This window comes from Pogona vitticeps, chromosome 7 (assembly GCF_051106095.1).
Source record: "Pogona vitticeps strain Pit_001003342236 chromosome 7, PviZW2.1, whole genome shotgun sequence".
NCBI classification, from domain to species: Eukaryota; Metazoa; Chordata; class Lepidosauria; order Squamata; family Agamidae; genus Pogona; species Pogona vitticeps.
Window position 1 is genome coordinate 21,544,143 of NC_135789.1, and position 214,999 is coordinate 21,759,141.

The window sequence follows — 214,999 nt, forward strand, 5'->3', positions numbered from 1 at the left end:
TATGAGCGGGAGGACCAGAGGCTGGCGTGGCCGGAGGCAGTCCTGCAGGTGGGGCCAGCAGACCATTGGGGGTGGTGAGGGCTCATCGGTGGCTGAGGCCACCACCGAGAGGACCACACCGCACGGCCCCAGCCCTGCCACCAAGGCCAAGAGTAGGAGTGTCCCAGCCAAGCTCCTCCTCAGCTGCTCACCTGTGTTTGGTTCTTGAAGGAGGGATCCGCTTTGGGAAGGAGTGTCACCTCTCTTCTTCCTGGGTGGGAAAAGAGGCCAATGGCTGAGGCATCCTCATCCCCAGAGGAAGGGAGCCCTTCCGGGCAGCTACTGCTGCTTCCACCTGTTGGTGAAGGAGGCAGCGGTCCTCCAATCCGGTTTCCGCATGGGCAGCAGCTGGCCTGTCCTCAATCCCATTCCCTTCTGGTCTGGTCTTGGGGGAGCTCCTTCTCTGCTCTGCCTCTGGAGGGATGGCACTCCGGAGAGGCAGCCCAGAGCCTGGGGAGAAGGTGGCTGGCCATAGGGTGTCCAGGTCTGGCCCACCAGAAACCCACCCCTTGCAGCCTCAATCCCCACACAAATTGCAGGGGACACCCAGGGAGCCTCCCCTTCTCAGCCATCCACCTGCGTTTGGCTTTCCCAGCCCTTACAAAATTGGGGTTCCGATCCTGCAAAGGTTTGGGCTGGCTGAGGTGCTCTCTCCTCCAGCAGGAGGCCGGGTGTGTGTGGAAAGGGCCTCTGCCCCCCCCAACCGGGGTTGAGCGCTCCGACCCCCTCTCCTTCCTCACCTGATTTACGAGGGGCTCCAATTCATGGGCTCCTCCTCATCATAGATGGAAGGAGCCCAATCCATAGCCTCCTCGTCGTTGGTGGATGGGCTCCACTCCATTTCTTCAGCTGTCAGAGAAAGAAGAGTCCACGTTCTACCAGCGGAAACTGACTGGATAACTGACCACCCTATGGCGATCGTTTGGGTCCAAGGGATCCTTCTAACACCCCCCTTCCAGGCTCCCAGGATTCAGACCGTGGATCATGAGGGGGCATGATGAGTGTGGGGTCTGCCAGCCTAGGGTGGGCCCCCCCCACTTGGCCCATTCCTACACAGGCACCGACAAATATGTGTGCCCCCTCCACCCTCGCCCATGGCACGGCCAAAGGCAGGGAAGGTCCCTGACCAAGCCTCTAGGGCGCCCCACAGCCCTCCCCTCTGGAACGACAGGGCCGGGAGCCCAGAGCCTTACAGGGCACCCATCCCGATTGGGCAGGGAACCCACCGAGGCAGGGCCCGAGGATGCACCCACCGGGAGACCCACTGCCTCCACCTGCCCCACGGCCCAGGCGGAGGGAGACCACCCCTGCCCAAGGCCGTACCTGGAGGAGCCAATGGAGCCTGGTTGGAGACGCTGAAAGAGGCCGGTGCCACCGGGCGCCCACTGGCCTTTCTCTTGCATGGTGCCGCTTTCTCCCTGCAGAAATGGGGAGAAATGGGGTGGGGGAGAGATATCCCTGAGTCGATTCCTTCAGGACCTCCTCCGCTTGGCCAAGGGAGTTCTCGGGGGTCCCCCACAGAAATTCTACCCTGCAGGGGCACTGGCAGCTAGACTACGAGGCCCATCGTCCTCCGCCACTGACTGCCTGGCCACCAGGGGCCAACATTGGCATGACACGGCCGCCCTCTTCCTTCCCGGAGAGCTCCTAGGGGGCATCCCCCCACCCCCGCGCTGCCCCTCCACCCCGGCTGCTGGCCTCCAAGGCGACCCACCGGCTGCCCTTACCTGACCTGGCTGTGGAGGAGGGGCACGGAGGCAGGGGCAGGAGGGATCGGGGCCTGAGAGACGGGGGCAGGAGGGATTGGGGCAAAAAAGGCTGGGGCAGGAGGGATCAGGGCCTGAAGGGCACGGGGAGAACAGACCGGGCCGGAGGGGCAGGAGGAGGAAAGAGAGGGGCAGGAGGGATCAGGGCAGGGGACCCAAGGGAATGAAGAGACTCCTCCAGGCGATGCTGCAACCTGTGGGAGAAAACAAGACCCTCAGTGAGCCAGAGGGCAAATAAAGCCGGAGGGTCCCATCGTCCCCCCCCAGAGCCCCCTGTTCCCACCCACCCCTCATCCCTGATGCTTCCAGCCCAGGAAGCCTTGGAAAAGGAATGAACCCCCAAAGTAGCGCCCCTTGGGTGGGGGGGCTTCTTCTCCCCTTCAAAGCCCCACCACCACTTAAGGCTGCAGAAGAAGGATGGGCTGCCCCAGGGGAGGAGAGGAAGGTGGGGGGGGTCCCCTGAACGTCCTGGAAAAGGCGCTCGGCTCCCGTCCAGAGCCTCCGCCCGGCCTCCCCAGCACCACTAGGGCCCTGGAGAGCCGAGCGGGTGCATGGGGTCAGAGGAATTGGTGCCCCCCCAGCCTCCTACTCTGACTCTTTGGCCAGCCCTGTGTGAGCCTCCCTCCTTCTGTGGATTTGGACCTCTTGCCTCCCTAAGGGGGCCCTTGGGTGAGCAGAAAGGTTGGGGGGGTCAAAGCCCAGAGAGAGTCTGGGAGGGGGGCACCCATGGCCAGAGGACTGCCCCCCCAAGCCAGCACCCTCCACCCACCCCCTTGGGGAGGTTTCCACTTGGGAAAGAGGGAAGGGAAGAGGCGGGGGATCCAGGCTGGATATGCTTCCTGAAAGGAGGGGGCCCTCGGGCAAGAGGGGCACTGTGTGGGGGGCAGGCTTTAGAGCAGCAGGCGGTGGGACTGAGTGCCTGCCGTCCCCTCCTCCTCTTCTGAGCATGTGCAGAGCGCCCTTACTTACCAGATAAGAAGGTGGTGGCAGAAGGGCTCCCGGTGCCCACAGATGGGGTAGATGGTGGACCTGTGGCTGGCATTACAGAAGTTGGTTCCACAGGTGGGGCCAGAGGCCCAATGGGCGTGGCGAGGGTTCACTGGGCTCGAGGGCCGCACCAATCGCCACCCTGGCACCAGCAGCCACGGCCACCGATAGGGCCACGCTCCATGGCCCCAGCCCGGCCACCATGGCAGAGAGCAGGAGTGACCCAGCCAAGGCAAGGGACATTCCCACTGGGACCAGGATCCGCCGTGCCAGGAGCCTGTGGCCCCTGCAGTGCAGTCCTGCCACTGAGTAAAGCAGTTTTGTTGTGGGTGCGCCGCCACCTGCCAGCCTGGCATTGTGGTGAAGGGCTGTCCCCAAGTCGCCACCCAAAAGAGGAGGAGGAGGAACAGGAGGCAAGAGAGGGCCAGGAACAGGGAGAGGAGATGGAAGAGGAGCAGGAGCATGGGCAGGAGCAGGACGCACATGCTCCTCCTCTCCTGAGCATGTGCAGAGCGCCCTTACTTACCAGAGATGGAGATGTTGGAAAAAGGGCCCCCGGTGCCCACAAATCGGGCAGGTCCTCATCGGCAGGAGGACCGGAGGCTGGCTTTCCAGGAGGCCGTTCCTCTGGTGGAGCCTGTGGACCAATGGGCACGGCGGTGGCTCATCGTGACCGAGGGTGGGACCGATGCTCACCCAGGCACCAGCAGCCACGGCCACCGATCGGGCCACACTCCATGGCCCCAGCCCGGCCACCGTGGCAGAGAGCAGGAGTGACCCAGCCAAGGCAAGGGACGCTCCCACCGGGACCAGGATCTGCCGCGCCAGGAGCCGGTGGCCCCTGCAGATCGGTCCTGCCACTGAGTAAGGCAGTGGTGTGGGGGGCGCCACCACCTGCCAGCCTGGCATGGTGGTGAAGGGCTGTCCTCAAGTCGCCACCCGAAAGAGGAGGAGGAGGAACAGGAGGCAAGAGAGGGCCAGGAGCAGGGAGAGGAGATGGAAGAGGAGCAGGAGCATGGGCAGGAGCAGGACGCACATGCTCCTCCTCTCCTGAGCATGTGCAGAGTGCCCTTACTTACCAGAGATGGAGATGTTGGAAAAAGGGCCCCCGGTGCCCACAAATCGGGCAGGTCCTCATCGGCAGGAGGACCGGAGGCTGGCTTTCCAGGAGGCCGTTCCTCTGGTGGAGCCTGTGGACCAATGGGCGTGGCAATGGCTCATCAGGTCCGAGGGTGGCACCAATGGTCACCCAGGCGCCAGTTACCATGGTCGCCGAAAGGGCCACGGCACACGGCCCCAGCCCAGCCATGGCGGCGAACAGTAGGAGTGTCCTGGCCAAGGCAAGGGACACTTCCAGTGAGCGTAGGATCCGCCGGTGGTCCCTGCGGGGTCCTGCCGGCAGCAAACAGGGCAGTGGTGTGAGGGGCAGCACCACCTCCCAGGCTGAGATGGGCAGTCCCCAGGTCGCCATTAGGAAAGGTTAGGGGGACCAAAAGCAGGACCAGGAGCGGGATGAGGAGAAGGACAAGGGGAAGGAACAGGAAAAGGGTCAGGATCAAGGCAAGGATGATCAGGAAGAGGATAAAGAGCAGGAGAAACGAGAAAAAGCAACCAGGAGTGAATTGGGGTGGGTGACCAAGAGAGGCAGGTGAAACATATAAGGAAATTCATGGATATTCTTGAAGTATTTATTCATTGAACATGCTCTGGATTCACTTTAATCACAGTGTTACACATTCAGATTGTTTAATTCTTTTGACTTTCACTTCTTTCAGTTCTCTCGTATATTAAATTTCCAAGTGTTCTCTTTTAAGTCCTGTCTTCCCTGTCTACCTATCCTTCTATATATCTCTGTTCTTCTTCTCTTTAACTCTTCCCCTGTCCTAACTTTTCCTAACTGTCCACCCTAACTCATTCTGACCTTACGTGGCCTGGGCCTGGAGGAGGGTCACGGGGGTGTGTGTGTGCTCCAGGCACTCAAGGGCTCTGCCCAGGTCGGCATCAGTAGGAGAAGGAGGAGGCAAAAGTGGTACCAGGAGCAGGGAGAGGAGGATCAGGGGCAGGAAGAGGATCAGGGACAAGAACAGAAAGAGGAGGAAGGGAAAGCACAGGAAAACAAACCAAAAGCAGGAGAGCAGAGAGAAAAAGCAGCCAGGAGCTAAGGGGGGTGGGTGAAAATTTCGTGGAATTTTGTGACTGATTGGTTTGAAACCTTTAAACATGCCGTGGACATTTTACTGAAAAGGGAGGAAAACTGCTTGTGTTTTGTCCCATCCTTAAAAGTTCCCATGGGGGGGGGGAAAGAGCTGGGAACCCATCCCTCTGGAGGGCTGCTGCTCCCACCACCACCTCTTGTACCCCCAACTCTCTCCTCGCTTTAGAAACAGTCCCCAGAAGAAGCTGTGGCCGCAGCCAGGCTGAGCACACCCCCCCGTGGCCAAGGGGGGGCTTGGGGGTGTCTTTTGGTACTCCTCCCCTGGCAAGACAGAGGGGTCGGGCAGCTGGGGACAGGCTTGTTCTGGTGGCTTCAGGCGGGAGGGGGGCTGGAAAGAGAAACTGCGGGGGGGGGGCAGGCCAGCCAAGGTGCCTCATCCAGGCTGGTGCTGGAGAGAAGGCTCTGTGGTTCCTGGCCTGCCAGCCAGGGCCAGGAAAGGCCAGAGCACCAGCCAGAGACCCCCCCTTTTTTTACAGGGGAGAACCTGCTAGGAACAGCCCTGAAGGAGGAGAGCCAGGGACCCAGGACGCACCCCCCTTGCTACCCCAGATCCCCCTGGAGCCAAACCGGATGTGTGTGTGGGACCCTCGGAGGGAGACGGTCCCCATCCGGCCGCGAAGGAGCGCCTCCCCCACTCTGGCTGGAGGGGAGCATCTGTGACCCCCCCGAGGAACCCCGAGGAGTGGGGCTCTTTCCCTCCAGGGCCCCGCCTGGGGCTGAGCGCCCTCCGTCCCCCTGGAGAGCCTCCTCCTCCCTCGGCTGGATCCTTCCCCTGCCTTTTGGGCGTCTCCTCTCCTGGAGAGGTCCCGATCCTGAGGTCTCCTATGGAAGGCGCTCCTTCGCCCAAAAGTGAAAGCACCTCCCGGGAGGGTCCTTGCCTCAGGCAGTGACCTCCCTCTCCAGCCCTGAAGGTCGGGGTGGTGGTGGTGGAGAGAGAGTGGGGGGTAGCCCGGGGGGGGGGAAGCCTGGAAAGCTCCTGGCCTCCACCTGGCCCCTGCCTTTTGGGCATCTCCTCTTCTGGATTTCCCCAGGGGAGTGGGCCCAGGGGAAGGCCTGCCCCATAGCCAAAGGCAGTGGCCTCGGACCCTCTCCACCTGACACACACACCCCCAATGTCTTCCTGCTCTGGGATCCTCTGTGCTCTTTCTCTCTCTTGCTGGCTGAAGGCCCAGGAGCGGGGGGGGGGAGGCATGAGGAAGAGGGGGCCGAGAAGCTGGGCAGCCCTTGAGGCCGGATCCTGACCCTCTAGCTTGTAGGTGGAAGGACCTGGAGCCAAGCTGCTGACGACTGGGCTCCCCATAACAACCTTGGCCTTGGGCGGCCGCCTCCCTCTCCAGGGAGTGGAGGGTGGGTGGGGAGCCTGGAAATCTCCTGGCCTCCGCCTGGCCCCCTTGCTCCAGGGATCCATGGGGTTTCTGTCGTCCCCTTCTCCTCTTGTCTTCACACTTTCCCAACATCAGGGTCTTTTCCAGGGAGTCTTCTCTTCTCATGAGATGGCCAAAGTCTTGGAGCCTCAGCTTCAGGATCTGTCCTTCCAGTGAGCACTCAGGGTGGATTTCCTTCCTTGTTCTAACTAGACAGAAACAACTGAAGGAAGCAAACCTTTTGGCAACCCCTTGTTATAATGATTTTCAGTCCTCCTCTCACCTGCTTAACTCCATTCCACCAACACATACTAGCCCTTTCCAGGAAATTAACATAACCAAGAATGTTAAGCTGGAGATGTTTCCTTATCCAAACCTCTCCTGGAATTTGGGCCTTCAAAGGATCTGGCTGGGCCTCTGAAGAAGCACTTATTAGAGTGAGGACATTTATTTTGCAACCGAGAAATGCAAAACTCTATCCCAAGAATGCCTGCCTGATGCAACAGTGCGGGGACATCACGTCTCATCTTGATCAGCTGGCCAAGAGCGCTGGGGACAAGGGAGCAGTGGTCGTGCATGTCGGCACCCACGGCGTGGAGAAATGTCGCCGCAAGGTCCTGGAGGCCAGATTTTTTTTCCGGGTGGTGAAAACCAAAAAGGATCGTGAAGAGCTCCAGGAGCATCTCACCAAGCTGGGAGAATAGACGGCCAAATGGCAAATGCATCAACATTCAAACTATCTTTTGCTATGTAAAATTTGGCATCCTTTTCCCTGCTGGCAAGACAGGTACGATATTGTGCAGCAATCTCGGGCCATTTCCTAGCATTTTGAATTGTGACTAGTAAAGCCCAAGAATATCCACCCTTTATAAACCAAAAGGCTTTTGAAAGATCCAGACCATTAAGTCTGCGGGAGGCTCTGTGAGGAGATCTCTTTGTTCACCGTGTAACTGGCACCGGTGTTCCTCTGAGGTTTTAAAGTTACCCGATGGTTCAATTTCCAGGAGCATGTGTGAATCTGGCCCCGTTTGGCCCTTCTGCCGGCTGATCTTATGGGATCACCCCTGTGTGAGCCTCCCTCTGCCTGTGGGTTTGAACTGCTTGTATCCCTATGGGGGCCCCTCATTTTCATGATGTATTTACCAGAACTAGCCACCAGAGGGAGACGGAGACCATGCAATGTACAGTGGTGTCCCGCATAGCGACAATAATCCATTCCGGATAAATCGTTGCTATCCGGAAACGTTGCTATCTGGGGCAAAAAACCCCATAGGAATGCATTAAACCCTGTGGGGGGAAAACTCACTGCTAAGTGGAAATCCTCAATCCGGCTGCCATTTTCGCCGCCTCGGTAAGTGAGGAATCGGTGCGAAAACGCTGCAGGCGGCCATTTTCTTTACCCCGCGGCCATTTTGGAACCACCAATCAGCTGTTGGGGAAACATCGCAATGCGAAGATTGGTAAGCGAAATGCTTACCGATCATCGCAATGCAATTTCCCCCCATTCAAAACATTACAATGCAATCGCAAAAGCGATTGCAAAATCCGCATCGCTATGCGGATTCGTCGTTAAACGGGGCGCTCGTTATGCGAGGCACCACTGTATTCTTGTTGGAATACACAGCATGGTCTCTGGTTCCCTCTAATGGCCAGTTCTGGTAATACATCTAAAATACTTTTTTCTGGATTTTTTTCTTTTCTTTTACTATGCTATGTATACTGTTCGTTATTATCCATGGTTCACAGGATCCGTGGAGGGACTTGGAACCAATTACCTGCTGATACAGCAACTGTACTCTCATTTTTAGAGTCTTGGTCTTTGTAGATAAAGCTTAAATCAGTCTCCTCTCTGAAATACACTATGTTACAAGGCAAATATTGTTTGGGCTGAAGGGGGGGATAGGCAAACCTCAAGAAGAGCTGGAATAATAAATCTATCCCCCAAGGAACTGAAATAATTCAATTTTTATAAACTTTACATTGTCCAATCACCACTCTGAGAGTCCCCAGATGACAAAGCTAATTTCTTTATATAAAACTGTACAAACAACTTTATTTTCCCTGAAACAATATACTGTAAACGGGGAATGTGGCAACTCTGAAGGGGGCCATATTTACAGTGCAGTTGAAAACCTACATCTGGATTCACAAGACTGAAAAAGCCTCTGTCCAAATCAAATACAGGAAAAAAAAACCACACTGAACAAGATTTTTATAAAGTCACACCCTGTGGAAACTCATTGGAGAACAATGAGCACCTCCCATCCCTCGGGCACTGTGCTCGGGTCGTTGTAAGGCAAAAACTTGTGGAGGGCAGAGAACCACCACCTGCAGGATAGCTCCATCCAGTTAAAAGAGCCACCAGGAAGCTTGTGAACGCCATGACATTGCTCAAAGAGGAGAAAGGAGTTCTGGAAAACGTCACCCAGGAGGAAGGAAGAAATCAAGAGTCCCACAAGATCCCAAGTGGGAAGTTCAAGTCCATCATCCACCCACAGTCATCCGGCTCAAGGCTCAGAGAGCAGTGAAGAAGGTGGCCCAGATAAGGGGGCCGTACACGTGGTCCTCTCCGTGGCCCCAATCCCTGGGACAGGAGGGGCTGGCTGGGGACAGGAGGAAGGGATCCACATGGACATAGCGAGCGTTGGAGGCGATGTTCGCTCCCAGAGGTAGTCGTTGCCCCATCACAAGGCCTTCTCCCACTGTTCTGGATGGTTCCTTCATGGGCTACGAGGCCAATGTTCCCCATGCTCCTCCATCAACTGACCTGCACCTGGGCTTCACCCATGGTCTGTCGCCATTTTCCCTCTGTGCTCAGCTCTTCTTATTCCACGACAAAGCTGGCTCCATGGGACCCCCCCCCCAACGGGCCTCCAAAAAATCACTGACTTCACCTCTGAGCCAACATTTTGGATTATTTACTTTTTTCCATTACCCTCCCCTCACAATTTCATACTGCCGCTTCCAGAGGAAAAGTCTGCTAGAATTCAACAACCTGGCTTTGTCGCTGACTTTCAAGCAGTCTGACTCGAACCCAGAACTCAAACGAGAGCAGACACCAGACTTCCGGGAAGAGGGTGTTGGCAATGAAAAGCTCTCACGTAAAACAGGTCTTTCGGAGGAAGGTCAGACCACGGCTTGATTCAGGGCCGCATCCTGACAACCGAGCCACTGTAACTGTGGGGCCCATTTCCCAGTTTCGATCACCCTCAGCTTCTCTGAATCGAATTTCCAGAAGCGGTCGTCGCGGAAGAAGTACACAGAGCCATCCCTACGGGTGAGAGCACCGTTCGCCATGGCTGGGACCCCTCCCCAGTCTCTCAGGCTTCTGGGGTAGTACGGCTCCACCCTCAGGGCTTCCTCATTGACCACGTAGTATTTGGGGCCTTTGAAAAGAACCAAGCGGTGGAGCGGCTGGAAATACAAGGCGGTGTCTGGATGGCGTGGGAGATCCCCCCTGTTGCTGCACTTCTGGGGAAAACCCATTTCTAGGGAGGAGCCCTTGTAGCACCAGCATCGGCCGCCTGCAGGGGGAGACAGAGAGTCATATTGTACTGTAGGACCCCCTTATCCGCAGGATCAGTATCTACTGATTTGCTTATCCATGGTCTGAAAATATATTAAATATTAAAAGGAAACGCCTAGAAATACATACAGTAGGACCCCCCCATCAGCGGGATCAGTATCCGCTGATTTCCTTATCCAGTCTGAAAATATTAAAAATATTTAAAAACCTAGAAATATATATTTATAAAGATGAAGTTACCAAAATTGGCCACGAGAGAGAGCCAGAGACCACACTATGTATAGCGTTTGCTGGAGAAATAGATTTCCACAATGTCATTACTAGAATTGTCCACTAGAGGGAGCAGAGCAGAGATCATGCTACCGTATTTTTCCATGTAGAACACTGGTTCTTAACCTTGGGTTACTCAGGAGTTTTGGACTGCAACTCCCAGAAACCTTCACCACCAACTGTGCTGGCTGGGGTTTCTGGGAGTTGCAGTTCAAAAACATCCGAGTAACATAGGTTAAGAACCACTGATGTAGAATACTATACTTTTATCTAAAATCTTTAGACTAAAAATTGAGGGTTGTCTTATACACGGAAGTAAGCTGAGGAGAGAACAAAAACAAGTGGAGGGCAAAGCAGGGATCAAAGCGATCCTGCAGTGCTTTGATCCCTTTCCCCCTACACTTGCTAAGCCCCACTTAGATTTCTTAATTTTGGGTTAGAAAAGTGTGGAGTGTCTTATACATGGGGGTGTCTTATACATGGAAAAATACGGTATGTATAGCATTTGCTATTAAAATGTTTATTATAATCTGTGTTTTTCAGCATTCGTGGGGGTGGGGGGTTGGAGCTGATCCCCCATGGAGGTGGGGGCTCTACTGTATGAGGTTTCTGGGTTAAGGACACCCACTGGAGATTTCTGGGAAATGCACGACCAAAAAGTTCAAAGAAGTGACAACATGTTTTTTTCATTCTGATCCAGCAGGTGGCAGCAGGAGTTACTGCATGAATCCCATGAATTTCAAAAGGATTGTGTGTTTTTGTGCAAGCAAACCTAAGAACTCAAAGGAAGGGCCACAGCAACAACCATCAGGCTTCTGGGTTAAACTCATGTCCCATAATGGCTGAAATTCTCTAATGTAAATGATACCTAGGGAAGGGTGATGAATGATGTTACTGGCAGGGGAGATTTTCAATAAATAAAGACTTCCTTCTTCCTTCCCAAGTCTTCTCTGGCTCACAAGCAATCCACATCATTGCATGGAAGCCGTGGGAGCCACAGGAAAGAAGGAAGAAGTCTTTAATCGAACAAGAATTGCCTCTGTCTAGAAAGGCAGGGCAATAATGGCGTAGTAACAAATTCAGAAGGGCAGGGTCTTTTTCGTGATTCTCTATATCCAGCTCCCATCCCTGGATAAAGACAGTCCAACATTACAGTTTCCTGGATCAGCTCATTTCAACAAATGAGGAGCAGGCCTTTGGTAAGGTCAATGGCTCTCGATTGCCCATTCAAAGCCAACCCAGTCTCAAATACTTTGAATTCAGAACAGGGATTGTTTGCAACTGTGTGTTCTGGGAAAATCCAGTTCTCTCTTAGCTACTGAGAAGAGTGGAATCAAAGGGGAGAGAGAAGCCTGGAGTGATATTGTCACAGTCCCCATTACTCAGAAAGTCCTGTTGGACAGGATATGTCCCAATTACAGATGAGAAAGTGGAGGCTGAGACAAAATAGGTTCCCTTTATGGTGGTTTACTGAATTCAGAGCTCGTTCAGGATTCGCATGGGGGACTCCTGGACAATTATAAGCAAGCATCCTCACCTCTGAAGAAATAAAATTTTCCGTCTTCCTCTGAAAAGGCTGCAGCATCAATGGTGGATGGTAACCCTGGCCACGTGGCCCGAAGTGGGTGTGGCCCATTGTTTTTAACTCCTTTGGATATTATCCAATAATAGTCACCTTTGAAGATATAAAGGTTGTCTGCAAGATCTGTCCAAAATAAAATGAAGCACAGAATGTCATTTGTTGGAGCCAAAATTTGGAAAAAAAATGATTTTAAAAAGAATTTGTACAGTTCCTTGTTACCGTTTTTCAAAAGTAATTAGTAACTAGTTATTTGTCATTTTGAAAAGGAACTTAAGGGATGTTTCTGAGGCAGCTTTGAATTAGAATGTCAGCCTATGACTCGACAAGAGCTGGGTTCAAATCCCTGGTCTACTGAGAAATTCACTGGGTGGTCTTTGGCCACTCACCATCCTTCTCAGCCTGAACTACCTTGTCAGGCTGTTGTGAGACAAAAGAAAGGAAAAGCAGAACCAGGTGTGCCACCTTGCGCTTGCTGGACAAAAAGTGAGCTATCAATGTGACAAATGAAACGAAACGAAACTACTGCTGTTGCTGTTTGCTCGTTACTTTCTAGTTCCGTGTGTGTGTGTGTGTGTGTGTGTGTGTGTGTGTGTGTGTGTGTGTGTGTGTGTGTGTGTGTGTGTGTGTGTGTGTGTGTGTGTGTGTGTGTGTGTGTGTGTGTGTGTGTGTGTGTGTGTGTGTGTAAATTATCCATCTAAAAACAAGAGGACCCTTCTATCTTCAGGATCAAAAACACAGAAATACGCCCAGAGAGTGCTATGCACCATGGGGTGGTATACATGGATGGATGGATGGATGGATGGATGGATGGATATGAATGGATGGATGGATTTGAATGGATGGATGGATAGATGAATCAATGAATGGATAGATGAATCAATGAATGGACGGATGGATGGACGGATGGACAGACGAACGAACGAATGATTATAATATTATTATTATTATTTATTTTATTTATATCCCGCCTATCTAGTCAACTCAGGACTATTCTAGGCAGCTAATAATTATGTGTTGTCAAGTCAGTTCTGACTTACGGCAACTCCAGGTACAAAATATTCAGAAGTATATTCAGAACAAATGTTCAAAATATTCAATTCCCTTCTTGGGATTGTGCGCTAGGATTGCGTCGCTTGCCCAAAGCTACCCAGGCTGGTTCTTTTCCACAGTGAGGAATCAAGCTCCCAACCTCTGGCTCCACAGCCAGTTATCTACACCACTGAGTTCTCCAGCCAGCTTATTCATCAATTCGTGCTGACTTTTACCTGTGGTTATGGCGTCAAAAAATGACCAGCAATAATGAGAGCTGAAGTTACTCTCCCGATGGGGCCCGGCTCCTTCCAGAGGGTGGCTCAGATCCTGGAAATGACTGAATAATTTCCCTGGAAGCTGGACCACAGAGCCCCGAGCAGGTTTCCCTGTCACAAAAAAATACAAATTAAAAATTAAAAAAGAAAGAATAAAATGGATAAACCCAGCAAAAGAGAAACAGGGTCGGTATGTCTTTTCTCACAGAGGAGAGTTCTAGGAGAAATGATCACCTAAGATCCAAGATCCAGTTTCATCCTTCTGACAACCAAAGCAAGTAGAATGGGCACATACCAGAGCTGTCCACAAGAGGGAGCCAGAAACCGTGCCAAGTAGAGTGTTCACTATTAAAACAGTGTTCACTATAATCCACATTTTCAACATCCACGGTGCTGCCCCCCCGCGGATACTTTAAAATGCACCGAATCAAACAGATGGAGACCCATTTATCTTTTTCTGACTTAACCCCCATTGAGAGATGCATCCAGGACAAGCCCATCACCTCTGATGGCCAAGGATGATAAAAGCAGTGTCATCCAGACATCTGGGTGGGCACTGAAACATCTGGAAAAGGAAGGTTTCTGGAAACTGGCTTTAGAAAGCATGAGGTCCTGAAAACCTACCGTATAGGTTCTGGATCGCGAGAATGTCATCCCAGTTCAGGATGAAGTCCTTGCCGAGCTTCTTGTAATAGGGGGACATGAGCGCGTTGCGGACGGGGGAATGCTCCAGGCCTAAGGTGTGCCCAATCTCGTGGGCCACCACCACAAAGAGGTTGTGGCCCTTCCCGCCGCCCAGCGACCACCGCTCGTCATCGTCGAAGTGCGCCTCTCCCCGGCGCGGGAAGAACGCATGAGCCAGAGCGCCACCTGCGGGGAAAAAGCCGCCGTGGTTGGCACCCAGCCAGGAGAGCTGCGTCCCCACGGCTGGTTTGGACATGAAAAGACGTCGGCCACGTTGGACCAAGGTTCAAATTCACCGCGTCTCTTTGCTCCCTGGGTGATCCTCAAACCCTTTGACACCAATCACATCCAGGTACAGTGGTGCCTCGCTTAATGAGCACACCGTTTAACGACGAATCTACATAGCAACGCGTTTTTTGCAATCGCTAATGCAATCGCATTGCGATGTTTTAGGTGGCAAAACATTGCATTGCAATGATCGGTAAGTGTTTCGCTTACCGATCTTTGCATTGCGATGTTTAGAAAACAGCTGATTGGCGGTTCCAAAATAGCCACCGGGTGCAGAAAATGGGGAATCTTCGCTTACCGGTGAGTTTCCCCCCACAGGAACGCATTAAATGGAGTTTAATGCGTTCCTATGGGGTTTTACGTTCCGTATAGTGATGTTTCTGGATAGCAACGTTAATCCTGGAACAGATTAATGTCGCTATGTGGGGCACCACTGTACTTGAACAGATTATCCTCCCCCTAGCTTTCTCGTTGACCAGGCACCCCCACGGCCAAACAGCCCCAAAGCCATTGATTTCAAGGGTTTTATGGTGCTAATCAATGGATTAAATCTGCATTAATTTAGACAGAAACCTTTCCCAGCCCAACACAATTATGGTATAGTTGGACACACACCCCATACCTGCGTGATGAGGATCTGTTGCTTCACTTATCCACAGTTGGAAAATATTAAAAACAATAAAAGAAAAAAAAAACGCAGTTCATATTTCCATGATGTAATTACCATGATGTACATACCACGCTATGTACAGGGTTTGCTATAGAAATACAGTGGTGCCTCGCATAGTGACGATAATCTGTGCAGCAAAAATCGCTACAAAGCGATTTCGTCGCTATGCGATATTAAAAAGCCCATAGGAATGCATTTAAACCCCTTCAGTGCGTTCCTATGGGCTTAAAACTCACCTTAAAGCAAAGATCCTCCATACAGCGGCCATTTTCGCTGCCTGGTAAGCAAGGAATCCATCCCAGAAAACAGTGGGCGGCCATTTTTTTACTCGGCAGCCATTTTGGAACCGCCGATCAGCTGTTAAAAAATCATTGCTGTGCGATGATCAGTAAGCGAAACAGGGTACCGATCATTGCAAAGTGTTTTTTCCCTATTTAAAACATCTTCGTTGCTATGTGATTTTGTCGTTAAACGGGGTGCCCGTTAAGCGAGGCACCACTGTATGTATTTCCATGATGCAGTTATCAGAGCTAGCCACTAGAGGAAGTCATAGACCATGCTATATATGTAGGGTTCGCTATTCTGTGCATTTGGCATCCATAGGGGGATTGAAACCAATCTATCACAGATAAGGGGTTCCTATTCTACTCAACTAGCACTTTTCTCCTAAACATAAAGATTCCAAATGTCAAGATCCTTGGTAAACAGCTCATTTAAATCTCAACTATCAAATCTGGGCTACCGATCCATCAAAAGCTCAAGAAACTCTTATGCTGCTAGGAGTGGAGGCTGCTGACTCTGCTTTTCAGGGAGGGTGGTGGTCAATCCGCTCCGGGTTTCAGCCCAAACTACTGTACATGAGTTACCCAAGTTGGTCCACACTGAACCCAGAAGAGGTCCATCAGCGTGGGTGGCTCCTTTAAAGTTCGCACCAGAGCCTGGAGCAGAGGCACCATCGCTGGGGGAAAAATATCAAGCCACCAGCTACACGCCGATCACAAGTCCACCGTTCTCTGGGCAGAAAATAATTCCTAGGATTCTGGCTGAATATTGTCGAAACAGACCAGCAAAGGAATTCTAGACACAGGTCAGGAATCTCCATCTGTCTGTCCTGTTCCTCCTGGTTTATGAACCAAGGAAGGGGAAGATTGGCACCTGGTCCATCAAAGGCGTTATCCACTCCATCGTTGTGGTCGCCGTGGAAGAAGGTCAGCCGGATGTCTGAGAGTTCCCCCACGGCCTCCCAGAAAACCAAGGAGGAGACGTTGCTCCAGAGCTCAAAGGCGGCTTTCACGGCTTGACGGACCTGGTGCTCAGGTAAGTACCGGGGCCAGTTCACGAGCCGGTATGTCAGGTGCCGCTTGAACCATTTGCTGCCTGGAAAAAAAGGAAGAAGATGGACATTCTGCGGATGAAGCATTTGAGACTTCAGGCCACCCAACACAGCACAGAAGTCAAGCATAAAATCTAAGTCATGAGGCCGAAGGGCCACCAAATTCAGTACTACCATCGAAACATAAAATCGAAGATTCGGACCCAAGGGCCACCCAGAGGTATTTGTGAAACATATATTCGAACAAGGGATGAGGAGAACTCTGGACTCTTCTGACATCTAGGGTTACAACTCCACTGATACCGACAAGGTAGGGCGTTGAAGTCCAAAACTACGAAGTTCTTCCCCCCCCCCCCAATATTCCCTCCATGGACCCTGCATTTTCAGGTAGACTGCCCTTTGACCTGGAAGCTCCATTATCACCATCATGATTCACAGACCTGCCGGCAGGCCCGATTATCCAATTGACCCTTTCCTCTGATGAGAAGGAGAACGAGAGAAAACAAGAGCAAACCACCAGGACAGCGTTCACTCCTCCTTTGGGGCAGCCCCTTCAACAGTTGACATGGGTCTACCGATTCTCACCACTGCTGGATAGCTTGATGGTTTAGGTCTCTGGCTACAGAGCCAGAGGTTGGCTGTTCAATTCCCCCGCTCGGCCTCTTTGAAAAGGGGATGGACTCAATGATCCAGAGGGTCCGTTCAAGTTCTGAAGTTCAAAGATGATGATGATTAAGATTATCTTTTGCAATCGCCTTTACCAGAAACAGAGTGATATTTCTCAATGGGGACCTCGTGCTGGTTGGATGAGCTTGAGAGCTCCAATTAAAAAAGATGTACAGTAAGGCCTCCTATAGCCATGGGATCAGTATCCACAGATTCACACCCAGGTTCTGAAAATATTAAAAATACAGTGGTGCCCTGCATAGTGACGGTAATCCGTTCCAGATTAATCGTCGCTATCTGGAAACATCGCTAAACGGAACTAAAAACCCCATAGGAACGCATTAAACTTTGTTTAATTTGTTCCTATGGGGCCAAAAATCACCGTTCAGCGAAGATCCTCCATAGTGCCGCCATTTTTGCCGCCTCGGTAAGTGAGGAAACTGCGTGAAAATGCTTGCGCCGGCCATTTTGGGCACCCGGCAGCCATTTTGGAACCGCCGATCAGCTGGTCTAAAAACATCGCAATGCGAAGATCGGTAAGCGAAACGCTTACCAATCATCGCAATGCGATGTTTTCCCATTCAAAACATCGCAATGCGATTGCATTAGCGATCGCAAAAAATAGATCGCTATGCGGATTCGTCGTTAAACAGTGCGCTCGTTATGCGAGGCACCACTGTATTGAAAGAAAAATTCCAGGATATATATATCTAAGTTACCAGAACTGGCCAGTAGAGGGAGGCAGAGACCATGCTACGTATAGCATTTACAATAATGCATGTTTTTCAGCACCTTGGAACTAATCTGCGGATATGGAGGTCCCACTGGAATTTTCCCATGATCTCATGACCCCTGGAGAAACTCCTCTGATGCCAGCTTGGCTTTCTTTCTTTCGCCAACTTATGACTCCTGGGACCTTCCCCGTTTCCACCCTCATTACATGTTGAGGATTTAATTCCGCTTGTACCTCTTGATTGGTTTGTGCTTTTCATTTTCAACCCTATTTTATTGGGCGTTGTGCCAGAGTCTTAGAAGTCTTGTGGGCTTTTGCTATTCACATCTGATCCTTTTCTTAAAGCAGGCTGGCTTTGATTTTCCCTGTTTTAAGATCAGTTTTATGCAGTTGCTATTTGATTTTAAAACAATGTTTTGACCCACATGGAACCTGTTTTTTGGGCATCTTATAGAGAGAAATATAAATAAACACACACAAGCCTCAAAGACCACAGCTGAGCTTTCCGCCTCAGTCCTGATTGGATTTGTGCCTCAAACAAGCTTTCCCTTTTCAAAATATTTCTTTGGGGACTGGGGGCCCACCCACTCCCAGCTCAATTCCAAAATAAACCATGAACTCACCAGAAATTATCAAGGGGAATATCAAGGCGTCTTGGAATATGATGTAGCTGAGCCCAGAATTTCAACTTTCAACTTCATTCAGAAAAGCAAAACAAGATCAACTTTTGCCTTTAAATTACTCCCTGGTGCATCCACCATGCTGACCTCAGTCAAACACACAGGGCCCCAGAGAGCAGCTTGACAGACAGTGGAAGATCTAAGGTTATATTTCATCTTGGGGGCAGGGGGAGAAGCTCACTGTTAAAAAAAATCCTCCTAAAAGACAGAGCAGTACTGTACGTCTTATAATTTCACCGTCTATTATGAGATTTTTTTTCTTGACTACAAATACAGCGGAACCCCTGTATCCACAGGGTATTGGTTCCAAGCCCCCCTCATGAGGAAAACAGTGGATAATAGTGAATGTTACAAATAACATGATAAAAGGAAAAACAGTAAAGAAATACCGACTTTCATTACCAAAACTGGCCACTAGTGGGAGGCAGAGCTCATGCTATGCACCTTTGTTGTTGAAGAATACATAGCATGGTCTCTTGCTCTCCCTAGTGGCCAGTGCTGGTAAATACATCATAAAATATGTACTGTATTTCTGGTGTTTTTTCTTTTAATAATTTTAATTTCTTCATACCGTGGATAAGTGAAACCATGATACTGATACCATGGATACCGGGGTCCTACTGTACCACAATTCACCATTTGGGGAGTTTTACCTTGAGTTCAGTTTCTCAGCTTCAGCAAGTATTTTCAAAGTCCTCCCCTTTGGTTCCAGAATCTCCAGGAATGCCCAAATCTATTATACAGACCTACTTCCTTCCAAGATGGATCAAATACAGCCAATAGTAGCCCAGATGCTTCTCTGTTTGATTCCGTAAATCCCCAGAATATTTCAACTTCTCAATTTTCAACAGCTTCTCATGTTTCCGTGAGAGTCTTCCTTGCTGGGCCTCCTTCCTCATTTCCTTTCTTCTCCCTCCAGAGATACCTGTGGCAGTCCCAGGAAAAAAACAAAACACCTAATCTCAGGTGTGGCGCAAAACTGGTTGAAATCCCCCAGAGCGACAGCTGGAAAATGACAACAGCTGAAGATCTCGCTCTTAAAACATGACTCAGAATGCCCAGGGGAACTTTTGGAACAGATGCAAAACATCCGCCTGTTCCCAGAGGAAAGGCCGAAACTGCGAAAAGAAACCACAATGGTCCCCATCTGGGTGTCTTGGCAGGAGGAGTGACGTAGTCAAGATACTGATGAAGGAGTTCAGGGGGGAAATGGTGTTTCTCAACATAGTCACACTTAAACGCACCCCAGTCTGCTGAGGAACCAGGAACCAGCTTTGCTTTCCAAGCCAGCAGGCGAGGAAAAGCACAAAACATTCTCAGTTATAAATCTTCCTCCTCATAACTACGCCCAGAGCGAACACAGTCAGAGGTTGGGCGTTCACCTCCTCTGGATCGCTTTTTTTAAAAAAAGACAAACAAGATGAGCTTTTAAGGTCTCCAGGAGTGTTCCTCAAGTGAAGATGGTAGAAAGCTTCAGGTGAAAGCCAACCAGTCAAAGATTGACCCAGAAGTCAAAGAATCCTGGAATCGGAAGGGACCTCAAAGGCCATCGGGTCCAACCTCCTGATCAAGGCAGGAATCCCAATCCAAGCAGATCGGATGGAGGGTTGACTAATCTTCTCTTGAAGGCCTCCATCGTTGGAGTGCTCACCCCTTCCCGAGGTCATGGGTTCCGTTGTCGTACTGCTCAAACAGTTAAGAAGCTTTTCCTGATATTGAACGGATATCTGGCTTCCTGTGGCTTGTGCCCATGATGACGTGTCCTGCACTCTGGGATGATCAAGAACAGATCCTGCCCTTCCTCTGTAGGACTCCCTTTCAAGTCTTTGAAAAGGGCTCTCCTCTCTCCCCTTCGTCTTCTATCCTCTAGGATAAACCTGCCCAGTTCTTTCCAGTCTTTCCTCGCAGGGTTTGGTTTCCAGTCACCCGATCATCCTTCTTGCCCTCTTCTGAAGTTCCTCCAGCTTGTTGGCATCCTTTAAAAAATGTGGTTATGCCATTGATTCAAAAAGAGCACCAGAAAAGAAAAGAAAAGCTTAGATCCACATCAGAAAATGTGAGAAAGGTATTATTTTCCAACCTTTACCCATCTGCCCGGCATCCGTTTATTCGTTTTAGCTTTTCATGAGAGCGCAGGCTTGATTTGATCTACCACCCATTTTGACAGTCCATAGTATCTGTTAATCTCTCCTTCAACACTAATATTTTGAATCAATCAGTTTTTTTTCCTGTCCACGTTTTTCACCATCCAGTTTTGACATCTACACATAGCAATACCGTGGTATGGATTACTATGACCTTGGTTTCCTTACGTCTCATGCTATTGAGTTCCTTCTGTGTCTCTTTTTGATTTCTTGCTTGCAATCTCCAAAATATAGAAAATCCTTAGCCCTTTTAATTTCTTCACTGTCGCTCTTAAAGTTCTGTCATTCTGCAGTTACGGTTTCTCTTCCTCTGAATATTCAACTATAATCCTGCTTTCATTCTTTCTTCTTTAATCGTCATCAACAACCATTTCAGATTCCTGCTATTTTCGGCCATTAACGTCACCATCCTGCTGGCTGTGTGATTCCAGGGTCTGTAATCTGAAAAAAAAACCCCAGACATTTCCCATCTGTGTACTAATTACAAACAGGCCTTGGAATGAGGATGTTGTGCCAAAAGAGAAGGCCTGGTTCATGTCAGAAAAGATGAATGTGTGAAATCAATGTGTGTGTGGGGGGGGGGGGGGGACAAAGCCACAGCATCTCTGGTTTCTCCCTTGGGTCATTCCTCAGCCTTTAAGAACAGATGGTGCCTTTTCAGATTACAGTTTGAGGACTCCTGAAATAATCACCTAATCACCTCATAAAATATTTCCTTGATTCCCTGAAGATCAGTTGCCATCGTTCCCTGCCTGCTCTGTAGAAAAGCGATTAACCCAACAGCCCCTTGTAAACAGAAGAAGGGAGTTGGTTGCAAGATCTGAAACTTCTCCAATGTGGATATTTTAGTCCAATCTTATTCAGCCGACGCTAAAAGATCGTCTCTTCTCTAGGTACAGAAGGTACGGAATGTGTTTAAAGTATGAACAGAGGAGTGAAGCCAAGAGGTGTTTCAGCTGAACTTGAACCACTTGTAACCCTCTGAATGTTGTTAATCTCCTGCTTTGTTGTTTTTAAAAAATTAAAACCTAATTTAAAAAAAAGAAGTAAAAAGGGAGGGGGAAAGAATTTATTATTATTATGGTCGCTGTGGCAAGGTTGAGATTTGCAAAGAAGAGGAAGAATAATGATCAGCATCATACTGAGGAACGGCATAAAGAAATGTGGAATGCGGCTCTCAAGGATAAACTAAGCTGTGAAGCCAAGATTGGAAAAGCAATAGTGAATACAAACGATTTGAAAGAAAGATAAAACTTATTTCTGATGCACGGGCTCAAAAAAAAGGAAAAGGGGATACAGAAAGAGCCCCTTATCCGCAGGACCAGTATCTCTTGAATCACTTATCCCAGGTCTGTAAATATTAAAAATATTAAAAGAAAAAAACCAGAAATGCATATCCATGATGTAGGTACCACAACTGGCCACTAGAGGAAACCAGAGATCATGCTATCTATAGGGTTCACGATTATGCACGATTATGATTATTCAGCATCCGTGGGGGGCTTGGAACCGATCCCCTGTGGATACAGGGGTCCTGCTGTAAGTACATATAAAGTGTCCTGTTTGAGATTAGCCTCTGAGCAGAGTTCAAACTGAAAAAGCTGCTGCAGCAGCAATCTGACAAGGTGATGGCTGCTCGCCTGACCAGGCGTGCCATCGGCAGTTCATGATATTGTGGCGGCAGCAGCCAGAGTTCGAATTCCGCAAGCACCCATGGGCCACAAGGTCAAAGTGCAACCGCAAAACACAGCTACGAGGTTTTGAGCCGCCCAGGGCTGATTCCTTGCCGTGAATTTCCTTTTAAATGGACAACAAGGTTTAGAAAACAAAGGCCGACGTTCTGAGAGCCTTTTAAGTTCCCCCCCCCCATGGGGTTTTATCTAAGAGCAGAAACCAGCTCTGGACACCAGCCGAGGAGGACTTACTCTGGTGCAGGTACCGCCGCTTGCGTCTTCTCCGGGCTGTCTCTCCTGCAAACGGGGCACCCGTACGGGCCTTCCAGGCAGTGTGGCCCTCGGTGTCGCGCACGCCACATCGGGGGAGGCGCATGCGGTGCAGGGTGGAGGCGTCGAGGGCGCCACTGACGGGCAAGTGGGAGAGCCACTGGAATTCCCTGAAGGGAGAAAAAAAGAGAGAGGTGGTCCAGACAGCTGGAGGGAGGTATCCTGACCTAGGGATATATCCTGGCTAGGATCTCCAGGCGCCGATTGAGAAGCATTATTTAGACACAAAAAAGGTCAAATCCTGAACCAGTCCGTGCATTTGGGGAACGGAGGCTGTCCCTCTGTGCATAGCATCTCACAGCTAAGAGGGTTTTGAGAAGCCCCGTAGTGGGGGAAATACCTTCCCCCCTCCCCAGCAGCTGCCCCAGAAAGCAAAACCAGACTTTAAGATATGATTATACTACCAGCCCTGTTGGGCCACCAGATTTTTAAAAGGGACCCCCTGTTTCGTCATGGCCACTTTCCCGTTCCAGTGGGCCAGCTGGAGTTCTGGGTGGCCCCGAATTGGAAAAGTTCCTTTCTTAGATTACAATCCCCCACCCATCCCCTGCCAGTAGCCATGTTGGCTGGCTGGCTAGCTGGCTGGCGGATTCTGTTATTATCCCCCTCTCAAAATATATATACATATATATAATTATTATCCCCTGTATGTACTGCAGCAGCCCTGGGAGATCAAGAGGAAATTTCGAAAGAGGAGGCAGACAGAGAGGGAGCATTTGAAGATGGCTTCGTTCCAGAAGGCAGCGATGGCATTTGTGGAATCTTCTCGCTGGCCCCGAACCGTCACCCGGGTGCGGATTTCGTCCTGCGAAGGAGACCCATCCCATACAAGGGAAAGAACCGAGGGAATCCAGAGGCGGCCGACAGCCTCCGCCCTGGGGATGCTCAGCGTGCCAGGAAGTCTCAAGAGAAATGGGGGAGCTTTTAGGGTGGAACCCGACCATCCAGGGAAAACAAGGACTTGGGAAGCCCCGTTTCTAAAACACAGCAGTGGGGACATGATCCGGAGGGAGATGCTGTGAGGCGCTGCTGCTTCTCCTCCTTCCTGGATGGTTTTCTCCTCCTTTTCAAAAGGCTGAGTTGACCGCAGAAAAGATAAAGGAGGCACCTTTTCCTTGAGTAAACCAGCCTTCGAGAACCTGATATTTGGTGACAGGTTGACTACGGGAGTCGTAGTTCCGGAAGATTATGTGAAAGTTATATTTTAGGGTTTATCAGCATGGCTCTTGGGGCGGCGGTCTAGAAAGGAAGGTGAGGTTTCCAAATTCTGAGTGAAAAAGATCAGAAGGAGCAAAGGCAGATTATAAAGCAGGCCTTTTTGGCCGACGAGCCCGCGGGGGACCCACCATGTTTGGTTATTTATTTATTTAAAATATTTCCACCCTGCCTTCGTCCTTAAAATGGACCCAACAGGGTGTGCCTCGTGAAAAGACACTCTTTGAAGCTAAAAAAGAGTAGACAAATACCAAAAAGGATCGCACAGAGACCGCATTAAGCCATGGTAAATGAAAGCAATACCAAAAAACACATTTGAACCGGGAAGAAGACACGGCCATCCATTTCAAAAGCCTCACTCAGGCGGCCAGTCTTTAAGGGAAAGGCTGCCTGAAGAGAGAGGTCTCTGCCCGCTTGCGGAAGGAGAGCCAAGGCGGGGCCAGCCTGGCCTCCAGTGGGAGGGAGTTCCAAAGTCTAAAGGAGCAGCCACAAAGAAGGCCCTCTCCCGTGTCCCCACCAAGTGTGCCTGTGAAGATGATGGGACCAAGAGAAAGGCCTCTCCTGATGAGCTTCACACCCAAGCCCGCTCATAATGGGAGATGCAGTCTTTGAGATACAGTTCAGAAACGCCCTGGATTGTGGCCCACAGAGGCAACCCTGGGGGACTTTGCTCAAAATAAAGCAGACTCATTGGCTCGTCTATTGTGCTGAAGCCATTCTCCTCCTAGTCATCCGACGTTGTTCCATCGCTTCTTGATAAGGAAATGAAACCAGTGAATGGGAGGGTGGGGTGTCATCCTGCTGGATGGGGACCCGATCCAGCGATTTACAGTGAGCAGGAGCAGGAGTATTTAAAAACACAGCATTCCCCCTTTCTGGCTCAGAACAGGCTAAATACAAGGATCCCTGGGAGGACGTGAACTATTTTTGAAATCAAAAGAACAGAAAGGGGGAAAAGAAAGGATTCAGGTATCTTGTGAGAGCAAATATCCCCTAAAGACCAGTTGGGGGAAGAAGGCTAGATGAAAGAGGTGGTGGTGGTGATGGTGATGATGATGATGATGATGATGATGCTTCCCCAGGTATCACACTCACCGGATGGCTTCGGAGAATTCGGCGAGGTTGGATCCTTGATGCTGAGATTCAAAGTAACCATATTTCTCCAGGAACCTCTAAAATCAAAAGGAAAACAGCGATGAGGAGGAGGAAAAGACGACGACGACGATGATGATTTGGTGTCTGAGCAATTGCTTCGTTTCTGGATACAAGGGAGACATTTTCGTGGGCAGGAGGACTTGAAACTCACAGTGATGGGGACTGGATTCAAGAAACTCATCAAATTAGACTTAAATTGATGGGAATTCAACTTGTTTTTTTTTCCCCCCAATGCCTTGAACTCGGCTCCTGACTCAGAATCCACCCACCCCTTCCTCTCTTTCTGGGGGGTGAAAAAGCTCATTTTGAATAGGGCCTCAGAACTCAGGACTTGGGAGCGAGGACTGGAACTCGGGACTTGGTCCCAAAGACCAGCCAACCTGCCTGCATACGGGACCCTTTTAAACAGTTTTTGGGCCTCGCAAAGGGGAGACACAAAGCACCGGAAGGGATCAATAGTCTCCTCATGACGCGATCCAGAGGCACAGATCTTGAAGCATAGCTGCAGAATAAATGGGGTTTTACAATGGATTCAGCTGCAAGCCCAGCCTTTCTCCCCCACCCCCACCCCAGTGAACTTCCAGACCAGCTCTGTTCGCCCCATGCCGGCACTCCCATTTCCTCCCCTTATCAGCTCAGATTCCAGAAAGAGATCCAATCCAGACACAGCAAAACAGCCCAGAGAGAGAAAACCCCGCACATAAGATTTGCATTCCCCAGTTTGCCAGAGGCCAAGCCATCATCACGCAACCCGAGTGCAGAACAATGAGCGACACCTGGAATAACATCGTACGTCTTGGAAACCCAGGAAGGGGTTCCCACGACTCTGAACCAACTCCATGGCATGTTATCATACCATTAAAGTTCTGTAAACTGAGACTGGAAGGCTGCAGAAAAAGAGGAATCCTCCCAAAGGTGAAAAGGTCTAAAAAACGGCCTTCCCCTTGCAGCTCCTGATTTTTTTTATTTATTTAAAATATTTTTACCCTGCCTTTCTGCTTCAGGAGGGCCCAAGGCGGCTTACATCCTTGAAAGATCATATTTCAAGCTAACCACAATGCGTATACAAAGGCGGCTTTTTGCCGTATCAGGAGACAATATTTTAAGTTTAAAAACAGTAAGTACTGTACACGAAATATGGAAAACGGATCAAACGAATACCACACTGAGAGACGGTCAACAGAAGCAGTACCAAAAACACATTCAAAGCAACAAGGCACAACAATCTGTTCAAAAAAGAAAACCACAAAGCTTGCTTGAAGAGAAAGGTCTTTTTTAATGGCTTGCAGAAAGGCAGCCAAGATGGGGCCAGCCTGGCCTCCGGTGGCAGGGAGTTCCACAGTCTCTGGGAGCAGGAACTCTCTTAAAGAAGAATGTTGGTGCAGTGACTACCGGGGAAAATGTCCACGGTGTGGTGGTGGCCTCAGTCTTGAGCACCCCCTCGCACCTCAGTGGTCGGAGCATGTGTGTGTGTGTGTGTGTGTGTGTGTGTGTGTGTGTGTGTGTGTGTGTGTGTGTGTGTGAGAGAGAGAGAGAGAGAGAGAGAGAGAGAGAGAGAGAGAGAGATAGAAGAGCAGGTCCTGACTCCACCCCATGGTCACCCCGAAATCACACAAATATCCTGGATCTGGGTCCATTGCGAACAATATTATAAAGAAGGGGGACATCATGAAGAAGGGTGAAAGCAAGGAATACAACTGAACTATGAGAGGGGGAAATCAGCTTTGTTCCAGTCAATGACAGGATGTTTTTGCTACCATCGGTTCCTGCAAGAAACAATGACTTGGTGGATGCATCTCGACATAAAATGGCCATTTCCAACACAATGGTGTCACTCCTGCGCCAGAACACAGAAAGCCTCTTCTGTCCATTTACACGCACGTCTCCCATCACCGCTAGAGACGTGCCGATGCTCCGGAAACACCCAAGATCTCACTTATTTTGAACCACAGTTGTGTATGCCATTTTAATGGTTTGTCCCTCATCTTGGCCTTGAAGGCATTTCAGACCACAACTTAGAGGCAGTTTTCAGAGAGGGATCTGGGTGAGCCCACTCAACAAGAAACAACAACAGAAGGACGGAAATCTCACGGTGCTGTTGCGACGAGCGAATTTCGTTGGGTGCAAGCTTTTGCAGCTTCCAAGCAAGTTCAGAGATTCCCAGGGTCATGGGAGTTGGAAGGGGCCTTGAAGGGCATCGAGTCCAACCCCCCCCCCGCCTCAAGGCAGGGACCTACATTCAAAGAACATTTGCCATGGGCTGGCCAGCTTTCTCTTGAAGGCCTCCAAGTGTTGGAACGCTCACCATCTCTTGAGGTCACGGGTCCCATTGTCGTACTTCTCTAACAGTTGAGACATTTTTCCTGATATTCAGTCGAAATCTGGCTTCCTGTAGCTTGAGCCCATTGTTGCGTGTCCTGCACTCTGGGCTGATTGAGAACAGATCCTGCCCCCTCCTCTGTAGGATAATCCTTTAAGTACAGTGGTGCCTTGCTTTACAATTGCCCCGCATTATGACAAATTTGCTTAACGACGATCTTATTGCGATTGCAAAACAATGGTCTAAATGGGGGGATTTCACTTTACGATGATGGGTTCTCTGCTTCGGGAACCAATTCTTCGCAAAACAACGTTTTTAGAACAGCTGATTGGCTGTTTCAAAATGGCTGCTCAGTAATTAAAATGCTCCCCGCTGTGTTTAGGGATGGATTCCTCGCTATACAGGCAGCGCAAATGGCCGCCGTATGGAGGATCTTCGTTTTTACCCCATTGGAACGCATTGAATGGGTTTCAATGGGTTTTTTTTTCCGCTTTATGACGTTTTCGCTTAACGGCAATTTTCCTGGAATGGATTATCGTCATTAAGCGAGGCACCACTGTATTCAAAAAGCACTATCCTATCACCCCTCGGTTTTATTTTATCAATGCTAAACATGCCTAGTTCTTTCAGCCTTTCCTCCTAAGGAGGTCGCCCTCCTCTGAATTTGTTCAAATTTGTCAGCATCCTTCTTGAAGGGTGGTGTCCAGAACTGGACACAAGACTCAAGATGAGGCCTAACCAGTGCCGAAGAGAGGGGGACTAGCACCTTGTGGGATCCGACGACTGTACTTCTGTTAATGCAGGCTAAAATACCATTTGACTTTTTTGCAGTCACGAAATCCTGCTTTCTCATGATGTGAGCCTCCGTTCTACTATTTTCCCCCTCCAGAGAGAGTTCAGGCTCGATTTGCTCCAGGATCCACTTGTGCGTCTCTCTGGCCATCCAGAGGATCCTGGAAGCTCTCCTCCCGCACTGCATTTTGAACAAATCCTTTTTCTTTCCCGCCAGCTTCCTTAAACGCCCAGCTTTAAAAGAACTTACAAACCGGAACAAGGACAGCTAAGCAGCCACCACCACTGTGGGTCCTTTTAAGGAGAAAGGCAAGGTAAAAAATATTGTAAATAAATAAATAAATAAAATAAGAAGAATCCATGGCAGTTTTTTTTTTTAAAAAAAATGCAAGATCCTAGAAATAAATTCCTGACTCGCATACTCTTAAAAAAAAGGGGGGGGGTGTTTTCAAGCTCTTTCACAGAGTCTAATTAGCCTCAGTGCACCTAACAGTATGGTTTTCTACGCGGCACAAATGTGCCTCGGATTTTAGCCCAGCCAGCTCTGGAGAGGAAATCCAGCAGGAATCTTGAGTTTCTTTGTCTTGAGAGCCCGGCGCGCAACCCCCCCCCCGCCCTCTCCTTCGATTCATACCAGCCGGCGTGGGCAAGGAAACCCTGATGCTCACTGCAAGAAATTCTGATAGCATCAGCGGGTGCTGGAGGATGATCTCACAGGGCTGAAAAACAGCTTTGAAGGCTCTCTTCTCGACTGTGGAGCGGGTGGCTGTCGTTTTTTCTTTCCAAACCATGTTTTCCTCTGCCCTAGCAGCCGCCACGGACTGGTACAAAGCAACGTGCAACCCACCCTTCGCTCCACAGGCACACTGGCCAAGGCTCACACTCTGGCTTTACACTGGCGTAAAGGCGATCGCGTCCCCCACCGTGGGGAAAAGCCTCGTTCACTCAACGGTCGGTGCTTGCATGCTCAGCTGGGTGCTGGTCGTGCGACTGAGCAAGCAACTGGAGATGAGAACACCGGGCCATGAATGAGTGACGATTCAATGTCACAATTACACAGAAATCCACAACCTGATTCTGACCCCTATGAGCACCGAATTCTCCCAGAGCTCAAAAGGAACTAGTTACAGGCCACGCCGTGACCTGTAACTAGTTTTGTGGGGTTTTTTGGCACCCAGTAACCTACAAAGTTACTTCTAACCAGGAAATCGCCCGTGAATATCTTTAAATCCCTTGCAAGCATTTCCTATATGCTCATGTTGTTATAAATGTCCATGGCAGCCCACTCCCTTTAAAGCATAATACTGTACATGTTAATTTCCTCCCATTTTTACAGCTGCATTTCCCCCCCCCCGCCTTCTGACTGCATATTTGGTTACCAGATCTGCACTAAAAAATGGAACGAAACCATGCCTTGAAGCCCAGCTACCTCTTAAAAGTTAGAAAATGATTCTCCTTTCTCTTGTTAAGAAGCAGGAAGTAACCGTTTCCTATATAAAATTCCAAAACAGCAGGAAATAAACAGTGGAGCATTATGGAATGACGTGTGTGAAATGTACCCAAAGGTCTTTTCTGCTGGTTTTGTGTTTCAACAACAGCCCTTTGCTCAGTGTAACGGAAGGGGGTTGGACCTCTTTTCTGGACAGCCGATGTGGCGTGATGAGCCAAGACTCCGGAGACCTGGGTTCAAATCCTGGCTCAGAAGGCACACAACAGAACCACACCTTTTTTCGAAGAGGGCTAAACCTGGGCATCCACACCACTGGAGTCAGGTCTCCGAGGGGAGATGCCAAAATTGGGCAAACCAGTCCCAGCGTTAGGGATGGCTGGGTGAGGCGGTTGCTTCAGGCGGCTGACAATTGGGGGTGAGCAAATTTTGTGGACCCATTTGTTTACTACTCTGTCTCAGTTCACCTCCAATGATCTCCGGCTGATATACCGTAATATCCACGCTCCCCCCCCCCATTCTCCCAAACAGGTCTGCGAGGCAGGTCAAGTAGCCCCTGGACACTTAAGGAAGACTTGAACCCATGACTCAGTGGAAAATTGAGGCCACATTCAAACCCAGCTCTTCTCCTATAAGGTGGACTGGAAAGACAACGCAGTATATTCATTTATGTTTATTTATTGCTTCACCTTTCCACTGCTAGGCGGTGCTCAAGGCAGCTTACAATCCTCTTTTAAAAAAAAATAAGGAAATGAGGACACCACGTCGTTTTTAAGAATCGCTTACACAGGATCATGGAAATTGAACAAAACACAAGGCAACCGTCAAAATCCAGGTCCACCGACGACTATAATCACTGGACAGAAAGCAACACCACAAGCTGAGCTTAAACTATGTTTAAAGGCAGCCAAAGCAAAAACTTGTTACACCTTTCTAGAAAATTGACAAAGATAGGATGCTCCCGGGGCCAACCCCAGATATTCTGCTGCCTGAGGCAAAGATGCACACTCCATTCCAGATAAGGTTTGGAATATTTTAACATTAAATTTAAATTAAATTTAAAAAATTAAATTAAGATGCTTTGCTTACAATTCCCTTTTTCCCCAGGGGGTGCTCCGAGACCACAGGGCAGCTGGCCCAAGGCTACCCAGGCTGCCTTTCCTTCTGGGAGGCATGAGGGAGGGATTCGAACCCTCAACCTCTGACAGACGTCTAACTCAACGAGCGATCCCCGTCGGCTAATGCTGTAGTTATTTTCCCTACGAAAAGTTTCAAATGGAAAAATTAAAATAGATCACGTGGCATTATGGAATAGCACTCCTCTGGCATAAAGACTCCGGGATCGCTTTAGAGGTCATCTAGACCAACCCCGAGACCATGGAAATCCAGAATTAACAGCCTCTTGAACGGGGGAGTGTCTGTCCAGCCTATACTTAGAAGACCTTTGAGCAAACCGTTAAGTTCCTTTTGTGAAAAAAATACAATAAAATGATACTCTTCCCAAAATGCTCCAGCCAGCTTGTCCATGTCGAGGGGTGGGGTGGGGCTGGGGGATAATGGGAAGGGTAGTCCGGAAGAAGGAGCATCGCAAGAGGCAGGCTCTGGGAACGTAACCTCTGAGCATGGACCAAGCGCATCCCCCCCTCGCCTTACAACCTGGCCACCAGCCGGATTCAGTCCCTCCGGCTTAGTTAGCAAGGGGGCCCCGGGGGGGGGGGCAAAGCGGGTTTAACCCCTTCCTCGCCAGCCTGGCCGTTTCCTTCTCCTCCTCCCTGCTCTTCCTCCCCCGGCAGCCCGCCCCCCTAACCCCAACCCCAACCCCAGCCTCACCTCTGCCGCCGCCTTGCTCCAGCTGCCCGCGGCGGCGGCGGCGCAAACCTGGAGGACGAGGAGGCGAGGCGGGAGGAGCCAGAGGCCGGCCAGGATCGGGGCCATGGCGGGCCGATCTTAGCCCGGCGGACGGAGCCGGGGAAGCGGCGTCCTCCTCCTCCTCTTCCTCCCAGCCGGGCTGGGCTGGTGGTGAAAACCCGCCCAGGCTGGAGAAAAGGAGGGATTAAACACCCGAGAGCAAAGAAACACCCTCCTCTTTTTCCCCCTCCCCTCTGGATCTCCCAAGCCAGCCTCCTTTCTTACTCCACTTCCTCTAAAAAACAGGGACTACAAAGCCCACCATCCCCAGCCCACACCTGGCCACGCTGGATTCTGGGAGTTGGAGTGGGGGTGGAGTAAACTTGCCAAGCGTTCGTTCCCAAAGGAGTGGAGTGGGTTGGTTTTATGTCTGGGACAGCCTCCCCCTCCCTCCCGGAAACCTCCCTTAAGTCCTGGATTTCTGGGGAGGTCAAAACCCCAAGCCAGGAAGGGGAATCCGGATTGGGGGAACCCGTGTAAAGGCGGTTTGTAGAAGGGGACTGGGGCTGGAACGGCTGCAGGGAGGTTGTCCTGCGTTCGAGGTGGGAAAATGGGGGAAGGTGGTAGGAAAAGAGGAAGACTGGATGTGAGATGGATCCACTGGCTAAAGGAAGCCACGGCCTTACGTTGACAGGGGTGTTCAGAACAGGGACCCTTTGGCGGTCCCTCCTATGTGGGGTCGTCCCAAACCAGAAGCAATTGGACAGGCATCTGACAACAGCAGCCGGATGAGTCCCGTTTCCCCCAACCACACAAACACAACTCTTGTGGCCCATTTATTTTGGGGGAAGCATTCACGGACCACAAGCTGTGCCTGCGGCTGCAGCTCTTTGAGAATCTGACGAGCCTGAAGGACACCAGGGTGAAATCTTATGGAATCGGAGAAGACTTAATCCACACTTTTAAAGAAGACCCGGAATCTGCCGACGCGGGGTTCAAAGTAATCCATCTCCAGGCGTTCCATGGAAAGGGCAGCAAATCCCGACCGCTCCTGCGGAAATACATTTATTGGCCTGCAAGGTGCCGCGACAACTTCGGATTTCATTTTCGCTGCGCGCCCTTCCCCAAAGAGGAGTCAGGACGGAGTCCTATTCCACCGTTTCCAGCTGGAATATTTCGGCAACCCGGCCTGCCACGCTCGTTGCCGTTTTGCTTCCATTGTGTGGAGGAAACAGATCCACTTTTCAAGCGGTTCAACTTCTGGAGCTATTCATGGCCTTGCGGGGTCGAAGAGGTTAAAGTCTGCCGAAAAAGAATCAGAACCCCAGAGGAGGTGTGGCTGTGAATGTGTACAAGAAGTGGCACACTCTGTGATTCATCCCAGACATGGTGTGCCTCCAGAAGAAAGGGCCGGGTGCGAGGGAACGCCCCTGAAGCACTCCCTTTGAGGAGGGAGGCCAGCCTGCTGGAAATTACAGGTACGGCACGGCTGATCCCACGTCTAGACAAAGGATCTGTGTGCGGCTCCCTTCTCCTTCCACGCACACGGCGGGGAACGCCCGGGTGGTCAACCACTGGCCTGCAACACGGCCTTGGATAACAGAGATCAAGCCTCGTCTTGTCGGAGGACTAGTCACGTCGGTCATCTAGATGTTGGAGCTGTGACACCCAACAGCCTTAGACGCACTGGCCCCATGCTCTTGAATACAGTGGGTGCTCCGGTCGTGCATCCTCAGCCAGGAAGAGATGCTTGTTCTGGAAGCTCACTGGGGAAAAGATGGCCATTACAAGCACCGCCAGCAACCTGACGGGGTCTACGGCTCCTGAAGAGGGAGGTTTTGCTGGGCTCCTACCTATCAGTTGGGTTACCTGCCTTTTGGTGAAGCCATTCAGTTTACTATTCGCTGATAGGTCTCTCCCTCCACAGCCGATCCCCCTTAAAACCATCTAAGAGGCCAAATGAAGTAAATTCGGTGTATTAAGCACAAAATAAATAAATTCTGTGTATTAATTAGGCACTAAGATGTTCCGCGCTGACCAGTTGCCCGCGGCCCTAAGGATAAGCAACCCTTATATTGACCCTCCAAATATGTCCCTTCTTCAAACGTCCCCTGCTCAGGTCTTGCAAACGCAAGGCTGTGGTTTCATGGTGGGAGTTGATCCATCTCATATTTCGCCTTCCTCTTTTCATACTGGCGAAAAGACCTCACCCTGTATCTGCTAGCCGCCCTATTTTCTGAGTAAAGCTCAAGTTACTTCTGAGAGGAAACTTTGTTCATCTTGCCCCCCACCCCAACAAGTTCTATCAATTTCTTATGGGGTGGTCAGTTTCTGCATGGCTGGTGGCCATTTTTCCGGCCAAGGCCGAAGGTTTACGCAGCAAAAAAAGAGATCAATTCAGGATTTTTCCCCCTTTTGGTCACCGGCGGTCATTCGTTTATTTTCACAGTCCTGAAAATATTTTAAACATTTCCGCTGGAATCAAATCACAATTAAAATTTTTCCTCAAGCATACTGGATGAATTAATTGTAGAAGATGCCCATCGTTAAGAGATCAATCAGGGAAGGTTTTTAATTTTGGAAAAACAATTCCCTGTTTCGTGAAACTGTCCTGTAAAATACTGTTCATTGCCCAACAACCCGAATCATTCCAAATTCATCAAATACAATGATCCCCACATTTAGTTTTCAATATATATTAAATGTATAATTTAATGTATATTTTAGTACGCTGCCTCAAACCTGGTGAAAACATTATTGTAGAGAATTCAGCTGAACATCTATCATTTTTAGCTCAGGTCTGCCACCTACCGTTGTTCTTGATAAATGTCAAGCGATAAAGCTCTGCTAAATTCAGATTTCTGATCACCAGGTATTGGCTTGGCCAAATATGGCACGCTGACCCGATGACCCCATTTTGGCCGATCTGTGGATCTAGACCTGGCTCCAAACCGGATGGGCAGATTCACTTCTGTGGTGAAAAATGATTTGAAAGTCTTAAGGTGAACAGAATGTAGGCGATGAAGTTCGTGGATTAGTCTGTGTCAAGAAAAGCAGGTCTTTTGTAAAGCGAACGACTCTTAATTGCTCATCTGGACCAAACCACCTTCCAACCACCTGGGTCGCAAGAGGTTTTGCAATAACATCGTGCAGAAAATCCAGGTCTGTCCCAGCTCATGCGAGGGTCACCTCTAAATTAAGGGGAAGCGAAGGAGGAAAGGGCGGTAGATAATTTTGTTGTTCTGCTATGCAAGATGCAAGGGCCTCAACTCTGTGAACCCTGACTTTGCCATGTGACTGATTATGTGAACAAGCGACGGGAAAGGAAACAGGGGGGTCAGATTTTCCTTAGGGACCCTCTTCACGTGGACTCGGGAGGCCAAGATTTCAGTTCAATAACAGCACTTGTACGGGATAAATACAAAAGGCGCCCACAGTGTGCGGCTCCGTCTGAAACCTGTAGAGATGTTTTCAGATCTAGGGAACGCGTTGAACCAGGTGGGACGAAATCTCCAGTCCATCCCAAAGCACACACCGGTCTCTGGAAATCAGGAAACCCATTCAGAGGCCTACGACATATCCAATGAGGACTAGAAGCCTGTCAAAAAGGAAGTAACCGCTTCAACCAGGATGGACGCTTCTTGTCACAGCAATGCGAAGTTTCACTCTTCCAGCAGAGCAGGAAAAAAACAGCCCTATTTTCGTCAGCCCTGACGGCACCTTTTTAACGTGCAAACACACAAAACACCCCTCCTTGCGGGTTGCATTAACCTACACAAGCGTGTTTTGTGCAAAAATACCTAGGCCCCTCTCTCTCTCTCTCTCTAACACACACACACATGAACAAGTTTCCAAATTTTTATATTACTGTACTAGAAGTGTAGGGGTGACGGACAAAATGTCGTTCAATATAGGTCTCTCTATTCCTTTCCAAATGCATGACTGCCAACTTATAAAAATTAAAAACAGTAGGACCTCCTACTATATGCAGCCTCACTGCTGAATATTTATATATTTTAAAACAAGCCTGATTCTGAAGCTGCTTTAGCACTTTATTCCAAAGTCCTGTAGCAGAAGCAAAAATAAAATAATATAGGCACCTTGAACGCTAACAGATTTTGTGATGCCAAATCATGTGACATCAACCAGGAAAAACACAGGACGTTTCTCAAAGGGGGTGTGGGGGGAAAAAGAGAGAGAAGGTCACAAATAAACAATCAGCTTTTATTGTTTGTATTATAAAACAGGTCAGAGTTTTGGCAAATATTTTACATTTCCTTCCTTCCTTTAGAATTCAGACAGTGGAAAAGGGGGGGGGCATGATGGGAGGTGGGGGGAAATGAAATTTTGATGGACGTGCTAATTAGAAAAGAAAAGAAAAGGGGGAAAAACCACCCTGAAACCCGCCCTCTCCCCCTTCCCAAATTAAGAATCCAGTTTTACACTTAATTCCATTATCCAAAAGAGGCCATGGGGGTATAAAGCAGCAGGCGAAACTCAGCAAAGTTGGCTGGCCAAAGCCGTGAGGAAGAGGAAGGGGACATTCACAGCTGTTTTCAGTAGGGTCGGCTGCGTTGATCATTTCTAAAGTCGTTCCTGTAAGAGAGAGAGACGGCGGGGAAAAAACCCCATGCATTTATTAGATTTAGGTTCTCACGGAACAGTAACAGCCAGCAATACAGAGAAGACTGGGTGGAAAAGCATGGACAGAGGCCTCCCAGAGGTGGTGGCGGTGGGTGGTTGTGTCGGGAGAGCTTCCGTGTGCCTGCAGCCCCCCCCCAATGCCTGGAAAAATAACTGGTCAGAATCCTCCCTTGGAATTCTGGCCATCGTGGTGGGATGCAGGCCCCAAAGTCAGTTTGTCAAGATCTACCACCCAATATCTATCCTTTTTCCGAACTCACGATCCTTTCTCTGGCTTTACAGCTTCTTATAACGGAAGCCCCTCATGACGTGTCCTGCGCTCTGGGATGATGGAGGATAGATCCTGCCCCCTCCTCTGTAGGACAATCCTTTCAAGTCTTTGAGAAGGGCTCTCCTTTTCCCCCTTCAATCTTCTTTTCTCAAGACTTAAACATGCCCAGTTCTTTCCGTCTTTCCTCCCGGGGCTTCCTTTCTAGTCCCCTGATCGTCCCCGTTGTCCTCTTGTGAACTTAACCTCTCCAAACATCTGTTCAAGAAGAACACGTCCTAACACACCTGTCCTTCTTTCCTCAACACCGCAGCCGCTAAATCTGAGTGGTTCAAGTGACTCTTGGGCCTGAAAAGGGACCTGGACATCTCACTTGAATGCAATTCATACCACCTTTGGCTTAAAAATAAAATAAGATAAAAATCCTGGCCACAGTAGAGAAAGGTAGTTACTGATCTCCTTATTTCTGAACAAGCTCCTCTCCTTGGTTTCGGCCTCAGTCTCCGGGTGCCTCTTGAGTTGGTTAACCAGCCACTGAAGGCCAGGAGGTCACGCAGGGAAGCACAAGGCATCTTCTGCTGACCGTGGATTGTTGGCCACGCTCTTTCTGTTCCCGTGGCACAACTACCCCATCCTCTGAGAAGGGAAGGCTCTGATCTCATGGCAGCACACGCAAACCCCGGAGACCTGAAAATCCGGCACCCACCTTCCTCCCATTTTGCCACCAAAACCGCCGCCACCGCCTCGGCCACCACGGCCACGGAACCCCCGGTCGCCTCCAAAGCCTCCTCGGCCACGGAAGTCTGTGAAGGAGAAACACAAGATGATAAGCGGGAGGGCCTTTTTTCCTCCGGTTGGCCACCTTTCGCCGCCCGGCGAGTTCTTCCACCCACCTCCTCCTCCTCCTCCTCCTCCTCCTCCTGGCGGACGCCCATCTTCCGGCCGAGGTTCGTTACACTGATTGCAAGAATTCCGGCGGGCAAAATTCATGTTCCCACAGCTCCTGAAAACGAGCAAAAAGGGCTCTCTCAGTAAAGCACGCAGAGAGAGAGAGGGACGGATGACCCCAGATGGCAAGACGAGAGTAAAGCATAACGAAGACAGGTTTCTGGAGAGCCTGGCATTTCTTTACCCAGAGATTGACTTTGGCCCAATTCTGAGCTCCTCGCCTCCCAGGAAAGCAAGTGCAAGTGACAGAGGCGTGGAGGAGAACTGGGCATCCGATGGGGCCAAAGGTTCCTCACCTCTGGTCCAGATGCCCAGGCCTGAGGGAAGGAACTTGCGCCGAAGGAGGCAACTCAGGGGTCAAAAGGCCCACTTCCAGTTAAGAGGACCACTGGCACCAGTCCATTCCCGCAATGCCTATGGGGGTTCTTCCTACTCGGAGTAAACAGAACTAGGCTCAACAGACCCATGGCCCTGCTCCATGTAAAGCGGATTCATACCCTTTTCTGCCTGCCCCAAACTCAACCGTGTGTCCTGTGGCGCTTTAAAAGGTTTGCAGATTTTATCAGATTTTATAACAAAACTTCTCGTCTCCTTTCGGAGCCCGGCTCGCCCTCCTCGAAAGGATCCACCCCCAGAAGAGGCCTCAAAGAGAAAGACTTACGGGTTCGGGCAAACCCAGTCGCCGCTTTTCGGTTCGCTGCCTCGTCCCTGGAAGCCTCCGCCTCTTCCAAAGCCCCCTCCTCCTCGCGAACCTGTGTGGCAAACAAGGACAGAGTCAAAGAGGAGAACCTTGATAGCGATGGGGCATCATGAGGACTCGCGTCTTAAGGCACAGAACCACCAAGAAAACCCCGAAAAAGGGTCACCTTAAGTCAGAACAACGGGCTGGATAGCTCCGTGAGTGAGTGAGCAATCTGGCTAAGGAGCCCAAGGTGGGGAGTTCGAATCCCCACTGCGCCTCCTGGGAGACAAACCAACCTGGGTGGCCTTGGGCCAGCGGCCCAGTCCCAGGGCTACCCCCAGAAGAAGTGAAGGGGAGGCTGCTTCTGAGCCTCTTTTACCTAGAAAACCAGGAAAAGGGTCACCCTACGTCAGAATTGACTCCACACCACGTGATTATTATTATTATTATTCTCAGACAAACAGTGGGCACTGGTCTCAGAAAAGCCAGCGAAGCGGTGGAAGGACCTGGATTTGTTACTACCTCGGCGTCCACCGCCCCCGGCGCCGCCTCCTCGCATGAATTCTGGCCTTCGAGTTGCAAACGAAACCCGGATGACGTTGCCGTTAAATTCTTTTCCTGCAGAAGAAGGAGGAGAATCCTTTGGCTTCCCGCGCAGAACGGAAGAGACAAAAACACTTAAGAACAGAAACTGTGACGTGGTCGGATATGAGCGGAAAACGGTCAGCGTGCTGGGGCTGGGGAACCAGAGAGGAGGGCGTGTGACCCAGCCGGTACCGATCCAAGAAAGGAAGCGGCGCGCACAAGCTGGGGAAAGAGGGCCCCATCTTACCATCAAACCAGTCAATGGCCGCCTTGGCCGACGGGGGGTCATCGAAGGACACCGTCGCTTCGCCCTTCGGCTTGCCGGTGTCTTTGTCTGTGTAAAGGTTGATCATAAGTTTGCCTGTCTTTTTATTCGTCTGGGGAGAGACAGAAGAAAGGCCCGGTCGCATCATCCTCAAGCTACCCTAGTGACTCCGCAGCGCAGCAAGCGTGGAATCCCGCACAAGCAACACTATTCACCACGGTCTGAGGGTCTTCTGCTACCTTGGAAGACTCCGGCCATTCTCCTTTATTTATTTAAAGTATTTTTACCCTGCCTTTCTCCTTAAGAAAAGGAGGACGTAAGGCAGCTTACGTCACAGAAAGACAGCATTTAAAGTTGGAAACAATGAGTATACAACAGGCAGCTTACATCATTAAAAGACAGTATTAGCGCTAAAACAACAAGTATACAAATATTAAAAAGGAACAAGCAAGTACCGCTCTTGAGAGATGGTAAACAGAAGTCATATGAAAGACCCAGACAGAGCACCAAGGCGTAACTATCCATCTAAAAATCACACTCGTATAGCCCATCAGTCTTTTAACTGCTTGCGGAAGGGTAGCTAAGATGGGGCCAGCCTGGCCTCCCGTGGCAGGGAGTTCCAGAATCTCTGGGAGCAGCCGCGGAGAAGGCCCTGCCCTGCATCCCCACCAAAGGCAGCCAGGAAGGTGGCGGGACTTTTGCTCCTCTGCGCTTGCTTGGAATTGCCCGCCCCCAAAATGGCTTCTCAAAACTCACGTCTTCCCATCAAACCACTGGCCCGACTCTTCCATTCCCACGCCCTACTCAAACCCGTGGCTCCCCTCTCTTCTCGTGTCTTTGGGTCTGTCTCCTCCGTGGCTTCTCCCATGTCTGACTTTAGATCTGGAACCCTTTGGGAAGGAACCTGCCCTCTGGAGGCTCTGTGGGATGCCCTGCAGGCTGACGGCAGGGTCTAAATAAACCGCAAGCAAAAGAGGGCTCCTTGGATACAGGACATATTTTCTGTGACTGTGGAGAAATTCAATCCAGGCAGCACTGACGTGTATGCCATTTATGCCCCACCGCGTGGACAAAAGAAGATCTAGCAAATGGCTGAGAATGCTATTGAAGCAGCCTGCTTCCGGTCAAAAACAGTTGTAATTGTTTTTTTCATTTTACCAATATTTCATCAATGTCCATAACTTTAATTTTAAATTGTGCAATTCTCAGGTAGGTAGGCAGGCAGGCAGGCAGGAAAAAACCCATTTGGGCATTGCCTTAGTACTATTTCCAACTGATGAAGGGATTGGTGTGTTAGATGGAAAGAGTTAATTCTCCGTCACCGCACATCAGTGCCCCCAAATTAACAGGTTCTCCTTCACCCCATCTGCACTGGATACCCTTTTTTAAAAAAGAAAAGTGTTACCAAGACACACACCTTTATGACACCTATTTGCTTAAAGAAGTCAGCCACTTGATCCGGTGATACCTCTTCCCCGAGCCCTTGGACGAAGATGGTGTTGTTATCTGAGTTGTCAGACTCTGAATCTAGAGCAAAGAGAGACGCGAGTTATCTGTCAAACTCCAAATGCCACCCAGCGCCTTCGCTGAGCCTCGTGCAAAAGGGAAGAAGGCGGCCGTTTCTAAAGAGATCAGAACATTTGCTCTTCTCGGTGCTTTGGCAACCACCCTCTTCTACGTTCTGGGCAAACTCTGCTGAAAAGCGAGGATTGTGTCGGTAAGAACCTTAAAATCCTATCCAGGCTACAGCTCAGACAGGTTTTTGGGGAAAAAAAAAAAAAAAAAAGGTGATGGGGTTTCTCCTTTGGTGACAATGGGTTTGGCTTTGGTTGGTGTGAAAGTCATCGGGGTTGTACGTGTTCCTTGGTGTCTAAGTGGCGATCAACAGGCACACCGGAAGGGGAGGTGACTCTGCAGAGAAATGCACAGAACGCCATGCCTCTTTCTGCCTGTCAAAAATAAAAATGCACATGGGGAGGGAGCTGATGATGTCAGGAAAAGGGTGGCTTAAGAGGTGCACAGCTTGGATCACTGGGTTCACCTATGGGACCACATCTGTTCCTTGTCCATTTCAGATATAACTGGCAATACAGGAGATCAGTATCCGCTGATTCACTCATCCACTGGCTGAAAATGCAGGGGGGGAATACCCAGAAATACCTATTCATACATTTTTTCAAGGGTGTATTTATCACAACTGGCCACTAGAGAGTATCATTTGCTACTTCTATGTTTTTCAGTGTCTGCAGTGGGGTATGGGTGTGTGTGTTAGAAATGATCTCCTACCCATATGGTGATCCTACTGTACTCAATACGGTTAACACATCCATCCATCCATCCCACCACAGCCTTTCATTTAGTGCATGGCCCAATTTTACCAGTTTTGTTAAGTTCTGTTTCAGTTTTCAACTGTAAAAACTCCAATGAATGTGTGTTTCCCACCGAAGATCTTAGTGGTTATGTGCCATCAAGTTGCCAGCAATGGATGGGGACCCTCTGAGTGAGTAATCACTCCCATCCTCAACAGCCCCACTCAGCTCTTGCAAACCCACACCTGTGGCTTCCTTTAGGAAGCCAGGCTATCTCGTATTGGGGCTTCCTCTTTTCCTCCGGCCTTCCACTTTTCCCAGCATTATTGTCCTCCCCCCCAGATAATCCTGCCTTCTCTTGACGTGCCCACAGTCGGACAGCCACAGTTTCAACATTTCTACTGGCAGAGATAGTCGATTTGATCCAGGACCCACTTGTCTGTCTCTCTCTGGCAGTCCAGGGTATCTTCGAAGCTCTCCTCTGGCACCGCTTTTCAAACGAATCAATTTTTTTTTTTCTTCAGAAGGAAAGGGAGTTGCTGTTTGCACCTACTTGGTCTTTTTGCTTTTCTCAAGCAGATCTCAAGTGAAGGGTGCCCAACCCATGCCTTTTTCAGCGCTGCATTTTTCAAACAACACCACAGAGGGAAGAAGCAGACACTCCATAAATCGGGCAGGTACGGGAGCCAGGTGCTCACGTTACCTTTCCAGGCTAGAGGGCCCAGAATTTCACCGTTCATTTGGCCACTAGTGGGGCTCTTCCAGCTTGGGGGGGGTGTGTGGAGAAGAGCCTGGGAAACGAGTCTGGGAGATAAGAGCGAGGAAAAGGAAAAATGAAGTCCCATCCAGGACTCATCCCATTCAGCAACCCAGATAAGGGCTTCCAGAGGGATCTGAAGGCAACGGCTGCCTCCCCTTTAGTCCCCCCATGCATCTGAAACCCAGACACAGACGGACGCCCAAAGAAGGTTTCCTTGAGCAAAGATGGCCTTTGAGAAGCCTCTGTCCAAGGCCTCTGCCCAAGCAGTTACCTCTTCTCTCTGTGGCCACCGTGTCCCACTTTATTCATTTCTACGTCGTCTTTTTGCTGGCTGGTGGGGGAACCAAGGCATCCCGCAGAGGAGCTCAAACAAGTCAGGCTCAAAACACAACACATGGCAGGCTCACCAAACCATCAAAGGCATCGTCATACTTAAAATCCGAAACATTAAAGAGCTTGGCAAGGAACACGTGCCGGCATTCGGAAGGAGGCTCCATCTTTCCCCATCGGATTCTTAGGAGCCTGCCGAAAATGGCAGTCACAGAAAAGGGCCTCTGGCTCTTATCAATAACATGCCTGTGAGGGTGGCGTGAAGATCTGACCAAACCAGGAAGGCCCACGTGGGGACGAGGTGGTCTTTCTGATGGGGTGGACTCAAAACTGTGCACGGCTTTATCGGTTGTGATCTAACACTGAGAACTGGTGCCTAAAACTCTTCCCCGACTGACAGAGGCAGCAGTGGAAAAAGGGAAGCTGTCACTCTCCATCATCTGGAGAGTCACGTCCATCTGGAGGTTTCCCCGATCTTGTCTAGACCACGTCCAGTGAGACGGGACAACCGTTCGCCCTGGGATGAAAAAGCCACCCATTTGCTTCCTGCGTTCATGGACAAAAGAAACACTGCAGACAAAGGGAAGACTCTTTCCCTCCCCTCCGTTGTAAGCTTTGAAGGACCCTTGATGGAAGGGATGGGTATTGGACTCAAGAGCTTAACTCAAGTTGCCTTCTCACAAGTGGGAGCTTGGGAACCGCAGGCCAGCCTCGTCTCGGAAGGCCGTGCTTCCTCCCCTGCAGACGTGCGCTGCCTGACGGGAGGCTCCCCAAAATTTCAGGGAGGTCCACTGACTCCTTTGCACCCTGCTCGCAGGCAAAGGCATCTTGTCCATCACGAAGCAAGGCTCGGGTTCTACCGTCGACCAAACTCTCAAGACTCACTGTGACCATTCGGTCGCAAAAATTAAGAGCAAATGGCCGAAGAGAAGCTGGCTGGATCTGAGCGGGGTCTCCCTCTTTTCAAAGTCCAATGGTTTCAATGAAGAAAGCAAAAGCAGTGAAATTAAAACCCTAAAGGGACAGGTAAAGATTTCCCTTGGCAATGAAGCCCAGTCGTGTCCGACTCTAGGGGCCGGGACTCATCCCTGTTTGTAAGCCAAAGAGCCAGCATTTTGTCCATGGACAGTTTCAGTGGTCACGTGGCCAGCACGACTAAACACGGAACACCATTACCTTCCCACCGTGGTGGTCCCTATTTATCTGCTCGCATTTTTGCATGCTTTTGAACTGCTACGTGGGCAGGAGCTGGGACAAGCGATGGGAGCTCACCCCGTCATGCAAATTCGAACAGGTGACTTTTCAATCGACAGCCCAGTGTCTCAGCGGTTTAACCCACATTGCCACCCACGTCCCCACCAAAACCCTAACCGTGCATCCCAACTCTAACACCCTGTCATCCGTGGAAGGCGCAAACAGGTTGCGAAGCCACTAGGTTTTTCACACCTCCTGTCCTTACCTGTGTCTGGTTTCTGCCCGTAATCCCTCTGACCTGTGGGGTGGGGGTGAGAGAAAAGAAGAAAGGGTGGGTATTTTAGCCACGCTAGTACGGGCAAAGAACTGCCTAAACCTATTTCAATTAATTTTAAATAAAACAAAAAGGTGGCACAACACGGAGAACGGAGACCAAGATCTACATGATTCAGTAGGACAGGAGGGGGGGACATCCAGATCGAAATACTGGTCGTGGCTTATAAAACGGCAGGTTGTGGCCTTTGTCACACCGTCGAAGGCTGGCGGGTGCTGGCTGGCGGTGTGATCAACTTATCTGCCACCGTCATTTTGTGACTGGCAAGACCATGTTTAGGAGATGCTCTGTGGGCGCCAGAGAGAAAATTTGTTCATGCAACTTGACAAACAAACAAACAAACAAACAAAAAAGCAACTTTTAAAAAAGCAGAATACCCTTTTTCAGGTCATGACAAACGCTTTTTAAAAAAATTGTTGCTGCAGTTTTTTTTTTTAAAGTACACACCGACACCAGCCCCAGACCAAAGAGGAAAAAGAAAACACTATAAAATGTTTGCAAAAGAAGAATAAACATGGTGTTTGGTGGCTTTTAAAGATTGGATATTGGCTTTTTAAGATAAGATTTTCCATTGAAACGTTCTGGGGTTTGGTTTGGGGTCTTTTTTTTTTCCTTCCCCCGATGATCAGGACTTACCACCAAAATTTTTGAAGCCACCTCGGTCAGCACCGCTGCAGAGGAAAAATTGAAGAAATGATTTCTTCTTTAAGTCTCGACAGGCTGAGCCCAAAGGCTCAAAAAGCTGCACTTTTTTTAAAAAATGAAAATGACTGGGTAGAACCTGAGGATACACTCACTGCCCGGGACCAGCAACGCGTGACTCTCCTGCTCTATCTTTCTGAAATACTCGTATACGATTTCAGGAAAAGGTAGGTTGTGCAGGGTCCGCCCCACACCCTTCCTGGCATCCCACAGCCCACAAATGAAATACGGCTGCAAGTTAAATAAAGTGGATATCCGCAACTGAGACTAAAGCGAACGTTGCTGTTGTAGCCCAGGGACGGGCTCCGGCCCCATTTCGATTCAAGCCAAGCAGGTATCTTTACTAGCCAAGCACTTATCTTTACTATTTATTTATTTATTTATTTGATTTATACCCCGCCCATCTGGCCTAAAAGGCTACTCTATACTGTATTTGATTTATAACAGTTGAGAAGAGCATGCATGGCCTGACTCCAGAGAGGAAAACAAGTCTGAAGCACACCAGGTTGGATTTGATTTAAATCTAATTGATTTAAATGATTTATTTCATTTATTTATTATTAGATTTTTATCCTGCCCTTCTAGACAGCAGTCTACTCAGGGCGGCTCACAATATATTGTGCACAAAACGGATTTAAAAACAACAATTAAAACCTACAACAATAATATAATCAGGATGGGATGATAACAACAAAAAACCAAAACTGGAAATCAAGTAACAGATTTTGGAGGGGGAAAATGACTTAAATTTTAAAAATGATTCTTTGATTTAAATTGTGATTTAAATCAATTTGGTTTTTAAATAATCCGTGTTTTTTATCCACTCTGATCTACACTGAAATTATTGCCGTCGTCAGCTATATTCAACCTGCATTCTGCTCTGACGCACGAGGCAGCAAAGGGAAGGAGTAATGTGAGTGGCGAGAGAGCCTCGAATCATCATCCTCTCTCAGGCTAAGCGATTTTAGCGGACTGTTGTGAGGACACGGGGAAGACCATCTCGCTCCTTCAAGGAAGGATGAATTTTTTTAAAAAATGCTCATAAATAAATAAATTGGGAACAGAACGCTCAAGTTCTTAAAACCCCCCCCTCAAAACCCTTCCTGGTTTCTACGGATCAAGAAGAAATGAATGCAGAAGATTAGCAGGTGAATCACAGGAGCAAACAAAGGCATTGCATGATAATCATTTTACAAACAAAGGAAAGATTTTCAAACCGCTACGCTTCGCTTTTCTACGACGCTCCACGATGACCCTTATTTATTGATAAGCTCACCCAACGCTCAGAACCATCTACACGGGAGACCTCTTCCTGTTTGGGAAGATTACGGCTCAGTTTTGAAGTTCGGGAATGTCAAGACCAGGACGCAGCTTCCTGACTTCTACGAGAACCAGTAGGTGTGGATAGGAAGAATTCTAGTTACTGGAGGCAACCGTGTACAGTTATGTGTAAACGGCAGAGGAAAAGATTATCCCTGAAACAACAGGCCTGTCTGTTCAATCTGGAGAAAACGGGAAGCTAATCTACCTGGAAGCGGTAAAATGCCAAAGGCATCAGGGACCGCCTCGCCGCCTGACAGAACAGCAGCATTTCACCTTCTAATAAAACAGTCTCCACCAGGGCAACCCTGCATGTATGATAAGGAGGAGAATTCCCTTACTCTGAACTGGCTTAGCGTTCTCCCTCCCTTGTTCTTCCTCGTGTGTCATGTGTATTCAGTGGAAATCATCCTCCAGAGACCTATCTGACTAAACTTTGAACAGTTTGGGAGGGTTAACCTCTCTTACAAAAGACCCAGCCGCCCTGGCAACAACAAAACCCCTGATACGAGAGGTCACATGCACTCATTCAAACCAAGCACTGATTCGCGGGACCTGCTCTTAAAGAGAGGCACCCGTTCTTTACTATAGAAGCATTCACACTAAAAGTCCTGAACCAGAAAGGAATGTTGACCACATATGAAAATCTCTTAACTAAAGAGCAGAAGATAAAGGGCAAACAAGAGCTTGAAAAACTGGGTGTAGCTGTCGATTGGTGGTCAATGGTGAAATTAGAATCAAGATATAAAAAAGGTAGGACGGTGGGTTTCTTTGAGGGCAAAGTACAGGTGGATAGACTGTGGATATATACTGATGAAAGAATAATTTAAAAAATGTACGCATACTTATTAGAATATGATTTAGAGGATGAGAGGGTGAAAGAGACAATGGTAAAATGGGCAAAAAAATTGGATAGAACATAGGTCTTGATGATTGGACTAAGATGCGGAAAGAAAGCTATAAGATGATTAAAGCAGCAAATCTCAGAGAAAATATCCTCAAAATGTTTTACAGATGGCATTACACACCAAGACTAGCAAAAATGTCAAGAGGGTAACAGCAATATATGTTGGAAGTATAAAAAAATGCAGGAACTTATTATCATATGTGGTGGACATGTGAAAAAGTCAAAAATTATTGGACACAGGTGTGGTGCTTAGTAAAAGAAATTACCCAGCGGAAATTAGATATAAAACCTGAAATGACATTATTGAATGTCATACCAGGAATTAATGATTAAAAAATTGAAGCATTGTCTGATGTATATACTTACAGCAGCCAGACTACTCTGGGCCCAAAAATGGAAAACCGAAGAGGTTCCAACGATAGAAAAGCTATTAAAGAAGTTATGGGACATAGCAGAACTGGACACCCTATCAGAAGCACTACAGGAACAACCAAGAGACTATGTAAAACAAAGCTGGGAACTAATATACTCTTGGGCCCAGAGGAAGACAGGAGCTTAGGGCAAATTTTACCATACATGTACAGTGGTGCCCCGCATAGCGACGATAATCCGTTCCAAAAAAATCGTCGCTATACGGATTCGTCGCTATGCGGAACAAAAAAGCCCATAAGAACGCATTAAAACGTGTTTAATGCATTCCTATGGACTTAAAAACTCACCTTATGCGAAAATCCTCCATGGGGCGGCCATTTTCGGTGCCTCTAAAGCGACGCAACACAGCCTCCTCCTAAGCAACAACCAGCCGACACTGAAGAATGCTGTCTGGTGTTGCTTAGATCCCCACCCACCTGGGTCTGCCACAATCTAGAGGGACCGGCCTCATCTCTGGAGGGCCAGCTTGGAAGCAAAAAAAATGTCAAGGACATGGGATCTCTGCTTTTACCACAACGCGATGGTCTCATCTCCATTGAAAAGGAGAGCAACAAGGAGCAGCTTCAGCCAAGCAAGGTCAGGGCGGCAAAGAAATCATTTGGAGGAGGAGGTGTGAAAAAAAGACGGGGAGTTCCCGGGCCCGGACACGCGCCTGAATACTGCTTCTGAACACAAACTGCCTTCCTTTCTCCCCTGAACTGCTTTAAGTCAACAATTAAAATCAACAGATCCTTTCCCACGACATTCAAACAAAGCAGGTGCTGTGCACACTGATTTTTTTCATGAGAGAGTCGCCCCTTGCAGGGCGCACGGGACCACATCCCTGCCCGGTTCCTCTCAATGCTTTTTCAATCTCTTTGATGTGGCAGCTTGCCCGCCTTCCAAGAAGACGTTTCTTCGGGAACGCGAATGGACAAGAATGTGGGCCTGGCATGAGAGGAGGACGGGACAGGGACCCTCCAGGGCCGATGCCCCCATAAAGACTAAACAGACTTTTCTGGCTGCCTCTGGTAGAGCGGTCTGAGACGGCCGCCGGTCCTGGTCCAGTTCCTGTCGCCTTCTCTTTTCCTCCCTCCTGGAGTGTCGGACGGCACCTCAGCGACATTAACAGCCAACCTCCCTTGGCCAACGGGGAGGCGGTCTGGATCCCAAACTGAAACGCCAGCCTTCCCAAATCTGGCACGCCCCAAACAGATTGCGCGATCATTCCCACCATCCTCAGCCAGGCTGCCTGAGGGGTTCTGGGAGACTGCCGTCCAGCTCATCGAGCGGACAGCAAGATGGACGCAGCCCTCGCCTGTCCTCTCTGGGAGGGGACCAGCCATTGTGATGAAGCAAGGTGTTAAATTCAAGCAACCAATCAGCAAGGCTGCAAACATCCACGGATATCCCGCACGCAGAGCGACTCTCCTGCTCTGCCTCCATCCTGGCCACTCACTTCCTTCTTCTTATTTTATTTATATGTGTCATTTTAAGACACTGAAGAAGGCTCACATCGAAGAGCACAGTCAGTCTACCTGCTGGAAAGCTGCCTATTGAGCATATTTTAGGAAGAGGGGGAGAGCAAAGATACAGACATGCTGAGTTTCCTTTCAGTGCCGCTAACGATTCCCCGCTGCTAACAATACAGTAGGACTCCCATATCCACGGGATAAGTATCCAGTTTCGCTCACCCACGGTCCAAAATATTAAAAATATTAAAAGAAAAAAAAAACTAGAAATAAGCATTTTCACAATGAATTTACCAGAACTGACCACTAGAGAGAGCCAGAGACCACATTGTGCAGTCTTACTGTACTGGTCTCTGGCTCCCTCTAGTGGCCAGTTCTGGTAATACATGGTGAAAATACTTTTTTCTGGATTTTTTCTTTTACCACGTTCACTATTATCCGTGGTTTTCAGCATCCACAGGGGGGCTTGGAATTAATACCTCTAGAATAGGGGGCTCCTACTATACACTATTTTTCACAGCCCCCATGCCCCCAAGTTTATTTGCGCCTCTCCTCTCACCTTTTCAGGATATTAGACACGGCACACACCTCACAGAGCTTTCTCGGGCTGGAAAGCCACCATCCAGGTTAGGTTAGGACATTTTTTTAGTTATTCAGGCCCAGACACAGCTTACAAGCAACTACTTTTGCAAGAGAGAAAAATAAGCTGTGCAGCATCTGATACACGGGATGGCTCCAGGAGGCAGGGGCCATAATCCTGTTTCGAGACGTGCCTTCAAACTAAATGCTGCCTTTAATGAAAAGCCTATCTGAAATGGTTTGAAAGTTTTGTTTGCTCAACCCAAACATTTTTCTTAAAGCCGCCATCTGTCATTTGGCTTGCCGGGCAGAAACATGCAGCATAAAATGGTGTTAAAACGCCAGTAAGATTGGCTGAATACCGAAGCAGGGAATCTGGGAAACTAGGCCTCAAACTCCCACTCATCAGAAATAGTTTAGTGAGTACCTGTGGGTACATCCTGGTTTCTTGGCTGGGCAACTTCCTGTATTAACAATGTTGTACCTTCAATTTCCTGTACCCGTAACAGTGATTCCGTCCTCTGAAACCAGCAGATTTCTGTGACACAAAGCTGAGCAAAGGCCCCAGCTTCTACCAGGAGACCTTGTTAAAGGCACAGGGGATACAGAAGATATTGGCAACCTCACTTCTCCCATTACCCGGGCAGATTAACCACACTAGAGTGTCCCTGGTAAGAGCAAAGACATTACAGAGGCAGCCAAATCCCTTGGTGAAATAATAAGTCGAGGCTCCTCCCCCCCCCCCCCCCGGTTCCACTCCTTATTTCTTCTCGCAGAAAGAAGTTTGATTTTTGCTGTTACAGAATCTGGGCTTCTATTCTTGTAGATAACGAGAGGGAAAAGACGACAAAGGCTTAGACTGTTCGGAGTGCTGTACCATGCTCACTGAATTGCACCGAGATAACGACATGCCCAAATCCCTTGCTCGTTTTAGGAATGTTCTTTTCAGCCAGGGCGTCAGGTCCTCTATAACGGTCTGCCTCCATCCCAGTCACCACCTTCCCCCCTTTTTAAATGTTATGCACATACCCCACAGAGCTTGCTGAGAAGCCTCTCTAAGGAGGAAGGAGAGGGTCCTCTCCACGTAGAAAGTTGGGGCCAAAATATTTTAAATGAATAAATAATAAAAATAGGTGATGGTATAGCTCTGTGGTTGAGGGCTCTGGCTGTGGAGAAAGAGGTTGGGAGTTTGATTCCCCACCATCCCTCCTGGACAGGGGCTGGACTGGACCATCCATAAGATCCCTTCTAGTTCTGCAGTTTAAAGGTGATGATGATGATTTAAAGGGGGGGGGAGATGTAACCACTTTTGAATCTGACTTCCAAACTCAACCGTCTGAAAGAACATGCATCTATCTAAGCAGGCATAAAAGAAAGGCCGTTGAACTGTGAACGGTGTCGCTCCAAGGAGAGACTCTTACCTTAAGCCAGGCATTGGGCCCCGGTTGTCGGAATCGAACCTGCTTCCGCCTCCTCGCGGCCCACCGTAGCCTCGGGAATCTTCTCCATACCTACTCTTATCCCGGCGGTCGTCTGATGAAATATGAAGCAGTTACTCTGGAGTGACAGAAAGCCCACTGCGCAGCCCACCCACCCCCTTGGCGATATCTCATCTGGAATGATTAAGCTATGGGCTCCCCAGCTGAGCTCTCTCCGTCAGTCCACTATTCTGGAACTTTAGAAGACCTTCAAGCAATTCATGGTAGAAACCAATGCTTGTCCTTTCAGGACAAATAAGTCCCACTACAACAGGAAACACACACCCCCAGTATCTGATTCACTTATCTACAGTCTGAAAATATTAATAGAAAAACTTGAGAACATATATTTCTAATGATGTCATTACAACAACTGGACACTAGAAGGAGCCAGAGAAATGCTATGTACATCTAGGGTTCACTATGATCTGCGTTTTTTGGCCTCCAGGGGGGGCTTGAAATGAATCTCATGTTTACGGGGTGGGTCTTACTGTAAATCCAAACAGACCCAGGCAAGTGCATTCAACGGAGCCCTGTGCTGCATCCCTGCTCCCTCTTATTTTCCATCTCAATAGTCCTCCCGATGCCCACCTGGCATGTTGTGGCCGTAGCTGTCTTTCTGCTGTGACTGGTAAGAGGGCTGGCTCTGGCTGTAGGACCCGGGTTGCTGGCCGTAGCTGGACTTCTGGTTGTACGAGCCTTGCGCCTGCCCGTAGCCCTGGGACGGGGGAGGAGGCGGTGGCGGCTGCTGCTGGTCATAGGAGCCTCGGTTCTGGCTGTAGCCCGACGGCTGATCATAGGAGCCGTGCTGCTGTCCCTGTTGGCTGTAGCTGGACTGCTGGTCGAAAGGCCGTGGCTGCTGGCTGTAGCCCGAGGGTTGGTCGTAGGAACCGGGCGGCTGGCCGTAGCTGGGCTTCTGGTCATACGAGGACCTTAAACTGAAGGACAAAGGTAAACCGTGGGCATCCTAGTATGTTTTGTGAAAGCGTAGCCAGTGCGGCAAGGACCACTTCCTAGGCCCAAAACAATAGGACTCTCGTAACTGTGGGATTGGTATCTGAGGTTTCTTGGACACACGGTCTGAAAATATTAAAAGGGAAATCACGATAAAGTCATATGTTCATGATGTATTCACCAGGACTTGTCACTAGGGGGAGCCAGAGAGCATGTTATGTATTCTTGATGTTAAAGAGTAACAGCATGGGATCTGGCTCCCTCTAGTGGCCAGTTCTGGTAATACGTGAAAAAGTACTTTTTTCCAGATTTTGCTATTATCCTGTGTTCAACATCCACGGGGGATGGGTGGGTTTGGGACCAATCCCCCATGGATACAGGGGTCCTACTGTATAAATCAACAAATGTTAAGCCCACATAGCAGCTGTTGCACTAAGGCCTTCCAGATGTGCTACACTGGAATAGCCAGTTACATGGGGAGGGGGAGATGAGGCGAGGGAAGGCAGCCTTGACCTCTAAAACAATCTGCGAGAGGTGGTCGTGGTGGCGATTCGCCTGGCAAACTACAAAGCTGCCAAGGAGAGCTAAAGCCAGAGGTGGGGGTCAGAGCTGGGACAGGTGATGATATACAGTAGGAAACACCCCCCCCCCAATATCTGCAAGACTGGTATCTGCGGTTTCATTTCTCCATGGTCTGAATATATTTAAATATTAAAAGAAAAGCACAGAAATACATAATTCCGTCACGTAATTACGAGAACTGACCACTAGAGGAAGCCAGAGACCATGCTATGTATAGAGTTAAATATTATCCACAGTTTTTGGCATCCACGGGGGGATTGGAACCCATTCCCTCGAGATATTGGGGCCCTACTGGGAATATAGTGGACCCTCTACTTAAGGAATTAATCCGTATTGGAATGGTGGCTGCAAGTTGAAAAGTCTGTAAGTCGAATCTCCATTGACCTACAATGCACTGAAAACCGATTAATCCCATAACCAGTGGTTTTTATTCTATTTTTATTCCATTTTGGTTTTTTTCTGGTCTGTAAGTCGATTCTCTGGCTGCAAGTCGAATCTAAATTTTTCAGCCAGAGAAGTCTGTAACTCGAAAAGTCTGTAAGTCGAGCCGTCTGTAAGTCGAGGGTCCACTGTACATGACAAGAGTTCGGTTCCTATGCTTTCCCTAAGTTCCCTTCTCCTCAAACCCCCACTGGAGCAGACAAAGGCAAATCCATCCAGCCCCCCTCCTCAATTCCACAGGCTCCAGTTTGGACTGGCAGAAAAAGCAGGGAAAGCTGCAGCGACCTCAGGTCTCTCTCTGCCTTCCCTCTGCCACAATCCCAGCCCCTCCCCCCTTTCCCTTCCAATGCCTCACCGTTTTGAAAAGATTGCCCTTAAACACACAGGGATATCTACGCCTCCAGCTGGCCCCATTTCTGCTTACATGTGAAGTAAAGCCATTACCCTCCTGAGGAATCTTTCTGCTGCCCCTGGTTGCCGTAAGAGTCTTGGTTATAAGAGGTCTGATTCTGGCTTTCATATCCGCCGTATCCCGGTTGGCTGCCTTGGCCGTAACCTGAAGATCCAACAGTGAACGCTTTAGGGACACGGACGTCTCCGCGCGGCGCACATGTACAGAAATTTCAGCATGCTGAGCCAAACCTGTCTGAGACTGTCCGTAGCTTCCTTGATAGTTTCCATAGCTCTGCCCGTAAGAGGAGTTCTCTGCACTCGACTCGTAGCCAGGATAGCCCTGAAATGAACAGGAAAAGGGCAAAAAGGGGGGTCGGGCTGCATAAACCTGTTCGCTGACCTTTGAAACTGCACCGCTGGTAAAATCAACATACAAACGGTCAGGGCAAAAGAATCCAAATGAAAGCAACTACAGTGGTGCCTCGCACAATGAGCACCCCATAGAGCGATGAATTCGCTCTACGGGGACATTTTTTTGATCGCTAATGCGATCGCAGAGCAACGCCCCCAATGGGCGAAAATCGCAGCGCGAAGGTCGGTAAGCGGTTCGCTTACCGACCTTTGCTTTGTGACCCGCCGATCAGCTGTTCCGCGGCTTCAAAATGGCTGCCGGAAGCCCCAAAATGGCCGCATGCAGCGTTTTCGTTAAGCGAGGGGACGGCGCGAAAATGGCTGCCGGCCATAGAGGAACATCGCTGTACGGTGAGTAAATCAGCCGATTGGAACGCATTAAACAAAGTTTAATGCATTCCAATGGCTTTTTTCTATCCGTACAGTGATGTTTCACACAGCGAGGGTTAATCCGGAACGGATTAACCTCGCTGTGTGAGGCACCAAGGTAGTTTAGAACAGAGAAAGTTAAAATCCAAAAGTTTCAATCTACTGCCCCAAAGGTATACAGCAGGGGTGGTGGGCCCACCAGCTACAGGTGTTGGTGTACATAAAAGAGCATGGTGCGTGACAGGGGCAAATTTGTGACTGATGTTAGCTGATAGGGCCAGACAGGGAAAATACAGTCTGCCAGATAGGGATTAAGACACATTAAAAATGATAGCTGATAGGGTCTAATATATGATGGGGTTAAGATGAGAGATTTGTCAGAATGACTATGTCTGTCAAAATGTTTAAGAATGATATACAAACATAACTATGTCAAGTTCGAGTTTAGACAACCACTTTCAATATGTCTAAGCACTGTGAGTTTATCCTATTGTACGTGTATTTAATCAGTAAATGTTATTTAATGATTTCTAACAAAGACCAACTGATCGCCTCACTTACTATCAATTGTTGGTACAAACACTCAAGGGAAAATTACTGTGTTTTTTTAAAAATCACAATGCTTGAAACTGCTGTTTGCAAACACCCTCAGTGATGTTTCATATTATTTTAAAACCAGACCAAGACAAGGGTAGGGTAGCCCAGGTCAACAGATGAAGAAAAAAAATACTTATCTCATCTTACAGAAATCATACGTATGGCAAATCTGATGATCCTCCTGGGAGGTAGAGAACCTACGATGGCCCTTCACAGGATACCACCCCCATCGTCCCCCCCCGCAACCACAGGTCAGATTGGAAAAGGCAGATGGGAAACCAGTTTAACAACCTCTAGAGGACAAAGGGTCCCACGGCCCTATCTAGGGGCATGGATATGATGACAAGATGATAAGCGATGGGCTCGCTGAGACCAATCACCCACATCGGGAGAGGAGCTGAGAACTCTCACCTGCGGCGTCTGTCCATAGTTTTGGTTTCCCTGGTTGCTGTAACCCGCGTAGCTGCAAAAGCAGGACAGAAGGTGTTACGTTTAAGCGCTGCCTCCATTGAAGAAGAGCAAGAGAAACCTTAGGCCCTGATCCTAGCCTTCTGTGGCGTGTTAAAGATTAGGAACTGAACTGAACTGAATTGTTTCGATTGTCACTGTATTTCTGTACAATGAAATTAAATGCCATCTCCAGTACACAGAATAATAAAACACACAAGAACATAGCATCCATAAGATGAAAACACAGCACATTATACATGAAACACATCCCTCCCATTCACATCCACATCCTTCACATTCAATTTCCCATCGCACGACACATTAAGATTGCACTATACAGTGGTGCTTCGCATAGCGATCGCTCGAGAAAATTCGCTTTGCGGTGATCAGCTGTGCGAAAATAGGGGCTTTGGGATGATCGCTTCCCCTCGATCATCGCAAAGTGCCGCCGATCAGCTGTGCGAAAATGGGGGCTTTGGGATGATGGCTTCCCCACGATCATCGCAAAGCCCCGCCAATCAGCTGTGCGAAAATGGGGGCTTTGGGATGATCGCTTCCCCGCAATCATCGCAAAGCCCCCCTTTTCGGCCAGCTGATCGGTGGTTCCAAAATGGCCACCCGCTGTGTTGCCTCGCTTTAGAGGCACCGAAAATGGCCACCGCAATGGAGGATTTTCGCTTAAGGTTAGTTTTTGAGCCCATAGGAACACATTGAAGGGGTTTCAATGCATTTCTATGGACTTTTTAAAATCGCTTAGCAACGAAATCACTTAGCAGCGATTTTTGCTGCACGGATTAACGTCGCTAAGCGAGGCACCACTGTACAGGGGAATTCGATATAGCTGCAGTTCTGGGATAGAAACTGTTTTTCAACCTATTTGCCTATTTTAATGATCCTGTACTGCCTACCAGATGAAAGAGGGAATGGCCCGGGTGTGATGGATCTTTGAATATGTTGGGCTTTCTTAAGACAGTAGGAATTAGAGAGATCTTCCAAAGATCCTCTGGGCCACTGTCATAATCCTCTGGTGCGTTTTCCTATCTGCCATTGTACAGATGACAAACCATATACCAGAGCGATAAGTTAAATTACTCTATGATACAGCAGTTGAGCTAGAGAAAATGGGCGTTGGCTTCGGTTTAAACTGGAGACCGTTTCTCAGACACATTAGACGTTAATCCTTAACAGGCAGAACTGCATGCATCAATGTGCGCACACATTCACACACCTCTGCTGAGAGAGACAGAGAGAGAGAAGTGGCTCCAACAGGAAGCTGTGTGAGGGCAGAATGCTGTTAAATAGAAACAACAACCAAATTTTGTGCCACCTCGAGACACCAGCATGTTCTACATGGCACAAGACTTCACGGAATGGGAGCCTGCCATCGTCCGATGCATAACACCGGGGAGGGGGGACTGATAATTACGCCACACAAAACGTGTTAGTCTGAAAGGTATAAAAAAGATTCTTCCACGGTTTTGCTGCAAAGGACGCTCCTTCTGAATATTATTGCAAAGTGAGACCAGAATGCCTAAGCATGCCAGAGAAACACACTCCAGGGGAGACTGGATTAATTTTCTACCCAATTTGCACAGCTTCAGAGAGATACAGTAAAGCTAATTCTGTGTTCAGTCTTTTTGTTCTTGATGTTCTGATTTGTGCTGTATAGCAGAACCCCTATATCTGCAATTCAAAGCCCTCCATGGATGCTGAAAAACAAGGATGCTATTTTAACAGCATGGTCTCTGGTTCTCTCTCGTGGCCAGTTCTGGTAATGATATCATGGAAATACATGTTTCTGTTTTTTTCTCTCTCTTTTTTCTCTCTCTTTTAATCTGTTTTTTTTTCTCTCTCTTTTAATCTATTAAGAACACAGTTAAGTGAATCAGAGGAAACTGATCCTGGGGGGAAGGGGGGTCATTCTGTATATATATTTCACAATCAAGTAAAACCATGTAAAACACTTCCCATCATTTGCAACCGAATCCAAGCTGCCCCCACAGCAAGTAAGGGCTACCTGACGGTCTTATTAAAACAGCGAGACAGGAAGAGCGATTGAGTTTTACTGGTCAAGCCGCCCCCTTGTTTGAATCCACACTGAATGATGCCCGTTGTAGAAATATCTCCTCCTCTCCCTCTCTGGAGTGAGAGAAGTGTGGATACAGGAGACCATGCAGGGGTGCAGAAATGCTATTAAAAAGAGAAACAAGAAAAAATTTGGGAAACATAAATTTTCTCTTTGCTTTATGGGAAGGCAGCTCAAAAGAGACTAAACTGCAGGACGGCATGGTGTTTTCAAGCATACACAGGAAATCTGAAGCAAACATAATTTCAAGAGAGACAGACATCTCACCAGAATAAAAAGGAGGGCAGGCACTCTGAGAGACCTATGGAAACATACTGAACCATATGGATTATACCTGCCATAAGAAGCCCCATCTTATCCAAGTTCCATATAACAGTTACTCTTAAGCATACCTACCTCTGTGACTGATCTCCAGAATGGCTGAAACTTCCAGAATCTTGAAAACAAACAGATAAATGTCAATAAACTCCAACAAGAAGCACTCTAGAAAACCAAGTTTACATTCCCAGGTTATGAAACCGTGGATTGTCGGGGACGCCAATCTCAAGAATAATGCTGAGCCATTAAAGTCGGCTCAGTCTTTTAGGGCATGCGCTGTCCCACAGCCTTCTAGATTGTCTTTGGAGGAAAAACACAAGACATGTTTCCTTGCTTCTGTTATGCTTGGAGAAGCAAAATAATAATTATATAAATCAACATTCCACAGAGTTACAGTGAGAGAGTACAGGTCAGGAAAAGCTCCCTGAACGACACGCAACTGCATATGAACAGGGGCACTTAGGCTTGGAAAACAGACCGATACTTCTACAGTGGTACCTCGACTTACGAATTTAATCCGTGTTGGAACGGCGTTTGTACGTCAAAAAGTTCGTAAGTCAAGGCAAATTTTTCCATAGGAATGCATTGAGAACCATTTAATCCACTCAGGATGTTTTTCGTTCGTATGTCGAGGCGCTATTCATAAGTAGAGGCATTAGTTCTCATGGGAGCTAATGCAAAGCCAGTTAATCCACATCTACCACTAGGGGGCAAGTTTTTTATTTTTTCTTCTTTTGACCCAAGATGAACTTAGATCAAAAAAAGGGCAGGAAAGGTTTTTTCTTTTTTTCGTTCGTAAGTCAAGGCTCCATTCGCAAGTCGAAGCAACTTTTTGCGAACGGAGCCCTTCGTAACTTGAATCGTTCACAAGTGGAGATGTTCGTAAGTCGAGGTAACACTGTACATCAGATCAGGAATCCAATGGAAACAGAATGGACAAGGCAGTACTTCTACTGAAATGAAATTCGGGTCTGGTTCATGTTCGGCTGGCAGTGTTAGAATTTTTCATTTTAAAAAATCCTTTTTAAAAAATAAATAAATCGTGATTTCAGTCCGTTTAAGTCAAATCCACCCAGGGTTGAGGTAAAGGAACATTTTCCCTATCGCTGCGCTGCCAGGCTGAAACAGTTGAGCCTGTCGATTATGATGATAATCAATGCTAAAAATGCAAACCCAGTTCCATGGGCTGGTTCCAGAACGGGGAGGGAGTGGATGAGAAAGGCACAATGGATGCTCACTATTCTGGGATATGATCTGATGCGCAGAACCTAGGGCTGGGAACAGGAGAACCTGGTTTCAGATCAACATTGAATCGAACCCAAAAGGCAACCACTGTCAGTGGGTGGAGGAGATCTTACGATGCTCAGCGTGGCCCTGAACTGCCTTTAGGGCCTCGAAATTTTGCTTACTATTATTACTGTATTTTTCTGTGTATAAGACACCCCCATATATATGATGCCCTCCACTTTTCTAACCCAAAATTAAGAAATCTAAGTGGGGCTTAGCAAGTGGAGGGGAAAGCAGGGATCAAAGCCCTGCAGAATCACTTTGATCCCTGCTTTCCCCTCCACTTATTTTGGTTCTTTCCTCAGCTTACTTCCGTGTATAAGACGGCCCTCAATTTTTAGTCTAAAGATTTTAGACAAGAGTATGGTCTTATACACAGAAAAATATAGGGTGGTGGTTATTGTTATTGTTATTGTTATTGTTATTGTTATTATTATTATTATTATTATTATTATTATTATTATTATTATTATTATTATTATTATTATTTCTTCAACAAGGATGATAAACCAACATGGATCAGTTTTACAGAGGACCTGCAAAAGGAAGAGCCATTGCTCGCTACCTAAAGCATAGCGGGTGATCCAACAGGAATCCTTTTGATTTGGGAAAAAAGACTACACTGGAAACCAATGGCCAACGAATGGCGCTGGGGGGAGGGATTCCCAGGACAGACGGCAGGAGAGACTGGATGGGGGGGAAAGCAAAGAGGGAGGAAGGAAGCGTCAGGATCTTGAGCCAGGCAGCTCTTCTTCCTTGGCTTCCTCGCGCCCTAGCCATCATCTGGGAGGGAGGACTGGACACCCCTTTGCACAAGGGGTGGGGAGTTACCCTCCCAGAGGCTGCCAACTGAAAAAAAAAAAGGTAACTTTCCTTATCTCAGGGCAGAGGACCCGCCGTGTTTTCATACCGGAATGGCTACAACTGTGCCGCCCGAGTGTCCCAAACTATGTGTGGCTGCAAGTGGTTTTACAAGGAAGTCACACGAGAATGCCAGGACCTCCGCTTTTACCTGTGGAACAGAACATGCTGGGGGGGGGGCTGCTGGATGGGAAGGAGGCAGGCCAAGAAACAGGAACTTAAGAAGTAGGGCAAAAAGCTGGAGACACCAGGCAACCCCCCATTAAAGATATTTTTAGATTCTCTACCTCAGATGTTGACAACTCGAGATGATTAATTCAGTCCTCGTGTCAAATGCAAATTTAGACACTGTGACTCGGCAATCCTATCATCTGCCCCTATAATTAAAACCCCTCAGGGCTGTGCTTTGCTGTTTAATATTGCTGCTGATGCACCGACAGCCGGATGGAATCTCTCCCAAAAAACGGATGGACGTAGTGAAAAGGCCATGTGGGGTCTCCAGGAACTCTTCCCTTCATCAGCTCCCTTCCACCCTGAGAAACCGATTTTCCTCTCAAAACCTTGGGACAGATCGCTAAGTCCTGCATGAATGAGTGTCTTCTGACCAGAATCCTGCACGGTTCACATACAGCGGGCCCACCTTCGGGTCTCACCTTCAGTCGCTCTGCACTTCCTTTACACTTTAAAGTGTGCTGGGAATTCTGACACCGTACCCTAGAATGATGCACAGCTTTAGAAAACTAGCGAATATTGCTATCACTGGCAGAGGTTTGTAGGCCGAGGGATGGTGGCTTGCTTAAGCCCTAAGCAAGTTCATGAGAGAGGAAGATTCTAAACCCCAGAAGTTACCCCTCACAATGCTTGCAATCTGAAGAATCTACCTGGTGTTCTCAACTACAGTGGTGCCTCGCTTGACGATTACCTCATTAGACCAGGAAATCACTTGATGATGAAGTTTTTGCTATCGCTTTTGCAATTGCAAAACGATGTTTTAATAGGCACAAATCGCTTAATGACGATTAGTTCCCTGCTTCGGGAACTGATTTTTCGCTTAACGATGATCTTTACAGCTGATCGTCGGGTCTCCGAAATGGCCGCCTGCTGTTTAAAATGGCTCCCCGCTGTGTTTTAGGACAGATTCCTCGCTTTACAGGCACCGAAAATGGCCGCCCCATGGAGGATCTTTGCTGGACGCTGAGGTATTTCGCCCATTGGAATGCACTGAACCGGTTTTCAATGCATTTCAATGGGCTTTTTTGTTTCGCTTGACAAGGATTTTGCTTAACAGCGATTTGAACTGAATGAATTATCCTCGTTAAGCAAGGCACCACTGTACAACGGGAGAGAGCTTTTTTTCAGCTTTGAGCTCTCCAGATTTTTGGCCTGTTTCCATTGGGAAACTACAGGTGCTGATGGACGCTGTAGTCCAGGCGGAGCTAACCTATGGTTCCTCTAGATCTACAGTCCCCAACCGTGGGTCCCCAGATGTTCTAGCACTAAAACTCCCAGAAGCCTTCACCACGAGCTGTGCTGACCGGGATTTCTGGGAATGACAGTCCAAGGACAACTAGGTTCACCCAAGATTGGGAATGGCTGCTTTTGACAAAATGGGATTTGGGTGGGTGGGCCAGGAAAAAAAGGAAGAGGGTGGGATCGAAAGCTTACACAAGGACAGTGTCCCCTCTACCCTTCAGAATACAAAGAAGAAAACAGAAACGGTTCAAACACACACCTATGTACATTTATTTCCATTATGTCTTAGCTACCTTGGACTCTTTCTCTTCCTCCCTGTCATTCTATAGTCAATGTTTAAATCTCTGGGACACAGAGTGGTTTTGGGTCTTATATCTCTGTACAACTATGTGCTGGAACAGCATCATGGCTAATTCTGAAGGTGCTGGGAAGACGGGAAGAGGCTCCAAGTCCTCTTCGCATCTTCCAGAAAACGCACAGGACAGGGCCTGCCGGACGATCAAACAGCCCGCTGTTCCATGGGGTCAGCAGTGCGGACTGACACCGTTAAGTAATGAAAAAGTAGGAAGTGGGTTATGTATTCCCATTTATTTATAACATCCAACCCATATTTTGAACATCCTCCAAGACCGTGGTAACGAACCACATACTCCGACAGGTTCCACCAAACTCACAGGGCTATGACGGGGGTCCTTGTGACAGAGTGTGTGTGCTGGCCACCCCGGGGACAGGCCCGACTGTTTCAAGAGAGGCTCAAGCCCCAGAGAGGACAAACTGGCCTCAACCATTGTGAACACAACAACAGTGCCAGAGGGCAGCCACTGGCACTGGGAGAGGTACAACCTACATTGAGAAAATCACGCATCTCGAAAGACATTTAAGATGTATGCAGACGAGTGAACGTCATAAAACTTCTAAGCAGTTTAACATTACATTTAATAACATTTAAAAATGTTCTGGTTTCGTCAGCACTTAGGATCCCTTTCCAGTAGCTGGCACAGGACTAGTGCTTTTTTTAAATAAACAGAAAAACAGAAGCATCACTAACAATTTCTAAAATAAAGACTCAGGCTTAGCTTGACTATAAGCATCACTAACAAGGCCACCCTAGGGACATTTACACAGATAAGCACCACTTCACAGGGAATTTAGGGCATGCTACTACAAATAAGCATTTACTGTGAGTGCAGCCTACCGTCACCACCTCTACAGTCTCCTCTGCAAGCAGGTATAGTCCTGCCAGCATACAAAATTAAAAGTAGGTACAGTACTGCTGGCTTACAAAATTAAAGCAGAGATCACCAACCTAATGGATGAGAAATGTCTGGCACACTTAGGGGCTGCATTTTAAGATCTTTATTATGATCACTGTTGTTGTGGTCTTGTCCTGCCTCTTTCAAGACTGCTGCAAAGATCATGAAAACAAAGGCACCAAGCACTTTCAGTAAGAGGAAGTGTTAAATAAAATGCTGTTTGAAAACAGTGACATCTGAGGATCAGTTCGGCCAGGCCCGGGTCGCGTCAGAGGCCCACATAACCCATCGTTCTGTTTAGGGGTCAACCACCTGCCCCTTCTGAGAGACGACGACACCCTCTCTTTCGTGTTTCTCAGTCACTCATCAACAGCAACCTACTATCTCTGACACTGGAGGAAGAGTCTGCCTTCCTGATTTGCCATTTTTCATGGCCGGATCCCCTCATGCACAGACCCAGCCTCCTTTTATAGCTCACACACCTTGGCCGCTCTCAAAACATCAGCAAAGCTGACACCTTCACTAGGCACTGTATAAACTAAGAAGCAATCCCTTGGCTCTGTCCTTGATTTCTACCATGGTTGAACATCCATTTAGGACCCTGGGTTTTAGTTTTATGAGCAGGAGAAAAGCCACTGTATTTTACCCTATTTTCATTTTCTATTTATTTTGCTCCTGATGTATGGAAAGATGCCATAAAAGCGCAATAAGTGAATTTTACTTTGAGGGAGTGAGAGACAGCAATGCCTTCAGCTGCAACAGCTTTAAAGAGGAACAGAGATCATTTGTGGAGGAGGCCCGTACCGAATTACTGACGACAACAGCCAGAAGTTGCTTTCTGTATTCACCGTGCCAGATAATAGAGGGAAATAACTTAAGAGGGAGGATTCACTGCTGACTGTGAGGGCTAGGTTCGACCTGTGACCTTTAGGCATTTGGCTGTGGAGCCAGACGCTGGTGTGTGTGTGTGTCTGTCAGCATAGTTCAGTGGTTTAGGTCTCTAGCTGCAAAACCAGAGGTTGGGAGTTCGAGTCCTCACTGGGCCTCCTTGACAGGGGCTGGACTGGATGATCCAGAGGGTCCCCTTCCAGCTATGCAGTTCTAAGATCATTATTGAGCTGCTGGACTGCTCAGTGATTTGGGTGACCAGACAGGGCCAAACCGCTATTAGACATGATTGCTCAGTGGAACCTCCATGTGCAGAGGTAGTCTACCTCTGAGCCAGAGGTGCCAGTTTAAAAAAAGGGGGGACAGGCTTTGACCTTCATGGACAGTTTCTGAGTTTCTTAGAACCATCTACTTGGGGGGAAAAAACAAATACTACAAAGGGATGAAACTAAAATGCCCCCCAAAAAGTCACTGATGACCGGGATTCGTCTCTGCCCCTGCCTGACCTACCTCACAGGCCTGTTGTGAGCACAAAGTAAGGGGCAGGAGGGGCAAAATGCAAGTAGCATAGATTAATAAGCAAACTCTAAACCGGCCACGCCCACAATGGATTAGCTCCGCCCAACTGGTAGAGTCCCAGCCAAAGGTTGTAAAGGAGGAGGAACCAGCAACGGCGTGACTACGCAGGCGCAGATTAATCCAAGATGGCGGCCCCGCCTCCCAGGCAGGCCACGCCCCTTTCCTCAGCCCCAGGAGCCCCAGGCCGCGGGCCCGCCGGGCGAAGCGGGGGGCGCAAGGACTCCCACCTACCGGACGCCATCCCGGCCACCGACCCCGGCGGGCGCACCGGCGAGAGAAGCGGGCGGCGGTGGGGAAGCGAAGGGGCCCCCCGGGCGACCCGCTCCGTCGGCCGCCTTCCCCGGCTGGAGCAGCAACTGACGACGATGGCGGGGGCAACGACGTCACGCTGCCGCCGCTGCGACTGCGGGGAGGAGCAGCCAATGAGAGAGCGCGGCGCCTACCAAGTGAGGCGCAGCCACGGGGGTGGTGGTCGAGGGAAAGCGAAGGACGAGGAATAGACCAGCAAGTTCGGCAGCACGGGGGGGGGGATTTCGAAGAGAAGGAGGGGCAGCGTCGTTTGGCTGCCCAAAGCGGGCTGTTGTTGTTAAGTCGACTTAAGACAACAAGGTCTTATACGAGCTTCGTAGATAGCGGGGACATTCAATTGTTAAGTTAAACACCCCACTATCTATAAGTCCTTAACAACTAACTTAATACCCAGTGTCCCTGAAAACAAGCCCTATCCTGAAAACAAGCCCTAGTATGATTTTTCAGGATACTCACCGTATATAAGCCCTACCCCCCCAAAAATCAGCCCCAGTTCAGTGAAACCCCCACCTTCCACCCTTGTGCAGCAACCAGAAGAAGATGGCAGGACTGTATTTGAATAAACATAGAGTGTTGTAACTTTAAAAAAATATCCACTGAAAATGAGCCCTAATGCGTTTTTTGGAGCAAAAATTAATATAAGACCCTGTCTTATTTTCGGGGAAACACGGTAACTAACTACTCCATCTGAGAATGCCCACAGTATAAGAACCACTAACTTAATAACTAACTACTCTAACAAGGCCTCTGCTATCTATAAGTCCCTAACAAACTGAGTCAGTATATATAGGAATGCCCCTGCTGTCTGTAAGAACGACTAACAATAACTACTCTATCCAAGAATGCCTTCATCTACAGGAACTTAATAACTAGCTACTTTAAGAATGCCTCCACTATGTTTCTAACTAATTTAATAAGTAACCATCTATCTAGGGATGCTCCCCCTCCTGTTTAGAAACCTTGATAAATAACTCCAGAACTGAAATCCTAATAAAATGCCCTAGATTAGAAGATATGGTTCCCAACGGCCCACCCAGGCCTTCCAAAACAACCACCCTATATTGCCTCTTTGCTACCTCTTCCCCCTTGCTCCCCACATTTTTATATATTAAAAAAAAAACCACCCCAGATCTATACACACTATAGATCTGTAGGTTGGGACGGGGTGGGGTGGAGATGTCCTTTATGCTTGTTCTAATCCTGGAAAGCGGCCAGAGCCGTGGCAAGGCAGCCAGATGGTCCGGGAGAAAAATAACAAAATTAATATATTTATTTCTGCCCATTGGGACCCTCTTAGGCACCATCCAGGGTGTGTGTGGGGGGGAGAGAGAGAGAGAGAGAGAGAGAGAGAGAGAGAGAGATCTTGTGGGCGTGGCCAGGCGAACTCTGCTGCCATAGCAACAGCGCAGCGGCCGCCATCTTGTCCTTCGGGGGGGAGAGAGAGAAGGGAGGGGCGGGGCCTCCGCTACGTCCTCGCGGGCCGCTCCTGGACCGGAAGGAGAACCAGAGGACACCGGAAGCCCTGTTTTGGACCCGGAAGTGGCACGCAAAGGATGGAGCGGAGATTCCCGGCGGCGGCTGCCCTCACGGTGCTGCTGTCGCTGCTGGTCTCCGTCCCGAGGCTGCTCCGGTGGGGGGCGGAAGGCGGCCCGCTCGGAGACTCCCCCTCGGCTTTCTCGCTGCGGCCCGAAGCCGTAAGAGGGCTGGAGGGTGAGACCCCCAAGGCCTTTTTTCTCTCTTCCTCCCCTTGTGGGCTCTCCCTTCCAGAAAGAGGGAGGCATAGGACCCTTCGGCCTATTTGCTTCCTTTCTTCCTCTCTTTCTTAATGTCTTCTCTTCCTTATCCTCGCCGGGAACAGGCTCCTGGGTTAGCTTATTTATTGATCTCATATATACGGATTTATTTAGCTGATTTGGGAAGAGTGCATGAAAAAGGCTTCCGTCTAGGGCCCCCGTATCCGCGGGAGATCGAGTCCAAAGGCCCCCCACGCGAATGCCGCAAAAACGCGGGTTGTAGCGTTCGTTATGGTGTGCTGTGTGTAACCCACGTTTTCCAGCATCCGCGGGTGGGCTTGGGACTGATCCCCCCTGGATATGGGGATCCTACTGTAAAAGACACGCATACAGGTGCTCATCCGGTATAAATTCAAAGTGTATGGCAAAAATAAATTGTTGCCCCCACCCAGTGCTCAAAATCTGTGATATGTTTCTTCACGGATTGCTCTGACTTGTCTGAATAACGGTTCTCTTTCTTTGTCTTTGCTCAGCCTGTTACTCCTTCCAAGCACTGAAGCTCAGGGGCTGCCCTCTAGTCAGATATACAGAAATAAAATAGCAGTATGCTCTCCTAATCATCGTGTATTTATCTCACTGGTCTTGAGTAGCGGGTGACCGATTTGCCTCTACAGAACACCAGAGATCAGCACCTGAGTATTTTAGCGAAAAACCACCATACCTGCCTGGCTTACAGCACTGATCTTCCTGAAAGGGAAATAACCGCTGTGCCCCCCCCCCCCCAAAAAAAAAGTCTGTCATGGGCGAGCAAATCCAAAGGCTATCTCGATTAGCAGTAGCAAATGATGGCAGAGATATTGCAGCAAAAGAAAATAGGTCATGCACTGAGTCCACAGAAATTGCCTCCATCCTGCAAACCAGAGCTGATGCTTCAACCTGCTGAACAGAGTTCTGTGTTAAACACAGGGTAGCGCTTTAGCGCATTCGCAGTGGTCCTCTGTGTGAGACAGATTTGGCCAGATCGCGAGACCGGCATGGGAACCGGGCTCTGGAATCTTGCTTGAGGGTCAGTAGTTTCCTTCTTTGGTTGGAATCCCTTAAACTGGTGGTTTTCAACCAGAGTGCCATGCTTCTCTGAGATTTGGTAAACTGGGGAGAATTGGGGAAGCACTCCTTTGCAGGAAAAAAACAGTATATGTCTTCAGCATATTTTCTAGATTCACAAAGCTTTGCCTTATGTTCTGTCTCAATATTTTAAGTAAAAATACCAGGGAGGCATTTGGTGAGATATCTGAGTTTCTCAAAGACACAGGGAGGTGTGGATTAAGATTGAGAATCACCGCTGTAACACTGTCCCAGCAACAGGTCTGCCCTTTCCTTCTGTAGATTAATGCATCTGGTGTGTCTGGAATACTAATCTAACCTTTCCAATATAATGCAATATATAATGTTGTATAATATAGTTCTTCCCATATAATACAAGCATCTGGATTAGCTGCTCACTGAGTTCTTCCGTCAGCAGTTTTTTTTCTCCAAAATTGCTTTCTCCCACTTTTCCCCCTCCCAGTTTACAGGCTGGTCACCTACATCTTTGTTTACGAAGATGTCATATCCTTGGTTTGTGGCACCGTCCTCATTTGGTACTTCGCCAGCAGTTTTGAGAAGTCCGTGGGCACCGCGCGGCATTGCTGCCTCACCGTGTCCTTTGCCGTGGCCTCAGCTCTGCTCTACCTCCTCCTCTGGGGTCCCTTATCCGGGCATTTAGAAGTGGCTGCCCTGCAAGGATTCACCCCTCTGGCTTTGGCCATGCTGGCCGCCTCGGTCGCTCGCTCTCGGATGAGGAGGACGCTGCTCTTGGGGGTCAATGTGCGGATGGCGCTGGTGCCATGGCTGCTGCTTGGGTTCTCCTGGCTCATACCAAACTCTTCCTTTCTCGGGAACACCTGTGGCCTTGTGGTCGGGAATATTTGTATCCTTTTGACCAGACCTCCATGAACTCTGTTCAGATGATTAAAAACCACACTTCCCTTACGTGAGTCAATTTTACAATAAACTTTTAAGGCACACTGACTAAAGACACTTAAATTCTACTTTATGAAGTAGGGCAAAGTACTTCATATCCCTGGCATCCGAGGACTTAGTCCAGATGTTCTGTCTTTCTCTACAGGGGTGTGTATGGGGTAGGGTGTCAGGCCTGCTCTTATCAGTATTTGCACAGCGCTGAGCTCTGGTATGTAGTTTGGAAAACTGAAAACAGCATACCTTGAAAGATCAGTAGAAAAAAAGGGGGTGTGGAACCAGGACAGACCTGAAAGATCCACAAATGAATTGTTAGCCTGCTGCATTTCAGTTCTCTAAGTGACTCGAAGATTATAAAATAGGAAGTTGTTTTACTTCAGTGTTTGAGTGCCCAGGAAGAAGTGCCTCAATGAGAAACGCATGGTTCGGTCTGATCTTGGGGGTTTGTGGCATTTCTGTGAAGCATTTTTTAAAAAATTCTTGTACATGTTTCCCTGTGCCATATTCCGCACTAGCAGTTGGAACAGAGTTCAGAAATAAAACCAGTGATCCAGAAAAACAGTATAAAGTGACAGTTCTGTGGAAGCAGAAACTCTCAGAGCTTCTGTGTTGGATCACTTGAAATGGCTGAATGTTCTTTCAGAACATCTTTCTGCCTTCGGTACTGTATCTTCTTAAATGCCTCTGAGCATCTCTGATTTTGGAAGCTAAGTAGGGTCAGACCTGGTTTTTACTTAGAGACCTCCAGGAACTCTCAAGGACTTCTAGGAGGGGCTAGGAAAGAGTCCCGTCTAAAAGCGTGGGGAATTGTTTGAGGTGCTCAGTGTTGTTGCTACCAGGAGGTTACTCTGTGTGTGGTAGCTTCTGGGTTTCTGCCTTAACATTCGGTGAAATATCTTATCTTTCAACCACTCTTACGTTGATAGTTTTCCTTACCCTATGGCTAATCTCAGATGGTTACAGCTACCGCTTAGGCATGGATCTCCCTGAATCAACTGTCTCTCGCTTAGATCAAAAGCTCCCTTTCCGGCTGCTAAAGAGGATCCCAGGGCTGACGTTCATTCCGGGATCTCTAGCAGAAAGAAGGGCTTCCCAGAGCAGGAAGTAAGTAATGGAGAACCTGTAGCCTCCAAGATCTTGCTGGACTCCCATCAGCTCCAGCCTCAGCAAGGACCGGGTTCAAGGGTAATGGGGGACAGAGTTCTGCCGATCTGCTTTGATTAGGGTTCCTGCCTCGAGCAGGGAGTTGGACGTGGTGAACTTACAGGCCCTTTCCAACTCCATGATTTTACAATTTTATGATTATTTAATTTTAAATAGTATTTGGTAGGTAGGTAGGCGTATATCCCGCATGCAACTCAAGTCATTCGTTTCCTCTGTTCTTTCCAGGCTAAACCCAGTGCCAGGGTCTTACCCCACACAGAGCTATCACAGCCCTCCAACTCCTGCCGCCTTCACCCTCCCTGGGCAGCAAAGCAATCCGCAGATCCAGGCACCTGGGCCACCATACATGCCAGGTCTTGCGCCACAACCCACCGCCAGCGTTGCAGGAGGGACACCTGCCCCGAACCAGTTGCATCCTCCACCAGGATCCTTTCCCCCATCCCTGCATCTCACCGGGTCGAACTGGCAGGTCCCCAGGAAGACCGACAGCTCTGGTGTCCACCAAACTGCTGGGGTCCTGGCTGCAGGGGCTGCCCCAGAAGCCATGGGACTGTGCCGGGTTCACGTGGGCTGATCCCGGCGGGTGGTTCAAATCTCTGCCCTGCATTGAAGAAGGAGAGGTTCCTCTCAGATGGGGGGGAGTGGTCTACTCCAGGCAAGGGAAGAGATTAAGAGATCCTTACAAGCCAACATACCAAGGTCAGCCATCCCTGCCTGAAGGAGCAAAGATCCAGCGACCTTCTGGGCTGCTTCATCAATGCCTTTTTGGAGAACGTACACTGCCAACAGGGAACTCTACAGGGATCCGCCTCCTTCCCAAAGCCGTGTTCAAGAGATCTCACATCTCTTTGTCGGTCCCAACAGAGAGAGAGAGAGGATGGTTCCGTGTAATGTGTCCTGTGCCTTTTTTTATGCCTTCTGTGTGTCTTTACTGTGAAAAGGGCCCCCGGCCTTCCCTGTTTGGAATAAGGCCAGCATGCAAGGAGGCCAGGCAGGAGCTGATGGTTGGAGGCGTAGCCTCTGAATCACCCATCCATCAGCATATGCCATAGTGAGCAGGGATCTAAAGTTCCAATTCCGTTTCTGCAGGTGGATTCTTCAGCTTTCTGGGAGTTCCTGGCTGTGAAGGATCAATATCAATAACATGGTTGATCTCAGCAAAGCTGGGTGTAAGTAACATAAAGGACTGGAGCCTCTGGGATTAATTATGGCTGTGGGTGGAACCGTAGGTCTTAATTACAGCAACGTGCTTTGCATGTAGATGGTCCCTCCTGCCCTCACCTGTTAATATCTAGGTCAGGTGGCTGGGTGGGTGGATGATCTCTGAGTGAGATACAGAGAATGCTCAGAGGAGGTTTCCCACTGCTTCCTCCAAGTGGCGCTCCGGAACCATTCAGCCTGCCCAATGCCATACAAATGGCTGGGGGTGCTTCACTCAGGTCACTCCAGTGCCTCTGAAGGGAGACGGACAGGCCCCACCTTGAGATAGAGATTGGCTTTCATGAGTTCAAGGAATCCTTCAGGGACCCAGAAGGATAAAAGCCTGAATTAATGGATAAGGCATTTATAAAAAACACTCTGAATAGCTGAACCTGTAAGGTTTACGGCTTAATTAATTTCGGGGGGGGGGGTGAGGGGCTGGAGACAATCTAACACTTACCAAAGGCCTTAGTTGTTCCTTAAATTTTTTTTCCTAGAGCTCAAAAGAAAGGCATAGTCATATTGTAATAAAATTACATTTCCTCCCATTCAGGCCTGCCATGGCCTTGAAGTCTCTGGTGCTATATACTAAAAGGGTTGTTAGGCTGCCCCACCATCCACGTTATGCACATCATGGACCACAGATCTTGCATGAGGGGAGAGACGATGACTTTCCCTGGGGTGGATGTTTCTCAGCCTGGGTGGTGTTGCCGAAGTTTTGTGTCACGGGATGGAACATGTTGGGGAAATCTAGTCTTTGGATCAATGGGACCATTTAAGGTGGTCTTTAAGAAACATCAGCCTGGGTTCCTCTGGGGAACGCAGAACAAGCGGCGTATAAGTCTCTTTGCAGGCAAAGGATGAGCAAAGCCCCATTTTGAATGCTTTTATTTTACTGCAAAGAAGCTGAATAAAAATATTACAATTCTAACCACGTATCTACAAAGAAGGAGACCTTTCTTGGCTCATACTGGAATCATTTTGGCTTTGCTTCGATTTTGGCCTTTTTTGCCTCTCTCATCCCCTCTGAAGCCCAGGCTGCAGATTTTTCAAATATGCAGGAACTGAAATGAGCTGTTCAGCACAAAGCTGACAGAAACCAGGCAGTGCATTTAGCTGCTACACTAAAGGCAAGTAATTTCAAAATGTGTTAAACACACTGGGCAGGCCAGTGGATGCATTAAAAGCCAACATACTTATTCTGGAAATGGACTAGAATCCATTACATCCATATGTGAAGAGTTAATTTTAATTAATAGAGAGAATGAAGCAGCAGCTAATCACCAAAGACAGTGAAGATGACCTAGCATAAATGGGGAATAAACTTTAGAGGAGAGTCCCAACTCACAAGATGGTATGTAAATAGAATTTGTGTATTTTTTAAATGTGTGTATCTGCTGTAACTTCAAGATTGTTAAATGTCAACACTGAAGCGAGGAATTGACGACTAAGGGTTTCTGGAATGTACATCTATGGATTTTTTTAATGAATTAAAATAATGTTAATAAAGATTTGTCTGTAGCCTGCAGTACCATCTTCAGCCTTTAGGAGGCAGACTTCCCTTGAGCCTGTGAAACTTCAAAGCAGGCGTGGAAGACTCATTTCTATGTAGGACCTTCAGGCAGCCACTAGATGGCAAACCCTCCCACAATTTTAATGCCCGCAAGCCTGAGGTTTAAAGTGGAACCACTGGTTTCTTCACTGCGTTGGTGCCCTTGACACAATTAGTTGCTTCAAAGCCTCGTTTGTATCTCTTGGAAACTCTCTAACACAGTGACTAAGCTGGGGCAGTAACAAATTATCTCTACAATATTTGCATTAAGATCATATGATCCCTCCTAGTTTGCACTAAAGGACCTGTCAGAAGCTTTCAAGAAGCCTTATTAGGAAACATGTTATTACTACAGTTGCTTCCTGATATGGTTTTGCAACTGCCAGCCTTTAGAGGCTTTTCTCTTTCAACCTACACAGGTTAGATCCACACATTGCAACTAACCAGGGTTGATAAACCCATTCTCAGTGTCTCGTGCACAGTGCTCCTAGGGCCTAAAAGCACAGGAAAGACCACATCTAGATTGTGATTGTTCTACAAAAGCTTCTTTTGCTGGTCGCCTAGAGCTGGTTTTCACTCGCCAAAGGCGACTAAGCAAAAGAGAAGTCAGGAAATTAACATGCAGCTCAGTTACCAGCTATTCTAAGCATGTCTCTCCCCCCCCTCAGCCCTCCCTACATTTTGCAGCTCCACCTCCCCATTGACTTTGTCTCCCTTTCAAGGGAAAAGTTGAGACTTGATCCATGGAACCAAAGGTGCCATTTGAATGAAAGCGGTTGGCTGGTGCTCATTTTTCTTCTTCGGCTTGCTTTGGCTTGCCGCAGAGAGTGGAACGATTCCTTCTAGATAAATCTGCCCCTTCTCTCCCGAGCAAACAAAGGGCCCTCCGGCAGTCAACTACCGAAACAAAGAAAAAAGAAGTCATGGAAACAGAAATGCGTGTAATTTGAGTGGGGATCCTCTGATGGATCTGTTCATTACACACACGTTACATCTCTAGTCTGAGATCTCTTCCCCTTCATCATCACAACAGCCCCATGAGGTGGGCCAGGAAGAAAGAAAGAAAGGAGGATGGGGCCCCAGACCAGCCAGCAAAGTTTATGGTACGATGCTCCCTGTGTCCCTGGTCTCTGTTTCATTTGTCTGGCTCTAGTTAGTTCATGAACGACATTTACTATACAGTATACAGTGGTGCCTCGCATTACAGCGTTAATTCGTTCCAGTGAAATTGCTGTAGAACGAAAACGTAATGCGAAATTAAAAAGCCCATTAACCCAATTAATGCGTTCCTGTGGGCTTGAAGCTCACCGTCCAGCGAAGATCCTCCATAGCGCGGCCATTTTCGCTGCCTGTGCAGCAAGGAATCTGTTCCAGAAAACAGCGGGGAGCCATTTTATTTACCCGGCGGCTATTTTGAAACCGCTGATCAACTGGCCGAAAATCATCGTTTTGCGAGAATCGGTTCCCAAAGCAGGGAACTGATCATCGCAAAGCGAAATTCCCCCATTGAAACCATCGTAAAGTGATCGCTTTTGCGATTGCAAAAAGTTTGTCGTAATGCGGTTTCATCATTAAATGGGGTGCTCGTCTTGCGAGGCACCACTGTACATTATTTATTTAAAATATTTGTATGCTGCCTTTCTCTTAAAGGATCCAAGGCAGCTTATGGTATTAAAAGGGACAAAGTTAAAAGCCGAATCATAAACCATTACAATACTTAAAAAGCAATAAACAGGTATCATATTAAAACGCATAATAAGGACAATATTAAAAACAGAAGTAAAAGGCGGGGGGGAAATGCTCCCTTTAAAAATATCCGCTTCGTCAACCCAGTTCTTTAAAGAAAAGCCAGCCTGAAGAGAGGTCTTTTATCTGCTTGCAGGAGAGCCAAGATGGGGCCAGGCTGGCCTCCAGTGGCAGGGAGTTCCAGAGTCTCTGGGAAACAGCCACAGAGAAGGCCCTCTCCTGTGTCTCCACCAAGTGTGCCTGTGAAGATGAAGGGACCGAGAGAAAGGCCTCTCCTGAGAGTTTTAGCACCCGAGCAGGTTCATAAAGGGAGGGTGATGCCTTGCTAAAACTAAATTAAGCAAATTACCTCAAGGTTCTTTTTGTGATCAGACATCTTTGCACAGGTTAATGCCAAGGACGGCGTGAGGATGCAGTCCGTCAGGGAGCTGACTGTCCACTGAAGGACTTTGCTTGAATCTGTTGGAAAGAAACCCCACAGCACAAAGCTGTCATTTTGGCAACACGGTCTTGTTCGTAGAACCACAGAATCATGAAGCTGGAAGAGGGAATCGAAAGCCATCCAGTCCAGCCCTCTGCTTGAGGCAATGACCCACATCCAGGCAGATCTGCCAGGGGGTTGTTTAAGTTTCTCTCGAAGGCCTCCAGCATTGGAGCGCTCACTACAGTGGTGCCTCACTTAACGACGTTAATTCATTCCAGCGAAATCGCTGTAGAGTGAAAACGTCATAAAGCGAGATAAAAAAGCCCATTGAAATGCATTGAAAGCCATTCAGTGTGTTCCAATGGGCTGAAAACTCACCGTCCAGTGAAGATCCTCCATAGGGGCGGCCATTTTCGGGTGTCTGTAAAGCGAAAAATGGCTCCTAAACTCAGCGAGAAGCCATTTTGTACACCTGGCAGCCATTTTGAAACCCAACGATCAGCTGTTTTTGATCGTCGTAAAGCGAAAATCGGTTCCCGAAGCAGGGAACTGATCATCGCAAAGCGGAAAAAAGTCAATTCAAACCATCATTTTGCGATCGCAAAAACATCGTCATCAAGCGAATTCGTCGTTAAACAGGGTAATCATAAAGCGGAGCATGACTGTACTTCTCAAGGTCATGGGCTCTGTCGTCGTACTGCTCTAACTTAGGAACTTTTTCCTGATATCCAACGGAAATCTGGCTGCTTGTAACTTGAGCCCATCATGGCCTATCCTCCACCAGAATGTACAGTTTCCTTGAGAAACTGTACATTCTGATAAAGAGATCTAGTGTAGGGATATAAGTGAATAACTTTTTTCCTTTATATATATTGAATGTCTTCCCTCACTTACCCACCCAACATTTTTTGGAAACCAGTCATTCAAACCCAGATCCTATCTTGTTTACCCTCCTGTTTTGATGGCGCAATGGGAACAAATTCGCAATCAATGCCCCACGGGCAAAACAGGGAACAGAGGGTTGCTTTCAGCTTCCGATGCCGGAAACCAACTCACTCACGATGATTTCCCTTGGATCCGAGGGTCCAGCACTCAGTTCCTGGACGTGTAACCCGGGAAGGGTCAGGAAGGCAAACAGGGTGGGCCGAAGAAGTGATGGGGACAGATTTTGCCAACTGGATTAGCACAATATCAGAGGAGTGGGGGATGATCCTGGCAACGGTATACAGCTCATTCGGAGGAGTGTGCTTCTCAGACAAGCCAAGCTTTAGGGTATATAAAGAGAGGTTGCTGTAAGGGAAAAAAAGATAGACAGGAAGTTACAGATCTCTCTTAACTTTGTTTTCTCCCACCATCCATTTGTTGCAAGACTGAAACCAGTTTGAACAGCGACAAAGCATGAGAAAAGGCCTGCTTTTTCCTTGGCTTAAAAATAAAAATGAAGGAGATCGTTCATCTGTTTTAGTTTTGTTTCATTTCATACCAGGGATGGAGTTCATGAAGCTTCTTGCTTCCGAAGCATTCAGTTTAGCGCTATTTCACTATTAGACAAACGAACAAGAGGGGGAAGTGGCAAAAAAAAAAAAATCATTTAGGAGAGAGATGATCATTTTGGCAGGGACCTTGCAACTTTTATTTATTTATTTTTAAAGGAGCCCATTGTAAAAAGAGCCGATTTCCAAACCTGATAAGAGGTGTACGCCTACTTTGGTCGAAGCTATCCATTTAGCGCTATTCCACTGAAGGAAACCAACCAACCACCCGCTCCTAAAAAAAAAATCCAGCAGAGATTATTTCTGGGGTTTCCTCCAGATGTTTTCTGAGGTGGTTTAGGAAAAGATAATCACTGCCATCGGTAGCGTTCAAAGGAGTTGATTGCAAAGAACATAATCCTAACCAGCTAAACATTGTGAAAAAACCAGCAAAACAGGATATTCAAGGGACTCACTCAAGTGCCACACAGCTCTTGGCGCTGAGCACCCAGTTTGCTGCAATCAAGCAACCAGCGCAAATGGGGTGCCCGTCTTTCAGCACGGTGGTGACCCACGGCCATTCGTGGTGTTTCTGGATATTTTTGCCATGCCCAAGGCCAGGTGGATTTTTCTGATGTTTCTGGTCGTGGCTTACACCAGTAAGAATGGGCAGTGAGGACGCCGGTTTTATTAGACAGATTCCATTGTAATCTATGAAAGAAACAAAGTACAGTATTCAGTATTTACTTCTGAGTCACTGGTAAACGGGTATGGGTTATAATCCACAGTTGTACCAGAGCGTTGGGAAAAAATTATTATAAAAATCTTTGGGAGGAAAAATGAAACAATCAAAACCAGAGAAATTCATAAAAACATTGGCTGGTATTATATAACAGATACAAGTTTTAACCAAAATCCTAAGTATCAGTTAAATATCAGTCTAATATGTACCGTGTTCCTAACGCAGCAGGAGATCCATATCTGTGGGAACAATATCTGCATTTTTTACTTATCCGCAGTCTGAAAACCTTAAAAATATTAAAAGAAAAATCTCTGAAATACGTACTTCCATGCTGTAGTTACCAGAACTGGCCACTAAAGGGAGCCAGAGACCATGCTATGTATAGTGTTCAGTATTATCTGCGGTTTTCGGCATCCACAGGGCTTAGAACTGATCCCCTGTAGATACGGGGATCCTATGTAGTGGCAGTCCAGTGCTGTGATTTGTACAAGTGACACTTCAGTTAGCCTAAATCCTTAATAGGATACTGACTGTTTATGGGAACTACATCCTGCCTAGACCAGCTGGAGAATTCTGGACGTCGTCCTTCTATTGGGGAGATGGGAGAAGATTGAGAAAGAAAGTGTCAGTCAGTTCACCTTCCACGTGTATGCTGTCTTCTTCTATCAGGACGGCGTCTCGGACTTCATGGTAGCCACGTTTCATTTCTTGGGCCACTGTGCTGGGAGGAAGCTTGGGGGCTCGGGGGCTGTCGTGAAACCCCAGCAGGAATTTTGCCCTCATGGGTTCAGGCCTGGAAAGAAAGTGGAGCTAAGAAAGACCCACCTTTCGGAGATGTTCTCCTACCAAATCTTGGCCGAATCGGCCTCGGCAAAGTCACACTGCTTAGACGAATAAATAATCTTAGATCTGCGGAACTGGAAGGGACCGTATGGGGGTCATCTAGGAGGACGAACTCAGTGCTAAGAGATTAAATTCTAAAAGGGCAAGTTGGAATGATACAATCAAGGCCCAAATACAGGTTGTTTCCTACATTTATAATAATAAATAACCACATGCCATTTAGTCAAATCTGACTCAGAGTGATCCTTTTCACCGTTTCCCAGGTAGAGAATACTCAGAAGTGGTTGACTATTCCCTTCCTCTGGGGCTGTGCTGGGACTATTGTGCAGCTCGAACCCAAAGCCCACCCAGGCTGGATCTACTTTCAGGAGGCCCCGTGGGGGAATCAAACTCCCAACTTCTGGCTCCGAAGCCAGAGAAAAAAGCCACTCAGCTATCCAGCCAGCTTAGTTACTTTATAAACACTTGCTGTTTAGTCGTTAAGTCATGTCTGACTCTTTCGTGACCCCTTGGACCAGAGCACACCAGGCCCTCCTGTCTTCACTTTATAAACACCCTTTAAAACAAAAACGACAGTATCTATGAGGAGGGGCAACGACTTTACTGACAGTGACAGATTGAACTTTCTTGGGCTCCATGATCACTGCAGATGGTGACAGAAGCCACGAAATTAAAAGACGCCTGCTTCTTGGGAGGAAAGCGATGACAAACCTTGACAGCATCTTGAAAAGCAGAGACATCACCTTGCCAACAAAGGTCCGAATAGTCAAAGCTATGGTTTTTCCAGTAGCAATGTATGGAAGTGGGAGCTGGATCATAAAGGAGGCTGACCGCCGAAGAACGGGTGCTTTTGAACTGCGGTGCTGGAGGAGGCTCTTGAGAGTCCCCTGGACTGCAAGGAGAACAAACCTATCCATTTTGAAGGAAATCAACCCTGAATGCTCACTGGAAGGACAGATCCTGAAGCTGAGGCTCCAATACTTTGGCCATCTCATGAGAAGAGAAGACTCCCTGGAAAAGCCCCTGATGTTGGGAAAGAGTGAAGGCAAGAGGAGAAGGGGACCACAGAGGACGAGATGGTTGGGCAGGGTCACCGAAGCGGCCAACGTAAACTTGACCCAACTCCGGGAGTCTGTGGAAGACAGGAGGGCCTGGCGTGCTCTGGTCCGTGGGGTCACGAAGAGTCCCACATGACTTAACGACTAAACAGCAACAACTCCTTTATTAGCATGGGTTCTCTTTCTACTCTTGGGGTGCAAGTTTTTGAGTGTGACAGAGCTCTTCATCCTGTTCGGTGGCAAGAGGTGGAAGGAAGGAACCCGGAAGTCCCCTAAGGAGCTCCGCCTTTTGACTCCATCCCGAGGCGGAGGGGGCGAAGACTGCTGAGTCACTGGCACACCAAGTGATGGCTGCCAAAGTGGGAGAGACAACAGTGAGCAGTTGAACCCTGTAAACATAAGGCTGCTTGTAGTTCAGAAACCTGACCCTTTTGCCTTAGGCAAAACAGAAATATTTCGTAAGCAGCCTAGAGCAGAGAAAGAAAAACATTCTTTGGGTCCCCAGATGCGTTTGGAGTACAACATCCAGAAATCCTGGCTAGCACAGCTGGTGATGAAGGCTTCTGGGAGTTGTAGTCAAAGGTTGGAAACTATTGCTTTAAATTCAGCACCCCGTTCAGCTGCCCTGTTCTAGTTACACCTCTGGATTCCATCTAACAAAGCTAAAAATAGTTTTTTTTTCTTTCCACTTTCACCAATGTAACTAAACAGGTTGCATTTAATTGACTTTAAAGATATATCTGAACGCTGTAAACGGCTGGCCTCATTTCCGCTCCTGATAGCCTCAAAACTTGACACACAACATGAAGGTGTGATATTCCTTCTCTGCCACTGAGTGGCGCCACACCCTTGTAAGTGTAGAAGTAACTAAAACGAACCTGCTGGCCTCATTTCTGCTCCTGACAGCGCTTGGATTGGGTTTTTTTTTCCCAAAGGGACTTGTTGAGTCCATCATTACTTCTCAGCAGCCAGATCATCATTGGCCACAATCATTGCCCTTATAGCACCACTTTGTTCGTTGTTGTGCTGTTATTCCCAGTCAGCCAGAAATACAAGAAATACTCTGTGGTGCCTCCTTGTGGCCAGTGATGATACTGCACCTTCCAAAATACAAAAGGCACAGGATACTACTTCTCTGGCCATTTAGTTCATAACAAAATGGCACAAAGCCTGTCAAAACAAGTCGACCTTTGAAGCTAATTAGAATATTAACTCTTTATTCCTAAATGTACTTTTGTAACTACAGTACTGCTTACATTACCTTCACTGTAATTTTGACTGTCATTTTGTATCTCTACATTACATGACAGATCCAGATATAACTAGTTACAGGTAACCTGACTACTCGCATAAAGTCACTGACAAATCATGATTAAGTTCCACCTTGAATGAAAGAAGAAAAAAAGGATTACTTTGAAATACCTTGTTAACATCAAAGCACTAGAAATGGTTAGACTTACTCAAATGCCAGCACTGTTGATTCCCGATATTGCTTTTTTAATGCACTTTTGACAAACACATCATTGATCTGGAGGGAAAGAGGAGAAGAGAAATGGCAGTTTAGTAAAAGCTGCTTATTAGTGTGACAAACCCAGACCTACTGGGATATGTCACACAGTTACACTAAGCTGCCACCAACCATTCCCTTTAAGAAGTCACACAGACCAGGGATGGATTTTTAAACAATAAAGAGAATAAGGTTTATTTTAAATACAAACAGGGTAAATAAAACAATCAGGTGAATAAATAAAGTAACGTGGCTTAGTTTCACTCACACATACACACAGTTTGGTTCACACAGAACCTTTACTGGAAGCACAGACCCTGAACCTATCAGTTCTGGCTAACCAACAGACACCTGAACCTATCAGGTTGGTACTCTGACACACAGTAGTACCCTGTCTGACACACAGACTCCCACAACAGCTTCTTCTTCCCAGCTGCTGCTTCGTCACAACCCAGTGTCTCTCTGCATCTCTCTTAGTGTGTCCTCTCACCACACAGGCATCACATATATATACAGTACAGCCCCTCCTCCTGATGTCCCGCCTTCCACTCCCCATAGGATGGAACTTTCCCTCCAAACCCATGACAGACAGGTAACATCAGTGCTGTATGTAACAATTAGGTTTCAATACTTTCTGTATGTATTTGTCGGAGAGAACATCAAGATATGTACAGGATTGTACTGCTTTTATCCATCCATCCATGCTTTAAACAGCAACTAGATTTTGTGTGGAGATTTACCAAATAATTATAAATCAACAAAAAATTTATTGGAAAATGGCGCTCGGCACCACTGAGATCAACCCATTCATGATGTCAAACCTGGGTGAAAAACCTATGGCTCTCCAGGGGTTGGGGGGACTACAGATCCCATCATTCTCCAGCATTGGGTACCATGCAGGTTGTGTTGGAACAGCTCAGAGGCCACGCATTTCCTGCCTCACTCAATAGCACGGAGGGATGTCTCTAGGGCTGCAACCCAGCTAGTCTGTACCTGCACCAAAGGGGGTTGGTTTGGATGACCTCTGGGATCCCTTCAAACTCTACTACAGTAGGACCCTGTATCTGCGGGATCACTATCCGCTGATTCACTGGTCCACGGCCTGAAAATATTAAAAGAAGAATCCTAGAAAGAGAAGAGTCGGACACGACTAAACGACTAAACAACAACAATACAGTGGTGCCGCGCAAGATAATGATAATCCGTTCCACTGAAATCGCTGTTTAGTGAAATCATTGTCTAGCGAAAAGCATTTCACCATTGGAATGCATTGAAACCTGTTTAATGCGTTCCAATGGGGAAGAATCGTCATTGTCTAGCAAAGATCGGCCATAGGAAAGCCACTTTGTGAATCGCCGATCAGCTGTTTAAATAGCTGTCTTGCGAAGCTTAGATCCCAAAAACACCTGTTTTGCGAGCGCGGAGGGAGCTGTCAAAATCGTTGTCTAGAGAAAATCGGTTTGCGGAGCAGGGACCAAACATTGTCCAGCGAAATTCCCCCATAGGAATCACTGTTCTGCGAATCGCTATAGCGATCGCAAAAAGCCAATGTCTAGTGAAAAAACTGTCATGCGGGGTAACTGTCTAGTGAGGCACCACTGTAAATATTTATACTGTATCCAAAAATCAAGTTACCAGAACTGGCCACTAGAAGGCGTCAGAGACCATGCTGTGTGGAGCATTCGCTCTTAAAATACTATTTGCTATAATCCATGTTTTTTAACATCTGGGGGGGGGGGGGGCTTGGAGCCGATGCCCCACAGATTGAGGGGTCCTACTCAATTCTGTGATTCCAGCAGTGGCAGGAGGAGAGCAAGGCAAAAGGACCCAGAGTAGCCAGGGAAAGCTCGAGATGAGTCATCTCTTGGTTCATTTCAGTTCATCTTAGGTTGAGCAAACAAGACTCTGGATTTATCCAACAGAGGAAACCAGAGTCACACACTTGAGACCCTCAAAGAAACGGGGCAGAAGCTTCAGGATCGGCTCCCGTTTCCCCAAGGGTGTTCAAAGGCCAGCTGTGAGTTTTGAGTCGCCTTCTGGGAATTCTAAGGCCCACGATCAAGTTGTTCCAAGGTGGTGCTCTGAAATAGGACCAGGAGGTAGGAAATCCCAGTTTGAGTCCTCATGGATCTCTGTAACTCTCTGAGTGATCCAGGGCCTCTCTCTCTCTTTCTGTCCCCTGATCTACCTCACAGGGCTGTTGGGAGGATGAAAGGCAGAGGTCTCCTGCTTCGGCGTAAGGGACAAAAGTTTACAAATTGGTGGACCAACGAAAACGGGGTTCTGCCCTTTCTTTGGCTCAGCGCCAACTGCGGAAGCCGTGTTTTTTTTTTTTCTTTTTCCTGGAAAGCCGGGCTTTCGATCCGACGAACTCCGATGACCAGCTTGCCTTCGTTCATCCTTGTTCCATCCGAGGGACTTTGCACCCACCGCCAAGGCCGCCCTGATTTAGCTCCACAGATCAAACGAGTTGACTGCATAAGGAGAGAGGACATGTTGCAGGTCGAACCTTTGTCCCGGGGGGGGGGGGAGAGCAGGGAGACCGTAGTTGTTGGGACTACAGTTCCCAAAATCCCCCATTCGGGGGGACACAGGATGCTATCAATCTGGAAGAGTTAGGGCTATGAATCAGAAGGGTCTGATTCTCCTGGAGCGGCTTTCCATGCCATCTGTGGTTTGCGAACAAGCAGGTTTTATCGTGATTATTTATCGCAAGGGACGTGTGAGCTTTGTCGGCCAGTATTCAAAGGAATTCTTTAAGTGACAGAAACCGTCTGATTGTCCCGGCCGGAGTTTTCTGCACCTCCCGTAACCTTTGCTTTCTGTTGGTCTTTTCGGGTTCATTTCTTGGAGCTGGTCACTTTCCGCAGCTCCCCTCCAGGGTGGGCAAATCTCTGAGCCAGCCAAATGACCGAACGGCTCTTTGAAGACCGCCGTGCGTGAACTCCAGCCTGGCCGCACTCCCTGGCACGCTTCCCGGCGCTACCACCTGCCAAAGGAACGTGTGCAAGGCACACCCGCGGTTTCGCAACATGCCTCGGCAGGTCAGGGCAGTCTGTTTGGGCAGAAGAAAGCCAATGAAGGATGATTCAACGCAAGCTATTAGGGCGTGTGTGTGTGTGTGGGTGCCAGGAGGATGGCACCCCTTCTCACCTGTGGGCATTTTTAAGCTGCCACTGTCATGTTTCTGCGATGCGCCAGGCAACGTGTGGCCTGTCAGTGGCTACGGAGCGGGAAACAAGCGGTGTGGTCATCTTGAACCATGGGTGAGAAACATGCCTTTCTCTCCACATCCCTAAAAATGTCTGGACTTCCTTTTCTAAAAGCTTTACAGTTAAAAATAAATGAATGAATTAAAAGTTGGCCAAACGGTTTCTTTCTTTTCAACACAGACAAAAAAGAAAATCACTCCCAAGACGGAGCCAGGAATAAACCTTCTCCTGCAGCCAGGAAATCAGAAGGCAGCAGAGACTCGGAAGGGAAGCCATGGAGGGATCAGAAAAGATCTCCAAGTGTCAGGAGGTCTCTCTGGAGACCAAGAACCAAGATCATCCACCCTCTTGTCTTTCTGATTTCCAGGTGGAAAAGCTGGGCAGGAAAGCAAGCGGGTGGAGGGGTGGGAATGGATTTGTTTGAAAGGTGGTGCTGGAAGAGAGCTTTGTAGACCCCAAAGAACCAGTGGGTCCTAGATCAAATCAAGCCAGAACTCTCTTTGGGGGGTAGAAATGCTGACACAGAGGCTTTCTTGCTTTGAGCCCCTCATGAGAAGGCAGGATTCCCTGGAAAAGACCATAATGCTGGGAAAAGTCGAAGGCAGCAGGAAAAGAGGAAGGCCAAATACGAGGTGGACCGACTCCTTAAAGGAAGCCACAGGGCTTGAGTTTGCAACACCTGAGCAGGGCTGTGGAGGACAGGATCTTCTGGAGATGGTTCATTCATAGGGTCTCCAGAAGTCAGAAGTGACTTGACCACACATAACAGCAACAAATCTGGGGTGTCCCCTTTCCCATGAATTCTCATTAGGGAGCGCCAGCCTCTTTCTCAGCCTCGGTGTTCCCATCCACAATATGGGAATAAGAACATTGGTCTACCTGGTAGGTGCGTTGTACAAAAAGCAGAGAACGGAGGTGACGCTTTCCCCAGAACTTCTGACGTGACAGGGAGAGGCCAGTTTAAATTCCTGTTCGGACAGACCACTCACAGAGGATGGCCTGGGTCTGGTCATCAGCTCTTGTCCAAACCTATTTTAGAAGGGCTGTTATGATGACTGGGCCGGGGGGGGGAGCAGATTTCTCAGGGACAGGAATAGATTCATCCAATAGAATTAAAGTAACTAGTAATTTAATGTGTGGGAGTCGATGAGAAGAAGCAGTATGATAGAAACACTTGTAATTAGTCATTATTCAAAACCATGTTGATAAACTTTTGAACCTGGGCCAGGAATAATTAAATGATTCAAAAATACCTCTGGTTAATCAGTGTGGGATATCATGCTGCTGCATCCACGATTCAAAACACCAAGGGATTTATTTGTTTGTTTGTTTGTTTGTTTGTTTGTTTGTTTGTTTATTTATTTATTTATTTATTTTTATAAATATAAATAAAAATATAAATAAATGAATAACTTATATCCCACCCATCTAGTCAACCGACTTTTCTGGGCGGCGTACAACATATAAAATAAACAATTTAAAATATAACAATAATATAAGACATCATAATCAAACTGATTCAAGATGGAAAAGGTGCGCCATATCGTGCCCGCATAGCCAGCTTTACTGAGCAAAGAGCAGCCACCCGTGGCAGCCGTCAAGAGGGTCACTACAGGATGCCCCCTTCCACAAGCTCTCTCTCTCTCTCCTTATAAATGGACAGAAATATTCAGGGACACTAGTCCTCAGTGCTATAAGACAAGAGGTGGGCGAAAAATATTTAAAACAATCAAACAAGAAAGGCCATTTGGTATCTCTGTTGGCCATGGGCTGGTGGTGAACATATGGCTCTTAAACAGGAGTACTGTAAGACCCCTGTATCTCCAGGGGATTGGTTGCGGACCCCAGTGTGGATGCTGAAAAACACACAACAGAGCAAACACTCTACACAGCATAGTATCTGGCTCCCTTTAGTGGTCAGTTCTGATATCTTCATCATCATTTTTATTTTATTTTTTAGGATTTTTCTTTTAATATTTTCAGACCCTGGATAAGTGAATCCGTGGATACTGATCCTTCCGATAATAAAGGGGGGGTTTCCCTACTGTAATTACCCTCAAAGTTTGTTATTAGGTAAATATAGGAAATCTGTATTTATTTCTTCTGTGATAGTGCAGGGGGAATCATCTTAAGCCTAGTCACAGAAGCCCCTACATTTCTAAATTTCGGTTTACAAAGAAGGAAGGTAAGTCCGTCTCCCTCTAGCTAGGAGGAAGGAGGAGCCCTGGATGGATGGATGGACAGTCCGACACACGGACGGATGGACGAGTCTGCATGTAGATCTTAGCCAAGACAAGACCCTCAGGATATCTGTTTACCTTCCTCTAGCTCAGATCACTTGCTACTGGGCTGCTACTTTTCACCATCCATGCACGCTGAGTAACGACTTCAACACAGAGTGCCAGAGGAACAAACACCGGAAAATATGATACCGACTTAGTTTTCCTTATTCCTTTCTTTCGACAATCTCTCTCTCTCTCTCTTGTTCGCTCGCTCTAGGATAATGATGTTCCCAGCACCTGATTTAGAGATGGTTTTCCAGGCATATAGTATTTCACTGCCAGGAACAAAATAATCCAAATTAATTACAGGCCCGTCGCCATCCGAGAATGGCTGCATGCAAAGGCACCAACCCCCACAGAATGGATTTTTGCTGCCAAGATTAAGTGCTGGTTCTCCTTCCCATGTGGAATTATCCTTTACGGTGCTTGGTCCCCCCCCCCCCCCAGATTTGTGTGTTTTTTTTAAAAGGAAGCCGTGGTAAATTTCTGATCCTTACTCCTCCTGTTGGTAAGCTGTTGTGAATCAAAAAAAAAAAAAAAAAAAAAGAGGACTGGGTATTCTTATCATTTTGTCCTGCCACATTCTCCTTCCTGGGAAATCTTGTCCACGTTTCACGTTTTTCTTATGACCTCCTAACTACCTGGGCATGGAGGCAGAATGAATTACAGCAGAACCACCCTATCCGTGGGATTGGTACCCGCTGATTCATTTATCCGCTGCCAGAAAATGCTCAACAAAAAAACTCAGAAATACCTATTTGTGTGTATTTCCAGGGTGTGTTTAGCTAAAATGGCCACTAGAGGGAACCATAGACCATGAAATTTATAGTTTTCTATATACTTCTGTGTTTTTCAGCAGCCGTGGGAGGATTTATTGTGGTCCTACTATATTTCCCTAATTCAGATGGAAAAACTGAGGCAGAGGGAGACAGAGAGAGACTGAGAAGGGGAGGGTTCCAAAGGTCAGCTAGTCAATTCATAGCTGAGGTTCCCTGAATGTCCTTCCAGAGTCTTGACTCATCCCAGACCATACGGGAAGAAAATTAGGGGTAATTATACAGCTGTCAAGTAGCTGGTGGCTTGTTTTGGACAAGTGACTTCTCAAGAAAATTAATTTGGCTGCAACCCAACAGCCTTTTTAGGGCAGGGTTTTGCCCTTCCATTCCGACACCTTATTGCCCATGCATAACATCTGTCTAATTTCCTCCCAGCTTTCCACAATACACACACATATTTTTTTCAGCTCCCCAACTATGCTTTTCCCCCACAAGTGCACCATTTTTCCTCAGCTGGACCTTCCGTCCCCCATGTGGTGTCCGACCGCATGCTGAGCCCAAATCTGACGGTGCTTTCCACAATGATGAGGACTAGCCACATTCCAGAATCCAGACACACAGATATCTGCTTTGATCTCAGATCATGCAGTATTGGGGTCTAATGTGATCAGGTGGGATCGGGCTAAACAGGATCAATTAAGATCACATTAAGTGTGGCAGACCATTTAGTAGTATCCTCGTATCCAATGACAGAATAGGGTAGGAGGGGGGAGAAAACCACATCGCATCTCAAAGATCCTATTTACTCCTTTCTCCCTTTAAAGAAAAACAACCCCCATATTTCCCCTCCTTGTCTCCCCACCACCACAAAAGGAGTGGGAGGCGAGGAAGCTTTCAATTTAAAAAAAATCTTTTTCAAGTGACATAGCGCTGAACTGGACCGAACAACCAGTTCAAGCACTAGATTACAAGAGCTTTTTCTAAAAAGCTTTCACATCTTCTCCTGTAGCTTCCTCCTTCACGAGGAAGCTTCCAGTTTCCCAGTAGTCAGTTACATCATGAAACAGCTTCAGCAAACTCCTTTGGGTTAATCATGGTGATCGCACAGAAAAGAACCAAACTGAAACAGAATGATCCTACACACAGTAGCCCCTGACTGAGACCCAAAAAGGCGTGGGCAAGCAAAGATAAGAGACAGGCTGGTTCATAATTGACCGTACGTCGCGTGGTTGCCAGAAAGAGGAGCGAACCAACCCATTCCCAAGCTGGACCGAGTGAGTCTTGGCACAAAGCCCCATCCGATCACATCCTTAGTTGCCTTTCCTGATCTCTGTTACAAAAGGTCACTAATTGTTTAGCACAGTCTTCATTTCCTTGTGCATAATAACATTTTGCAGTTTTATTATGCATGTAACTATTTAATGAACCTTGATCACCTTTTTTTCTGATTCTGCGGAAATCCAATTACATTTTCATTGGAATGAATTCTCAGGATCCTATTGTGGCTTTCCAGCCAACGTGCAGGTATCACTGGGAGTAGGTGGGTTTATTTCTGCCAGTTTCCCAAGGTCTTCCAGCATGTTGCTAGGTAGCTTTAAATGTCTGTGGAGGGCAGATCTTTGCATTGAGATGAGCTGATGCAGAGACACCCTTGTGTGAATGAAATCTCTCTGTGCTTTCTTTGAAATCTACTAAGGTTCTACAAAGAGAACCAAAACATTTCTATTTTCAGAGTAAAAACAGGCAAGGTTTCTAGCAGATGTTTGCAGTAAATATTTTCTATGTGACTAGCTTTGGGACCCATGTTCTTCCACTATTTAACTTCTTTGACAGTGTTCGTTTGCTCTCCACCACCCGTTTGGGTGTTTTTTTTAAATTTACATATATATAAGAATCAATTTCTTCCTTGAAATAATGATACTAGCAAATCGGGGATCACATTGCCAATGAGAAACGTTGCAAAGCCAATTCAGAGTGAGGACAAAGTTTGTTGCATAATCAGTAAGAGAAATGACAAAGCCAATCCAGAATGAGGGCAGGGCTCCTCACATACCTAATTAGGAGCAAAACAAAGCCAATTCAGAGTGAGGGCAAGGCTATCTTTCTGCAGATAGATAGCCTCACCCTTTGGGGGGAGGGAATAAAAAATCCTAAAAAGGATGTTTGTTTCTGGTGGGAAAAATAATTGTAAAAAAAAATCATTCAGACTACAGTATTTCCATTAAAAATGTATAAAGAGAGTTTGTTCCTACTTGAGGTGAAGAAAGGATAATATTTATGCATATGGAAGAACGAGAATAATAGCTGCCTCAAATTTTAAAAGGACTGACTTGTAATTAGAAGTGATCATTGAATGAGAAAAGCACACAGATGTTTGGTGTTCTTGACAATTTTATGTTATAGGAGTGATGTCATCCATGCTCTAAAAACGCTGAAGGCCAGGGACATGGATAACTATCAAGAATTAGTGATCCTTCTTAAGACATAAGAGGAAATAATTTCAACATGGCTATTAGGGCCACATGATTACATTTAGTCATAAAAGCTCTTTGACCTCATTTTCTCATCACCGCACCAAAGGCTGTTGGTTGTGGTGATATTTGAGAGGCTACAAAAGTGAAAACTGGCATCTTTGTATGTTCCAGTGTTTCTCGGCTAAAAAACCAATGACCTACTCGGGGTCTTTCCTAGAATGGCTTGACTCAGAGGCCATCCTCGGGCTGAATTCTGAGGTGGTTTGTACCAATTACCAACTCCCTCAAAAGTCACAAGTCCTGCACTCCAGCAGCAAATCTATATACCCTAGGACTCCCTATCCGCGGGATCAGTATCCACTGATTCACTTATCCGCTGTCTGAAAATACCAAATAACCCCTCCACACCCACCCATCGAAATACCTATTTATATAGATTTCCAGGGTGTATTTATCAGAGCTGGCCACTACAGGGTGCCAGATACCATGCAGTGCATAGCACTCCCTACTTCCATGTTTTTCAACATCCACATGGGGGGGGAGGCTTGGAACCAATCCTTGCGGCTATTACAGTACTACTGTAACAGAGAAAAAAAAGGTTTCTGTCTACTAATCAGTCTGATTGTGAAGGTATTGTATAAAAACAGTTGGCTGAATTTCGCCCCAAACTCCAGTGGGCGGATTTGGGATGGTCTGAACCAGGTCATGTGACACAGCCAGAAATCTCTTTAGGAACCCATGTTTCATGCAAAAGTGTTGACTGATTTTCACCAGATCTAGAGGGCTCTTTTTTTTAAGACTTGAAAACCAGGTTATGTGGCATACATATTTGGGGGGGGGGGCTCAGAGCTGCCTTGATTATTTTCTCTCCTCTACACAGCATCCAACATTCCAACTTGGTTGGAAGACTTTTAAAGAGCAGATTTCAGAATTGTCCATGCTTTTACTAATGCCCTCGTTTTCTGGACTGGTCAGGCTCTAAATATAAACTGGGGCCTTCTGGGAAAGATATTCTTCAAACCAGTCTGCCACTCAGAATTTGTCCTAGCAAATTAGAGAACACATAGCCAATAGGAATCCTTGCAAAGCCGATTCGGAGTGAGGGCAAGGCTGGAAAATGCTTGAACGAATACCAATATAAAAATGAGTGATAAAGAAAGAGAGACCAGCGTGTAAAAAATAAAAAGGAGGTGCCCAGAGAAGAGAGAGGGCATTTGGGTGAGGTTGGGATTCATTTTAATTGGGGCAAAGCCATCGGCTAGTCAATTATACAAGGATGACTAAATGTTTACTTCCTTAACCTAGTTGGTTCATACTTATTTATAGGAGCATTGGGGGAAGGGTTGACTTGAGTATTGATTATATGCAATGCCCTCATCAAAGGATGTTTTTCTGTTTAGCCAGTCACCAACTTCCATTTACAAGGCCTTAATTGGTACATGTGCTTCATCAGAAGTGCATGTACCAAACAGGAAGACAGAGGACGATGGGAGATCAGATTCTTAGATGATCCCGGCTGTTAATGAGCAAGAGTCACGGACAACCTCGGTGAGCCCTTCGGATACCCAGAACGGTACCTGGCAAAGGAGAAAAGCAAAATCTGATTGAGCGAAACACAGACTTAGTCGATGGAGTCACTCCCTTGATCCATCACAATCGTGTGTAGTCGACAAAGATGGTCCCCTTCTCCTGAAGAACAGAGGCAGGAATCTTTCTTAGCTGGAGAACTAACTTGTCGCGGCTCCTATTCTCACGTTCCAAGCCGGTTCTTCTCTGTTTGCTGTGTTTTTGTGCCTGCCCACACTTCGGTTTTCAAACAGAAAGGCCGTGAGAGACTTTTGAGGAAAAATTGTGGACAACCGGGAAGGATGAAGGAAAGCGCCTTGAGCGCGAGAGAAGGCCTCTCACAGGGCTTTCTCGCTCAGATGTCATGTGGAAACTGTCTAAACTGAAATGAACAAGGGAGGTAGAAAAATCCTGTTTCCATCCATATTCCTAGCGCACCCCTGCACAGTTCTGTTTGTAACTTTTTCCTGCAGATGTTGGCTTCCATTCCCTGAGGAAACCTCCCACCCAACCTGAGGCATTCTGGGAGTTGTAGTCATTTCCCCCAATCTTCTCAGACTGTTCACCCTCCGGATATCTGCCTGCTTCTGGACAGGCTGCCATTTTATGAGGGCCTTCTTAAAAGGGCATTTCACCGTGTGCTGCCGGGCTGTTTCTGACGTATAGGTGACCCTAATTGGGTTTTCCAATTAGATGTTCAAGGAGGGGCTTCTCATTGGCCTTTCCCACTGAGTTCCTATGGCCAAGGGAGGATTTGAACCCAGTTCTCCTGAGTCCAGAAGCTGATCCTTCTCGGTTGTGGCACCAGTCATTTGCAACCAGCTCCCAGTTAGTGGAACTCTGCCTGCCCGCTTTGAGAAGGTTTCTCAAGATCATGTTTTCACCACAGAGGCCTTTAATGGCAACCGGCCACGAACCTGCCGTTGGCCCTTGTCCGACCAGTTATGGGTTGATGTTCTCAGCTCGTCTGCCTCATAAGGCTTGAGTTGATTTGTTTTATTCTTGCCTTTTTCTTATCATTGTTATTGTCTGATTTACTGTTACAGTTTGCCTGACGTTATTGATGGTTAACTGCCCAGAATAGTGCTTTGCTCTAATTGGGCAGTATAAAAAATAAAATAAAATAAATAATAGTGACCCTAAAGGGACTTTCAAGGTAAGTGAGATATTTAAGGAGATATTTAATCAACACTCAAACTCTACCCAGCCACAAGAACCAGGGATCATTGCACAAAAGGCACCAGCTAAAGACACCCATTAACCACAGTGACAGATAATCTCTCCTCCCCCCTTATCACAACAAAAACATGCTGATCATCCTATCTCTTGAAAAGGACAAAAGCTGTTCCCACAGCTATAAATACTCAACTATCCAACAAACAGCAACAGAGCATGAACAGAGTTCCTACTCCAGTCCTCTGAAGATGCCGGCCACAGAGACTGGTGAAACGTCAGGAAGAACAACCTTCAGAACACGGCCAAAGAGCCCAGAAAACCCACAACCACCATTAACCCTCAGTGAGTTTCCAGGCCAGAGTGGTGATTCGATCCCAGATCTCCGGAGTGCTAGTCCTTCAAGCACTGCACCACACTGAGCATTCTAGACATAAGCAAGAGGGTTGACACATTTGCTACCTTTAAGAGTTCTTACAGGCAGAATCCCATTAGGAAATGAGAAGCATAAACTCTCAAAGGTGTAGCGCTCTGTGTGAGCTTGAGGTTGCTGTTGCAGGAAGCAGAAAGGGCATCTCCATGCACAAGATGGAAGGAAACACCCCTCTATAAACATGCAAGGCCAAAAACAACAACAGTGTGGGCTATGGACTTTTGCGCATCTGGCGAAAAACAGAGAAGATTCTTACTGTTACGACCTCCGTCTTATACCTTGATTGAACCGTCGGAATTTACACTCACCACCTTTTCCAGCTTCGAGGCCAGTCTCCTGAAGCCATCTGACGTTGGGTCGCTGTAGCTCGAACTGTAAGCTTCGCTCAGCAGGCGGAACGAACCCTGGAAATATTGACGGGTGTCATTTCCACCGGTTGGATCAGCCACCTCAAGAGTTGAAAATGGACGTTGAGAAGAGATAAAACCGAGAGATGAAGTTGGCGTCCATGAAGTGGAACGAGCGAGGGCCTCTGGGAGGCTTGGCCTCCCCATTGGGAGACGGGTGTGTGGACTCAGCTGAGCTGGGGGACTCAACGACATAGCTGAAGCTGCATGACTGAGAGGTGACCGATTTATGGCTACCGTCGACAACGGAGGAGTTGCCAAGATAGTGCCTTGCACCGTGTCTTGTAGGGAAGATGGTGCTGCTGAGGAGAACAGAGAAGGCTTCAGTTTTGCAGATGTGGCAGACTGCTGTGGAGAAGTTAGCTTTCCTCTTGTGGTTGGATGCTGAGGCAATGTTTGAGTCGTGTGATAAAGTGAAGACCTCCATTTTGTAGCTAAACTTCCCATTGAGGAGAATTGAGAAAATTTTAGTTTTGTGGAAGACCGCCATCTTGTAGCTAAGCTACCTGCTGGGGAGAACGGAAAAGATTTTAGTTTTGCAGATGTGGCAGACCACTGTGGAGAAGTTAGCTTTGCGCTCATGGTTGGGTGCTGAGGCAATGGCTCTGTTGTGTCATAAAGTGAAGACCTCCATCCTGTAGCTAAAGTTCTCTGAGAAGAAGACCCTCCCGTGGCTGAGGTTTGGTTTCGTGAAGAGGTCAAAACTGTTGTATTTTGTTGAGGAAATGTTGGTCTTTCAGTGGAGGTGAGGTGTTGAGGGGATACCGCCTTCGTCGCTGTGGCGAGCTGATGCAAGGGAGTCTTTTCTGGGGCCAAGGTTAGCTGGTGTGGAAACCCCCAACTCAAGGATGATGTTGGTGGCCGCCGTGAAGACCCCGGTGTCATGGCTGAAGTGGGCCTTGTGGCAACCATGATTTGTGTCCATGGACTGGACTTCTCCATGGGGAGTTGAGGAGGATCTTGTATCTTCCAAGCTGAAGTGAGAGGGGATGTGGGCTTTACGGGGTCCATATTGGGCAAAGAAACCATCTCATTTGTGAGTGGGGATTGAGAAAGATGTCCAAGAAGTCTTCCAGGAGGAACTGGAGTGGTGGTCTCGTTGTTCGAGAGTTCAGGTTTATTCTCAGCATATTTGACTGGAAGATCGGCGAATTCTGTAGCACGATGAGAAAAAAAAAATCACTATTAGCTCTTTAAGTTTAAACTTTCCTCAGCCCTCATATTTATGTCCGAACGATTCATAGGTACAAGTGAGATGTCAAAAAATAAGGTACAGACTGTGTAAGGGAAGAGCCAGAGACAAGATGACCTTGGACAGCAGCAAACATCGCCATCTTCATTCACAGGGGAAAATTGCAGATGGAATTGATTTGTTTGAAATATGGTGCTGGAGGAGAACTTTGGGGACACACTGGGACCACCAGAAAGGCAAACAAGTGGGTCCGAGATCACATCAATCTTGAACTATCTCTGAAGACAAAAATGTTGAAACCGAGCCTGCCTTGCTTTGGACACATCCTGAGAAGGCAGGATTATCTGGGAAAGACTGTAATGCTGGCAAAAGCTGAAGGCAGCAGGAAGAGAGGAAGACCAAAATATGAGATGGGCTAACTCCCTAAAGGAAGCCCTAAGGCTTGAGTTTGTAGGAGCTGAGCAGGGCTGCTAAGGACGAGACATTTTGGAGGCCACTTGTTCATAGGGTCACCCTAAGCTAGATGTGACTTGACATCTAACTTAGGTAGCCACAACCATCTTGCCTGCCACTGAAGTTTTCAAACTCAGCCACCTGTCAGAATTAACAGGTGAAAGCCTGCAGCTGAATACAATGAGTGCAATCCACATTTTGAAGAGTTCAGAACTCGGAGCTGTACGGTTCTGTCCGTTTTGGATGCTCCGACATTTGTTTTTCAAAAAAAAAAAATTCACCTCCTTCCCATCTCAAATGTAAAGGAGTTTGCCCGTTTCACTGCTGTTTGGTCAAAAAAGGTATTGACCCCAGTTCCTTCCCTTGTCTCTCCTTATCTACTGTGCTGACAAGATTGTGGCGAGTTTCTTACCTAGAAAATATCGCAGGAGAGTGATGACGCTGGCCACCAGCATCAGAAGCAGGAATCCACTGAGGACTTCAATGCAACAGTAGCAGCAACGCAGGAACCTCCGTCTGGGCTGCAGGAGGACCAACCAGAACCAATCAAAGAAATAAACTAAAGTCATTTCATTGTAACCCCAAACCTATCTTACACTGAATCAAGCCAAGTGCCTGTCTGTTCCAGCAGTCTGTCCATATCTCAGAATCACCATATTTTTCTGTGTATAAGACGCCCCCCACTTTTCTGACCCAAAATTAAGAAATCTAAGTGGGGCTTAGCAAGTGGAGGGGAAAGCAGCAATCAAAGCCCTGCAGGATCACTTTGATTCCTGCTTTCCCCTCCACTTGTTTTTGTTCTCTCCTCATCTTACTTCCATGTATAAGACGACCCTCAATTTTTTGTCTAAAGATTTTAGACAAAAGTATACATGGAAAAATACGGTAGGTCATGGAAAATCAGTTAATTCGCCCAATCTGTTATATTTTTCAGCAAGAGGTTAAACATTTAGAAATGTTGGTTTCTAATTTTCCAAAAGATGCCATTTCAATCTTACTTGTGACACTGATTCAAGTGGAAGGATTCGATAGTTTGACAAACCATACATCAACACACGACTCTGGGGTTTAAGTATCTGGCTGTGGATACTTAAACAAGGCTGGGAATTCAAATTCCCACCGACGGAGCTGGATTGGATGATCTAGGGTCCCTTCCGGCCCTGCAGCTCTGAGATTATTTAAGAGATATATCCAGACATGAATCAGGGAGGTGTGGAATTAAGATTTCATGACATTCAACGAACAAGGCTCCCCATACCTTTTAAAACTAACGCTGTTGCGCTATTGCTTAACATTTCCGATGTTTCGCACCATGCTCAGCCAGGCATTCAGGGAGAGCCCCATGCAGAGGTGAAAAGAAAGGGGTACGTTCTGTGGTTTGTTCCCAGAAATATGTATTCTGTTTTAGCGGACAGGTGACGATCACACTTCTGCATCTCTCATCGCTGAGAACTGCCTAATCCCACCCAACGGGAGCCTCATGGTGCAGTCGAACCTCTCCTCAATCGCAAGGAGCAGGCTCGAGATTCACTCAGCCTTCCTCCCATCTTTCTGAGGTTGGTAAATTGAGTACCCAGCTCGCTGGGGTGGCAATGTGTAGCCCACAGAGAGCTTTAAGCACTTGTGTGTGCGTGCGTGCGCGCGCGCACACACACACACAGATGTAAACTACACTATGCTCCATCATAGTTGAAATACCAGTCTGTCATGTGAGCCCAATGTCCGTAACTTAGAGATTCAGGGACACCTGCTTTCCGCAGGTGCTGTCTGCGCTGGAAGCAAAACAAATCCTCAGAAATGGATCCTTGCCGTTCTGCTGGGGGCAGAAAGTGGGATTTCCCAGGAGGAAATGTTCCCCCTTCGCTTTCAATCCTGCCCTCTCAGGTAACAGCAGACAAGCCTGGGCTAGCTTGGGGGCAATATCCTTCGGATGGCTTTCAAAACAAGAGCATTGTGTCATACACCACGAGGAGGAAATAACTCCCAAATCTGCAAGAGGCCAATTCCTTTTTAAAGACCCGTTTACCTGCATCGAAGCCCAGTGGTTTAGGTCTTTGGCTGCAGAGCCAGAGGTTGGGAGTTCGAATCCACCCATGGGGCCTCCTGGCAGAAGAGCCAGCCTGGGTGGCCTTGGGCCAGCTGCACCGTCCCAGGGACCCGCCCTCCCAGAAGAAGGGAATCGAACACCAGTTCTGTATCCTTTCTACTTAGAAAACCTTCAGAAGGGTTGCCCTAAGTCAGAATTGACTCAACCGCATGCAATGATTATATTATTCCCTGCCTTGAGCAGGGGGTTGGACTGGATGTCCTTACAGGCCCCTTTTGACTCCATGATTCTATGAAGCTACCATGCTACTGCAGTGGGTGGGTTATTGAGCTTTTCTGAAATCTTCATGAAATTGCATGGAAAAAGGTCACTGCCCTTGGTGCCATAGGCAGTGGAGAGAAGAACGTGACCCCCCCCCCCCCCGAATTTAGCTAGATGCTTTCAGCCGTGGAAGCTGTGACCAAAATCAGCCCCGAGATGGACAGTGCAAGCTTGGTGCATTACAGCAGGTCATCCATATCCGCAAGCCCTTCACCGCGGATACTAGAAAAAGCAGATTACAGCAAACATAGTGTGGTCTCCGGCTCCTGCTGGTGGCCGGTTCTGGTAACTACTAGTCTTTAGAAATATGTATTTCTATGATTTTCATTTTTAATATTTTCAGACTGTGGATAAATGAATCAGTGGATATTTATCCCACAGATCAGGGGGTCCTGCTGTACTGGCTAGATATGAAGGCAGCTCATTATCTCTAGTAATGCCTGATGAAAAGAAGACTATTATATTTCCATTAAAACATAAGGCAAGTGAAATCATGATTTCCCCTTAATCTTTTCTCCTTTGGACTGAACGTACTGCTTCCTTTTAAACCAGCAATGTACAGATTTCTGTATTTATTTAAACTACGACTCCCAGAATTCCCCTGGCGCCACGGCTTCCCATGGCATCCTGGGAGCTAAAGTCCGACGAACACAAACCTGCACAGCTCTGTTGTTCACCTTACCTTGCAGATTTTGGTTTCCCCTTCCGTAGGTGAGCAAACTACAGCTCCCACGCTGCCCCGTGGCATTCTGGAAGTTGTAGTAACTTCCCTCCCATCACGGTACCTGTCCACCTCTGGACTGCCTGCCATGCTCCATCATCACCCTTCTGAAAAGCAGACCGTCTCCAACCACATCTGATGGGACCATACCTTTTGATAATGGACCTGCATCATCCTGCTGTCGTGCTGAGCCATTGAGGGGTTGACAGAGGCCCCTCTGTTGGGAAGACCTTGGCAGAAGCTGTTGGAAACTTTGAGAGAGAGAGAGAGAGAGAGGCAACAATATTAGCATTATACGACTGCTTCCATTCAGTATTTGTGGACTGCCTTGTAGAGAAAATACAATTCTGATATTTGTATTTATTTACTAGCCTAGCTTTTGTGCACTAAGGCTCCAGAGCATCAAGGCAGGGTGACTGAGGTTTTGACCCTGGGTGTCAAAATTCAGAGGGTTGAAAAACTACCCATTTTCAGAATGAATACTACTAGGGATATGTCGTTCAGATTTTTTTTTGAACCCTCTCCAAAAATTCCATTTGCAGAATCCTAGGACTTCCAGCTCAGAGACCCACACCTCTAGGCCCCTACGTTTTTGCTCACCTGGACTAGGGCCTACCTCTGAGGCTGCATGGCTGTTTCAAGTCTTGCCACCGTGCTTTCCGGGAGTCATAGACTTGCTACCCTTTAGACTCTTGCCTCCCAAAGAACTACAAGTCCCAGGAACTACTACTGCGGCAGCTTCTTCTTCTTCTTGTGTACATGACGAACAGGAAGCAAAGCCAGCGCTAGGCCCTGCAGCCTTAGAGGCAGGCCCTGGCCCAGGCCAGCGGTGATTGAAACTTAATTACTTGGATAGCAACAAAATCAGTAGCTATGGCTGTATTGGACATGATCCTCTCCCTGTTTATACAGTACTCTCAAAACAATCTTGTGATGTAGGGAAGGCCAAAAATGAGTGTACTGGCCAAGGCCATTTGAGGTTTATTGACTGTGTGGAGATTAAAATTCCCAGGTCCTGATCTGTTGGAAGTTTTGCACATGCGGTCTTAATATTTTTGGTTGAGAGGGACCTTTCTGAGTTGGAGCAACTGTCAATCTATCCAGCACGAACCAATCATTCCTTCCCTGCCTCTGATTTAAAAGAAAGCCCCGCCTCTCTGCTCGGTGTCTCTTTCTGTTGTCGAAAGCAGTCATATTTGTCAGTTGGCTATTTGATTTGTTCAATCGTAAGTAATGAAACTATTTTTTCTCATACTGTTGTCCGAGAGTGAGTTACAGTATTAAGATTGTAAGTGTCAGTTAATCATAAAAGGGGTGGACTGCTGCGGGGAGCTTGAAGCTGCTTAAGGAATTCCTGCAATTCTGCTGTGCTGCTAAAGAAATGTAACCAAAAATTCAAAACCGCAACACGATCCAAGGCTATAACCCTTACGCCAATCAACCTTGCTTCCTTTGGCAAGTAACTCATTCCAAAAAACTAGTTACCTTCTATTAATTACTTTTTACAGGAACTAAGTCAGCATGAAGCTCTGGGCATCCCATGCTCTTGCAGCAACAAAGACAGGCAGTATATAAAACACAGCCCCAGAGACTGAGTTTCTGGAGACCCACTAGCCATGTGGCCTCTGGGGAGACATCATCATCATCATCCAGCATACATACTGTGCCGATATTTAACAGATGTACAGTACTTTGGGTTTTTTTGGTTGAAATTTGTATCTGTTATATAATGAGTCAATATTTTTATAATTTTGATTGACATGGTGCCTGGTGTTTATGAATAACGAGGATGAGGATGATGTGCAGTCAAGCCAACTTTGATTTACGGGTGACCCTTTCCAGGGTTTCCCAGGTAGATAAAAGGTTTGCCATTCCCTTCTTCTGGGGGCGGCAGGGAGGGGCTCCGGGGAAGGATCACTGCGCAGTTCGCCTGAGGACACCCAAGGCTGGCCCTGCAGGAATCAAACTTCCAACCTCTGGCTCGGCAGCCAGAGACCAACCCCCCCCCCCCCCGAGCTATCCGGTCGGCTATGGGGAGAATCAGGGTCTGGCAATCTCCACCTAGGGAAGTCAACATAGAAGCTGAACTCCCATGGACAGAGGCAAATAAACCAATCATCCCTTTAACTACCCCGAGAATGTGAGCACAGAGGTCTTACTTTCTAGAGGGTACGAAAGCCAGAAGATCCACCAAGAAAGTTGGCTTCTCTATGCCGCCTTCTCCTCCTCGCTCTGGATAGCTGGTAGAGAAAACTGCCCGCTTGGCTGGGTGAGCTCCCCCAGTTATTCTGGCTCATCTCTTTCAGCGAAGCCCTACCCATCCGCTCAAGCCACGTCCTTTGGGCTCCTCATTATTGCACAGACGGCCTTTGTGGCTCCATTCTTTGCTCGGGAGCAGGTGCAGGCTAGGCAGGAGTCAACAACGCACACCTGCGGGTGCAGCTAAGGCACGGGATGCGCCCCCCTCTCAAGGCGCCCCCCTCTGACCCAGCAGAAGCAGCTCATCCGTCATGCCAGCTCTTCTGCAGAGGGACCTCGGCAAAGATGGAAAAGCCAGCCGAAGAGTCGTGTGCTACCTAGAAGTCTAACATACTTTACCTGGCACAAACATGGGTGGAGTCAGTCGCTTTTAACTCAGATGCAAAAAGGGCTCCTTATCTTACATGTGACTTTGGTTTTATTTCTCGGACGGCCAGAATCCTGTCGGTGTTCAGGTAAAGCTGGTGGTAACTTCCAGCGGCTCATGGTTGAGAGTCTGGGGCAACATCTTAGATCCACTATCGGTCACATAGACAGGCATGGGACCAAGATGCTCCTTGCTAATTAGCCACAATTAGCTGTGGCAAGTGGATATAAACCTTTGGTGAACACCAATACGATTTGGGCTGATGTGGCAGTTCCTATGCGAAAGTAAGACACAATTAGAGCAGGCCTATTTGATTCAGTGGAGCTGGCTCACCAAATCCCCATCAGTGCAGTGGGCCTACTCTAGGGCAATTTGCTACCCTAAGCAATCTGTGTCGGGCCACTGAATCAGTGGCTGAACAGTGAAATCAATATTTACCTAAATTCCATTGAGTCAATGGATCTATACTATTCCTTTATGTGCCATCAAGTTGCCCTTGACTCACGGGGACCCCACTGAATGAGCCGTCTCTAAAATGCCCTGTCCTCCACAGCCCCCCTTTCCCCCCAGTAACATGAGATTGAAAAGCAGCCATTGGACAGCAGAAAAACTTATGATGCGCAGGGGCCTCTTGGCTAGCGTCCATGACCTCAGTCAGTAGCTTCCCTTCGACTCTGGAAGAGTTTTGCCGAGAGAATACTTGTTGGATTTGCTTGTGGGTTTCTCCTCCAGTGTGCAAGTAGTAGGATGGCCATGCTAACCCACATATGTAATTTGGGGGTATCAGTGGGATAGCCCCAAAGATTCAGGAGTGGCTGCTGAGCCAGTGTTTGATTGGACAGGACATATATTTGTAGTGCACGCATCAAACCCGGGTTCTTGCTGTGGGCGACTCCTTTTGATTCGTTTGCTGGGGGAGCAGGTAACAAAGATGTATGAGATGAGAGATGTCTCGGTGTTTCTGGGAATCCCTTCCTTCTCCCACCGTCTTCGTCTCTTCACCAACGTGAAGTGGGGCCAGATCTAAGCGAAGGAGGATCCCACTTCCAGAAACGAATTGCACGCCACCTCACTCGAGGACCGGAGTCTGCTGTTCAGACACCACTCACCTCGCACACCTCTGAATTGAATGACAAACCCACCTCCACACCCCCCACGGGGATCTACTGTAATACCAAAAGCAGTCCGAGATGATTTGAGAGGTCCACCTGGACATCTTGTTTGAGAAGCCTACCAGGAGCCTGGCAGAATTTATGGCCCGGCTCTCTCGCTTGACTGCGCTCCCAGAAATGCTTTCACCTTTCCTCTACTCGTCTCTTGCGCCCAGGTTGGCTTCATTTTTTTTTAAACACGAGACAGGATTGTGTAATTGTGCAACTTTTGGATTGCTCCAGGAGAAAACCTCGGATCGAACTCCTTATCCTCCTGATTGCTTTTTTTTAAAAAAACATCTTGGGAGGGCAACGATCCAAGTCAAGGATTCTGCTCCAGGTACAGAGGACGAAGGAGCACATGGCATCTTGCCAATCCTTCTGAGGAACCCTTTGATGCCCGTCCACCTTTCACACACACACACACCCAGCGACCACACCCTGGCACCTCTTCACCCATGCACACACCTGTCCAGCCATGCCTCTGATCTCTCCACCTTCTTGGCTCTGCGGAGACAAGAGGCCAGTGATGGTCTGGGGTTGGCGAAGCAGGAGATCATCGGCTCAAGGGCAGAGAGGCGGTGCAGAGCCCAGGCGCTCCGCCATCCCCGGTTTGCTGGCTGGCAGGAAGAGAAGAGGACAAGGGTTTCGAAAGGCAAAGTTCATCCGGTGTCAGGGTGGACTTTTAACAGCCGACGTCAGCCCGTCAGCCCGGTTGTGCAAAACAGCAAGAGCAGTTGCTGAGAACGACCACAAAAACCTCTAGATTACCACCTCTCCATAGCTCAGTGGCATGTTTTGCTTTTTTTTTCTTTCTCTTTTCTTCTTGTTACGTGCCATCAGGTCCAACTTAGGGTGACCCCCCCAGGAATGATCACTCTCCAAAAGCTCCTGTCCTCCAGAAACTCAACCTCTTGCAAATCCAACCCGGTGGCTTCCGGTAGGGAGCCCATCCCTCTCATATTGGGTCTTCCTCTTTCCCTACTGCCTTCCCGCTTTCCCAGAATGATGGTCTTGCCTTCTCAGGATGGGCCCAAAGTACAACAGCCTCAGCGTCAACATTTTTGCCTCCGAAGAAAGTTCAGGCTTGATTTGCTCCAGGACCCGCTTCTTCCTCTTTCTGGCAGTCCGGCGCATCTGCAAGGCTCTCCTCCAGCACCACATTTCAAACAAGTCCGTTTCCCTCCTGTCAGCTTTCTTCACTGTCTAGCGTTCACATCCCTACCCAGGGATCTGAAATTCAAGAGCGTGGAGGGTCATGGTCTCCTGTGAGAGAGCCTTGCCCTTTCTTGAAATAGAGCTTAATGACATTTTGTTCCTGTAATTTTTTTTCTCTGTGGGATGTCAGCACTGCTGAAGATTAGAGGAGTTTTTTGGACCTCAAAGAGTTTTGTGTTTCTGGCAGCCCCATCCTTGGTCCTTCATTGTCCCTGGAAGCAAACTTCCCCCCCCCCAAAACTTAGAGGGGAGAAAAGCTTTTCCCCAATTCTCAAAACCCAGGTCTAGTCAACCTGGCCAGAGGACGCCAGAGGTAGTGGCGTTTTTAATTCTCTTTAAAAACCCACATCCTTTCCCAATTTCTGGGCCAACCACACACTTTTCAACCTTTAATTACACATTTAAATGAGATCTTTAATGCTGTCTTCAACATTGAAAGCAGAATGTGACTTGTCATGCCCCTGTGTACATTGGCGTGCAGGCAAGGAATGTTTTCTGTCATGTTAACATCTCTGCACCTTGTCAAGGAAGTAATCAATGATTGCAGCACTTAAGTATACACAGAAGTATATCAGTTTACATATAAGGGGCAAGAGATTGCATTATATATGCTCTCCTGGTTAAATACTGATATCCAGGATATAAAATATATGCCTCTACAAACTAGCCAGGAAGCAGCCTCTGCTGAGCGTTTTTTGGCATTACATTATTCCAGATTTTCTAGTGTTGTATGCTCTTTTTTTGAAAAAAAATGATTTTAGAGACTGTAGTGGATCTGATTTTTAAAAGGATATGTGACATGTTTTTTTAAAAGTGTGATAAATCTGCTTTTAAACTCCATTGATTGCGTCCGTTGAGAACATCCGAGGACACCTGCATAGCCTCGTACGCCGCCAAGCTCGTTGCCAGCCCTTCTGCGCAGGCGCGGGTCATTTAAGGGGAACACCCTCCCACCGCCTAGGAGCCGGACTGGAATGTACCATTATGTGCCCGGCGGGGGGGGGGAACGATTGCCGAGGGGAAGCCGTGCCTGTCCCTTCCTCGCGTCCAACGAGGGGCAAAGGGGGAAAAAAGGGCGAGGCGTTGCCGTGGAGAGACTGAGGAGGAAAGAGGCGGGGCAAGGGGAGGAGTTCGACCGGCTCGGCCCCTCCTCCTCGCGCTCCTCCCCCCCAGCGCAGTGGTAGGCCCCGCCCCGCCTGGCCCCGCCCCCTCGCTCGGTCTCTCGAGGCGTCCGGAGGCCCCGCTTCGTTCTGCCGCCGCCACCGCCGCCGGTGTTTTCGCCTGCCCGGTGAGTGGGGGGGGGGGGCGGGGAGGGGCTCGGACGCCTGGGTTCCTGGGAGGCAGGAGGGCGGGCGGGGGGGGGGGAGGGGAAGGAGCAAGTCTGGACACCTGGGTCCCCGGGGGGGGGGCGTCGAGGCCGGACGCCTGGGTTCCTCTCCCTTTAAAAATGGGGGGGGGGGTTAGGAAGGTGAAGAGCCGGACGCCTGGGTTCCTCTCTCTTGAAGGGGTGTGTTGTGTGTGTGGTTTTTTTTGGGGGGGGGGTCTTAAGAGGCCGGACGCCTGGGTTCCTTTGGCTTCCAGAAAAGAGGTGGTGGGAACCTGGGCAGCCTCGGACGCCTGGGTTCCTCTCGCTTTAAAAATGGGGGGTGGGGGGGTTAGGAAGGTGAAGAGCCGGACGCCTGGGTTCCTCCTGGCCTAGGAAGTAGAGGAAAGTTCAGATTGCGTTGGAGGAAGAAGACCTTGGGTGCTTGGCTTTCTAGAGGAAGGGAGGAGGAAGCTGGAGGAGCTTTTGTGTGTGTGTGTCTTTTTTGGAATGGGGGGGGGATTGAGGATGAAGGCTTAGCCTGTAAAAAGGCTTAGCCCTGGTGGATGCTTCGCCTAAGAAGGTTAAGGGGCAATTATTATTCCATTTTAATTTAGATCATAGAGGAAAGGGGATTTGGTTTGCTGAGTTTTGAACTAATGCCTTGTTATGTTTTTTTTTCAAGTGTTGGGGGAGGAGCAGCACCAGTGGGGAGGCTGGGCTGGATCGATCTCAGACCCTTTAAAAAAAAAAACACCCAATATTTCATTTCATACGAAGGAGTCTTTTTCCTGTCACAGGAAGGTCTGCAGCAACAGCTGAAGAGTCTTGTTGCATCCCGAAGGATCACCTGGTTTTTATTGTGTGCCACCAAATACAGAGAAGAGCCCCAGTAAAGTGTGTGTGTGTAAAATAAAAAGAAATTAAAATCTTGATTTTGGAAGTGTTGAGGGTTACAAATATCTCCTGGCAGAAAAGCCCGGCTGTGGTGCATCGTCCGATTTCCCTGAATCGTGGGAGGACGAGCGGCTCTTTCTGGGTCTTTGGACGAGATGCGGGAGGTTATCTCTCCAGGGAGAGATCCTGCCCTTGGAAAAAGGGGTGGAGACGCCTGACGTGGGTTGTGTGGAGCAGGGTGCATTGTGTAACCTGGGTGTTGCTGGAGAGGCGGGCTGTGTGTGAATTGAGATTAGCTAAATATTTGGATAAGGCACTGGGTCATAGGCTTTAGAGTCCTTTGGGGTATTCCAGGTGACCAAATGAGTATGATGGACTAGGATTTGGGAGACTTGGGTTTGAATCCTTGCTTGGCCGTGTAAACCCACCTAGGGTGGGTGACTTAAAAAAACAACACCTCCTTGAATATCTGACTTACCTTGAAAACCAAGGTAACTTGAGGTTAACAGGGACCACAGGAAGCTTTTAACTAAAGGATCCCAGGCTCCTTTGGCAGTAAACGGGGTAAGGATTACTGGGATATCATATGCCACCCATTTTCTGTTGCGTTTTCTGGAGCAGGTGCATCGGTTGGTGTGGGAGCAATGCGGTGCAGTGGTGAAGTGTGTTGGATTGGGACCGGTGAAGTCCTGAGTTCGAGTCCCAGGCTGAGCCACGAAACTCGCTGGGGGATATGCATTCAAACCTACTGTTTTCAGGGTGGCCTACCTCTCAGGCTTCTTGTGAAGACAGGGTGAGAGGGAGCCAGCTATTTTGTCTGGAGCTCAGTGAAGGGTAAATATAACTAATAAGAAAATGAAAATAAAATATCCAGCTTGTATTTTCAGTGCAGACAACCCCAAAATCTATAAGGGTGATTTTTCTCCATGCTCTGCTTTCAAACCATATTCATGAATGAATGGAGGACTGTTGTCAGATCCAAAGCGGACAGAAGCTGGAAATAATTCAGCCTTTGATAAAGTGATCCCCAGAGGGGGACAGGAGCTGTCAGACTACAACTTCCACCATCCCCAGCCATGGTGACCATTGCCAGTTAGGCACTCTGAGATGGGAAATGTAGTCTACCACGCCTTGAAGGGACCTTAATTTTGGAAAGCTAATCTAATGCATTTTATAATGAAATACCAGAAAAATCCTGTCATACCTTTATGTCTGGTGGGTTTATTAGAGTCTGAGTGAATCATAGTATTGAAATAAGGTACGTGTACCTAGATGAAATGCACACAGGCCATGTTACCTGTCCCCGGACCCCCAATTTTAGTGGTTGTGTGACCTTCTGTAACCCACTGCCTTAAACAGCAGCTGGAGAATGGGGGCCCTAAAAAAGGAAATTTAGTTTGTCCTTAGTTGGTCCTGAGTCAGTTGGAAAGGCAAGCTTTTTTTCTGTGATGTTTGGCTGTTCTTTTTCCTCGTTGTATAATACACTTGACAAGGGAGTGTCGTTTACAAATGCTGGAGAGGTTGAATTTCAGAGACAAGCTCAAGAGTTTTCTTAAAGACTGGCACCTTGCCGTAGCATCAGCTTCAGAGAGATTTCACTTTCTTTGAGTTGTCTCTGTGTTATTGCTTGTGAGCCAAGTATGATGTTCCTGGACCTTGCACTTAAAAAAAAACCCACAAAAACCCTATGTATCACTCAGTATTTCCATGCTGGCAGGTTAAAGGCCACAATTCTAATAAATCAACACACATTGCTTTTCATGGTCCAGATGTTACCAGCCAGAAGGAAAGATGCAAAAATCTGGCCTCTAGTTCCCTCTAGTGGCTCATTTTGATATTGCATCTTTCAAATATTTGCATTAAGTTGCTTCTGAGTCAGGGTGAACCAAACAGGCTTTCTGAGGTGTGTGAAATATTCAAGCATCACTTTATCATCCTACCCCCTGCCACATGTATTTCTGCACCCAGCTGGAGATTTGGACAGAAGTATCCTAGTCACACTCTTTTCCTTTCCCCACCCGGGCTCTGATTTGTGAACATGCCAACATTCAAAAATAAAGAGGGCAGCTAAGAAAGTGGCACACGACCTGAAAAGTTCATGTCATCATTTGTTTATTTAAAAAGCAGCTGTGGCCACCGACCTGAAAGTGGTGCGTGTTATATTTAACTTTGTTAGGGTACTTGTTGTGTTGTTTTTTTGTGTGTGTACACACTGTGCCTAACTCAGTCTTCAAAGCTGCAGCCTTGAATTGGCAAGAGCTGAGCAGGGCTGTTTTGGAGGTCATTCATTCATAGGGTCACCCTAGGTCAGAGGCCCCTTGACGGCACTTCACAACCGCAGGGGATAGAACCCAAAAAGTAACTTGTTGCAGGTAACTATGTTTCATTGTATGGGTATACTGTGTATATACTTACAATGACAATAAATTGTTATTATTATTCTTTTCAAGGACAGGCTGTTCCTTGCTGGGAGGTGTGGGGTGGACCCTTAAGCTGGGCCACGGAATATTTTAATTTCTCCTCTGCTCCTCCATGAATTTGCAAGATCTGCTTTCTCTCGAGCTGACCCCGTTGGGCTTATGCCCCGGAAGGCACTGAACCCACCCCAGAAAGGGGGAAACGTGGCTGGCTTGGCGTGGAAAAAAAGTTCAGCCACAAAAACGGTGAGGTTTGTCTCTTGCAAAGGGAGCCCCCCCCCCCCCCCAACACAAGAGATCTGGCCAAGGCCACATCCTTAGTGAGGCTGGGCTCAAAGGAATATGGGATTCATGTCAAGGCAAGGAGTGGGTTGGGGAACAAAAAAAATCTCTCTTGGTAGATTTCGCCCCATCAGTCTACTGAAAACAGACAAGTTCAAAAGCAAATTGCCTCTTGCTTGGCGATGGGTGAAGATGGGGAGGGACCTGCCGGATGGGTCCCGAGGGATAAGCAACCCATTGCTCCCCTGGGGTTTAAGACCTCTGCTGATAATTATCCCTGCCTTGCAGCCCCGAGCGTTGCGCATGATGGGTGTCGGAGTGCGCCCCACCCCAATGCAACAGAGTTGCTGTCGCGCGGTGCTCAAAGCAGGAATGGAAGTCTGTGTGATTTTGATCTGGGCCGGGCCTCTTGAAATGAAAACAGACAAGGTTGCATAACGGTTTGCTGGCGTCCTCGTAATTCTCGGGTGCTTTGGGCTCAGCTGATGCGCAGGCTTTTTTTTGGGGGGGGGAAGTGTCCTTGTCGTAAGTTTGGTGCTTTGTAAGTAGCTAGAGAGTAGGAAAGGGGTGCCCAGTCTCCGGCCATCCCAGGCAGAAGTAGGAAAGACACCACCCCTATCCAAGACACACCCCCCCCGGGATTCGGAACAGGCAACAGGGAATTTGAAGGCACAGGTTCGTGCGGGATCTTGCGAAAGGCTCCACATTTTGGAGAGGGTTACGCTCCCTCCCTCCACAGCAACGGTGTTCCCGATACCTCCCTTTCCGAGTAATCAAAGTTCTCTTGTCCTTTCTCTGCTTGTTTTTTTTTTCTTTTTGGCACTAATTGTAATTGCTAACAGATATTGTAAAAAAAAAAACAAACCTCAGTGGCCCCCTCGGTGTTGTGGAGCAGCCAAATTTCTTACAGCGGTGTGTGTTGTGCAATGGTTTCAAAGAGCTTTGGGTGCGGAGTGCGCTTAACTCCTCCTTCCCTTGGTGCGGGTGCCCGGATCGACCACGGGGGTGAAGGAATGCAGACGGTTGGCACCCTGTTGACCTTACAGCCGGGCATGCCTGCTGTGCCCGCTTGGAGCATCTCTCCCGGCGGTCTCGTGTTCCTCCTCTCTGAACCCTTGGAAACTCAGGAGTGAAAAACAGCTGGGAAAATTAGAGATTTCCCATTTTGTTGCTTTGAAGTTAGATAGGTAAGGTGGCAAGAGACTTTTGTGGCTTCACGGAGAACAGAGCCTGGATGTCGCAGCTCCCAACCTAGCATTCTGACTTCCTATTCCACTCTTGCAGTGACATCTTGTTGCTTCCCCCACCCCCACCTTCCATGACCCCGTAAAGTAGTTTTGGCCATGAGATGATGGGTCACCTGCGGTTACAGGGCTGAGTTTCTTAGCTAGAGTTTAAACCCGTTCTCCAGGATTATAATCCTTACGCCTTGAGCAGCCTTGCCCTAACTGTAAGCCTTTGGGTTCTCTTGGCCTCCGACTCCCATCATCCCCGTCCAGCGTGGCCAGAATAGCGGGGAACAATGGGGGTTATCATTTGGAAGGCGGTTGGGAAAAGCAGCCTGCTATGGTCTCCCCCCCTCCCCATTTGATTGGAGAGAGCGAGAGAGAAAGTCACTTGTCCGGTCATTTCGAAAGGCAGGCGTTTTCATAAGTATGTGAGTCTTTGGAAGAAAGCAACGCCTTTCCACATATCTGATGCCAGGAGTTCAACCCTTCCCGAGCTGCTGCTTTGTCCTGGGGCCACGAAATGCTTGATAAGACAAAGACTTCAAACAAGGAACCCGGCAATCAAGCCGTATACAGGGTGAACACCCTTGTCTGTTCCAGAAAGAGATTTCTGAAATCTTCAGCCCTGTTTCAAAGCCGCCGGCCTCCGCGTTCTCTCCGCCTGCCCTGTTGCCAGAAGACGGGGGAAAGCAGGTCGAAACCTTGGCCCGCCTTACAGGGGAGAACGCCAGGTCCTTGTGTTTCTTCTCTCCAGCTGTGTTCCCGGAACATCCCCGGGATGTCCTTCCTCAGGGGGAAACCCAGCCACGCACATTGCTGGAGGTTGTTCGGGTGAAGCGCACAAATGTACTCATGCCTCTTACACTTCGTTTTTAATTTCTTCTGCTTCTCTTATACCCATACTTCCAAGGGCAGAGGCGTTGGTGAGCAGTCAGTTTGTCCCCACGAATGCGACCTTTGCCGTCTCTTCTCTAGCAGCCTTGGGTGAACTTTTGTTCTATTTTTCTGTTCTCCCCCCCCCCCTTTACCCCTTGCAAGAGGTGGAGAAAGTCCAGGTTTAATGGGGTTTATGTAAGAGGTTTGGCAGGTGTATTAGGTAACGCAACCTGAAACCTGTGGTCAAACTCTGAACAAAAGCGTAAAAAGGGGGTTGGATTTCTTGCGGGCCAGATTGAAAGAAAGGTCCTTCCCAAAAGCTCCATGGTGAGGATTTGGGCTTCTAGAATGCCAAACCCTGCAACCTGAGAGCCGTAGGGTGTTGTGATTGCCGGCGACCTGGTTATTCAGGTTTCGGATGGGTGGCTTTCTTCTCTTCGGGTTCAGCCCGATGGTTTTCTTCCTGTGGGTGCGGAGAGAATGCCAGCCATTGTTCTGAAGTTTGAGAAAGCGCAGGAAAAAAACCCCCCACAGCAGATAGAAAGAACCTCCATATCCAGAGAGAGGCTACCTGGGAATCCCAGGCATTTGGGGAACAGCAGGAAGGGGCGGTGTTGCTGCCTTATGGGCTTATGAGTGGAAAGTTTGCTGCTCTAGCAGCCAAGAAGCAGGACCTTCTGATCTTGACTGCACTTGGAACCACTAAGAAAGTGAGGTTTTCAAGTCAAAAACAGCCAGAGGGCCATGTTTTCCCGACTGTCGGCTTATCACTCCCTTTAGATCAGACTCTGATTTTTTAAAAACACAGACCTTATCTGGTCATTATCGCCTGTTTGTGAATTTATGGATAGCAGTGGTTTAGGCATCTGGGTGCGGAGCCACTGATTAAGATCCTGGCGCTTGTATTCCTTGCCACACACCAGTTGTGTGACTTGACACATGACCAGAAGTAGGAGCTTTGACTGATTACTTCTTGGCACTTTGCTGCGATAATTCCCCTGCTTGGTATATGTGGTAGGATCTTGGCCGGTCTTCCCTCATTTAAAAAAAAAATATTACAGCTCATCTATTTCTTTAGCTGCCTTTGTTTTATAAGGCACCTTATGTCCTGCCCGGAGGAGGCAGTCATTAAATAAATAGTTTAATGATATTGTTTTTGTCCTGCCTTGGTTAATAGCAGCAGTGTGATGCTTTACGCTGACTCTCCCTGGATGAGTACCTTCAAGGTAAATAGAGTTATAACTTCTCTATCATTATTATTGATATTTTCACGATGCACGTGGTAGGAAAAGCATTTCTGATGAAATGGATTCGGGGGACCACATTGCCTTTTCTATGATTGCCCTCAGCAAGCGAGGCTGGTTGTGTTAGTCTCCGGGAAGGGCAGGGGAAAATCCCTAAGGAGTCCAGTGGTGTCTTAAAAACCTTCTGGGGTTTTCTTGAGCCCTCGCTTTGCTGGGCCGTGGTGGCCGATGGATGCTGGTCCCTGGTTAAAAGTCCTCCGGGGTTTGAATAGGACACTGCCAGAAAGCACCGAACTTACAAAATAATGGCCGTGTGGCAACAGGGGTGACGTTGTTGGTTGTCATAGTGTGTGTGTGTGTGGGGGGGATTCCACGTGGTTTTCTTTCCAAGGCAAAGCCTTGTCTTATTGTCAAGATTACACGCACGCCGAGCTTGGTGACTCCCTCTCTTTTTCCCCCCTTTGGAAGGGGGCTCCGGCTTTTTGAACAAAGTGCTCCCCATTGCAACGGGTCTCAACCAGTGAAGCCAGTGGATATTGGCACTGGGATAGGCCAAAATCAGATGAGACAATCTGTGTGTTTTTTGTGTTGTTGTTTTTTTGTAGAGCTTGCACGGACCCTTGCTTCCCTCCCTCTGCTTTTTTCTTTTTGGCATCTAGCAAGATCAAGCGTTCTGCGCCGCTTGAAAGGTGACATGTTTTGTGCATTTCCAGTTGATCCTAATAAAGATATTGCCCACCCGCAGTCTTGAGATTTTATTTGTCTTTTGAAGTACAGTAATGAGTTCCAGGGCTGTTAGCTGAATTACTATTATAATTGCACCGATAGTTTATTACTATCATAGTTGCAATATTTAAAAAACAAACAAACACATAGTAGCAATTCTGTTGCAACTCTTACGATGTAGCTACCGTATTTATTTCCTTCTTTATCAAAACATTTGAAATTGTTGTTCTTTAATTACTTCAAGCTGCCTCTGAATGTTACGTGTTATGGATTGGGGGCGGGAAGCAAACTTGCTAATTGATTTAATTTAGGATTTAATTGTTTAAATTGGCTTTTTAAAAATTGAATCAGTTCAACTGTTTAAAAATGCGTTGATTTTTATCCACTCTGTGAACGAGCGATCACCAAAACATCCTGTCTTCAACAGCCCTGCTTAGTTCTTGCAAGCCCAACCTTGTGCTAATGATCACTTATAAAGCCCTAAACGGTTTGGGACCTCAATATTTGGCAGACCGTCTTCTCCCACCCAGATCTACCCGAATCACCCGACATAGCCAGCAGGGGCGGCTGAGGGGTCTGACGCCGAGAGAGGCCCGGAAGGAAAAAACAAGAAACCGGGCCTTCTCGGCGGTGGCTCCTCGGCTGTGGAACGCCCTTCCAACAGAAATTCGGCTGGCACCCTCGCTGGGTGTTTTTAAAAGCCAGTTAAAAACTTGGTTATTCAAGCAGGCCTTCCCTCCAGTCAATTAAGTCTTTCTCTTTTTCTTTTTCTTTGCTATTCCATCTTGGTAATCCTCTCTTTAAATTAATTGTTTTAAATTGAAACTGTAGTTGTAATTTTTATGATTTTATATATTTTTATACTGTTTTGTTTTATTTTGTAAGCCGCCCCGAGTAGACATGGTCTAGAGGGGCGGGGTAAAAATCAAATAAATAAATAAATAAATAAATTGTGGCTTCCTTAGGAAATCAGTCCATCTTGTATTAGACCTTTCCTCTTTTCCTCCAGCCTTCCACCTCTCCCAGCAAGATTTTCCAGGGAATTCGGCCTTCTCGTGATGTGCCCAAAGCAGGACAGCCTCACTTTCACCATTTTTTGCTTTTAGGGAGAGTTCAGGCTTGATTTGATTCAGGACCCACTTGTTTCCCTTTCTGGCCGTCGAGAGCTTCTGCAAAACTCTCCTTGAGCAATGCATTTCAAGCAAATCAGTTTCATTTCCTGGAAGCTTTCTTCACTCTCCACCTTTCTCAACCATGCACGGTGCTCAGAAATGCTTAGTACAGAGCCGCTTCTAAACGGGGGAACCATCCATTTCCCCTGGGCTGCGCTGCGCTACACACTCTCTCTGATTTCAGTGGGTGTGCTGTCCAGAGATGATGATGAGGAGCAATCACGAGGAGTTCACCAGGGTTGATACATTTCGCAATCATTTTGGTGGTATTTGCCAAAGGGAACATTTTGTCTGTACTCATTTCCCTTCCTCGCCGTTGTATTTCCTCTGAAGTCTGCGGATCTGCTCCGTCTCCCTTCCATAGAACTCACAGCAAGATTCGGTGAAGGCAAACCAAGCATTCTTGGGTTGGTAAATTGAAATGTCCATGAAACATTGGGGGAAAAATATAAATGGGTGAAGTCAAACATTCTAACTTCTGGACTCTCTTTTCAGGATGTCTTTGTGGGGTTAGGATGTGTGTCTTTGCTTCTTGTGAAGACACATCCTTGTGTGTGTTTGCATGTTCGGGTTTGCGCCTCTTTCTTCTGTGGACTTAATGCTGGCCGGCGCCCACATGTCAGTTTGTTGATTCCCCCTTGAACGTTACATCTTCGGTGCAAGAGAACAAGGCGTCATAGTCTTGGGCTTTGTTTTGTTCGGGGTTTTGATCCGAACTTTCAGCTGCTAGTTTAGAGTATTTTACGTTACCGCTTCACGGTGGGATGCCTTCCTGTCAAGTTGGGTTGGATGAAACCTACCAACCTAGGGGTGTTGTAGGTAAACAGCAGCCTTTCGAGTCCCTGCCTGACATGGTTTGGAGCCTGTAAGCCATGTGCATCTTTCCTACCCCTTTGGATGACCTGTTTATTCCTTGAGGGTCTTTCGCTCGTCCCCTGTCCTTCCTCACTGATGCTGTGATTCGCCTCAACAAAGCTGTGCAAAAGGCAGAAGATTGTATGAACTCCAAGGCATTCTGTTTCTGTTTTCTCTTTGAGTGAAAACGAGGAAATTTGGTTAAGGAAAGCCACCGTTTTCACCAAATCTCCCCACCGTCCCCCCTGAGTAGAGAGATCAGCATCCTTTGTGTCAATAGAGGTGGTTTGCTAACTCCAATCTAACCCAGAGGGAATGATCTATGCCATGCTGTCTCCACCTCCTGGTTTCCTCCCCTCTGTGCATGCTCAGAGAGATCTGTTTTTGAAACCGTGTCACTCGCTTCTCCCACTCCCTAGTGTTTCAACTCCAGCCGTTCTCCGTTGACTGAGCCTACTGACTATCATCCTTCCCTGTTCTCTCTCTCCCCAGTCTCTCCATCGCCATGGGGTCCGCCTCGTCCAAGGATGACACCCCCTCCCCCCAAACCCCGGAGGCTTCAGCCACCTTCAGCCTGACCGACATCTTCCTTTTTTCCATCATCATCGGCCTCCTGACGTATTGGTTTTTCTTCCGCAAGAAGAAAGAGGAGGTCCCGGAGTTTGCCAAAATCCAGACACCAACAACGTAAGTGGCAGAGAAGCATGGTGGAGGAGCGGTGGTTGTGGTTGTGGTTGTGGTTGTGGTTGTTGTTGTTGTTGTTGTTGTTGTTACTACTACTACTACTACTACTACTACTGCTACTACTACTACTACTACTACTACTATTATTATTATTATTATTATTATTATTATTATTATTATTATTATTATTATTATTATTATTATTATTATTATTATTATTATTATTATTGGAGACAGTAACTCCTAGGCTGTTCAGGGGATTCTGGGTGTTGTGGTCCTTTGGGGGGGAAAAAGAACTCTCCCGACCTTCGAGTTGGCTTTACCCCTGCTGTTATGGGGCTTGTTTGTTCAGCATCTGCTGGCTTTGGAGAAACAAATGCCTGGAAGTGAAGCTGCAGATATCTCAAGAATTGTAATAACGGAGGGTTCCCTCAAGGATATCTAGACCAACCCCTGCCAACTCAGGAAATACACAGCAGTGGGCTTGCTTATTAAAGCGCACGGTACAGATTTTCCCTGTTCTTTGTGTCTCTGGAAGAACTTGCTTTTTCTCTGAGAATATCATTTTTATTGATACTTGGTCCCCTTTTTAATTTCTGCGCCCTGACACATGGAGTCCTGAGGTAGGACTCCATGCTTTTCCTGGTGTTTTGGTCCTGCCTCTCCCATCAGCCCTACCTGACCAGGTGAAGCCTTATGGGAGTTGTAGTTCTAAACATCTGGAGGGACAAGCACTTTCTCCAGCAATTGAACTGACCCCGGGGGGGGGGGGCAGGGACCTGCAATGTCCTTCTCTAGGTGTTTTAAAATTTTGTTCTGTTGCTTTATATAGGAGGACCCCTGTATCCATGGGGTCAGTATCCACTGATTCACTTATCTGAACAATATTTTAAAAAATCCTAGAAATAATATATTTCTAAAGGTGAAATTACTGCAACTGACCACTAGAGGGAGGCAGAGACTATGCTTTGTACAGTATGATGGCATTCTTTATTGCAATAGTGTTTGCTATAATATGCGTATTTCAGTATCCGCGGGAGGCTTGGAACCGATTGCCCACAGGTACAGGGCCCTGCTGCACTATTTTATTTCTTTATTAGTTTTCGACTTCTCTCACTCTTCTTCAGTTTGTTCATAATTTTAAAATTATAGTGAGATTTATAGGTAGCTGGCTTTGAAAAACGTGGTGCACATCAGAGCCATGTTTTAAAGAGATCTTCTTCCTGCTCTTTTCTCTCTCCTGGACGCCCGTGTCAAGAAAGAAAGTGGAAAATATCAGACGGTAGGGGTAAACAGATGTTCTTAACATGGTTGCCCCCCTCTTGCCAGCTGTTTTTCCCTGCCAGTCTTCCCGGTCTGAACAGATCATCTCCATCCTTTTTGGGACCCAAAGGTGGGGTGCAGACCGTCTGAGATTCAGTCCAGGCTCCGGCTCCCATCTGACTTGAGCAAGATCTCTTTTGCAGAGTTGCAGAATCGGATCTTGGATCTTGCAAAATGTCCAGGCTCTGAGTTGGGTTTGGGACCCCCAAACAGAAACCGGGTGTGCCCTGGAGGGTGCGTTGGCTTTTTAAAAAGCACTTGCATTAAAAAAGGGAGGGAGTGTTCTTTGCTTTAAAATTATATAGGGAGTTATTCTTTCCTTTAGGGCTCCCAACCTTTTTTGAGCCGTGACCCTCTTTTATAATAGCCAAGTAACCTATGGACTCTCTCCCCCCCCCCCCCCGGGCACATTTGTATTAAAAGGGATTTTCAATGGGGTACAAATCATCTCAGAAAGTAGAGGCTTCTTTTTCCCCCGGAGAGCTTGTTTCTTACACATAATTTACACACTAACTTTAATATCCCACTCTGAAAGGTCAAGAAAGAAATTATTAAACAAGGGATCCGACACCGATAAGGTGACTTGTGACACACACACACACACACACACACACCCTGAAAATATTTTACAGTCCCCTTGGGCGTCAGAACCCCCAGGTTGGGAAAGATTGCTTTAGAGGATAATGACATTATCAAAACTTTTGTCAATTGAAACATACTTGTTTTTTGCCTGTAAAAGGGTGTGTGTGGGGATGTGTCTGAAGGATGCAGAATTGCTGCTCTGTAATTTAGTCCGAACTTTCTCCCTTGCCTTGCTCACTTCAGGACTAACCGTCCCTGAAGTTCTGCTCAAATACCTCTAATAAAAGTGTGCCTGCTCCTTCCAGTGGCGGTCAGTTCCACAGGCAAACAGTTTCAGCCATTAGCCGCATTTTCCATCGGTTCTCTCTCTGCCGAGGTTTGGTGTCTTTCTCCAGCTTTTGCCCCCAAGGGAGTGGACGTTTCCGAGGCTTGGGGCCAGAGAGTTAACGCTGAAAATGGTCTGTATGGAATTGGTTGTTGATGGGGTTGTTTTTCCCTTGTAGGAAGGTAATTTCAAGCTTTCGACAGGAAAAACTGGCTTCTGCAATCACAGGCAAATAAAGGCAACTTGGCTGCCCCTGCTTTGCATAACTGCAGTAATTAGGCTTTATGCAATCCTGTATGGAGATTGTTTTTTTAATGATAACAAGAGGAGAGATAAAGAGCAAGGGGAGGGATTCAAACCAAGCTCCACCCCGGCTGGGATGGGAAAGGAGCTCCCTTGCAAATAGCAGAGCCCTCCCCCCCCCAAAAAAATCTCTCAATTGTGGTCAGGGAGTCCTTTTTCTAAAAGAGGCCCTGGGAGACTTTTTAAAGCAGGGTGGGGTGTAAAGAACATTTTGCAGTCTCCTGCAACTCACTCCCATTTTGGAAAAAAAAAAACATCTTGTCAGTGATCGTGAGTTAGCCTAGTCGAGCAGGTCAGAAATGGGGCTTCAGATCCGAATCACAGAGTCAAATAACTGAGTCAGAAGGGGCCCTCGAAGGCCATCCAGCCCAACCTCCTGCTCAAGGCAGGAATCCAGATCCGAGCGGATCGGACGGAGGGTGGTCCCGTTTTCCCTTAAAGGCCTCCAGGGTTGAAGCACTCACCTCCTCCTGAGGTCATGGATTCCATTGTCATACTACTCTAACAGTTAGGAAGTTTTTCTTTTTTTTTTCTCCCCCTGATATTCAGGCAAAATCTGGCTTCCTGTCACTTGAGCCCATTTTGACGTCTCTTGCACTCTGGGAGGATGGAGAACGGATCCTGCCCCTCCTCTGCAGGACAGCCTTTCAAGTCTTTGAAAAGGGCTGTCCAATCCCCCCCTTCAGTCTCCATTCACCGGCTGGGCTGGGCGAAAGTTTCAGCAGGCCCAGCCGGGTGGCCGTCGGACAGCTAATGAAAAGCAGAAAAGTTGTTGTTCTGCCAAAGCGTGTAGAGCAGAATGTGACAAAATTCAAGAACTGGGCCGAGCGAACACGGCGGAGACCGCTTGAAACCGCTTTCCCTCCCTGTGAGATCACAGTTGCTATTTCACTTCTTACTCCAGTAGGAATGGGGGAACCCATGGCATTCCCCACAGTATAGGACTACAAGTCCCATCAGCCTTCACCATGGGCTGGGCGGGTGGGGGTTTCAGCCCTGCAGCCCTGGGCTCTGCGTGTAAGTCTGAGAACTTGTTTTCCACCCTTGTGGTTTATCACGATTCGTCGTCATGGCAGAACAGGCAAAAATCTGGCTTCACTGATGTGGTTCATCTTTATTTATTTAATGTATTTTTTTACCCCGCCTTCTCCTTAAAAGAGGAGCCAAGGCAGCTGACATCCTTCAAAGACAACAATAAAAGTTTGAAAACAGCCAGTAGGCAAGGGTCAAACAAATGCTGCTCTGAAAACGGAAAACAAAAGCAACAGCAGGAACTCATTCAAAGCACTAAGATGCAAGAATCCATTAAAAAAAAACCCTATGTAGGAAGCCAACCATTAAGGGGAAGGCTTGCTTGAAAAAGAAAGGTCTTTGCCTGCTAGTGGAAGGACAGGCAAGAGGGGGGCCAGCTTGGCCTCTAGTGGCAGGGAGTTCCAAAGTCTGGGAGCAGCCACTGAGAAGGTCCTGTCCCGTGTCAGTACCAAATACACCTGTGAAGGTGGTGGGACCCTCTCACCACCCTCCTCTCCATTTGAAAGTCTTTCTGGGAACTTCCAACCCAACCATAATTCGTATTATTGACACCAGGCTCGGAAAGGTTACACCGGGGGGGGGGGTCACCGATCCCAGACCACTTCCTAGCCAGCATGATTGCTGGAGTTTGGGAACTGCCGTCAGAAATTGTAATTTTCCCGGTTCTCTTCCCCTCTGTTGTTCATACTATTTGTGGGGGTTTTTTTTTGGGGGGGGGGAAGCTGAGAAAACATGTTTCATGGTCCTGTTTTCCCCCAAATATTTGAAACTCACCGATGTCCGAGAGTGGATCTCTAAGTCGCAATCTCTCCGGAGTTCTGGGGGTACCATTTTTGAGTCCATTGGATGGTGAGGAGTGGTTGCTGCAGAAAATGTTTTTGGACCTCCCCGTAGCCATTTTAGGGGCAAAGTACCACAGATGTGGTGGAAGTGCTCAGAAATAGAGAGTTTTGGGGGCGGGGGAAAAGGTTTATTTTGGGTTTTGGTTTTTTTTGGTGGAAGAGTGAAGGGGCTTGCCAAAACACTGTGCCAGTTGTGTGTGAAAAGACAGCAAGAAAGTTTTTCTCCGTTAAACGAGCAGTTTGTGGTGTCCGAAATCCTGGAAGAAATATAGGAAGTTGCCAGTAAGGCGTAACTTGGAATTAATGCCTTTCCCTGATAATGATGGTGTAATTACCATGCCAAGAGTTGATTTCATCACTTTCCTGGCATAATGATAAGGTTCGGTTCACTTTTGCCTTTACTGGGGTGTGGCACCACTAAATAGTGGAGGAGGAGGATCACATGGATTCTGCGCCGGCTCATGTTCGGTTGTGGGCGTTGGAGCCAGATGGTAGGAGAGTGTACTGAGTGCTGACAGCTACTGACCGGAAAATGTTTTATTGCTCTTAAGGAAATAAAAAGCAGCTGTTTTACTTTGAAGCCGCTAGTTTGCAGATGGGAAAATAGGGCTCTCCAGATGTTGGCAGGCGACCGCTGGTCACCTCCCTCACCCTTGGCCAGGCTGGTTGGGTGGGATAAGAACTCACGTCCAGCAACACCTGGATGAACACAGCCCAAAACTGGTTATGGATTTCTTTTTTAAAATTGCATCTTTTTCACTGTTCAATGGCAACAGGAGGCCTTCCTGATTTTTAGAATAGTTGCTGGGCCAGGGCGTGGACTCACCTCACTCTATTACCATCTCCACGCAAGAATTGGAGGTTGTCCATGCATTTTTCTACCTTGGCTCAACAATCTCTGGCACTCTCTCCCTAGATGCCGAGCTGGATAAACACAATGGCAAAGCAGCTACCATGTTCTCTAGACTCACAAAGAGAGTATGGCTCAATAAGAAGCTGACGGCATAGACCAAGATCCAGGTCTATAGAGCCTGTGTCCTGAGCACACTCCTGTCCTGCAGCGAGTCCTGGACCCTTTGTGCACAGCAGGAGAGGAAGCTGAACACCTTCCATATGCGTTGCCTCTGACGGATTTTTGGCATCACCTGGCAGGACAAAGTTCCAAACAGAGTAGTCCTAGACCGAGCTGGAATATCCAGCATGTATACATTACAGTGGGGTCTTGACTTAAGAACGGCTTGAGTTAAGAACATTTTGACTTAAGAACCGCTCTCATAGGAAAATATTGATGACTTAAGTACTTAGATTTGAGTTAAGAACTGAAAAAAAACCACGTGGGAGGCAGGGAAAGTGCAAAATGTGAACTTTCAGTTAACTGTTGGCCAGTGAAAAGGGTGCCTGTCTGCTTCCTCACTCCTCCCAGCGTTTAGAGAGTGGATTGGGAGACAGTCTTCGGACTGCCTGGTACTGAACTGCCTGGACTGTATTTTCCCTGCCTTCCCTGAACCTTTCTTGACCTAAGAAAAAAAGAAACAAAATATCCCCCTCCAGTGGTCGAAGGCAGAATAGCAGCTTCCCATTAGTTTCTATGGACGGAAAAGAGCAGATACGGATCAAATGGTTTTCAGTGCATTCCTATGGGAAATGCAGATTTGACCTGAGAACTTTTTGACTTGAGAACCGCCTTCCAATACGGATTAAGTTCTCAAGTCAAGACCCCACTGTACTGAAACAGCGACGTCTACGTTGGCTTGGGCACATCGTGAGAATGGCTGATGGTCGGATTCCAAAGGATCTCCTGTATGGAGAATTAGTGCAGGGAAAGCGCCCCAAAGGGAGACCACAGCTGCGATACAAGGAGATCTGCAAGCGGGATTTGAAGGCCTTGGAAATGGATCTCAACAGATGGGAAACCCTGACATCTGAGCGTTCAGCCTGGAGGCAGGCGGTGCATCATGGCCTCTCCCATTTTGAAGAGACCCTTGTCCAGCAGGCCGAGGCAAAGAGACAGTCACGAAAGCAGCAAAATCAGGGAGCTAGACGGGGTACAGATTGTATTTGTCCTCAGTGTGGAAGGGATGGTCACTCTCGAATTGGCCTCCTCAGCGACACTAGATGCTATTCCAAGTCCTCCATGCAGAGCACGATATACCATAGTCTCTCTCGAGACTGAAGGATGCCTATTCTATGCTTGACTGAAGGTTTTATGAGAGTTGTCTGTTTTTATATGTTTATTATCTTAATTTACGTTGTATATTTATGTTATTGTCTTGGAAGCTGCTCAGCATTGTGGCTTGTCTACGAGATAGGCAGGATATAAGAATAAATAAATATGTATATATGTACATCCATCCATGCACAAGAGGAGATGGACGGATGGACAGATGGATGGATGGACAGGAAGAAAGATGGATGGACGGACGGACGGATGTTTCCCCGAAAATAAAACAGGGTCTTATATTAATTTTTGTTCCAAAAAAAGCATTAGGGCTTATTTTCAGGGGATGTTTTATTTTACAGTCCTGTCATCTTTTTCTGGTTGCTACACAAGGTTGGAGGGCGGGGTTTCACTCAACTGGGGCCTTATTTCTGGGTTAGGGCTTCTATGACGAGTATCCTAAAAAATCATACTATGGCTTATTTTCAGGTTAGGTCTTATTTTCGGGGAAACAGGGTAGATGGGTAAGGAAGGAAGGTAGACAGACAGATACATACATACACAAATAAATACTTACCTACATACCTACCTTTTCATTACAGAATTGCATTGTTTAATATGGGAGAGTTTTTATTATCAGCCCAGGCTCTGGATTCTAATTACGGAAAGAGTCTCACCAATCGTATTTCTTCCGTGGGTGGGGCCAAGGACAGAGTAGGCGTGGCCAAAGTGAAGTGAGTGGGCCTGGGTGGGGTGGGGGGGGGTCATACTGACTGATTCGGACATGTTTCCTCTTAGCCTGTGAAGCACGGTTCAGTTCTCTGCGTGTCTCTTCGGAAGCGAGCTGCAGATCCGTCTCTTTTTTGTTTTAGCTTTCCGAAGCACAACGAGGTAGACTGCTATTGGACAGGAGGGCACTTGAATTACAGAGCCAAGATTTGGATTCCCGCTGTCTCCCGGGACAGGGGCCAGCTAAGGTTGGCCATCCGCGTGTGGGGCTTACGGGCTGGATCGGGGTCCCAGAGCCCCACCACCAGAACGGATGAGCTTGGAAACCCGGGCAGTTGCCGGAAAGTTCATGACCTACCTCACGGGGTCGTTAAGACGATAAAGTGATTTCGAGAGCTGTGAAGAGGCTGCCTGGATGTGGGAAGAAAGGCGTAATGACTGTAATGAGTCGGAGTGGGGTTCGGTTGAAACCTCTCCAATCAGAGATAACAAGTGATGTGACATCTCCGTTAACTATTTTATAAATTAACCTTTTAATGTAAATGTTTCTGCCTAATCCAGCCTTTTCCAACCACATTCCCATCCAGATGTGCTGGACTGCAACATTTCGGCTCTAGTTTAACACGTGTGTGAGTGTGTGTGTATGTGTGTGTGAGAGAGAGAGTTTTACGATGGTGGGTCAGATAGGGTGAAATCCAAATCTTTTTATTTTCCAGAAAAACGACGTATTTAGCGGATATGCCTTCCATCCACTCTGTTCCTCCTCTGTTTCCTCTCTTTTCTCCTTGTTTCCCCCTCCCCAAAAAGTTAATCCAACTTTGCTGCACCCCCGTCTCAATTTTGCTTGAAAGATGGAGCTGCTTTCCTTTATTCTTATTTCTCCCCCCATTTCAAAAGCCTCTGATGCAAGCCAGTTGCCCTGGCAACCGGACTCTTGTGCGGTGATGCTCTCACCCCCCCCCAATGAAAAAAATTCCAGCCACCGACCCCTCCTTGAATGGCAGAAGTGGGAAAGAAGGGGGGGGGCTGGCCCTGCCGTGCAAAGGAGCTTGGGGTTTTTTGTTTGGTGTTTTTTTTCCCCTCATTCTTGAGAGTTTCTCTCTCTGGTTTCTCCTTTCTTTCCACCCGGCCAGATGTTGCCGTCGTCGGGTCCCTCCCAGGCTCTCTGGGTTTCTTGGAAAGCTCGTCCAGCTTGCATCCCGGCGGCTCGACTCCCCACCGTTGGGTGTCTCCCGGGGAGCGTTTCTTTGAGCGAAAATAGGCTTCGGGACCCGAGAGGGTTGGGATAGCGAACCCCCACCGGTGCCTCGCTGGGGGGGAATGAGGGCTGAGCCCTGGCGAGGGCGTGGGCGGATTCTGTCTGCCGTTCCCAGTCCGTCATGGGTTGCATGCCTTCCTCGCCCGAAGACCATGTTTTTCCCAGGAGGTAAGTCGCTCCGTTCCTTTCGAAACCTCCCTTCCTCGCCGCTTCAGTCCGACAGTTTTGGATGGGGGAGAAGAACATCTGCTCGGGGAAAATCCGTTCCAAATGATTCACGGATGCTGATGCTGCCGTTTCTTGGGATGTTGCCGAAACGTTTCATGATATGTTCCTTTTTCCCAGCCTCTCCTCGCTCCGGAGCGTCTCCGAGCAGGACCCCGGCTGCCAAAAAAAGTAGGATGTGAGTTAGAGGAGAAATTTAAGTTTATAGAGGGGGGCCCAGGACATGTTTCTAAACTTCTCCGGGCTGGCAAGGCTGGTTCAAAGGATCCCTTTGGGGCAAGATTGGAGGTCAGAGTAAATTAGGAAGGCCGTAAGTCAAGGAAGGTGGAGCACTTTTACTGCCGGTGGGATTGGTCCCTCCTGGCTGGACTACCGCAGTGTGTTTCATATGGAGCTGCCTCTGGAGACATGGAACAACCTTCAGCTGGCACAGAATAAATCTTCCCAGGAGCCAGGAAGTTGGGAAATGAGGTCCGATTTTTCTGCCAAGTGTACTGCCTGCCAGGAAGCCTCGGGTCCCGGTTTCGCATCCTGGTTTTAACCATTGAAAGCCCAAAAAATGGTTGGGAACTAGAGTGTGTGAAGGTTATAACTCTAAACACAGGGTGAACAATTTTGCCGTTCCCTGTGTTTTTGAACTGCAGCATCATTTCTCGCTGTTGGCTAGAGCTAATGGGATTTGTAGTCCAGATGCATCAGGCCAGAACCTTCCTCTAAACACTATAGTTAAATGGCTGAGTAGCGAGCGCTGGAAAAGACAACAATACTGGAAAAAGCAATACATCCACCCAGAAAGGGGGGGGGGCAGTTGGAGTTTAAAAAAAACCTAAATAACATCACATAAACATCGTTTTGCATGGAGAGCTTTCCACCCTCAGCACCTCTCCAGCTTCCTGTTGTAAGAGATTTGTGGGCTGGGAAAGACTTTAGAGATTTCCTGCTGATGAGCAGAGACCGTTCCGAGGGAGGTGAACCATTGCTCTGAAGTGGCTTCATGAAGTCTCTTTTTGAACCTAGCAACTGCATTTCTATCCTGTTAATTAACCTCCACTTTTTAAGAGTGGAGAGTAAAGGAAGACAGCCTAGAACTCTCCGAGTATTCCGGATGAAAACTGTCATCTCTGACTGCGCGGATCTGGCGCTGAAGACTGGGGTTTTGCTCATATTTAATGCTTTCTTTCCTACTGTATTTATATATATTGAATCTAGAAAATGGCATCTGTGCCCCTTTCTTCCTGCTGTGTGGGTGGTTGCACTGGGCTCCAACCCAATCATTCCTTAATTTATAAGATTCTACCCTGGCTCTGTCCTTCTTCCTTACAGAGTCTGACCAGTCTAGGCTCTTGTTTCTTCCCCCCCCCCCAGCAGAAAATCAGTATATCCTCTGCTGATATCCCCTTTGCTTTCTGGATAGCGCTGATTTCCACAAGTCTTGGGGTAGGAAACTGTTCTTATGGGGCGGCGGCAGTAATGATGGCATTGCTTTAAAATGTCTGTGTCCAAAGTTAGTGTTGTGTTGTGGCTGTTTTGTTTCCCCATGAGAGAAGCTTGCATTTTTTTCTTCCATGGAGGAAAAACAAAACAGAACCGACAGTATGTTTGGGCTGTGAGCCACCCCAGTCTCCCTCTCTCCCCAAACCCATCATCATCCCTCCCCCCATCACAGCTGCCCCCCAGCCCACCCGGCTGTTCAGCTTCTTCCTTTTGGCCGAAGATGATTCAGCAGAGAGATTGGAACAATCTGGCTGAGTTGTGCCAGAAGCAGCCTTGAGGATGATGTTTTCAAAGTTGGCCATCATCCGTTGGGAAGGGAAGGTCTAAGGCTCGTGGTGGCCAACATTCCTTGTGAGCCCTGATGTCGGAGGTTGCTGTGGGATGGCTTCGGACCAGCCAGCATCCCAGCGAGCTTCTGCTCTTTGATACCATGGATCCCAACCTTCCGTCCCCAGAGGTTCTTGGGCTACATCTCCCAGAAATCTTGGCAAGCACATCTGCTGGTGAGGGCTTTTGGGAGTTGCAGCTCAAGATCTTCAGGGTTCTCCAAGTTTAGGAACCACTGCTTTAGACGAATTATCCTTCGCTTCCCAAAGACCTGTTCCTTCTTTGCTGATGCAGACCAGTAACATCCTTGCAATTTGAAACTGGGTAGGCCTGATGATGAGGTCCCATCACAACTCACACAAAAGGGCCATGTTTCCAGCTACATTGAGCTACAAATCTCACCGTCCGTTAGTCAGCAAAGGGCTTTATGGCTCCCGGCATCCCCATTCAACCATCCCGGAGCCGACCCTACTGGGCACGGGCTGTCTCCAGTCTCCAAGCCAACACTGAGAGCGTCCAGAAGGTTCTTGGTGACGAGAGACAATATGGTGGTCAACCATCTGGTAACATCCTGTTAACTCAGTGGTTCTCATTTGGTGCTGAGGCAACAGAGTTGTCTAGGAGGAGCACAAGGTTTTTCACAACTCCAGAAGTTGGTGTGTCCTGCCCGGACTTCTCATGGATCGTGCGTCTGTGAAACATTTGGTCAGAACTAGTAGCAAATTTTTCCAGTCATGATGTACGGAAGTGAGAGCTGGACCATAAAGAAAGCTGACCGCCAAAGAATTGATGCTTTTGAATTGTGGTGCTGGAGGAGGCTCTTGAGAGTCCCCTGGACGGCAAGGAGAACAAACCTATCCGTTCTGAAGGAAATCAACCCTGAGTGCTCACTGGAAGGACAGATCCTGAAGCGGAGGCTCCAATCCTTTGGCCATCTCATGAGAAGAGAAGACTCCCTGGAAAAGCCCCTGATGTTAGGAAAGTATGAAGGCAAGAGGAGAAGGGGACGACAGAGGACGAGATGGCTGGACAGGGTCATCGAAGTGACAAAAAATGAATTTGACCCAGCTCCGGGAGGCCGTGGAAGACGGGAGGGCCTGGCATGCTCTGGTCCATGGGGTCACAAAGAATCGGACATGACTAAATGACTAACCAACAACAAGAAGTAGTAATTTTGGAAATCTGATATTTCTTCTAAGACCCAATTCATTCCTTCCATCCTCTTTGCGTTTATACCTAAAAGGGTGGTAGAACTTGTGTGCTAGAATTCCCGCTCTGTGATTTCCCACTATTTGAAAGAATTATTCTCCTTGTTTGTTGTGTGGGTTTACTCCAAGGAATAAAGGCACAGTGTTTAACGTCCCAAAAACGGGTCGTAAAAGATAAATCTAGTAACAAGATGGTCTATAAACGTGGAAATGTTCCTTTTGGAGGAAAAGCTGGCGTTTTGTTTCTCTTGGGGTTCAGCTCAGGTTCTTTGGCAGAGGGGTGGATGAAGCGTCAAATATAAAAGGGTAAAAGATGCCGATGGGGATGATGGAGTCAATGACTTTTCTGTTGCTGCCGGAGGTTCGGATAGAGGTCAGTCGGTTTAAATGACAAGGAAACAGCAGTGAGTTTCCTGTTTCGACGGGTTGGGCTAGCTGATCTTTTGCGAACCCCTCCCAGTGATCATCTCTTTTTAAAGGAAGACATGAAGTCAGTTGTCATCTTTTGAGTTGGTCCTCTTTTTTCAGTAGAGTGTTGCAACGGTAGACTGCTCTTGCACATTTGGGTTCCACTTAGCCGCAACAAGCCCCGCTAAGAGGCGGATTCTCACTCTCACTGGACTGACAAATTAAACGGGCGGGGGACCCCTGGCCCGTTGCACCTTTTTGGGGCCGTGTTGCTCTCAAGACAAAAGTTGATGGCTTGGGAGAGCCATGCCTTGAAGCTCACTGTGAAAGAAGGCTTGTAAACAAGAAAGAAAGAAATAGTATTGTTTTCTGCAGCATGCAAGAAGCAGGCAGTGCAGGCTGAACTTTTCTGGAGGCTTGCAGTCCTAATAGGATGACTTCGAAACAAGGCTAGGAAGCAGGAGAAGCCCCCATTCTCTCTCTCTCTCTCTCTCTCTAGCAGTGGTTCCCAACCATGGGCCTCCAGATGTTCCTGGACTACACCTTCCAGAAGATTTCCCCATCACCTCTGCTGGCCAGGATTTCTGGGAGTTGAAGTCCAAGAACATCTGGAGGCCCAAGATTAAGAACCCTTACTCTATAGGGTGCAAAGAGGCTTTTTCTATTTTTGTTTTTAACAACTCTTTAAAAAATTTAAACCATTTTCCAGTTAACAAAAACCCCCAGGTTTGCAACCTTTACATGGTTTATATATTGCATTTTTAAATTTTTTTTATTTAATGAAAAGGTAAAGGCAAATGAAGAAAATAAAACATCTAACAAATATTTAAACTGCTAATAAGAAAGAAAACAGTAAATAAATCAACATACTTAGTGCTCTCCACCACCGAAAGGGATCCTTTGGGGAATAAATGTCTATACTCCTTACTCTTGTGTCGCTCTGTTTATTTTCCAGAATTGTACGGACTCTTGCCGTGGGCTTTGTTCCTTCCTGTTTATTAATCCATTCCCCACTTCATTTTCTTTTCTTTTATGAAAAATAAATGTCCAGATTTATTTTTAGTGTGTCCCTTGCCGTTGCTGAGTTCTCGGGTTGTTGGGTGGGTTAATGCTTTGACACATATTTCTTTTTGAGACCTGATCTGGTGGGCTGGAGGAAATATTGCCAAGGCTGAATTTTAGAATGTAATCTTTTCTCTTTCTCTCTTCTTCTCTCTTCCAGAGGGGTGTCGACAAGCGAAGGCAGCTTCATTGAAAAAATGAAGAAGACGGTAAGTTGGCCTCCTTTCTTTTCACCGTCTTGCGTGGTAGACGTTGCAACAGGTTCAGTTTGGGTTCGAGGGTTCGCGCTGATCGGTCTGCAACGGGGGGGGGGTGTGACAGCGAAGCAGCTGGCAGAGATGTGGATTCTCTGATTTTGCCTCTTGAAGCAGCCCTTTCCAGGTGGTGGATCCCCCGAGGGTGTAATACAAACCCCATCGTCCCTGGCAGCTGAGGACGATGGGAGGGCTATGAGCTGTTGCCCTTGATGAGGATAGATGTGGTAAAAGTCAGTAACAAGTTGCAAACATATATTGATTGCTGTAGCAAAATCAAGGAGGAAGCTTAGGACAGTGGTTTCCCAACCAGGGTGGGTAAAAAATTGTTTTTTAAAAAAACCTCAAATTTATTTAAATCACAATTTAAAGAAAACAAATTAATTTGAATTGTCCAAACTATCCCGTTTTTAAATTTTTAAATCATCAAAATATCCAATTTTTAAAATAGAGATCTTGATTTAAATCAATTTGATTTAAATTAAACCCACCCTGTTCCCAACCTTGGGCCATTGAGGTGTTCTTGGACTGCAACTCCCAGAAACCCTGGCCAGCCGAGCTAGTGGTGAAGGCTTCTGGGAATTGCAGTCTTAAAAAAAACAGGGTTAAGAGTTGATAAAAATCAATGAGTGTTTAAAATCAGATTGATTCGAAACATGATTTAAATCACAGTTGATTTTTTTTAAATGAATGTGTTTATGTAAATCATGAAAAGAATCTGATTTTTAAATCAGGATTTAAATCAGTTTTGATTTTTTTTAAAAAAAACAATAATTTCATCCACCCTGAACCCATGTGTGTTCTTGGACTGCATTTCCCAGAAGCCCTCACCACTAGCTGTGCTGGCCAAGGTTTCTGGGAGTCGCAGTCTAAGAACTTCTGGAGTTATCCAAGGATGAGAACCCCAGATCTTAGGGACATGTAAAAGACTAGTAAGTTTTTCTTGGCATAAGCATTTGTGAAGAGCAGCTAGTAAATCATAATACGGTAATATGTAGACGCCAGTTGGTTTCAAGCTTCTAGCCCTTGGGGAGTTTTGGAATGACTGCTGAATAAACCCTCTTACTCCCTGAAATCTCCACTTTTATCTTCTTCCTAGGGAAGAAATATTGTCGTGTTCTACGGATCTCAGACTGGGACCGCTGAAGAGTTCGCCAACCGTCTTGCCAAGGACGCCCACCGTTATGGGATGCGGGGTATGTCAGCTGACCCCGAAGAGTATGATCTGGTGAGTTCTTGAAACATCCACCCTCTGTATCCTTCAGCACCCATGAATGAAGAAGGGCAGACCCGTTGCCTTGAAATAGATGCCTTTTTTTTTTTGATGGACTGAGGAGACCTGGGTTCGAATCTCTGCTTGGCCACAGAAGCTTAGCGAGGCGGATGCAGTGCTGGTTAAAACCTCCCCATCAATGCCTCCCTTGCCTCGAAAGCCATATCAGGGTGACGCTGAGTCAGGTGCGCCTTGACAGGACATAACACGCTGGCTGTTGAGATCCCAGCTACATCAGAACATGGGTCTGACTAGTTTTTTATTTATTTTTATTTACCATATTTTTCTATGTATAAGACGCCCCCATGTATAAGACGCCCCTCACTTTTCTAACCCAAAATTAAGAAATCTAACTGCGGCTTAGAGCCTCGTGGCACAGTGGTTAAACTGCTGTACTGCAGCCAAAACTGTGCTCACGACCTGGGGTTCAAATCCCAGGTAGTCGGCTCAAGGTTGACTCAGCCTTCTATCCTTCTGAGGTCGGTAAAATGAGTACCGAGCTTGCTGGGGGGGGGCAATGTGTAGCCTGCTTAATTAACTTGTAAACCGCCCAGAGAGTGCTTGAAGCACTATGGGGCGGTATATAAGCAGCACGTTTTGCCTTTTTTGCTTTTAGCAAGTGGAGGGGAAAGCAGCGATCAAAGCCCTGCGGGATCACTTTGATCCCTGCTTTCCCCTCCACTGGTTTTTGTTCTCTCCTCATGATGGAAACTTACTTCTGTGTATAAGATGACCCTTAATTTTTAGATTTTAGACGAAAGTATAGTCTTATACATGGAAAAATACGATATTTGTTAGATGTATATCCCGCCCAACTAGAACGTGTCTACTCTGGACGGTTTACACATAACATAAAAATAAACTAAGGTAAAATCCAGGCTAATCGCAGAGTCCAAGATGGGGAAAGGAAGAGAAGGGGAAAAAAGAAAGAAAGAGATAAAAAAAGAAAAAGGGAGATAGGCTTAGCTTCCTGCTTCTGGGGGGTCACCCGCCAGGGCTGACCTGAGAAATTTTGCTGCCTGAGGCTGAATGCCATACTTAACCCCCACTTTACGCCATAAAGCCAGGTCCTTTTGGTTCAGAAAGCAGACAATCCCATACATGCTTTTCTCCCTCTTTGGCTGTAAAAATACAGCGACGGCTGATGAAATAATGAAAAAGTTTGATTCTGGTTCCTTTGTTTTGCTTCTTTCCTCCTCTCCCCCCCCCCGGCAGTCTCCCCAGGGGCTTTTCTGGCATAGAAAATTAGATCCATCAAAATGATACCCCTGGCTCTCCAATAGGCAGCTAAAGTCTTAAGCTAAAGACATCTCCTGATCTCACTGTTTCTTGCTTGTTTTGAAAAAAAAAATTCATACTGAAGTTCATTGGAGCTGATTTCTTCTATGAATTTGAATTTAAATGCGAGAGCCCAGTTCCTGTTGATTTCCTTAGCCACCTCCTGGGCCAAATCTCAGTTGCCTTTGCCCAGAGGATAAACTGGGCCCCCGAACCCCATGGTGAAACCAAAATCCGGAAGAGTTTGGCTAAAAATGCGGTCTGCCAAGTGAGTAATCCTTCTGGTGCTGCCCTCTTCTCGCTTCCAGTCTGACCTGAGTCGCCTTTCGGAGATCGACAAGTCCCTGGCGGTGTTTTGCATGGCCACATATGGAGAAGGGGACCCCACGGACAATGCTCAGGATTTCTACGACTGGCTGCAGGAAACCGATGCTGACCTCTCTGGCATTAAATTCGCAGTGAGTTTCTTTCTTTCTTTCTTTCTTTCTTTCTTTCTTTCTTTCTTTCTTTCTTTCTTTCTTTCTTTCTTTCTTTCTTTCTTTCTTTCTTTCTTTCTTTCTTTCTTTCTTTCTTTCTTTCTTTCTTTCTTTCTTTTCTTTTCTTTTCTTTTCTTTTCTTTTCTTTTCTTTTCTTTTCTTTTCTTTTCTTTTCTTTTCTTTTCTTTTCTTTTCTTTTCTTTTCCATCTGCTCTTTGGCTGTGCTCATAGCGGGGATGTGGGGTGTTGGTGGGGCGAACTTGTGAGATGCTTGGTCAAAGCTGGGGTGTGGAAGGGCGTGATGGAAAAGGTTTTTTTTGGGGGCGCCTTCCAGTTGCTACCCCATTCTGAGTGGCAAAGAGGAGGAACTCAATAATGGTCCTTTGCTGGTCATCTGTATCCCTGATGCACTACATATATGACCACAAAATAGATAGAATGGTAGTCTGATATACAACCATAGCTTAGGAAGAGTTACTTTAAATGATAGAGCCAGCCATGTCTTGAAGGGCTAACCAGTCTTCAGTCTCAAGGAGGCCTCTTTGAGGGGCTCCGCTTGTGGAGTGTCTAAATCAACCCATCCTTCCTCCCTGCCCCCACCCCCTTCCAGGTCTTTGGCCTCGGGAACAAAACTTACGAGCACTTCAACGCGATGGGGAAGTACGTAGACAAGCGGCTGGAGGAGCTGGGCGCCCAGCGGATCTTCGAACTTGGCCTTGGGGATGACGACGGGAAGTACGTGTCCAGGCGGCTCATTCCGTGGGATGTGGGGTGGACCGGGGCAAGGCCACGGATCTGTATGCTTCCAGATGTTGTTGAGCTGTGACTCCAGTGAGAATGTCTAGTGGCTGGGGAGAATGGGTGTTTTAGTCCGACTTTCGGGTGGCTCCTGCCTTCCAGAGTTTATCTGCTTTGGAGAGAGAGACAAACCTTTTATTATGATCTACGGATCCCTTGATGCTTTGCTCGCTGGGAGACCTTAGGGCAGTGGAGGCAAACCTTTTTTGGCTCGAGTGCCCAAATTGAGGGGGTGGGAAAGAAACCAGTGGCTGCCGTGCCGCCCGGAAGACCAGAACCAGAACAGGAAGTGGGAGTTTCAGGGGAATCAAGGGGACGGACAGGAAGTTAAAGGGGGAATCATGGGGACGGACAGGAACTTAAAGGACCCAGAACAGGAAGAGAAAGGGGGAATCCCAGTTGCAGCTACTTCAAAAGGTTTGTCGGCGTGCCAGAAGAAATGGCTTTGTGTGCCAGCTGTGGCACGCATGCCATAGGTTCGCCATCACTGCCTTAGGGCCTCTTCTGCACACGGATGGTCTGCCCACAAGTGAGAACTTGGATTTTCCATAGTTTGTGGCTCTCTCAGAGAGAGCGAGAGAGAGAGAAATCCTCTGTGTGTGGAGGCTCTCTTTCAAAAGTGTGGAGGCTCTCTTCCACACGAGCCAAAGGGCCAGCCCTTGTCCTGGATCACCCATGGATTTCACTCCTGGTCCCACGCTGAAGAGGGGTGAGACAGGGTGAAGAAAAGGGACCGAGGCCACCATCTTGAAAATAAAATAAAGACAAAAATCTGTGCGACATTTTCAGAAAAAGATGCCACTCATTTATTGAAGGATAGAAGCCCTGGCAGAGGACGGCTGTCAGGGTGTCGTCTAGATCAGAGGTCCCCAACCTTGAGCCTCCAGAGGTTCTTAGATAATGTTGAGCAGGAATGTGCCATTCAGAGAGTTTGGGCTCCAGCCTCGTGTCCTGCAGGAAAAAGGAAGCCACCCTGGTGCTAGCTGGGAAACTTCTAAGGCCTAGCTCAGGTCATGAAGCCTTTTTGGCTAGGCCTTTCTCCAGGTGAGTGATAATGAGGTGTGTCTAAGTGTGAATCTGTCACTCCCAAAATGGACAATCTTGGGAACTGGGGATCCAAAAACTTTGAATGGCGCACCCCTGAGAGTCATAGTAATTGGTGAGTTGTTACCCTGTGGATTGGGCAGCATATAAAACCAGAAAGGAGTTTTGTGGGTGGGTAGATCCTGTCATGTCCTCGAGACATTGGATCATAATGGCATTCTTCTTTTCTACTACTGTTCTTTCCTTCTCTCTCTCTCTCTCTCTCTCTCTTTCAACTCTCTTTGCTTCCAACAGCCTGGAAGAAGACTTCATCACATGGCGTGAGCAGTTCTGGCCGGCGGTGTGCGAACACTTCGGAGTGGAAGCCACAGGGGACGAATCAAGGTTAGAACAGGGGGTCACAGGTTGGGATGTGGGGCTGGGATGCTCTGCCTTCCCGAAAGAGAGAGAGAGAGAGATGGTTTGGATTGGCCACATGCGTCCCGCAGAAAAGACCTACACGGCCCTCTGCTTGACTTTCAAGTCCTTTGCAAGCGATCCACTCAAACGACAAGACAGGAGGATGCAGAGCTTGGACAAGGCGTGGACTACAGCTCCCAGAAGCCTCCAGCCAGGAGTGGCTGTGGTGGCTGGGGGATTGTGGCACCCACAAAATTCTGGCTGTCTCCACTTTGGAACTTGAAATACTTGAACTTGAAGGTTTGCCTGCAGGCAAAAATTTGGTGGTCCAGTAAAGGCATAGCCCACCTCTGCTTTGGGTTGGATTGTCTTAGGTCCAAAAAGTAACTTTTTCCAAGGTCTGGAAAAGAGCTTTGCTGCCCTGTCTTAGCAGATGTGGACATGTTTTATGGCCATGGGTGAGCCTCTTCCCCAATGGCGAAACACTAGCCCAAGGAGGCTGCCTCTTCGTTGGCCTCTCTACCTTTCCCTGCACCCAGCAAGACTCTTGGGTGGGTAGCATGTGGATTGACAGAGTCCAGAACCCTGTCTTAACCCCTAAGTCCATACTGGCTGTTCCCACTCGTTAGAGTCGAAAGCCAATTTTGTCGCCCTCACTCTGAACTTTCTTTCTCCTCCCCTTCCGCAGCATACGCCAGTACGAGCTGGTTGTCCACACGGACCTCAATGCAAACAAGGTCTACACGGGAGAAATGGGCCGGCTCAAGAGCTACGAGAATCAGAAACCGTAAGTTTGGAGGGGGAAAGGGCTGTCATGTGTTTCCCAAACCTGGACCTCTGAGTGCTCTTGGACTGCAACTCCCAGAATCCCTGACCCCCAGGCTTGGCTGTTTGGGAATCCTGGGGGTTGTAGTTACAAGGACATCTAAGGACCCAAGAACTGTTGGCAGGGAGGAAGACTCAGCTCCCTTGGGTTGCGTAGGCGAAGGTGGAGGTGGCTCCATCCGAGCTACAAACAGCAGCCTTCGGCTGAACAGTTTCAAATTCTACATTTCTCTTACGAACTCAGTTAAATTCCCAAGGCAATCCTAGATGAGAACTTGGCTGCCTCTGGTCTGAATTTCCCCACTACAGACCATGCCCGAGTATCTGTGGATGCGGGGCTTCTCACGAGGTGGGCAGCTTTACAAGCTTCTTGCCGTCCCACCCCTTAATGAGTGCCCTGCCAGTTTTGTTGCCTATAAAGCAGGGCAGAAATCATGGGAACGACGCGGTTCCTCGGAGCCCAGCTGGCAATGCAAGGGACGGTTCTGGCTCCCTCGGGCGATAACCCATGTGATTCTTGCTGGTTCCTTCCAGACCGTTTGATGCCAAGAACCCCTTCTTGGCCCAAGTTACCAAGAACCGGAAGCTCAACCAGGGTGGAGAGCGGCACCTGATGCACCTTGAACTGGACATCGCCAGCTCCAAAATCAGGTATGTCCCGGCACCGCCAGTACGGTCCATTTTGACTTCAGCTTCTTGCAGGCTTCTGTCCTTTGAATGCAGAAAACAAACTCTTCCCACCTGGTGCTTCTGGCTGTGGAGGTGGTGCCCACTCATCCGTAGAGCAGCAGGTAGTGCAAGGCTCATAAAACCAAAGTATGGGTCCACTCCAGTCGAGTCCGGCCCCGGTATTCACCAAGGATTGGTTCCAAGTCCCCGTGGATGCCGAAACCTGTTGATAATAGCAAACACTATACATGATCTATGCCTCTCTCTCGTTGCCGTTTCTGGTAACAGCCTCATGGAAATACATATTTCTAGGATTTTTCTTTTAATATTTTAAATATTTTCAGACCACAGATAAGTGAAACATGAATACCGATCCTGTGGATACAGGGGTCATGCTGTATTTTGGATCGGAATGAGCTATTTTGAATGCCAGGTATTTGCTGTGTCGTAACCTTAATGATGTCAGTTTCAGAGCAGGGCGATCTGGCCTCTGGTCTGTGGTAGAATATACCAGATGGGCGGGGTATATCAAATAAACAAACAAACAAACTGGGGCATAGTGGAGGCTTGTCAGTAAATCTTTGCTTATTTCATTCTTAAAGGTGAGAATGGAAAATACCAACTGCCTTTCTCTCCATTGGAAGAGACTTTCTGCACGTCTATTACTGTTTTAATTTCATCTCCTTTTTCCCACATATTCTAATTTCATTTATTCATTCATTCATTCATTTTGGCAAAAAAAAAAAGGGAAACATGATTTTTTTTTACTCAAGCAACCCTTGAGTATTCTGTAAAAATCCCCCCAAAAGCATTGTGTTTTGTGCAAAATACAGTCTTCTTGGTCCAAAATGCAAGGTTTTAGCACAAAAAAAAAAACAAACCACAGGGGCTGAAATCCTCTTTCCGGGTTTCACTGGCCTAACATATGTGGTGCAGTTTTCAGAGGCGACTTGTCCCAAGTTAGGAAATTTGGGTAGAGATGACCAGTTTGCACGCTGAGTTGCATGGCATTATCATGTCTACGGCAATTTCTTAACTTGGGATAATTTACTGCCGGAATTTACTCCCTTTATGTAACAATGGAGAAGATTTTGGCCCGGGTGTTTTTGGGAATGCTGTTACTGATGAATGCTGATCTTTTTGCTGCTGTTTAGAAATAGAAAATTGGGCAGTGGTTGTTGGTTTTTCACCAGGGGAAGGAGGAGAGGGGGGCGTTCCCCTTTCCTTGAGAAGGAGAAAATGAGGGGTCTTTCAGACCCCCGTTTCTTGCAAATGAAATACCTCACCTGCGTTTAAGAGGCTTGCATTAAGTTTTCAATGGCATATGGGGGATGGCTGGGGTAAGACTCCTAGGCATGTAGTGTCAGGGCAGAGATTGGAGAGGCATTACAGGTGGATCCTGGGACTCGTAGTCCGGAAAAAGACACTCCTGTCATCTCCAGGGCCACGGCCTGGTGAAAGCTTGGCCGTCAGAGGTGAGAGATGGTTCTCTCTTGGTTTCTTTCCAGGTACGAATCAGGAGACCACGTGGCCGTCTACCCAGCCAACGACACTTCTCTGGTCAACCAGCTGGGTGAAATCCTGGGCGCTGATCTGGATACGATCTTCTCCTTGAACAATCTGGATGGTGAGCCAGTTGCCGTCCTTAAAAACTGCCAAGTGACTCTGGGCTCCTGTCCGCTTTGAAATGTGCGGCTTTTCTTATGGCAAAGACTGGCTTCTTTACACCTGGGCTAAAACCCTCACTCCAGTGGCTTCTCCTCTGTGCACCCGCTTTTCAATTTTGCACCTCTTTTTTTTTCCTCTCCTCCCTCCCCATCTCGAGATTCTCACTCAGCTTATTCAAAGAGACCAATGTTCAGGGTGGCTTCTCGGAAGCGCCGCCGTCCGTGAAAGGATGCAAACGGGGGGCCCCTCAAAGCGATCTTCACAGGTGCCCCCTCCCCTGCATTTGAGTTCACTGCAAAAATAAGGTGTCCTTCCCCCCCCCCCCCGGCCGCCACCATGCATTAGAAAAAAAAAACATACACCTTTCTGGGGTTTGGTCCACCCCATCCCAAATCCTCCCTGCATCCGAATCTGGTCCCCGTTCCGCGTGATGTGAGGTGGAAAGCCAGGAAGGGAGAGGTGAAGCTTGGCTCCAACCCTGTCCTGTTGGCCGGCCCCATTCCCACCACCAGCCTAACTGGTGTGCTTTGCGGTTGTGACTGATGGGTTGCGTCTTGGTCTGTTTCCTGGCCTCAGCCCCCCCCCACCCCCCCCCTGACTTGCCTCCTCCTCCTGGGAAATTTGTGGCACCTCTGTGCAGTTCAGGGTGGCTCAGCCATCACTTCGCAGCCCCACCAGGACCGGCGCTGCTCCTCCTCGATCCTCGGGTGATGGGATTTGGGGTGGGAGTTCCTCGGGACCATTCCTCCCAGCCCTTGAAGGCTCCAGCAGCTGCTTCTAGCCCCCTTCCAAGAGGAAGCAGAAATGTCAATGTCCAATGGGAACAAAAAACCCCAAAGGGTTTTGCTTTGATTTTTTGCTATAACACAAGGAAGGGAGGCGCTTGGTTTTGAGAACTGTAATTCTCTGTTTTCTGGGAGTAGGTAGGTAGGTAGGTAGGTAGGTAGGTAGGTAGGTAGGTAGGTAGGTAGGTAGGTAGGTAGGTAGGTAGGTAGGTAGGTAGGTAGGTAGGTAGGTAGGTAGGTAGGTAGGTAGGTAGGTAGGTAGGTAGGTAGGTAGGTAGGTAGGTAGGTAGGTAGGTAGGTAGGTAGGTAGGTAGGTAGGAAGGAAGGAAGGAAGGAAGGAAGGAAGGAAGGAAGGAAGGAAGGAAGGAAGGAAGGAAGGAAGGAAGGAAGGAAGGAAGGAAGGAACATGGATTAGATAGATAGATGATAGATATTTAGATAGATATTTAGATAGATAGATATGGATCTGCTTTTACACACACACACACACACACACAGAGAGAGAGAGAGAGAGAGAGAGAGAGAGAGAGATCATATTCAAATGTGGAAGCTGTAGAACAGGCTCGGTCCCTGCAGATCCAGTCTGGGGGGGCGTGGCATGGCGTGGCTTTGTGATGGCCCCCTCTATGCTCAAATGACCTTCTGCTCCTGCTGGTCCTTTCTGAAAGTCAGAACCAGGTTGCTGCCCTCCCCCCCAGCCAGGCAGGACGTGCCCTACGCCCTCCCAGGGGTCAGTCCTCATCCCCTCTCTTCCGATTTCGGCCCTTTCCCCAAAATGGCACCTTAGTGAGAGATGAAGACGCTCGATCTTGCAACAAGACTTTCGCAAGCCGCATCGTCTCTCCTTGCCAGTTCCCAGGGCAAAGAGTCGACGCAACCTTTCCGGCAGAACCGGTTTCCCTTCCCATGCCCTTTGCACACGCACAGCTCACCAGCCCCGTGATCTGTGCATTCTGGAACCTTCTTTGACCCACTCCATGAACCCGAGAGGTTACAGGGCAGGGAGAGGGAGAGGCTCGCTTGGCATTTGCAGGAGGCTCCGGTGGCTTTGCCAGGATGCCAAGCACGCCCCTTTGGTCGGTGAGGTTTGGAAAAGCAGCACGGTGGAGTGGTTACAGAGCTTGTCTGGGGTTTTGGCTGTTGCGGTTCAGATCTGCCTTGAGCCACCAGGTGAGCATGGCATTTAAAAAATATAAATAAATGCCTTGCATCCAAACTCTGGCTACACACAGTGCCCTCGGATGAAAGTGAGATCATGCATTTAGTAATGCAGGGTGGGCAGAATCCAGCTCCACAGGGTGCCTGGGGCAGCCCCATTCCATTCTTATCCAGCATAAAGACTTCCCATTGCAACTCCAAAATCCACTTAGGGGACCGAGGTGGCTGACCGTTTAAATCCCACTTTAGGTCCAAATATATATATATATTTGAAATAAGCAAAGCTGTGAGTGGCTTCGTAGTTGCTTCTGGGGCTGAAAAGGAGAGAGTTTAGCCTGCCAAGGAAATGGTTTGTAGGTCCAGAACAACAGCTCTACCCCCCCCAAAAAAAAACATGCTGCACAACATGGTAAGAAACCCCACTGTTTCTGGACACGCTAAAAGGCCGGTGTGAGATAGAGGTTCAGAGCGTCCCCACGGAGCCCCGAAACACGCTCGATTGGGCTCAACGCCCGAGCCTACCTTGCAGGGATGGTGGGAGGCTCCTGCAGAGAGAGGAGCCACCCTTGAAAATTTGGGAGGCGAGACGGGACCAAAAATAGGCAGTCAGTCACTAGGGAGCAGCTGGGTTTAACAGCTGTGACTTGAGCAGACTTTAAGAGCCCTGAGCGTTCAGTCGGGCCGGTGTGGTTTCTTTGGTGTTTTTTCTCTTTCTGTCGTCACAGCAACCTCAAGCAGTCCACAAATTGCGGCTGATCCACAGTGGTGAAGGGCTGCTTTCTCTTCCTGTTTTAGCCACTTCAACTCCAAGGACATCTTCTTCTTATCTTTCTCCTTTCTTCTTGTGGGCCACTTGAGCTCTTGTGTGTTGAATCAAGGAAACAGACCGGGGTGGGGGGGGCGCTTCTTTCCCTTCATGGCGTAAGCATCCGTTTGGAGCATCTGTAGCCTGGAGAAAGCCCTGAAGGTTTTGATCCATGCATGGGGTCCTCTCGAGCATGGACTACTGTAATGCTCTTTAGGTGGGGCTTCCCTTGAAGATGGTGCAGGAGCTTCAGGAGGTCCGAGGGGTGGAAGCCAGATTCATGTCCATGACCAGGAAATTTGATCATATTTATTTCTCTGATTCTGGCTCATTTTGTTCTGGCTCCCTCTCAGCTTCCATGCCTGATTCAAGGTGTTAGTTATGGCATACAAAGCCCTCACTGCTTGTTGGAGCAACTCTTGCCGAGAATATCGTACCTGGTCAACCTGATTGTCCTTCCTATCTGTAAAATAAAATAAAATAAAAATAAAATGGAGGGGGGGAGAAGACTGCATTTGTCTCAGGAAACCAAGCAAAAGGATGGGGGAAATAACCCAGCGGTGCAAACTGTAGCCAGACTATATGGTGGGATTTCAGAATTGAGAAGCTGGGTGTGGGGGAAGTCACAGAAATGCAGGCAACTGGATCACGTACCGCGTCTTATGGTGCGAAAAATACGGTATTTTGTACAGTTAATGGCTCTGAATTGCCTTTTTGCCTCGTGGCGCAGTGGTTGTACTGCAGCCAAAACTGTGCTCATGACCTGGGCTTCAATCCCAGGTAGCCGGCTCAAGGTTGACTCAGCCTTCTATCCTTCTGAGGTCGGTAAAATGAGTACCCAGCTTGCTTGGGGGGGGGGAGGCAATGTGTAGCCTGATTAATTAACTTGTAAACCGCCCAGAGAGTGCTTGAAGCACTATGGGGCAGTATATAAGCAGCACGCTTTGCTTTGCTTTGCCCTCTGCACAGGAAGAAATGCTAGGAAAGACCAGCAAGGAGTTAATGCAGAATAGGAATTCCTGTGATTTCGGATCACCAATGGGAGATAGTAGCAGTCTAGCCACTTCAGAGTGGATAGAGCTCGACCACCCATGTTTGTGTGCTGGGTGAGGACGCTGTGTGTCCAAGGACAGGTGGCACCTCTGATGGTTAGTGGCACAGCAGGATATATTGGCTGGAGCTGGCATACAAGACTTTTGTCAGAAGCCCTTCCACCAGGCTCCTCTGTTCTCTCTAAATTGATCTACTGTCCTTATAGCTGCTGGAAGAGAAATGGATTCTCCCCCCCCCCCCAAGAGAAAAATGCACTGTTGCAGGCTGCTCCTGTTGTAGTGCTGGGTGCTTGGGCAGGTAATTCAGAGCCGTTGCCTGTACAGAAGACCTGCTCCTCCTGCATTGATTCTGGACCAATCTAGCTGCCTGCATTTCTGGACTCTCCTTAGATATTGGCCAGTGGCGCCAGAGGCAGAAAGGGGGGACATTTAGGAGGATGGGGAGGATTCAATTGGGGCACCCCCCCCCTGGAAAGGAGGCAGGCAGAGCCGCTTGGCGGCGGCTGGTGGGGGTGTGCTCTGAGGCACTGAGAGAGCAACCCATCGGCCTTAATGGGCCAGCTCACAACCGGCCGTGGGATCAGATCTGGCGTAGAGTTCTGACCGGGCCATGGGAGGTTCTTGCTTGAGCATTTGGAGAGTAGCCACCAAAGTGGCCATAAGAGTATCATAACTGGAAGGGCTGGGGCCAAGAAGATTCTGGGACTGGTCCAGGTGCACTGGGGGGGGGAGATGGAGCTGGGCCTCAATCTGAAAGGCCACGGCTGGGACCCCTTGTGAGCAAAGCTTCTCACCTCTTCCTTTTTCCGTGCTTTCTGCAGAGGAATCCAACAAGAAGCACCCTTTCCCGTGCCCCACTTCGTACCGTGTGGCCCTGACCTATTATTTGGACATCACGAACCCGCCACGCACCAACGTACTCTATGAACTGGCTCAGTACGCCACAGACGCCAACGAGCAGGAGCACCTCCGCAAGATGGCCTCTTCCTCGGCTGAAGGGAAGGTGGGAACCAGCCTCCCCCCCGGCCCCTCTAGATGGGGTGGGACATGGTGGCAGCGGTGGGATTACAGGGTCAGAGTGAGACCAGGAAGGGGGGCGGCAGTTGGGAGCTCCCTATCTTTCGGACTACAAGTCCCATGCTACCAGATTTCCTATTTCTGTACCCCTCACCCCTGCTGACTGGAGTTTTGAGGGGTGGCTTACAAAATGGAGATTTAAAACCATAAAATATAAAAACAGGTTATTTATTTCATTTCAAATATCTTCCCCCCTTTGCCTTTTTCCTTAAGAAGGACCCAAGGCAGCTTATGTCATTAAAAGACAATATTAAAGTTAAAATACTAAAAAGAATCAAACGAATACCACGCTGAAGACCTAAGCAATACCAAAAACACATTCAAAGCAGTAAAGTACAACAAATGATTTAAAAACTCAACTCAGGCAGCCAGTCCCTAAGAGAAAGCTTGCCTGAAGAGAAGGGTCTTTGCCTGATTGCAAAAGGACAGCAAAGATGGGGTCAGCTTGGCCTCCAGTGGGAGGGAGTTCCAAAGTCCAGGAGCTGTGACTGAGAAGGCTCTCAAGTCCCTGCTAAGTGTTCCTGTGAAGGTGGAGGGACCGAGAGAAAAAGCCGCTCCTGGTGATCTTAACACCCGAGGAGGTTCATAAAGGGAACCTTGAAATTAGAAGATAGTAATCAGGTTAGAAAAACAGCCCCCAAATAGAACCAACACCCGAGAACCAGGATAGACCAGAAAGCATTCACACTGTTTGTAAACCAAGATGTATAAACCCAGGGAGGATAAAGAGGTACTTTTTCACCGGGTGCAGAAAAGACCGGGCAAGGGGGGGCTAAGAAACCACTCACTGGGAGATTTTTTTCCCCCTCGCTCTGTGCAGGCTCTGTACCTGAGCTGGGTTGTGGAGGCCCGAAGGAACATCCTCGCCATCCTCCAGGATACGCCCTCCCTGCGGCCTCCGATCGACCACCTCTGTGAGCTCCTCCCTCGCCTCCAGGCGCGCTACTACTCCATCGCTTCATCGTCTAAGGTGAGGGCTGGCGACGGGCAAGGCTCTCCCCTTCGGCCCAGTCGGCTCAATTCTGTGTACCCGTGTTGTGCGTTTATGTGGCATATGGCGTCGGGTTCTTTGCCTCCTCAGCCGGTCCATGTGAGAGTTACGGAAGGAGATTGTTTCCAAGCTCCCCTGTGGATGCCGGAAAACGTAGATACAGTGGTGTCCCGCTTGATGATTACCCCGCTCCACGACGAATCCGCTTTACGATGAGGTTTTTCCGATCGCTATTGCGATTGCAAAACGATGTTTAAATGGGGAAAATTCACTTTACAACGATTGGTTCCCTGCTTCTGGAACCGATTCTTCGCTAAACGATTATTTTAAAACAGCTGATAGGCGGGTCTCAAAATGGCCGCAAGCTGTGCAAAATGGCTCTCCGCTGTGTTTAGGACGGATTCCTCGCTTAACAGGCACCGGAAAATGGCCGCCCTATGGAGGATCTTTGCTGCACGGTGAGGTATTTCGCCCATTGGAATGCATTGAACCGGTTTTCAGTGCATTTCAATGGGTTTTTTACTTTCGCTTGACAACGATTTCGTTCTACAGCGATTTTGCTGGAACGGATTATCGTTGTCAAGCAAGGCACCACTGTAATAGCGAACACTCTACATAGCACAGTCTCTGGCTCACTCTAGTGGCCAGTTCTCGTAACTTTATCTTTAGAAATGATTTTTTTCTAGGATTTCCTTTCTAATATGTTTAATATTTTCAGACTGTGGATAAGTTAATCAGTGGATACGAATCCCATGTACTTGAAGGCAGCCCATTACCTCTAGTAATGCCTGATGGAATAAAGACAGTTGTGATATATTACTGATAACATGGAGAAAGGGGTCCTACTGCATTTGATCCAGTCTGGATTATTTAAAAGCCCCATTTTGTCTCATCAAATTAAACTTCCACTTCTCTTTTCACTAATTTCACTGACTGTATGTAGCCTTAAGCCCTTTTTGTTGACTGCTGCCTCATCTCTGCCAGCAAGAAGAAGAAAAGCAGCTAAAGGAAGAGTTGCTGGCTGGATAGCTCAGTGAGTTAGGTGTCTGGCTGAGGAGCAAAAGGGTTGGGAGTTCGAATCCCCTCTGTTCCTCTAGGGAAAAGAGCCAGCCTTTGTAGCCTTGGGCAGGCCGCACAGTCCCAAAGCAACCCGGAAGAAGAGGATGGGAAACCACTTCTGAGTAGTATCCACCTGAAAAGGATCTCCATAAATCAGAATGGACTTGACGGCAATAATTGTTATTATTATGTTAAGGGACATGTCATATCATGTTATATCTGGTATGGAGAAAGTTGAGATCAGTTTTCCTCTCTTACAATCCTCAAATCCCGTGGAGTCTTAACTGAGTGGTGAGCAACCCAGGGAAGAAAGATTTAAATGACTTCTTTGAACAGTGTGGAGTTAAACTGTGGAACTCCCTGCCACAAGATGGGACTGGTGAGGCTTTACAGGGGGAGTTGCTACTCTGATTTTGCACCTTCTTGCCATTCCCTTTTAAACAGATGTTAATTGCTACTTTGTAAATTCAGTAGTTTGTTTTGATATGGTAATATGATTCATTTCCTCTTCATTTTGTGATCGGCTGCCTCTCCCACCTGCTAAAACCTGCTGATGGCTTTCTCGCTCAACGCATGGACCCCCCCGTCTCTTTTTTTCCAGGTCCATCCCAACGCCGTCCACATCTGTGCCGTTGTGGTGGAGTACACAACCAAAACAGGCCGGGTCAACAAAGGGGTGGCCACCACCTGGCTGAAGAACAAGGAGCCCCACGAGAACGGCCACAAGTCCATGGTCCCCATGTACGTCCGGAAGTCTCAGTTCCGGCTGCCATTCAAATCCAGCACGCCCGTCCTCATGGTTGGGCCTGGCACGGGGATCGCGCCCTTCGTGGGCTTCATCCAGGAGCGGGGCTGGCTGAAGCAGCAGGGTGAGTGACCCCCACCCAGCCGAGCGGCATCCACTGCTAAATCCGACCGAGTCCCCGACACCCCCTTCGAAACACAACAAAATGTGAACAGACCCTTCGTTGCCGTTTTGGGAGTGCAAATCTGATCCTTCCCCCCCTCATCCTGCTTTTGGCTTTTTTTGGGGGGGGGAATCTTTTCCTCCCTTCCTTAAAACAGTTAAGTGAATCCACTTCCTTGTTTTAGTTTTAATAAAGAATGTCCGTGTCGCTTTGGATGGCTCCCGGGAAGTTCATACCAAAACTCAGAGCGGATTCACCCCACCCCTTTAAAATGAAGATTCTTTTTTTTTTAAACTTATATAGCACTACAAGCACTCTCTGGGCGGTTTACAATTTAATTATACAGGCTACACATTGCCCCCCCCCAGCAAGCTGGGTACTCATTTTACCGACCTCGGAAGGATGGAAGGCTGAGTCAACCTTGAGCCAGCTACCTGGGATTTGAACCCCAGGTCGTGAGCACAGTTTTAGCTTGCAGTACAGCGTTTTAACCACTGCGCCAGCCTCCCACAGTTTGGCCTGTTGGCTCTGATGCCACGCTTTCTATTCCTTCTCAACGTTAAGTGGCGGGCTGCTCCTTGCTCCCCTGCCATCTTTCATGGGAATTCCCCACGCGCTTGCTCGCCAAAAGAATTGTGTCTTTCTGGGCTCACGAGTTGACGGACGGGCTGTCCTTTCTTGTACCCCTCAAGGTCATTTAGTTTGACTCTGGACAAGAATAAGCGAAGCACCCCTCCCTCCGTGTCTCTGCTTGAGTTGGTGTTCAGAGCAGCCACTCAGAAAGAGCAGCGCTGGGGAGACTCCCCCCTTACTTAGGCAGGTTCCCCCGGGACTCACCCTTTTGCTGCCTTTTGCATTTCCAGGCAAGGAGGTGGGAGACACGGTGCTGTACTACGGTTGCCGGCACGCAAACGAGGACTACCTCTACAAGGACGAATTGGCGCAATTTCTCAAGGAAGGCGCCCTGACTCAGCTCAACGTGGCTTTCTCGAGGGACCAGCCGGAGAAGGTGAAGCAGCATTGGTGGGAGGCTGGGAAGGATTGATGCAGACCTGGGAGCAGTGGGGGTGGGCGGGTTGGGGATCACAGCGTAATAGGAGAGGAGCTAGCTTTGTGTATAGGTTGCCCCCCAAAAAGCCATTTTAGTTCAATACAGCTGAGGAATGGGGCTGGGGGCTACTCACTGTTCGATTCCTGCCTTTGACCCTCCTGGTGCCGTCTGCCAGAACCAGCTCATCAGTAAAGGAGTATGGCAGGTGTAATCGAAACATTGGGCAAGCCAGAAATAGGTACTTTTGAGTGGGGATAGTGAAAAAAATTTTGCCAAGGAAAAAGATAACAGTTTGGGAAATTCTTGTACTGTTGACCACAGTACAGTGGATGGTGTAGAAACAGCCTTTCCCATCATGAGGACTAGTGCATCTTCTCTCTGAACTTTTAAAGCAGTGGCAAGTCAGTGCTTCTGAGGGTAGGCAAAGACTTATCTTTAAGCAGCCCCAAAACCCTGCCTTAAAACCTTGCTTTTGGCCTCTCTAGATTTACGTCCAGCACCTGCTGAAGAAAAACAAGGCCAGCGTTTGGAAGCTGATCCATGAAGAAAACGGGCACATCTATGTCTGTGGGTGAGTCTCGGGGGTGGGGGCTGCCCAATCTCTTTTCCTCCCCCTGCCTCTTTGGCGTCCCTGTTGGCCGGCAGGGTTTAGCTCAGAACTGAGAACAAGAGAGAAGCAAGGACTCTTTACGGCGGGGGCCTTCTGACCCTGGAGATAAATCTCGCCCTCCTGGAGATCACCCCCCCGCCCCCAAATCTGGCCCTTTGAGGCTTCTAAACAGGCCTCAGCCCCCCTCCCCGTTCCCTAGGACACTCACACAGGGCACGTCCCCACCTTCTTAGATCTACCCGTCGGCTATCCTAAACGGATGAATTGCTTTCCTAAGGCTGGAGAGCTGCTGACAGAGGTTACTCCCTGAGGGACTCTGCCTTTTTTTTTTGGCCACTAAAGTGTGGCCCTCAGTGGTGGGTTGATTTTAGGAGTGAGTGTGCACATGGGAGGTTGCAAGAGGCCCCCCGGGTGGCCATAGGTGGCCCAAGGCGGGGTGGAAGCCTCACCTCTTGCTTATGGCTGTCACTAGACCTTTTGCTCGCCTGGAGGAGGGCCTCGCCCTCTGAGGTTTCTCGGCCTTCCTTTCATGCCACAGTGCTTCCGGGGTGTGTGTGTAGTTCTTAAGAGGGTGCCCTCAAGAGAGCCTAAAGGGCAATGAGACTCATGGCCGCCTCCTCACAGGAAGCCACCGGGGCAGGAAAAGAAGGCCAAGAAGGCAGCCTTGAAGGACTAGGCCTTTCTCCAGGCGAGCAAAACTTAGGCATTCGAAGGTGCGAGTCTGTGGACGTGGAGCTCTCTGGGTTCTGCCTACAGCACATCCCTCGTTGATCCCCGTTAGGAGTGTGTTATCAACCCCGGCCAGAGCTGAGCCCCAAAGCACCTCTGAAATAGGACGCATGGCCTTCCACAATTCCCACGTGGGCTCCACAGCCGTGGAAGGTTGCTCCCCACCTCCCGTCCTCTGCTTCCTCCAACCCAGCGATTTCGGGACACCGCCTGAATTTATTCTCTCTCTCTCTCCCCCCCCCCCGGTCTCCCTCCTTCCAGCGATGCACGCAACATGGCCCGGGATGTCCAGAACGCCTTCTATGAGATTGTGGCCGAGTTTGGGAACATGAGCCAGCCGCAGGCGGTGGAATATGTGAAGAAGCTGATGACCAAGGGCCGTTACTCCCTGGATGTCTGGAGTTAAGGGGTGGTGGTGGTGGAGGGAAGCTCGCTGAGGAGAAAGAGGAGGGTGCTTCTGAGGTGGCTGGGAGCAGGTTGGGGAGAGGACACCCCCCCCGGCTGTCCCTCTGCCTCCTACGCACTCCCTCTTAGACTGTGCCACATGGGCTTCGGTATTTCACAGAAAGGCTTGGCCAAGCCGAGACAGGCTCCTTTGGAGCACCAGGGAACACCATGATCTTTCTCAATTTTTTTTTTTTAATTTCCCCCTCTTTCTCGCTCTGCCAGGAATTGTGGTGGTGGAGGAAACTTCTGTTAAGTTGGGGGGTGAGGGTTACTTCCTCCCCCCTCCAATTCCATCTGTCAGGTTCTGGCTAGAAAAGTCAACGCCGTCCCTTCCCTGCCTGGCAAGAACATCTGCTCCCCTTGGACCGGCGCAAACGGGAGCCAGTGGGACCCCCTTCCTCCCAACTCCAAAAACCACAATCCCCTCACTTTCTATCCCCTTGACTTCTTCAAGAACGGTTTAAACCCCCTTTTTTGTTGAGGATGCTGCGATTCTGAACGGCCTGGCAGAGTGGCCTCGCATCTCTCTTAAAGCCCCAGGCGATGGGGGCCGCCTGGTTGAGGAAATGGGAGGGGATGGAAGGCTTTTGGGCAGAAAAAAAAATTTAGACTTGTTTCTCCCAGATGATGATGCAGATGGGTGGTTTCCGCTGGAGTTGAGGGCCTGGGAGGGTCGCAGAAGCTTTTTTTTCCCCACACGAAATGAAATTAAACCTTGGATCCTTCCGGTGCGGTGTGGCACCCAAAGGCAGCGGCGGTGGATTCGGTTGAGCGAGGGCCCTTGTTAGCTGGTGGCTCCTTTGCCCTTTCATTCCCGGGGTCTCCTCTAAGCCAGCTCCCACGCCACCCCATGACCTCCGATCCTACTGCTCCTTTGCGGGTGCGATGAGACGCAGGGCCTGCCCTGATGACATCCCGGTCCGAGAGGAAGCTAGGTGGTTTTCCGACCGCCACGCTTCCCCCTGTTCCACGGCCCGGCTGCCTCCCTTCCAGCTGTGCCGTGCCACGGTCCGAGCGGAAGCCACTGTCTGACACCCAACCGTGTCCGCCTGTCCCTCCGTCTACCAACCTGGTCGTGCAGAATTGGCCACGGAGTGTATGTACTCCTAAGGAGGATTGGCTTTTCGAATAAAACTACCCAATTCTTTCGCTCCGTCTCCTTCCTAGCTCTGTGTGTGTCTGAGTCACTGAACGGGGATCTCGGGTGAGGCTGTGGAGAGCTCAGCTGGAATCTTGCTGGCTTGTGTCCAAAGTCTATCTGGCGCAGCATTTGGTGTTTTCGGGATGTCTACAATTAAGACTGTGGGGTTTGGGGGGGGCGGTCTGTGTCATAAAACGTCCACTGGAACATCAACTAAAACCACTCCCAGCTACTTGAATGTAGCAACAGCAGGAGTTGAAGTCAGTTTCAAATCAGGGCTCATATTAAATTCATTCGGTTCCATTCCGTTGATATTTCTCTATACAGTAGGACTCCAATATCCACGGGTTTCACTTATCCACTGCCTGACAATATTAAATAAATGTATTCATAGAGATTTCCATGATGTAGTTATCAGAACTGGGCAGTAGAGGGAGCCAGAGACCATGCTATGTATAAGGTTCACTATAATCTGTGGTTTTCGGCGCCTTTGAGGGGCTTGGAACGGATCCCGTATGCATTTACTGTATATTATATGCTTCTGTTATGCGTTCTTTGAATGTAGCCACTTTCCAGGTTCCTAGCCCTACAAATAATCTCTCGTGCTGGGGGGAATTGCTAATACTTTGGAAGATTAGACTCAACATTCAGAGGGATCTAGACAGACTTGAACCTTGGGCCCTATCCGAGAAGATGCAGTTCAGTGGTGGGGAAAGGACGGTCCTGCACTTAGGCAGGAGAAACCGGAGGCACAGGTACAGGATAGGGGGTACCTGGCTCGACAGGAGAACCTGTGGGAGGAATTTTGGGGGTCCTGCTGGACCTCCGCTTAAGGCGGAGTCAGCCGTGTGCGGCAGCTGCCAAGAAAGCCCACACCGCCCTAGGCTGCATCAACAGGGGGGTCGCATCAAGATCATAGAAAGTGCGAGGACCCCTTGAGACCACACAGGTGAGGCCGCACCCGGAGAGCTGTGTCCAGTTTTGGTCTCCAGAATACAAGAAAAGACATCAAGGCCCTGGAAGGGGTTGCAGAGAAGAGCCACAAAGATGATAAGGGGACTGGAGGATAAATCCTACGAGGAACGACTCACAGAACTAGATATGTTGAGCTTAGCGAAGGGAAGACTGAGGGGAGACGTGATGGCAGTCTACCAATATCTGAAGGGTTGCTGCAGGGAAGAGGGCATCGATTGAGTCTCATGGCGCCCGAGGGTAGAACGAACGGGTGGAAACTCATCAGAGGGACATCAAACTTGGAACTAAGGAATTTCCTGACGGTAGGCCAGATAGGCGGGGTATAAATTAAATAAATAAATAAATAAAGCAGTGGAACGGCTTGCCTCCTGACATGGTGGGTGCCCCATGGCTGGAGGTGTTCAAGAAAAGTTTGGGCAGCCATCTGTCCGGGATGGGACGAGGTCTCCTGCCTTGGGCCCCAGAGGGTTGGACTAGATGACCCCCAAGGTCCCTTCCACCCTAAGACAATTCTATGATATAATGGAGTGTGACGTGCCTTTTCCTCTGTTCTACAGGGCTTGTGTGTGGATTTTTTTTTGAGTTTTTTTTTCTTCTTTTAATTAGCAGACTGCACCACCGATAAGGAAAAGCGTGGGCTCTCTACCACCTCATGGTGTTCTGGCTTGAGAAGGGACAGTATTTCCTGAATGTATTAAATTGTGAATCCCATGAATTTCTCACCCACCTCTGTAGTGGAGCCACCGTGCTGCTCCCCACATGAGCTCATATGTTTTATTCCACTTTGGTTGCAACCCAAAAATCACATCCCAGCCAATACAAAAGAAGAAACACAAGAATCCTCCCAAGGAAGCTTAATCTCCCCGATGTGGACCAAACAAACCTGCATTATATTAACTTTTGTGGGGGGGGGGGGGATGTTCTGTCCTTTGTCACTTTTGATTTGTGTCATTTTGCTGTCAGGTGCTGTAAGGTCACCTCTTGATGCCTGGCAACCGTATGAATGAGTGATCTCCAGAATGTCCTGAAGGGCCCCGATCCACCCACACCCACACCCCATGATGGGCAGGCAAACCAGGCGGCCGGCAGTTCCCTTTTCTTTATTTGCCAACATTCACATATAGACACTTTAAACGACATTTAAGGTACATTCTGAGACGGCGGCGCGCTTTACAAGGTGGTCCGGCGCCTTCCCAGAGAGACGGATTTACTTGAGACACATCACACCCCCAAAAATACAGGACACAGAGAGAAGGAAGAGGACGCGCTGCTGCCAAGCCCTTTTTTTCCCCCTTAATGCCCCACCTTCTGCGGCTCGTGGGGCACCGACACCAAACTGGCGGGGGGGGGTGGATGCCGTGGGGCCCTTCTCCCACCCAGGACAGGGGAAAGGCACCCATCGGTTCTCCCTGGCGGGCAAAGGAGCATAACTCAACCCGTGGCCTGGGATCATTCCTGGGCCACCGGAGAAGACACAGACGGGAGGCACGTTCTGCGTCGAGAAAGCCAGGATCACCTGCATAATGAGGAGACAGCAGGACAAATACAAACGGAGAGAGAAGAACCCAAGACAAGGAGGAGAAAACGCCCTGGCTTTCCCACCTGGTTCAGCCCGAACACTACCGACGCTTCAGGTTCCGGAGAAAAGCCCTGTTTCCTTCCCTTCTCATTTTTCCATCTGAGTGGAATCGGGACCGTCCGCTTGAAGCTGCCTTCCCGGTTTTTTCCAGGACAGCGGAAATTGACGGAGTAGAGGCCACAAGAAGGTTGGGGTCTGAATGCTGCTGCAGAGTCTACGCCGGTGCCCTGCCACAGACCTCGAAGCTGGCGCCGTGCGATGACGAGTCCCCAGTTTCAGCTGCAGGGCCTTGCTTCAGGCAGGGAAACACTGGTCACCCTCGGCGGCAGTATTTACACACCAGTTCGCCAGACAACTTGGAAGGGTTGGGGGAAGAGACGACCAGCGCTCCCCCCCCCGCCACCGGACAGAGCAGAGGAGGGATCACAGAAGAACTGGGGGGGGGGAGAGGAGGCAAGAGAGCAAGAGTGTGCGCTCGTGTGGAAGAAAAAGGGGGGCCCCAGGCTCACTCGGTCTTCGGGCGCTTGTCTTGGAACTTCTGGTGAACGACCCGCAACGTGGTGAAGAAGTTGCCGGCGAAGAGGACGAAGAAGGGCAGGCCGCACATCACCACCTGCCGGAGGAAGGAAGCCCGTGGGCGAGAGTTTGCTTGGCCAGGAAAAAAAGGAACCCACCCCTCCCCAAGCGGAATTGGTGGTGGGGACGCTGGAGGGAGCCCGACGGCCCCAGAGGGGGCTGAAGTGAACAAAAGGGGCAGAAAAATCAGGAGCCCAGGGGCAGTCGGCCTGGGCGCCTGCCGCCTGCGCTGCGGGATTCTGCCTGCCTCGCCGTGCTGTTAGAAACCGAGGGTCAGCCTCAAAACCCCAAGCTTTCAAACGTTTCCATTGGAAAGACGTTGTCCGGCTCAAAAGGAAGCCCCACGGGGCCCCGTCCGATGGCTCCCTTCTCCTGGAAGGCAGGAGGGGACCACCGATGGCGCTGTCCTCGTTCTGGAGAAATAAAAAAAAATCCCTCCACCTCAAACCCACCTTATCCCGTGGTCTGAAGGAAGTCCTTTCGGCCCAAACAGGAAAGGAGCTGGGTTAGTTTCACGCCCTGGGCGTGCCGTTCTTCCGAGAGCTGGAAGGAACCCGAAACACACACCCCCGCCCCGCAAAGAGGCTCCCTGCTTCGATCCCGTGGGCATGAAATGAAGAAGGCTCTTTCCAAATTAATCCGCCGTTCCTTGGGCAGAGTCAGGGTCTCACCTGGTCTTTGTGACTCTGCCGCCCTGGCCTTGTTCCTCTGCTGGCCCGAGAGCCTCCCCTCTGACTGGTTTCCTACAGTGTGTGTGTGTGTGTGTGTGTCTGTGTTTGTGTGAACATTTGTAGACCACCAAGAGTGGATGAAGCGTTCCCCTCCAGCCCCCCAGCCCTCTGTGGCCTCTCACAGAGTCACCCCCCCTCTTACTGCCTGTTGCTTTTCTGCAGCCCCAGGCTTGGCTTCTGGCAGGAGGGGGGGGGAGAGAGAGAGAGAGAGAAAGAATCTCTCCTAGTCCCGCAGCAAGAGATCTCCTCCCCGTCTTAAAAGTGGAGAGGCTCCCCTTGTTCTCTCAGGGCTGGCCTCCTCGCCTCACCCACCCAGCCTTTCCCTTACCTGCCATTCCTTGCATTCCGGATGCCGGGCCAGCTGGAAGAGGGTGATGGCGTTGTAAAGCTGCCAAAACTGCCCAACAGCAAGAGGAGAGAGAGAGAGAGGCTTTATTGTTGTTGCTTTTTACAACATCATACACAACATCAACGATGTTTCGGGGCTCAAGCCAGAAAAACTTGGCGGGCGGGGGGGGACACCGAGGCAAGGGTCAAGAAGAAAAAGAGCCCAGCACCCAAACCGACCCCTTTGGGCTGAGCCAGGAAGGGCTGGAGCCTGCAGGAGATCAGCAGAGTGGAGCGCTCTGGCTTCTGGAGCCTCGTGGTTTCAGCTGCACTACTGCAGCCGAGACTCTGCTCACGGCCCGGCGTTCAATCCCAGGGAGCCGCTCTATCCTTCTGAGGTCAGTAAATTACTGGGGAAGGGTGGCGAGCATAAGGTAGTCTCAGTAGTTACTGTATTTTTCCGTGTTGTATAAGACTATACTTTTGTTTAAAATCTTTAGAATAAAAATTGAGGCTCGTCTTATACACGGAAGTAAAGCTGAGGAGAGAACAAAAACAAGTGGAGGGGAATGCAGGGATCAAAGCGATCCTGCAGCGTTTTGATCCCGTTCCTCCTACACTTGCTAATTAGCTTCCAGGGGAAAACTGGGGGCATCCGTTCCCATCAGCCCCAAATCCAGGGTGAGCCTGTCCAGACAAAGGGGACCTGGGGGTCCCTCAACACCTCAAAGGCCAGCCAGGGTGTCCCCCAGCCTGGCAGGGCATGCCTCACCCCGCAACCCCCTTTCATGGGAACCTGTGAAAGGGTCCTGGGTGCGAAACCCGCTCCTCCTCCACCGCTGCCCTTGAGGCCCTCTTTTCCGCCGAGGCTGCGGGTCTCTTACCTGGCCAAAGAACAGGAATGGAAGCAGGAAAGTGAGGCCGCGCCACATCCAGGACTGGAAGCCCTCTGTTGGGAGGAGACGCAGGATCAAGGATCTCACCATCACCCAGAGCCGCGGGGGGGGGGGGGGGAAACGACACCAGAGGTCCACTGCCCGAAAGGCTTCACTGTCTCACAGTGGGGTTTTCTGCCTTTTCCTTTCCCACTCTCATTGCGCAGCTTCTTCCCGCAAAACCCAGCCCCTCGTTCCTTAGGTCCCACACAGAAACAACGGATGCCATCCTGCGCAGGGCCCCTTTTCTGCACCCAGCGTGTACCGTGCTTTCTGATGGAGAAGACCTTGAACCCCTGGTCCCTGAAGTCTGTGTGTTGTCTGGTATTTTTGCACCTCTGTGTTGCTCCGGCCCGTGCCAGGCCCCTAGACCGGTCGGCTTCAGAGGCTCGTGCCCCATTCCCCCTCCCGGCTGACCCTCAAACACCCCTTTGAGCTAAAGCCGAGTCTCGGATCTGCAGATTACGAAGGCTGAGCTCGAGAGGGTATCTCTCTCTCTCTCTCCCCCTTTCTGTCCCATCATTTTTTTCCCTGTGCTTATGCAAGCCGCAGGAATCAGAACCACCTACAGATCTACCACAACTGATCGGGAGATCAGCCAGCGAGGCACCCCCCCAAAAAAAACTTTCTCTCTCAGCTCTGTTTCAAAGTCTTCAGAGCAAAAGTGGCTTTCAAAGTTCGATAAAAGAGAACAGCAGTTTGAAGGGATACACAGAAGAAGAGCCGGCGTGTCGGTTCGGTCCAGGGGCTTGTTCACGGCAGTATCGGAAATTCACAGCGGACAATCACGGTCTATAAGGGGAAGCAGGACCGTGGGGTCCACCGACCCCCTCCTGCTTGTGCTCCCCAGTGAACCACCTCTAATAAACAGCTGTCACGACAGCTAGGAGCACCTTCTGAAACCCAGATCACCAGGGAGCTTTGCTCCATCTTGGTGCTTAGATTTTTAGCGGCAACACATCCCGGAATCATGACGTTGGAAGGAGCCTCAAAGGCCATCGAGTCCAACTCCCTGCTCAAGGCAGGAATCCGAATCTAACCAAGTGGCTGACCAATTTTTTCTTGAAGGCCTCCGGCGTTGGAGCGCTCACCACTTCCCAAGATCATGGCTTTCCTTGTCGTACTGCTCTAAGAGTTAGGAAGTTTTTCTAAATCTGGTTTCCTGCAATTTGAGCCCATGGTTGTGTGTCCTGCACTCTGGAAGGATCAAGAACAGATCCTGCCTCTCCTCTGGATGACAGCCTTTCAATCCTCACAATGATTGGGGGGGGGGGTTTGCTCTTTTCCCTCTCACCTGAGGAAACTCAGCTGCCCTGATTCTGCAGAAGAGGGCCGAGAAAGCCACAAACGCCCACTTACCCACCGTGAGGTCCATGTTGTGCCGCTCCCCAAGGGCCCTGAGCCGATACAGGCAGCCACTTTGGTAGTAATACTGGAGGAACTGGACAAAGCCTGACAAAAGAAGAGAAGACAAGAGTGTGGAAAACTAAGGAGGATGCTGATTCCCTATCCTTCAGGTGGGGAATCCGAGCTCTGCCCCGCGGATGCAGAAAACTGCAGAAATAGCGGATTTTATATGGACTGCCTCGCTTTCTGGCTTTCTCTAGTGGCCAGTTCTGGTAAATACACCCTGGAAAATACATCTAAATATGTGTTTGTTTAATTTAATATCTTCAGGCAGCTGATAAATAAGTCTGCAGATACAGATCCCATGGATATGAGGGCCCCACTATATTATCTGAGTGTTTGAGATCCAGCTTGTCAGATGATAGAGGAAAAAAAGCTCTCGTTGTATCAAAGGACTAAATGGATTCCTTTCAAGTTCCTACTTTTATATGAGTTCTGGAGATCTCTTGAAAAGGAAAATGGCATTAGGACCATCACCCACTTTTATGTTTTCTGCATTTCCATCCACCTGTATCTTCCATCCCCTAAATCGTGCGTCAAAGCAGCCTGTCGTCTCTGGTAACACCACCCCACGGCATTTAGGGGCCGAAACGGGTCTAAATGAGCCATCGCCTGACAACTTCTCCAGACAGACGCACAGCTCTCGGACCTGTTGCCTGAACTGAGAATTGAACACTTGTGCCAAGGCGGCTCTTGGTTCCTTCTAGATGCTTCAGACTACAACCCAGGGCCCCATCGGGCTGGCTGGGGATGATGGGTCCCGCAGTGGGAAGCCCTTGAAGGGCTTGAAGCCGTGACTACTCCACATTCAACCGAAATCTGGCTTCCGTGTCCTGCACTCTGGGAAGATCGAGGGTTTGCTGATCCTTTGCCACCCCCGCCCCCAACGCTTCCACTCCGAGCTGGTCTGCTTACTCTGGTACATGGAGAAGGTGAGGAACTGGTTCCGAAACATGTGGTACATCAGCCCGTCTGGCCTGCAAAAAAAAGGGATCGGAAACAACAGAAGGAAAGAGAGAGAGAGAGAGATTTACTGTAGGAGAATTGGCAAGAACGGCCACCGGTGGCTGTGTTCATGCACCCTTCCACCCCCCACAGAGCCACCTCCGACAGGCACAAGAGGCTACAGGCGGAAACTCACCAGGTCAGCATGACTCCCGAGAGGAAGGTGGAGATGTAATGATGGAAAACCCACCAGCCTTTAATCCTGGAGGGGGAAAAAAGGAACCGGCACAAGATGGAGGGAGAGTCTTTTTCACAAACGAGTGTCTCTCATACCGCAAGGCTCAACATACTTTGGGAGCCCATGTTTTACTTCTTCCCTGCGTGTTGGCAGAAGAACGCCGGCCACCTGGTGTACCTTAGCCATGCTCAAAGGTTCTCCCTTAGGAAAAGGAGAGGATCAGCCAGCGAGAGCTGGGTTATGGCAGAGCCACCGTGATAGTCTTGCGGCCAGTTGGCCCATAAGCTGCAGCCCAAAGCTGGCTGGGAGAAAGTGTGTGTGTGTGTGTGTGTGTGTGTGTGTGTGTGTGTGTGTGTGTGTGTGTGTGTGTGTGTGTGTGTGTGTGTGTGTGTGTGTGTGTTGTATAACTGCTGGCAGCCATGGTGGCTCTGGCATTCTGGAAAGCATGGTCTAAAAAGGAAGTGTTTCCCCCTGTAGATGGATAGGGACCAGCACAATGCCTTTCGTTGCTAGAAAGAGGACAAGATGGAGCTTCCCACTTTCCACACCCACCGAAGGTGCCAAGAGTCTCATTGAGACATCCTCTCCCACTGCAACAGAGAGTTGCAGGGCGAGTTGCCTCTGGTGGGTGGGAGCCACCTGGTTTTTGCTGCCTGAGGCCTCCTCCCCACTGTTCTGCCTAAGGGCAAAACTCCGACATCTCACCAGAACCCAAGCCTGCAAAGGGGAGGGGGAGATCCCAGGATCTCTCATAAGAAGGCTTTCGAGATGTAGGGCTGGGGGAGACCGAGAACCGCTCAAAGCTGATGGCCACCCTGGCAGCCCAGCCCGGGGGGGCTCTTAAAGGGAAGCAGTGATGGCTCTGGGCACAGGAGGGTTACTCACTTGGAGCCGTTGTTGATCAGGATGCTCTCCCGGATGGTCAGAGTGCAGTAATACCAGACCAGGAGGAAATTGAAGACGGCATCGGTCACCCTGTTGCGAGGCAGTGAAACAGCGAGAGGCATCAGATGGGGCCAGCCTGTGGGCTAACAATTCTGGGTGCTGTCAGTCCATCTCTCCTTGGTCGGGTACGAACGGCTTCTCCACGACAAGACACTCCATTACGAGTAAGACAGCTGGGCAGAATCCTTGGGAGCTTGATTGCTATGCTATTGCTGCTCACTCTGCTATGTGTTATGGCTGACTTTATTTATAGTTGGACCCCCGTATCCATGGGGCATTGGTTCCAAGCCTCCACAGATGATGAAAACTGCAGATAATAGTGATTGCTATAGTACATAACATGGTAAAAGAAAAACCCCAGAAATATGTATTTTCACCATGTATTACCAGAATTGGCCACTAGAGAGAGCTGGAAACCATGCTATGTATTTGTCAACAATAATATATTTCATGGTCTCTGGTTTCCTCTAGTGGCCAGTTCTGGTAAATACATCATGAAAATATGTATTTCTAGTTTTTTCTTTTAATACAGTGGTGCCCCGCATAGCGACGATAATCCGTGCAGCAAAAATTGCTGCAAAGCGATTTCGTCGATATGCGGTTTTAAAAAGCCCATAGGGATGCACTGAAACCCCTTCAATGCGTTCCTATGGGCTTAAAACTCACCTTTAAGCGAAAATCCTCCATAAGGCGGCCATTTTCGCTGCCCGGTAAGCGAGGAATCCGGGCGAAAACACAGCGGGCAGCCATATTTTTTTACCCAGCGGCCATTTTGGAACCGCCGATCAGCTGTTGGAAAATCATTGCTATGCGATGATTGGTATGCGAAACGGTACCAATCATCGCAAAGCGATTTTTTCCTATCTAAACCATCGCAATGCGATCACAAAAGCAATCGCAAAAAATTCATTGCTATGCGGATTCGTCGTTAAACGGGGCGCCTGTTAAGCGAGGCACCACTGTATTTTTAATATTTTCAATCCATGGATAAGTGAAAACATTGATAATGATCCTGTAGATCATACTGTATATATGCATATATATGTGTGTGTGTGTGTGTGTGTGTGTATTTATTTATTTTAAAAATGTCTACCTTGACGATCTAGGGGCTAGGACACTACTTTAGGCGGCTCACGACCAAAAACATCAACATAACATAAAATGTAGTAAGAAGCGTAAGTTAAAACAGTGAACAGAAAAAGGAACCCTCACTATATCTAAAGACCTAAGCCGACATGATAGAGGGTGGCAAAATCAATGTAAATTCACCCATAAACACCATAGCAACAGTAATTAAAAGAAGTAACATTAAATAGGAACAAGACTGTAGAAAGCCTAAGTAAAAAAAAGTACAGTGGTGCCTCGCTTAACGAGTGCACTGTACAACGACGAAATTGCATAGCGATTGGGATCGCTAATGCGATCGCTCAACGAGCTTTAGATAGGGCGAAACTCGCTTTGCGAAGATCGGTAAGCGTTTCACTTACCGATCTTCGCAAAACAAAGCCCCGACGATCAGCTGTTCAGCGGACAAAATGGCCGCCGGAAGCCCCAAAATAGCTGCATGCAGTGTTTTCGCGCCCTCCCCTCGCTTAACGAGGGCGCGAAAATGGCTGCTGGCCATAGGAAACTTCGCTGAACGGTAAGTAAAGGAGCCTTTTGGAACGCATTAAACGATGTTTAATGCATTCCAATTGCTTTCCCTGTCCCGTTCAGCAATGTTTCGCTATAGCGAAGGTTAATCCAGAACGGATTAACCTCGCTATGCGAGGCACCACTGTACTTGTTTTCTAAAGCTGACGAGGGTAGGAGCCTGACACATCGCCACTGGAAGGAAGTTCCACAACATGGTGGCCACCACCGAGAAGACCCCATTTCTGGTTGTAGAACCGTGGGGTGGCCATCCATAGTCAGATAAATCGACGGTAAGCAGTTCTCTTGTATTTCACACTTGAGAATCATCATTAGAGCGACACACGGATCTGTGTCTTCCTTGACCCACCATCTACACGGTGTTGGAGGCGGCGATTCACAACACCCTCAAGTGTCCCATTAAGAGCATAACAGGATGTGCTAAATACTCTGTGTGTGTGTGTGTGTGTCTAGTAGACTTCCACACCTCATGGATTGTGTCCTTGTGCTTCAAGGTTCAAGGTAACATCTCCCTATAAAAGAGTCGCTCCCGAGTGGAAGACTGACCTGGAATTTAGCAGGAACCGGCAGGTAAAGGAGATGATCAGCAGGATGATGGTGAGGTAGAGCTTGAACTTCTCATATTCATCTTTGTAGGCAAACCTGGAGGGGGGGGAGAAATCAAGACACATGAGGGCCAGGCTTTGACACCCCCACGCCAGCCTCGGTTCTAGCTTCCTCTCTCAGGGTCTTGGGACCCAGACATCTTCAGGACTGGCCCAGTTGGTATAACTTGTGAAGAAACCGAAACCGCGCATAAAAACATACTAGTCCTCACCGAGGACGACACACGTGAGCAGGGAAACCGACGACATGGAACAGAGCACTTACTTGGCTTGTTTGCTGAGCAGAGTGACATTCACGTTCCCCAGCACGAGGCTCAGGTACAACCTGGATCGTGGCAGAAAGGAGGGAAAGATCACGCGCCTGTTCAAGGCCACACCTGGCACCTCGGGAGGGGGGGGCGGTTTCCTACTCTCCACGGGAGTCCCGAGTTCCTGGGCTGCTGGTCAGCCTCGCCAGTGGCAATAGCGTGGCCCGTTTCGGGTGGCATTTCTAGCTCTCCTCAGCCACAGCTCAGAAGATGATATGCGGGTTGACAGAAGGACCACAACGTTACATGCATGTTCCTCTTGAACGGCAACCACGGAAAGCCGCGGGTGCAGAAATCTACGGTGGGTTGGCTGGACCAAGTATCTTCCCACCTGGGGCGATCAGCAGTCTTCAACTGGGCCATAGAGCCTCCATAGTTAAGGGCAGTGTGACTGATCACCAAAAGAGCAGGACAAAAAAAGCCAGGAAAGGGTGTCTCTGCCTTGCCTGGGTGCTTCTAACACAGCTTGGCGAGCCCCCCCCCTTTGTGCACCTGCAAGGGCCCCTTCCACAGAGTGGATCCATTCTTTTCTCTCCCCACCACCCGGCCGGGGGCTTCAGAGCCCGAGGGACCCTCACCCATTCTTCTTGGGCAAGTAGGCCTCCATTTCAAAGAAGACGTTCTGGCGGTCTTTGATCAGACCCTCCAGTTCCTGGATGGTCTCTCCTCTCTGCTCGGCCTCCTCTCGGTCTGTGAGCGAGGTCTTGCATCTGGCGGGTGGGAGAGAAGGAAAAGTTGCGAGGAGGAGGAGGGAAAAACAATATAATGGCGGCAAATAACCAAGGACGAACACCCCACCGCAGCATCAGACAGAAAGGAGCAGGCTGGGTGGCAACCGTCCCGCGGTCCTCAAACCGAAACGTCCCACCTACAGAGCAGGAAAAACTTCCTTAAAATCAGGAGGGGGTGGCGGAGGGATGCGGGGCCCTTCCAGGTCTTCCTGCCACTACAATTCCCATCGTCCTTCCCCCGAAGGCTACCCTGGCTAAGGGGCCGATGGGAGCTCCAGTCCAGCTAGCAGAACGGAGACTTCCATGGGGATGAGGAATCGTCAACGCTTCATGGCTGACACCCAACATCAACCCAGCGTGGGAGCATGCCAGCATAGATCTCCCCACAGATCCCCACCCCATGGCACGCCCCACGCCGTGGCGGTTTCTCATATACTTCTTTAGGGCCAGAGAGAGTTCCTTCAGTTGCTTCTTCTGCCTCGAGATGCAGCTGGAGATGCCGTCTTGCAACTTGGTCAGTTCCTCAAGCTTCTGCTTGTACAGTCGGTGCGTCTCCTACCCCAAAAGGGAGAAGAACAGCAGAGTTACAAATGAAATAAGCAACGGCCGCTCCTCCCTTTTCTGGCCAGGTCAGTAACTCAGTTACATTACCCTTGTCATGGAAGGAAAAGGAACGTCATTCCCTGTCACATCTGAGTTACTTTTATAGTTAACAAGGTTTGGTGGTTCCAGGGACACGGAGCCTTCCGGTGGGATTTTCTAGGAAATTCATACATACTTCGGTCTCCCCCACTTGCCTGCTTAACTCACACAATGCCCCTGCGAGGTAGGCAAGGCAAAATGAATAGCCCAAGGTCACCCAGTAAGTTTCATGGCTGAGTCAGGATTCGAACCAGGATTGTTTGAGTCCAAGAAATGGATCCCCGTTTCCCACTTCCGTGTGAGCAGCCTTGCTTCAAAACACATACGGCCTCCATGCATTTCTTTGCTCATCCAACCCCTTCCGCGAAATGGCTTCGAAGCCGGTGCCCAGTGAACATAAAATCCACAATAGGCAGCAGTAGATAAAAGTTTGCATGCAGTTATCAAGATGATCTCTTAAGGAAAGGGGAACTCCACCCGGAAGCCGCGTGAGAACAGGTGTGTCTTCAAGGAACACCTTCAAAACAGGGATGGTCCCCGTGAGGGCTGAGATCAGCGGAGAGAGGGCAAAGCTTCCATCTGAAACTCTGCCCGCCTCGCGAGCAAAGCTGGCTGGTCCCATGCCAGCTCCACGTGGAAAGCCTGCTCTGGGTTGCCGCCACCCCCTGCGGGCGGAAGCGTCCGACCGGCTTCCCTCACCCGGAAAAGAAGGGAAGGAGAAAGCGATGGGCCTTGGGACCAGCCAGGGAGCCTCTCTTTCGCAAAGTGCTCATGCTGTGCCTGCCGGTGGTGCCGGGCAACTAAAGACAGAGGGCTGGCTTCCACACAATGTGAGGCGGTCGATGCTGCCTTTTCCCTCCCAGCATGGCTCAACCAGCTGCCAGCTTTCCAAGGCAGAAGAACAAGCTTTCAGCAGGTGCCATACAAATCAGGAACCTTGTGGACTGAGCACCCTTGTTATCCACGGGTTATCTCAAAAGGTGCCTCCCCTCTTATTAGGTCAGGATGGGCAAAGATAGGTGTCCGGACACACGCTCACAACCGTATTTCCGTACAGGGGTGTGGGCACACCTGCCTCCCCTAAGCGGGTGCCCTCGATATTTTAATGCCAACCATCTTGGCTGCTATAAGGAGGGAGGAGAGAGACCATGGGAACTGTAATCCCAGAACCGATTCTATGGATGGAAAGGGATTTCCAAAGGGGTATTTATTTAAAATATTTTACCCCTCCTTTCTCCTTAAAAGGACTCTGTCAGATGGGGTGAGATGAAGGATTGTGGGTGATTACCGTATTTTTCCGTGCCCACATGTATAAGATGCCCCCCACTTTTCTAATCCAAAATTAAGAAATCTAAGTGGGGTTTAGCTAAGTGGGGTTTAGCTTTCCCCTCCACTTGTTTTTGTTCTCTCCTCAGCTTACTTCCGTATATAAGATGACCCTCAATTCTTAGGTCTAAAGATTTTAGACAAAAGTATAGTCTTAAACACGGAAAAATACGGTATATCCTGTCCTCAAGGTAGCAGACGCGGTCCTCACTCAACCCACTTTATTCTCACAACGAGCTTGTGAAATGGGTCAGGCTCAGAGATCCTGACTGGCGCCAGGTAAACCCAGTCTTTCTGCACCAAGCTGAGACTCAAAGCCGGGCGGGCGTCCGGCATTCTCTAAACCCTACAGCTAATAGATGCTGCAGGGGGTGACGCCTTCTACCATCATCCCTGCTCAAGCTGACAGGGGCTGATGGGATCTTGAATCCGACCATCCCCCAAAGGATGGAGGATCAGAAACCTGGTGCACCAAGGGAAAACGGAGGAGGCCTGATCTGGGAAGCCAGAGAACACCCTCCACCTCCGCCTTTCGGGGGCAGAGGATTCTCTCCTGATAAAGGTGTGTGACAATCCCGAGAACAAACCCTTCCTGCCCCTCCCTGGGTATTTATCGTTTCCACAAACACCGTCTTCCCTTGTGATAGAGCTGGCTTCCCCAATCATACACACAGAGCAACAACATTCACTTTATAACGTGCACTTGTTCTGAATGATTTGATTGCAATTTAATCAAAGTTTGTTCCTTTTACTGTTTAACTCCTTATATTTTTATTTCTATTCTTTTTTTAATATTGTGAGCCTCCTTATGGGTAGAAAGGCAGACTATAAGTAAAAAGAAAAAACATAATACCTTCTCGGTGCACCCCTGCCAGCTCCTAACCGGACCTTCCAGGGTGGCGGTCAACCCCCTCCGTTTCCCCATGGCTGTCCCGGTGCCTTCTCCCTATACAGCTCTGCCCCAAAGTCCAAAAACCCAGGGCATCGCCTGTACCACCCTCAACTATTCCCTCACCCATCCTCTTAAACCCCTGTGGGCCAGTTTCCTTGACCCCCCCCGGCTTCCACCACCAATACATTTTGCAAGTTATATGGATCTGTCGCAATTTTGATGGCAAATAACACTTGAACACGACGGTTCTGCAATACTTAGGATGGAAATAAACTTAACTTGGCATCTTCTGCGTGAACTCACCCAGTTCTTTCGAGCCCTGCCTTCCGCAACATCTCTCTTTTCTGATGGTGTTTAATTGTTCTGCAATTTGTTGAAAAAAACGCTCCAGGGTTCTGCATTTTAAAGAGACTGTTCTGAATCCAAAGCATTCAGAGTGAGCCAGAGACCGTGCGATATATATAGAATTTGCCATTAAAATAGTATTTGCTACAATCCACATTTTTCAGCATCCGCGGCAGGGCTTGGAACGGATCCCTTGTGGATTAAAAAAAAAGGCATCCAACCAACAGAATGTGTAATTGGTGGTGGTTCTGATATTGACAGATGCCCCTCCCAAAGCTTGGATCTTAATTCTCCCTTTTCTGCTGGTCCTCGGTTTAGGTTCTGCCTGTCTGCAAGTCCAAAAGCCCACATTCTTCTACACACAGTGGTTCTCATCCTTGGGTAACTCCAAATGTTCTTGGAATTGCCAACTCCGAGGAACCCCAGCCCGCACAGCTGGTGGGGAAGGCTTCTGGGCGTTGCAGTCCAAGAACACCCGGGTTATCCGAGGTTGGGACCCACCGATCTCCAGGACGGGGTGCTCCGTGGATGCTGACGGGTGCAGACCACACAGGCTGAGGCCGTCCACAGGGAGCGTGGATTCTGTGGCTCCGCTCTCGTGCGGCCAGCCCTATTTCCTCCACCAAGGTCAACGGGGGGGGGGGGGGGGGCTCCCTGTGCCACCTGCCACCCAGCATCTATTCAAGTCTGCCTTCTCATCTTCCAAAGGCCTTCCAGGAAATCCTGTGCGTCCGCTGCCTCCCGACCTTGTCCCTTAGAAGGGCACCCAGACAGCATCACGGCAGGTCATTATTCAATTTCCAGCCCCCTACGAATGACCCACCCATTGGGGTGGCAGCAAGGCGGCTTCCCACTGATCATGACCCTAGGAGTGAATGACATCCAAAGGGAGCTGTGGGCCCGAAGTCTCGCAGACTCAAGGCGGTGGCTTCCTTTAGGGAGCCCATCTGTCTCGTGCTGGATGGTCCCCTTTCCCTACTGACTTCCACTTGGGCGAGCAGCATATTCTCTTTCCAGGGAGTCTTTTTCCTTCCTAATGGGCTCAAAAGTACAACAGCCTCCATGTTGTCCTTTTTTTCCCCTTCTAGTGAAAGTTCAGGCATGATTTGATCTAGCTCTCCCTCGTTTGTCTTTCAAGACGGTCTCTGTGGTCCATCAAAGCTGTGCACTCAGACCATATTTTGAATGAACCAATTCTTCTCCTTCTCAGTTTTCTTCACGGCCCGGCCCTCACATCTGTCCACAGGGATAAGGAATAGCACAGAAGGGATGGTTTTGCTCTTGGTCTCCAACAATACATCCTTACTCTTAAGGATTTTTCCTAATACCTTCACAGCTGCCCTTCTGAACCTCAGTCGTCTTCTGAGTTCCTGGCTGCCGTTTCCTCTGGATTTATGATCAAATCAAGGTACAGAAAATCTTTTATCTACTTTGATGTTTTGTTTTTCTTTGTCAAAACTGAAGGTATTCAATTCTACTTGGAGTTGTGATTTTCGTCTACTTAGAGTTCAACTGTATTCCTGCTTTCGTGTTTTCTTCTTCAACCTTCCTCAGCAGCCATTTCAAGTCCTGATTGCCTTCTACCCATAACAGGGTATCCTCTTCCATTACTCATGTCTCTCCCACCAACTTTTGCTCCTCTTTCCTCTGAATCTAATCCAGCTGTTCCCATCACTCTACACCCCTCCCCAACCCTGCCCATCAAACCCTCTCCAGTTCCAACACAAAGCCATGAACAGGAGCACAAAATTCATATTTCAGGGCAGGAAAAGGCCATCTCAGAAGGCAGTGGACTGGAGACTTTTAAAGAGATTGGATGCCCACCTACAATGGATGCTACAGTCATGGATTCCCTGCCCTGAAGGGGGCTGGACTAGATGACCTTCAGTGGCCCTTTCAAGTCAATGCTTAGGGGGTGAACTCCCTCCAGCATGGCTGCTTTGGACCTTGCCAGCGTTGAGTGCTTGTGATTAGTAGCCAGGCGCCGACAGCTTCATCCTCCACCCGCTTTTACTCACTAAGGGCATGCGGAATTTGCACGTGCACCAACACAACATATCCCATGTTGCACCATCCATCACCATACACCGGCTCAAGAAACCGTTGCCCTTTCCCACACAGATGGGGTGGGAAAAGCAAGCATTCTCCTCCTGTCTTCTGCAGGCAGAGGCAAGGCAGACCACAGATGCCTTCTGCACATGCCCAGAGACCTCTTTTTCCTTTGCGCACCCCTGAGAAAGGGACTTCAGACATGCTTCAGGGAACTCTCCACATCACACCCAAGCCAAAGGCTGAAGTTTTTTAAAAAAACAGTCTTTCTCTAAGATTCATACCGAATAGAGCAATTCATTTCAGGATCCCATTCGCACCAGCCATGAAGTTCAGTAGGCGCCTGGGGCCCCTCATTCTCCCCAGCTGGCCTACTTCGCAGGGCAGTGGTAAGGAAAATGGGAGGCAGATGGAGGAAGAAGGAGCACTCTGTACGTGCCCAGAAGCCTGGGCTTCCCGAAGAAAGATACAAACCTGGCGACCGCCAAACAAACAAAATCTTATCTTTTCTACCAGGGCTGAGCAAACGGTGGCCATGGAGATGTTGCCGGACTACAACGCCCAGCATTCCTCACCACTAGCTGTCCTGGCGGGGGCTGATGGGAACTGTAGTCTACCGACATCTGGAGGACCAGATTTTGCCAGCAAAAGGCCAAAGGAAGAAAAAAACAAATAAGGGGGGGGGGGAGAATAGCCTGGCGATGCTCATAGCTGGAGAGAAGCCTAGGCACTCTGCTCAGGCTCAGAGGCACTCTCTCTCCACCCTGAGGCGCCACAGGAAGATGCTAGCTGGGCGTGAGATGGGCTTTGTAGCCCACGGTCTCCGGATAGCAAAGAGACAAGAGGGAGGGAGAGGCGGGGCGCTCTGTACATGCCCAGGGGCACCCCACGGTGGACAAGGCTCCGCCTCTCTTCTCGCCCCCCCGCTCCCCGTGACGTCACTCCCCCTCCCCCCCTTCCCCCTCCCCTCGGGGGAGCCCCCACCTGCACCCGCTGGAAGCCGTCCTGCAGCTCCTCCCAGTCCCTCAGGCACTCGCTGACCGAGGCCCGGCGGTCCATGGCGGCGTCCGAAGCGAGGAGGCGCCCTCCCTCAAGGAAGCAAGGCGGGCGGGCGGGAGGGAGCTAGGGAGGGGCGGGGCCACCGCTCCCGGAAAAAAAAAAGTCGCCTCAGCCAATAGGCTCCTTCGCCCGCCGGCGCCGCGACCCATGAGCGCCGCGGGGAGGCGGGCCCTCGAGGGGCGTCGCCTGGGCCGGCCTATGGGAAGGGCGACCGGCGCCTGAGGGGCGGGGCGCGGAAGGACGGACCAAAGGGATCTCCCGGGGGGAGGAGCTTATCCTGGACACGCCCCTCCGCGGAGGAGACGTTTCTCTCCCTCCGCTGATACTTTTTTGGGGGGAGGCTGTCGTGGACTACAATTCCCATTATCTCCACCCAGTATAGCCACCTGTAACTCGTGCAATGCCTCCCATCTCCTTTTTTTTCTTGTCCTAGTAATTGCCCCAGGCGTGAGGTTCCCGACCCTGGGGTGGTGGTTGGACGACCACTCCCAAAATCCCCAGGCAGGGATGGGAGTTGTAGTCCAGGCCCAAATCAAATTTTTAGCTCCTACTCGATCAGGCCTACGGAAATAATGAGGAGAATGGTTAAGTCTGCACTTGCAACTGTTGCGTCCACCAAATGCCAGTTGAGGAAAGCACAGATCTGTGTGGGTTTTTTTGTGGACTACAATTCCCAGGATCCTCTAGGCAGGTGTTTCCTTTTAGCCGCTAATCACACCTGCGGTTTGCAGAACAAGGCTCCAAAAGGGAAAAAAAAAGGGATACCAAAACAGGGGTGTTAAGTCAAGACTGAGGTGTGAAATGCCACAATGAATCACACAATTGTCCTGGATGAACGTGGTGCCGTGTGGTTCACGTACTCTCAACTAAACCGAGTTTCACTGAGTGGTTAAGGTCTTTGGCTGTAGAGCCAGAGGTTAGGAGTTCAATTCCCCATGGGGCCTTGACAGGGATTGGACTGGATAATCCATAGGTTCCCTTTCCAGTTATGCATTTCTAAGAGATAATGAAAATGATCAATTCAATGGGTCTAGTCTGTTTGGGATTATCAAATGGATTCAGGCCCGACACCCTCAACCTTTGCTCTTTGTACTTTTCACCACCCTTACATGGGCTTGAATCTGGGCACTTAAAAAAGTAAGGTTTTCTGGTAAAAAAAGTGAACTTGCACCTTGTGAAGAGATACAACCTTTTTGATGGCAACGTCTTGGTCTGGAAAGGCCTCTGTTTTGTTTTAACAGACAATCTCAGTTCTGTTTTTTGTTGCTGCTTCCGTACGTATGCATTCTAAATTACCTTACTGTTAAAGTTCAACTTTAACTCCTTTTGTTGTTGTTAGGTAAAGGTAAATGTTCTTGATATTGAGTCCAGTCGTGTCCGACTCTAGGGGGTGGTGCTCATCCCCATCTCCAAGCCACAGAGCCAGTGTTTGTCCATAAACAGTTTCTGTGGTCACGTGGCCGGTGCGACTAGACACGGAACGCTGTGACCTTCCCACCGAGGTGGTACCTATTTATCAACTTGCATTTTTACATGCTTTCAAACCGCTAGGTTGGCAGGATCTGGGACAAGCAATGTGCTCACTCCGACGCGTGGATTCGATCTTACAACGGCTGGTCTTCTGACCTTGCAGCATAGAGGCTTCTGCAGTTTATCCCGCAACGCCACCACGTTGTTGTTACACACCCTGAAAAGGGAGTTTTTAAATGTAGGACATAAACGCAGATCAGAAAGCTCCTGCTTCACTATTTTCTCGGCGTTCACAAACCAGCTCAGGACAAAAAAGATAAAAAGGACAAGAATGTATTTGATGTCACGTAAAATGTACAAAGAGCCCTACCTATATATCAATAAAAAAAGAGTCTAAGATAAAGAAAATGATTCCTCCCGCCCCGACGCTATCCCATCACCCTACCACCCATGTTTCAAGAGCTTCCTTAGCCAGCTTCTGCCAGTCAGTATTTTGGTTCGGAGATATCAGTGATGGCAGTGAAATAGATCCGCTGCTCCCACTCTGACAGCTGCTGCACGAACCCCCGGTTGGGTCGCATGTTCATTTTGCACTTCTGGACATAACTCCATGCATTCTGCAAAGGAAAGCACAGAAGGGCTGGGATTTAAAATAATAATGATCTAAAAACTCATAACGTTGGTGGCATTCTGTACCCAGTGGAGGTGAAAAGCAGAATATGAATGGAGGTGGTATGATAGTCCGCATAGGGTCCCTCTGGGTTACACTTACCTTTAAGTAAAGCCTGCAGGAATGGATGAGGTAAGCCATTACAGCTGTGCTGCATCTGCTGATGCCCAAGGTAGAAAAAACCAGAACTGCTTCCTGGTTTATGTGACTGTCTAAAAACCGCAAGAAGAAGGCACGTTTATGGCCTAGCTTTCACCTCCTGACCCCTTTTACTCTGCCATTATAATATATATAAAAAAAGACACCCTCTTTTGCCAGAAATGCCTTAAAACAAACAGGCCAGCCTCTGTGCCAAAGTAGAACCACAAGCCAGACTTTAGAAGCAAACACTATTCAAAATCGACTGGGGAAACATTTGTTTCCTTAAACATGGCTCAGGGAACCATCCTTGAACCAAACAAAAAACTTCAGACCCAGGGTCCAAAGAACACATTGAGAAGTTCAAGTGGGCCTCCTTTGGTTTGAACAGGGACTAAAGCTTTTTATTTTGCTATATATGTTATCCAGCTCATCTATGCAGGTTTGGCCCTATGATGTTTTATTAAAGTTTCAATATTCTTGATGTGCGTTTTTGGACAACTCTTTACAACCACCTTTTAAGGTAGTTAAAACTTAAGCCGGAGGCTCCCGATCCCCATGTGCAGAAACACGTGCCGGCTTGAGGCTATGCATGCCACTGAAGCTGATGCCAAACACAGCCTGTTAAGTCTTTAACGTGTTGCCAGAGTCTTCGTTGCTTCAGCTGCTGCTGCAGACACAGTTCTGGACCTTTGTACTATTCGGTTCTGGATTCAAAAGCAAATGCTAGGGAAATTTTTTTCCCTCGACTAGGCAATGTCGGTGGGTCTGGGGGAATAATTCCTCTGAGAGATCTGCCCAGACCCAAAATGCATTGAAAACCGAAAGCGAAGTTTCCAAAAATCCTCACAACTCTGTGGTACTGGGGGGGGGGGGGGGGACAATGCATGTGAAGCCTGTTGGGTTGTTGTTGTTGTTATGTGTTGTCAACCCTTCTTGGCCTCAGGGTGGCCCTATGAATCAGACATCTCCAAAAGGCCCCATCCTCTGCTGCCCTGCTCAGCATTCACAAACTGAAGCCTGTGGTTCCTTCAGGAAGCCAATCCATCTCGTATTGAGTCTTCCTCTTTCCCTGCGGCCTTCCACCTTTCCCAGCATGACGGTCTTTTCCAGAGATGATCCTGCCTTCTCCTGATGGGCCCAAAGGAGGACAGCCTCGGCTTCAACATTTTTGCCTCCAAGGATAGTTCAGGCTTGATCAAGTACTCACTTGTTTGCTCTCTTCCAAGCTGACAAATCATCCCCCCATCAGCTTTTCTTTACTATCCAGCTTTCACACCTAATCCCAATCTATATGGGATTGTTCTGTTACTAATTCTGGCCCCAAGGGTGACGTGAGGGTCAGCCCTTCAGCCTTCTTGCTGGCCACCCGCACAGCCGGTCCACCAGGGGTGGAAACCTCTGGGCGAGGGATGGCCTGTGCCTTTTGTCCCTTCCGATGCGGAGGGAAGGGAGACGGGCAACCCCATTTCTAATGACTCACCGATGAAATGGCAAATATCGCTGAAGTGTGAAAAGAGATCGGCCTCGGGAGTGTCCGGAATGGAAATGTGGAGGAGCCTGTCACTCTCCTCGAGGAAACTAAGAGAAAGCAAAGAGGAGACGGCCTTGGGAAGTTGCAGGAAAGCCAGTGTGCTTCTCGTGTTGACAAAAACAAGCACAAATCACTTGCTGGCTTCTGGCGCATAAAGAACAATGGACCGAGTCTGATACAAGGGGGAGAAAAGGAGCACCGAATGCACTTTCAAAGCCATCCAAAAGGTCACCCATTGCTACATCTGGTGGCAGTGAGTTCCACAGTTTAGCTGTAAAATGCAGCGGGGGGGGAACATCTTTCCCTGGCCAGCCTAAAATGGCGCAAAAGCGGCATGAGCTTTCCAGCTGTTCAAGACCCTTGAGCCAGGTGTTCATAACAACCGTGTGCTGTCAAATCAGTTCTGAGTTATGGCCACCCTTTCTTCTGGGCCTTCCAGGTAGAGAATACACAGAAGTAGCTTACCGCGTCCTTCTTCCGCTAGTGCCCTGGGACTGGGCAGCTTGCCCAAGGCCACATCAGATGACTCTTCTGGTAGGAAGCACAGTGAGGAACCCTCAACCTCTGGCTCTACAGCCAGATGCTTAAACCACTGGGGAATCCAGCCAACTAGATGGTGCAAGGATGATCAGGAACACACAAAAATATACAGAATCTGGCCTCGTAGGTCAGTAGTTTTGTTTTTCAATACAGAGGAGGACCGAACACCAGGAGTTGGAATTAGGGAATGCACAAAAACCCTGCCCCACATTCAGGTATCACCCGGAATTTTGTGTCTTTCTTCTGTGGCCTTCCATACAAAGCGGACTTAGATGTCTGCAAGGCTATTAAACAACCAGGCCTGTATAACTCACAATGAGCCTGCTTCCTCAGAGACATTGATATGGGCCTTGATTTTCAGATCTTTCTGGATCTGGCTGTCACAGGCTTGCTTGTAGTTCCCCATGTAAAGCTTTGCAGGAAGGATCTCCACCGGGTAAGGCTTAAAGGCCTCCAGCTCCTGTTAAGGGGGACGAACGAAGAAACAAAAGCAGTAGGAACCTGTTTTGGAACCCCAAACCTTTTGGCGTGTAGGCCTTCCAGCTCTGAGCCCTGTGGAGTTTTGAGCTGCAGGAATCTCTCACCGGGAAGGGCGGTTGTCTCTTACAGCTTATAGACCTCTCCAGCTCTTGACCCAGCCGGTACGTCCACTATCATCATCCCAAAGGCTCTGACTCATGGTGATATAGGAAGGAAGAGGCTCTGCAGCCATTTGAGAACGCTGTACACAAATGTTACGAATCTTTTCATGTTAAAAAAAGCCAAACGATAACCCTGCATGAAATGAACTGGGGTGGAGGGAGAGGTTTGGGAGGGCCTTGGGCATGGAGTCTGACAGATATGCTCATCCCCAGCCGAAAGAGACCCATCAGGAGGGGTGCACATGCATCTGAGGTCCACATGACCCCTTCCCCTGCCAGTTTGCGGTTCATAAAAACATGGAACCTCAAGCTGAACAGAAGATGGCCACCTTGGTCACAATGAGGAGGAAGGCCCCCCCCTCGCTCCTCTTACTCGAGGCATCCAGAAGATCTTTTGAGTCCGGAGGTAATGGTAGGACCGGGTGAACCGCTGGTAGCCGCCTCTCAGGACCAGAACCGGAAAGCGGGTGAGTCGCTGCATGACCCGGGCGCAACGAGCTGCAGATCCTTCCTTAGCATCTAGAAAACAGAGAGCGCATTTTGAGAGGCAGAGCTTGGTCCTGCGTGCAAGAGAGGCCCCCTTGAGAGAAATCTGTGGCTGTTCCAGAGGTGCCTGCTTGTAGAATTGGCCCCACTGAATCCATCAGATCTGTGATTTATTTCTGTTTATAGTAGGGACCCCTCATCTGCAGGATCATTATCCTCTGACTCCTTGACAATATTAAAAAGTATTGGGGAAAAATTCATTATCTATAAATGATGATTTTACCAGAACTGGCTACTGCTATGTATAGCACCCACTATTAAAATAGCATTCTGCGTTTTACAGCATCCGGGGGTGGGGGTGGGGAAGAAGCTTGGAATCAATCCCCTGCAGATATGGGAAGTCCTACTGTATTTATTTTGTTTGCTAAGTTTTTTCACTTGTCTGCCACCTTTCTCCCAATTAAGGAACCCAAGGCAGCTCACGGGTGGTTAAAAAAACAAATGGATAAAAACCACCAGAAATCAGGACACTGAAAAACAATTACACATTGATTGCCTTTTTATCGTGCTTTTCCCAAAATCTGAACCTGGAGCCTGCCGCAATCTGATGGAATGCCTTCTCGCCTTATGGCTGGAGCAGGCAGCTATGAAGGGTTTCTAGCCTGCCCCTGTCCTATTTCCAGCCCCCTTGAACCCGGTGATCTGCATTTCTGGGTTCTGTTTGGGAAATAGAGGTTTGAAAGTATAACAAGGGAGGCATCTCGTTTAAGCCAGGAACCGCATTCTGGAGGTACGAACCTCCATTCTTCTTTTTTTTAAAAAGTTTCACGGATGCAAACGGGGTTAAAGGATACTGGACCCCTCAAGAATAGCCTTTGTGACCAGCCTATTTCCCAGCCTTGTAGTAGAGGAGAGTGAGTGAGCAATGGTGTTGACATCACACGAACTAGCCAACCAGTGCTGGGTTTTGCTCCAAGCTATCAGAACCACCACCCAGCCATATGGACCTTAAACCAAGATAGAAGCATGAGCCCTGAATGCAGAGCAAGTGCTTCTGAACTGTATTTTAAGGTCTACAAACAATTCAAGTGGCTTTACTCTTTAGGTCCTTTGGGTTTGCCTTAAGAAAACCCTACACGGCTCTCATAGTGAACAAAAAAATAAAGCTTACTATCTTCGGATGATGGCTTTTGTCTCAATCCTGAGATATTCGCTCCTGTGTCATACGCTAAGAGAAAAGAGACAGATGATAAATAATAAATTTGTTAGCATGTTCTCGCAGGTTTTGTTTTGAAATCCAGATGTGCCTGGTCTATTTTGCACCCTTCTCCCCTGCCCCAATGGCCAGCTCTCTTCAAGGACCTATCCATACAGCAGGCTGGCTCATCAGCTCAACCAGTAATAACCCCACACACATACTGGGCAAGGTCAACCAACATGGTGAGGCTGGCAGGTAGTGAGGGACGGCCACCAAAAGCCCAGTGGGCTACCCCAGCCCCCATTTCCCACCTCCCCCAGGTCACACACACTCAATTGCTAACCATATGGACTAGAAGAGTGTGTTTGCCTATTTTGAAATGAGAAAAGAGCAATCAGAGGGAGAGTGAAGACCTTATACTAATGATGCCTCTTATTTTTGCATCATGCCAAAAAATGGCAGAAAGCTCACAAAATACTATATATCTCAGAATATCTTTAAAAACCCCAATAAAGAAAATGACAAAAGCAGCTGTTCCATCTTATGAACTATCTGTTATATTTTAATGTGAGCTTTGGAATGTTGTCTTTTATTTTGTTTTTGCCTGGGACTTGTCATTGGGTGGGGCATTTGGAATTCTCTGCTGTAGTTCAGGGGAATCCTAATGCCATCAGCAAATGAGAAACTCCAGGACTACACAGGATGTGGCCACGGCAGTTCACTGAGGTATCAAACTCCTGTAACTGTGCAATGCACATAGATTCCTGATGTGAGCCCACAGGTCCTACGATTCTGAACTCCCCGGTCTGCCTAACTGTTATAGGAAGAGGAAGCATACGTTTTAGGTCTTTATCCACTTCATATAAATCATAATCCATGTCAAAAGCAGCCTCTACAGAGTCAGTTTTCCCATCATACACCACACAGTATCTGATGTATTCCAGGTTGACGGATGGAGGAACTAAGTATTTGCCCAGGGGATTCTGCAGTAGTCAAAAAAGAAAAGGAAAAAAAGACAGCATTAATTATCATACTAGTTACACTAAATGCCAGTTGAATACAAGCCCTGGCTGTAAAGAAATTCTGCTAGCGTTTTAATCAATGTTAAATGGGGACATAGCCCATGATCTTAGTGCCAGTCTACCTTCACCTCGCAATCAAGGGGAACCCGCCAAGGAGAAGGTAATGTTTTACAGCTGCTGTGTCCAAGCGACAGCGAGGAAACAGGGGGAGATAAGCAACACATCCAGAAAGGTCACTCGCCGTTTTGACTCGTATTGCTGTCATCAAGTGGCTCTCGTTGTACTCTCTCTTTGTGCGAGCATCTGAAAATAACAGTTGTAAAAAGACAGACACGAGGGGGGGGCAGCGCGGAAATCAACTTGCTTTCTACTGAAATCCAGGAGCAACCAGATTTCTCTTTTAATATTCCAAAAACTTCAATTGTTGTTTTTAAGTAATGAGCGTCACGCACTTGTTTGTTGCATCCGTGCTTACATTTGCAATGTGCCTGGCTCTCCTCCCCCACATTTCCCATGCCGACAACACCCCTGTGAAGTACGTCAGGCTGAGGGACTGGCTCAAGGTCATCTTGAGCTTCAGGGCTCAGTTTGAACGCAGGCATTCCAACTCCTAGCTCCAAAGTCTAACCACTGCACCGCACCTCCACCGGTATTTCCACATCGGTCACTGACCTGGCCTCTTGTGAGGCAGACCCTGTGTTGCTTTTCCATATGTGCTCTGTGGTTCAATCTTGATTTGCTATAGTTATCTTGTTTATTGTTATTAAATTGTTTTTTATTGTTATTAAATTGTTTTCTTTTATGCTTTGTATTGTACAGTCAGCCAGGCAAAGTGGCCTTGGCAGCCAGATGGGCAGTAAGAAAGTCAATTAAATGAATGAATGAATGAGCATCGAGAGAACTTTGAATGTGCCAGTCACCAATGCAGAACAATAATCACTGCACGGAAGACAGGAGACTGGGATAAGTGAAGTCCAGCCATTTATGCAAAGCCCAGTTGGTGCTCAGCCTCCCCTGTTCTTATAACTTCTCCCATTTCCTCTCACAAGGTTTACATCAGAAATATTCTGATTCCAGAGCAGAAGAGCAAAGAAAAGGATCCCTTATAGGACACCCTCCTGCTCCTGATGCAAAATGCAAAGAATCAGTGGATAGCTCAGAGCTTTAGGTATCTACCTGCTAAGCCAGAGTTTGGGAGTTCGATTTTATGAGAATCCTTTAAAAACAGTCGAAGGAACAAATGGTTAGTTGAGTGAGAATCTTGAGCTTTCCCATGTTGTCCATTCCTATAACGATTGTCAACTGTCCCGATTACTTACCCAACAAACACAGATAGTTTGGCTCTGCCAGCCGGGACACTGTGGTGGCTTGGTTCAACAAATTGTACAGTTCCGTTGGCTCGCACAGCGTCACCCCCGCCATCACGCCAAACTTCGCTCTGGAGACGGTACTGGATGTGTCGGAAGGTACTCCCCAGTACAGCTGATGATCCTGAGGTTCACGCGTCAGTCGTAAACAAGCTGTCGATGCTGAAGCCTAGAGTCCGACAGCCCAAGTATTTGGTGTTGTGTAGAAATGTGGATACTGTTGAACCTAAAAAAGGAGAAAAGGGGAGAATGGTTAGGGAAGCCATGGCCAATAAACCAAATGTCCTAAAACTAACTGAAGTAATCAAACAGACATAGAATTGCAAATGAATAATGCAAGAATTTGGGAGGAAAAGAAAATATATTTTTTTGGTTTTCGGTGCTTTAAAAAGCCACAAATGCTACTGTGCGTTGATGGTTATTGCTGCTATTGTTCTTTCCCAGATCTAATGAGAGAGACCCTGAGTATTCCTGGATGATGCTTAGAGGCTCCAGGCTATAGATATTTTATTTCACATAAAATGTGGATTTTCAGTGCTCTAAGATTCTCATGCTATCATTTTAAGAAAAAAAAACTATTAAAATTCATATATAATTTGTGGGACACCATGGTTTAAATGCACCTTTGCATCCCCCTCTGAATGCACGCAGGTGCATTAGAATAAATGCAGGGCGATGCAAGTCGGATCCGCCCGGGCGTTCTGGTCCAGAACTCCCGTTGCTATGACGACCGTGGTTCCTGTTGCCATGGAGCCTCTGTTAAGTGTTGCCATGGGGATCACGGAGCGCAGTCCCTCCACCATGATTCTGGTTGTTATGACGTTATACCCCGCGCCAACGTTCTGCTCCACGACAGCCCGGTGGGGTGGTTGCTATGGCAACGGAGCCCGTTCTCACTCCTTCACTTCTACGGCTCCCCTTTGCTACGGGAGAAGGCTTGGCGGTAACCAAGGCTGACGTCACGGCGGACTCTCGCTCTCGCCATCTCTCGCGATATTATGGCACGGCGGGGCGGGCTCGACCAAAGACGAGCTGCCATCAAGTGGGCGTGCCTCGGAGCTGAGGTCACTCCGGAGGCATGTTCTCGCGATGCTTTCCCCTCAAACACTCGCGAGATTTGGGGAAAAATCTCTTTTATGACAATAAAATTGCAATTCCGACTTCCTTTCATCCACCTGACATGAAAGGAACTTCATACAGATCTGTTTATTAGGAGCATTATCAGAAGAGCGGCTGCACTGGGTAACGGGCAAAGGGCCACTCTAGGGAGTCTGGAAGGAGACCTGGGTTCAAACCCTGCAACCTGATTGCTAACTCAGAAGCATCGCTGAAATAGAACAATAAACTTTAATTTTAAGACTCTTTAAATATTTATTATATTTACATGTTTCAGTCCCTGTGGCATTCGATCCCGCCCTTTTAGGGCTGCAGAGCTGATTCCAGGTTCATTCAGAAGGCCCAGCTCTGAAAACCCAGGTCAATACACATATACACGTATATATAGACACGCGGTGTGGTGCAATTATTTTTATCAACACTGAGCGAGTCCCTCGTCCTTTCCACAGGCGGCGAGACAACACAGTAATTAATTATTAAATGATGTCATTATTAAAAATTAAGTGACTTCCGGGCTTTGCCAGGAAAAGAAGCGTACTGGAGGGGGCGGGGCTGATGTAGCTCATCTCGCGAGAAGACCCGGGAAAAAGGCCCGCAGCGGGCGGGGCCTGCGCGCCTGCCGCAGATCTCGCGAGAGGTTGCGCCAACTCTCGCGGTGCCCTCGCTGCCTGGTGGTCGTCGACTGAGGAGAAAGTGCCGCCGCCGCCGCCGCCGCGAGACCTTCCAGACGCCCAGCCATGTTCTGCCGCCTCACCCGGCCTGCCTCCGCCGCCCTCCGGAGAGGGTTCGCCACCTCCTCCCAGGTATCCTGAAGCGAGGAGCCGGGCGGTCCCCGGGAGGGTCTCGAAGGGAGGCTTCGGGCCTGGAAGGCCGGGGAGGGGGAGGGGGAGAGATGGATTTGCCGACGGTGGTACTGCGCATGCGCCTGGGCAGGGCTGTGCTCGGCGCTGTACTTCTAAGGCATCCAGCAATGCTAACGGGGGCGCGGTTATGGTGGGCGAGCCCTTTGGGTGCCTTTCCCCCTCCCCAATGAAAAATACCCATTGTCACCCATTCATTTACCCCCTCCTTTCCCCAATCCGATAGCCTTACTTGCACCCGTGAGTATTTTAAATAGTTTAATTTGCCTGCATCTGCAAACGAGGGGTGGGGAAGGAGAGTGTCATTTTCTCTTCTGGCAGGCTTTTCGTTCGCGCCTCCCTGCCTAAGAGTGGGACTGCTGCTTATTTTTATTTTTATTTGTTTATTTATATAAAATATTATTTACCCTGCCTTTCTGCTTAAGAAGGACCCAGGGCGACTTATATCGTTCAAAGGCAGAGGTATAGCTAAAAACAGTGAGTATGTAAATACGTTTTGATGGTTTTTTCCATCTTCACCCCTTTCAAGTGATTATATTGTATTTTTAAAAAAAAATCTTGTAAGTCATGTTGGGTTCCTCTTGAGGAGAAAGGTGGGGTAGGAATCTTGCAACACTTTAGAAACTAACAGGTTTTATTAAGCATAAAATTTCCCTCCACCTCTTTACATGCATTTAATGGCTTTCACAGTAGTACAATTTTAAACAATGTGTCTGTGGTGTTCTTTCTATTCTGTATGCACCTTACTCTTTTTATTTCTGTATTTTAATGTTTCTCTCCTTTGGATTTCTTCCTTTGCTCCTTTTGTATCCTGCCTTTCCTTGGAGGTACCCCATTTTTATGCTCACAACACCCCTGTGACGTAGGTTAGGCTAGGAAAGAGAATGGGGGCCCCAAGGTCAAATAGGGAATTTTATGGCTATGTGAATATTTAGATGCAGGTTTCCCTAGCTTGAGGCCAACATAGTCCCCCCCCTTTTTTAGTATGATGTTTGCTATGTACTGTTTCCTTTTTCTTTTAAAGTCATATCTTACAGTCTGATAACAAGTTAATAACAGGTGTTTCTTTTCTTTATTAAAATGTAGGTTGATAATTAGACTTATAGCTGAATCCTCATGTTAAATTATTTTAGAAGTAAGCCTTCCTTTAGCATAGACACACATGAGAATGCACCATAAATATTGCGACCCCAAGTAGAGATGGTAGCAAAGGAGAAACTCATTCCATTAACTTAGTGCTTTGTTTTTAAATATTTTTCCACTTTATAGCTATTTAGCATGAAAACACTTCATCAAAGAGTTTAGGCCTTGCAGCTAATACAATTGCTTTCAAACCTCCCTTTGCCAATTTTTACAACTCCCTCTAAGAATTTATTTGCTAATGTTTTTTCAAAGGTAGGAACTTCATGAATACCAGACAGTGAACATGTTTCCCGATTTAATATTGGTGTGTATCTACTGTCAAGTTGCTTCAGACGTCGAACATCCCTGTGAATTAGTGACCTCCAGAATATTCTATTGTTCTTCCCTGTTTCCCTGAAAATAAGCCCTAGTATGTTTTTTCAGGATGCTTGTCATATAAGCCCTACCCCCAAAATAAGCCCTAGTTAAGTGAAAGCCCGTCTTCCACCCTTGTGCAGCAACCAGAAGAACATGACATGACTGTATTTGAATAAATGTAGATTGTACATGAAAAAAATAAAGCATCCCTTGAAAATAAGCCCTAATGGGATTTTTGGAGCAAAAATTAATGTAAGAGCCTGTCTTATTTTCGGGAAAAGATGGTAGCCCTGTGCAGGTCTTGCAGTCCGAAGTCCATGATTTCCTTGGCCGAGTCAATGAATCTCACATTTGGTCTTCCTCTTCTCTTCCTACCTTTGATTTTCCTTGGCCTTACTGTTGTTTCTACTGAGTCTTCTCTTCTCATGATGTGCCTAAAGTACGGTAGCCTATTCTGTCATTTCCACTTCTTGTGACAGTTCAAGCTTGGTTTGTTTTTGAAGCTACTTTTTTTTGTCTTTTATTGTGGACAGTTTGTGCATAGGATCTGTAAACCTCTCCTCCGATACAAGATTTCTAATGAACAAATGATTTTAGGAACATTGAGTTCCTAATCTTTTTTTCAAGGAAGACAGGAATTTGCTTTCTTTTCTTACCCTGAATGAGCTTCTGCACCAACACATTGCTTACTTCTGTGGAAAACCTGTTCTTCGGTTATTTAGCAGCATGTTACATTTTTATTTCATTATCAGTTTTGTGGCCGTCTTGGAATTAAAGACAGCTGCTTTGCAGGTTCAAGGACAGAATAACAGGACTTCTTTTAATTCCAACATGGCCATTTAGATTAGTGGTTCTTAACCTTGGTTACTCAGGTGTCTTTGAACTGCAACTCCCAGAAACCCCAGCCAGCACAGCTGGTGGTAAAGGCTTCCAGGAGTTGCAGTCCAAAAACACCTGAGTAACCCAAGGTTAAGAACCACTGATTTAGATCAACCAAAATGCATAGGATAAATGAACTGCTGTTAGAGATATTGGCTTTGGCATGGTTTGTGGCCTTAAGAAATTATTTATTGCATTATATACTGATGTTCTGCACTCACGATTAAATAGATGACACAAATAATTGACAAGCAAGAACATGATCCATCACAGGGCGACACATACTCTCCAGGCTTAAAAGGAAGGTTCCTCCAAATGCAAGATGCAGGAGTATAGTATCAAGAGACAGATATCTATTTGTCTCGTGTGCTCCCAGAGGCATTGGGTGGGGCCACTGTGAGATACAGGAAGCTGTACCAAATGGGTCCTTGGCCTGATCCAGCATGGCTCTTCTTATGTTCTTATGATCAACCCAGTATTGACACGATTGATCTTGATTTATTTCCCGCAGTTATTCTGTGCTCCAAAGGATACTGCAGGAGCTGAGAATGTCTGTATGGCTACTGTGGGAATACATCTCTGTCTGCACACCTTCTCACAAATCAGTCTTTCAACCTTTTATTTAAATGACAACAGCTTCTGCCCTTAGCAGTTGGAAAGAAAAGCGGGGAATGTGGGTATTTTCTTGTCTAAAACCTTCAAATTATACTGAATCTGGATGGGACCCAGCAGTGATCAAAGGACTGAACTCATAGAGCACAAGTCCAAATACCTTTTTGTGGCCTACTTGTTTGGTTGGACTTTGTCTTGGGAATTAGACCAATGTCAAGCCCTGCCTTTCACGTCATTTCCTCGCTCAGTGATGCAGAAACTTATCCTATCCTCTGGCAATGACCTATGAAAAGCTGGTGAGGTGGAATTTCAGCAGGAGGTGGCAGGGCTTTACAAAAGAGCTGGCAGGCTGGTAGAGGAATTTCTGTGGGCTCTATCTGGCCCACCGACTGAAAGCTCTCCATTCCTGCACAGCCCAAGAGTTCTTGTCTCATTATGCCCCCAAATAGTAATTTTGTTCTCTCAAACACCACTCTGAGGACAATGAAAAGGCCAAAGTGATACAGATCAGCACGCACAGTAAATCACATCCATGGCTAAGAATCTCTTATGGCTTAACTATCTGCCATGCACGCTTTGAGGGCAGCCATGCAGATTTGTTGACCCTGATTTGCAACAGTAATGGATTTTATCCCTAGAACTGGTTAACTCAGTCCCACAGTTAACTGATGTCATGATGATGCAACATTTTGAGAATCTCCTTGCATGAGAGAGTTTCTACTCTTTTTTTCCCCCTGACGCAGTAAAATCTTCTGTTTTAAGTATGTCTCTTCCATTTTCTGCCCAATCCAGAACAATGCCAGAGTGGCTGTGCTGGGTGCTTCCGGTGGGATCGGCCAGCCTCTCTCTCTCTTGCTGAAGAACAGCCCCTTAATCAGTCATCTCAGCCTCTATGATATCGCTCACACTCCAGGGGTTGCTGCTGATCTCAGCCACATTGAAACAAGAGCTGAAGTGAAAGGTATGGGATGCCAGCTTCACCTTGGATACATTGCTGTGTTCTTGTGTCTTGTTTACATGGTGCTAGTTATGTCATCAGGTTTCTTAAGGATGGGCAGGCAACCTGAAGCCCTCCAACAAATTCCAAGAAATTTGTACTTGGCCGTTCTTTTGCAGGTCCCTGTGTGACACCTGGACACTTAATTCAGCAGCCCGCCAAGCAAGAGAGATCAAAAAAGGCCTTCCATTCCAATGCCCCCCTGCTATTTCAGTTTTGTCCTTCCTAGCACCCCCTCTAATGAATGTCTGCAGGGACTTGGAGGTCTCTAAGTAGATATTGCTCTGAACAACAACAAAGTCCATCTCCCTGCCCGTGTCTGGTCCTTCATTTGTAGTACTAGAAATGAGAGGTAGGAGCCCACTTCACCTTTGAGAAAAAAATTCCAATTCATTTAAATGATGAATTTGTGAGAAGAATAAGTTTATGTTTTGCATTTCTATCTCTTCTCTGTGAAACTCAGGGCTTCGCGCTGCACTCTTCTGCTTACCACTTAATGCTCAGAACAATGCTAAGCGGTAAGTGTGAGAGAGTAGTTGATTACCCAGGATCAGCCAGGAAGCTTCATGGCTCAGTGGGGACTAGGACATGGACAGAGAGTTGAATTGCAGTCCCACACTGTGACCTCTTTGCCACAGAGGTCAGCCTAGTGTTGACCCAGTTGATTGTGGCTTATTTGCTTCCCCAGTTAATGAATCTCCAAAGGAAATGGCAGGGGATGAGGATCTATATGTTTGGGTGGGTGTGGCTACAGTGAGAATAAATTTCTGCATCCAGAGGGCACCTTCTTCCACCTTAAAGGGATGCCCAGAAGTACATCCTTGTTTGCCATATCCTACTGTCTCGAGCAAGACAAGTAACGTGTAATGGTCAGTGCTGGATCCTGTTCAGTGACCTTGGGTGACTGATTTCCATTCATTTAAAATGTCAGAGCTTAGTTTAGCATCACAGACCTGAGTTCTAAATAAAACCAGCATAAAGCAGCTTGACTTCCAGTGATTAACTTTGAATTTATCCAGCTTGGATGTATGTTTTTGTCAGTATACTTTTTGTGTCTGAATGTATTTCTGGATACCAACTGAGACAAAGTTTGCTTGCTTGATGTGCACTTCTGCTGATGTTCCATGAAGGCTTTCAGTCTGCCTACTGGATTATTAAATTGATAGTCTTTTGGCAATTTTGAGTCTAAGAGATATGTTTTAACATGAGCTTTTGTGGCTTGTCATGTACTTCTTCAGACACACCTAACACATCCGCCTCTTTAAATATGGACTCTGTGATCTCCAGTTCCAAATGGTGATGAATCTATGCATGTTAGGGCCATACAAATAATCAGAAACCATGTAGTGCTCTAGTAGGATGGACTGAAATACTCCTTCATGAAGCTCCTTTTAAAAGGTAGAGTCACAGCAGTAAATCTTTGATGACATCAAATGAAGCCTCCAGGTGTCAAGCAGGAACCCATATTCTCTTCCCCCAGACTATGTGTGAGGTTCCTTATGGTGCTAGTTTTATAAGAAGATGAATGTTCTATTCCAAGGAAAATGTAACTGTTCGTATTAATGCTTCAGGCTTCCTAGGACCCGAGCAGTTGCCTGACTCTCTAAAGGGTTGTGAAGTTGTCGTGATTCCAGCTGGCGTCCCTAGAAAACCTGGTGAGTCTTTAATCTGAATGAATGGGGTGGCATTCTGTCACTGTGGCACCACAGCGAGGTTATGGTCCTCTTGTGCCTCTCCATGCAGTGTCTTGTTCTTCCTGGAGAGACACAGAAGGAGGCATTGGTAGATCTTCTACACAGATGGAAGTGTCCAGGGACAGGGGGTCGCCAAAGTACTAAAGCTAGTCCACATGGGAGAACCGTGGTACTCTTTCCCACGCAGTATTGCTGCCTACTCTTGTCCCTTCCCCTTCACGCTGCAGCTGGGCTCCAAAGGGGCACTGCAGGGTGAGGAGATGCTCTGTCTGTCACTGAGACCGTTTTGACTGCATATTCCGATACCCAGATTGAGGCATTGAGGGCTACTGGCTTTGTTTTCCTGGGGTGCGATTTACTGGGATGAATGTTGCGCAGGACGGAGAACGGTGCTGATATGTTCTGTTGTCTGATCCGCAGGCATGACCCGCGATGACCTTTTCAATACGAATGCCACCATTGTTGCAAACTTGGCGGCGGCTTGTGCCAAGAACTGCCCAGAGGCCATGATCTGCATTATTGCAAATCCAGTAAGGAAAGTCCAGCCTTCCTTTGGTGGTGGTGGGGGTCTTGGGCAAATGTTCTGTGGCAGATGAAGTACTTCCATGGGACCCGCTCGCTTGCTAGAGGATAAGAAGGAGGCATTCAGGCAGATTGGAAAAGCAGGAGCCTCTCACTTTTCGGATTCTGTTGCATTAAAAGCAGGGAGTCCCCCCCTCTTCAATCTGCAGGGGTCCCCCCATTTGCTCTGTGGGAGTGGGGACCAATGGTTTTCTGGGCATTTCCATCCAGATACCAAAGACTTTCAAAACCAGAGGTGTACGCTTCTGATTTTCTCCATCTCTGTCTTCAAAAAGAATAAAAACATTTTTCTCAAGTGATGGAGACTCAAAACACCACCTTGTTACATCTTGGTATAAGTCAAGATCTCATAGGAGGCACCATTCCCACCATGAGTTGATCTTTACAGAGAAGGTATCGTTTTCCACCATGTGAGATGAAGCAAGTTTCTCCTAGAGAGTAGTAGTGTGTGGGTGATCTTTTACCAAACTCCTTCCCCAAAGTGGGTAGAGTCCAGCTGCAGTCCCTGGAATTTTAGCAGAAACAGTTTGGCCTTCCTCTTCCACCCTGCTGCTAAAGAAGCACCATAAAGGTATGTCTTAGGTTCTTATTTGAACAGCTTTGTTCATGCACATCCCTTCCACAGACTGTGGCGATGCCTGGTGGGTTTTAAAGAAAACCAGGGGTTAACAAGAGAGGATAGATGTGCTTTTAAAACTTGTAGCAGAAGTATCTGCTGTTGAATACAAGTTGCCGGGGAGCAAAAACTGGACGGCTGCAGCGTTCTTTCATGCTCTGCTCCCATCTGTCCCAGAGATGCCTGGTCAGCCACCCTGGGGCAGAAGCACAAGGAATTGGTACATCCAAGAGTATCCGAAATCAGAATGAGTTAACCCCCAGGAAGTAGAAAAAAGTAAATAACCTTGGTTCTGATTTAAAAGTGCTCAACGTATTTTGACACACAGACTTCTTCCAGAACTATGTATAAAAACAGAAATAAATTATTTATAAACAACAGGCTTAGGACAGCCGTAACAGTAACTAATGCTCATTTTTGCGTTCATGCAGACAGTCTTATATCAATTAATAGGCATTCAGTTTTTTCAATAGAAATTATCTGCAGCCTAATCTCTCTGTTTCTAGTAGTACTAGTCTGCCAGTACAGTGGTGCCTCGCTTAACGACGCCCTGTTTAACGACGAATCCGCATAGTGATGGCTTTTTTGCGATCGCTTTTGCGATGTTGCCTATGGGGAAAAATTGCTTTGTGATTTTTCCCCATAGCCCCATTTTCCCCCAGCTGACCAGCGGGGGCTTGGGAAGGACCTCCCCTGTGGTCCTCGCAAAGTCCTAGCCGGCATTTTCCCCCATCTGAGTGGCGGGAGCTTCCGAAGCCACTGCCGCTCAGCTGGGCGAAGATGCCGGCTAGGGATTTACGAGGACCGCGGGGGAGGGTTTCCTCCCTCGCGGTCCTCCCAAAGGCCCCATTTTTGCACAGCTGATCGGCGGTTCCAAAATGGCCGCCTGCTGTGTTGCCTCACTTTAGAGGCACCGAAAATGGCCGCCCCTATGGAGGATCTTCGCATAACAGTGAGTTTTCCCCCCATAGGAACGCATTAAACAGGGTTTAATGCGTTCCTATGGGGTTTTTTTGCCCCGGATAGTGACGAATCCGGATAGCGACGATTTATCCAGAACGGATTATCGTCACTATGCGGGGCACCACTGTATTCTAGTCTGCTTATATGAATCTAATACCTTCCATGATACATACCAAGACTTTAGAATTGAGACTTCATTAGCTCTTTTGGTCTGTACCAGTTCCGAATACCACACAATTACAGGAAGAGCGATACGCGCTTATTAGCAACCAGCAGCTGGGTCAAGGAAAGGAGGATAATGACAGATTGCTGCCTGCAAGAGAATGGGAGCACTGCTACAGCCAAGGCAGAAAGTATGCTTCTTCATTAAGTCCCTAAGTGCTGAGTTTTAAAATCCAGTTGCTATCTTTTCTAAGTAAGGACTTCTCAGATATCACAGGGACTTCTATTCAGTTTAATAAAAATTAGAGTGTTGGGCTTTCAACTCTGAATTTTAATTGTTTATGAGGCATTCTCCTTTCGGGGACCATGAAGTATTGAAAAGCAGGCTGCATTTCCTAATGCAGTAAACAGTTCCTAATGAATGTCTCGGTCCTTTCTTTTCAGGTCAATTCTACGATCCCCATTACGTCTGAGATTTTTAAGAAGCACGGGGTGTACAACCCCAACAGAATTTTTGGTGTCACGACGTTGGACATTGTCCGAGCAAATACTTTTGTGGCTGAACTGAAGGTATTTTGAAGTGGGGTTTTGTTTTATTTTTGAACATTTAAGTTTAATGCATTTGTCTGCAAGAATAGAGGGCTAAGTTTTATTTTGCGTGGCAAAATTAAAGCTTGTCTGATTCTTGGACAGGCGGCAGGCTCAAAACGAGTGGCAGATCTTGTCATTAGCTGTTGATTTAACAGCCTTCTGGGGTCTGGCTGTAGCCTCCCAAGCATCTGGTGTTACCTGAGGCTGGACCTCCTTAGCCCCTGAAATGTAGGCCTGGACCCCTTTCTCTGAAAGCATATAGCACAGAGAATTGGACTTAAGCTATCTTGTAGTTCTATTTACCACCTAGGAAAGCCATCTTAACTCTAATGTGCCATGATGGGATAGTCTAGTCTCCCAAGTTGTGTTTTAGAATCCACACAGAATGAGATGTACAGCGTTGGTATTCAGCCGCTTGGTAGCTAGAAAAATTGTGAACCGTCTCACCAAATGTCTCCAGATTCAAGAGAGGTTTCTTTCACAATCACCAAAGCCAAACAAGGTGCCTCATCCAATCTGTTCTGTTTTGCTATCCTAGCAAATGTAATGTATTGGGATTGAGGGGGTTGGGGAAGGCCCCTTGATGCTTTACAGAGAGGGATGGTGCCGAGGAGCAGAAGTGGTGGACTTCAATTGTCCCGTTGCGGTAGAGCAATCCTCGAATTCTCAGGGGATGCAAGAAGTGTATGTTAAAGACTTCTACTGACCTTGACTGTGACTCAGTCATTCAGTACAGGCTTTAAAAAAATCATGGTCCACAATTGCAAAACAAGTGTTTATTCTTCTCCTGAAAAATCTTGGGCCAAGAAAAACTGGTGTCTGGGCCTTTGCGAAGCCTCACAGTCCCAGGGTGCCGAACAGCATGACCTCTGTTCACCTTGGCATAAGGTTGCCGGGGCAATAAATAGAAATCTCGTGACAGGGTTCCAGTGGCAGCTTTGGAAGCCTACCAGTCCTTTCCAGAAGTATGGCCTGTTTTATTATTAGCCCCACCGTTGGGACATAAAGCGGTGCTGGGTGAAGAGTCTGCTTGTGGACCACACTTAGATCAGAGAGCTTGCGACTGAAGCTGTTAATCAGCCCTTCACATCTGCAGGGAACACTCAGAATCTCAGAGGACTCGGGAAGATAACTGATCTGTAGAGCCGTCTGTCCGTTACGTTATTCCCTTCTGGCCCCAGCTCCCAATTCAAAAAGCATGGGGAGAGGCATCCACATTGAGAAAATTGATGGTTGTTGACTCATTCTCACCTTCCAGAAGGTTGTACAGAATATCTTGATAAGGATAGAGAAACCCAGAAAAGAAAGGGAGACTGATAGAACCTTTTTCTGACTATACATTGGAAGGACCCAAGTCTTGATGTTCCACTCCTTTGAGCTTATCTGTTCCACGAGGACTGGGAACCTTTGGGGAAACAATTCTGTGAAATAGCATATTTTGGGGGGTGCCTCATTGGATGGAAATCTGGTCCCATAGTTATGTGGACAGGGGCAAAGATCAGGTATGATTAAAAGCAATGAAGGATGGTGGCTTGCTGTTGATTTGCAGCAGTTTCTGCCTGTAAATTCCTGCTTCCTTGCAGACTGCATCACACATTCAGCAGGATTTGGTTCCAAAGGATTGCTGAAAGCTGCCTCTTCTTTCCACAGGGCTTGGACCCGGCTCGTGTCAACGTCCCAGTGATTGGCGGTCATGCAGGAAAGACCATCATTCCGCTGATCTCTCAGGTGCGTGTTGGAGAATCCACCACGTAGCATTCGGGGGGGGGGACAGGCGGGCAGAGCATCAGCAGGCAGTAGCCTGTCAATGTGCTGACTTAGGAAGTGCAGTTGGAGAACCTGTGAGAGAAGAATTTAGGTTTGCTTGGTCTCTCAGAGAAATCCTGCCAATCTTGCTTGCTGCACCCAAGGCAGTTTGGAAGACATATTTTAAAAACACAATACATTATAATAATAAAATAGTGTTTTGAAAAACTATCAAGCTAACACGATATGCAGTTAATAAAGTGTAAACCTGGTACTTCAGCCGATTGAGAAGAGCATGGTCTTTCTGATTCCAAGGAGAATTCAAGGGCAAGTCCTATGTTAGAAAGGCAGCAGTAGCCAAGCCTCACAGTTAACCATGCACTGTATTAGAAATCCATTTTCTGTTTCAAACCACTCCTGAAGGGGCGGCCAGGTGTAGCTTAGAACAGTGCTTCTCAAACTGGGGTCCCCAGATGTTCTTGGATGGCAACTCCAAGAAATGTGTGCCAACACAGCAAAGGGGTGAAGGCTTCTGGGAATTGCAGTCGAAGAACATCTGGGTACCCCAGTTTGAGAACGACTGGTCTAGAGACAGACGTAGCTCCCTGTTCTGACCTTTCCTTTCCCCCTGGCTATTTCTGGTTCTTCCCATGCAAGAGGTGATAAAATGTACATGGCATGCCTCGTGTCAGTTCCTGGAGAAAGGCACCTGCCAGGGAAGAGACATGCTGCCTCTCTTAGTTCCAGCCTGACCGATGGAAGAGGCCAGCAGAATCTTGTACTGCTCTTAATTTGTGTGGGGTGGGAGTACCCTGTCCCTCCCCCGTCCCCCAGGAGATGAGAAGTTACCTCTTGGGTCCCTGTTTCATTTAACACACCACCAGCTGTGTTCTCACTTTGCAAAGGGAGGTGTCTTGGCAGTGGCAGACAAAATAGTAGAAGGCGCCAGATGCACCCAGGATGCGGTCAAAAAGCTGCTGTTTTTGTGGGAAGCCTTGGGAGGCCTCCAAGTGCAAGAGGAGCGGTCACGTGAAGGATAGTCTCTGTAGCGCAACCTTGAGCATGTCCGAGCTTGGTTTCCCTGCAGCCGAGGGGGTTGGAGCACTGGAGCTCTCTGTTTTCAAGCCGGTGCTCGAGAATCGGGCAGAGATGACGGCAGGGGCCGGGGGCCTTGAAAATAAACCTCCACGCCTCCTCTTTGTGCAGTGCACACCCAAAGTGGAATTCCCTCAGGACCAGCTGACGACCCTCATTGGAAGGATCCAGGAAGCTGGGACAGAAGTTGTCAAGGCAAAAGCAGGCGCAGGTTGGTTTATGTGGATGTCTTCCGCTCTCTCTTCAACCTCAAGCATCCGTTGGCAATACTGTCAGCTACTCCTGGCCCATCTTCAACCTGCTTTCTTACATAAGCAAAAGTGATCCTTCCCCCCCCACAGTGACTGTCATGAGAAAGACAAGAAAGACTCTTTCTGTCTGACAGTTACAGTTGCATGTTCTTATGAAATATTAGAGAATCAGGCTTCCTGCAGCTGCTCCTTCTCTGGTACTCTGAGGCAGCCAGGCTGGGCTTTCCGTTGCTGTGCTTTTCTCTGCGGGATGCTGGATACGTCACTTCCCAGTGCACCATGATCCCTTTCGTATAAATCTTACAAGGTGTCACAGCGAGATTTAGAACCAAGATGATGGTCCACCACTCTTGGCCTTGCTGTTTGAAAGACAGCCTGGAAGGGAAAAGAAGTGTAGAAGGAAGAGGAAAGCAACCAATCCAAGCACCCCAGTGCCTTTGTTCAGAAAGTTGACCTGAGAGTTTTAGGTTCTGTTCTACTCTGAGCCAGGAAACTCACCAGGTGTCCTTGAGCCAGGCACCCTCCCTTGCAGCCTGGCCTACCTCACAAGGTTATTGTGAGAATAGGGGAGGTGAGAGCGATGTATGCCTTGTTGACCTAATGGAAGGCGAGGCAGGCTATAAAGATCAGGACAGATCTTCCTGACAGATCAGGAAGGGGAGGAACGAACTGCTTGGCAGTCTTCCTGATGAGTGGGGAAGGGAGTCCCCCTGCTCCAATCTCTCCTTCGGCTGCAGTCCAGTGGAGCAGCTGCGGACAGGGTGAGGCAGACTTAGGTGGGGGCCGGGGAACTTCTGGCGCTTGCTTCCTCCTGTCTCCCATTGGCGAGGCGGGGTTCAAACATCCGCCCATTGGAAAGCTTCCCTGTAAGGTGGGTTGGCATCATCGGTGTCCCCTTGGTTCTAGAGAAGGGAGGAAAAGTGCTTTGCAGCGGCGAACTTTAACCTCTGTAGACCTTCTGAAGACATAGCTCTAGTTTTGGTTTCTTTACCCTACACTTTATTTTATGCAGATCCTTAGAAATGATGTCATCTTCAAAAGACAGCTTTCAGAGAACGTACAAGGGGGTGGCACTGGTTCAGCACAGCCGCCTCCAGCCTGCCGCCCTCTCAGCTGCAGACAGGGAGAGGGCTGTGGTGAACTGGTGCAAATCCTCCCTGTCAGCATTGCATGCTTATACTGTAAATCCCAGTTAGCCTAACCATTGGTGGGTGCCAGCTGGAGGGAAGCTGCCTTACTCTGTTCACTTTGGAAAAAGAGGGACAAGGGAGGCCCCAGAGTTCATGGCAGGGGTATTTCCATGTGGCACTTAAAGGTGAGCTCAGAACTGGGCCAAGCCAGAGAAGAGAGGAATCGTGTGTCTGCCTGTCCTCCTTTGACTCTGTCTGTGTTTGTCCCAACAGGGTCAGCCACACTGTCCATGGCATATGCGGGTGCCCGGTTTGTCTTCTCTGTCCTGGATGCGATGAATGGGAAAGAAGGAGTAATTGAGTGCTCATTTGTCCGATCGGAGGAAACAGAGTGCCCGTATTTCTCCACACCGCTTCTACTTGGGGTACACAGCCTGGGCAATTCTTGACTTCAGTTTCTGTTCTTGTAGACTACCCTTTCAGGAACTTACTCAGCTTTTTTTTAAATTTAAAAAACCTGTGTTACTCAGTGTAACTTTGAGTATAAATTAAAATGGTCGTAACCATTTAAAAAAAGGTAAAACCATACAGTTGCAAAAGGTCTTTGCCGTCATCTGCAAGCGAAGATGAATTAAGTGAGTCAAAGTAGAGGAGTCTAGAATGCGGGCCTCTCACCCAGTAGGCCCATTTTTTGGAGCTTTCCAAACTAATCTGATTTAATTGGAGACAAAGGGCAAAGCCCAAGGTTGTGATCTGAAAGCTAGATAAGTTCATGGGGACCTGGTCTGAGGCTGATGAGGGATTTTTAAAGGTCAGTGCCAGAATAGATTGACCTTAAAAACTTTGCAGACATAAATTGAGCTTGAAGTAAATTGTTAGCTTTTCTCTGGCACAACTACAGTGAAAACCACGGACAATTCAAGTAATTGAGTGCCAAAAATGAGCTTCAGGGCTGAGGGATGACCCAAATAGCAGCAAAAGGCAGACCCTCATAAGAAGCTGCAGCCAGGCATCTGTGGGATGCTAGAATAATTGGGACACAGAGGTCTGTAGCTGTCAGGTGTCTTTCGTTTGCTTTGGCCCAGCAAAATAATTTGACATGTTTTCAAAGCTTTGAAATCTTGCCTCTTTTTTTCCTCCTCAGATGACTTTCTGTTTTAGATGAGCCGTTGGCTTTTGAACAAGGGCCGTGATGTGTCTCTTTAACTGCTCTGCTTCCATGCATTGATTTTTCAACCTTCTGTGTCCACAGAAAAACGGCATCGAGAAAAACCTTGGAATCGGCAAGATCTCCTCTTTCGAAGAGAAGATGGTCAGCGAGGCTATTCCGGAACTGAAAGCTTCCATCAAGAAAGGCGAAGAGTTTGCGAAGTCCATGAAGTGAAGAAGCAACAATGGCAAAAGAGAACTGCAGGCCCCTTAATTTATTTAAGGTTCATCATGTCACTTTAAAGGCTCCTGGAGGCAAAGCCTGTTTTTTTGCCCAAAAGGGCCTTGGTATTACTTGCCCTATAATCTATCATTTGAAATTCTATTCATCAATTAAAAGCCTCTTATTTTTTTCAGGGTATTCCCTGGGTAACTGGTGTGTGCTCATAGAGTGTGTGCTTGTGCGTGTTTCTCTCTGTGTGTAGAGGTTCACTGGTAAGAGCAGACTACCCCTCAAATGTCCTGCCTCCCTCGAAACCCCTGTTAGTGTTGCTGTAACGCGAGAAGTGGGGTTAGTTTGACAGGGCCTAACGATGCCAGAAGTACAGTTGTCCAAAGAGGTACCGTATTGAGAACGACTCTTCTATTCAGCATCATGTCGGGATTGATTTTCCTAAACGGCATCACTTCTGGCTTCCATGCATGCCTTCCCTGAACCTAAGACAAATCCTGCAGTTCGGGCGGGAGGTGTGACTGGGTTTCTTCCCTTGCTAGATCTGGAGTTTCACTAGAAAGGGGAATGTTGTAAAGATGGAGCTGACTTGACATCCCAAAGTAGGACAGTCCAGAAGAAAACTCACACCCTTTAATCTGAGGATTCAAAAAGCTGTCTAGAGTCTTCACTCCCTAAGATGAAGGGTTCCTCCCTTTGCAAGCAGTTTCTGGTCTGAATGGAACTCAGCAGACATCTCCCTCCCTCTTCCCTGCTGGCTCTCTTCCTTCCACTTAAAGACTGTTTCCGTCATTTCCGGTAAGCAACGAAGTACAGACTGCTTGAGAGCTGTGCCCTTTGAGTGATGCTGAGCTCACCAGACAGTTGTCTATCACACTGCCCTCCCCACATAGTCTTGTCGTAGTTAAGGAATGGCTGTGGTGTTAAGGGTGTTGTTTTTTTTAACACCTTTTTTCCTGGCAGCTGCAGAAGGGCTCTGGCTGGGATGATGGGTGCTGCCAAAGCAAAGGCCTCGCTCAAGAGCGTGAGTACAGGCTGTGTGCTCTGAACCAGGACGCTTCAGGGGCTGGAAGGGAATTGTGCCTGACATTACAGCTCAAGCTGTGTTTCTTCCAACCAGCATGGGATTCTGGGAACTGTAGTCAAAAAAAAAATCACTCTGTAAGCTCTCAGGATCACTAATGTGATCCACCTCACTGTACAGTACAGTAGGACCCCCCTCATATCCACAAGGAGTCAGTTCCAAGCCTAACTCCATGGATGCTGAAAAATATGGATCATAGCAAATGCTATTTTAATAGTGAATACTATTTTGACAGTGAATGCTATAATATGGTCTCTGGCCCCTTCTAGCAGCCAGTTCTGATAACTTCATATTTTTGTTATTTAGTTGTGTCCAACTCTTCATGACCCCATGGACCAGAACACACCAGGCCCTCCTGTCTTCCACGGCCTCCCAGAGTTGGGTCAAAGTCATGTTGGTCACTTCGGTGACCCTGTCCAACCATCTCACCCTCTGTCGTCCCCTTCTCCTCCTGCCTTCACACTTTCCTAACATCAGGATCTTTTCCAAGGAGTCTTCTCATGAGATGGCCAAAGAATTGGAGTCTCAGCTTCAGGATCTGTTCTTCCAGTGAGCACTCAGGGTTGAAACTTCATCTTTTTCTCTTACCATTTTCAAACGGTGGATAAGTGAATCGGTGGATACAGATCCCACAGATACAAAGGATGTTGTGATTTCATTCAGCTTCACTTGCTTTCTGAAAGTGTCAGAGGTGGAAGAGTCACTTTAAAATTGTGTTTTTGTCTCCTCAAGAGACCTGACACACCATGCCTCCTGCCCCTCTGTCGCCACACCTCCTGGGCAACAACCCTGTGAGGTGGGTTAGGCTTAGCGGCGAGTGGCCCTAGGGCTCCCCGTAAACCCCATGTCTCAGAAGAGGCTGATCCAGATTTTCTATAGACTGGAGGGGAGCTCGCTGAATGGATCAGATCCTGCTTTCTCAACTTCCCTTTGTAACAAGCAGGTGATAAGACTGTCCCACCTTCTAGAATTCCCATAATTCCTCAGCATTACCTTTTTCCATGGCTCTTTTGGTTTTTGAAATCAAACGCTGGGTCCACAAAACATCACATTACAGTTCAGGTTCTGGGGAAGAGGATTTCTGTGAGTAACAGCACCTCCTTCGTTATTACCAAGTTGCCGTGGGTCACCGCAGCATTTGACATCCTTTTCGCTTACAGCCCCTGACCTAAATATCCCCTTTTCCTCTCTACAAAATAGCATCAGCCTGTGGGCTGGGTATTGCAGGTGGACTCATCCGTGCATGCCACAACAGGCACCTTCCCAGAACACTAGCGCCACCGCTGAAATACCACTTTAGAAATCGTACAAAGATGTGCATGCAGGCAGAGACATCTGGAAGAGCCAGCGGATGAAATTCATTTCATGTACCATTCTATACCAGTACTGTATTGAAAAGCAAAGCGGTTATCTCCTCCCCTCCCCGACCCCAAAAGGTAAGGCAAATCAAAGATGCTGGAAGCAGTTAATACATTTAGCTAAAATCGGTTCAGAATAAATGTTGCTGTTGTTGTAAGAGAGACGAGAAGGGAATGGCAGACAGCCTCTGATGGCATAGCCATCTGATGAGAAATCGGAAGTGCATAAACCCAGCATGTTGGCAAAAGCATGCAGGGAGGACAAGATTTTAAAAAGGCAAATCAGTTTGTGGCTTGTATCCAGTTAGTGTTCGTAACTTCTGTAATTCCCATAATACTTGGGAAATACCAAGGGAACATGCAGGACAGATGCCCCCTTACCCTGTCATCTCTACTGAGCCACCTCTTTCCAGAGTATTACATATGCTGTAGTCTGCAGCCATAAGGGCTAGAACCTTGAGTCTTTCTGCTTTCAAATGAAAATGGGACGTCAAGCGAAATTCTACACCCAGGGCTGCCTTTGATGCTTCTCTGAGTTTGAGAAGTGTCTTCTGCACTCAGTTAAAAGTGCCACTTTTTTAGACAGGTCCTGATGAACTTCTTGCCTTGGGAAAGGCAACTTGTTTGCATGCTTCCGAGGTCTCTTAAGCAGAGGCCCGGGACATCCTTGCAGCTCATATGGAAGGCTCGTCACTGAGCTGTTTACCAGTTTCCTGTCCTGATAAAAAAATCTTAGGGGAGGACCAGGTGATGGCACCCCATTGCCAACTGAATATATCCAGAAAGCCAATCAAAGGATTATGGCGATGGTTGTTACACCGTTCTTATCCTCAGCCACCTGATGCTCAGGGAAATCTTGCTTCTCAACAGTGACTAGACTGTGCCTTTGCTTGAAATGTGCTTATCCGTCCTTTAAAAGGATCTCAGCTCTTGGTGTGAAGCTTTTGAATTCCAGTGCTTTAAATGAAGGTGAAAATTTCTCCCCACTTCTCCTTATAAACACGCCACCTGTTTTTATTTCTAAATTGAAGCCCTTCGAACAATTTAGCCTTCCACCCACCCACACACACAGGAAATTTGTATCTTGAGCTCGCTGACTCAGTGATCGTTCAGATTGTCCCTCGTTGAGATAGATTTTTGACCCCCGACGGCAATGCTTAATTTTCGATTTAATTCCCACCCTTTGGACAACAACGAATGGCAGAAATGAGTGTTGCAATTGAATTGCTATGGTAGGTATTCTTCACTCGCATCTAGTATAAGCCTGTATAATTCCTCGTTTCCAGATCACCAAAGACAGAAAAAAACCTGGGTTATAACTTCGTTATTATCTACACTTCTACATTGGGTCTTAAGCAGTGGGATCCACACCAGAGACTGGAGTGTTCAAAAACAGGTAAAAACCCAGCTTGGAAGCACTGATTTCCTTTATGTAACCCATCGTTTAACCCTAGCAGTGACATTATAAAGACTGCCTGGAGTCTGTTTCCCCGAACCAAGAAGCCCCGATGGGATGGGTGTAGCTTTTCAGTTCCCTCTGCAGGATTTGTAGTGTGTAGATGTTAAGACGGAGTACTGGAAGTTTCTAACTTTCTACATAAAGGTAAAGGTTCTCCTTTGTCATGAAGTCCAGCCGTGTTTGAATCTAGTGGCCAGTGGCTCATCCCTGTTTGGAAAAACTAGCGTTTGTCTGTAGACACTTTCTGTGGTCACGTGGCCGGCATGACTTAGACACGGAATGCCATCACTTTCCCACCAAAGTGGTACCTATTCATCAACTTGCATTTGTATGCTTTCGAATGACCAGGTTGGCAGGAGCTGGGACAAGCCACAAGAGCTCACCCTGTCGCGCAGATTCGAACGGCTGACCTTTGGATTGACAGCCTGGTGGCTCAGCCGTTTAACCTGCAGTGCTACCCGTGTCTCTGACTTTCTCGCTGTTAGGGATAATGCTATCCTGGGTGAAATTTAGCACTGCAATAATGCCATTTTTGCAGTGCTAAATGGTGTCATTCCTCTGCTCCTTCAGAGAGAAAACAAGGACTTAAGAACCAGCCTTCCGACTTGCGCGCTTTCTTTTCCGGCTGGCCTAATTAAGGCCAGAATCCCTTGATCTGCGATTCACTTCCCGAAGAAACCAAGAGATGGGGCCAGTGGCTTTCCTGTATTCAGTCTACGCCACCAGTAAAGGCACGGTGAAAGGAAACGAAAAGCGTCACTGTGATTCCCAAGCAATAGATAACTCATGCGTGATTTAAAAAATAATAATAATAAAAGGAGAGAGGGAGACATTTTAATATCCAAAAGCATATTTATTCAAGGATTAAGTCAAATATGCGGCAGGCACCTATCAGAAAGAATTGCTGCAGAAAAGTGGAAAAAAGGTCACCTGAAATTTCCAAATAGGGACGTTGCGTTAACTCCTAGCCTGCAGCCTTCTTCTTTGGTGGCTGATGAAAGAAGACAATTGCAAGTCTGGGAAAATTAGTCCTTCCAGTGGTCTTTAACCCTACAAAACCAGGATTGGCAACACTGCTGGGGTGCCCCAGATTTTTCATTTCGTCAAGCCGATGATGCCACCCGTCCAGCCGTCTCGGCTGCCTCGGAGCTCCCTCGCTGTGATTTTTGCAGGGCCGAATGGACACCAAATTCTCTTACCGGTTTTCTATCTCGTTGCGAGCAATCCTTGTAATTTTGACCCAGTTTTCCTGACCAAGCGAAAACTAAAAATCATGTTGGACTTTTTTTCCCCCACTTGGGTAGACAGTTTGGGAGAGATTGGCCTGGATTTCTGCCCATCACAAGGTGTTATTTTGCTTTGGGATTGCAAGAAGAGGATTAGGTAGCGGTGTGGAGGGACAGCACCACATTTGCCAGCTTGATAGAACCTCCATGTGCAAAGACAGTCTACCAGAGGGTGGTTTCTGTTGTTTTCCTTGTCTGACTTGCAAGCCTGTCACAGAAGCAACCCAGCTGGATGTTCCTGGAGAAAAGTGCATGGGCCTTATCAGGAAAGGAGCACAACGCTGGCGTACAGGTTCTTTCATAATCAGACATAAAACTGATGTGGATGAATAAACCGAAGTTCAATCCAGGCTGGGAACAGGGATGCAGCCTGTGTTGGTAGGATTTCACCACTACCATCCCTGCCCCGCAAAAGTCAGATTTGCAGCTTGGGTGCATTTCTGGATTGAGCTGACCCCTCAAGGTTAGATAAAGGAGCCCCTGGCATCGACGTCTATCCATGCAGCTTCGCTCGCAGCGATTGTTTGACTTTCTAAGTAAAACAGGAGCAAGAAAAAGCAGGAAGTCACAGCAGGAAAAGAAGGAAAGGGGCCTAAGAATACCAATCTACATGTGGATCTAGAAAAGACAGAAGGGGAGAACATGCATAGCCCACTTGTCTGTCTTTTCCACTTTGCCCATTGGTTCACTTGCTACATGTGTTGGTGGTGTATTTTTCCATCACTGTCAAGGCCTCCCAGCCCATCTTTTGTGGCACTTTACATTTAGACTGCTTTAATCATCATCTCATTGTCTTCCAACCTGGCTTTTCATTCTGTTGAACCAACGTTCTGCTGGTCTGTTTGCTTCACATCTATCAACACACTTTTTTCTGTGCGAGACCTGTGTTTTTGTTGTACTGTGATCAACAAAGGGGGAAAAAGCAACCTTTAGCAAGCTAAAAAAGGTTTGAAAAAGATGCAAAACACAAGGGTTTGGATGCACAGCAACTACATCCTTGATGGGAGTCGAAAGCCATGGAGACTAGTAAACAAGAGGAAACAACCTTTTCAACAGAGTTTTCTTTCAACAAAAAGTGACTGCTTTAGAATGGAGCTGTATGTTGTGGATTTATTTATTTTTAGCACTGTCCAGTTGCTGGAGCTCAGAGCATCGGATGAAGGCCCAGGAAACATTTACACCCTTGAAAAATCCATTTAAAAGTCAAGAAACACCTCGCTTTCATTTGGCTACTCCCCAGTTTCCAAAACCTTTTGATTTCTTCCAGGAAAGTCTATTGGCAACCTTTCCCTTGGTGAAGAGGAGGAGAAAGTAGTTTCAGAGAGAGAAGTAGGAAGGAAGGCAGCTTCAGAGTATTAGTCTGCATGTAGAGCTAGAAAAGTCCGAAGACGGCAATGTTTCTGCTTTCTGCCTGTTGGCATCCCCTGCTGGCATCTGTCTCATGGGCTGGGGCTTGATTTCCCCCACCATCCCAAGCTTCCAACCTGCTGGAACCCGCTTCTCTACCCAAATGTCGGGATTCGAACCCAGATCTTCCCATCCCCAGCACTGCATTGGCTCTCGTTCACAGTTTTGCTTGTGTTTTGAGTCATAGCTTTTCCTGTATCTTTTCTTTTCCCATCTCATCCCTGGTGTGTTTTCTTTTTAATTTTTTGAGCAATCATCATGGGCGGGTGGGGGGCGCTTTGTTACTCTACCCATCTAATTTCTGTCCCATACCCACTACCGTTGCTTTTAAGATGACTCCAACATTAATCCTGTTTTTCTTCCTTCCTCCTATAAGGTCTCTTTCAGCGACACGCCGACTAGATCCATTTACCTCAATTTGACTTGCTCTGCTGGGGGTGGGTGGGTGGGCTGATGTCCCACAATTCAGTTACATGATGGATGGAGGTGAAGTGCGCAGCATGCCAGGGAGCTAGAAAGCACACTGGGCTTTTCTAGATCTACATGCAGACTGATACTCCAAGGCTTCCTTCTTTCTTTTCTCTGTCTCTGTCTCTCTCTCTCTCTCTCTCTCTGAAGTGTGTAGCATGCCAGTGACTAGGCGTGAAGGAGGCTCTGTGGAGTGGAGAATATGGGATTTGTAATCTAAGAAATCTGAAAATCCCCTCCCACCAGCCTTCCCTGGCTACACACTGCTGCCTTTAGCTTGTGTGTTCCCGATTCTCAGTTCCTCCTGCAGCGTCACAGCCCCTGTCCCCGTCCTGGAAAATATCTGCAAGTCGGGATGTACATGATTAGCAGCTGCCGAGAGATGGCAAAGAACTGACAGCGGGTTGGAGGCAGGATGAAGGATGGTTTAATTACCGTCCAAGAGAGAGCGCCGAGCTCACACGTCAAGGGGACAAGATAAAAAACCCTTGCCTACTATCGGCATGCAGATATGAGAATATTCAGGATCTCTTTTTTTCTCCTCTCCTGCTGATTGTTCCATTTGTTCTGCTTCCTGGAAATCAAGAGAGAAAGTGCCATTATTAATATGGATGCGTTCTCCATTATGGCTTGAAAAAGTCACTCTCCCCCCCCCCCATGATCACTAAAAATATATATCTTTTTGTAAAATAAGGGACACGTTAGCCCCTAAAAAGGGAAAAGGTTCAGCTATTAATGTTATTAATATGTTATGGTATATTTTATCTGATATTAGCAATGTCATTAACAGGGCCCTTAAGGGAGTAATATATATATATTTAGAAGACAGAACAATACCTAGCTCACTCTCTTAGTCTAAGACTCGGGGGTAGAAAACAGGCCAATTTCTAGGGTAGAAAGGACCACTGGCTTCATCATCCGCTGAGACATGCAGAGCTGGAAGGGACCCTGTGGATGATCACGTTAGCCTGTCAAGGAGGCCCAGTGGGGAATTGAACTCCCAACCTCTGGCTCTTTTTTTCTCCTCTCCTGCTGATTGTTCCATTTGTTCTGCTTCCTGGAAATCAAGAGAGAAAGTGCCATTATTAATATGGATGCGTTCTCCATTATGGCTTGAAAAAGTCACTCTTCCCCCCCCCCCCCATGATCACTAAAAAAAAATATATATCTTTTTGTAAAATAAGGGACACGTTAGCCCCTAAAAAGGGAAAAGGTTCAGCTATTAATGTTATTAATATGTTATGGTATATATATATATAGAAGACAGAACAATACCTAGCTCACTCTCTTAGTCTAAGACTCGGGGGTAGAAAACAGGCCAATTTCTAGGGTAGAAAGGACCACTGGCTTCATCATCCGCTGAGACATGCAGAGCTGGAAGGGACCCTGTGGATGATCACGTTAGCCTGTCAAGGAGGCCCAGTGGGGAATTGAACTCCCAACCTCTGGCTCTGCAGCCAGAGACCTAAATCACAAGCTGCCCAGCAGTTCTTCTTGGTGGTAATTAGTTACAAATAACTAGTTACAAGTAACTAGTTACAAGTAACTAGTTGCTCAAAATATTAATGGATAGTTATTTGTTGTGAACTTTTAAAGGAATTGTTGCTTAATGAAGGATGACATAGCAGCTTTTGTAAGATAATAAGTACTTAGTGACCCAAACACTCACTTGTTAAAAGGCCACTTCGCTCACAACCACCTTGAGAGGTAGTTGTAGCAGAGACCATGTGAGACTGTGACCAGAGTCAACCAGGCGCTGTGCCGGAATGCGAACTAGGGTCTCCTAAGTTCTCCAAAAGTAACTAAAAGGAATTCTTTTAGCTCCTGTTTAAGAAACAGGAATGCAATTTTAACAGCAATTCTGTTAAAATGTAACTAAATGTTTTTTTTTAAAAAAAGAGGGATCAAACTCACAACCAACCAAACAAAAAAGATTATTAATGTATCACTGCTGCTTTGAAAGAAAAATAACAACAGAGACTACTTTTCATTCCCTTTGAGATACAGGATTATAAATAATTGCTTTTAAAATGTATCTTTAATTGTAACTAAGCTTTTGAGACCTGGCAACTACAACTGTAACTAATTGGGTGTTGTTTTTAAGGATGAATATTCCCAGTCTCAGATATAAGGTGTAGAAATCATAGATGCTCTCAAATGCTTTCTACAGAAATAATTACTGCTAGAAATTGGTTTATTAGGAGAGGGGGGGGGAACAGACACCAAACCAAAGAAATGAAAATTATTAATTCCAGCTTTGAAAAGGAGGTGAGTTAATTCAAAATGGAAGAAGCTAAATGTCATTTTGGAAGTCTTGGCATTATGGAGATCTGGTCAATGTTTCTGTAACCAAAGTCATCCAGTGATCACCAGAGAAATGTGAATAATTAGGAATGTAAGAAAGAATCTGGCGTCCTGCATGACACCATCTGTTCTGTTTCAGGTAACACTGTCCTGCCTTCAAAGACGGCTGGCTGCTTTGTTAGAGGATTTAAAAATATGTTGCTCTTCTGCCTAATAGCTGCTGATGTCCCGGATTGCCAGGAATTTATTTAATCCCGCTTTAAAGCTGTCTCAGTTGGCAACCAACGTGACATCTTGTGGCAGTGAGTTCCACAGTGTTAACACTGCACTGTCTGAGGAAAGACTTCTGCCTCTCATCATCAGACTTTAGTGGGCAGCCTAATTTCTGATTTTATGGAAAAGGGAGGGGAAAATGGACATCTTCACATTCTCCACTGCATTGCGTGATTTCATACACATACACCCTGATGTGACTCAGTGGATGCCGGTGACTCTAGTTTCGTAGGAATGGCAAAGCTGCTCCAAATCATAGTGTGAACTTCACAGGGGCTCTCTCTGAGGTGCTAAACAGCAGTCCCCCCCATTAGGACTCAGTGGTTTTGACTGTTACTTCGGACGAAAACCCGAGCGGATTCATCACATGCCTTGGGAAGCCGAAGTTGCCCCCGCAAGCGCTGTTGTTACTGATTGTCTTCCCTGCTACAAAAAAAAAAAGGCTCCAAAAATTGGCAAATCATCTTCTTTTTGAAATTCTGGCTGGCTCTTTTTCACACCGGCAGCCTCTGTTTTCGAGATCTGGAGACTAGAATGGTCACCCAGGGAAAAAAAAAACAAAAGAATTCCATGTACAGTTTTTTTCACCATTGATTTAAGTCTGGGACAGTTCTAATTTCTTTTCCTAAGGATCCCATTTTTCCACAATCTTTTTTTCACAGACACCTCACCGCACTCTCCCAGAACGCCCGGTGTCGCCCAGCTAGGTCAAAGAGAGAGAGAGAGATTTAAGATCCGTCTTTGTTCCCAACTAGTTCAGGGATGATTTGTCATCTTGACAGTTTTTGCCTCTCCCTCTCTCTGCCCGTGGAGGGATACAGCCGGCCTGCAAGCTCCTGTATTTCCTGTCAACCCTGGATGGCCCTCGCATCTCCTCCTCGTTGGCTTCTTAATAAAGCGGAAACTCTCATGTCTTTTAGAGGGTCCATCATGGAGTGTGGATAATGGGCTTTGGAATAAACTGATGAATTTATGGGAAATTCTTTATTTTTAAAAGGAGGGGAAGAAGGAAAGGGGGTCCTGTTATTCCTGAGAAATTGCTGATTGCCCACTCCCAACAGGCTCCAGACCTGTGGCATGAAAAGCACATGTTGTATTCTCTGCTGTTCATCTAGGCCTGAATCCATTTAGCCTACGGCCGAGTCAGCATAGTTAGCATGGTATAGTATGGTCTGTATCTACGTGAATTGAACCCAATTTGTTCACAGTGTTGTCGTCTTGCTCGGTTTTGCTTTTTGCGTTCAGCTTCCCTTATCCCTCAAAGCCTCCCAGATCCTTAAATGATGTGTGAGCTCCCAGGGGGGTGGGGGGGTGGAGTGTGTGGAGGACCAGACCATTAACATTTAAAAAACCTGCCTTGCGCCTTTTTTTTTTTTGAGCCCACAGGGAGAGCGGGTGATATAAATCAAAGGGATGGATGAATAAATAAAAGCTGTCAGGATCAAATCCCTCGGATCCAGCCGAACCTCCCTGATCTGAGCCGGGTTTGCACCAACCGGAATGATCACTGGTCCTTGTAAACAGAAAATGGGTTTATTAATAATGATAATAATTATAGAAATGCAGCGCTGGGAGGGACGCTATGGATCTTGAATCCAGTCCCTGTCAAGGAGGCCCAGAAGGGGATTTAACAAGGATAGCCCCGCAAACCTTCGCAACACCACATTTTGAATAAATCTTATTTTTCTGGTCAGCTTTCCTCCCTCTCCAGTTCTCCCACTCGTACACGGCAATTGTCTCATAACTGAAAACAGCATTCCCACATCTGCCTTGGGTAGCAAAATATTTTGGGTCATCCCATCCTGAAGAACTGAAGGCTTAAAAATCTAATTTTTCAAACCCTGCCTATCCAGAAACATCAGCTCTTAGGTTTACCACCTTCCCCCCCCCCCCCCAGTCCAAAACTCTTTATCCTGTGACCAACTGATATTAGGGGTTGATCTTGACACTGAAAGCTGCAGCTATTGAGGTTGTGGGTCCTGCAGATGGAGAAAACTACATTTTAATTGGTTTTTCCGAGGGGGGGAAGGGTTAAAATAATAAATGTCTTCCTGTTTGGGATGGAAAGGTTTTTGAAAGGTGCAAACGGAGGAAGAAGCAACCCATACGGTTTGACCGCCACCCCATCCTTAATCTGAAAAAGGACTCAAGTTTTTGTACATTAAAAAAAAAATCCTCCTGTTGAACTTTACTTCCTTGACATGTTTCTGCCTGGAACGAACCTCCTTTTTTCCTCTTTCTCCTTTGCTTGCTGCAGAACAGATGCTTTAAGAGGGAAGTGAACAGTTTTCCTCTCCAAACCATTCAAGTCAGTGGTTCTTGAATGGCATGCCCCAGGGTATCACGAAACCCAGCCAGGGGTGCTGTGGAATCCTCAGAGTACTTGCACGGAATCCATGGATGGATGGATGGATGCTCCGTTTTTTGGAGCAAAAATTAATATAAGACTCTGACTTAATTTCAGGGAAACGCAGTAGATAAGTAAATGGTTAGACAGACAGGGACAGATAGATAGATAGATAGATAGATAGATAGATAGATAGATAGATAGATAGATAGATAGATAGATAGATAGATAGATAGATAGATAGATAGATAGATAGATAGATAGATAGATAGATAGATAATGTTCAGGAGCTGAGAAAAGTTACATTTTCTAGACCACACTGGCACTAAGTTGCAGCTCAGTCAGGTCGTTTTTCCAGGCTGAATTCATCTTACCAGAGTAAATGATTTTTTAAAATGGGAATAATAATTTTTAAAAGTCACCACCGAATATGAAAGAAAGCAGCTGGAGGAAAATGGACACGAGACCGGGAGAAAAGCAATGTCCAGCAAGACGGAGAGGGTTCCCCATTCCTATTTCAAGGTCACTCTCAGGGTCGAACTCTCCCTGATGGTCTCCATTTACTGTACCAGGATGTGCAGAAGTGGGGTTTTAAAAAAAAAGATGGTAGCAAGAATTCCCAGCCAGAGAGAGAAAGGGAGGGAGGGAGAAAGCAAGGAGATGATTGTCTCTCTCTGCTGGATGATAAGACAGAAGGGCTTATAAACTCGTCCTTGTAAAACTGGCCTCCTTGGGAATACAAAGAAGACAGAGATGGCATCGGCAGCCGAGAGTCGGCTGCTCCTCCATCTCTCGCTGTCTCGTAATCTTTCGTCCTCTGCCAGACCCTCCCTTTGTCTTTTCTCCAGTTCCAGCTATTTTTCTCAAACAGCAGGAAATTCTACATGGGATGGAGCCAAAGTGGTGGCCTCCAGCCGCACACACTCCACAAGCGCTGGACAAGATGTCCAATCAGGCTATCAGAGAACGATGGACATTATTGTCCAGGATGGTGTGATTGCTCAGAATGGAGCTTGGGCTGCCCGTCCGCCTCCTTGACAGAGCCCGGAGTCCATGATCCGTAGCGTCCCTTCCAGTTTGGCAGTGCTAAGAGGATGATTATAGAACTGCTGCATAGATCTCTGGCTGTAGAGCCCAAGGTTGGGAGTTCGATTCCCCACTGGGCCTCCCAGACAGGGGCTGGACTGGATGACCCCACAGGGTCCCTTCCAGCTCTGGCATTCTAAGCTTATAAAAGCCCACAGTCTCGCAGGCCTGTGCTTCAGTCCATCTTTGGACAGTGTATTTAAAATTCCATTTAAAAAGCAGCCGATTCTGCCTCTCCGATACCCGAGATTAAAAAGCCCATGATGTGTTTCCAAGCTGCTTTGACCTTCTGCTCCGTCTTCTGATTGCCCGTGAGAGCCAAATGTTTTAAACAGGTCCAGACTCTTTGAAAGAGATGCAGCTGGGGGGGGGGGGGCGGCAGAGAGAGAGAGAGAGAGAGAGAGAGAGAGAGAGAGAAATAATGGATGGCTCTGTTGGTTTCCCAGAAGCTCTGCTCGTTTGCTCAACACACACATGGGATCGCAAAGTTGCAGGTGGAAAGTTGCGGTTTGGCATGATTGGAACGCAGGACATTGTGTGCATTTTTTCTCAGAAGCTTTATTAGAGAAATTAGCAACCCAGGATTTTCTGTTGCAGAGTTTTGCATTTCTGATAAAGCTACTTTTTGCTACATAGTAGAAGTACAGAGATCCACAGAAGAAAATAGCTACAAGTTCCCTATATAGTCCACCCCTTTCATGTTAATTGGCACTTAAAGTCTCAATAACTTATTCTAAGACCTTTGTTGGAAAGAGAATAAATAAATATATATAAATATAAATATAAATATATAAATAAACTACAGACTTTCTTTACTGCACACATACTTAACAACCAACTGAACAGATCAACAGCAAATAACAGCCACCAATAGAGGAAGAGAAGGAAAAAGAACACCAACAGAGAGGCCAGGCTGTCTTTGAATTCAAAGGCTGGAAGGAATGATTGGTCAGTGCTGGATAGATAATCATCCTAGCCAAAAAAAGTCCCTCCTAGTCAAACAAACTGCAGGCGGCATTTGAGGTTGCAAATAAAACTCCAACATTTTCAAGGAATTAATGAAAAAAACATGGTTTCAGATCTGTGAAAACAGTACCAGTTCTCTTATGTTTAAATCTAGAGATAGCCATAATGTTCTTCTCACCACAGACTCACTGTGGTTATTCTATCCATTGTGCTGTTTATTTTTCCAGTGTAAGCATCCTTTCCAACAATAAACACGTCATTTCCCAGAGCAAGTTAGTAGACTCCTGTTCCAAAAGTGCAGTGAATCCATTCCAGGTTTTAGCTGTCCTTTACAGATGTTATCAAAGACCCTGCATCCTATCTCTCAAATAGGTTTGTTACCTTTGATAATGCCTGCAAAGTGCAGAGCAAAACTTGAAGTGGATTCACAGCATCTTTGAAACTGGAGTCACCATTTCCCACTAGCTGTTCATTTTTAGACGAAACAAAATTAGAAGTAGAATTCCAGAAAGGAGAAGTGGCCATTTTAAAAAAAGGAACAATCACATGTTCAGGGGCTAATGCCACCCATGATGGGTCTTGAGGTTCTTCTACTACCCTAAATGGAAGCTGGTGGCAACTCTAGTGTCGCAGGGCAATTGAACCCTCTCCAATTATAACCTGAACTTTAAAGGCACTCTCCAAGGTACTGAAAGTATGGAGGCGATAGGATTGGTTAGGTCCTATAAAGTTCGGACGAAAATCTAGAAGGGACGGGCCATTCCTCTTAAGATTGCCATTGTCAGCTGCCGTGCTAGATTTTAACCTTCAAAAATTCAGAACAGCGTATGTGCTTCACTTACCTTTACAACAACCCTCTGATGTAGCCGAGGTTAAGAGACAAGAGACTGGTCCATGATCATCCAATACATTTTTAGGCTGCAAGAGAGACTTGAACCCAAAGTCGTCTGGACAAAGGACAACCCTTTAATCTTCCCCCTAGTGCGAAAGCCCCACCCCATCCTTCAAGAGTCATCCTATTTAGGGTGGGTGTCCAGATCCTCGCCAAGATCTGTCTCCAGCAGCATCTCCCCTTACCTGAAAATCGATCACAGCCAAGTGGGCGAAACGCCAGCCAGTGCTCTTGGCTTCTCTCCTTCTGCTAAAGGAAATGAAAATTAATTACCGGCTGTTCACATTTGAATCCAGCTTGACGTTTTTGCCGTCCCTGCTATGTGTTTGCCGTTAAACCTCCCAACAACACAATCCCAGAGATGTGGACTGACTCATTGGTGGGGAAAACGGAAGACTTCCCCATAAATCCAGAATCTGCAGGAATTATGAGTATGCTGACAAGTTTATTGTACTAAAAAAAAAAATCCATCCAGCAACATCACTATTTCTAATATTCATGGCAATCCCAGAAGCAGATTTCAGATGTAACAAGTCACCTTTGGGAGGTCTACAGTTCACATAATAACACATTTACCCACAAGAGAGGCTGGGTTTACCCTCTGCTATCCTCCCTTTTTACATCATCAGGTTAAACACTGGATTTGAGTTGATTTGTTGCTTTTCTTTCTTTTTGCGAAGGTAAACTAGTGTTGGTGACAGCAGCCACGAAATCAAAAGATGCCTGCTTCTTGGGAGGAAAGCGATGACAAACCTAGACAGCATCTTAAAAAGCAGAGACATCACCTTGCTGACAAAGGTCAGCATAGTCAAAGCTAAAGTTTTTCCAGTAGTGATGTATGGAAGTGAGAGCTGGACCATAAAGAAGGCTGACCGCCAAAGAATTGATGCTTTTGAATTGTGGTGCTGGAGGAGACTCTTGAGAGTCCCCTGGACTGCAAGGAGAACAAACCTATCCATTCTGAAGGAAATCAAACCTGAGTGCTCACTGGAAGGACAGATCCTGAAGCTGAGGCTCCAATCCTTTGGCCATCTCATGAGCAGACAAAACTCCTTGGAAAAGACCTTGATGTTAGGAAAGTGTGAAGGCAAGAGGAGAAGGGGACGACAGAGGACGAGATGGTTGGACAGTGTCATCGAAGCTACCAACATGAATTTGACCCAACTCCGGGAGGCCGTGGAAGACAGGAGGGCCTGGCGTGCTCTGGTCCATGGGGTCACGAAGAGTCGGACATGACTTAACGACTAAACAGCAAAAAAACTAGTGTTGGTATTAGGAGCTTTGAGAGTGATCCGATTTGTATTTTGTAATTTAATAACATAGTGGGTCTAACTATATTCACATCTGTCATTTCAGGGTGATCTTAATTTTCCACTGTTTTTCAGATGAAATATTAGCTGATGGGTCCCCACGTCTAGGAGAAAGGTAGCAGGTACGGTAAGTCCAATGGGTTCCCGTATTGGGAGAAAGGTAAGAAAGCAAATAAAATTGAAGTCTTCATCATTTGGGGTGTTTTCTTTGTACAATGGGAAATATATTAAGGATGGGATTTGAGGATTTTTTTTGGACTCCGAATCTCATGATTCTCCATTCTGGGAGATCACTCTGACAACAGCCCCCTAAATGTGGCTCGCCTGGGAGAAAGTTTATAAACTAGAAGGCCTTGAGACTTAGCTAGGCCTAGTTCTCTCCGATCTCTCTGCTGGTGCTCCACTTTTTTCTTTTTAAAAAGGGAATCCAATCAGACAGCAAGACTCCCCTAGAACAGAGCCCCCTCCCCACTCCAAAGTTGAATATGACCTGCTAAGGAAAAAAAATACTCCTGAGATGGTTGTCAAATTTGAGTGCATAAATAAGTCATGATCAGCACATCTACTTAGCACATGTCAGCGCTTCAATGTGTGCACTACGTTTCCAGTTTCATCAGTTCGCGCACGTGTGTTTGCTCATGATGTGCCTGAGTTTACATCCATGTGTTTATCCCCCAGATTGGTTCTCATTCCCAACCTGAGGTCCATTTCAGAGCCCAGTAATGGAAGTCTTTGGTTTGGATTGGATGTCCCATTCTCCCCCAACCAGAAGGGCCAATGATTCACACTGGCTGGAAGAATTCTGGGCCATATAGAATTTATAGAAGATTCAAGTCAGGGAAGAGTTGAAAGCAGCAGGAAAAGAGGAGGACCAAATGTGAGATGGACCGCCTGCCTAAAGGAAGCCACAAGCTTGAGTTTAGAAGATCTGAGCAGACAGGATATTTGGAGCTTGCTCATTCATAGGATCACCATAAGTTGAGGCCGGTATGACTGCACCTAACAACAGTAACAAAAATAACAAGCAAGTTGTATACTGCATTTGGTGGTTTTGATCTCTTTTTTACATTCCTCAGGAATGTAGGCTGGGGAAATTCTAGATGTCGTAGCTAAAATAAGTCACTAAGTCCATTTCTCTGCAGTGGATTCTAGAGTGGAGCCACATCCTTTCCCCTAAAATTAAAGGAACAATCCCCCTTTTCATAGCTCAGGAAAAAAAGAGCAGTTCTGCTTGAGGGATTCTGGAACCTATAATCCAAAAAACTAAACTTTTCCATGCTCTGGTTTCTTTTCTGGCCTGTTTTAAGAGCCTTTGTTGCTTGTGGGGAACAACGGCTGCCTTCCACGTATAGAGTCAAATCAACCCGGGAGTGGCCGCACTGCCAAACTCAACGGCCCCTCTTGACTTGCCCAGATTTTGTAGCCTGGGGAACTTATCAACCTTTGCTTGGTTTTGGGAGAGACAACACCCTCTTCTTCTCTTCCTTTCTCCTGGGAGGTGGTGGTGGGGACTCCTGCTCCAGACTGCATTGCACTCCTTTGGGGAGAGCTTGTAAAGTTCGGCCAAAAACCCGGAGCGGATTCCACACGAACGCAGCCTTGCTGGTTTCTGCTGAGTCAGCAGAGGTTTTTCCACTCCCCTTTGCGGTTTATTCCAAGAGGATCTCTCCCTCTGTATCCCTCTCTCCCTTACAGGAGAAATATGGCCAGCAGCTGCCACCCCCCCCCATATTCTTTGTGCTACTTTTCTTGCTCTGCAGCTTTGCCGAGAGAGAGAGAGAGAGAGAGAGAGAGAGAGAGATGTAAACTATCCCGTTGAATGGACCTTAAGAGCCAGCTGTGTGTCGGTTCCCTCAGATTTATTTGCCTTCATCACATAAACAAGAGTGATGTCCCTCATCGATGGCAGCCACAGGGAAGCCAAACCAAACTCTGCTATGCCCATAAACCCCTTTCTTACTGTGTCATCCTGTGTGCGTTTAACGGCTGCCCATCGGATGAACAATAAAATAAAAACAAGGAAGACAGAAATATTGCAGCACCTTGATCTATTTGAACGTGAGCATTCCTGGACAGGCGCACTCCTGTGGACTGAGGAAGTGGACTTGTTCACGGCGGCTCACATTCGAATACTGTACAGCGTAATCGTTAATGTGCCACAAGATTTTTGTCTTGTGTTGTTTTCTATTTTCTCTCTCTCTGTCTTTGGTTTGCCTGGTGCGCGGGCACCGACTTGCCCGGCCATCTCTTCGAGAGCCACCATGTTCTCCTCCTGCTTAGTTTCCACAATATGGAGCCGTCGCTCGCTCTAATCAAAAACGCTGCAGGCCTTTAAAATACAGAGAGAAAGAGAGAAGGAGGGAGAGAAGGCACCGCTTCCCAGCCAGAATCCATGAATTTTTCATTGGCAAGAAGAAAAGGCCAGCTAGATATCAGTGGAGCGGCTCAGCATCCTCAGGTCCAGCCGTGATAGGGCTCAGGGAGGCTTCCGTGCAGGCAGAGCAACCGCAAGCAAATGCGCCGCCCGAGGCAAAGGCCAAGCTGGAGGGTCCCCGAGTGAACGAAAAGTACAGACGCAAACCCGGGGCGGGCCGTGACGTCCGACCCTGGACACGGCACGCTGTCTTCTTTGCAATCCACATTGCGAAGCACTACACTTTACTTCCAAGTAAATCAACCTAGGATAGCCTGCTCACGATAGGTTGGTTAGAGGGCCCCCATCTGGAGGCGACTGAACACTTCACTGGTATCTGGTGGCAGGACCGGCCCGACCCTGAGGGAGAGTGAGGCGATGGACTCGGGCAGCAAATATCGGGGGTCGGCAGAGGCACCTCCTTCAGCCGTTCCTCTATCTGCCTCAGGACCCCTTTTATTGGACAGCAGGGCTGCGTGTCTGCCCTGGAGAGCCATCCCCGTTGCTATCCTGGAAGATTTTCCCCAACATGATTGCTGGACAGATCTGTTTGTCTGGTTTGCTGGCAAAGAAGCATGAGATTTACCAGGATCTGCATCCTGGCTTCTTTTTAAAAAGCCACTTCTCTGTCTCTTTCAGAAAACTTGTTCTCTTTAAGCCTTGGCGACTGGAGGGGAGCCGATTCTTAGCTAGAAAAAATCTCAGCTGGACGATTGCGTGTCCAATCATGGCCGATGCTCCTCTGCCTTGGTCCCCAGATGTTCTGGGACTACAACTCCCAGAAGCCCTCACTACCAGCTACACCTTGCCCAAAGTGCCCCCAAAGTTCAGGCTAACACCCGGAGCAGATTCACCCTCTCCCTCCTTCTATCTTTTGTGACCTTGGGCTCTCCGCCCCCCCCTCCATCTAGAAGGTGTTTCTAAATTGTTAATCAGGGAAGAAACAGCAGATGGATCTTAGCTCTGAGTAGGGTGGCATCTGGCATTCCTATTTAAGGCAGCCTTTGGTTGAGACTGATCAGGACTAGAACCTTTCTGTGCTTTTGACAAAGGGAGGTAGGCTAGCGATGAAGCCCACCACGAACTGTGTCACATTTCTATTACAAATTTTCATTCTTATTTCCAAATTTGCATCGATACATCGGAACTAGCACCCATTGCTATTACCTTCTCTGTGGTTGGTGAGGTATGTCCACCTGTCAGACAGGTAAGAGGCACCTAAGTGTGCCAGAAAAACTCATAAGGTCTGACATTTCAACACACCTGAGCCTTGTCCGTCGCACAGTGTAACGCTTCATGCACACAGCGTCGAGCTGGTTGGTGGTGATCCATCAATTCATTTGGCTTCCTGTCTGTCTGCGCAAGGCCTTTGGGAATCCTCTCTGCCCCCACACATTTAGCAGGGGGGGGGGGAAACAGGGCGGCTCCTATCTTGGCAATCTGAAGCAGCTCTGAAAGCACACGGCGGTGGCTGCATGGACCAATGGTTACAGGCAGGTGGCTGTGCTCTCAGCAGCTCCGATCTGCAGGAGAGGTTGTATATTGACCAGATCCTGCAGGGCAGTGCCAAGTACACAAACAGGCACACAAACCGCTTCTCCGTGACCTGAAATTAGCCACCAGCAAGAACCTGGACATGATGTTTAAATGGTAAGGTTGGGAGTTCCAGTACTTACCTGGCAGGGGAGATACCTTGATCATGAATATTGTCATTATTGTTTCGGCACCTCGTTTCTTCCCGCGAGATGCTCACAGCTGTAGTCCCGGTCCCAAGATGTTATCGGTGGTAACTCTCCTGTTTCCTCTTTTCCCAGCAATATTCGCTGGTGAAACAGAACTTACCAAGGAGCCCTTATCCCTAAGGGCGGCGTCAGTGTGGGTTAGAGGGTTGGATCAAGACTTGGGGAGAAGCTAGACTCAGGCCTCGCAGGGTTATCGTTGGGCGGAGGAAGCAGGCCAGGATGGCCCTCACCCCTGGAGCTGTTTGGAGAGAAGCAGGACCGAGCAGTAAGGAGGAAAGGAATCAAGGAGAGGTGTGTATGTGCTAAGCCAGTTGGCAGAATGCACCCTGGGCTTTTCAGAAACGAAACTTTTCCAAGTTGGGAGATGCATCTTTGGAGGTTCGCCCCCTCCCGGGCCGTTCAGGGAGACCTCTCTGCTGGTGACCCGAAAATAAACACCAGCGTAGCCATAAGGGGACTCTGTCCTTTTCCGTACAGAAATAGCGGTAATGCAAGGAGAAAGAAAATAAAGAAATATTCTCTGGGAAACAGAAATGCGAGTGAAGAAGTATCTTGTGGCACTGTAAAGTCAAACTGATTTACTGGGGACTCAAGGATGGGGAGACAACATGTCGGTTCCCATCGGAGGGGTGCAAATTTGGACGACAAGTCCTAGAATTGGCCCAGGGTGTCACACCTTTCGTTCTGACTGAATTAGAGCTCATTTTGGTGTGTGTCGTAATATGAAGAGGTCCCGGCAGAGAGGCAAAGCGGGCAGAAATGTTACTAGCAGGGAAAGAATCACAGACAAGCATGGCTTCTCAGGAACACAGGGGTGTAGAGGTGGAAGCGGTCTTAAAGGTTCAGGATGAGCTTCATCGCTGGCCTGCCTCCTTTTGCTGAAAACACAGAAAGGTTCTAGTCCTCATGATTCTCAACCTTAAATAGGAATGTCAGATGCCACCCTACTCAGAGCTAAAATCCATCTGCTGTTTCTTCTCTGATTAATAACGACTTAGAAACACCCTCTGTAGGGGCAGCTGAAGAGCCCAAGGTCACGAAAGATAGAAGGGGGGGTGAACCTGCTCCGGGTGTTAGCCTGAACTTTGGAGATCCTCCAGGAAGGGGCTGGACCTACTTTGGGGGTTCAATATAGTGCCGCAGGTAATGCCGCCTGTGCAGTTCCATTGGAAACCTGAAACAGATGCTGTGTTCTGCCTCTAAATGTGCTGCAACTTCTGATTTTAGCCCTGGCCATCCTTCCGGAGCTGATCCCTCCATCTTTCTGCCGGCATTGTTTTGTGGAAAGCCTTTCTCTCCCCCCCCCCCCATGCAGAAGTTCTATCAGTGGCAGGCATGCTGGTGGACGACCCGCCACTTCCCTGCACCCCTTCCCTTCACAAGCAATCCTACTGCAGAAGGCCTCCCTTCCATGATTTATGCAAGCGGTTTGGAGCCTTTACGATCACCATTTACCAGTTTATTTAGGGATTTTAATTTATCTGGTTGTGATTTACTGCACTATTCCCCGTCGCCTCTGCCTCTCCGGTGCTATTTTCGAGCCCTCTTGATGTAAACAGAGCCGCATGGCATATCTCCAGCAGCTTCCTCAAATTAAAGCTGTTCCTTTGGTTGGAAAGTGAAATTTGGAGCGATTCTTGGGGCCCCCTCTGGCATGTGGGATGAAGAGGCCAAAAGCTAGAAAGTGATTCGCTGTAGGTAGCCCATGAGTGTGCGCCATATGGCTCTTCCTGTCTAGGGCTGAACATTCCCCCAAAACTCCCGCCCTGCTTCTGACTGCTCAGTGTAGGTTTTTGATTCTAGATTAAAATCTCAGAATAACAGAGTTGGAAGGGGTCTGTAAAGCCATCGAGTCCAACCTCTGCTCAAGTCAATGCAGACCGGACAGATGGTTGTCTAATTTTTTCAGCGTTGGAGTGCTCACCATCTCTCGAGGTCATCAGTTCCCTTGCCGTACTGCTCTAGCAGTGAAGAAGTTTTTCGTGATGTCCAGCCTAAATCTGGCTTCCTGTAGCTTGATGATGGAGAACGGATCCTGCCCCTCCTCTGCAGGACATCCTTTCAAGTCTTTGAGAAGGGCTCTCCTATCACCCCTTCTTTTCTCCAGGCTAAACATGCCCAGTTTTTTCAGTCTTTCCTCCTAGGGCTTGGTTTCTGGTCCCCTGATCATCATCCTTGTCGCCCTCCTCTGCACTTGTTCCCGTTTGTTAGCACCCTTCTTGAATTGCGGTGTCCAGAACTGGACCCAGGACACAAGATGAAGCCTAACCACTGCTGAATAGAGGGCAACTAGCACCTCACAAGATTTAGATACCATTAATACAGCCTAAAATCACATTGGCCTTTTTTGCAGCCACATCACATGGTTGGCTCATTCACCTTGCGATCTACAATGATTCCAAGATCTTTCTCACTTGTAGCATTACTGAGCTTATTCTGCAGCTCATGTTCATTTGTTTATTAAATTGAACCACATACTGTATTATTAAACAACACTTAAAACAAAAACTAATAGAATAAGTCAGAATTAAATACAACCACACAAAAGAATTTAACTAATAATATCAGACTGGATGCAATCTGGAGCAGGAACACACACACACACACACACACACACACACACACACACACACACACACACACACACACACACACACACACACACCTCCGGGGCAAGGACGCACACACAAACACACCAGGTCTTTGAGAGGTGAAAAAGTGGGTGATTTTGTGGGCCTGTCTGAAACAGCTGCCCCAAGGCAGCTCGAAATTTGGCAAAAGGAACCTCCTGGTGTAGGAGCAGTGTACCTTTCAATGCCAAAAGCACAGCAGAGGCCAATGCTTGACATGAGGACTTCCCAGAAGGTGTGTTTCGCCAAACAAGTCCTTTCCCAGTCATGGGAAACCTCTGGATGTTTTGTGAGATCTGTCCTTCGAACTCCCAGGCAACGTGGACCAATGGGAATTGTAGTCCAATAAGATCTAGGGACACCAGACTAGGAGAATCTAGAAAGGATCCCATGGAAGTCCTTCTTATGTACAAATCAGCCACAAGAGTTGAAAGAAGAATCTCTTTGAATACAGCAGAACATGGCGGAATGTTTTTCTGGACTACAACTCCCAGCATGCTGTCTGGGGATTCTGGGAACTGTAGTGCCAAGGGCCACTCCTCCAACGCCCACGACCCTCCAACTTCATTTTTCCTCATTGTTCTTTGCAAATTGGTTTACTAAAGGGGGCCTGGCTTTGCAGGCATACGTTTTGCATCCCGTTCATAGGCGTCTCAGACAAAAAGGTTCAACTAAATAAAAGCAATTTTAAATCAATCAATAAAAGTAAATTAAAAAATAACAACTAGGCAGATAGGGAATCCAGGGCTCATCACACCTTAAATTTTATCTGGCATGAAATATCATGGACTGTGATGCATGAAATCTTCTGCAAAACGAAATGTATTCATCCTCCAGGTATCATGGGTTTTCTCTGTATTATGGTCTTGATGTTTTCTTGATTGTTATTCGCTCACCTTAGTACTTCTTCATGGGTCATCCCCTCAATCCGAGAAGTTCTTACCATCCAGCAATGATTCCCTATTTCAGAGGCTTTTAGGTTTTTAGAGCAGCCTGGTTTACAGTTCACAAGACTAGGCCATGCAGTAGAATTGAGAATATATTGCACTGTGCAAAAGGGCGGTTGGGAAGCCAGTTTTAAGGTGGCACCTTTTTTTTTTTTTGCATGTCAAAGCAACTGCTCCAGGCCACCCATGCTCCGATTTTTCTGATCAGAGTTCCCATGTGGGTTCAACCCCATTCCAATAGATCCCTTTTTGCCCACATGCTCTGGACAGTCATTCTTGAATGGCTTTTCTGGCAACCTGTGTAGACACGACAACGGAGAGGAGCTGGACCATTTGGGGAGCTCAGGGGTTTGAGAGCCCGAGGCTGGGAGTTCGATTCCCACCTGCGCCCCCCCCCAGCCTACTTGGCAGGGGCTGGACTCCACGATCCATAAGGTTCCCCCCCCCAGCTATGCAGTTCTAAGATGAGGATGAGGATGATTATAAAGGGAGCTGCATGGATAAACATGGAATTCTATCTGTCTTTCAGTCTGTCGTTATCTATTTATTTGTATATCTGTCTATCCGTTTTTCTCTCTATTTATTTGTCTAGTTATCGGTCTGTCATGTCTCTTTCTCTGGTTAGCTCAGTGGCTTAGGGACAGAACCAGAGGTTGGGAGTTCGATTTCCCCCCCCCCGGGGGCCTCTTTGACAGGAGCTGGACTCAGCGATCCAGAGGGGCCCTTTCCAGCTCTGCTGTTCTAAAAAGAATTGTGAATATTATCTGTCTGTCTATGGATCTATCAGCTAATTCCTTCTCTCTCTCTCTCTCTCTCTCTCTCTCTCTCTCTCTCTCTCTCTCTCTCTCTCTCTCTATCTATCTATCTATCTATCTATCTCTCTCTCTCTCTCTCTCTCTCTCTCTCTATCTATCTATCTATCTATCTATCTATCTATCTATCTATCTATCTATCTATCTATCTATCTATCTATCTATCTATCTATCATCTGCCTGCCTGCGTGCCTTTACCTGTCTAGCTACCTGTCTGTCATATGTCTATCTGTCCTGTCATTAATTTTTTGTTTGTCTGTGTA

At 48.0% G+C, this 214,999-nt stretch overlaps 8 protein-coding genes and 1 long non-coding RNA gene across 21 annotated transcripts; 3 read left to right on the plus strand and 6 right to left on the minus strand.

The window, feature by feature from the left end:
• Positions 1-778: 778 nt before the first annotated feature.
• Positions 779-2,044, minus strand: LOC140701710 (uncharacterized). Its single transcript, XR_013538144.1, has 3 exons — positions 1,767-2,044; positions 1,363-1,457; positions 779-888 (listed from the first exon to the last, which is right to left on the minus strand). It is a non-coding gene; the product is annotated as an uncharacterized LOC140701710 (long non-coding RNA).
• A 6,338-nt stretch (positions 2,045-8,382) lies between these two features.
• Positions 8,383-31,185, minus strand: MMP28 (matrix metallopeptidase 28). Of its 3 annotated transcripts, none has more exons than XM_072978240.2 (8): positions 31,017-31,185; positions 24,568-24,644; positions 22,180-22,367; positions 15,854-16,075; positions 13,681-13,926; positions 13,015-13,167; positions 11,705-11,872; positions 8,383-9,895 (listed from the first exon to the last, which is right to left on the minus strand). In XM_072978240.2, exons 1-8 carry the CDS (start codon positions 31,119-31,121, stop codon positions 9,498-9,500), a joined length of 1,557 nt encoding a protein of 518 aa, XP_072834341.2. In that variant the 5' UTR covers positions 31,122-31,185; the 3' UTR covers positions 8,383-9,497. The 3 variants fall into 3 exon arrangements, with proteins under 3 accessions (XP_072834341.2, XP_072834342.2, XP_078235495.1); XM_072978241.2 differs by lacking the exon at positions 31,017-31,185 and adding an exon at positions 25,071-25,089; XM_078379369.1 differs by lacking the exon at positions 15,854-16,075 and having other exon boundaries at positions 31,017-31,184.
• Positions 31,186-35,237: 4,052 nt separating this feature from the next.
• On the minus strand, positions 35,238-63,530 carry LOC110085131 (uncharacterized). 4 transcript variants are annotated; one of them, XM_078379371.1, is made up of 16 exons: positions 63,396-63,530; positions 56,902-56,941; positions 54,381-54,432; positions 52,842-52,932; positions 52,644-52,755; positions 50,814-51,160; positions 50,166-50,277; positions 43,990-44,024; positions 43,285-43,317; positions 39,844-39,953; positions 38,409-38,538; positions 38,099-38,194; positions 37,556-37,646; positions 36,852-36,949; positions 36,653-36,749; positions 35,238-35,630 (listed from the first exon to the last, which is right to left on the minus strand). In XM_078379371.1, the coding sequence occupies exons 1-16, from the start codon at positions 63,403-63,405 to the stop codon at positions 35,591-35,593; spliced, it is 1,494 nt and encodes a 497-aa protein (XP_078235497.1). In that variant the 5' UTR covers positions 63,406-63,530; the 3' UTR covers positions 35,238-35,590. The 4 variants fall into 4 exon arrangements, with proteins under 4 accessions (XP_078235497.1, XP_078235496.1, XP_072834348.2 ...); XM_078379370.1 differs by having other exon boundaries at positions 36,849-36,949; XM_072978247.2 differs by having other exon boundaries at positions 36,846-36,949.
• RHBDD2 (rhomboid domain containing 2) lies at positions 63,478-71,110 on the plus strand. 2 transcript variants are annotated; one of them, XM_072978248.2, is made up of 4 exons: positions 63,478-63,610; positions 66,774-67,175; positions 68,179-68,329; positions 68,615-71,110. In XM_072978248.2, the coding sequence occupies exons 2-4, from the start codon at positions 67,013-67,015 to the stop codon at positions 68,961-68,963; spliced, it is 663 nt and encodes a 220-aa protein (XP_072834349.2). In that variant the 5' UTR covers positions 63,478-63,610; positions 66,774-67,012; the 3' UTR covers positions 68,964-71,110. The 2 variants fall into 2 exon arrangements, with proteins under 2 accessions (XP_072834349.2, XP_020660681.3); XM_020805022.3 differs by lacking the exon at positions 63,478-63,610 and adding an exon at positions 65,025-65,183.
• A 723-nt stretch (positions 71,111-71,833) lies between these two features.
• LOC110085150 (uncharacterized) lies at positions 71,834-101,403 on the minus strand. Its single transcript, XM_072978242.2, has 10 exons — positions 100,236-101,403; positions 96,141-96,241; positions 93,314-93,422; positions 91,158-92,410; positions 78,887-78,954; positions 76,164-76,318; positions 75,260-75,494; positions 74,372-74,601; positions 73,237-73,346; positions 71,834-72,038 (listed from the first exon to the last, which is right to left on the minus strand). Exons 2-10 carry the CDS (start codon positions 96,183-96,185, stop codon positions 71,859-71,861), a joined length of 2,385 nt encoding a protein of 794 aa, XP_072834343.2. The 5' UTR covers positions 96,186-96,241; positions 100,236-101,403; the 3' UTR covers positions 71,834-71,858.
• Positions 101,404-102,159: 756 nt separating this feature from the next.
• On the plus strand, positions 102,160-145,998 carry POR (cytochrome p450 oxidoreductase). 3 transcript variants are annotated; one of them, XM_072978244.2, is made up of 16 exons: positions 102,160-102,273; positions 112,479-112,673; positions 126,107-126,155; positions 127,300-127,428; positions 129,060-129,209; positions 129,838-129,962; positions 131,364-131,453; positions 132,157-132,255; positions 132,828-132,944; positions 134,471-134,589; positions 139,252-139,433; positions 140,328-140,477; positions 142,159-142,426; positions 143,329-143,474; positions 144,002-144,087; positions 145,117-145,998. In XM_072978244.2, exons 2-16 carry the CDS (start codon positions 112,492-112,494, stop codon positions 145,259-145,261), a joined length of 2,037 nt encoding a protein of 678 aa, XP_072834345.2. In that variant the 5' UTR covers positions 102,160-102,273; positions 112,479-112,491; the 3' UTR covers positions 145,262-145,998. The 3 variants fall into 3 exon arrangements, with proteins under 3 accessions (XP_072834345.2, XP_020660666.3, XP_072834347.2); XM_020805007.3 differs by lacking the exon at positions 102,160-102,273 and adding an exon at positions 111,519-111,538; XM_072978246.2 differs by lacking the exons at positions 102,160-102,273; positions 112,479-112,673 and adding an exon at positions 121,124-121,390.
• Positions 145,999-149,434: 3,436 nt separating this feature from the next.
• On the minus strand, positions 149,435-164,789 carry TMEM120A (transmembrane protein 120A). Of its 2 annotated transcripts, none has more exons than XM_072978250.2 (12): positions 164,637-164,789; positions 158,835-158,953; positions 158,246-158,377; positions 157,625-157,684; positions 157,301-157,396; positions 155,042-155,131; positions 154,115-154,180; positions 153,889-153,950; positions 152,926-153,018; positions 151,516-151,580; positions 150,633-150,701; positions 149,435-149,610 (listed from the first exon to the last, which is right to left on the minus strand). In XM_072978250.2, exons 1-12 carry the CDS (start codon positions 164,709-164,711, stop codon positions 149,503-149,505), a joined length of 1,035 nt encoding a protein of 344 aa, XP_072834351.2. In that variant the 5' UTR covers positions 164,712-164,789; the 3' UTR covers positions 149,435-149,502. The 2 variants fall into 2 exon arrangements, with proteins under 2 accessions (XP_072834351.2, XP_078235500.1); XM_078379374.1 differs by having other exon boundaries at positions 158,796-158,953.
• Positions 164,790-166,498: 1,709 nt separating this feature from the next.
• Positions 166,499-174,536, minus strand: STYXL1 (serine/threonine/tyrosine interacting like 1). 3 transcript variants are annotated; one of them, XM_020805029.3, is made up of 10 exons: positions 174,401-174,536; positions 173,730-174,003; positions 172,652-172,713; positions 172,227-172,371; positions 171,362-171,418; positions 170,078-170,223; positions 169,378-169,523; positions 168,473-168,570; positions 166,954-167,063; positions 166,499-166,798 (listed from the first exon to the last, which is right to left on the minus strand). In XM_020805029.3, exons 2-10 carry the CDS (start codon positions 173,830-173,832, stop codon positions 166,667-166,669), a joined length of 999 nt encoding a protein of 332 aa, XP_020660688.1. In that variant the 5' UTR covers positions 173,833-174,003; positions 174,401-174,536; the 3' UTR covers positions 166,499-166,666. The 3 variants fall into 3 exon arrangements, with proteins under 3 accessions (XP_020660688.1, XP_072834353.1, XP_078235502.1); XM_072978252.2 differs by lacking the exon at positions 172,652-172,713; XM_078379376.1 differs by lacking the exons at positions 168,473-168,570; positions 174,401-174,536.
• Positions 174,537-175,531: 995 nt separating this feature from the next.
• Positions 175,532-190,153, plus strand: MDH2 (malate dehydrogenase 2). Of its 2 annotated transcripts, none has more exons than XM_072978253.2 (9): positions 175,532-175,696; positions 179,537-179,705; positions 181,313-181,396; positions 181,856-181,965; positions 184,203-184,328; positions 186,000-186,077; positions 187,302-187,401; positions 188,845-188,996; positions 189,824-190,153. In XM_072978253.2, the coding sequence occupies exons 1-9, from the start codon at positions 175,631-175,633 to the stop codon at positions 189,953-189,955; spliced, it is 1,017 nt and encodes a 338-aa protein (XP_072834354.2). In that variant the 5' UTR covers positions 175,532-175,630; the 3' UTR covers positions 189,956-190,153. The 2 variants fall into 2 exon arrangements, with proteins under 2 accessions (XP_072834354.2, XP_072834355.1); XM_072978254.2 differs by lacking the exon at positions 175,532-175,696 and adding an exon at positions 175,779-175,993.
• Positions 190,154-214,999: the final 24,846 nt, after the last annotated feature.

Bases quoted from the DNA above. Each gene is read 5' to 3' on its own strand.
- POR (XM_072978244.2), top strand. From the start codon at position 112,492: ATGGGGTCCGCCTCGTCCAAGGATGACACCCCCTCCCCCCAAACCCCG. The intron at 132,945-134,470 runs GTATGTCCCGGC...GTTTCTTTCCAG, and splicing joins ATCGCCAGCTCCAAAATCAG to GTACGAATCAGGAGACCACG. The intron at 140,478-142,158 runs GTGAGGGCTGGC...CTTTTTTTCCAG, and splicing joins CCATCGCTTCATCGTCTAAG to GTCCATCCCAACGCCGTCCA.
- RHBDD2 (XM_020805022.3), top strand. From the start codon at position 65,027: ATGGAGCGGAGATTCCCGGCGGCGGCTGCCCTCACGGTGCTGCTGTCG. The intron at 65,184-66,773 runs GTGAGACCCCCA...TCCCCCTCCCAG, and splicing joins AGCCGTAAGAGGGCTGGAGG to TTTACAGGCTGGTCACCTAC. The intron at 68,330-68,614 runs GTAAGTAATGGA...TGTTCTTTCCAG, and splicing joins AGGGCTTCCCAGAGCAGGAA to GCTAAACCCAGTGCCAGGGT.
- STYXL1 (XM_020805029.3), bottom strand. From the start codon at position 173,832: ATGGCGGGGGTGACGCTGTGCGAGCCAACGGAACTGTACAATTTGTTG. The intron at 171,419-172,226 runs GTATGCTTCCTC...CTTTTCTCTTAG, and splicing joins AGTGGATAAAGACCTAAAAC to CGTATGACACAGGAGCGAAT. The intron at 166,799-166,953 runs GTAAGTGTAACC...TTTCCTTTGCAG, and splicing joins CCTGCAGGCTTTACTTAAAG to AATGCATGGAGTTATGTCCA.
- MMP28 (XM_072978240.2), bottom strand. From the start codon at position 31,121: ATGGCCCCGATCCTGGCCGGCCTCTGGCTCCTCCCGCCTCGCCTCCTC. The intron at 22,368-24,567 runs GTGAGTGTGATA...TTCTCCCTTCAG, and splicing joins GAATTCTCCGAAGCCATCCG to GGAATTCCAGTGGCTCTCCC. The intron at 9,896-11,704 runs GTGAGGATGCTT...CTCCCCCTGCAG, and splicing joins AAAATTTTATTTCTTCAGAG to GCGGCCGATGCTGGTGCTAC.
- LOC110085150 (XM_072978242.2), bottom strand. From the start codon at position 96,185: ATGGCTCAGCACGACAGCAGGATGATGCAGGTCCATTATCAAAAG. The intron at 76,319-78,886 runs GTAAGTCTAACC...CTTTCTTTCCAG, and splicing joins TCAACAGTGCTGGCATTTGA to GCCTGAACCCATGAGGGCAA. The intron at 73,347-74,371 runs GTGAGTGAGTTG...TCTTTCCAACAG, and splicing joins CGGATCCAAGGGAAATCATC to ATTCAAGCAAAGTCCTTCAG.
- TMEM120A (XM_078379374.1), bottom strand. From the start codon at position 164,711: ATGGACCGCCGGGCCTCGGTCAGCGAGTGCCTGAGGGACTGGGAGGAG. The intron at 153,951-154,114 runs GTGAGTTTCCGC...TTTTTTTTGCAG, and splicing joins TCGGGAGTCATGCTGACCTG to GCCAGACGGGCTGATGTACC. The intron at 153,019-153,888 runs GTAAGCAGACCA...TTCTTTTGTCAG, and splicing joins CACCTTCTCCATGTACCAGA to GCTTTGTCCAGTTCCTCCAG.
- MDH2 (XM_072978253.2), top strand. From the start codon at position 175,631: ATGTTCTGCCGCCTCACCCGGCCTGCCTCCGCCGCCCTCCGGAGAGGG. The intron at 179,706-181,312 runs GTATGGGATGCC...TTAATGCTTCAG, and splicing joins AACAAGAGCTGAAGTGAAAG to GCTTCCTAGGACCCGAGCAG. The intron at 181,966-184,202 runs GTAAGGAAAGTC...CTTTCTTTTCAG, and splicing joins TCTGCATTATTGCAAATCCA to GTCAATTCTACGATCCCCAT.
- LOC110085131 (XM_078379372.1), bottom strand. The intron at 52,756-52,841 runs GTTTGGCTCAGC...TTGGATCTTCAG, and splicing joins CTACGGACAGTCTCAGACAG to GTTACGGCCAAGGCAGCCAA. The intron at 38,539-39,843 runs GTGTGTGTCTTG...GTCTCTCCCCAG, and splicing joins AGCAAATAGGTGTCATAAAG to ACGAATAAAAAGACAGGCAA.